General features: G+C 35.4%; 1 protein-coding gene and 2 pseudogenes across 2 annotated transcripts; 2 read left to right on the top strand and 1 right to left on the bottom strand.

The window, feature by feature from the left end:
• Nucleotides 1–5,479: 5,479 nt before the first annotated feature.
• LOC105463329 (importin subunit alpha-1 pseudogene) lies at nt 5,480–7,449 on the bottom strand (annotated as a pseudogene).
• A 5,642-nt stretch (nt 7,450–13,091) lies between these two features.
• LOC105463307 (ANTXR cell adhesion molecule 2) lies at nt 13,092–167,464 on the top strand. 2 transcript variants are annotated; one of them, XM_011710333.3, is made up of 17 exons: nt 13,092–13,183; nt 14,959–15,030; nt 17,120–17,191; nt 30,688–30,769; nt 31,237–31,344; nt 31,492–31,560; nt 32,362–32,442; nt 50,697–50,757; nt 53,167–53,265; nt 55,043–55,112; nt 67,336–67,414; nt 77,829–77,924; nt 99,654–99,698; nt 100,547–100,639; nt 106,372–106,539; nt 106,845–106,925; nt 164,218–167,464. In XM_011710333.3, exons 3-17 carry the CDS (start codon nt 17,127–17,129, stop codon nt 164,254–164,256), a joined length of 1,236 nt encoding a protein of 411 aa, XP_011708635.1. In that variant the 5' UTR covers nt 13,092–13,183; nt 14,959–15,030; nt 17,120–17,126; the 3' UTR covers nt 164,257–167,464. The 2 variants fall into 2 exon arrangements, with proteins under 2 accessions (XP_011708635.1, XP_011708634.2); XM_011710332.2 differs by lacking the exon at nt 13,092–13,183 and adding an exon at nt 13,348–14,184.
• LOC112423410 (U2 spliceosomal RNA) lies at nt 29,524–29,621 on the top strand (annotated as a pseudogene).
• Nucleotides 167,465–213,861: the final 46,397 nt, after the last annotated feature.

The following is a 213,861-nucleotide window of genomic DNA, read 5'->3' as shown; positions in this document are numbered from 1 at the left end:
GTGAATAGTATTCTGGCTACATGAAATGGAACTTGAAGCCTGAAAAGCATTAAATTTTTTAAAATAAATGTTTAATTTGGGATAATTTTAGATTTAAAGGTTTGTAAATATACTACAGAGTTCCTGCATGGGTTGTAAAAGGGTTGTAAATACACTAGAGAGTTCTTTTTGCCATTAACATTTGACATAACCATAGTACATTTGTTATAACTAAGAAATTAACGCTGGGCTTGGTGCGGTGGCTCACGCCTGTAATCCCAGCACTTTGGGAGGCCGAGGCAGGCGGATGATGAGGTCAGGAGATCGAGGCCATGGTCAAACCCCGTTTCTACCAAAAATACATAAAATCAGCCGGGAGCAGTGGAGGGTGCCTGTAGTCCCAGCTACGTGGGAGGCTGCGGCAGAAGAATGGCTTGAACCCCAGAGGCGGAACTTGCAGTGAGCCGAGATGTCGCCACTGCACTCCAGCCTGGGCAACAGAACGAGACTCTGTCCATCAGTAACAGACTGGATTAAGAAAATGTGGCACATATACACCATGGAACACTACGCAGCCATAAAAAAGGTTGAATTCGCGTCCTTTGTAGGGACACGGATGCAGCTGGAAACCATCATTCTCAGCAAACTATGCAAGAACAGAAAACCAAATACCACATGTTCTCACTCATAGGTGGGAATTGAAAAATGAGATCACTTGGACACAGGAAGGGGAACATCACACACCGGGGCCTATTGTGGGGAGGAGATAGCGGGGAGGGATAGCATTAGGAGATATACCTAATGTAAATGATGAGTTAATGGGTGCAGCACACCAACATGGCACATGTATACATATGTAACAAACCTGCACGTTGTGCACATGTACCCTAGAACTTAAAGTATAATTAAAAAATAAAATAAAATAAAATAAAATAAAATAATAAAATAAATATAAAAAAATAAAAAAAAAGAAATTAACACAGGTACAATGCTACTCTAATAGTATTGGCACTAGTTAATACTATTACCAAAATCACTTTATTATAATTTCACCAAACTTCCCCTAAAATAGTTTCTGTTCCACAATCAAATTCAGGAAACCACACATTTTGTTGTCATGACTCCTTATCTCCTCTTCCTATATAAATTTTGAAACGATCCTAAATTTACAGAAAAATTGCAAGAACAAAGAAATGTGTTTCCTGAATCATTTTTGAGACTGAGTTGTTGACATAATGGCCCATCATGTCCAAGTACTTCAGTGTTATTTCATCAAAAAAGGAATTCTTTCATGTAACCACCATATTTTTCCAGTTGTCGCAATAAAGTCCTTTAGAGCAAAATTATCCAGTCCAAAATCACATATTACATGTAATTGCCATATTGCCTTGGTCTTTAATATGAAACAGTTTTTCAGTTTTTCCTTGATACATTGAAGAATACAGGTCAGTTATTTTGTAGAATGGCTTTCGGTTTGGGTATACATGATGCTTTTTCATCCAACTATAGTGGGAATATTACCAAAGTGATCTTGTATTCTTCTCATTACAACCAATCAAACAGAACATAACTTAGTTTTGTACCAATATTGGTGATGTCAATTTTGATAACATGATTAAGATAATATCTGAGAGGCTTATCCTATGTGAAGTTACTTTTTTTCTCTTTGTCATGCAAAAGTATTTTGGGGAGATAAATTATGTAGTGTTCTGTTCTATATAAAACTTTGAATTTATTCATGTATTTATTTACATCAGTATGAAATCATGGTTTTCTATTTTACCCAATATATTATAATCTGTTTCTATTACCATTAATTTTTAAAAACTTTTAATTCAGAATTAATTAGAGATTCAAAGGCAATTACGAAAAAAAAAACCCACAGGAAGGCCCTGTGTGTCCTTCATCCAGTTCCCCCCTGTGGTAGATCAAAACTGGGAAAGTGACATTAGTACAATTCACAAAACTTATTCAGATTTCACCAGTTTTACATGTGTGTATAGTTATCTGCAATGCTATTACTTGTGTAACTTCATATAACCATGAAAGCAATCAAGGCACAGAACTGTTCCATTAAACTGGGTTCCCTAGAATTACCCCTTTATAACCACCCCTACATCCTCTCCCCTGAAATCCAAAACCCCTGACAACCATTAATCTAACTTCAATTTCTATAATATTATTTCCAGAACACTATATGAATGGAATAATAATGTATATAACTTTGTGAGATTAGCTTTTTATGCAGCATACTTCCCTTGAGATGGATCCCAAGTTGTTGCATATGTCAATAATTTGTTCATTTTCATTGTTGAGGAATAGTTTATGGCATGGATGTAGCACACTTTAATCACTTACCCACTGCTAGGGTTTGAATGCACGTGTCTCTCCAAAATTCGTATGTTGCAAATTAAACTTTAAGGTGATGGTATTAAGCGGTAGGGTCTTTGGGAGGTGATTAGGTCATGAGGGCTCTTTCCTCAGGGAAGGGATCAGTTTCCTTATAACAAGGTTTGAGGGGGCAGATTCAGGCCTTTTTGCCCTGCTTTCTGTCATGTGAGGATGCAGCAACAGGGGTTGTCTTTGAAGCAGAGAGCCCTCGCCAGATGCCAAATCTGTTGGTACCTTGATCTTGGACTTCCCAGTCTTCGGAGCTGTGAGGAATATATATATTTAATCAATTATCCAGTCAGTATTTTGTTATAGCAGCACAAATTAAGACACTCGCTGAAGGACATTGGGTTATTTTTGGTTTGAGCATATTATAAATAAAGCTGTTATGACCATTTATATACAGGTTTTTGTGTGAACCTAAGTTTTGATTTCTCTATAATGTCCACTAATGCAATTGCTGGGCCATATGGTGAGTCCATTTTTAGTTTTTAAAGGAACTGCCAAACTATTTTCCAGAACAACTGTACTATTTTGCATCCCCACTGGCAATGTATGAGATATTCAGTTTCTCTACATTCTCATCAGCATTTACTGTTATCACTGTTTTTTATTTTGGCCATTCTCACAGGCATGTAGCAGTATCTCACTGTGGTTTTAATTTGCATTTTCTTAATGGCTAAAAATGTTGAATGACTTTTATGTATTTATTTGTCATCTGTATATCCTCTTTGGTGAAATATATGTTTAAATATATTGTTCATTTTCTAATTGAATTGTTTCATTTTGGTGCTCATATTATCCTAGATTTTTTGGATTGGAGCTTCTTCAACCTGACTTCTGCATCTTTTGGTCATGCCCCATCATTCTTCGAATACCTCTTACTTTCTGGGACAAGATATTCTAAGTTCATCGATTCCTGACTCACTTTGAATTTAAACATATCTTTAAGAATTCCTAGTTCACTTCAGTGGAGAGTGACATTTAAAACCAAGAAATAAGCATCAGGTATGCCCATTGCTGCTGTGGTTCTCAGGCTATCTAAGTAGACAGAGCTATATATTTGCATATACATGTACACACACACACACACATATATATATACACACACACACACATATATAGATATAAATATATATACTGTGTATACTGTTTTACATATATATACATAACAGTCTCTTTGGTTTTGCTTTTTGAGGTTTCAGTTACCCACAGTCAACTTCAGTCTGAAAATATTAAATAGAAAATTCCAGAAATAACAATTCATATGTTTTAAATTGCACACTGTTTTGAGTAACCTGATGAAGTTGCACACTGCCCTGCACTATCCCTCTCAGGAGGTGACTCATCCCTTTGTCTAGCATATCCACCCTGTATATACTACCCACCTGATGGTCACTCAGTAGCTGTCTCGATTACCAGATCAACTGTCCTGGTATAGGGATCACAGTGCTTGTGTTCAGGGAACCCTTGTTTTATTTTTATTACAGTAAATTGCTGTAATTATTCTATTTCATCATTAGCTGTTAATCTCTTACTATGCTTGATTTATGAATTAAACTTTATCATAGGTATGTATGTACAGGCAAAACAAGTATATACAGGGTTTGGTACTATCCATGGTTTCAGACAACCACTGGGGGACTTGAAACATATTTCCTGCAGATAAGGGGGAAGGACTACTGCACTTGCACATACACTCACATCTATATCTGTAATTATATATATGAATTCACACTTATATCTCCAATTGCAAGCTAGCACCACAGGATTTATTCTAGATTTTTCTATTTCATTATTTACAGCTTTCTTCTCTGATGGTAACTCCCATTATCTATACTATTTTGACTTAATCCCTTGCTATTGTCTGAAAGTTTACATCTCCCCCAAATTCACATGTTGAAACCTAATTTCCAATGTCATAGTATCTGGGCTGGAGCCTTTGGGAGGATATGCAGGTGAAGCCCTCATGAATGGGATTAGTGTCCTTTTAAAAGAGGTCCCAGAGAGTTACCTTGTCCTTTCTGCCATCTGAGGACAAGATGGCTGCCCATGAACCAGGAAGAAGATCCTCATCAGATGTCAAATCTGCTCGCATCTTGATCTTGGACTTCCCAGCTTCCAGAACTGTGATAAATAAATTTCTGTTGTTTGCGAGACATATAGTTTATGGTATTTTGTTAGAGCAACCTGAATGGACGAAGGCACTTCCTGAGTGAACCAATTTCTCATCACCACTGTTGCCCTCTCCAACACAAATTCCCTCATTTTGTTTCAGTTCTGACATGAGCACCACCTTGCACTTTCACTCAGGCTCTGGCCCCAGTCATGAGCTGCCTCTTCTTACCCTGGGTGGACATTCTCCTCATCTTGCTTGAATCTCTACCTGTAACTTCAGGCTTTACGTACCTTTTCCCTCCATGTTGAAGCCTTTCCTCTTCTCTCTCAAGCTCTGACATGCTGCACTTGGTTGCCACCTAGGCAACCCACCTGGGCTATGACACACGACGCTGGGTGTCAGTCAGTCAGTCAGTCATTCCTTTGACAAGCTTCTCCCTGTTCTGAAGCTCTCCTTACTCTGCTTGTGTTTACATACTTCAGCTAGGCTCTCTCCCTGACCAGAATTCCTCTTCAAGTGCTTTGGTTCTTATACCCTGTGCTCTGCTGCAACAGCCTTACTCACTCCTCTCATGCTCTGGCATCCTAAGACAGCTTCTGCCTTCCAGTGTTGACTCTCTCTCTCTCTGTTTATTCTCTGACACCCTGCGTGGGAATGACCGCCTGCATGGAGGTCCATGTTTGGGCTCCAAATACTCCACAGTGAACTTTCCCCCATGCAGAAGTCCTCCTAATTTTTTTTTTTTTTTGAAGTACGGACTTTAATGTTTATTTACAGGACACTGCAAGATATGAAATTCCACATAGAAATAAGAAACCCATTCAGAGGACAAGCTTCATACAGTATGTACAGTTGGAACTGCTCAAATATAGTTTCAGTGTAAAAAGTGCTACAATAAGAAACCACATTTAAAAAGAGTTCTTAGCAGAGAGACAGTAAGACAAAATACCAAATATAGTGCACAGCAAATACATACCTCAGCTACATGATCTAAAAGTTAAAGGTTACAGGAGTCCCACACTGAACTTGGAAGGTATAGCCTTCAGAGGTAGTCTCTGTCACAACATTTTGATCTTCCTCTTCCTTTACTGAGAAATTCTCCTCAATTAAGCTTAACAAAGCCTTATACACAGACTCATTTTCATGGTTTTGTAGAGCTTCAATGTGTCTAAGCCTCCACATTCTTCAATCATACTAAGTTTCTGTTTCACATAGTTTCTCAGCAGCCTGAAAGATGTTTGAAATGGCATTCAGGATAACCAGAATAATCTTGGTATCTTTGGAAGTTAAGAGGTTCATCAGTGGTGCTATTATGCCACAATGAATGAGGTATATAACCTGTCCAACTGTTCCACCACTGGTATAGCTGGTCACGGCACATACAGCCTCCTTCTGTGTCTTAAAATCTGCCCTGGAGAGAATGTTGTGAGGAATGGGACTAATCCATGATTCACAAATTGCTGTATCTGGTCCTGATGGACAGCTGTGATGTTTGACATTGTCCATGTAACTTCCTTCAGAATGTTAGTTTTGGGGTTGATGAGCAGGCTGGGGAAGACGGCAAGTGCTCCTGCATTGATCACAACCCGAGTCTCTTCATCTGTACCAGTGACAATATTCCTTATGGGTCTTAGTACAGGAGTCACAGTTGGCAATTCAGAAGCTCCTAGAAGCTTCACAAGTTGGGGCACAACTCCTGTTTTCAAGAACATGTCAATTCATTTATTTGGACCATCAGTAAGGTAGGAAGTAGTCCAACATGTATCTGCTAATGCTTCTGGATCATCATGATGCAGGAGCCGAACTAAGGTAGGAAAAATTTGCTCAACAGCATCTAACAGGAACAGGTATCTGTTAATACTTCTGGATCATCATGATGCAGGAGTCGAGCTAAGGTAGGAAAAATTTGATCAAACAGCATCTAACAGGGGTGCAGGATTATTGTAGCAGCAGACGATTGAAAGTGTCCAGGTAAGATGACATAAGTAACCACACACTAAAGATGACATATCGGGAACTGCAAGAAGAACCAAGAGTGGGTCAACTGCACCATACTTAATAACCAAGTCTCGGAAAACTAAACCATCACCTGCAGTGTTTCCTAGAGTCCATACTGCTTGTTCACTGATGTGAGCCTGGGGAGATGCCAACATAGAAATGAATGCTGAGATGGCACCTCCATCTACCACAGCCTTAGTTTATTCTGATGTCCTAGAAGCAATGTTTGTGAGTGCCCAAGCAGATTCAAACCGAATGGGACTACAATCAGTTCTGCCCAAGAAGGACACAGATTTTGGAATCAAACCAGCCCAGATTATGTTGTCTGTGGGGGACTGTTTTTCTCTAGAAAGCAGTTTCACGGCAGCTTGAGTAGCTTGGAGCTGACTTTCCACATTATTGCTTTTTGTGCTGTTGACAACGTCATCAACAGACCAATTTACTGTGCCCTGGTTTTTGAGGTTTTCCTCCAGTAGAGAAGCAGCAGCATCAGGAAATGAGCTTGCATTTCTCCTCTTCAGCATTTGGTCATCCTTCTTAGCTTTCCTCAGCTTCACATTGATTTCTATTCTGTGACACCTCATTTCTGTGCTGTCTTTTCACTTGTTCTTGAATCTGTTAAGTCAGGCAGCTGGTATATTAGCATTCTCATTGGTAGATATGGTTATGAGACAAAGGAAGGAAAGCTGCAAAGCAGGCCCAGAGTTCCACAGGAAACGATGCAGGGATCGGCGGCTGTGGGGCAGCTGCGCTCAAAGCGTCCACTTCGACTCAGCTCAAAGACAGTGTTGTTTTCCTGATCTTAATTATGGTCAGAAACCTCACCTCCTTCCCACCTCCAGGTAATCGGCTCGCTGGCTTATTTCTCTACTCCTCATGCTGGGCCACCTTCCCAGGTAGACACTTTCTTCACCCTTCTCAGCCTCCAATGCTTCACGCCAGGCTGTCCTTCCCTGCACCATGGGGACACTCTCCTTTCCCTGCTTGGCTTTGGGCACATTGCTTGGACTACTTTACTGTAGCTCTGCTCCACCCTAGCATCCAGTGCTTGGCCCACCTAATGGCTTTTGACCTGAATTGTTCAGTAAGAGAATGGAAGGCAAGAGAAAGAGATAGCATTTGATACCTAGAACACAGTATCAGGGAAATGGGAGTACAATATGAGGTAAATCCAAAAGGTATACTTGTGCATAGAAGGGGAGCAGTGACTCTCATGGTTTCTCTGGAGCATCACGTATATGAAGGGACTAGACTTGATCGAGGTAAGGATACAAAGCTAAGTTGTAATGCTATCGTGGAGGGCCTTCCATTGTTAGGAAACCATATTCCATTGCAGTAACTAGGTAGGTGATTAATACGATTGGTTTTATACTTCAGGTGATTAATTACATTGAAGTATGGAGAAGGTATAGGAAGAATAGAATACTATTAGAGTAATTCCTTTGAGAATTGAGAAATTGACCTGCACCAAGGCTAAGGTAGAGGGCATGAGAGAAGCAAGCAGTTACATGACTTTAGCATTCGAGGATGCCAATCCAAGCCTGAGCTGCATTGTGAAGGTCTGACATTGCACATGAGATAGGAATTTCATCAAACTAGCTGCCAGGTGTCTTGGCTTTTTGTTTTTTTGGATATTCTGGATGCTGTAGTTGTAAGTGCTGTAGTTGCCTCACCTAGATTCCTCCTTCAGGGCTGAAACACTAATTTCCCCACAGCCAGGATTTTTCTGTTGACTGCTCACAACTCTCCTCATAACTGCCCCAAGCTAAAAGAAGCTGCCATTGTTTAAGGTTATGCCTTCCCCTTGTGGAGGGGAAGCCCACATTTAGTGAGTGATCCATGAGGGGAAACAAAACCCTGGCTCGCTTGTCTCACTCAATTCAGGGCAACTATGAAAGGCTATCACAGCTCCAGAGTTACCTTTGGTGGTTGGCTGAAGCCTCCTTTGGAATTCCATCATAGTTCAAGTTTCCTTCTGACAATTCCTGCTTCCCTCATCCCTTCGTTGAGGCTTTGCTACATGCCTCAATATACCTCCTGCATGCAAATCTCCGAATCTCAAGTCTGTTTCTGAGAAACTCAATTTGAGACACATTTGGTCCCAAATGCCGATGTTAGTAATCATTCTCTAACGTTAGCACCCCTATTGTCATACATGCAGATATTAATTTAGACGCAATCGCACCTTCCAAAAGCATTTTATTCACTCTCAGGAGCTAGTTCAGACATTGAGGAAATCTAGTTCTTTAATGACTATACCTGATAAAAGTTGAAATAAGCTTTATCACTTACAGGTAGTGAAAATTTATTTTCTTCCTCTGAATCACTGTAGACATTATATAATGAATCACTTCCCATGTGACATGAATATGAATCATTTTCAGTGTGGTACTCAACTTCCAGGAGAGTCACGTCTACAGTCGTGCATGCCATAAAAGATGTCTACTTGTAAATAATATAGATTATATAATTTTTTACACATAAAGAATACTTTTATTGTTGTTGCTTATTTGCCTTTTTGTTTGTTTATTTGTTGGGGTATGGGGTGACAGAAATAAATTAGCAATAGGAGATTGAAAATACAAACTGCTTGAGAAAGAGTTTGTGTTTAAAACATTACCAGATACACAGTAGGTATCAGTAAACATTTGTTAAATGTAATAAAAGACTAGTAAATAAGTAATTAAATGTAATTTAACATGTAGTCCATCGGAGCTCTGCAGGTAGGAAAAAAAAGGACAATGATGGGGGTCTAGTGAAGACTTTAAATCATCAGGTGTCAATCTCAAGCTATTCTAACTGCATTAAACTGTATTTAAAATGTTTTGAGGTTCATTAGCATTTTTATTAATAAGGTGATACATTCTAACACTGAGTTAGCAGTTTGATTTAATACAAATAATAATTTTCAAAGAGTGGGGGCATTCATGGATTGTAAAGCCAAATAATTCAGTGGACATACAAATAATTCGACAAAAGAGAAACATTTTCGATTTATTTACCTACATAATGCAATATAGAGTCTCTCTTTCTTTCTCTCTCTTAAAAAATTTGCATTATCCCTCCCATTCTTGACGTCAAATTGAAAGTTAAACAGGGTCCCAGCATGCTGTCATGGTACAAAAGTCAGTTTGAAACCTTATCTGGCTATTCTCCAGCTGATATAATTCCTGGAGTACTCTCACTGATGGAGGAGAAGGGAAAGTACTGCTGTTGCTACCAGTTCTTTTTCACGGCTTGGAGAGATTTTCATGTCTGCTTTTGCTTTCACCTTCCCTCATTATTGCTTAGGAAAAGAATGACCAACAGTTTTGCTTGCCAGGAACTATGCCAGGGACTGCCCTAGTTGTAGTGTGGAAAATCCTATGTCCATGGGACGGAAGACACCCCTCAGTCTGTGACAAATTAGGACAGTTGGTCGCCCCAGTAATTAATGATCTTCTGATTAATTTTTATTAAATGAAAGTGATTTGATTAGTTATTGGTCTGGGCCAGATGAGGCCATTTTTTGCTTTGCTGTAGATCTTATGCGAGCAAGCCAGTGAGATGAAAAATGCTTCAGGACTGGGATGAATTCTTTACCCAAGCAAACAGATAAACAAAAGAGTGGTACTATTTTTTGGTATGTCAATAATCTCTGCTAGCCTTGTACTCAAGAAAGAAGAACTGAGTGGGGGTACTCAGAAGGCCTGAGAATCTTGAGGAAGAATGAGTTTTAAATTCGAGGTGTTTTGCTTTAGTTTGAGCCTAGGACAAGGTGGATTCTTAGAACAGCTTGGGAAGTCCCAGAAGATGAGCAGGAAATTAGTCAAGAAGCTAGGGATAAAGGAAACCAACAAATGTGAGTTTCAAAATACTTCCTCAGGAGGTTAGAGTAAATAGGATCGTGTCTCATATTTCTTTGCCTTCTGTCTCCTTCTAACATGAAACTAATTGTCACATTTTTTTAGCATACTTTTTTTTCCCCAGATTTTATTCAATAACATGCTGATGTGGCATATAATGTCTTTGATTCTGTCTTAAGATTAAAGTTGAAAATGGAAACCAATTTCAACCAGCAGTGAGTAAAAATCTTCCAAACTTGAATAAGCTGTTGATAGAAATTTCCTGAAAATGTCAGCCTGTTTCAGTTCTGTTATGGGAGGTCAAGGAGATTTATGCATTCGGGTTGGACCCAAATGTGAAATGAGAGGTGGCAACACATACTTGGAGACTGGAGGGCTACAGAAGTAATCAGAATGTCAGAACCTCAAGAAAAGATGAAACCAAGGAGGACAGAATTAGGGTGCTTTAAGGACTTTCTTAGGACTTTCTTAATTAGTCTTAGGACTAATTAAGGACTTCCTTCTAGGGCTTAATTGTTTGAAAATTATATTTCAAACATATGAACGGAAGTTTCCTTCTTACAAAAGTGAAAAGAAGGAATGTATGTTTCCTTCTTACAAAAGTGAAAGTTATCTTCCATCTAGTTAACCCCTTGCCCCTCAGTATCTTCCTCACTCCATCAGGTAAAAAGTGGCAGATTGATGCAGTTGATAGTGGTGGAATTTCCATCCCCAAGTGACCATTCGGCAAAGAGTGAGAAGGGATGTTAGCCACCCTCCATTCAATCTTTGACATTTGTAGTGAGCATATTTTCAAAATGGAGGTCTGCCTGTATATATTGAAGTTTTCATCAATTCGTAACTCTCAGGTTAGCTGTTATAGTGATGATGGTCCAAGGTACCATTTCATTTTGCCTTTGTTAAAATAGAGATGATAAGACTGACAGAATGTACTCTGTGTCCATAAGACATCAAATTATAAAGAAGACCTAAGACCATGCCAGGCAAACTACCACTACACTTAAAAAAATAAACTCTATTCTAACTGCCACAAGGGTTTTCTTTTTCTCTAGCATCTAAACAAACACTGGCCTCAAGATAACCAATACTGAAACAATTGCATCTTACTGGCTGCAAGACACTAATTAAATAATCCTCCACACCTACCCCTGTTCTATGAGCCATAATTACAGCTTTGACTGGACAAGAGACTGATTTTAATAACTTTCTCCTGATAAGAGACCACTGACCACAGACTGGTTCTGGCCGGTTTACAGAGGCTGTGGCACTGAGCGCCTTCATGTCTTCTGTTTCACCTTTTGACATACAGGGCCTAAATATAATACATTTAATTGTTAAGTCTCCACCTCAAAGTGAACATGAGACATAGGCAACATGCATGTTTATATGTTTAAAAGCATGTTTGCTTACTAAACATGCATGTTGTATATGTCCCATGTTCACTTTGATGTGAAAACTTAACCCACCTGCTTCAGAAATATGCATAGCTCATGTACCCCTTGCTTCAGGAATATTCGTAGTTCCTCCTATAACCTGTTGAATATGTATATTTGGCCAACTCATTCAGCATAAATTCCTGTTCCACCCTTACCTCCCTCAGAGTGCCTGCTTTTTATCTCTGCCAGAGGCTACACTTCCCAGCCTGTCAAGAAGTCCAGCCTGCAGCTGTAACCCTTTATAAGAAATGAAGTTCTCCTTTCCAAATTTATGAACCTCAGGATTGTTTGTCTCCTATCACACTCAATATAAAATATCTGAATTCCTTATCCAGTAAACAAAGCATCACATAATCTGGCCCTTGCCTATTTCTCTTACATCATCTTACCTGTAAAGCTCCAGCCACACAGTTTTTTCTTTCTTTTTTGAATATGCTAAGCTAATGTCTATGGACCTTTGCAGTAACTTCAAGTGTTTCCTCTTAGAGCTCTTGGAATGACTGGGTCTTTTTTGTTAGTCACCGAGTCAGTCATTCTTTATCATCACAATATTTTAAGTTTCTGCAAGCCACCTTTCTAATATGGACATGTTTTCCTTGCTTATGTATTTATTTCTTATTGTCTGCTTTCACTCTTCAGCCAGACTGTCAGCTTCATGAAGGCAAGGGCTTGTTATCTTGTTCTGTGCACTAACCTCCATTTCTGGAATAGTGCCTAGCAAATAATAGGCACTCAGTGAATCTTTGTTAAAGTTATTGATTTTTATCTTCAAAGAGCTGACATATCTGGTTGTATATCAAATATAATAAATGAAAAGTTAAATACATACGGCAACAAACAGAAGAGATGTATATGTAAGTACTACATAAAGCATTGATTTTGTTAAAAATGAAAAGGTAGTAGGTTCTAAAAGCCAGTTTTGACTAAGGGAGGGCGGAAGTCACGGAGGTGAGGGGAAGACAGAGGAGGGAGGGAGAGCAGAACTAGTAGACAGAGGATTTGTGCACCAACTTGAGTGCTTGCACAAGTTTTGCAAAGGAGACCTAGCTTGCCCAAAGCTGAAATTCTCCAAAACTGGAGCTTGCAGGGAATGATAGTGGGCTGAAATATTTTGAGGTACAACTTTCCATTCCCAAAGAGGCTTGCTATACCCTCCCACTCCCCACTCTGGCCTTTCCTTGGCTTGGCTTTTTTTTTAGAAAAAAAAAAAAAAAAACCCAAAAACTAAGCAGGTTTCTTTAGAAAAAAAAAAGAGGAAGTTCATAAAGAGTGTTTGTGGTAGTAGGGGGTGGGGTGGAGTGAGGAGTGAGGAGGCCGTCACCTCCCATGGAATCCTTAGTCTTGGATTTGTAAACCACGCAAAGGGGCTGTTTTAGCACAGCTGCTAAAATAGGCCAGGCCTGCAGGATATACGGGTATGTCTAGTTTCTACAGAACTTTTGTTTTTCTAAACTCTTTCTTCCTTTTCCCAAATCTGGCAAGCGTTAGTCATCTTCAACTCGGCAGAAACCCACAAGTGTGCGTGTGTAGCTCGGAGGCTTCAGCTGGGGCCCCGCCCTCGTCCCCGGGCGCACACTGACACACGCAGCCTAGACCTGGCCCGAGCGCGCTCCTGGCCTCGGCGTGGCTTCTCTCCAGCCGGGAGTCCCAGGGCCAGCTAGCCTCCTCCCCTAAAGGGGACGGCCCGTCAGCGCAGTGCCAGAGTCCAGCACCCGGAGGAAAGTTTCGGAGTGCGGAGGGAGTTGGGGTTGCCGGAGGAAGGGAGCGGGAGGAGAAGGATCTCCACTCCTAGTTTGTTCTGCCGTTGCCGCGTCCCAGGGACCCCTTGTCCCGAAGCGCACGGCAGCGGGGGAACTTCAGCCCTCCGGGCGGGGTGGGCTCCAGGTCCGGGTCCGAGGCGGGCGCTGGAGGCTCGGCCCGAGGCCGGAGAGGAACTCATCTCGCGAGCTGTCGCCGTGGGCCCGCATTGTCTGCAGGAACTCTCCGGAATCGGGAGGGGGAGGACTGGATCGCGCTTCCACTGGGATTCGTCAAGAGTTCCGGCGGCAGCTGCGGCGGTGGCGGAGACTGCCTTTGTCCTCTCAGGACCTCCCTCTCTCCCTCCCTCTGTCAGCTGGTGGGTCCCGTTGCCGCAGGCGCCGGCGCCTCAGCTGCTCGCCGCCCCCCACCCCAGAGTGCGTCCCGGGTGACTCCCGGCACCTTTGCGACCCTCCCGAGCTGAAGAGACTGCGAGCGGGAGGGATTCTCAGGCCCCCGGCCGCAGGATGGTGGCGGAGCGGTCCCGGGCCCGCAGCCTCGGGAGCTGGCTGTTCCCCGGGCTGTGGCTGTTGGCGCTCAGCGGTCCCGGGGGGCTGCTGCGCGCCCAGGAGCAGCCCTCCTGCAGAAGAGCCTTTGATCTCTACTTCGTCCTGGACAAGTGAGTGTGCGAGGGACGTCCAGGGTCTCCTGGTGACGGCTGCACTGGATCAGCTGGGGCTGAGGCTGAGATGCGTGTGCGCGCCCCGGGGAGTGGTGTTGGAAACCCGCGGAGGGGTGCCCTGTTGCTGTCTTCTTCCAAAGGGCAAGCGGTTCGGATCTGTGTAGGCGGAGATCAGTGGGGTGGGAGGTAGTGATTGGAGCCGTGGGCTACTTGGCTCTTTGGGGAGTTAGGGTATTCACTGTTTGCCAGTCTTTGGGCCTCTTGGGAAATGGGAATGTGGCCTGTTGCGGGCCAGCTCCATCGGCCACTTAGTCCTTACCCACCTCCTCGACCCCCGCTCGTATGCAGGCTAAAGTTTGTCTGGTTTTATCCTAATCATAGCGCTTTCATTGGAGCCAGGAAAAGCCTAGGGTTAACATGCCCAATGTGGTTTGCATTTCCTGCGAAGTAAGGTTTCTGTGTTTACTCTGAAGAGCTGGGTTCCACTATAAACAATTAGCAGGCAGGTATTGCCCCCAGAAAATGAGCGGACTACTACTTCTTCTTCTTCTTCTTCTTCTTTTTTTTTTTTTTTTTAGATGGAGTCTCGCTCTGGGGCTGACTTCTTTAACTCTTGGTAGCACCAAAGTTTCAGCTACAGATACCCTTACTTAGCTTGACAAAGAGGCCAGGTGCCCCCATGTTCGTGACATTGAAGAAGGAACCATTTCAACATGTTTACTTTTCAGTTCCGTGTTTTGTTTCTCTGATCAGTTCAATTTCATCTTTCAGGTCTGGGAGTGTGGCAAATAACTGGATTGAAATTTACAATTTCGTCCAGCAACTTGCGGAGAGATTTGTGAGGTATCTTTCTTATTTTACTTTTCTAGGCAGTGGAGAAGTAGAGCAAAGTGTAGAATTTCCCTTTTCTGAAACCTTTTATGGGAAAAACTTTTCCTGAAATGTTACTTTTAAGTGCCTCAAGGTCGTTATTGCACACATGGTGTTATTAGGACAGCCCTTCAATCCTTGAGGGATTATTTCATCTGGATCTCAGAAACTTGGCTCAGACTCCGAGGAAGCATCTTCAAATACTCTTCCAAATGTCTTTTTCTTTCCGAATTTTCATCTGTTTTGAATTTCAGTTATGCTTTCTCATAATTTATCACATTAAAAAATAAATTTTATGCGAATAGTATCCATAATATATTTTCCTTTCCACACATTTCTTAGCATTATAGAAGTCCTCATTAAAACAAACAAAAAGTGTTGGAAAACTTCAAATGAACATGTGTTAATAACCCACTACCAGAAAAGGCACTTGTGTGTGTGTTTAAAGCAACGACTTGTGTTTACACAATGTGTGGGTGTGTGGTTGGTTTAAAATTTAACTGTTCTATATATGCAATAAGCATCACCAGGAAAGACTGGTTTCCTCTCCTATAAAAAGCATTACTGGTATGAAATCCAGCTTACTCTCTTATTTAGAGGTAACTAGGAATTAGTGGCATCTCCGATTTAAAAATAACCTCAGGACCTCAGGACACTAGGCTTTTGAGGCGTTGTTTTCCTTCTTTTTTTTTTTTCTTTTAAAGAAAAAATGCAATGAGCAAACACAAGTTTATCAAGATAATGGAAAGGACATGAATAGGAACTGTATCATTAAATATTGCTTCTTTCAGTCTTGTTAGCCCAAATGTTTTCTGTAAAACAGGCTTGGATGATCAAAACATTTTGAAAGTCATGTTGCAAGTAACTTCAAACAATCTGTAGAGGCCTAGGCAATCCTTGCTTTCAGTTATTGGCAGCAGTAAAGTTATCCCTATAAAAATGTATGCCTGTCCATGTTCAATCATCAGTCCCTTGCTTAAGAAGCCAAGTTTAACACTCATTTCTGGACAGGGTCTGAGGTAAAGCTGTCTAGGAAAGAAAAACAAACAAGATCCTATATCCTTAAATGTCAAAGGCAGAACAAACAGTTGTTTATAAATTTTCTAATTTAATCCTTCAATGTGCAAAGGGTGTCATGTAGATTCTGATCAAAAGCAATGAATCACATCACTACAACATTTTAAAGAAGCAAGCTCTTATCTTACTCATTGATCTGGTTTTTAAGTTGGAATTCTATAATACACAGTTGTCTGGCTCAAGCCTAGTTGCTCAGTTACTAACAATATATTGTAGGAAGTGAATAAGGGGTGACTAATGAAGAGACTGACTTTTATAACATGTAGAAGCCTTTGAGAGCATTCTGGTTTTCAGTTTATAGATTCTAGTTTCATATCTTCAGTTTTGGACCTTAGTAATAGTTGCAGAGAGTGTCTGAGAAGCAAGAGCCATTCTGTGAGAGAAATGCCTAAAACTTGAAAGAAATAGCTGACTGGGGCACTTGTTGCCAATGGAAAATAGGATGCTTGAGACTTAGAAAATAAAAAATGCCTAAGCAGAAAGTGATTTATCAGTTTCTTTCACATTCTCCATGACTCTTTAAGTAGTCTTACTTCAGGATGACTTTTGTATAGACTCATATCGCAGTTATGGTCATTAAGTCAAACTGGGTACTCTCCAGCCCTAAGTATTGATAACCATAATCATTTTGAAGGGCCTGGCCTCCTTTAAAGGAAATGTTGTAGAACACCAAGGGAAGAGGAATTTTCTATGAAAGAATTTTACATCAGCATAGAATTTATCTTTCCAGTTAGTCTCGTTCTAAATGCAAGTCCTTATGGGTCATGGAGGAGTATGTGAGTGCTGGGAAGCATTGACTAAATCCAACATGACTTATGCAACAATGTTAAGCAGAGTTCATCTATTTACTTAGGAAATGCCATTTAAAAGAAGACTGGACCATTCAGGGAGACCAATTTTAAATGAAACTCCGTAACTATACATCTGTATTGTATCAGTATTTCTTTTTAAAAATGTTTTAACTGCCTCTTTTCTTATTTTGCAGCCCTGAAATGAGATTATCTTTCATTGTGTTTTCTTCTCAAGCAACTATTATTTTGCCATTAACTGGAGACAGGTTAGTGCATTATCGTTTCACTGCAGGCTTTTAGTAGAGATGAATTTTAAAGGCGTGATTGATATTTCCAAGTGGTGATTCAGGCCTCTCAGTGGAATCGAGCAGATGCACAGACAATTCAGTTCTCTAATAGAAGGGAAAGGAGGTATGAGTACTATAAAAGAGCAGTTAATCTGAAAGTCAATATCATTTATAGTGGCTGTGGAATGTGCAGTGAAATCTAGATCCCTTAGTTGTATATTCACTACTTCCTACCTTCCCCGGCCTCTCTGTTACTGTAAGTAGTTCTGCATTTTTCTTGTTTAGACATAATATATTAATCAACCAGGAATTTGAAGAACATTGAGGGGGAGAAAGATATGGATCCTTTTGGATAATTTCCTAGATTCAGCAGACATCCTGGATTTCTGGTCTTTTTCTGAGGTCCACTGATGCTGAATGTATTCACCTTTATAAAGGAACTCAGTATATATCAATATGTATATCAATATAACTCTATTATCTATCTATCTATCTGATCACCTTAGTGCTTTTTACAAGGTGTCTTTTTCCAAACCAATGTCACAGTGTTTCATAAGACCATTTCTATGTCATTCAAACAGTGTCAATGACAAGTTAGAAATAGTCATTGACATATTTTATGTTCTTTTTATTGTTTGAGACAGAGTCTCATTCTGTTGCCCAGGCTGGAGTGCAGTGATGCTATCTTGGCTCACTGCAGCCCCCACCTCCCAGGTTCAAGCAATTCTCATCCTTCAGCCTCCCGAGTAGCCGGGATTATAGACACATGCCACCACACCTGGCCAATTTTTATATTTTTTTAGTTGAGATAGGGGTTTTACCATATTGGCCAAGCTGATCTTGAACTCCCGACCTCAAGAGATCTGCCTGCCTTGATCTCCCAAAGTGCTGGGATTATAGGTGTGAGCCACCACACCCCACCTCACTGACATATTTTAAAGAATGGGATCCATAGTGGGAGGGAGCTTTCATTCTTCATTTTTATGTCTACTTTATTTAACACAGAGTATGTAAGCTAGTTTTTGGCCAATAAATTCTTGTTGAATGAATGAATGAGTGGTTTCCTGTTATTTTGAAATAAAATTTCTCCGAACTGTAGTTTTAGCAAGCGAAGCTGGTATACTTTGTTTTGCATGATATGTGAATTTCTGAAAAGCTAACTGTAAAAACAGTTTTTTTGTAAATTAAATTTTCCCTTGAAAAGGTCAAGAAAGATATTATGATATCTAAAGAAACTGGGGGAGAGAGCTTGTTTATAATTCACTTAATTGATTTAGAAAATTATCCATATAAGATTTTAATCTTTGCGCTTTTAGTTTTCCTTTTCCTAGAGAGGAAATCTCTCTGTAGATGCTGAGTGTAGCCTAGGATCTTGTCTTCCCATTGATACTTCTCCTTTCTTTCTCTTTTTTTTAATTTAATTTTATTTTAATTTTAAGTTCTGGGAAAAATGTGCAGGGCATGCAGGTTTGTTACATAGGTAAATGTGTGCCATGCTGGTTTGCTGCATCTATCAACCCATCCCATGCATTAGCTATTTATCCTGATGCTCTTTCTCCCCTGCAGCCCCCACAGGCCCCAGTGTGCATTGCTCCCCTCCCTGTGTTCATGTGTTCTCATTGTTCAGCTCCCACTTACAAGAACATGCTGTGTTTGGTTTTCTGTTCATGTGTTGGTTTGCTGAGGATAATGGCCCTCCTTACTTTCTTGCGTGGATGTGAATCTCATCAGGAGCCTGAGCCATGGTAGTCCACAACCCATGTGTGGCAGCTTTCTACACCCAGTGATTTAACAGTTCTTGCCTTTAGGAAAATAAATTTTCTCCATTGCCTAGCTTAATTTCCAAAGAAACAGCTTTGGATCCAGCCTATCCAAAGAAAAAAAAAAAAAAAAAAGAACCATTTTAACATTTATGGCATTCCTATATATAGAAAAACACTTAGCACCATGCCAGACTTGTAGAAACTCTCAGTCATTGATAGCTGCAAACATTGTGCCAGGTTCTTTGCTAGACACTTTGCATACAGTTCCTCAGCACTTTGAAAATGAAGTGTAGGTCACTGGGTGACCAGATTGGTGTTGCTTAGACATGCATGGAAGGGGTTTAAATCTTTAACCTGCGTTAGTGATTCTTCTTTCATCAATGGTTGAATCTAATAGGGGAGACACTGAAATAGGTTACAGAAGAGGCCTTTCTTTCAAGAGGCAGCATAATGTTGCAGCTAAGAGTCACTAGACCGAATCTACCTGTGTGTAAATCCTGGCTTTCCAATTTACTAGCCAAATGGTTAAGGACAAGTTGCTTAACCTCTGTATGCCTCTTGTTTTTCCATCTATGTAATGACGGCAATGATGAAGATGATGCTAGTAATACCTACCCCATAAAATTGTTACATGTATGAAGGTTGATGAATGTGAAGTATTTAGAACAGAGTCTCGTATATAAGTTTTCAAGAGATAAGGGCTTTATCACTATTATTATCATCTGGAGCTAGGCAGTATACAGTATTTTAATGATCCGACAAGAATCATGCTTACATAAAGAAAATATTGCCCTGCTTAAAAGGATTTATAATATTCCAAGAGGAATTTTAATAACACTATTTGCAAATTGTTTTATACATAGTTGGTTCCTCCGTCTCTTCCTAAATATAAAAACTTGAAGTTTTAATAAATTTCGCTATTTGTGGCAATTTTTTTTTTTTTTTTTTTTTTTTTTTTTTTTGAGACGGAGTCTGGCTCTGTCGCCCAGGCTGGAGTGCAGTGGCTGGATCTCAGCTCACTGCAAGCTCCGCCTCCCGGGTTTGCGCCATTCTCCTGGCTCAGCCTCCTGAGTAGCTGGGACTACAGGCGCCCGCCACCTCGCCCGGCTATTTTTTTGTATTTTTTAGTAGAGACGGGGTTTCACCGTGTTAGCCAGGATGGTCTCGATCTCCTGACCTCGTGATCCGCCCGTCTCGGCCTCCCAAAGTGCTGGGATTACAGGCTTGAGCCAGGCATTTTTAACTAGTTTAGGGTGGCAGAAAATAACACTGAGAATGCCTAGGCTGGTGTTCCAGTTTGCCACTGACTGATTTGTAAACTTGGGGCAAATTGTATATCAGTGTATCAGTTTTTATGTCCATGAAGTGCAGGACATAAAATCTGCCATGTTTTCTTAGAGTTATTGTGAAGATCAAAATAAGATAATGCATATAAAGTTACTTTCTATAGCATGGAACAACCTCCAATAAAGGACATTATTTTCTTCTTCTATATTGCTGTTTTACTAATTTTATTTAATTAAATCAGTAACTTCTCAAGATTCTATGGTCCTCTATATTTGGATATAGGGTCACTTTTCTTCCATTACACACTTCTAAGTGTGAAGAAACAATTTGCATGTTATATGCAGATCAGTAAACAGATGTTTCCACAACTATTGTGAATCTTTGTTTCAAAGCCTAGAAATTGGAATTCTACATACAAACTATTAATATCTTGATGTCATGTATTACCCTCACGAATAGATCAGGGTGTGTGAGGAAAGCAAAGGTTAAGCAAAGAAAACCAAAGGTTAAGCACTGCAGGTTTCACAATTTTGTTTCTAGCACTCATAATTCTTCACAATCTTGGTAAATAGGTAGCTCTTTCATGTTTCTCAGAGTGTTGCTAAAGATTCTCAGTAGAGATGAAGCAAGATTAGAAGGTAGTAAATACATACCACAGGGCTGTGTCTTCTGTTACGCTTTCAGCATGGTATCCGGTACTATGTAAATGTATGAATAAAGTAATAAACATGCCAAGATGATGTTATGCATTTTATATACTCATAACTTAAAAACCTTATTCTTTTCAATACTTTAATTTGAAACACTCCCTTCTTTTCTCTTGCTCTCATGATTTTTACCCTCCATATATCTGTTAGGCCATTCATCCACCTACCCACCCACCTACCTAAAGACTTGCTTATCTTATATTCAATGCATTGAGTACTGTGGAACCTGGGGTACCACAAGGATAAGTAATCTAGTGTGAGTGTGAGTAGAGGGATACACATACACATAAATAGCCCAGGGATGTATTATAGGGTTAGGTAAGAGAAAAATGCCAAGTGTTGATTCAGTATGAAAATACCCAGCCTTTCAATAGTAGAGAATTTGGAATCAAGACTAATAAAAAAGTATTTTTAGTTATTATTTTGCATAATTGGGGATAGTGAATTAAACTCAGTTCTATATTATGCTAATACTGTAACAGAGATTTAGTTGAAAACATTTATTGAACAATTATTATGCATCAGGCAGTGTGCTAAATACTTTCCATGCATTGCTTCACTTAATCCTTATATGAACTTCATGTAATAGATACTGTTATTACTTCAACTTCACAAATGAAGAAATCAAAACTGACAATGAAAAAGCTGCTTGTCCAAGCACACACAGTTAACAAGTTGCAAGCAGTATATTGGCTACAATAATCTTTTAAAGTTAAAGCAGATATTCCACTCTCATGCTTAAAACAATCTAATCACTTAGACTGGAAAGCCAGTGTTTCCCAAAGGCCTAAACGCCCCATCCTAGTGCCCCAGCCAGTCCTCTCCTGCAACATCGTGTGGCACAGTCTAGCTCAAGTGGTCTTCTTTCCATTCCCTGAACAGACTGAGCTAGTTTCCACATTAGGACCTTTCTCTGCTGTAGATCTGCCCCTAGCTGGCTCATTCTCGTCATTTAGGTTTCATCTCACATGTCACCTTTTCTGAGAAGCCTTGCCTGGCCACCAGGTCTAAAGGAACCCCACCTCTCCTCCCCAGTAATCTCTTACAATACTGTATTTGGTTATCACATTTTCAAGTTGTCCTGTTAGTTAATTTATTTTTATCTTAATGACTCTAATGTAAACATGAAAGCAGGAGTCGTCATTTGTCTTGTTCCCTCATGTATCCCAATACCTAGAACAGAGCCTGATGCTCAGGAGATGCTCAATAAATATTTGTTGAATGAGTGATTGAGCTGATATGACTTCAGAACCTTAGTTATTGGCTGCCATCATAGATTGTCTTTTTTGTGAGTATACCACATAATAAATAATTTTATATTTGCTATTTTTCTTATTCCTACTCTTACAAATCAGTTATAAATATTTACAACTCCCTTTCATTACACTTGCCCCCAAATTGAAAATGTCCTGTACTTGTTTGACCTGAGCACAATAATGAATTACTGGGGGAAAAAAATGTTCCATAGGCAAACTTGTAGGAAATTATAGAAAAGTCACTTAATTAATTTTGAACAATATACACATTTCTATTATTTGAATTTTTTTTCTAATTTTCTCTAATTTCTTAATTAGAAATTTTTTTTTCTAATTTCTTAAAAGCTGAATTAAAATTTTACTTGTGGAAAAATTGTTCTTTATATATAGTAAGTAACTTATTAATTGCTACATTCTTTTTAGAGGAACCTTGGTAGTTTCTATAAAAGTCTAGAAGGTTCCTATCAGTAAGTCTACTTTTTGGGACTAGGTCCTACTGAAATACTAGCATTAGCATGGAAAGGTAGGGCTATATACAAAATTGGATACTGCAGCATTGTACATAATAGTGAAAAACTGTATTCAATCTAAATGCTTATCAATTGATGATACTATAGTTAAATTAGAACATATACATAGGATGGAATACTATGCAGTTATTAAGAAATCAATACATATTTTCAAGAAAATCTATAGGAGATATATTAAGTGTAAAAGCAAGTTGCAGATACTCAGTATGATTTTATTATTATAAAATAAAAAGAAAACAAAATCCTTAACTGTTCATATGTTGGGGGGTGTATGTGATTGAAGATGCATGAAAAGAAGTCTAGAGAACATACAGCAAATTGTTAACAATGACACTGTCTTAGGCATGATATTGAAGGTGGGAAAATCCTTCACAATTTTAATTTATATATATATGTGGTTTGATTTTATTTCAACAAGAATGTATTATTTATAAAAAAAGAATGCTGAAATTAATGTTACTATCTTGGAATCAAAATGGAATTCACAGGTTGGAAACAAGAAGAAGCATTCAGGAATAGAGCATATTCAACCATTACTATGGAGAGTCCTGAGGTTTTCTGTTAATGAAAAGACGGGGATTGGACCTTGGGCGGAACAGGCATAGGAGCTACATACTAGCTGTGTGACTTCTGACAAATTACTTAACCTCTTGCTGCCCAGTTCCTGGGCCAGTTAATAAGAGTGAATTATTGCTACCATACAGCAATCTTGAGATAAGGAAATGTGTATAATGCATGAGAAGGACTAACTGTGGTTCTGACACGTAAGAAGAACACAATGGGTATTTATAACTTTATCAATTCACTTTTATTTCTTTGCTTCTATCACCTATCTGCAACTACCTTTTAATTTTTTCTCATTTATAGTTTTTCATTTTCCTTTTCTTCTTGTTGTTTTGATGATTGGATAGGAAGGAGGCCAAGGCTAACATGGGGTTTGGTAGTTATCAGTGGACACCATCCTTATTTTCATCATGATGTGTCAGGATTCGAACAGATGTTTAAAGAAATCAAAGGACTATGCTCAAAGTGACACTGCTAAGCAGCTAGAGCCGAGGTTCACACCCAGGCCTGTTCTGAGCGTGAGCACTTCACCACCACACTGTACTCACACTCTCTAGGTTCCCCTTCTCCAGGTTTCACATTTGTCAGAATTTGTCACAACTCAAAAACATCGTCATTCCCTAAATTTATTCTATTCTTAAAAATTAGCGAGGGGGTGAAAAGATGAGACAATAGTTGGGTTAGCTTAAAAAAAAAAAAAAATTCCATTAGGGAAGTATTTACTCCTGTTTTTAAAAGTCTGTTTTGGCCACGCCTTGTGCTAACCCTGACGGGTCCAGGCAGGGGAGCAACTCAGATTCCAGTGATGGACATGTTAGCGGTCACTTTCACTGAAGTCCCACATTGTTTTATGAGTATGTTCTAGAAAATTAAGTACACTGTTACTCATGCCTGGGAGACAGACCTGGCATATGGAAGTGGTAAAATGCAGGGGTCGATTTTTTCATGATTTAGTAAGGCAGTAAGTGGGAAATTGGAGTAAAAATATGCAAAATGCAGCAGGCCTGAACTTCAGGTGTGAACTGAGTACCACACTTTGGTAGGTGCAGGCCAAATTGGAGAACACTTTTGACAAAATTCGGATTCTACAGGGTATTTTGTGAGCAGATATTTCTGGATCTATGACTGCTACCTTGGATTCGCTGGTCTGGACTCTGGACCACAGAAACCTTGGCATATGTTGGCATTAGAATGACGTGTTAAATAAACAAAAGCATATTTTTACATAAACTATGATAAGATATGGCTAAAACCCATTATTTCCCAGGATTATAGAGTGTATTAGTAATGTGTATCTTTAGAAAAAATCTCACTCTTTGAAACCTTTAAACAATTTTTAAGTTGAGGAACTCGGTGAGAACAAATTACTTGTTAGAGGTTCATCCGTTAAGCAGTATGTAGTGCAGTAGTATATAGTAACACAGTTAAATAGAGCAGATATATGTGAATGAACATATTTCTCTTAATACAGTTTTTCTCTGTTTTTCTCACTCGGGTTAATTTTGTGGTTTATTAATGGAAGGAGACAATAGAAGTATCAAAGTTTATTGAGCAGGTACTATATATTAGATATTTTACTAAATTCTTCATATGCAGTATCTCAGGTAAAGTACAATTGTAAGTGAATTCTAAGTGAATTATAAATGATTAGTAATTTTGTATAGTCATAAATAACATCTTGAGAACATTTTTGTTTCATATTCTATTCAATCTATTAAATTTTACCCTAAAAGAAACATTTCAATTGGATGCTATTAACTGACTAATTATCATAAAATGCTTATGTATTACTACATTTTGTTTTGGAATTACTGTTTATTTCAAGCACATTAAGTCTCTGGCTAATAATCTATTGAGAGTAATGAAAAGAATTTACTTAGGATATAAATACCTATAGCATTCCTGCAATTATATAAATTGGCATTTGACAACATGAGTGTGTGAGTCTTTTTGTTTTAGTGGTAGATTATGTCTTTGGTGGCTTCCAATAAAGCATAGAATACACACGCATGCGTGCGCACACACACACTTTTTACTTTTTAAAATCTGGGGCTAGGCCTGTGATTTATTTACTTCAATCAGTAGAATGCAGCAGACATGAACATGAAACTGCCAGTTTCAGTTCCAGGCTTAAGATTTATTAAGGCATGGTAGTTTCCTCTATCATTTTCTTGGAAACCATCTGCCATATGAAAACTTTGACTACTCTGAAACCACCATGCTGGGGAGAAGCCCAACCTAGCCATGTGGAGAAACCATGTGGAGGAGAATCAAGACTGGTCAACAGTCCTAGCTGAGCTCCTAGGCAATAGCCAGTATCAGCACTGGCACCAACTTGCTAACCATGCGAAGGCATTCTGCTTCTAGCCATTCCAGTGGCTCAACTGGTGGCATGTGAAGCCTGAGAACTGCTCATTCAATGCACAGTGCCATAAGAAACAACCAATTTTGCTGATACCACTAATTTTGGGGTACACTAGACTCCCCTTATCTGAAGGAGGTCTGTTCCAAGAACCCCAGTTGATGCCTGAAACAACAGGTAGTGCCAAACCCTATATATGTGGTGTATTTTTCTATACATATTTATGATAAAACTTAAGTTATAAATTAGGCACAGTAAGAGATTAACAACCATAACTAATAACCAAATAGGACATTTATAACAATATACTGTAATGAATCCTTACAGTGGCCCCATGGGGGAGAGATTTATATTCCTATTTTATAAATGAAGAAACAAGGTTGAGCTTGGAACTAATCTCTATTCTATCTATAAGCTCATGTAAATCTTCATCCATACCATCCCAGAAACTATTCATGGTTTAAGAGATTATCCTATTTACCCAAAACTCTTACACGGAAGCAATGACTGGCAAAATAGGTAATGCAGAACGCATTCCCATAACACAATAATGTTTTAAAATTAGGTTAGATCCGAGGTTCTTAATCCTGGCAGCACATTAGAATACTCTGGGGAGTTTTCCAAGGCCAGTGATAACCCTGACCCATCACAAACCTGTGAAGTAGAATCTCTTCAAATAGAGTCCAGAAGAGTTTTCAAAAATCCCCTCAAATGATTCCAGTGTACAGCCAGGGTGGAGAACCACAGTGCATCTATAGAGCTTTATGTGAGTGACTCCTGGACTGAGTGCGAGGAATTCTCACATCACTGTGTAGGGTCACAGTGTTCACATATAACAGATGCTCAAAAGATAAGTATAGACTCATTGACCGAAACCCTGAAAGAGCTTTGAAATCTGGAAAGTTAAGATGATGTGCATTGGAAAGTTCAAGTACTGTACAGACACATCATAGAAAGAAAAACTAGGAGATACTGAAAATAAAATTATGGCTTCATTGTTAGTTGGTCAATTCAGGATTCTCTGCAAACTATTTTATGACACCATAATTTCAGCCTATCTTTATTTTAGTTATAATGCCATGCATACCTTCCACATACAAGTGTTTCAGAGAAAAGTCACTGATATAGTACAGTGCATGGCAGTTGTGGTGGCTATTTTCCCTTCCCTTCCTCACTCCTCTCCTCCCCTCTCCTTCTCTTCCCTGCTCTTCTCAGCAAAGAAATTAGGGAGATACAAACAGAGCTGAAAGTGAAAATTTCATACATTAAAAAATTAGCCAAGGCTGGACGTCGTGGCTGAAGTGTGTAATTCCAGCACTTTGGAAGGTCAAGATGAGAGGATTGCCTGAGACCAGGAGTTCAAGACCAGCCTGAACAATATAGTGAGACCGCATCTCTACAGAAAATTTAAAAGTAGCCTGGTGTAATGGTATATGCCTGTAGTCTCCACTACTTGGGAGACTGAGGTGGGAGGGTTGCTTGAGTCCAGGGGTTTGAAGTTGCAGTGAGCTATGACTGTGTCAGTGCACTCCAGCCTGGGTGACAGAGTGAAACCCTGTCTCCAATATATATAAAGCCTCTAAATGAAAACAAGGAAAACACCATATATTTATATGGCGTTTGTGTGTCTCCTCTTTCTCTTCCTCTTTTCCCCTTCAGTTGATAATGGAATTTGGTGCCCCGATTCTCAATTAAAAAAACCCCAGGGCTTTAATATAACATTTTGTTTGTTCAATTCCTGTCTCTTTCAAAAAAATATTTGAGGCTGCATAGAAATTAATAGTGTTGCAGAAAATTAATAAAATATAAAAAGAAGAGTGCTAAGATTTTGGAAAAGGGGGTGAAACACTATGATAACCACAGGAACTTAACAGAATTGTGTGAATGAGTAGGAAATTTACTGTGGGCTTCCCCAGTAGTCAGTGCAAGAAATAAGTTTGCATGGTTGTCAAGTGCTGAAAAGAGGAAGTACATAGCATCTACTTAGGGGTGACAAAGAAATTTCTGCTTTGAGACGTTATAGGGAATGATGCGTGTCATGACAGCAACATCCTTGACAACTGCTTCACAACAAATACAAAGTAGTTTCAATACTGCTTTTCTGTGTAGTTGAAGACGTAACTTTAAAGCCGAACTCAGTGAAGCTGATCTTCTAAGATGTTGAATCCCAGGAGTTGAACTTATCTTTATAACATAACCTTTCTTTCTTCTTCTTCTTCAAATTTTAGTCATTTTCTCCCTTGCTTTCATTTAGAGGCTTTTTTTTTTTTTTTTAACATTACAGTGTGGATGACTGATTTCTGTTTTTAACCTACCACATTATTTTGCTTTTTGCCCGTTAACTGTTTACCAGTTGAAAAACTTAGTATTTATTTTCAGTTGCTTGGGATTCTTTGAGGGTCTGAGATCTGTCTTGCCTGTCTTGTTTTGACCTTTGTTTCCCCTAGAGTGACACCTTGTTGATTGATAAGAGGCTGACAGACTTCAGGTAGTTACCCTGAAGGGAGTACAAGGCCAGGACTCACATGTGTTTTTCTTGGCTATGGAAAAGGGTCACTTTCCTCTTAGGGTCATGCAGCTGGCTGCAAAAGTAATGATGGGATTAAGTGGAGCTTGGAATCTTATGGTGCAGGTATAGGTATGGATAGAAAAACCACAAAGTGCTCTCTCTCTTCCAGTGTAATAAGCCAGCACATATCTGCCTGTACCAAAAAAAACCTTGAATCCATGTTTGGCAAGTTCCTTTAGCTTAAAGTCTTGTGCTGGTGTTGTCTGGGCCTCAGCAGCAATTGTGAGCTGATTTGAACTGAATGGAGAAGTCTGTCTTATGCAAAATCTGTTTGTGTAAACTTGCATTTCACTTGTTGGCAGCAAACATTAATGCTTGAGGACACACTGCCACTCATTTCTGAGAAGCACCAAATATTTGACTTTTATCTGCATTCAGACAGAATCAATTTCAAGTTGTTTCTGTAGCTACCAAACATAAATATTTTAGATAAAACAAGCTTATGAATTACATAACTTATGCTATCATATTATAATTTTTTAATGGTATATTGAAAAATTTATTGAACACTCACTTTGCAAATGACATTAAAAAAAGTACAGAGCAGGGGAATGCATCATAAATAAAAGACACGGTAATAGCCTAAGGTAAACTTTCAGCATAGTTGAAAAGGGAATATTTAAATTAAATTAAATTAGTTAAATTATTAGAAAGTTGAATGTTTTTAGGAGAGAACTTTTTTATCGTGGTAAAATATGAATATGAGTATGGCTAGAAAGCTTGGGGTGACTCAGAAAAAAAGAGTGTCATGAACTTAAAGAAAGGTTCAGAATAGGACTTTAAACCAAGTATTTAAAAAGACAATTAACAAGAGTTAATAGAGATGAGTGAACCAGGAAAGAGAAGGATTAGGGTCGTACCTTGAACATTGTCTTCTGTTTCCTGGAAACTTTATGATATGGAAAACTTGCCTGGTGATATTTTTTATTGCGATATAAAAATACAATCAAGAAGTTACTTTTAAAACATGTATAAGGCTCTGATAATGGATTATTTATTTCAATTATTTGAAACACAATATTGCCACATGACAAAATGTTTTGAAATTTTTTTCGACGTTTTATAACAGCATGTAATATAAATGTATACACACATATACCTATACATATAAAATGTTGTATATGGCCCTAGTAAGTTCCTTGATGTTAAGATGATACTTCTTATACTTAATCTCCTTCATCTGTCATCCTCAGTAAGAGTGAGTACTCTTCATGTGTTATTTAAAATTTTATAATTCAGTTTATCATTTCAAGAATTTTAAAATGCACTTCTTATCACTTCTCAGCCTTTTGGCTAAGATCAAGTGTAGTATCCATTCTCACCAGTTAAAAAGGCATTTTTTTTTTTTTTGCTTATATTGAAAAAGTCTTAAAATAATATCTTAAGATCTTTTCTGATCTTTTAAATTTATTATAAAACAAGTTTTGAATTTAGTTTGGATAATTTTGCCACATTATTTTACTTATCTCTTAAGATAAGTGGTTTTATTTATTTTCGAGGAGGTTTCAAATCTGTATTTTAAAAACTCTAAAAATTGGGTCTTCCCTTAACTCATACACATAAAATAGCTCTTAATAATATTGTAGTCATACAATATTTGGACAAACTCAGTTGGGATAGTGAATTAGTCATGATGAAAGAAATTATTCTATAGTTTTTAGTTGTTTTCATTCATAGTGTCTATTCCAATAATTTCGTTCATGAAAGAAATTATTCTATAGTTTTGAATTTTTTTCATTCATAGTGTCTCTTCCAAGAATTCATTACCTTCTATTTCATCCATCTATCCATGCATTCATCCATCTATCTGTCCATCAACTTATTTTTTCATTCATTCATGAAATATGTATTAAGTACCTACTGTGTTCAAGGTAATGTGCAGGTGTCTGGATGGGTGAGAAGGTATCACAAAAGCAGAAAAATCATGAGACCTGTGACTCTGGGAGACAGTAAGAAAAAATGTTAATTTCTGTAAGTAAGGGCTAAATAATGTGCTTTAGCAATTCGCAGATAACAAGGAAAATTTCCCACTTTTAGGGAGATGGAGTGAGTGTTTCAGAAATGCTTTGTCATTGAAGCTGAGCTACTCGATTCTTGTATTTTTGTGGATGAGGGAAGGTATGTTTTACTCCTTTTAGGAAAACAAGAGTGATTGAAGATATCTGATCTCAGCTCAGAAGGCCTAGAATATGCTAAGCTTTTTCAAGACATTGTTAGCACATCAATGCCTATTTTTGGTAGATAATATACAAAAGTTATTAAATACTTACCAAAATGACAAAAAGTATAGGAAGTTATCTGCTTTCAAAGCCCATGTTCTTTCCTCTGCTTCCTACTGAAGAAAGCTTAGTTAACAATACTGCCATGTTTTCCAAGAAGTGTTTATTGTTATCTTTGCTCTTTGCTCATTTTTTCTTTTGTTTAATATTACTTTCAGAGGCAAAATCAGTAAAGGCTTGGAGGATTTAAAACGTGTTAGTCCAGTAGGAGAGACATATATCCATGAAGGACTAAAGCTAGTAAGTTCTTTTACATTTTTAAGTATGGGAGAGAATGCTTTCTGTGGTGAAATATAACCCTCTAGCAAAGCTCAATAACCTCATTACATATTTATCTTAAAGTTTTTTAAGTGCTTTTAGTTGTTCTAGAGATGAGACAAGTAGAAAAAATTATTTACTCTGGTGATGAGAAAAATTAAGATGGCATTTTGCCTTTTAAGGAAGTTTCCATTTCCCTTGGGCCCTTGTGGTTATATTAAGATTAAGCAGTCACAGTTAAAAATCTATATAATTTAAAACCAATAGTAACTACTCTGTAATGTGAATATATGCATATTTCAAATAAAATAGTTAACACAAATTACCCTGTTTTAAAAGCTAGCCAGTAATATTTTGATTTTGTCAGACTTACAAATTCAGCTTGATGGAACATGCTGGTTAAAAGTTAAAATTAAATTGTGAGTTGGATAATTATTCTTCATTTTCAGGCGAATGAACAAATTCAGAAAGCAGGAGGCTTGAAAACCTCCAGTATCATAATTGCTCTGACAGATGGCAAGTTGGACGGTCTGGTGCCATCATATGCAGAGAAAGAGGTGAGTATTGAACTGAGACTGTTCTCTACACCCCGCTGTACATTGCTGTGTGTCTCAGAATGTATAGCTTGATATTTGAATAATTCACTTTCTCCCTCTCCCCTCTCTCTCTTTTTTTCTCTCTCTTTCCTTCCTCGTTCTCCATAGGCAAAGATATCCAGGTCACTTGGGGCTAGTGTTTATTGTGTTGGTGTCCTTGATTTTGAGCAAGCTCAGGTGAGTTACAAGAGATCTGCAAACTTTAATCTGAACCACATAATTGTCTTAAGGATAGTTTAACAAATTCTTTTCACTGATGACATTGTGACACTGGTCGATTGTTAAAGTTTTTTTTAGAAGTGGCTGTAGGTTTTGAGTTCTACCTTAATAATGTAAGAATTTTAATAGGTTTTGCTACTGAAAATGAAACTTTAAATCTCTCAATTGTTTGGTTTGGTAAACTAATATAAGATAAACATTTGGCTTGAAATGATACACATATTTCTTTTTAACTAAACTAATGAAATGTTATTATATATATAATATATAGTCATTCTAATGTTAGAATTTCTATTTTATTTAAAATTTGACTCTCAGGTATGCAGGAATTTCAGAAGTCCATCTAATGGAAGTCTGATCATTTTTCTTACAAAACCATTTTTTTCATGAGACTTGAGGGTTTATATATTTGAAAATATTTCACTCACGAAGTTATTTTACACTTAAATTTTTGCATGAGCATGGTTTAGACTCCTGAGTCTTATGCTGTTGACAGCTATTAGAGTTCTGCACTGTTGTGAAATTGCACTTGGGGTCACCTTAAAGGTACTCTGACTGATCTCAATTTATTTTATGGTAATACATTTAGAGTAACACTAGTATCATCACCTTCAATTCCTGGCCTTGAACACAGATCACACTGGTAAATTAATCCTGTGGGGTAATTTTTCAGATGAACATAACTGAAATGTAATGAAGCTTATAAACTGTTGTATGTATCAGCCATTCCTTAATCAAGTCTTCCTCTTCTTTCTAAAGCTTGAGAGAATTGCTGATTCCAAGGAGCAAGTTTTCCCTGTCAAAGGTGGATTTCAGGCTCTTAAAGGAATAATTAATTCTGTGAGTATTTCTCTGGGAGCAGGAAGGGCTCAAAATTTTGTATATTTTTTTAAACTATAAGAAGTAATTTTAATATCCAGTGCAGGTGGTCATTATCTAGAGGAAAGAGGTTAAGAAAGAGATTTGTTTAGTATTGCAAACAGTGTAATTCTAAAGATCTGAATTTTGTTTGTAACTGACATTTGGTATTAATTCTTGCATCTTGGGCTCTGTGAGACTGGGTTTGTGGTTTCAAGTTTAAGATTTTAAGTTTCAGACACTTTCACACTTTGATTATGGAGTTAACTGCCTTAATATCCTGAAAGTTTTATAGGTTTTACAGGAGAAATTTAAAATAAAAATTTGGAATGAAATGTGTGATAACTCCCTTCTCCAAATATAGTATCTGTTAACTATATCAGTCAGGCAACTTGAACTAGTGGCTATTTGACTGCATTTGTTGTTCTTTCCATTTAAATGATTAATAGTTTCACTAGAGCCCGTAATATTTCTGTTTGGAATTCAGTTGTGCTGTCTCTGGTGATCATTAGAATCTGGGCTATCCTAAACAGGGTTTGGGGAAGGAGAGTGATGAAATGCAAAGCAAAACTCCTGGGCTTTCAGAGCGGAGGTTTATGTTTCATTTTACTGCCTTTTGCTACAAGCACTAGGAACAGTTGCTATTAAGTATTTATGATATTTTGGTAAACACCATCCTAAAATGGAAGTGAATAATATATATTCTCCAAGCCAAAGCATTAAAAAAAATCTTTAGGGGAAAAATATCAGTTTCTTCTAACATTTGGTTCTGGGAATTTAAATTTCTCTTTAGAGATCATGTTTTTGAGAAACACAAAGTAAGATTTATTGAATTTGTTTTTAGTAGCATGTAGGCTTTTAAAAAAATTAATGGAGCTTTTCAGAGAAAACATAATTTGGTTCCATCACATATCCGTACGTCTAGTGGACAAACCAAACGTAAGTGCAGAATGGAACAGAGATTCAATTGTTTTTGTGGTTTACATATATTGTTGTGTTTAGGTTTTAGGGAAAAATTGCAGTGTAAAAAATAGTAAATAATTTTATAGCTGAATTCAGGATAAGTAAAACTGATACAACTGTGATTTAAGTTTTAAAATACAGGATACAGTACTGACAAAGTAAAAAGGAGGATAATTTCACCCTCTAAATAAACAAATCAGTGGATTGTATTTTAAATAGAATTTTATTTTGCTCTGGGATTTGTAATGATTTTTATAATTATACTGGGAAGGAGAAAGGACCTCTCTGGGCTATTCCTTTGGAATTTTTTTTTTATATGTAAAAGGTTTAGCTCAGAATTACCCAGATGATGGATTAGGTTTCCAAAACTCTGTCTTTATGGATAATAGCTATAGATTTCCCCTTTAAGGAATTAGTAGCTGAGTTCCAGAAGACATCATTATCATTGTTTCATTATGTTTGTTTGATACACTTAATTCTTCTGTATTTATTAGGAAACCTTTAGAATGTCAGTTCTAAGTATGGCCATTTTGCCTAAAGTTCTTGATGGACTTTAGCTTCAGTTATGTTGAAAGATTTTGCACGAAATTAGGAAAATTTGCATTATTTTAGCCACAATTTGCCAAGAAAATCTCTTGAGTGTTGTTTGGAGGGAAAACATGGGTATAGTTTTCATGTCGATACAGTTAAATTTCAGCTATGTGCTCACAGAGGGAAGAGTAAATTATTCTTAGAAAAGTCACCTTTTGGGGAAACCCTGTAGTATCTGGCAGAGTTGGCAGGTAGAAAGAAGGAGCCATTACAGCCAAACCTGGTTTCATTAATGGTTGAGATTTTTATCAATGTGATGATAGTTTGAGATTTTTGCCCACTTTGTAGAAATTAAAGGCAATGTAAGCTTTCATGTATCTTCAAGGGCAAAGATTGCTCCATCCCTCATAGTATACAAAAACTATAATTTTGCCTTAAATTTGAATTGTGCTTTATAAATGCACAGTACCATCTGATTTTTAAAATATACATATTTGATCTTTAAAACCAATACAGTGTTTCTATCACAGGGTTAGGAGAGATAGAAGAGACTATACTCTGTTCTTTATGATTTATCAAGCTAATGGGTGAAATTATACTGTGGAACGTATTTATTTAAAGCTAAGTCAATAGAAGAAATAAAAAATAATTTTTTTCCAGCTAGTGGTTTTTAAAATACATCCAGTCTCATTGTCAGTGCATTAATTTGTTTGAAGTTAATCCCTGAAAAAAATCTACAACATGGTTTTTATTGTTTTGTTTGTTCTCTCTCCCCTCTAAAATCCAATGACCAAGATGGTCTGGTCCCCTTAATGTGTAAGATATCATATATTGTTAAGACATCATTTGTCTAGAATTAATTTCTTAATAGCAAAGTTTTATTTTGGAGCCTTTCTTCATTGTGGTTAAAAATAAAGAAGAAACACTGTAGTAGTTCTGTCTTTTACAACTCAAAAATCAAGGGGCTGAAAAAGGCCTTTATTACGAATATCCTGCGTGTTAAAATTGTAATGCCTCCTTTAACATGTATTTGATTCAGAAAATCATTTTAAACATTCTATTTTAATTTTGGGGAAAATGCATTGTTTTAGTATTGTTAGATTTCTATTCAGGCAAACATGGTATGTAACATTTTGGGGGAATATTGATGTAATTTCCAATCTTAGCTAGTTGCATATGAAGGTTTATAATTCAATATCTCAAGTATATGCTGGAAGAAAATATTTCTTCTTTTTCTCCTTTTTTTCTTCAATGAGCTCATTCTTTCATTAGTTTATTTACTGAGCCCTTACTATTCTTAAGGCATTGTGCTAAGGTTAGAAGAAGGGATGTAAACTTAAATAAGACATATTCTCTCTAAAGGGGCTTGAAATTAATGATTATTTGAGGTTTGGAGTGTGGCAGTCCCCTGAAAGATTTACAAAGTGTTGTGGACATTTAGAGGAGGAAAATTTCAGTGAGTCACCCTAGGGGATAAAAAATAATCTTATAACGCAATTGGTGTTGAATGCCAATGTGACTGTAGTGTAAGGTGACGTAAAGACAGGATAGGTTTAGTTATATGAAGTTATGGGAGGCCTTTCATTGTGAAATTTGAACTTGACTCTGACAATTGGGATAGACTTAATCAGAAACAAAGAGCACAGAACTTCAAGAACTATCTGGGCTGAGTAGCTGAGGTGTAGGCTGGAGTGTGGTTTGACTAGGATCATAGAGGGTATGGGGGACAAACATTGACAGGTCTCCTGAATCCAGATTATGGAGACTTTCACATACTTGTTTTGAGAATTGGCTCTTATTTCATAAATAAGTAGGAAATTATGGAAGATTAATTTAGAGCATGGGATTTATATAATGGCCATGCAGGTTTAGGAAGAGTACTCTTATAATAATGTTCAAGATGATTTGGAAGATGATGATGTGTTGTAAGTCTTTTGCTGTTATCCTTGTGAGACACAGTGAAAGGAAGCCCAACATAGTGGAGACAAAATGAAGTTGGGAATAGGAAAACCTGGGTGTGAATTCCAACTCTGTCTCGCCAAGTAACCTGGGGTATGTCCTGTAATGTAATTTCTCTGAGTTTTAAAACCCTCAGTCAAATGGGAATAGTGATTTCCATTTCATTGTTTTGTTTTTTAAATTAAATGAGGTAACAATTGAGAATGACCTAAGTCAGAAGGGCTTGGCTTTAAAACATTTGGTAGAAAGCTAGGCATGGCAGGAAACTAACCCGGGGCTAGTGATGGGGCTCCTGATCCTTCTTTAGGGCAGTCCACTGAGAGAGCTGACCCCCAGTCTACTTGAACAAAGTCTTAGGTACAAAAGAACATGGCACTGACATGTAAGAGGATCAAATTTAGCATGTGAGTCATGACAGCAAGGATTTTTAGATAGTGTAGCACACAAAGTCAAGCATGTGGATGTGCTCTGGTACTAAATCCTCAAGCCGTAGGATCAGGACCTAGGCAACAACTTGGAAACAAAATTCAGTATTCCCACAACAAAAGCTATGTAGAATTTCTGGACCCCACATTCAGAGGAGAGACACAATTCCTATGGTGGGACTTATAGTACTAATTAGAAATTCAGAGAAGAAACTCAGTAGTCTTGAGAGAAACAATGGATCATCATAGTTCCTTAGGGATTATTCTTGGCACTGGGATCCTGTCTTTCGCAATGAAACTAGGTCAAGGATCATGAGGGAAGCACCTAATAACCTCTTTATTCTGGCAAGAATCATGTCAGGAACAGGGTGGGGCTAAACCTCCAGGTATAAAATCTTTGACTGTTGTTGAGCTGGGCTCCGAGGGACATGACAAATATTAGCTGTCAAATGTTAGTTGTTACTATTAGTACGGGCAGTGAAACTGGAAGTAAAACGTTAAATCTGGGAAGCATTAAAATATTAGTAGGACTTGAGAGCTCCCTTGCTATAGGGTTCGAGAGCGAGAGAGGAGTCAAAAGTAACTTGGGCATTCTGTCCCTGACTAAGGTGAATGACTAAGAATAGTTAGAGGGAAAACTGTTTTTACAGAGGGGCAATCAGGTTATTGTACAAAATGGAAGAAGGCATAGGGCAGAGGGAGAAGTTGATTTGAGCTTGAAAACAAAAGCCCAGTGGGGGATATCCTTTAGGGAGTTAGAGGCCAGGTGGAATAGAAAGGTTAGAAAACCTTAGGACTGAGTCATTTTGCTTCCTCTTTTTCCTTCTCCCCTCCCATTGTCCACAGACACAAGCACATATATATTCTATTTTCCATTTTTCACTGCAGATTATCTTTAAAAACTTAGAATATTAAATTATTTTTGTGTTCTTGGAAAGGTGATTGTATGGCTTATATTTGAAAATGAAATTTTATTTGAGCTAGTAAAGGTCAGACTGAGACGTGAGTACCCTGTGGGTTCTAGTTCAATGTTTCATAATGCAGAATGTGGAAGAAAACATTAAAAGTAAAAGAAAACCACAGATTGGTGAATAATATGGAAAGAATAAATATCAAAATTTTCTGTGCCTTTCCTCCCCTTTTGTAAAATCAGGACCGTGGGATGTTTGACTATTTGGAATTATTCCCACATTTTTTTTTTTTTTCTGTAAGAATACCTCAGAAAGTATTAAGCAGAAAGAGATAAACCAGTTGTGAAGCATGTTTTATAAATAACCCTGGTCCAGAAGAATTGAGAACACTACATCTTGGGTGATGGTAGTTAATGCCAGAGTTTCTAAGTTTTTAATGGGAAAGTATACAAGCATAAATAGGAAGGGAACGATCATCCACACATTTAGGACATTTAAATAAAACTCAATTAGATAGTTTCTAAAGGGAAAAGTGAAATTTCAAAAAGTAGCTTCATTCATAGTGCTGGAGATATAAGCTTCATTTCACTTTTAGAGTGAAATTTTTTTCTCAGTAATTTCTGTTGTTGTTTGTTCTTAGAAAAATATCTAAAAAGAAAAGTGTCTAACATTATATTTTAATGGAATGAGAAGACATTGCAAACACATTTTCTCTTAAGGCAAATCATTTTCATAGAAGAGAGTACCTAATAAACATGCTGATAATACCTTAGCTTAAGTGATTTTAGCACACCCTGCTATGAATGTTGACCACTTAGTTGTGAAAACTTCTATTTGTAAAATCATGGTTTGATGAAAAACTCAAAGTCTGAGCAACTATAAAGATACATTCATAGGAAAAACAAAACTGGTAGGCCTTACTCAAAACTGGAAAATAATTTTCAGGACTCCTGTTAAAAAGGACTGTCCATAATGTAAGAATAACTGTATATCAGATTATTCTAGACTTCTTCTTGTCTAAGGATCATTAGTGCTGAATGTAGATGAGGTGTTTCATTATAATAACTTTCACATTAATTGTATGAAGGTTGAAACTATATTGCCCCAACTCCTGTTTTTTCTTTTTTTTGTTTTTTGTTTTTTTTTCACCTAATGCTTAATATAGTGTTGGGTAAGTAGTCATTGCTTAATTCTTAGCTTAATTCATATTTCTGAATTATAAGTAAATACAATCTATGCAAGTTTTAAAAAATATTCTTATATTTTTATAATATAGTTATGGTATATTGGAGCATTAAAAATTAACCTCTGATTCCATATGCATTAGATAAGTAAATAAAATGAATGAATAAAAATCTATGCAAGTTCTTAAAAATGTTTTTATATTTTTCTAATATAGCTATGGTACATTTGAACATTAGATAACTAACCTCTGATTTCATATAAATTTGATTTCATCCTCATATTTGTGTTTCACTGTATTGAGACCCTTTTGATTTCCCATGACAAGAACTCAGTTAATACTAGTTTAAGGAAAAGAAAAAAAGAATGTTACAGGCCTTTAACTAGGTGGTCCAGAGAGGGAAATTACCTCAGGTACAGCTGGATCCAGGGAATCAATCATGTTGTTAGGGTCTTCTCTCTTAGTAAGTTTTGCCTATGTTTCTGTTTGCCTCATTCCTTGTTTAGATGAATGTTGGTGAACTGTAATTGCAAAAGGAGGCTTACCTGGTCCTCAGCAAGTACATTGGAAAGTGAGGGGTGTTGTCTCTGCATCAGCATATAGGGTCCCAGATAAGAACTCTAATAGATTCAGTTGAGTCATGAGCTCATTCCTGTACCAGTTCTGTTGGAGGCAAAGGAGAGAGGAAGAAGAAGGTACTATGATTCACAGCCTCACTAGGACCACATGGAGTGGAAAACAGTTTCCCAAATAGAAAGGGGAACTATTCATAGAAGTGTAGGGGTGCAAAAGTGTCCAGGGTGGGAACAAAAAAATCAGTAGCGATGACAGCTCACTATATTCAAATACATTTAAAATATTTTGACATGTATTCTAAGAAGACACCTCATTCCTTCTAAATCCCACTTGAAAATAAACATAGAAAGTTTCTTTTAAATTATTAATTTTATTAACTGATCTTATTTTGGCCTCTACTGTCCAAAGCTGTATTTGTATTTGCATGAAAATGTTCCCTAATCATATTATTCTTTCCTTTTTTTAAAAAATGTGGTTGGGATTGTAGTTTAAGAAAATCAAATCCACTTTGAATAAATAAGTACAGCTTTGTGATAGTTTGTGAGAAAACTAAACTAAACTGATGACATTTGGCTACACAGATAAAATTAAATTCCAAATGTTAATTTCTTAACATTAACCTGTTGGACTATAAAAGGAGATGTCCTATAGAGGCTTACCTGCTCTTAGAAGCAGATTCAGTTGAGTGGAAGGAAATTGAAAAAGTGGAGAAAATGGTTAATATTTGTGACCAATGTACCATTTGGTGTACATTATAATGAGGGAAAATGTATAATCTCAATTATACTTCATTTTCCCCAAATGTAATAATTCTCAGTTTATTCAGAAGCGTTTGTTGGGTATTGGGCTGTGTTCAAGACACTTTTCTGTGTTTTGTGTTACCAAAATGGATATGGCCCCCAGACTCTTCAGAGCTTACAATTTTTAGGATGCGTGTTTGGAAAATTAATAGAAGAATTAATAAAACATTTTTTTTCTATTATTGTTGCATAGGGGAACGTTTCATTTGCCATCCTGGATTTCTGAAAAATCAAATGGAATAAGTATAGACTTAGACTGCTTGGCAGATATACTTCTTGTCTTAGTAAAACAAGAAAGTGGACAAATAGGGCTAATATAAAATAATGTTTGCATCAGAGTGAAAATTATGCCACGAACCAATTTCTTTAAATTCTGAAATACTCCATTTATTGTTATTTTATCTCATAAACTCAAGACATTTTTTATAGGAAACTTATTTATGTTCCTAAGCTATAGCATTAATGGATTATTTTGAGTTTGTGGTGACCAAAGACAACAGCAACAACAACAAAACCAAAAAGTAGAGGCAGATAAACTTGTTTCCAATCACAACCTATCCATTTTTGGCACTCTTTTCTATATTGTAATGAAAGAACAAGACTGCTAATATGAGTTATTTTAATATTAGAATTGTGAGATGTGGAAGAAAGTAAATTTTTAAAAAAGATTTATCATGTGGGAGTATGTTCATTGACAGTGTAATCAGAACTATCCATCTGTTTTGTTTGGAGCTCAGAAGAGTAAAAGACGATGATTATGATTTACCTTCTTCCACAGATCTCTTAGGGTAAAAGTTTGCTTAGAAATTTGTCACGTGTGCTTTTATTACTTGCTTACTTGCAAGGCAGAAGAGAATCCATATTTAGAAACTGGTCAGAGTGGTGTGTGCTGTATTGAACAACTGATATTTTGAAGCTCTAAGCATTTTTAAGGAATGAACTCAACCAAAACATGTGATTATAAAATAGCAATTGTTCTTAGTTGAAGCATTACGTCTTAGAGAAAAATATATTTGCCTGGGATGTTTGAAAGCCATAGAAAAAAATAAAAATCACACATCTGAATATTAAAAGATAAAAAGGAAACAAGACAAAAGGATGAGAAACACCTTTCCAGTTGTTTTTGCTACTTATTTTATGCAGTTGGATGTCTAATAACAAAAGTTTCATTTTGTTGGTACTTTAAAACTAATACTTTTCATATATTTTTCCCTGATTTAAACTTGAAATCTTTTTTTTTTTTTTTAATCTTTTGTATTGGGGATGAATCCTGTAGTGTTTAAAGCTGCTCAATGAGTCAGAAAAATAAAATCTTGCTTTTTTAGACTTTATTACCCTTAGCAATATTTTCTGACATGCTGTGGGTCATGGAAATTGGCAGTTTCTATCTGTTAAGGCCACACCTAGAACACTTGTAAATTATCTGTGAAGATCGGTTGCCAATGATGTTACAGATCCAAAATCAGTGTCAAAAAAATCATTGCTGAGATGAATATTTAGAAGTTTTAATAGATTTGTAAAAATTTTGGAGAAGTTTAGGTAGCATATGTGAATGTATATGTAAAGAAATAATCTATTTTGGGGAGGAAAAAGCCTTACTATTTAGAGTTGATCTTAAAAAAAGTTATTACAGAGGAAATTAGTTAATGGGATTTAATACCCTTTTTCTCATTTTATATATTCTACCTAAAATAAGACTTAAAAAAAAAGATAACACATATCTTAAGTTTGTTTCTTATCATGTTGTTTGTGTTTTCATTATTTTTGCATCTGGTCTGATATGCCTTATAGGTACTATTAATTGCCAAAATTTGAATTTATCCAAATAATATTTTTTCATTTTGCATAACTGAAAATGTGATTTGATTAATTCAAATAGCTTCTCAGTAAGCTCTGTATCTTTTTACATGCATAATTCTTAGTGTTATATGCTCTGTTTTTTATCTTATAGTATAATGGCCATGCTTCTTATTAAAAAGTTTTGCATTTGCTTTTTAATTAAATAGAATAAACATTCATTGAGCAGCTGCTATTCATAAGATATTGTGCTATGTACTTTTTATATTAGATTGAATTTTCAATATGTAGTATTACTCATTTTAAAAGTTTTTATTTCATTCTTCTGGAATGGGCTGCATTCTATTTTCCAGATATAGGATCCTTCCTGTTGGAATTAGAAAAAAAATATGGATTTTAAAATATGTCTAGGCTTATGTTAATTGTTGGAAGTGTTTTTGTTTTGGTCAAGCTGGATGGTTGATCTTCAAGTCCTAAGGTCTAGCTCCTAGATTTTTCTCTCAAATTCAACATAAACTTCAAAGACAACATAGGTCCTAAATAATATTTTGATTTTATCTCCCCATCTTAATTTATTGCATGATAAATTATTATCTTGGATCGACACCAATAACAACTCTCCACAAATCCCGTATTATTTTAAATACCAGAAGAAAAGGCCATAGCTATATCCATTGTATATGTTTTTCAGGCCATGGTATTGCTTTTATTATTTCTTATATGTCCTACGTTTGTTATTATAGCATGTGTCTATTATGTAAACATATTCAGGAACTTACAAGATCTCAATCAAAGTATGATTCCACATGAATCCTCTAAGAAAGAAGTAACTAAGTCAAGGTTCTCACAAAACTCATGCCTTCTGATGATTTCTGGTTAATTTTGCTATGGATGTTTCCTTGATAATACCAGCAGTTTGTCTTTACCATCAGTTATTATTCAGTAGTTATAAAAACTTGATGGTAACCATATAGACAAGCAAGATAAGAAACTTCTTTGTAACCAGTTGGATTCTTGGCGTATTTGTCCCTCTGACTCAGCATTGGTTCTCATCCCCCAGCAAACCTTGCCAATTCTAATTCTAGAGTGAATTTCTGCTTCTTGTCACGTAGAAAGGAGATTTGGCCTACGGTGAAACCATGCAACCTGACCGTATTACACTAGATATAGACTTGATGCAAATTAATTTGGGACATTCCTAGAGTGTCTAGGCTTAAACACTGTTCTGATGCTTCATTCAAGTTGGACTTCAGAGAAGAGACAACAGTGGAATCTACTTTCATCTGCTGCCAAACATCTATAATCTCAAGGAGGCCAGCAGGCAGGGCAGTCATAGCTGACTCTTAAGGCTGGATCTGGACTTGCTGCTAACTGAAAACAAACCCAGAGGGATACATAAGCAACTTTATCTTATCCTACACCTCTCCCTTGCCAAATAGAAAAATGCCATGAAATTAATTAGCAGTGTTCACTGAACTATTGAGAGTATTTTGCTTATCTGAATTGTAAAAATAATGCATCAAAATTTTATATGATCAGTTTGAAGCAACAGAACATGTCATTATAATTTATAAGGGGTTAATGTTATTCTTCCATCAGCAGTTTTATCCCAAAAACTCTGCAAAGGGAAAATACTTGGGTTTTGAGTTTCTCATGCTAATACATGACAGACTTTTTACCATACATTTTAAAGGAGGCATTCAAGACACATACATCTTAAATAGGAGAGAAGGTTTCAATGAGAAAGGATAGTGACTATTATTGCAGAGATCAAATATTTAAAACTATCTTTAGGCATTTAATTCATGGGCACAATAGGTTGGAATGCAGACTTTTTATACCAAATATCAGAATTTAGAACTCAATATGTTTTTTAAAATTTTGTATTTGTATAAATTTTTGGGGTACAAGTACAATTTTGTTACATGGATATTTTGCTTCAGGATGAAGTCAGAGCTTTTAGTATGGAATAAGATACATTGTATCCACTAAGTAATTTTTCACCCTTCACTCCCCTCTCTCCCCCATGCTTGTTAACTCTTTTCTATTGTATATTTTCAGCAGACTAAAAGCACAAGTCTTACAAATAGTATTGTGTATACCAATAGCTATTTTGCCTAGACGGATTCCTCCTGGAAGTTCATACCTTTATCTTCTGCCTAACCTGTGCCCTATGAGAACAACCATAGGTTAAAAAGGTTTCAGATACCCCCTGATTCACAAATATAAGAGGGAAAGAAACTAAGAAAGGAACAACAGAGAAATTGGTCTTATAGGTCGACCTGTTTTTCCAATATTGGGATCCCGTTTTAGAAGATTTTCCTTCATGCTGCTCATATTTCTCGCTTTAAAATTGTTAGACTGCCTGAATTTCCATGCACAGTTATTTTTCATAGCTTAAAAAACATCATTTTGAGTTTACAATATTAATTCACATATTCACATTCAATATAAAGTATGAATGAGTTCATGAGATAAGAATAGGTACATTGAAATGGAGTATTTTGGGAGATAAAGGAAACCTATATAGAGAGCATATTTAGAAAAGAAGTTACTGTGTGTGTCTAACAACCTAGGTGAGACAGTGAGGGGGGAAGGACCAAAGGCTAACATTCCATATGAAAAATTTACCCAATGTCTGCTCCATGTCCAGAAAAAGTATAGAGAAAGAAAGAAAAACACCCCCAAACTTTGGCCTCACATTTCTGAATGTCTTTTCTGTTCCCAATTCAGGTGAATTCTAAAATTTTAGAACTATGAAACCTAGATGTCATTCACATAGTTAGTGAAGGAAATGTGTTCTAATATCAAATAACAAATTTAATTTTTATAAGCAGAGTTTTGCAGTTTTCTAAGTGCTTGTTGTCTTCCCAAACCAGAGTTAGGGCTTGTGGTAGCTTGTTATTCTAGTATGACTTCTATTGTCTTTTAGGTTCTGAATGAAGCTAAGAAGTAAAAACTACGTGTTTTTATCTGTGCAAAACAAATTTGAGGTAGAAAGCATTAATAGAGTAAGACAAGAAAGAAACATAATAATAAGAGAGAGAGCCTTAAGTATTTGGCTATCCTATAAGTTACAAATTCATAGAATGATTAAACATTTTAATTTATCCAAAGTCAATGGCATTAGGAATTTAAAAACAAACATACTTTCTATTACAAATATACATGCATGCTTATGTTTATTGCGGCACTATTCACAATAGCAAAGGCATGGAATCAACCCAATTGCCCATCAATGATAGACTGGATTAAGAGAATGTGGTACATATATACTGTGGAATACGCTGCAGCCATAAAAAGGAAAGAGATAATGTCCTTTGCAAGGACATGGATGGAGCTGGAAGCCATTATCCTCAGCAAACTAATACAGGTACATAAAACCAAACACTGCACCTTCTCACTTATAAGTGGGAGCAGAACAATGAGAACACATGGACACAGGATGGGGAACAAGACACACTGGGGCCTGTTGGGAGTGGGGTGGGGAGAGAGAGAGTATTAGGAAAAGTAGCTAATGCATGCTGGGCTTAATACCTAGGTGACAGATTGATGGGTGCAGCAAACCACCATGGCACATGTTGACCTATGTAACGTGTTGACCTGCACATGTACCCCAGAACTTAAAAACAAATTTAAAAAAATTTGAGAAAAAAGGAAAAAAAATCCCAACAAATAAAAGTGGAAGCTTAGTGATATACTTTTGAGGATAAGCAATAAGCCAGATTTTAGATTATTTTTGGTAGCATTACAGGAGTCCAGACAAACAGGCAGATACATTTCACTAGTTTGTTAAGAGTTAGATTTTGTAATGGTTGGATTATCCATCACAAACCTGGAGGGTGGTGGAAAGCGCTGGCTAGAAGAATGGGGTTTGGACTCAATCAAACCTGGGAACAACATAGTTAAGAGCTAATTGTTCTAGGGCAGTTAAAAAAATCTTTCTAAGCCCCAGTTTCCTCATCTATAAAACATAGATAAAATATTTATTTATTAGACTTATGAGGATTAACTGAAAAAATTCATAAAAAGCACTTAGCATCGTTGCTGGAACATAAGTGTCCAACGAATGGTTACCTATTATCATGTTCAAAATTCTTTTGAATTTTAGACTACTGATATTTGTATTTAATTAAGAAAATTTGACTTTTTGTCATCTATGTTAGTGTTTGAGGACTTAAAACTAGGGATTATGTAATAAGGTATTTTTTTTATTTGTAAATACTCCTTAATACTAATATTACTTTTTGGGTGAACAGATGCTTTGATAGTATACTTTTTCATGGTGATATCAAGTTCTTTGCCAATATGTGTGTGTATGTGTCTATGCATGGGCATATATCCCACAAAATATCAAATGATGAAATTTAGCATTTAGTGTGTGCATGACATAAACTACCCTAGTTTTATTAAGCACTTGGTTTATCTTTAAATTTGACCTATTGGTCTATCGTGCTGTTAGCTCTCTCTAACGTCAACTAAGGCTATATTTAGTAGAAACTATTTTCTTTTACCATTGAAACATAATAAAGACAGATGACAGCATATATTAGAGGAAAAGTCCTTACAATTTTCTCTGTTGTACAAGTGATGGAGTTGCAAAGTATTAAAGATAATTTGTCATTTATTGTGGATGGGACACCTGATCCAATGTTCAGTCAGTCAGTAATATTATTTAATTTGGCAAAAATTAACTAGAGTGTTTAGAACATTTCCCCTCTTTGTCAGTTGTATAGAGATGGCAGTTTTAATATAATAGACTTATTTTTGTTTATGCTATTTTTTGTTTCCTTTTAATTTTTATTTTAGATTCAGGAGGTACATGTGCAGGTTGTGCAGGTTTGTTACCTAGGTGTATTGCATGATACTGAGGTTTTGGGTACAGTTGATCCCATCACCCAGGTACTGAATATAGTACCCAATAGCTAGTTTTTCAACCCTCATCTCCCTTCCTTCCTCCTCCATCTAGTTTTCCCCAGTGTCTACTGTTCCCATCTTTATGTCCATGAGTACCCAATGTTTAGCTCCTACTTATAAGTGAGAACATGCAGTCTTTGGTTTTATTTTATTGCATTAATTCACTTAGGATAATGGTCTCCAACTGCGTTCATGTTGCCTCAAAGGACATGATTTCATCCTTTTTTATGGCTGTGTTTTATTCCATGGTATCTCTGTGCCACATTTTCTTCATCCAGTCCACTGTTGAAGGGCACCTAGGTTGATTCCATGGCTTTGGTACCGTGAACAGTGCTGTGATGAACATGCGAGTGCTTTTTGGTGGAAGAATTTCTTTTCTTTTGGATATGTATCCTGTAATGGGATTGCTGGGTCAAATGACAGTTCTAAGTTCCTTGAGAACTCTCCAAACTGCTTTCCACAGTGGCTAAACTAATATCCCCACTAGTAGTGTGTAAACATTCCCTTTTTTCCACAACCTCACCAGCATTTGTTGTTTTTTTGACTTTTTAATAGTAGCCAGTCTGATTGGTGTGAGATGGTATCTCATTGTGGTTTTAATTTGCACTTCTCTAATGATTAGCAACGTTGTGCATTTTTTTGTATGTTTGTTGGCCACTTGTATGTCTTCTTTTGAGAAGTGTCTGTTCACCCATTTTCGTATCTTGAACACTTCAACTTGTATAATTACTTGGTGGGAATAGACTATTAACTTTTGTTTTTGTGAAACTGTTCAAAAAATTCATGGTGTAAACTGTTTGCATTCAGACATCAAATTATTTTGATTTCTAGTTATTGCTGTCTTAATATTGGAACATGGTAAACTCTAGATGGAAAAAGACAAATTTAGAACAAATTTTACTTTCTAAAAAGTCATAAATTCTCTTCTTACTCTTCTCCCTCCTCTCTATTTTTCATTTGGAAATGGTTTTGGTGAAGTTTGTTTCAAATTATAGATTTCTGGATTTCAGGCGTTCATAATTTATGCAAGAACTAGATGCTTTATCACATAAATTAACTTTATCCTGGCTCATCTGTGTCCTAATATGATTGTTGGTTTTTTAATAAGACATTTTTAATATCCTCATTAATTTTTGTATTCAATGTTTATTCCGTAAGCACTTATTGGTTGTACTGAAGGCACAAAACATCGTGTAAGGCCCTGAATGTGCTGTATAGTATATTGCAATCTCATTACTTTCCTCAAAAAGTTTGTTTTCTAGTAGAAGAGGTGAGTTATGCGCTCAAATAATATAATTTAAGGTCCAAAGAGATTTTTAAAAAATAAAACAAACTTTAGAGAGGAGCACATACCATGGAAATTCAATTAGTTAACATTACACTGTGACACCAATGTTATACTTGTGATCAGACTACTTGCTTTTCAATGAATGTGTTACCTGGGTCACTTTTCCATTCAATTATATTATTTTTAGAAAAACATATTTGATTAAAAGAATTAATTATGAATATTAAATTAATGTAAATGTATTGTTATTAACAAATATATGCTATACAGTTTACTGCAGGATATATCTAACATTAGCTATCCTTAATCTCTGCTTAATTTAACTTGATTTCTTTAAACTCATACTTTAATGGAACATAAATTGCTGAATCATCCTGAACCTCTTCTTTAAAATTAAAATACCTTATAGGGGATATACAGGGCCTAGCTCCAAAGATTCAGATCATCAATAGTCCTTGAAGGTGTTTGTTCTTCAGTCTTAAGGAGATCTCCTTAGGTGAATTGCTCATTTGACCTTGCTTTCGGAACTCTCATTTATTTAGAAATGTTTTGATGGATTGGATCAAATTAAAAGACCAAGTCAACATATGCACAATTATCTTAAATATTGTGAAATCTGATTGACTTATGGTCAGTACTGGTAGAAGAGAGAAAACAAATATAATGTTACAAATTCACTGAGGTCATTCTGGATGCGTATTTTTTGACATGATCTTTAGGAAATCCTTTTGTAATTTTTTAATTTACTTTATTCTAAGGAATTGTAGAAAAATGGTTTCTGTTGCCAATAGATGTAATCTTTAAATGTCTCATAATTTTCCTGGGTACTTGAAATATTTTTTCAGTAATGCTGATAAAGCTATGGCTAAATAACTAATAAAGAGATTGTAAACTGAAAGATGCAATTAGTCTCCTTAATAGATCTGTTTTAAGACAAATTCCTTCAGGACTGATAACAGACAAAATAGATTTGGGGGTTTTGTGTTTTCCTTTGACCTTTCATTTTGATGGTTCACTGTTGTCACTGTTATTTCAGATTGGCCAAAGCTATAACGATAATGCCCATTTTTGTTATTTGGAACATTTTCAGCTTCATATTCCTTTGCAGATCTTTTCTATTCTATTTTGTTCAGAGTCTTACTATCTGAATTATGTCCAAATTTTTAAAGATGTTAGTGATTTGAGATACTACCCTTCCAAGAGGGCACATTAACCTTTAACAAGGATTCTTAATTCTTGAATCCATAAAAGTGAATGTTGGTTATTGTAGATAAAGTAGCAGACCAAGAGGAGGTATTTGGGTGCAGAAAGGTCTTTGAGTGCCTATGGAATCTCTTTGGTCATTTCTGGATTTAAAATAGGCCTCATCTGCAGTTTCTCAGATATAAAATTTTACAAGGTTTATTTTCTAATCACAAAATCCTTAATCACTATGTGAAAAGTTGAGTTTATTGGAAAGTCATCTTAAAAAGTACAAATGATTCCCTGTTTTCAGAGATGTATATTCAGCAACAATGTTCCATGATTTGACACAGCTGATTTTAGGGGCTGAGAACTTATAGTTTTGCTGTTATTAAAGAAAGCATGGAAAGCATGTCTATTTCCTGCTACAGTCCTTACTTCCTATTCTAGTTATGAACAGGAGATGCTAGAAACTGCTGTACATCATCTGTCTTCAACCTCTGCCAAGAAAGGAATGTCAAGAAAGGCATTCTGGAGATCATCTGGAATTTGTCTGACTGACAATATCGTGCAAAGCAGGTCTAAAAATAAAGACAGGATTGTTGTCCATGAGGAGCAGCTTATTTCATCATTGTTTTTCAGCTGTAGCCTTGTCCCTTGTGTGGTGGTTTCTGTTTCTCAGAACAAGCTAAGAAGAGCAGTTCTGTTCCTGTGTTCTGGGAGTGCTTGAGTACAGAGTCTGTGTTTTTGAAAAGAATATTGGCTCATACAAGGAGTCTGTGCTCTGCAATTGTAATTTTTTATGCATGTAAGAGGGAATAGCACCCATAAGAATTAAGCCTGAGAAATGGAATAGAAATGCCACTGTCCAATGAAGAGAAGTGCTTTTTACATTTTATCTTTATTTTTATTTATTTATTTATTTGTTTGAAACGGAGGCTTGCTCTGTTGCCCACACTGGAGTGAAGTGGCATGACCTTGGCTCACTGCAACCTCCGCTTCCTGTGTAAAAGCAATTCTCCTGCCTCACCCCCCCACCAGAATAGCTGGGATTATAGGCGTGAGACAACATGCCTGGCTCATTTTTTGTGTTTTTAGTAGAGATGGGTTTCACTATGTTGGCCAGGCTGGTCTCGAACCCCTGACCTCAAGTGATCCCTCTGCCTCGACCTCGCAAAGGGCTGAGATTATAGGCATGAGCCACTATGCCCAGTCAGAAGTGCTTTTTTATTGATATTATATTGAGCCACCACACCCAGTCAGCAGTGCTTTTTTATTGATACCGTATTGGTCTTCTTAACAGAAAACGTAACAGCATTACTAAACAGGGGGTCTGATTTGTTACCTTGTTTTTGCTTGATTGGGAAGGTCAACATAGGTTTTGTGGCAGCAGGAAATTTTAGTTATCTATTCATACTCAAAGGTCATCAGACTTTGAGACAATGCTTACTTTTCCTGTGCTTATCTGAATTTACTTTAATCAAATAAGGATCCTACAGTACATAATCTTAAGATATACCCTGAAATACACTGCAGAATTTTCCTAAGAACTTGGTAGCTATATATGCTATAGTTAATAGATTTTCTCTGCGATCTGTTGAAGTATGGAGAAGACCTCAAGGTTATTACTAATCTTATAATTTACTTAACATTGTAATTTAGATCTATAGCTTGGTAATCTTTTTTTTTTTTTTTCTTTTTTAGATACTAGCTCAGTCATGTACTGAAATCCTAGAATTGCAGCCCTCAAGTGTCTGTGTGGGGGGTAAGTGTTTAGAATTTAAAAATACCATGTAAGAAATTGTATTTTTTTTCCTAGCTAAAATATATGATATGAAACTCATGTTGGAAAAAGAATAGCAAAATTAACTTTTTTGGCATCTTTTTTGTGTAAGAATTTTTAAATAATTCCTTGAAATATTTCTATTTTAAATTCAAATTTTTAAGATTGGAATGTTATTTTAAATAATGAGCATATTGTGTGACAGGCTTTTAGAATCTTCTGTATATTTAGTTCACGTTTGAGACCTTTCTTATTGCAAATAAAATAAAATATGAAATCGTTTCTTTTGTCTGATTATACGAACAGTCAGATATATGTAGACTTTGAGCTCCATGCTTTGATGACCTGGCCAAAGTACAGAATCTGCCAGCTCAGGGCACATAAGGAAGTGACTTATGGACGGATGGCAGGAAGGAAGCAGGTGGCTTCATCAGCTGGTGCTAAGCACATACTCAGGTTTTCACACCTCCCAGCCATCCTTGCCCAGACAGAGTGTGATTCTTTCTGGCCTATTTTATTTCTTTTTCAAGCCTGACCTACAGTTCATTTTAACCTGACTTTACTTTAAAAAGGAAAAATATTGGGTCTGGTGGGGGAGAAAATATGTTGTGTAATTTACCACAGAGCCTCCCAGCCTGTTGTGCATGATCTCACACTGTGCATCTTCTGGATTCCCTAATGAATGAATATGGAGATGTTTAAGGGAAGTAGTGCATCTGAACATCCCAGGGAAGGATTATCTTTCCTAAAAGTGAAGGTTAATACATTTCTAGACATAACAAAGAAAAATAAATGGAAAAATGACATTAAAGTAGTAACTATTATGTATTAAACTCCTATTTTGTGCTGAGTGTATACTGGGTTGTTTGCATTTATAATTTTACCTAATCCTTATAACAACACCATTTGAAAGTTTTATACATCCCTGGTTTACAGATGGGGAAGCTGAGGCAGACAGGTTCAGTACTTGCTCCTGGTAATTACCCTGTTTGACCCTTGCCTGTCTGACGTTAATGCCCATACTCTTACCGAATCACATTTTAAGTTTTATCTGAACTTTATTTTAACTTGCAAGTAAAATTCCTTTCATAACACAGTAAATGAAAAGTGGGTTGGCAGTAGTTTCTTGCATAGTTAATGACTATATTATACTTGTATTATGTTAGATATGAGAAGTTTTAGAGGATTGGTAATGTTAAATTAAAATGGAGAACAGGCCTGAAGAAGCCCCAAGCTGGCAAAAACACTTAGGCCTCATAAGTAGCCTTAACCTTACTTGATTTGCAAATATAATTGGAACTTAATTTGAACTATTTATTGCAAATGCCTATATTAAGAAAAATAGAATTTAAGTGCAACCAATCAAAAACAACTAACAAACTTATATAACTAGGGACTTTCCACTGGGATAGACCAAATAAGGCAACTGTGTAACTGTAACCCATCAAATATTTTCTTTGGTTTACTTCCACGCTGGTTCTATAAAAGCCTCCCCCTTGTATTCCCTTGGTAGAGCGGTCAAACCACTTCTGATTTGGATCTGTCTAATTCAAGAATTGTCTGCTCAAATAAACTATTTAACATTTTATTTGTGCTTCAACTAACCTTCTAAACAAGTGTTAATTGCTATTAAAATAGTTGATATACTATCTTGCAGCTTAGCAGTAAGCATTCATTGTCAAGATATTTGATCAGTTAACTTTCATTCCAGCCTATTCTCTCACTCTCCACTCTCTAACATTTTTTGGTGCTTGCTTCTATTATAAATAATGGTACAGTAAGTTACATCAACTTTTGCGACTGGCCATCAATTATTAGCAATCCAAAATACATGATCTTTTGATTATTTATAAGTTTGAAATAGAAAATGAATCAGGATTAGTAAGGTGAAGAAGTGGTTAAAGAAGAATTCTGTATGGAACAGGCATAGAAGATTAAAGAAAGTATTACATATGACTTTTCTAAGAACAAAGAACATACATAATTAATTAATTTTATTTACATTCCCAAATCTTAATACCTGAGAGTAGGGACAAATAACGTTTTTTTTTTTTTTTTCCCTGGTATTTTCCTAAGGATGGAAATTGAAGAGGTTTGTATAGTATCTGTCTGGGAATGACTGTTAATGCTTTCATTCACAGTCACTACTGGGAATCACTTTGTTTAGAAAATAAAATAATGCATCCCCATGTGGCAGTGAATGGTATCTTCACTACATTTACCTAGCGGGTCTAAGAAAGCCAGCATAGTTGGAAATATAGAACTATGTCTTCTTTGCTATTAACATTCGTGAAAAAAATTATTCTATGTGCCTTAATGCTTTCATTTCAGCTTGTCTTTTTTTTTTGATAAAGCAGTGATTAAAATGTTTATTTTTCCTTTTACTTCTAGAGGAATTTCAGATTGTCTTAAGTGGAAGAGGATTCATGCTGGGCAGTCGGAATGGCAGTGTTCTCTGCACCTACACTGTAAATGAAACATATACAAAAAGTAGGTCCCCAGTAATCTCAGTGTTGTCTTAATCTCTGCAAAGCACATCAGCATGAAATATTTTCTTTTTTCTCCAACTAAAGCTGTGACATATTTTTTAATCAAAGAAGAAAGAAATGAAGTCTGAATGATAATGCAAATAGTAGTGATAATTACTTAATAGTTATTTAATAAAGGCAACGTTTGTTTATAACTTAATAAATGCTGGACCCTGTCCTAACTACCCTCATTGAAGAGATGATGGTTTGTGGCTAAAAGAATGAAATTACTTGTATGTGGTGACACAGCTAATAATGGACAGAGCTGATATTTGAACCCACTTTTCCTGACCGTACTCGGTACCTACTGCGTCAACCACATGATTTAATTGCTTCTTTCCTCAGGCTTCTTTCTTGTCACACTTGCCTTAAAATCTAATTATCTTTGGCTTCTCTCCTACTTCTTCCTTTTTTTCTTTTTTTTTTTGGTCACTTGTATTCTTTATCTGATTTCCCAATAATTTGTTAGTTTATTGAAGATAGTCTTTTTGCCTTATAGATTTTTGCATCTCAGATTCTCACCCAGCATAGTGTTGGTTGATAATTTTCATATTTATTGAATTGAGTTTTAATTTTCCCTGTCCTTGACTTTTAAAAAAGTCAAGATTAAGTTTTTATTTTCATTCTGAAAAAACCCTCCCTCTTAAATAGATCTTAATTTTATGAGCATCTTGGGTATCTATATAAATGTTTTTTCTTATTAATTATTATATTGCCCTTCAAAATTTATATTGTAAGGCAGACTTTATAACTCTGTAAATTCTGGTAGAGTTATTTTTTTACATTCATCTGCCATTTTGCTGTTTATCTGAGTGTAAACACTCCAATTAACACAGCTTTGGCCATACACACAGTACCTATTCAATATGTGTTTATTGAATTAAAATGGTGAGGATCTCAGCATAGTAAATATTATAATTAATTCCTTTCTTTTCTATTAAGATCACAATTTTAGTAAGGAAAAAATTTACAAACTCTCTTCATAGTAGGTTCCACAATTGAGTAGGACAAATAATTTTATTTTTATTCAGTAGTCATTTGTATCTAAGCATTAGCTTAGCCTAGCTCCTTTTGATTACATATTTGAGATCATTATAAAATAAACATATTTCGTGTTTAGCTACATAAGATTAAGTTTGTTAAAGTAAATCCTCAAATAAATGAAATTGGTATTTCCTCTTTTAGATTCTAGAAGGATCAATTTGACTAAGTAACTTTTCTGCATATTTCTAGTCTAAATCATTTTTCTTGTATTTTATTAAAGTTACAAGGGCAATTTAAGTATACGACTTCATAAAATGTATTTATTTACTGTAGACACAAATGTTTTATTAAACTTGTGAAATAAGTTCATTTTCCTTTGGACATCTAACTTTCATCTTCCTTCATCTTTTCCAAAGTGTGCCTTTAAAATAATACAGAGCATTTATTTTAAAAAATCTGAGATATTTAAAAAATTTAAGATAAAATATATTTTATAGTATCTAGAATGGTATGTGAACTTAGTCTAAGTCAAAATAATCCTAACTTATGATTTACCAGAACTATATGTCAACAGAGCATATAATCTTTCTTTCCATTTTTCATTCCCTTTTACTTCTCTTTCTTTAGTTGTTTTATGTTAATATATCTAGTATTCCACATTTGAACTCTGATTGAAGCATGCTGTTCATATTATTAATGAAACTGTGTGAGATGCATAAAACCCTTTTTTAATTCAGTGGCATTTTATTTTCTAGGTGTAAAACCAGTAAGTGTACAGTTGAATTCTATGCTTTGTCCTGCACCTATCCTGAATAAAGCTGGAGAGTAAGTACTTAATTTAAAACCATTTTATAACATTTTTAGTAAAAAATTATTTTAAAATGGTGACATATACACTGGTCACTTTATTCTATCTTTTTTTCGATATACAGAGCATTAAAAAGTAAGCCTTGGGCAAGCCACTTAGTACTAGGCAAGCAAGTTAGTACTTCAGCTATACTCTTAGTAGGTTGAAAATGCTAAAATGTGTTTTATCTAGTTTCTTCAATACTGATTAAAAAGGCTCTATGAATATTTATCTGGATGGGTTTGAGAACTCTTATTAGAACCTATAAATAATCAGAGCCATAAACGCTATTTTAAACACACACACATGCACACACACACAGTTCAAAAGTGAGATTTTCAATAATTACTATAGTATTTAATAAATATTGCTATTAAAGAGCATCAAGAACATGGCTAAAAAAAGGCACACCTTGCACTAGGAAATGCTTGTACATTTGTATTAACTTGTGCTTTGTGTTCCATTTCTGTTAAGGTCTATTTTCTCATCTTCTTTTGTGTGGCCAAAAAACCACGATATCTGCTAAAAAGAAAAATATATTTAGTTTGGATGAAGGAGTCTTATTTGAACTGTTTATACACAAATAATTCTACTGGTAATTTAGTGTCCCCATTTGTGATTTTTTTCAGTTCTATGATGAAGCAAACAATTACAAATAGTTCAAATATTCTCTAGCCCAACAGTAGAGCATGTTTAAGATAGTTAATAGCATACAGTCTTCTAGGATCTCTTTATATAGATCTGATACTGAAAGCAGGGAAAAATTACATATACAAGGCCACAATCCAAAATCTGGATTAGTATTTAGAGACTGAAGATTATATTTTCCTCTATGGAAACTAAGAAAATCATTCTAGCATTTTTAAGCTGACTTGAACATTTATCTTTTGTGGATACTTAAGTATTCAAGATATCTATCGTACATCACTTTTGGTCATGCAAGTAAATTGGAACAGAGTCAGCTTTCTATTTTAAATAGATTCAAAGAAGCTGCATAAGATAGCTTACAAAACTAAGAGTATTATTCATTTTCTGTATCATGTACTAATTTAACCATAGGTAAATTAAATTGACATTGGAATTTGAGGCAAGTCAGTTTCTTGTGGAGTCATCTTAACCCCAAGCACACCACAGGACTCGATGGCTTTCTGAGTAATCGTGTCTATATTAGCCATGATGCATCTATTGACTCTAAGTTTAGTCTTGTTTTATTGAATCTGTAATTCCAGGTTTGGTCCTCCTGATTACTCCCCCAATCTATCTCCCAAACTGTATTTTCCATTTTAGCCATTGACAGCTTCATCATTTTTGTTGTTCAGGTAAAAATCTTTGGAGTCACTATTGATTTCTTTCTCTATCTTAGACCCAGTCTATCAACAAATCTTCTCAACTCTAATTTCAAAATTTATCCAAAATCCAATCTCTGCTTTCTACCTCTACTGCTACCATTCTAAATAAAATTACTGTCATCTCTTGCTTGGAGTGTTAGTCTCTCAGTTGGTCTTTCTGTTTCCATCCTTCACAAGAGTGATCTTGTTAAAACAGATCAGTTTATGTCATCTCTTCACTTAAGATTCTCAGTGATGAGTTCTTTACCCCACTCGGAGTAAAAGTCTAATTAGTGTAATACTATACCAGGTTCTACAGGGTCTCGTCTCTCACTCCCTCTCAGACTTCATCTTCTATTTGCTGTTTCTACTCAGTTATGGTCACACTGGCCTCTTTGCTGTTCTTGACCACATCTGCGCACTCCTGCTCCTGCACTTTTATACTTCTTGTTGCCTCTGCTTGGATTGCTCTTTCCCTGATCTAGAACTGTATATGTGAACCTAGTCTAAGTAAAACAAAAAAATCCTAACTTATGATTTACCAACACTGTATGTCAATGGAGCACATAAACTCTTTCTTTAAGTCTAGTTTAAATGTCACCTTCTCAGTAAACCCTTTTCTGATCACTCTATTTAATCATGCAATCTTTCTCTTTTGAGTCTATAACCTGTATACCTTTTTCATGTTTTATTTTTTCTCCAAAGCCAGTTGTTTGTCTGTTATTATGTTTCTACTTCCTGCTAGAACATGTTTTATCTTGTTTCTTGTTGTATTGCTAGCACTTAACACAATGTCTGATTCATAGTAGATTTACTAAATGTTTGGTGGATAAAAGGATGAATGAATTTTTCTCAAATATTCTTGTTTACCAGTTAACATAAAAATCTGAGAGATCATTTGATTGCTGGGATCAGGTACCTGTACCAGGATGGAGGAAAATGGTCAGAATTTTATTTTGGGGGCCATACTATTTAAAGCAGCAAAAAAACCAAAACCAAAACAAAACAAAAAAACCAAAAAACCAAAAACAAAAAAAAAACACTATTTTAAATAATAGTGACTAGTTAAGGAAAGTAACTTACTTTCTTCTCTGAAGTAGTTATAAAATGCATTATGCCTTTTTTATCCCAGGCACTGATTTTGTTTTCTCTAGAATTTGCCTTTGGGCACAGTCTTCTTTTGAAGAGAATACCATCGAGGCTAGTGATATACTTTAATTATTTGTAGATAGGTTAAATACCCAGGAGATACATTTTAAAATCACACATAGCATAATAAATATCAGACATGAAAAATCATCATTCATTTAGATTTTGACATTAATATTTCACCTACAAGCAAACTGAGAATGTTCTGGGACAGAGATGTGTCTAAAAGAATTACTTTTGCCTTTCTTTCCTGGACCAGGTACATGATACTACTGAAGCAAAACTTTAGATTTTATTTGTTAATGTACTGGGTATTTGGGGACATCATTATTTATTTTACTTAGTATGTTGCAAGTAATTTGGGCCTTTCCTGTGCCTTGAATTTTCTTCAGACACTTTTGTAGGTGATGAGTTCTCTTATGAGATTGGATCGAAATCAACGCAATTGAAACAGTTTAGCCTTGTAAGGTGACTGATGCTTAATATGTTTGCCTAATTAGCTTTTGGCTAAGGATTCAGACCCATTAAGTAGCTAGTTAGTCTATGTTTCAAATAAACACATCTGGCCCAACAATGAATGAAGGTTTTTCCTATGTGAGGGTGACAGATGTGGTGATACTTCCCCTCATTCTCTCACTTAAATAATTAACAACATGCTGGTGAAGTAACCCTAGACAGAGAGCCTCAAAGCCAGATGCACAGTCTCAGAGCTGCATCCATGGGCATGTGCCTCATCTCATTAGCCTGCTCTATCTGTTCTTTTCCTATCTTTATGTTATTTCATGAATTGCACTTTGCTTGAGGATTATTCTTGTAAAAACTTAAGGCTTGTGGATTTTGGTTTAAAAGAGCGTGTGGGAGATCGAGGACTAAGACTGTAGCCGAGTAGCTAGGACACAGGTCGTCATTTGGAATTTAATGTTATGGAGTAAAGGAAAGTTAAAGTTATCTGAGCAAATCCTATCCAGGTATATCATTTTGAGCATTGTTCAGATGGATCTTTCAATAACTTTTTTTTGATAGACCTGTCTGATAAATACAGAGATCTGTATTTATTAAATTTCTTTATTTGATATAGATATTTAGGCTAAGATGAACAAACTCTTAGTATTTAAACAGAAAGAATGGTCATAGTAGTGAAGTTATTGTTTTCTATTTCTTTTGTTGAACATAGTTTACTTTTAAAATGGTTTATGATTAAACATACTGTTTTACCAAGAAAAATCTGCAGATTATTTAGGAATTTATTTCTAAAAGTGGTTCCTTTGTGCCAAATTGTCTTCCTTAAATTTGAATAGGATGCATTCTCTGACATTCTTTGGATGTTCCCTAATCCAGGGCACTAGCCTCACAGTTTAATGTGCAAGTATTACAAGTATTTGCAACATGGGTTTATTCTCTGACCCTTGTTCTGTGAGACATCAACAATAGCACAGCTGTTCTGCAATACTTGAGATCTCAAACCTGTAATTTGGCAAGAAGAACAGAACAAATTGGGTAAATATACATAAACACATTGTGAAGAAAGAAAAACAGAACAGAATGAACCGGAGTCTTATCCTACAGTTTGTTTGATGGAGATGATTTAAGGAGGCATATGGTATAGTTAAATGTGCTTTCAAAAACATTGGCCAGAATCTTCTGGCAAATATGAAATAAATATCTAAATCAAATGAAACTGATAGTATTAGTTCTCTTAAAAGGCAGTGTGGGAAGACACTTGACAGAGTGTTTTGAGTAAGAAGTGGTGGGACATCACTGTATGTGGAAAATTTTAAGGAAAACTGATGGATCATTGAGATGAACAGTGTAGCAGAGTTGAGGTTAGAGCCTGGCTTCGTAATAGAATCTTTTTATTTTCTTCAACTTTCTTTTTCTGTGTTAAGCCCAATCTATTTTTCCTGGAATAAAATTGATTAATTCTATTTCTCTTTCTTGGTTAGATAAATTCTACCTTTACTGTAGTTTCTGTTCTTTCCAAAAGCATACTTACATCTGTAAGTGTGTGTGTGTCTATACAATCCCTAATTCTCTTATGTTAGTAGCAGGTGATACAACCACACATTATTCCTTTTGCTTCTTGTAAGGAATGAGATTTTATTTTTTTGAAAAATCATGGATAGTAAGACATTAGTTATGTCTTTATTTGAATATAAACACTAGAATCATGATGATATGGGTTAAAGCAAAAGGCTTTCTCTGTTTCTCTACCCCACACTTCCTTGGTGGAACATTTCTCTTTTCCTTCACATGGTGCAGTTTTCAGATTATATCTATCAATGTGATAAGTTCACCTAATTGCATTGCCTCTTCATCCTAAGTATTATATACAGTTCTGGAAATGTCTTTTAACACATGAACACATGGAGGGGTGGCTAATAAGATGTCACCACATATGGAAATGTTAAATGGATACAATTTAAAATATTGAAAAAAATACTATTCAGATGTGATGCATTAACTCTCAAGACATTGGAAGATCTGTCACATAACAGACAGATTTGACTTACTCTTTATCGGTACAGGAGGAAAAAGGGTGGGAGTTAAGGGGAAGCAAATTTCAGATCAAAATAAGGAAGAACTTTCTAAAGTTTAGAATTATTTGGTAGATGTTTGGATCATGAAAAGTATTTAAAGATGGACACCTATATGAGGATGTAGAGGATATTCCTGAAATAGGTACTTAACTCTTCTTACATATCTGCTTCTAAATTTTATATTATCAAAGCTTTTCATTATTACTAAATGTATTAGTCCATTCTTCCACTGCTATAAAGAACTGCTGAGACTCAGTAATGTATAAAGGAAAGAAGTTTAATTGACTCACAGTTTTACATGACTAGGGAAGCCTCAGGAAACTTAGTTATGGCAGAAGGCTAAGGGGAAGCAAGGACCTTTTTCAAATGGTGGCAGGAGAGAGAAGTGCAAGCACAGGAAAAACTGCCACTTTAAAACCATCAGATGTGGTGAGACTTGCTCACCATCATGAGAACGGGATAGGGGGAACCACCCTCATAACCCAATCACCTCCTATCAGGTTCCTCCACATGGGAATTACAATTCAAGGATGAGATTTGGGTCAGGACACACAGCCAAACCATATCACTAAGGCACTTGAAATTTTTGGATAAAATGCGCTAAATTTGATTGATTTAGGCACTAAATTGACTGGATGGTTTTTTAAGTGTCTTTTAAGAATATTATTAAAAAAACACACAACAAATAGTAAGTGCTTATATTTAGTGCAATACTCCACACAATTATAATACAGCTTTCCTGTGATGTCCAGTAAATCTCTGAATATAGCTCTTTTTCCTTCTGAAATCTAGAAATCTTGCTAACTGCAATTTTTGTTTTACCTATATACACATATTGAGATATACTAAAATAAGTCGTTTAATTCAAAAATCTTTTAGCCACTTTAAAAAAAGTATCCTTAGTCAAAACATTAATTTACATATAAACTCATTACTAGAAGGGGTGCCTTTAAACTATTGATGAATATGGAATCTTATCTTCCAACTTAAAATCTTTATCATACATAAAACTATCGTTTAAAAAGCACTGCAGAGCATTAAATAGTAGCACTTGATTTCAAAATATCTTAAGTCACCATAATTGTAATAACTTTTTGAGTAGTTGCCAGTTTAATTTTCAGTATGTGCAAATTGGAGGTAAATCATTTATTACTTCCAGCAAATGTCTTTCACAATTTTATTTAATTTTTTCATCCTTTTTAATGGATCATAAAATGACAATCTTTTATTGGATATGCATAAAGTCAGAAGCAAATGAATACTTTGCAAATAGGTTACTGTGGATTGAAATGTCAATCATAATTCATGGAGTATAACATTTCTCAGATCAGAGTAGCTTTGACATATGGCACTGAGCCATTCTCCTGTTTTGGAACAGTCATGCGTCTTTAGACATTAAATACAAGTATGTGACTATTAGGACTCAATGAGTTTTATTTACTTAATTATATATCATAGTACTATTTAATAATTTCTCATGTGAAATGGCTTTAGTACATTTGAATTTAATTTTATTACAATTAATTGTCAGTTGACATGAAAGTGTACTTCAGTCAATCTTTTTGTTACATTAAGTTGTTAAGCTTTCTTCTATCCTACTTTGAAAAAACATATTTTACTGATGGAGCAAAGCATGGATTAAGATATTTGTAAGAAATATTAAACAATGTAGAAACAATTTATAGAAAATTAAGTTGAAAGAGTTGCCATTTCCCAGCATTATCTTCCCTTACCTCCCTGTATTATCTGCACCAGGTACCACTCTTGTCTCAGAAGGTTTTCCCTTTTCTTTTGTGACTTCATATTCTCACCCTAGCTGTTTCTCCTCTTTCTCCTCAGATATCTCTTTAGACTACTTTTCTTTTTACAGTCTCTTAACTGTCAGTGTTTTTTTTTTTTGTTTTGTTTTTTTTCTTTTTTGAGATGGAGCCTCACTGTCACCCAGGCTGGAGTGCAGTGGCATGATCTGACTCACTGCACTTTGGGCCTCTCTGGCTCAGGTGATCCTCCTACCTCAGCCTCCCGAGTAGATGGGGCCACAGGCATGTACCACCATGCCCTGCTAATTTTCTGTACTTTTTGTATGGACAGGGTTTCACCATGTTTCCCAGGCTGGTCTCAAACTCCTGGGCTCAAGTCAGCCACCCACCTTGGCCTCCCAAAGTGTTGGGATTACAGGTGTGAGTCACAGTGCCCCGTGTCCCCTCAGTTTTTATTGTGGTTGAGGATACTTGACTTATAAACTCACCCTTTCTATGTCTCCCTTTTTCTTCCTGATGAGCTCCAAATTTCCTGGCAAGGTCTTTTTATTAGCTTTAAGTCTGCTGTCCAAATGTCTACTATCCAAATGTCTACAAAGTCACTTGGATTTTCTGTAGGCACCTTAAACTTGGAGGTCCCAAATTAAACTCACATCCTTCTGTTCAAACTTGCTCCTTCTGTGTTCCCTATGCAAGACTGCCCACCTACTTGTGTAAGACAGAAACTTTGAGGTCATCCTTTTTTCTTCTTCCTCACCTCCTACATCCAATAAATGTCCATGTCCTTTTTATTCTGACTCCTAATATGTCTCAGTTTTTGTTTTCACACTAGCCTCATTGCCACTATTTTAGTTCAATTCTACTTTGGTACTTATTTCAAGTACACTGAGACTTTCTTAACTGGTCTTTCTACTTTTGAAATTTATTCTTCAGACACCTGCCTTACACTGTAACAAGAATGACATTTGTAAAACACAATTCTAACTATATTTCTACCAAACTTAAAACTCTTAAGACGAATTCCAGATGTCTAAAGATGGCATCCAGGGACTCAATGATCTTTCCTCTGCTCCCCTTTTCAACCTGGAGCTATTTCATTCTTACTCTCACCCTCTTTTTTACTGGAGTACTGAATCACTTTTACTTCTTTGACTGTTCTGTCCCTGTCCCTTTCTTGCCTTCCACCCTGTCGGAGTGCTCCATCTGCATGGACTCCTTTCTAATCTCTTTTCCTAACTTCTGATCATTCTTTAAGCTTCATCCTGTCATTGACTTCCTGCAGGAAAACTTTGCTAATGCTCTCATGCCAAGGCCAAGTCTGTTGTATCTCCCACATGACCCTCTAGAACCCCTGTACTTAGACCTATTTTATTAATATCACATTCTTTTGTAATTGTTTATGGGGCTTCCTTTTATTTACATTGTAATTTGTATTATTTGTTACAGCAGCCCTTTTACCAATACAGCCCAATTATCATCGCTACTACAATCAATTAATAAGTACTTGTTCAATTAGCTAGTAATAAAATAAGTGACTGATTGAGTGATTTTACTGGCAAATATTCCTAAACCAATTTGGAGTGTGATTTTAGGCCTGAGGTTTAAGCACAGAGCTCAACATAGCTATAATGTTGGATTTAATCAAGGTCATGTTTTATAACAGGAAGAATATAGCGTTGAAAAAAAATTTTACATGAAATTTCCCGACATTATATGGTAGACATTTTAAAAATAATTTAGCTTACAATATTTTTATATGGCAGTAAGCAGAATAGAAATTTATTAAATTAAAAAAAGGTATCACATAATGATTTTATTCCTTCTGTATACATTGCTTCTTAGCTCGAATCTAAAAGGTTTATTAAAAAGTACCTTGATATTCTAAATAATCCATTAGACAAATATCCAGGTGTTAACAGTAATTTATGGAGTGCTTGTTGTGTCCCAGGTGTTGTGTTGTATATTTTATGTATATTATTTTACCAAGCTCTTTTCCTCAAAACAACTTTGAAATAGGTACAGTTCTCCCCATTTTACACATTGAGAAATGGAAGATTAAAAATGGAGTGATGAGGGTTCAAACTCAGGACTCCAGATTTGCCGAAATCCCTTTTTTCAATATTATTAGATCCTTGGGGCACATAAAAATGAACTGCTCTCTTGCCTCCCATATATGTTTGCAACTAAGTAAACACAATGTTGTTTTAATACTTGGCCCATAAGAAAGCCTCTGTAACTGACAGTATGGTTTCCACTGTCAGAAACATACTAACCAGAAGTAGAAGTTATGTAATAGTAGGAATAACAATCCATAGATGGTAACATAAATGACATAAAATATGACAGAAAACATTAAATATGTATCATTGAGTCTTGAGGCAAAGAAAGCTCACAGAATTTGGTTTGGATTACAGGGGGTGGTTTTCTCAACCTGTGCCAGAAAAGGAGTAGCATAGCTTTGGGCAAAGGCACTAGCTTAATGATGGTGCCAATACCATCCCAATAATTTCAAAAATGTTTTTCTAAAAGAAGCAGCAAAGTTTAAAAGCTGATGTAACTGTGTTTTTCATATTTGCAACGCTTCTGAAAAATTTTCACAGAAAACATACATATATCTATACACACATATTCATAAATATATATAGTCACAAATAAATATATTGCTTTAGCATATAGTAAATGCCATTCTAGTTAACCATGAGAAATATGTGAATGTAGTAAAAGGCTGGAAGATTCAACTGAAATTCATTTTAATGAGAGAAATGTAAATATAAGACCCTAAAATACATGTGGAGGATTAAAGTAGTATGTTGTAGAAGTGAAAGCATTTTGAGTACAGAGTCAGTGAAGTCCAATATTTGGGCAAGTTACCTTTTTAAGCTTGTTTCTTCATTTACAAAATGGAGATGATGCTAGTGCTGACCTCAGTAGGTTGCTGTGAGAATTAAATGAGAAGATGAATTAAAGTGCCTGGTTCTTAGTAAGAAATCAACAATTGCCTGTAATTGTGAGTGGTGTTTATGGTTACATTTTGATCACGCTGCTACTACTACTCTCAAAAAGAGGAAGATATTCTTGTTTCAGTTCCATACATCATATATCATCAAGTGGATTTCTATATCTGTGGAGACTTAACTCAGTTTCATTTATTTATTTATTTATTTTTTACACCAGCCACATTATACTAGACTGAGATTTTCAGAGAATGCAGTTATTTTGGTCAGTTACAAGATCATATCAGCATGCATTTCTACTATAGGAAAGAGTAAACTTTGTTTTAAGATTATATCTTCTGTTCTCATTTCATTTGTTAAGCATTAAAAGTTTGAATGTTTCCTTCATTAGAGAACTTGTTTGTTTCTGGTGAATTTTAACTGTCCCATTATAAACAACTTCAGTCAATGTCTACTGATTCCTTAAAGTTGAGTCAGTAAGATTACCTGCAAGAATCACATATTATTATGAATCAACATTATCTTTCCAAAAAAATAAAACCATGCCAACATGTCAGATGATTCCGGCCACATGCTTTAAAGTAGAGGAATTAAGAACTAGGGAAGACAATATTTTATTTGATTATGCTTAGTCATTAAAAAAACAAAACAAGGCAGTCATTTCTTCAGAATGAGCAATTAGGTTTAAGTTTTCTTTCTTAATACGCCACTTGGCCTTCTGTGTTGGAATAGTTCAAAAGTACAGTTAATTAGATGTAAACATCCAGAATTCTCATTATTTTCTGGATTTAGCTAAACCATTTTTTTTTTTTTTGAGATAGGGTCATCCCACCACTTTGAGAGGCCGAGGCGGGTGGATCACGAGGTCAGGAGATCGAGACCATCCTGGCTAACACGGTGAAAACCCGTCTCTACTAAAAATACAAAAATCAGCCAGGAGTGGTGGCACGTGCCTGTAATCCCAGCTACTCGGGAGGCTGAGGCAGGAGAATCACTTGAACCCGGGAGGCAGAGGTTGCGGTGAGCCGAAATCACGCCACTGCACTCCAGCCTGGGCGACAGAGCGAGACTCTATCTCAAAAAAAGAAAAAAAAATGGTTTAGCTAAATCCAGAAAAGAATGAGAATTCTGGATGTTTACATCTAATTAACTGTACTTTTGAACTATTCCAACACAGAAGGCCAAGTGGTGTATTAAGAAAGAAAACTTAAACCTAATTGCTCATTCTGAAGAAATGACTGCCCTGTTTTGTTTTTTCACAACAAACTCCTGGGTTCATGCAATCCTCCCACCTCAGCCTTCCAAAGTGCTGGGACTATGGGCGTGAGCCACCATGCTTGGCCTATGGATGGATGGCTTTGATTTGTTTGCAAACCAATCATATGATAATATCGTTTGTAAACTATTTTGGAAAAGAGCTCTTTCCGTACAAAGCCTCTTGTCATGTTTTTCTCCTTTGATATCTTGTTTTAGTTATTGTTTTAATAAAAAGTTACTAACTCTAGGCTAACTAATCCCAAATAATCAATCTAAATTAATGAAATTTTAATGATTATTACTTGTTTTAGAATTTGAAATCATATTTTCAAAATAAGAACTATATTTTAACTATAATATTTATTAGCTAGGAACAAAAATTATCTCTTCTTTGTACCTTCATTGGGATAGTTTAATATCTTGGGACCATCTACAACAAATACCTGCAAATAAATCCTTCTCTCTTCTTTCTTTTCTTTGTCGCTGTCTTTCATATTCACTTTCTTTATATTTTATTTTTGACTGGTTTATTGCTTCCAGTTTCATATTCTTAGTAGTAATACCTAGAGACAGGAAAATAGGCTAAATGGGATCTAAAGCTTTTCTTTCTTTGTAGGTTTTTGTGAATCTGAAACAACCTCGGCATTTTTCTGGATTGAGAAATTTCTTAATGTCTGTATTTCTGTTACTACTTTGTAAAGAAACAATTAAACCACTTAATAAGTTTGCCTTACTAATAAGTACAGACTAGAACTAAGGAAGAAAAAAGCTGGCATAATTTACCAAAAGCTGTGACTCTTACTCTTTTTTTTTTTTTTCTGGAAACCGAGTCTCACTGTTGTTGGCCCAGGCTGGAATGCAATGGCATTATCTCGGTTTACTGCAACCTCTGCCTCCCAAGTTCCAGCAATTCTTCTGCCTCAGGCTCCTGAGTAGCTGAGATTACAGGCGCCTGCCACCACACCCGGCTAATTTTTGTATTTTCACTAGAGACAGGGTTTCACCATGTTGGCCATGCCAGGCGTGGTGGCTCATGCCTGTAATCCCAGGACTTTGGAAGGACGAGGTGGGTGGATCACCTGAGGTCAGGAGTTCAAGACCCTTATTCTTTAAGTATGTTTTCTGGCTGGTTTTGAATTATGTAAGGAAATAAAAATCTCCTACTCCTCTGGTTTTAATTGTATATAAAATTATTGTTTCTTCATTTCTTTTTCAGAACTCTTGATGTTTCAGTGAGCTTTAATGGAGGAAAATCTGTCATCTCAGGCTCATTAATTGTCACAGCCACAGAATGTGTAAGTAAAAGTTTGCATAAAGATTATCTTTTAAAATTAATTCCATCCAGAAATAATCTATGGATCTTTGGTGCTGTTGCAGACTACAGTAAAGGAGATGCAAACAATAACATTGGAGACCACTATAAGGAAAAATTTTGTATAGAATTTGTTTTGGGTGACATTGCTTTTTTTTATGTTGAGCTCCCTTTCATAGGAACTTTAAGGTAGTATGCATGTGATTTTGATATTTATAGAATTCAAAAGCCATATTTAAAATCAAGATAAGGTAAGAGAATAATCTGAGAATGAAGCACTTTCTTTCTTAAAACATTAAATATAGAAATTATGTTTTCTGTAGATTCCAGGTTAGATTCCAGTATCTAAGACATTTATCATGGTTTGAAATCAAATTATTGTATCTTAATATGTGACTTTATTATTTTGTTCATTTAAAATATTGGTGCTTTCTGAATAAGAAGGTTGATTTTGACAGCTTGATACTATCTTAGTTTGTAACCACATGAAATGTATATTTTGAGATTACTGATTTGCATTGCCTAAATGCAGTATTTTGAAATATAAACTCCATTCAGTACACATTTTCTTCCTTTTATTTAATTTTGTGGATTTATAGAAAGTTTTAATATTATATTATTGAACATAGAAACAGGAAGCCTTAAACAGGACTAACCATGTGGTTATTATTTCTGAGTATATTTTGTAAAATGTATATAAATCAAAGCAAAAAAAGAAAAATTCCTGCCCTCCAAAAGACCAAAATCCTAAATCTAAACATTTTCTCACATCTCATGGTTTCATGGTTTTGTATTTTGATCTACTAATTCAGGAGACACCCTTCCAACAGAAAACAAAACAAAACAAAACAAAAACAATTCAATGTTATCTATATAGAGGTAGTTGTATTTCTCATTGTAAGACAATGCTTCAGGTAAAAGGAATATCTTATGGACCCTTGGGTCACTTTTTAACTCCTTGGATAAGTCTTTGCCAACACCTACTTCTATTTTGAAAATAGCTAGGTTTTTTGTTTTTGTGTTTGTGCTTTTTGAGGAGGGTTTTTTTTTCTCCCATTTCTAGCGCCTGTTGCATTTTGTAGGTTTTGTGGATGTTGCAGTTTGCTGGTTTTCTGGTCCCTCAGGATGTGGTTGAAATTACAAATATTTGTGGTTTGTAGTTTCTCAGTGTTTAGCTCACTGAAATGGCATTCCTTCCTCATCCGTCTTCCTATTCTACACCTCCAAACCGTCTTTTTCTTCCTTTCTTCCATGCAAGCAGGAAAACAGGTCTTTGTTCCTATCCTATAACAATGCATGATTTTCACATGCAAGGATGCTGAAGCTAAATGACTCGTCTGGGATGTATAGGTTGTGTGCTTTAAGGAACACTTTCTAGGTCTTGTTCCTGAGTGAGGGTAATATGACTCGAGATGGTTTAAGAGTGGGGAGATTTCAGAAAAAGGATCATTGGTGTGTCAGTGTTGAAGTGAGGGGAAAGGAGCAAGCTGTAAAAGTCAAGAAGGGGTCAAAGTGATTCTCACTAAGAAGGAAGGCTTTGAGCAAAGACTTGAAGGTAAAGGAGTGAGCTCTGCAGACCATCTAAGGGAAGAGTCCTGCACACAGAGGGAGCAGCTAGAGCAAAGCCTGAGGTGACAAGTCTCTGGCAAGTTTCAAGAAGAGCAATGAGCCAGTGTGCTGGAGTGAAAGTAGTCAGGGAGAGTGGGAGCCTTCTGATAAGGAGGAGAGAGTGTCAGGAGCAGGGCAGATCTTGTAGGGTATGTAGTCATTGTCAGGACCTGAACTTTTCTTCTGAGTGAAACAGGAAGACCTTGGAAGGTGACATGATTTGATTCACTGTTTTGAAAGGATCACTCTGGCTGCTTTATGAAAACAGACTTTGCGAATGGCAGCAAACGTGGAAACATCAAGCCCAATTCTGTGGCTATTTCAGCAATGCCAGAATCCTTCCCCACCCAGGGGAGGATGGCCCTACTGGGGTGATCAAAGTGGAGATGGTGAGAAAGGGTTGAATTAGAATATATTTTACAGGGGAAGTCCATGGGATCCCTAGACAGATTAGATGTAGGATGTGAGAGAAAGAAAGAAATTAAGAATAGTTCCAAGTGTTTTTGCCTGAGCAGCTATTAGGTTTATGCAAAAGCAACCGTGGTTTTGCCAAACAGAAGGATGAATTGTCATCAGGCACAGCAGTTTCTGAACAACGAGGAGTTCAGTTGTGGTGGGGCTGAACGAGAGATGTCTATTGGACATCGCAGTGGAAATGTCAGGCCCCTGGATATGCAAGTCTGGAGTTCTGAGAGAGGTCTGGATTGTATGTACAAACTTTGGAGCTGTTAGTTGTTGATAAATGGATGGAATAAATTAGGCAACAAAATTCCACATAATATTTACTGGGAAATAATGGCTTCCAGGAGCTTAGAGCAAGAAGGGAAAGAGTACCAGAGAAAGGTTTTATGGTTGTGGGGGAACTAATTCAGACAGGGCCTTGAAGGGAGACTAGGATGTCAGCAAAGAAAGAGGACAGGGAGCATATTATAGAGAAAGAGCAAATGGGGTGGGAATGTGTTGATGAAATTGACAGGAGATGCATTTGACTGGAGTAGAAATAAGCGGAAGAAATGATTGGAAATAGAAAATTTAGACCAGATTATCAACAACCTAAAAAACTGAATTGAATTTAGAGTTTCATCCGACAGGCTGTGATTCCCAAATTCTACGGTGCTGAAACGAAAAAAGGAAAGAAAATGGATTATATTTTTCATATTATTAGATTTATTTAACTTGAAATAATTCTTTTATTTTGAAATTGTTCTTTGTCCCATTTTAATTTTAAAATATCCTTTGATTGAGGAAATATACTTAATTTGTCAGGACCGACCTCTCCCTCCTTTCCTTCCTTCCTTTATCCTTTCCTTCCTTCCCTCCCCCCATCCCTCCCTCCCTCCCTTCTTCCCTCCCTCCCTTCTTCCCTCCCTCATTCCATACTTCCTTCTTTCTTTTCTCCCACCTTCCTTCTCCCTATTCCTTCAGTCCTTTCTTCTTCCTTCCTCACATTCCTCTCCCTCCTCCTGCTTCTTCTCTTCTTTTCTCTTTTTCCTTGTATGCTGTTATTTGGCAGAATTATTAGCTGGCAAGCCTATGTGAGAAGCTTTTTTATCAGGTTTTATTGGCTTGAGAAATCACAAGGTCTGACTCCAATAAATAATAATATGGTTTTAAAGGGCTTTGGACACACATGTGATGGTGAAACATACTATTTTAGGAAGATTAAATCAGTAGTGACATGTAAGAGAAAGGACAGGAAAATAAAAACAAGGCACAGAAAAAGCTTTTAGGAAGCAAATGCTAGAATATAGGCATAAAACTTTAGTTTCTAAATTGACTGATGGTGGTAGAAATAGTCCTAGAAATAGCCATGTAAATTGTATTAATGAAGAAAGACATATTATAAAGTGACTTACTAGTGGTTATGGGGGAATGTTTGATTCCAAAATATTGAATCTCATGGGCTGGAAGAATGATGCTGCCATTGGAAACATCCAAAGCGAGAGGTGAATCTGGAGATGGGAAGAATTTTCACTGTAGACATGTTCTGTAAGTGAGGCTAGCAGTGTCAAGCGGGTACTTGTAGCTATAGTTTCACATCTCAGTGAGTGATCAGTGCTGGAAGTAAAAATTTAAGTTTTACTTTTGCTGAGGTTGTAGGAAGGGAAGGGAAAATGGGAGAATTTAGAGTTAATGTCATTTTGAAGTGGGGAGGCATACATAGAGTCAAAGAAAAAAAATGCACTGGACAAAATTAAACAGGCAAGGAAGACCTTATTCAAGACTGTTGCAAGAGGGAAGAGTGATTGAATTTAACTGTGATCAAACAAAAATCTGGAGAATTTTCAAAGCTAGGATGGTGGGAATTATAGGCCACCAGTATCTGCTAATTGACCTTACCTAAAGGAAAAGTAAACTTTCTTCTACCTTCCTAATAGGAGGTAGTGGCAAAACTTGGAGCAAGGTGCCACTGATATTAGGTTTCTCCCCTTCTACAGAGACCGTGTGATAGGGGCAGTATCTCCCTTGATCTCAAAGGAATGGCTCCCAGGGCCTTGAGAAAGATAGTCTTCCAGGGTCTGTAAAACTGCTCAGAGTTAAAGGAGATTTAAATACCTTTCACTTTGGGAGGCCGAGACGGACGGATCACGAGGTCAGGAGATCAAGACCATCCTGGCTAATACGGTGAAACCCTGTCTGTACTAAAAAATACAAAAAACTAGCCGGGCGAGGTGGCGGGCGCCTGTAGTCCCAGCTACTCGGGAGGCTGAGGCAGGAGAATGGCGTAAACTCGGGAGGCGGAGTTTGCAGCGAGCTGAGATCCGGCCACTGCACTCCAGCCTGGGCGACAGAGCGAGACTCCGTCTCAAAAAAAAAAAAAAAAAAAAAAAAAAAAAAATAAATGCCTTTCAAAAGGTAGAGAAATATTTTGTGATTAGAAGTTTTTATTTATTTATTTATTTATTTATTTATTTATTTATTTATTTAAACTGAGTCTTGCTCTGTTGCTAGGCTGGAGTGCAGTGGCGTGAGCTCGGCTCCCTGCAATCTCCACCTCCTGAGTTCAAGCAATTCTCCTGCCTCAGCCTCCCGAATAGCTGGAATTACAGGTGTGTGCCACCACGCCCAGTTAATTTTTGTATTTTTAGTAGAGACGGGGTTTAACCATGTTGGCCAGGATGGTCTCAGTCTCCTGAGCTCGTGATTTGCCTGCCTCGGCCTCCCAAAGTGCTGGGATCACAGGCGTGAGCCACTGCACCCGGTCACAAATTTTTAAAAGTAGATTCTTAAAGAAAAGGGAGATCCAAGACCCACAGTCAGAAGAAACCTGATTTGATTGAAGTTTAAAGTTTAATCAAACTGAATAAATAGGTAAGGCTGTCTTGGTGAATAGAGTAAGTGAAGAAATAAGAGAAAGAACTGCTCAAGACTTGGGAAGACCAGGCACCGAATGAAGAAGACAAAGGAAGTTAGAATTCCAAGGTGAAGAGAGGGCACCAGTAGGTGCCTGGGAGAGGCCAAGGTGAGCCAGGGCTGAGAAAAAGTCCGAGGGGTCACCGGTGATCTCCCTGTGTCCGCCAAGGCTGATGACTTGAAGCCTTCTCTTCCCTGTGACTTTTATTATTCCTCTAGTTATTACATGATAATAAATACTGTAGTTCACTTTTTCATGTTGACAGTAATTATAGGATAATTATTTTTTCTCCTTAGATTTAACCATTGCTTTGTATTTAACCTCAAATACCTGTTGCCTGTGGGAGTAATATTACCATTTCATAGATATGAAAAATGAGACTTGCGCTGATGAGATGCACCTGCTGATTTGTGCATGGAATATCTATTGAAAATAGAAGAGTATAGTGGGTAATATTATGATAAATACCTGGAGCTTGGACTTAAATGATATTTAGTCTTTCGGTCGTATTTGCATATCACGAACAGGTGAAATGCCGTTAGTGATATTGCTCATTGTGAGGATAATGCTTTTTACTTGCTCAGGCATTTGAAAGCCAAACAAAGTAAAACACTATTATTCTAGTCATTGATTAGTCCTTGTTAAAATCCCACAAATAAAGAAGCTCTTCTGTCTGCTTCAGGAACATCCAGGGCTCAGTCCTGTTAAGGCCCTTAGGAACTGAGCTATGAGTTCCTGTTTGCTTCTGGGCCTTTCTTACCAGCCTTGAGATGTTGATGGCAGGGCTTGTGCTGTGCTCATTGCCCGTCTCCCACCACTGGTCCTTAGACAGAGCAAGTGCTCCAAAATTATTCTGTAAATGAATGATTGAAAGTAACCATATATGTAGTTTAAAATCGGGAAACTAAGTTTTAGATATAAGAGATTTAAGATTAGAGTCTGAGGGGGGTTTGTATTTAGACAATCCTTTATCTTCATCTCTCCTCAAAAGATCTTTAAAATGGATCTCTGCTTTTAAAAACACAATGGAGGCCGGGCGCGGTGGCTCAAGCCTGTAATCCCAGCACTTTGGGAGGCCGAGACGGGAGGATCACGAGGCCAGGAGATCAAGACCGTCCTGGCTAACGTGGTGAAACCCCGTCTCTACTAAAAAAAAAAACCAAAAAAGAAAAAACTAGCCGGGTGGGGTGGCGGGCGCCTGTAGTCGCGGCTACTCCGGAAGCTGAGGCAGGAGAATGGCGTGAACCCGGGAGGCGGAGCTTGCAGTCAGCCTAGATCGCTCCACTGCACTCCAGCCTGAGCGACAGAGCGAGACTCCGTCTCAAAAAAAAAAAAAAAAAAAAAAAAAAGATGATAATAATAATGGAAAGATGTCCTTTTTTTTCTCTTGAAATCACTGATCTTCTGACTCTTTTGCAATAACGATACCAAGAACCTGTTTGCTGAGCAGGTATTAAGTGCCAGATGCTGTGCTCAGCACTGCTGTATATGTGCTAAATCCTTTATGGCTTCATTTAACACTCATAATCCAAGAGGAGGCTGTTCAGATTATGTTAATTTTACAGATGAGAAAACAGGAAGATACCTCCAATATTCAGTGCACATTTATCCAAATACATTAGAAGGTACTTCTTCTTATGTGGACCCAACCCTCAAAGAGGTACATGGCTTGATGAGTGTAACATCAGGTGATTTCAGTCCTTACTGTCCTTGCAAAAGGGATACTTGAAGCGTGGAGGCTCTGAAAGGTTGTTACTTGCCCAGTTTTGCAGTCTGATAAATGCTAGAATTGAGAATTGAACCCACATCTGTCTCCCCTACCCCCTGACTGAACACTTCCACAGTCTGCCTTTTTAAACCAGATTCTACATTGATTTATATAGGACAAAGGTTGGCAAATTTTTCCTGTAGAAGGCCAGATAGTAAACACATACTTAAGGCTTTGGGGGCCATATGGTCTCTGTCACAACTACTTAACTCTACCATTGTAGTGCAAAAGCAGCTATAGACATTATGTAAACGGCTGTGTTCAATGAAACTATGTACACTGATATTGGAATTTCTTGTAACATATTCTTCTTTTGATTTTTTTCAGCTTTATGTAATATTGTAAAAAAAAAAAAAAGTTATTAGCTTGCTGGGGTCTTACCAAATAGATTGGCTGGATTTGACCCTTGTGCCATAGTTTCCTAATTCCTGATACCAAATATTCCAAAAAGAATCCAGTAAATGAAGTAATCATCTGTTTCATGACTCTATTTTCTTTCCCTAACTCTAAATTCATGAAACAAAATTGTGAAGGCCCATTTTCCCTGTTCTGTGTCTGTTTCATTGTAATGTGGCTGCTGGGAATTCACTGTTTTCTAGATAGATTGCAGCAATAACAACTAATGCTCTTTTGAAACTTTCCAGTGATTTCTCTTTCCCATAGTTATGTTGCAAGGGCAGGAGTCACTCTGATTTGTTTTTAATACCTCTATGATTCTCTTCGCTAGAATTTTAGTTATATTTGGCAGAATAAAGTTTTTTATTCTATAACTGGCTTTTAGTGAAGAAAAGGAAATTAGATGCAGATGACACGGGCCCTAAATACACCCGTCCCAGACATCAGCTCAGTTAACTGGGTACAAATTCCGGCTTTCCCATTGTGTTTGTTTTGATAGCCAGAGCCACTATCAGAGCAAGAAAGATGTTAGTCATGAAAGAAAAACAGTTTCATTTTGCACAAAACTTTATAAACATTGGGGAAAGGTGGAACACACAGAATTCAGTCTTGTAATCAGATACCGTGTTGCAAACTATGGACTTAAGAGTCAGATGAAGAAAAGTATGAAACTAGATTTGACTACACATAGATCTGTATCATGAGCGAACCTGGAAGCTTCTCAGTTTTACATAGGCATGCCTCTCTTTAGAACTCAAAAAGTTCTAATAAATATTTACTACTCAAATGTCACTTTTCTTGAACAAGGTAGAAACGTTCTTAGCTTGCTAGCTGGAACTACAGGCACCTACCAGCATGCCTGGCTAATTTTTTGTATTTTTAGTAGATACGGGGTTTCATCGTGTTAGCCAAGATGGTCTCGATCTCCTGACCTTGTGATCCGCCCACCTCAGCCTTCCAAAGCTCTGGGATTACAGGAGTGAGCCACCGCGCCCGGCCATTTTAAATTTTTTAAAGACAAATCTTTGGAATCAGTTGATATGATAATATTGTAATAATAAATGTATATTTGTATCTGGAGGTGCATAATATTTTGTCAATGCTACTAATGAAGGCATTTTTTTAAGGGAAAAATCAAAAATTTTAAGGATCTATCAGGGCTAGCCCATCTACTTTATGTTCTGTCAGTGCTATTTTCTGATTTTTTTGTTCTTGGCACATGCATAGAAGAAACAAACTAACCACTAAATTTTTAGCAGTTTCATGGCCTCTAGTTGCATGTCCTTATTTCTGAACACGGGTGTGAATTCTAAGAAAAGGGGAAACCAAATGTTCATAGAGCCCTTTTGAAAGTTGCATAGCACAGCCAAATGGTGTGCCATTTCTATGAGTGCTGTGACTGGATCCTCATGTGGGAAAGGCCTGGTGAGAAATGTATTCCTTCTGTACATGGACAGTCAAGTTAGAGGCTGTCTTACATAAGACCATATTTTTGAAGGTGAGATCAAGATTTATACATTTGACAATATTTCTCCCATAGGGTACCACAGTTTTCCATGCGTTTCTGTGACATCCTTTTTCCGTTATATTCTTGTTTGCCTAGATTTTAGAGCTTAATGTGTTTATGCCTGTGGATGGTAGCATGACTTATTCATGAATATTTAGAATTTTGTAAAGAAAGATGCACTTTGGAATGTTCTTTCTAAGAGCAGGCTACTTAGGTATTTGCCTGAAAATGTCTATAAAGTATTAGTATTAATCTTTCTCTTTTGCTCCTTTTCTTTTCTTCCCTGAATTTTTTCTCTTAAAACACACACACACACACACACAAAACATTATTATTGAGGATCCTAGAGATTAGGCATTTGGGAGATATCTCTTATTCCCTTGGAAACTATCTCCATAGTAAAAGTTCAGTAAACATTCTTCTTCGTATCCATGTCTTTTGCTGTCTTTTTTCTTTAGAGTTCATTCTCTCAGTGAGTTGTTTTGTTTTGTTTTGTTTTGTTTTGTTTTGTTTTCTTTTCTTTTCTTTTCTTTCTTTCACTCTGTCTCTCAGGCTGGAGTGCAGTGGTGCAGTCTCGGCTCATGGCAACCTCCACCTCTCAGGTTCAAGCGATTCTCCTGCCTCAGTCTCCTTAGTAGCTGGGATTACAGGTGCCCGCCACCACGCCCAGCTAATTTTTATATTTTTAGTAGAGATGGGGTTTCACCATGTTGGCCAGGCTGTTCTTGAAGTCCTGACCTCATGATTTGCCTTCCTTAGCCTCCCAAAGTGCTGGGATTACAGGCGTGAGCCATCCTGCCTGGCCTCAGTAAGTAGTTTTTAAATGCCAGACATGGAGTATACAGTGCTAAGTGGGCTAGATGTAGCCCCTGACTTCCTAGAGCTTACAATAAATCATGGTAGAAAATATAAATTAAACAAATAATCACAAAATTCATAATTAATTCATTGCATTGCATTGTAATAAGCACTAAAGATTAAAGCATAGAGAAATGTGAGTTATTTAATCAAAGGGGCATTTATAGTCAAAGGGTCCAAGGAAGACTTCCATGAAGTGACTTAATATGAATCCTGTAAAATGAGTACATTGGTTTTATATGAAAGGGTTTAAGAACAGATCCCAGAGTAGGTGCCTTAAGGCTGGAGGAGCTCAGTAGTTAGGAAGGGAAAGAACACCACTGTGGTTTCTGTGTAGGTCATATTTCAGCTGCAGTGAGAGAACATCTGATATATGAATGCAGGAGATTACATTCTTGCATTGATGTGTATATACCATTTCCTAACAAGAACCATTGTTGGTTTGTCATCTACTTGATAATTTTTTAAATATTCATCTTATTATTTAACTACATGCAATTGATTGTGTTTCACCATCAAAAAGTCTGGAGGATTCTGCCTAAATTCTGCCTATGGATAATTATGCTTTGAACCAAAATAATTCTTACATGAAAGATAGGGACCAGTCTAATCCTGATTAGTGATTTTTTCCTACGTTCCGTTCAGATATATTTGTAAAGAGTCTGCAGCATTTTGAGAAAGTTTGTGTTTATTATTGCCTGTCACAACAACATAACATAAAACATAATATATATTAAATAGAAGATAAATTTGTAGAATTTCAAGAAATTAAAATAACAGTTAAAATCTAGTTTGACATTATACTTTCTGCATTATTTTCTGGTGTTTCCTTAAAATATATATACATTTGGAATTTGACCATAAGCTGTGCTGACTGCTTTGTTTTTGCTTTTTGCCTACTTTAGTCTAATGGGATCGCAGCCATCATTGTTATTTTGGTGTTACTGCTACTCCTGGGGATCGGTTTGATGTGGTGGTTTTGGCCCCTTTGCTGCAAAGTGGTGAGTAAGAAGGATTTGCAACTCCACTTAAAAAAAATTAGAAAAATGTAAAGTAAGGTCTGAAATGTGAATAAATGCCATGTTACTCAATAACAGCAAAGTTTCAGTTTGCAAAATGAATTTTGTCTTCACTACTATAATAAATTATAGAAAACATGCAGGGTCAGTAAATATTTATTTAAAAAATTCATCTAAAAAGCACTTTAAAATCAGGTTTGTGGGAAGAGGGGGAGAAAAAAATAGGGGAGGTAGTTGGGATAAAGGGTATTTTCCTTCAAGTGCAAGAGAAATTCAAGTAAATTGATGTTTTATTTTGGGTTCATTGAGAGGAGCTGATAATTTGTCAGTTTTTTTAAGTGCTCATTAAATTATTCATTTCCTCTTTGAACGGTCTGCCATTTCAGGACCTTCTCTGTTTGCTACTGAAAAATACTTGTTCAGAAATTAGTCATGCACAATTGTCAGCTAAACTGCTACTTTTGGAGTAATGACGAGGAGTTTCAGTTTGTGTCATTCTTGTGTGTTTGTATAAAGCCTGTGAAAGAATATGGGTGTGTATCAGTTATCTATTGCTGCTGTAACAAATTGCCACACATATGTTGATTAAAAGCAACACAAATTTATTATCTAACAGCTGTCTAATCACAGCTTTCACATGAGTCTCACTGGGTTTACCTGGACTAAAAGGTGTTGGCAGGGATGTGTTTCTTTCTGAATGCTCTAGGGAAGAAGCCATTCCTTTGCCTTTTCCAGCTTCTATAGGCTACTCACATTCTTTGCCTCATACCCCCCTTTCCCCATGTGCAAAGCCAGAGGTGTTGCATCTTTTCGAACATTTTTCTGTGGTCACATCTCCCTGTAACTCCGAACCCAGCTGGGGAAGGTCCTCCAGTTTTAAGGAACCATGGGATTAGTTTGGACACACCTAGATAATCCAGGATCATCTCTCATCTCAAGATCCTGAACCTTAATCACTTCTGCAAAATCCCTTTTGCCATCAAGATAACATATTCACAGTACCAGGTAATTAAGTTATGGACATGTTAGTGGGGGGGCATCATTCTACACATTTCAAGCAATCCAATTTAGATTGTTCAGGTTTCATAGAAAAAAAATTATCTTAAGGAAGCCCTCTTCCAAATCATGCCTACTACTTATTTTGAGAATTTTCCTTTTATTACAAGCACATTATGTAGAACTTAATATTCTGTAGCTCATGGTAATGTTTTACATAATACTGCAAGACTGCCTTTTCCTCCCTGCTCTCGTGTTTGCTGACTGATTTCATCATCCTTGCAATTTCAGATGGGCTTTGTTTTAGCCCTGCATTTATTATTAGTTGTACTTCAGTTTGCTTTCATGAGGCAACTTTACAATTCTTTATCTCAGAGCAGTTGGCCCATGGAGGAGGCATACAGTTAACTCAGATAACAGTAGAGACAAGAAGCATCCTGTCTCTTTGCTGAACTAATCAGTTTCCTGCCATAGCAATTTATGCTCAGTTTCCTGTTGTGATCTTGATTATCTAGTTATGGCTATTTTAGGGTGACTAGCATTCTTGAGTATCACATTAAAAAGCAAAAAGATGCCCTAATGTAATTTGTCTTCCTTGGTTTTTTAATTTAAAGTTTGCAGTGGTGCATTCCCCCACCTTTTTTTTTTTATCACTTTGCAATTTCATTTAGCATTGACCAGAGGGCTCAGAAGTGTCAAAGTGTATGATTATTTTTTAATTTTTAAATTTTTTAAATTATACTTTATGTTCTAGGGTACATGTGCACAACGTGCAGGTTTGTTACATATGTATACATGTGCCATGTTGGTGTGCTGCACCCATTAACTTGTCATTTACATTAGGTATAACTCCTAATGCTATCCCTCCCCCCTACCTCCTCCCCACAATAGGCCCCAGTGTGTGATGTTTCCCTTCCTGTGTCCAAGTGATGTCATTTTTCAGTTCCCAGCTATGAGTGAGAACATGCGGTATTTGGTTTTCAGTTCTTGCAATGGTTTGCTGAGAATGATGGTTACCAGCTGCATCCATGTCCCTACAAAGGACACGAACTCATCCATTTTTATGGCTGCATAGTATTTCATGGTGTATATGTGCCACATTTTCTTAATCCACTCTGTCATTGATAGACATTTGGGTTGATTCCAAGTCTTTGCTATTGTGAATAGTGCTGCAATAAAGATATGTGTGCATGTGTCTTTATAGCAGCATGATTTATAATCCTTTGGGTATATACCCAGTAATGGGATGGCTGGGTCAAATGGTATTTCTAGTTCTAGATCCTTGAGGAATCGCCACACTGTTTTCCACAATGGTTTAACTAGTTTACAGTCCCACCAACAGTGTAAAAGTGTTTCTATTTCTCCACATCCTCGCCAGCACCTGTTGTTTCCTGCCTTTTTAATGATTGCCATTCTAACGGGTGTGAGATATCTCATTGTGGTTTTGATTTGCATTCCTCTGATGGTGAGTGATGATGAGCATTTTTTCATGTGTCTGTTGGCTGCATAAATATCTTCTTTTGAGAAGTGTCTGTTCATATCCTTTGCCCACTTTTTGATGGGGTTGTTTGTATTTTTCTTGTAAATTTGTTTGAGTTCTTTGTAGGTTCTGGAAATTAGCCCTTTGTCAGATGAGTAGATTGCAAAAATTTTCTCCCATTCTGTAGGTTGCCTGTTCACTCTGATGGTAGTTTCTTTTGCTGTGCAGAAGCTCTTTAATTTAATTAGATCCCGTTTGTCAATTTTTAAAAAAAGACATATGCAAAATGAAATGTGCTCAAATATGGGTTTTGACCATCATTTTGGATATTAAGGAGAGGAACCAATCATCAGGTGACTAGATCAGAGACTAGGCACATGGGACTCTAAAGCCTTGGACTCTGCAGGTCTCAAATCATGGAGTTACTTTCTACAAGGCATAAAGGGGGCCCTTTAATGGTGGAGTATCAGGATGTCAGAAAGGCTTCCTATCCTCAGAAACATCCTGGATGTTTATTAATTTCCTCACCTTATTTAATAGAGGAGACCACCTTTATTTTACCCTTAGAAATATAGATTAAAAAGCAATAGCCCTTATAAGTTCATATACGTATGAACTTACATTTATACCTAGGTATAAGTGAATGGTAGCAAATGTTTCCTAAAGTAGATTTTAAAGCAGGAAGAAAGGAGAGGTGAACTTGTGAATTCAGCCCTTGGTTAATGTTGATTATGTAGTAGATGTCAGTACTGTGCTAGGAACTGGGGATACAAAAATGCTTATACTATGATATGGAAATTCACATTTTAATATGGAAACATAAAAATGTGTGCAAATAAGTGTAAATGGAAGGTAATTGAAGTCCCAATAGCGATGTGTGTAAAGAACCGTAGAAACATAAAGGAGGAAGGGTTTGCCAAGACTACAGGGAGCATTTCAGAGAAACCTGGTTGACCTGATGACCCCCAATTCAGTTCTGAGTCATGAATAAGATGTTGGCAGTTCTTGAAGGACATTTCAGATGAAGTGCATGTGGAATCATGAGTTATTCTGATTGCTTTTAGAAGTGCTAGGCTGAGACCTACTGTGCTAGGTGAATGATGGTTTGGGTTTTGGCATGAACCCATTGGGGAGGACCTCCTATGTCTTGTAATAGAAAGTCTGATCTCTTCCCAGGGATGATGAGAAGCCACTGGAGAGATTCGACCAATCTAATTACCTGAAAGAAACTTTGCTGGCTTCAGAGTAGTGCTAAAGTCTAGTCCTGACAAAAACTATTTAAGACTGTATCCAACTGAGTTCCATTAACAATGGAAATGGAAAGGCAGTGACAGATATTGCACCTTAAGTATGGCCAGAACAAAGGACTTCTAACAAAGTATAGATAGCTGGAATCTTAAGCTGAAATTAAGTGAACTAGAGAAAAATGAAGACATGATGTAAAAAGGAGATAGTGTGATGATAACCTTGTGGAAAAAGATCTTGAGTTTTCAGAGGGTATTATAGTACAATTGCAGGGTGTTTATCTTATTTTGTTCCTTTTAGATTATATATTTGTGCAATGCTGAAATTAGGATGTGACCATTTAAGTAATTCTTAGTAGTGTTAAATTATTGGGGATCAATTTGACTTTGACTATCATTCCTAGCAATGAACTTTTTAGTAGAAAATGAAATTCATCTGTTTCAACATGGTGTTGGGCAAATGTCTTTTTGCTTGAATGGATTTTAAGAACTAGTGGCAAATATTTAAATCTAATCTTTCAACTGAAACATGACTAAAGAACTTAAAATGTCTTTTCTTAGGCACATTTATGGTGTGTCAGCTGTCCACCTCTGTGAGCGTCATATGCTCAGGAGCTCTTATCGATACAGAGAACATGTAAAGAAAACTCCCTGAACAGAAGTCTCAATATCTGTCACATATTCTTCATCTAGTCATTTCATATTTTATAAAATGACAAAATATGAAATACTCAGTCATATTTTATAACATGACTGAATCATTCAACATCCACAGTTTAAAATCTCATAGACCTCTAATCAATGAGTCAGTGATGACAATGTTACTTGTATTTTAGACAGTGATTCTCAGGTCTTTTTTTCTTTTTTTCTGCCTCAAATAACAGCAAGTCTTTCCGAACAGTGGCTGCCAGGTTTCCAATGGTGGCAATTCTCCCAGAGAGGAAGGGGGTTTGGTTAGACTGAGGCAGCTCCAGAGGTCATGCAGTTTGGAAGAGCCTCCTTCAACAAAGTGGATAAAGATCCCTAAAGACATCCAGGCTTAATTCCTGGAACCTTGTAATGTTACCTGATACAGCAAGAGGGACTTTGAAGATGGGATTAAATTAAAAATTTTGACATTATTCAGGGTGATCTAGATGGGTCATAAATGAAATCCAAGACTTATAAAAGGGAGACAGAGGGAGATTAGACTATTGATGGAAAGAAGGCAATGTAACCATAGAGGCAGAGATTGGAGCAATGCAGCCACGAGCCAAGGAATGCTGGCAGTCACTTGAAGCTGGAAGAGGCAAGAAACAAATCCATCCCTAGAGACTGCAGGAGGAACCAGCTTTGCCAACACCTGATTTTTAACCCTGTAAGACTCACTTCAGACTCCAGACTTTCAGAAGTATTAAAAAAAGTTTCTGTGGTTTTAAGACACTAAGTGTATGATAATTTGTTATAGCAGCAAGAAGAAACCTATATATTTCTTGACCGTTTCTGATATTCCCCAGAGTTGGGGAATTTTTGTTTTCAGACAAACTCATTACAAAAAAGAAAAGAAAACAAAAACCCTGAACTTTTTATAGGGTACAAGCAATTGCAAAATGAGAGGCAATGAAATATTCTTCAAAATATTTGCAATGGTACCAAGGCTATTAAAACCAATATGCATCCTTTAAAATTAGAATAACCCCTCTGTTTTGTAACTTTGAAGATAGTATGCATAATGCTTCCTATACTGAATAGAATTTACGTACTATCTTAGAGCAACAAGGGATTTTTGGAAGCAACAGGTTTACAATTTTCAGAAGTGTCTCACGCATATATGTTATTAGAATCATTTGACGACAGAGATCCATGGACAGCTTTCTCAGGGGTGAAATGATTTGCTAGAGGAGCCAGTACAATTTTATTCATATTCAGATATTGAACTATTGAACCCCTTAAAAGCTAGAAATTGACCATCACTCTATGAAGGAAAGCCAAAAATTTGAACATTTGACTAATTACTGTGTCTGTGAAACTATAATATATACCTGGTTAGCTGTACAAGTTTTATATCAGGAAAAAGAAACATATCAAAGTCAGAAACATCCCTTCTGTGATGTTTTATATTAAATTTTTAGCCAAAATTTTTATAACATCACCCTGTCAGGTGAGCAAATGTTACCTTTTTGGTGATACTTAAGTAAAAATTATAATTAGATAATGATTTATGTATTATTTGTTTAAAATCTCTCTCCCGTTATAGACTAATAATTTCATGAAGGCAGGTACTGTGTGTATTCTGCCCATCATTGTAAACCAGGCATGTTGCATGGTGAATACTTATTATTGAATGCATCTTCTTGACCTATCCCAATTCTTAAAATTGAGAAAATTGATACTGCTTTACTTGGAAATCAAATTCAAAATAGAGTACCTTTTTGCTGGTTATAGTAAACAATTCTGTCAATTATGGAGAAGTATTGTGCTTGAGAAAATTTATGATACAATCACTCTTGACATATTTTTCATTGACTTCATTTAAACTTTGTTCTGTATAATATATGTACAATGGGAAATGTGGCCTTTGTAATCATTTTTAGTAGGAACTAAGATACAACTACATAAGAATTTCTTAATTGTAATGAAACTCTGAAGTAGAAGCGGTTTAACTTTTGTCTAGTTGCTGCTACATATACTCCACAGGGATGTCTCACCTGAGAATTGTGAACTTATATGGAAAAAAAATACATCTTTCTTTTTCCTTCTAACTGAAATTCATCATTTTTTCATTGACTAATTTTTTACCCTGCCCACAAAAATATTAACAGTTATGAAAACTGTCACCAGCAGCAATCACATGTATCCCATATCACATTTATAGTTGCTCAGATGTTTTTTTTAAGAGTCAGGTTCTCTGTCACTCAGGCTGGAGTGCAGTGGCATGATCATAGCTCACTGCAGCCTAGAACTCCTGGGCTTAAGAGATCCTCCTATCTCAGCCTCAGCCTCCCAAGCATCAGGGAATATAGGCATGCACCATAACTTGTGGCTACTGTTCAGATATCTTTGAAATGTGTTTTACAGGCATTGCTACTTTAAAATTATGATAGTTTCTAGACCTATTACAAGAGCTTATTATTTAATGAGTTAATAAAGAAACATACATATTTCCATATCTCATATTTTAAAAAATAAATTTGAAAATTACATTTCAATATGATTGGGGTCCTTTAACTTAGGACCCTTTTAAATTCTAAGTTAAAATGCCTTTTAACTTAGAATAATTATTATGGGAACTGGTCCATAGATTCACCAGACTGCTAAGGACAATGGAGTAGTCCATTTTTACACTCCTATAAAGAACTGCCTGAAACTGGGTAATTTATAAAGAAAGCTTTAATTGACTTACAGTTCTGCGTAGCTGGAGAGGCCTCAGGAAACCTACAATCATGGCAGAAGGTGAAGAGGAATCAAAGACCTTCTTCAGGAAGAAGGAAAGAGAGGCCTAGTAAGAGCAGGGAAAACTGCCTCATTAAACAATCAGATCTCGCGAGAGCTCGCTCACTATCATGAGAACAGCATGGGGGAAACCACCCCCATGATTCAATCAGCTCTCACCCTGGTCCCTCCCTCAACATGTGGGGATTATAGGGATTACAATTCGAGATGAGATGTGGGTAGGGACACAGAGCCAAACCTTATCAAGGGGCATATAATAAAAAAGATTAAGGAAAAACTCCTGCCATAGAAGATCTGGTCAGACAAGATGCTTTTAAAATGAAAATATGAGAATATTTTTAAATTTTAAATCTTTCGGTTCATACTAAAGACTGTTTTCAAGAATGACAGAGATGTGTTGTCATTTAAATGTTGCAGATAGTGTCCTCTGTGTGTCTGGGCTTTCCATACAAAAGTATAAATCTAAACCAATGATATTTGGAGACCTTTATCTAGTAAGCCTTATAAAAAAGGAGCCTTATGTACATTTGAATATTTAGGCACTACCATTAATGAATGATAGATTGTGTTCAGTTTTCAAACTGTTCCATGAAGGGAAAAGTTCTCATTTTTTTAAAAATTATGTCTTAACATCTGTTTAAGAGTCTGTATCCTGTTCATTGACTATCCTTCCTTATATCCATCCTCTATAACTGCCTTTCTTTAACAAAGCCGTCATCAGCATCCTATCTTTTTCCCTAGGTTAAAAAGGCAGGAGGCATTAAAACAAAACTTATCCTGTTTTGAATTGTTAGTTACATCAGAAATTATGGGTGTTTTCATCATTGTTTAGATTAGAGGATATTTTGAGGTAAGAGCAAATTTGTTTTACTAATCAGGACAGGAGAAATGACAGTCCTATAGTTGCATAGTTTGGGGTAACCAGACAGTTCAGATGAATTACAGATGAGGTGGCAAACAAAGGCTTTCTGGAGTGTTGTCAATTAGATTGTGTTATACAGCTGCAAATAAATACCTGAGTATGCTGAAAGTGACAAATATTCACTTGCTTTAGTGTCCTTGGCCAGTGTTCTGAGCCTCAAGGGAAAATTGCAAATTCATTTTTCTTTAGTGCATTTAAGACATTGCATAAAGATCTCATAAATTTTAATTTAAAAGACCATTTACAAATGGTCTTTTTTATATTTTTAAAGCCCAATTTGCCTATAAGTAAGTTGATCTCACGCTACGAGGATATGTCTAGCTGGAACTCTATAGAATCATTTTCTTAGCCAGCAACAGCTGTGCTGTTCTTTTCTAAATAGTAATAATGCTGTACATTGCACTTGTTTTTTATTGTTGAGGAGGGCTCCTGGTACCTTTGTTGAGGTACTTTGAGATTTCTTTTTTGGAATGCACAATAAAATAGAAGTAATTTAAATTTTAATATGCCTTCCTTATACCATTAATTAAAATGATTTATGTTTGATTGCCTTCTTGAAATAGAGTGTGATGTTAGGTCTTACTGCTTTCATGGTGATGTTTTCCAACAGAGCATCTTTTACGAAATAGTATCAAACTCATCCTGGTCTCAGTTTATTTGCTTTGACAGAAGCACCTTTACTTAACTCCTGGCAGAATACACACTGTTCTTCTCAGTCCTCATTTAGCATTCTAAATTACATTTATTGTCCAGATTTCAGGCTACTTATTTACTTGTTCAAAGTAGAACTATTTGATCATTGATGAGTTTGTCAAGGAGGAAGAAAAAGCAGAGGAAGAGATAACTTGAATCATATTTTGGTCAGGATGTTGAAGGCTAGATGTTGAAGTTAGATACATTGTGGGATTCAGAAAAGCAGGACCTCGCAAGCAATAACATAAGAACTATGTGTTTACGTGTGTCAAAAGAAAGGCATTTTACTTCCTCTCTCATCTTATCAAAAAGAAAAGGGAGAATGAAAGGAAGACCCCCATATATTTTAAACAAATTCTTGTAAATACTAAGAATGTTTCTCTATTGTCTAGGTCCCTAGGCACCTAGATGACATTGCTGATAAATTGGGCATTTTTTTTTGTCACTGGCAAAAATCAGTTCCGAAATACTACTTGGTCTACAGTCATTGTACAATATCTTTTTTTTAATCCAAGGCAATTCAATGTTGACAGTTCTTTTCACTCTTTTCTGAATATTGGAACATATGATTGCATCAAGCTGGCTGCAGGCTCCAGTGCTGACATTTTTTAGCGCAAAGAATGCCCATATCACTCGAACATTTGAAAAGTGTTAATGAGCAGATCAAAAGGACTGTTGCCTGAAGCAGCTAACTTTTTTTTTTTTTTAAGAAATCGGCTGTCTTCCAAACTGAAATCTTCATTCTAGCAGCTAAGTAGATGAGATGTAATCCTCCCTGATGATGATAATAACAAATGAAAAAAAAATTGGAGAAGAATCAAACTCTGCATATGGTTCATAAAGTGGTGAAAGTGTTTTCCAGAATCTTCAATACAGAGCTGAAGGATGCTAAGTGGAAAAAATTCTGGCAACTAGGCAATATTATGCCTTTTAAAATCTGCAAATTCTCATAAAATATGGTGCATATGAATACATTCTTTTCTGAAATGAATGTGTATTCTTGCACTATTTGATATAAGAATGGGATGCTCATGACTCTAGTTTTTAATGTATTTTTACTAACAGTAAATCTTTCTTTTCTCCTGAACTAGTTTTACTGAAATGTAGGAATGTCAGTTGAACACAGATTTTTGCCATTTTTGGCTTTTGAGCCAAATGGCTTCAGATTATTTTCACCCTTCTTTGTTACTCATGAGGTTGTGTGGCAGAGTGGAGAGAGGGAGCGTTTTGAAACATCACAAGAAAACCATTTTGTTTTTTGTCCCCAAATTTTTATGTGGGTGACATTGGGCATATTAGCTAAATGTTGTATCTATATAAAATGGTGATAAACTCTATCTTACATAGTTATTAAAAGTTTTAAATGTAACTACCTGTGTAATTATCTATCGTCTATCTATCCATTCATTCATCCATCCATCCACCCATCCATTCATCCATCCGTATATCCATCCATCCATCCACCCATCCATCCATGCAAGTAAGTAAGAACTACTCAACAGATCATAGGCTTTTTCTTCTGCACCCTTTCCCTTTGCAAACTAAACCTTATTTTAAAAAGATGTCATATGGCAGAAGTTGAATTCAGAGTTTGGAGATAGGTGGACTTGGTCCTCGGTTTGAATCCTATTTCTGTGTTTTCTCTTTGTATGTATTTGGGCGAGTTATTGAAGTTAGACCTTTCCTCTCCTTATATTTAAAATGAGGATAAATATAGTGATTACACAGAGTTATTATGAAAATAAGAGAACTATAGAGACAGCGTATGTGGCATCTGGCAGCACCAATAAAGGGTGGTTCTTGTTAATAGTGTTAACAACACACAGATGAGCCTTAGCTCTGGTTCAGTTTCTGAAGGTGCTGTTATTTGTTGGGATGGTGGTTGTGTCTCTTAATTTACCAGATCAAAATTTGATTTAGGTAGAGCTTTGAGGGCTTTGTTTTCATTATTAACAATGTAGAAAATATACTTGTCAGGAGTTTATTTCACTTTAAATTTATAATAAATCATGAATTATTCACACAAAAGAATAATGGCATGCTACTGAAAAGAACTCTAATGTTCTTTTCTGGAATAAGGTGAATACAATTGCATATAGACATATGGCCATATTTAGCCATGGAAAGGCATAGAGACAAAAACCTGGTGGAAACATTGTAATATGTAATTTTTATCATTTTATAAGATTGTCATTTTGACAAGGACTTACAGTTAATCCAATTTATTTCCCAGATGAAGAAACTTAGTATATTTCTATCTCCCCTTCTACAGTTGAGTTATCTGACTTTATTGATTGAGGAAAAAATGTAGTGCTTCATTTTCTTAGGGACTAGTAATACTTCGTTTCATGTAAATCTATCTGTTTATTATTTTTGTATATATTTCCTCAATATTTTACTTACACATTTGGAAACCAGCTATAATTTTTTGTGAACATTCTCAGTTCCATCAATTTCATTTTCAGTATATTTTTAGTACCTTCAGTATCTGCTGTGTGCAGAGCACTTTATTAGGCATGATGGCATGTGGTAAATGTGGAGAAATGATTATTGTCATTAAGAAATTTGTAATTTTAAGTGATAATTTAAAAATGGCAAAATCAACATATAAACCCAAATTAATGAGGCATAAATGGTTCAACTGTGCAGCAACATATACTTTAAAAAGTTTTGTCTTCTAGATGCAACAACAGGAAGTTAGTGGGCTACTCTGTGAAGGCTGGTTGGGATGTAACAGGAAAATGATCATTGTATTTGGGGGAAGCACCAGGATCATCAGGCTGGCTAGAGAGGAGGTGCATGCAGGGGGATGTTTGTAGGTACATGTTAGGCCTTAACTGTGGAGGGACTGACACCATGCTGAGGCATTTTAACAATGAGAACAGAAAAACTGGCTCATGTGTATGTGCTGCAAAAGGGGCTTTGATACGTTATCTTGCAGTTTGTATTAGATAAAGGATCTCCAGTGAAGAGAAGGAATGTAAAGATGTCTCCCATGATACTATGTGAGTTTGACAACAGTGGTCATATGGGGATTTTAAATTGAAATTCAGTTTTCCCATATCGTTGTTAAACTGGATGCTGTATGGGATAATGAATATGACATTTTAAAAAAGGAAGAGTTATGGAGAGGGATGTTGAGTAATTCTCAGGAGAATGTAATACAGAACAGGGTTGGGGATACTATTTATGTCCTCAGAAATTTATATAACAATGCAAGATGTACATGGAATAAGAAGAGTAAATTTGAAGTCCTCATGATGAAATGAAAATGAGTTCAGATATATTATTCTCAGACTTAGTGGAATGGAAGGATGTACCTTGATCTTTTTCTAGTGAGAGAACTCCAGAGGGTCGTTTATGGAAATTCACAAAACTAAGAGTGGAAGCATTACTTGTAAGGCCTTTCCACGAAAATTTAGTAATTTATTGATTCAAATTGTGAACACTGGGACAATTTATTCATTTTTTTTTTACCAGGAAATGGTGGATTAAGCTTCTGTTAGAAGAATATTGACCTGGCTACATAGGTTAAAATGGGGAATCAGTTGGAGATAGAGAAATAAGTTAGATGTCTAATTTAACTACAAGTAGAGCATTTAGTCATTGATGCAAAATGGCTATGGTAATTACAACCATCAATAAATTTTGTGAATATAATTAAAATTCTTAGAATGGGGTGGTGAGAAAAGATGGGGATGCATCTCCTTTGTCTGAGCACCATTCATTTATTTCTAATGGCTCAGCCATACTTAAAATGTTATCAGTTCTAGAAACCACACTTTGAAATATTGATCAAATCAATATGTGCTAAAAAAAAAAAAACAAACAACAACAAAAAAAAAACTGACCAAGATAACCAGATAACTCAGAACTATCTCATGAGAAATGTTTGATATATTTAGGTTCCAGATTGGTAGACTCAATAGATACATGGTAACTATCCCAGCATTCAAAAATAGGAACTGGTCTCCTCTGAAAGAAAGAGTGCGTGCGTGTGTGTGTGTGTGTGTGTGTGTGTGTGTGTGTGTGGTGTATTGCCAGACTCTAGGATCAAGATTAAAGACTGGAAACTACAGAGTGGGAAGTGCTTTGGCTTCATTTGGAGGAAAAACTTTCAAATGATGTGGGTTCCTTGCCAATGGACTGAATTGCTTTGTAAGGTAGTGGATTTCTCTTTATTGCAGTAATTCAAACATAGTTAGACTACAACTTGGTGGAAGTTTTCAAAGTATTGAAGTTTTGATTGTGTATGCATTGGAGGAGTTGAAACAATGTTGTACTAGATACATTTAAGGTACAAAGAATCTTGAGAATATGCTTTTAGGAGTGACCGGGGAAGATGAAAAGAATCCCTTCTGCCGGGCGCGGTGGCTCAAGCCTGTAATCCCAGCACTCTGGGAGGCCGAGACGGGCGGATCACGAGGTCAGGAGATCGAGACCTTCCTGGCTAACACAGTGAAACCCCGTCTCTACTAAAAATAATACAAAAAACTAGCCGGGCGAGGTGGCGGGCGCCTGTAGTCCCAGCTACTCGGGAGGCTGAGGCAGGAGAATGGCGCAAATCCGGGAGGCGGAGCTTGCAGTGAGCTGAGATCCGGCCACTGCACTCCAGCCTGGGCGACAGAGCGAGACCGTCTCACAAAAAAAAAAAAAAAAAAAAAAAAAAAAAAAAAAAAAGAATCCCTTCTTCCCTTGTCCTTCCCTCTGCAGTCCATCTCCTTCCTTCCCTTTCTCCTTTTTCACTCTCTCAATTTGTTTCTTCCTCTCTTCTCTCCCTTTCTTCCTGCCCTTTTCCCTCTCTTCCTAATTTCCCTTTCTTCATTCTTCCCTCTCTTTCTTTGTCCCTTCCTCCCTCCTCTTCTCTCCCCTTCTCACTTCTTTCCTTTTCCTCTCTTCTTAACTTTCCTTACTTCCTTGAAGGTCTAATTTGTGCTAGACATTCTATTAAATACTAGAAAGGTAGTGAGGAGCAAAGCAGATGTAACACCTGTTCCCGTGAAACTGACTATTTCTTTGTAGATAAAATTAATAAACTTACCCCTTTTTTGGTAGATAAAATAATAAACTTGGATAAATTCTAGGAGAGAACAATGCATCTGTGCATATCAAGAGAATCATATATGCTTTGGGAAAATAGGGAGAATTCATCAGGGAGAAAGGAAGGTGGGGGATATTTCAAAGAATGTATTGGGCATGGAAATGGTTTGGTAAAGTCATTAGAAGGGAGAAAAGAGATTATGGATTATGCCAACTTTTTGAAGCTGCAACTGAAAAAAGTTATTCACTTGAACGGAACAGGGAAGATTGGAAGGAGTGTTAGCTTTTAAATGAAGATGGTTAAGTTAGCTTTGATTTTGTTATAAAATGCTAGCAGATTTGGTTTTCATTAATTGTTTTGGACATGCAAGTTCATAGTCATATGACATGCTTTCTTTTTTTATAGAAGAAATATATCTGCAGTTGGATGAACTTATTTTGTTTTATTATTGTATTATTTTAAATCTTAATTCTCTACTGGCATTTATTTCTGGGCTAATTATAAAAAGTCATAAAGTTTTATCTTTCACGATTACCAAAATCTACTGGAATTTTGTGATTATTGAAAAAATAAAATTGAATTAAATAAAAGAATTAAATAGAAATAATGGCTTTTTTGTAACATTCAAAGGGAGATTCAGTCAAATTTAATTACTGTCTAGTTGTATCTGTATTTTCGTCATTATTGTCTGTGTATTTTTTCCCTGAGGTTTGAATCTAAACTAAAATTTAGATGAGAAGAATATTATGCACACAGAAAATTATGGGTCAGTTCTCTAAACATTATCAATAACATCAGTAAAAACCCTTTCACTATGGAAAATGTCAAATATTTATGAAGACGGAGACTAATATACATACCCACAAAAATTAAAAATTAAACAAAATTTAAAAAACTAAGATAATGAACTTCCCACTGAGTCCTCATCACTCAGCTTCAATGATTCTCAACTTATTGTCAGTTTTTGTTTCAATTTTTATTTTAGATTCAAGGGTACATGTACAGGTTTGTTACAGGGGTGAATTATGTGTTGCTGGTGTTTTGTGTACAAATGATTTCATCACCCTGGTAGTGAGCATAGTACCTGATGGGTAGTTTTTCGACCCTCACCTTTTTACTAAGTCTTCACTTCAAGTAGGCCATGATGTCTATTGCTCCCATCTTTCTGTCCATTTGTACTCAATGTGCAGCTTCCACTTATAAGAAATACATGTGGTATTTGGTTTTCTGTTTCTGTGCTAATTCTCTGAGGATAATGGCCTCCAGCTGCATCCATGTTGCTGCCAATGATATGATTTCATTTTTTAAAAAAATAGCTGTTTAGTATTCACTGGTGTATCTGTATCACTTTTTTTTTTTTTTTTAGCCAGTCTATCGTTGATGGGCATCTAGGTTGATTCCATGTCTTTGCTATTGTGAATAGTGTTGTGATGAACATACAAGTGCCTGTGTCTTTGGTAGAATGATTTATATTCCTTTGGGAATATACCCAATAATGGGATTGCTGGATTAAATGTAGTTCTGCTTTAAGTTCTCTGAGAAATCTTCAAACTGCTTTCCACAATGGCTGAATTAATTTATATTCTCACTAGCAGTGTATAAACATTCCCCATTCTCTACAGCCTTGCTAACTCCTGTTTTTTTTTTTTTTTCCTTTTTAGTAACAGCTATTCTGACTGGTGTGAAGTGGTATCTTGTTGTGGTTTTGATTTGCATTTCTCTAATGATTAGCAATATTGAGCATTTTTAAAATAAGCTTGTTGGCCATGTATATGTCTTCTTTTCAGAAGTGCCTGTTCGTGTCCCTTGCCCATTTTTTTTAATGAGGTTGTTTGTTTTTTGCTTTTTGATTTAACTTCCTTACAGATTCTGGATATTAGACCTTTATTGGATGCATAGTTTCAAATATTTTCTCCCATTCGGTAGATTATCTGTTTACTCTGTTGACACTTTCTTTTGCTCTGCAGAAGCTTTTCAGTTTAATTAGGCCCTACTTGTTTATTTTGCTTTTGCTGCCATTGCTTTTGGAAACTTCATCATGAAATCTTTGCCAAAGCCTGTGTCCAGAATGGTATTTCCTAGGCTTTCTTTTAGAGTTTTAGGTTTTATATTTAAGTCTTTAATTCATTTTGAGCTGGTTTTTATGTATAGTGAAAAGAAGGGGTTTAGTTTCGATCTTCCACATATAGCTAGCCAGTTATGCCAGAATCAGTTACTGAAGAGGGAGTTCTTTCCCCATTGCTTGTTATTGTCAACTTTGTTGAAGATCAGATGGTTGTAGGTGTGTGGTTTTATTTCTGGGTTATCTAACCTTTTCTATTGGTCTACAGGTCTGTTTTTGTACCAGTACCATGCTGCTTTGGTGTACTCTAGCCTTGTAGCATAGTTTGAAGACAGGTAGTGTGATGCCTCCTGCTTTTTTCTTTTGGCTTAGAATAGCTTTGGCTATTCAGGTTCTTTTCTGGTTCCATATGAATTTTATAATAGTTTTCTCTAATTCTCTGAAAAATGATGTTGATATTTTGATAGAAATAGCATTGAATCTGTAAATTGCTTTGGGCAATATGGCTATTTTAACAATATTTATTCTTCCTATTCATGAGCATAGAATGCTTTTTCATTTGTTTTTGTTATCTCTGATTACTTTCAGCAGAGTTTTGTAATTCTCATTGATAGATCTTTTGCCTCCCTGGTTAGCTGTATTCCAAGGTTTTTTAAATTTCTTTTTCTTTTTTTGACTGTTGTAATTGAATTCTTGATTTGGCTCTCAGCATGGACATTATTGATGTACAGCTATACTACTGATTTTTGTACATTTGATTTGTATTCTGAAAGGTTAGTGAAGTTGTTTATCAGGTTCAGGAACTTTTTGAAATAATATTTAGGTTTTTCTAAATATTGAATCATATTATCAGTGAAGAGGGATAATTCTGACTTCTTATTTTCCTATTTGGATGCCTTTTATTTCTTTCTGTTACCTGATTTCTCTGGCTAGGACTTCCAGGACTACACTGAATATAAGTGGTGAGAGTGGGCATCCTTGTCTTATTCTATTTCTTAAGAGAAATGCTTCCATCTTTTGTCTGTTTAATAATAATGTTGACTTTGGGTTTATCATAGATGGTTCTTACTATTTTGAGGTATGTTATTTGATGCCTAGTTTGTTGAGAATTTTAACATGAAGGGATGTGGAATTTTATTGAAAGTCTTTTCTGAGTCTATTGAGATGATCATGTGGCTTTTGTTTTTAGTTCTGTTCGTGTGATGAATCATATTTATTGATTTACATGTGTTGAGCCAACTTTGCATGCCAGGGATAAAGCCTGTTGGATCATGGTGGATTAACCTTTTGATGCACTGCTGGATTTGGTTTGCTAGTATTTTGTTGAGGACTTTTGTGTCTATGTTCATCAGGCATATAGGTCTGAAGTTTTCTTTTTTCATTATCTCTCTGACAGTTTTTGGTATCAGAATGTTGTTAGCCTTATAGAGTGAGTTATGGAGGTGTCCCTTCTCCTCAATTTTTTGGAATAGTTTCGGTAGGATTGGTACCAGGCCTTCTCTATGTGTCTGGTAGAATTCAGCCACGAATCTGTCCTGTTAGGGCATTTTCTGGATTTTTTTAAATTACTGATCAAGTTTCAGAACTTGTAATTGGTCTGTTCAGGATAAATATTTCTTTGTTATTCAATAATCAGAAGTGTATGGTTTTAGGAATTTACCCATTTTTTTCTAGATTTTTTAGTTTGTGTGCATAAAGGTATTCATAATAGTGTTTGAGAGTTCTTGTATTTCTGTGGGATCTGTAATGTCCCCTTTGTCATTTCTGATTATGCTTATTTGGATCTTCTCTTTTTTCTTTATTGATATAGTTAGTGGTTTATCAATCTTATTTTTTGAAAGAATCAAATTTTGATTTTGCTGATCTTTTTTACAGATTTCATATCTCAGTTTCCTTCAGTTCAGCTCTGATTTTGGTTTTCTTTTCTTCTGCTAGGTTTGGGGTTGGTTTACTCATGGTTTCCTAGTTGCTCTAGGTGTGATGTTAGCTTGTTAATTTGAGATCTTTCTAACTTCTTCATGTAGGAGGCATTTAACACCATAAACTTTTCTCTGAAAACTGCTTTAGCTGTGTCCCAGAGATTCTGGGATGTTGAATCTTTGTTTTTATTGATTTCAAAGAATTTTAAAATTTCTCCCTTAATTTCACTCTTTGCCTGAAAGTCATTTAGGAGCAAGTTTGTTTAATTTCCCTGTAATTGTATGGTTTTGAGAACTCTTCTTGGTATTGATTTCTATTTCTATTGTACTGTGTTCTGAGAGTGTGATTGGTATGATTTTGTTGTTTTTAAGTTTGTTGAGAATTGCTTCACAGCCAAGCATGTGGTCGATCTTAGAATATGTGGAATACGCAGATGAGAAGAATGTATATTTTGTTGTTGGGTATTCTGTTGATGTCTGTTAAGTCCATTTGGTTAAATGTTGAGGTTAGGTCTCGAATATCTTTGTTAGTTTTCTGCTTCAGTGATCTGTCCAATACTGTCAGTGGAGTGTTGAAGTCTCCCATTATTATTGTGTGGTTATCTAAGCTTCTTCATAGGTCTCTAAGAACTTGTTTTATGAATCTGGGATCTCCAATTTGAGAGTGTATGTTAGGAGAGTTAAGTCTTCTTGATGACTGGAAACTTTTATCATTAAACAATGCCGTTCTTTGTCCTTTTTGATCATTGCTGATTTAAAGTCTGTATTGTCTGAAATATGAATTGCAACCCCTCTTACTTTTTTGTTGTTGTTGTTTTCTGTTTGCTTGAAAGATCTTTCTCTATTCCTTTCCTTTCAGCATATATATATGTAATTTATGTGAGATGAGTTTCTTGAATATAGCATATAGTTGGGTTTTGCTTCTTTATCCAACTTGCCACTCTGTACCTTTTACGTTGGACACTTAACCCATTTATCTTCAAGGTCAATATTGATATGTGAGGATTTGATCTTGTCATGTTGTTAGCTAGTTTTTGTATAGACTTGATTATATAATTGTTTATAGTGCCAATGTGATATGTACTTAAGTGTGTTTTTGTGGTGGCAGGTCTTACATTTCCATGTTTAGTGTTCCCTTTAAGACCTCTTATAAACATATTTGATAGTAATGGATTCCCTTAGAATTTTCTTGTTTGAAAAGGATTTTATTTCCCCTTCACTTAGGAAGCTTAGTTTGGTTGGATTTGAAATTCTTGGGTTTTTTTCCCAAATTTCTTTTCTTTCAAGTTGCTGAATATAGGCCCCCAATCTCTTTTGATTTGTAAACTTTCTGCTGAGAGGTTCACTGTTGGCCTGATGGGATTCCCTTTGTACTTAACCTGGCCCTTCTCTGTAACTGCCTTTAACATTTCTTTCCTTTGTGTTGAACTTGGAGAATTTGATGACTAGATATCTTATCTTTCCCAGTATATTTTAAAGAGTCTCTGAAATTCCTGAATATGCATGCCTACCTGTGTAGTGAGGTTGGGGAAATTCGTGTGGACAATACCTCAAACATGTTTTCCAAGTTGCTTGTTCTCTATCTTTTTCAGAAATGCCAGTGAGTCATAGGTTTGATCTCATCACATAATCCCATATTTCCTGGAGGTTTGTTTTTTCATTTTAAAAAATTCTTAATTTTTTTTCTGGCTGCATTGATTCAAAGGAGCAGTCTTTGAGTTTTCAGATTCTTTCCCAGCTTGGTCTATTTTGTTATTAATGCTTCCAATTGCGTTATAAAAGTCTTATAGCAAATTTTTAATTTTCAGAAGTTCAATTTTTTTTTATTTTTTCATAAAATGACTATGTCATTTTCCAGCTCTTGGATCATTTTATTAGTTTCCTTGGATTGGGTTTCAGTCTTCTTCTGTATCTCACTGGGCTTCCTTGCCATCCAGATTCTGATTCTGTATCTGTCATTTCAGACATTTCAATCTGGTTAAGAACCATTTCTGGGAAGTTATTGAGGTAGTATGTGGAGGTAAGAGGACACTCTGGCTTTTAGAGTTGCCAGATTTCTTGTGCTGGTTCTTTCTCATCTGTGTTCGCTGATTTTGCTTTACTTTTTGAAATTGCTGTCCTTTGGATGAAGCTATTTGCTTTTATATTCTTTGATGTTTTGAGGGTTTGAAGGCAGTATAAGTTGTATTTAGTTGATTGACTTCATTTCTGGATGCTTTCAGGAGGCCAAGGCTCAGCTTAGCACTCCTGAGCTTCATGCCAGTGCCTGGGGGACTGGGACTGGGCATGTGGCTTTGTTCTTTGACCTCTTGAGGTCAAGCATTTTCTGCACTGGAAGGGCTGAGATGTTCCCAGACTGCTGGCAAAACACTCTGATGGGGGCTGTTGGCAAAAGTGCTCCAGTGGTGGGGGCAGGGTACCACAGGAGAATGCCTTGAAGGAGGAGGTCACCAGAGAGTGCACACTAGTGGGGTGATGGTGTGAGATGCACACAAGTGAGAACCAACAGGACAGCGGGGAACCACTGGTGTGTGTGCAGTGGTGGAACATTATTGTCAATCTTACTTCATCTGTATCTGTATCCAATTCCCAACGCCCAAATTATTTTGATGAAAATATCAAAATCATATCATTTCACCTGGAAATATTTGTGCATACCTTTAAAAGACAAGCAGTCTTTAAATATATATCCATGATCATAGTAACATACTACACATTAAAAATAATTCTTTGATGAGGAAAAAATGGAACCACATTTTCAAAGTTACTATTGTTTTAAACCTTTGAAAATTTAACAGCATAGTTGAAACATTTGACATCAGATGACATCAAGCTGGAACATTTTCAGTTTTGCCTCTTAATTTAGAGACTTTGATGTGTACCTGAAGTGGCTGAAGCCATTGACACTTGGTCAAAGATTTTTCCATCATGATGGTGTGAATATCCAGATAGCCCAATACCAGTAAAGGTCATTTCAACTTAAGCCTTAGGCTCCATTCTATTCATGAGAAGAATTAACTGTATTGGGGCAGGTGGATCACCTGAGGTCAGGAATTCGAGACCAGCCTGGCCAACATGGTGAAACCCCCTCTTTACCAAAAATACAAAAAAAATTAGCCAGACTTGATGGTGGGTGCCTGTAATCCCAGCTACTCCAGATGCTGAGACAGGAGAATCGCTTGAACCCGGGAGGTGGAGGTTGCAGTAAGGTGAGGTCACACCATTGCACTCCAGCCTGGGCAACAAGAGTGAAACTCCGTCTCAAAAAAAAAAAAAAAAAAAAAAAAAAAAGAATTAACTGTAAAAGATTTCATGAGTAACGCATCACAGGAAAGGAATCTTGGCTAAGAAGCTGATTTGTTACAAGTAGCTTCAAGCAACAGTTTGTATCCTTACAGGCTGTTAGGAGACTCTCAGTTGGCGTCTCATTGTGGTCAGGTGCCAGTTTGGCTGGAGTCATCTGGAAGCTCGGTGTGCCTGGGTGTCCAAGATGGACTTTTCTCTTATATGTCCCATATCTCCTCTCGAATGGCTGAAATAGCTGGGGATCAGCTGATGTCTCCCTGTCACCACCCAGCCTAGATTGGTTTGGGTTTTCTCACAGCTTGATGGTCTTGGGGTAGATTTCTGACCTGACAGCAGTGTTCCTCAACAGTGAGTGTTCCATAGATGTCAGGGAAACTTAAGTTGTTTTGACCTGGCCTCAGAAGTCACATAATACCTTTTCTACCTTTTTCTGTTGGCCGAAAGCTAGTTGTAGGCAATCCAAGATTCAAAGAGAGGGGCATAAATATTGGGTGGCAAGGTTCATTGGGGGACTTCTTTGCACCTACCACAGTATTTTATGAATCTGATTATTTTACACATCCTTACTATTTCCCCCCATGCCATAGAAATTTTTATATTTGATATTTTTTGACAGGTTATCAAGGATCCTCCACCACCACCGCCCCCTGCACCAAAAGAGGTGAGTGCCTAAAAAACTGTTATGGCTGGTTTTTTTTTCCCATATGCAGATACCTTATCCAAATTCGATTAATTTTGTCTGTTAGATAACTGTGATACCTATGCACTGACTTTTTAATTTATAAAAATCAGTGGTTATTTTTCATCCTCTTATGATTTATTTCATATGCTAGAGGAATGGGACCTTCATATATTGCTAGATATAAACTGACCATTGGAATCAATAGTATATAAAGATTTAATATACTTTTTATACTGCTATATCAATAATTCTGATGTCACTTAGGTTATTTACAAAAAAGATCCAAGCTGACAGTTGAAAGATCCTATTACTTTCTTCAAAATTCTTGGTGCTTTTATATAATTCTGTTAGCCAGAATCATGTTAGGAACATGAAATAAGGAATGTGCAGGTATTGAATATTTTCAAAGCTTCTCAACTGCCTATCTTTTCAGTTCAAATTTCATAGAGTCCAAACCTACACATACATTGATGCTTTAATGACTGTTAAAATGCTGTCCTAATTTTAATATTTTATCTTTCTAAATATGAAGTGATGAAAGATTTGAAATACCAAATGATTCCCATAGTTAAAGAGCAACTTCTAGTTACCTAGGGATGATGTAAGAGAGATTCCTAACATTTGAGGAGGGAAAGGAGTTCTCATATCCTGTGGAACTCCACTTGAAATTTATGCGTGTAAGTGTAAATACATCCACATGTTCTACTTATAGTTTTTTTCCCATAGTAATGGAGTAATTCAGAAAAATATTTAAATATGAGCCAGTTCTGACTAAACAGTATTTTAAGAAATTAATTAAAAACTATTTATAAAACATATTTCCACAGGAGGAAGAAGAACCTTTGCCTACTAAGAAGTGGCCAACTGTGGATGCCTCCTATTATGGTGGTCGAGGGGTTGGAGGAATTAAAAGAATGGAGGTTGGTATCTTAAAAAAAATAGAAGCTGCTAATCTGGAGTATGTATTCCTAGGACTATTAAGCCGTGGTAACTCTCCTTTTCACAATTCAATATTATAATATCATCCGTGTGTGCTTAACACTGGGTCTTTTCTGGATACATTTTTTTTCTATGGAATCATCCTAGCCACTGCAAAGCTGGCCTAGAAGAACTGGTTTCCTTAGTCAAAGGATTGCATTGATAAGACCTCTGAATTCTAAGGGACAAAACAAAACTAGGGTTTTTCTTATTTTGGAAAAAATTACTGCATAGAACGTCAACTTTGAAGAAGCCAGCCACTTCAAGTTGCAACAATGTTCTTCTTTGTAAAGATCCGATAGTAATCTACTATTTGAGAAGAAAATGTTAAAATAGTCAATAGCATGGATCTGACCTTATCACAAATATAGAGAAAGCACATTTAATACTTTGTTAGTTGCCACTTATGAACTATTGTAATTGATATTATATATCATTTATAGAACGCATTGAACTTTCGGACTAGCCCAAAGTGTTGATTAACATTGAACTTTTAATATTATATCTTAAAAATCAAATAAGGTTTTCTTATCACCATGAACTATTTTTTCAAAGTGATAGATTATTTAGTAATAAGCAATTATTACCAGCACTGAGCTCTTAACAACAGTGTAAACAGGCCTACATCCCATCCCAAGGAGCAATTCAAGGAATTTTTTTCATGAACACATTGACTTTATTATTAAATCCTGGCATTCCTTCCTTATTAGTTATAATTTTCCTTTCCAATTAGAATGTGTTTTATGCATTTTACCATTGTTGCACATGTTTCCTATTGTCATATCTGCTTTGTGCCAGCAAAAATTGATAACCTAATGAACAACCCCACAATTATTGCAGTTTTCTTCTTTTATACGTTAAAATAAAATTCAGATTCCCGAGGAGAGTTTCCCTTTTCAGAATAAATTTTGCCCAGACATACTGAACATGGTTGTCATTCCCAAAGTGTTTATAAAGGTCATCTGACAGTGATTCTTACTTTTCTGGACCACATTAGATCTTGAAACAATGGACATTTTCCCTGAGAGCTTGCCCTTTATTGTTGAAATATCCTCTGAGACGGATACCTCATTGCCAATTATTCGTGGTTAAAGGCAATTGCTAGATGCAGTTAAGTTGGTCTTTGGAGAAGTTATTGCATGTGTTTTTGTGTGCTAGAAACTGAGAATCGCAAACAATATAAGAGAACATGGCTAGGCAAGTTCTTGTTGCTTGACACGGAAGGTTATTTTCCTTTCTTACCTTTGTTGTGTCATTCTAGACATGGAAGGGTGGGAAGAAAGTATATAGGATGTTCCCATATGTATAAAACATACACTTTTAAATAAAGCTGTTACAATCAAATATCCAAATATGATCTGTAACAACTTATTTTTAGTTGATTTCACCTCATTCCAAAATGTGTGTGTAAAAAGATCTGTATAACAGGGGAAAAAAAGACTTGATAGGATATACCAAAAATGTGAGTAGGTTTCTCTGGATGGAAAATTTTCAATCTATGCTATATATTTACTTATTTTTTAAATGTATTTGAGCATGTAGTAGTTCATATTCAGAATAATAAGCTTAATACCATTTTGAAATTCACTCATGTAAAATACTGCATGATAATAAAGTAAGGATATTAGTATGTGAGCCGTAATTGAATAAATAATAATTTATAATAATAAATAATAATAAATAATATTCTTGCTTTAAAAAACTAGGAATATGTCAAATTTTTGTTAGTTCAATATTCCAGTGTTCCAAAGATTGAGGTCTCTTTCTAAAGGAAAGGAAATGTGTGAGTGAGATCCTGAATGGGTCCTGAGTTAAAAGGAACATTATTGGTTTATATTTATGAGAGCCAAGAGCACACACACATCCCTAACTAAGCGATAGTTCAAGTTTCAAGAGTTATTAACTCTTAATATGTGAAATTATGTTGCCCACCCATCCTTTTCAGTTGAACAAAATTTGAGACCAAAAACCTCAGCCTACTTGTAATAAATCTGGGTCCATTTTAGTTTTGGATAATTTTGACTACCTTGCATGAAGTATTCCATCAATAAGATGGAAATAAGAATGAGAATGAAGAAAAAAATGGAAAAGCAAGTGTGGATGTTACAAAGGGGAAACACAATACAGGTTGAGTATCCCTTACCTGAAATGATTGGAGCTAAAAGTGTTTTAGATTTTGGATGTTTTTCAGAGTTCAGGATATTTGCACATACTTAATGTGATATTTTGGGGAGGGGACCCAAGTTTAAACATGCAAGTTATTTTTGTTTGATATATACCTTATACACATAAGAGGAATATGTTTGACATACTCATTATATACACATAAGAAGAATATGTGTATAAGGTGTATGTCAAACATAAATGAATTTAAAATATGCAATAAATACACAAGCATAATGCACAAGCAAAAATGCATGTTATGCTTATATATTTTGTAAACAAAATATACAAACATAAATGAATTTTAAAATAGAACAATGTTTTAAAACAATTTTGTGCGTGAAACAAAGTGTTGACTGTGCCCCCACAGATGAGGTCAGGTGTGGAGTTTTCCTCTTATGCTGCTAAGTGGCACTCCGAGGGTTTCAGGTTTTAGAGCATTTTGAATTTTAGATTTTTGAACTATACGCAACCTGTATATAAAAATACACAATAACAATTGAACTGAGAATTAAGCATCATCAAACATTTTCAAACATGAATTTATTTAAATGTGGAGAGGGAAAATAGAAAATCACAATGTTTCATTTATCTGCTTATCTGTTAAGAAATGTGGAGTGGATGATGGGGAGTTCGCATTATGTTGCCCTGGCTGGTCTTGAACCCCTGAGCTCAAGTGATTCTCTCGATTCTCTCATGTAGCTGGGGCTACAGGCAGGTGCCGCCATGCAAACAAAATTTGTTTTAAAAGCATGCTTATTCAAACCTGGAAGGTATTTCTCTTTTTTTTTTTTTTTTTTTTAAAAAAAAGCTCTTAAACTAGGAAAAGTAAAGGAATTATAGAAATTATGAGCACATGTGAATTACAGAACACATTTTTATAGCTAAGGTTATTTTAAGCTAGTATAGGGATTTTTACCTAGAATATTTTTTCTTCCTTGTTCTTTAAATTAAATATTTAAACACTATGGTAATGGGAATTTTAGAAAGCTGGAACTGAGATGATGTTAATAACAGCTGTTAGCACAACTGATCCACAATACCTAATGACTTCAAATGTGTGTTTCTGCCAATTCAGTATGAAACTGTTTTTGTTTCTTTTCTCGATTCTGAAATTGCTTCTCAATGATATAACCTCCTAGTCATCCAAATATGCTCTGGAAATTATGGAATTTTATTGCTTATAATGAAAGCCAAGTGGAGTTGGAAGAATTTAGCTATCAAGCTTACACTTATTTTTTTTTTTCCATAATAAAGCCCGATATATTAATTCTGCCAAGGCTTCCTTTAGCAGTCTATTCTTGTTATTCTTTTGTCCTTTTTCACTGTCTCAATGTGGTCAAACTAAAATATTAAAATTTATGCATGCATACACATACACATATATATGTTTAATTGCTTTTAAGAGTTTGAAAACTCAAATAATTTCTAGTTTCAGACTTCGAGTGAGAGTTGTTTGTGGTGGTGTTTGTGGTGATGATGATGTTAATGATGATTAAATAGCTCCCTCATGAACTAAAACTAATGAATTTATTTAATGAATCTTCTTTAGACCTCAGCAACTACATTTCTCAAGTACAGTCATTTTATAGTCTAGTACCTAGAAATGCCACGTTGGGTCAGAACTCTAGTTTAACTAGCTTCATATTTTTTTTTTTAATCTGAGAATAGTGCTAGTGAAACTTGAAAGAAGAATATGATTATCATGACCTTTGCAATATCAACTGTGAAACATAGGCGAGGGAGCTGTCTATGGTAAAGCCTATCATTTCTGAATGGATCTAAATTGTATCTACTTCTGTTTCTACCCTGAATGACTTCTCTAAGTTAGGACATTTGTGTCTTTACTTAATTGTGTATCTTTTTTTTCCTTAAAATGGAGCCTGTACAACTACAAGGGTATGTGTCCTGATTTTAGAGTTTTTAGTATAATTTAGCTGTATCTGAATATTTTATAAGTGTTAGTTTATCTAGGTGATGACACTGTGATTGGAAAGAGAAGGTCATTTCTCTGGAAAGAAAGCCAACTATCTAGCTCTAAAGGTTTAATGGTGTTTAAAACAATTTTAACAACCTCATAAAAAACATTCTAGTATCATTGATCACACTGAAAGATATAGATACATTTTAATGACTCAACAGGGCCCACTTGAAATTGAAAGCCCATTCTAAAATTGTAGTAAAAAAAGGTAAAAACACCTAAGTAAGCCTTATCAAAAAGACTGAATAGTTCTTTCCATGGATAGTAATCTTCTCTATCCCTACCCACTAATTCAGATCATTAAAATGCTTTAGGAAGTCTTAGGATTTTTTTTTTTCTTTTTAGAAATCACTTAACTCTGGTGTGTCATAGTGTGCCCTGGGTACGTCTTAGTACAGGTTTTTAGAGCTTCACTTCTCTGACCTTGCCCATCTTTGGTGATGTCCTTGGTTTTTGTAGGACTTTCCACTACTCCTGGTTGGACAAGCTCTTCTCCAGGGGCTGCATCCTATTTACATGCCCCGTTTGATTCAAATTTAGCTCTTAATTTCTGCCTATTGAAAAATAAAGCAATCATTTGATCATATGGTTTTTCAATGTCAAGATTTTTCAGAGGAGGAAATTTGCTGTAATTTGTGGAATTCTCTACTGTTCCTGAACTTTTCGTTTCAAAGCAGTCTTTTCAGATTTGTCCTCCTCAATGAAAAAATCATACGCCACACAAGCATACTCGGATGAACTTGGGAACTAAAGGCTGAACACTACATTACAAAGCAGAACTAAAAAGTAAAAAAAACTCATATATAATTATTTTACTTTCAAAAACTAAATGTTCAGATCATACTTTTTGCCTTAAACAAATGTGATGAAAAGTTTGGCAGAAGCAACTCTTTTGTATAAAATACATTTGTAAAATTCAAACCCATTTGAAACTCATTAACCCATGTCTATCCATGTTCAAATCCATGCCCCGTCACTTACTAGCTGTTTGGCTCTGGGCACATCACTTAACCTCCTTGTGCCTCATCTGGAAAGAATAAAATGTAGTCTCTATCTCACTGTATTTTTGTATGGATTAAATGCAGACTGACACATAGTAATCACTCAGTAAATGCTAACTATCATCATTTTCATATATTTCTTCCAGTGTCATCACTACATATGGGTATGTGTTTAGCTAGCAGGGGAGCAAACCAAATTAGAGAACAGGATTACACACTGTCATGCATTTCATATGTAAACCGCAAATGGACTCTTTATTTAAAACTATGGAAAAATGGTTGCTTCAAATTTAGTTGGCTTCAGATTTTTGCAAAGGGTCTTTTTGTTTTTTTGGATCTTAGTATTAAATACAGTAAGGAGTGGTGAGAAACCTATTCAGCCTCAGAAGAGGAGAAATTAGGAATTAGGATACCTGCTCATCTTCTTTTTTTACTCTGAGATGTGAACTAAAGGACCATAGACTCAATAAGAGCCTGTTCCTCTAGGACACTTTATGTCTTATAACAGTACTCTCTCTTTGTTTTACAGGTTCGTTGGGGTGATAAAGGATCTACTGAGGAAGGTGCAAGGCTAGAGAAAGCCAAAAATGCTGTGGTGAAGATTCCTGAAGAAACAGAGGAACCCATCAGGCCTAGACCACCGCGACCCAAACCCACACACCAGCCTCCACAGACAAAATGGTACACGCCAATTAAGGTACGTGTCCAAATTTTGTGTAATTTAACTCAGAACTTCTGGAGACATTGTAACATTTTTAGTACCACGTCTCGCCAACTACTTTAAAGAGGGTAGATCAAATTGCAGACGTTCATTGTACACTCTTAGCAGCTGAATACTTTCTTGGCAATAAGAACCTCCAGGTTTTTATTACTTACTAGTTTACCTTATGAAAGAAATGAAGGTAAAGAAGATTTTATTTTCTTCGTTTTACGTCTTCATTTATTCAGTACATAGAGATTGAGTACATTCTCTGGGAATTCACAAGTCTCATTTTCCCTTAGGGTCGTCTTGATGCTCTCTGGGCTTTGTTGAGGCGGCAGTATGACCGGGTTTCTTTGATGCGACCTCAGGAAGGAGATGAGGTTTGTATATGGGAATGTATTGAGAAAGAGCTAACTGCTTGGGTCAGTATAATGAAGGCAGGGAAATAGTAATAAAAAATGATTTTAGAGCCCTATTGAACTTGAGGAAGGAAATACTGTCAAGTGTAGATTTCTATTACATAGAGTTTTCTATAAAGTACCTGTTGTTAGAATGCATCTTCAAACTACATTTTTACACCATTCCTTTTTCAAGTAATTCTTTAAAATTCTGGTCATTTGTACACATACTTTAATAAGCACAATCATTGCATCAGCCCTTGACTTTGAAGACACAATGTTCCAACAGACTGGAATTTAGTAGCTGAAGTCCTTCTCTAGCATTTAGTAGCATTTAGTAGCAATAAGGCCTAGGGCAAAGGCCTCAGAATCTGTTTTATAGGTATAAGTATGTTCCCTGCCTTCAACAGTTGATGTTATCGAATTTCTTGACTATTATGTAAAAGTGTCTTTAAAGTTATAAAGCATTATAAAAATCTGTGATGGTGATAAACATACACACACATACACACATATGTATATGTATATATTTTTCCCCATCAGGGAAGTCTGTCTGAAGCTATATTTTTGTTTGGAAATGTGGCTACAATTCCTGTAATATACCAGTACTATTTTCCACTGTATTGATGTAAGAAAAATTGATTAAAACCTTTCATATGTAACAATGGTTAGATTTGGTTCAGAGACAGTACAGTTCATAACAGTAGTGATGCCGGGCAGGTGAGCCCCAAAATTGAAGCTCAGCCTGGGAGAGTTCTTAACTTCACCTAAGAAGGAATCTGATGCAGGGCAGGAGGGTTCCCAAATTGGAGCTTAGCCCCAGAAGTTTCCTGGCTTCATCCAGAAAAGAATTCAAGGGTGAGCCAGAGGTGTTAGCAACTTTTGTTGAAGCGACAGTGCATAGCAGCAGCGGAGGTACTACTCCTTGCGGAGCAGGGCTACCCTATAGGCAGTGTGCCCAGAGGAGCAGCTCAGAAGCAGTTCTGTAGTCACATTGATATCCACTTTTAATTATATGATAATTAAGGGGTGGATCATGCAGACATTTCTAGAAAAGGTGTGACAACTTCTGGGTCGTTGGGTCGTTGTCATGGAAAGTGGTGGTAACTTCTGGGTGTTGCCATGGCAATGGCAAACTGACATGGCACCCTCGTCAGTGTGTCATATGGGAAAGTGTTTTTGCCCTGTCCCTGTTTTAGTTAATCAGCAATTAGGTCTGGTGTCCAAGCCTCACCTCCAGAATCCAGTACCGCCTCCTACCTCAGTAGAATTGGTTCATTGTGTGTCAACATGAACATTCCTCTGTTTTAACAAGGGAATAAGCTTCATGAACTTCAGCTTCAGGGGATTTTAAAAAAATCCAATTTGAGAAAATTTATTCTTGGAATTTTCCCAACGGATCATCATTTACTGTTTGCTAACACCATAAGTAGAGAGAACTAGTTGGTGTATAAAGCAGCCTCTTTCATTATCCAATCACTGTGGTTCTTCATAAAAAGTTTTCACATAATGACATTTGTATCTTTTAAAATTCATCTGTGATCCAGAGTTCTGTTCTGGAACAACATGTACTAACTCTTCTTCCTCTTCTACATGCTACATGTTAACTTCATGTGTTTTAAAATTGTTTTCATGCATCATCTTAGTTTTTATTCCCCAGGTTAGACACTAGTTTATTTGTTCAATAATTTTCACTTTATTAAGTGCTGGGCATTGAGCTAACATTGAATATATACTAGCCAATAAAAACAGACAGTGGTCTCAGCTCTCTTGCTAATACTTTATATTTTCTTTTAACTGTCATGATTGCAATTTAGTTTATAGTCTTTCGTTATTCCTATTAATTTTGATTCAATTCAATAATTTTTGGATTATAAATATGTACAAGCAATGGCATCAGGTGATATCGAAGGGTAGAAACAAGCAGCAGTCTCTGCCCTTAAGAAACCTAAACTTTGTTTGGGAAACAAGACATGTGCAAAAATAAGATTTATTCTGGAATGTGTTCTGGGTACTCTTGAGTGAATAGAAAAATAAAAACTAGCTCTCCCTAAGGAGAGATTAGGGAAAGCTTCTTCAAAAATATAGGTGCTCTGCCTTTGAATATAGGTAGGAAATAGCTAGAATGAGCATTTCCATAGATGTGGCATCATGAGCAAAGTCACTGAGGCAGTGATTCATGGTTTGCTAGATAATCTGGGGTTCGGAAGTGAAAACCAGAAAGATTCACTGGGAATAGAAAAGAAGAAATGTGAGTTTCGATAAACTGGTATGTTTAGTTTTTAAAATGATGCATTATAGTCATTCATTCAACAAATATTTACGTAGTACCTAACATATATCAGGTACTCTGTTAGATACCAAATGGATTTAACATTCTTCTTAATTTATAGTGCTGTAATATTTCAAATGTTGCCCCAGCAGGTGAAATTATTTATTTTTTCATGTTTGAAGAATAATACTTCCCTTTCCATTATTTTGACCAAGATTTTCTTCCTTTTTCTTTTCTTTTCTTTTTTTAATCGATATGGTCACACTTTTGTCTAAGATAAGTCCAAAGCCTTTTTTGTAACTCTTGAGGTCATATTATTTCAAAATTCAGGATTTTTCTGATTTTAGGAATATGATATAGTCTATGTATCAAATATTATGTAAAGCATCATTTCCTAACCATATTATTCAGACATTTTTCTATTATATTTTAATATATATGAATTATAAAATTCATTGCTTCCAAATGAATTTTGGTGACAAATGTGGGATAAAACTTTCAGCTTTGAAAGATTCTGAACCTCAGAGGTATCAATAAAATATAGTTGACGTTTATTATGTGAGGTTAATTAAAACCCCACTTTTTCTACTCTACATCTATGCTATTTATGCCTTTTGAAAAATTTGTTTTTACTTAAGTACAGGACTTCAGGCTTAGTAAACATCAGTTGTTGATTCAATTAATTGATTTGTTTTTTTATCAGATACATATTATGATTCTATGTGTGCCTGATGCAGTCTGAGTTAATCTTTTATCGTCATACCTATTCATTTTAGCTTTAGTGCTTCTGATGTTTTCTTACCTGCAAATTTTTATTTCAAGCCAATGTTGAAACCTCAGTGTGGCATCCCATGAGAGCCCTTCCTCACAGATGGATGCTGCACAGTTAAGTGACATTACTATGTTAAAGCTAGGAACCTACCCAACAGTACAAATTCAGTTTACTACATGATTCACAAGGATATTTAATAAATTTTGTTAAATTCCTTGCTGAATTTAAGGTATAAGTGTATCTATCTATTCACCCATCCAACCAAACCCAACCACACATTCTTCACTCAAGAAAATCAGGTAAGCTTGGCATGATTTGCTGTTTTGCCTTTATGTTTCTTGCTAGTTTTTCTTTATAATATTTATTATTTTGTTTTAGACTGAGGTTTTATGTCAAGTCTGTAGTTATCAGCATATGACCTTTACCTTTTAGACAACTTGAGAAATCTTTGCCCCCACCCCCACAACATTTTTATTCCCCAGCTTTCCATTTTCAACGTTTCACAAAAAATTATTAAGAATATCCGAATGTGTCCAGGTGTGGTGGCTCACACCTGTAATCCCAGTACTTTGGGAGGCCAAGGCAGGTGGATCACTTGAGGCCAGGAGTTGGAGACTAGCCTGGCCAACATGGTGAAACCCTGTCTCTACCAAAAAATATAAAAATTAGCCAGGCGTGGTGGGGCACACCTGTAGTCCCAGCTACTCAGGAGGCTGAGGTAGAAGAATTACTTGAACCCAGGAGGTGAAGGTTGCAGTAGTGAGCTGAGATTGCACCACTGCGCTCCAGCCTGGGCAACAGAGGGACACCCTGTCTCAAAAAAAAAAAAAAAAAAAAAAAAAAAAAAAAAAAAAAAAAATCTGATTTTATGTCAACTCTACATCATCAACCAGGTCTTCTTTATTTCATAAAATTAACTCCCATTTAAATTCCCTATCCCACACACATATAAACCTTAACCTACATCTTTCCAGAGATTAGATCATAAAAATACACAGCAAGAATTATTCCACTACTTTAGTGAAATAGCTTTCTGTACATTATTAGGAAAATTGAAGGGCCCAACGTTTTTTAAGTTTACAGGATGTATTAAGAAATCGTACTCTTTTGATTTCACTGTCTCTAAAATGCTATCATACCTCCCTTCCTTCCCACCTCCCTTTTTCCCTCCCTCCTTTCCTTCCTTCCTTCCTTCCTTCCTTCCTTCCTTCCTTCCTTCCTTCCTTCCTTCCTTCCTTCCTTCCTTCCTTCCTTCCTTCCTTCCTTCTTTTTTCTCTGTTTCTTCTTAAATACATTTATTTCCACTATGCTTTCACTTTATTTTGACAGTTTCTTATACTAGTTTACACATTTTCATATTAATTTTCAGCTGGCTTCTTGTGAACAAATGAAGCCTTTAGTTGTCCTATTCTTATAGTCACCAGCACAGTAAATATCTTTATTGACAAAGGCAACTGTTTGACTCTGTGATACTTATGCCAAAAATAATCTGCAGCAATCATAGGGCACTTAATCATGATAAATATTTCAGTGAATTTTAAGTCTCTAAAATAATGCAAACATAAAAATATTATCCAAAAGGTAATATTTAATTATTTGTTTCAGTAAAATTATTTTTGCATGGGGCAGTGATGTAATCTGTATTGAGATTCTAATATCCTACAAATTTTATTTCTATTTTGTAGAAAGAGCACATAATATTTCTTAAATTTCCGTTCTTTTTTGCTTTAGAGTTATCTTTCATTTGGGAACTTACAGTAATTTACCTATTCAGAAAATAATGACCCAGAGGCAGGAAGAGTATCAGGAATTCAGAGTATATTTGGCACAGCTAATTTTGATGCATGATATTAAAATAGGATGATCTGCTTTGGTAATGCTTTATGCATGAGAAGACATCCATAGCTCACCATTACCTTCTACTTACTGTGGTTAGTTGGTAAAAAATTAAAGTTACTAAACCTTATGGTTTTTACCAATTTAGTTTATATAGATGTGGTTTATCTCGTGGAATTACATGAACTAAAGAAAATTAAAAATTAGGGAACTACAATGCCCAAGTGGTAGTATCCTCTACTTCTCTGGCTGTTCTTTGAATAACTGCCTATCCATCTACATTTATATTTGCTTGAAGAAAGGAGAAAATGAATTGACCTCAGAGTAGTGTATGTGTGTGTGTGTGTGTGTGTGTGTGTGTGTGTGTGTGTGTGTCTGTCTGTCTGTCTAAGTCCTAGTATAGTCATTCATTGAATGAGAAAAATTAGTCCTAGAGTTCTTTTGTTAGCTTTAAATAATCACACACACCTACGATTGGGCTCTAAACAAGGGTGAAATCCTATTATTTGCAAACTTACATCCCTAATGTCAATCACAATCTGATTAAATGAAAAACATTGAGCTTAGACCAATTCATGAAAGATTTATATTTTTAAGAGATGTCCATTGTTGCCCTTTGAAAGTGTGTATCACTTTTATATCAACAAATCTATCTTCTCAACAAATTATCTGATATTGGGAATATTAGGAAATTTGTAAATAACATTGTATCCGCTTAGATTAGATACACTGATTCCCTCTAAAAGAATTGTCTCCGCATTTGCAAAAAGTTCACTGGAACAAATGTTATTGTCTGTTAAAGTCAATTCTTTTAAAAATAAACTTTCTTATCAACATATAAATTGGTGAATATATTTTGCAAATAATTTTATCTTCCTGTGTTTTCTGCGCTCATAATGGTTTGTGTGTGTATAAATGCATAATATTTACTTTTGATTATGCTTCTTATGAAGTATTTGTACAGGTATACAAGTTCCATGTATGTGATTATAAAGGAATTTGTACACTTTAGAAATCAGGAAGACTAAACAATTTTTTAAGATAGAAATGGATGTAGCTTGATGTGTATTGTCAAGAAGTAAATGAGAATCCTTTCTCATATCTGATTTTTAAAGGAAGTGATAGTGACTAAAAAAAGGCAAAACAAACTTCATGCCACTTGAGAGACAATAAAACAGTTGTTTTCAGGTTGTGGCTAATGGTTCTAAATAACACTACCTCTGTCTAGTCAACAGCATGTTTTCTACCTAGGAAAACAATCATGTCATTTATTTATAATTGTTTACTGCAGATTCTGCCTCTGGAGACTCAGGTTTAGTTGTATAAACAAATCAGCGTTCCTAGAATTCAACCCAGAATCACGCACATTTACTATGTAAGTCCCGTCACGGTGAATTTCTAGCCAAATGCGCCCCTTTTATGGCTCGGAGGTCGCACCGAGCTCGTTTGCGGAAGAATTCACTGCTGAATTGAAGTCCTTGATCAAGTAATTGAAGTTCAGGCATAAAGTATCAAAGCAGGCGAGCAGTCTCCCGCTCGGGCCCTCTCTCGCGCTCTCTTCCGCGCGGCAGCTCCCGCTGAGGTGGCGGGGTCCGTGGGCCGCACGCCGGGCCCGGGCTTTGATTGCGGCGGGAAGTCCTCCGAGTCATGAATGTTTCAGCGCGGCGCGCGAGGTGAGGGCCGCGCGTCCAGGTGTAAGCTAGCAGGTTGTCGCTGACATCTGTTTGCAGCGGCGGCAGCGGCCTCCCCAGCCCGCAGCGAGCGGCCGGATTGTCAGCGGAGGTAGTTGAGAGCGGCAGAACCGTTTTGGTCTCACTCTCGCTGCCTGGAGGCCTGAAACACCAAAGGTAGGAGTAGGGGTGGACACAGCTGCGCTCCCAAACTTGCCTTAGGCACAAATAAGAGATCTAATGTAGTTTGACTTCGTTGCGGTGGGGAGACGAGGACAGAAAACCACTTCAGAGACAACTTAACGCTGCAACATCTGCCGCCAAGTTTCCAGGGAGTGACAGGGGACAGCAGGTACAGATCGAAGTCTCCACATAAACAACCTCCATTAAGCCGTGGACTCTTTTGAAGGGCCTCCATCAAACATGCCGGAGTCCGCAGCAGGAGTTTGTTTGGTTTTCAAAGCAGTGTTTTGTTTTTCGCAGTAACAAGGTAATTTATAAATGATGCATTACCATGCGTTCTCCTTTTTGATTTGAAAAGAGAGAGTTAGAGAAGCAGAAAGGCAAAGAAAGAAGAAAGCGCAGCACTAGTTTTGGAGTAGTTCCACAAACCAATTAAATCTCCAAGGAGCTTCTTGGCTGTAATTGAGGTTATGTTAACCTTCAGAAGGCAGTCCCTCCTTCACCAGCAAGCAGACATAAAAGTGTGTATACAGCAGTTGAAGAATCCTAGTAACACTCGTCAAGTACATCCACCATTTGTTTTTAAACTTATAAGGTTTCTTATTACACGGAGATGAATTAGATTTTTTGCAGATGGATGTAATTTTTTAGTAAAACAAAATTTACAAAATTATATTGACTTTAATTGATTCCTATTCATAAAGACTTCATTCCTATAGTTGCATATAAAAAAATAAAATGTTAAGTCAGAAGTAAGCAAACATTTTCTTTTTGGGCGATTCTCCTCCTCTACTACCTACATTCAGCCAGATACAAAATATTCAAGAATTTGTTGACTTTTCAATGGAAATACTACAAAAACTCCTTAATTTTGCACACGTAAATATGGCATAATAGAATTAGTTAAAAATATTAGCCTGATACGAAAGAGATGCTGGGAATGGTAAGACAATAAAGATTCTATAGTAACGTAAGCTATTATCATTTGTATAATTCAGGCTCCCTTTCTTGAGAAAAAGGATTGCTGCTGACTCAAAAGTATCCTTTGGAGAGGGAAGTAGCCAGGGAGCAATGGCCTAAGGGCAGATGGTAGTATGTGGCAAAGTTTTTATGTCTTGTTGAAATAAGCAACATAAATATTTTTCAGTATATTGAGAGGACTTTTGTCAGTTATGCAGATAATTTCATTTTTTTGAAATGATTGATGGCGGTTGCTTTCTCAAGAATTTTCAGTCTGACAGAACACTGTCTCAATCCTCCAATTTTTTTAAGTGTACAGCAAAACCCACAAAAATATCAGAGAAGGTAGGTTGCACAGGTCACTTAAAAGGAACCAGAGAAGCCTGATAACCTCAAAGGCAAAGGCTTTGGGTTCTACCTCTTGTTTACATCTCTAGTTAGACTTATGTTCGTGCCTTTCAGTCCTGCTTCTGAATTTTCAGGCTCACACTGGCCTTGCCCTTTTTAATGGTAGCTTCTTAAGTGATTCCAGCCTTCTCAAGGATGGCTCTGTACTCCATTATGTTTACAAATCACCCAGTGCTTAACACTCTTAAACCACGTCATCTTCAAGTAGAATAAACATCTGGATAGTAGGGATTCTGCATCATACTGCCATTATGTTCCCAACACAGTTGCGAAGTGTAACCACTAGTGGGTCTTTCAGAGCAGATTGAAACCTTCACTCAATTGATTTGATGCTTCAAATGTCTTCAGTGCCTAGAATTATGCTGCTAATGACTGCATTCTTTAAAAAAATCATTAAAATATATTTACATTGATAGCCTGGGCTGGTCAATATTATTATCCCATAAATCATTGTTTTTAAAAAGGACTACGTTCTTAGATTTAGTTTTTAGTTTCCATCCAAATATTTTGTGCCATATAGCTGAACTTTGTAACAGATTTTAGGGGCTTTAGAAAAAAAGAAAAACCCTTTATTGTAGCCTAATTGAGTCAGTCCTATCATACATAAAATGCCCATGTATTTTTATTCATTTCCTTCTACATGTTAAAGTGAGAGTAGAAAACGTAAAATGTTTAAAAAACTCTAAACCTTTTATTTGTGTAAGATCTGAAATTTGTTATAGTTTTTTTAAGGGCAATTCTGATGCAACAAAGCTGGAAAATAATACCACTAGACTTTTCCGTTCTTTATATTATCTTTAATTATTATTATCTTTGGCCTTTACCTTTCGGGGCATCTTTAAAATACCATCATATTCCGTTTAAATTAATGGAAGTAATTAACTTAAGTTTTTGCATATTTGAAAGATAAATTTTTACAAGAAAAATCCATCTCATGAACATGCCATTATTACTACTGTCCCACTGACTGTTTTAGGAGTGTGTGCATATAGCATGTTTATAACTATGTCTATATTCTTATAGAACATATTTGCTCACTGTGTATATCATCAACTGTATCAGTGGAAAACAAATTCATGAAATAGAATGCTTTTTGATAACATTTCTTAGTTTCAATAAAATAATCTCTTAATTAGGCATATAAGTTGGCAAAGGTGTTGACTCAGTCTGGTTTCCTGAACTGAAATGCAGAATATGCAAAATTTAATCATTTAAATTACCAAAAAATTTATTTTTTTTCAAAGAACCTATAAATAGAACTTGGGTACTTGGTTGTCTTCCCTCCCCATATAGGCATTATTAGCTATTTAGTGGAATCATATACATTTTATATATTAATTTCCAAGTTTAGATAAATATTTATCTTGATTAAAAAATCAGCAAATTTTTGATAAACAAGAAACAAAAAATGATTAGTGTAAATACCACTTCTCAATGCACTGATTTTAGAAATGTAACTTCTTTCCATCATCATCAGTGAGCTTTGGCACTCTGAAGGAATACTGTTCGCTGCGTGTGGGGCTTACACCTGCAATCCCAACACTTTGGGAGGCAGAGATGAGAGAATCCCTTGAGTCCAGGAGTTTGAGACCAGCCTGGGCAACATAGGGAGACCAAAAATTACAAAGAAAAATTACAAAATATTAGCCTGACAGAGTGGAACATGCCTATAGTACCAGCTACTTGGGAGGCTGAGGTGGGAGGATTGCTTGAGCCAGAGATGTCAAGGCTACAGTAAGCCATGATCACACTATTGCACTCCAGCCTGGGTGACAAAGCAAGATCCTATCTGAAAAAAAAAAAAAAAAAAAAAAAACTTTTGAAATGTCTTGGTGGTCCAGGACTAAACACATTATTTTCTGAGGCTCAACATATGCCTGTGATGTAGAATACCTTGAAGACATGAATTAAATCATCCAATGGGGAGCAGAAATGTCAACACAGATACAATTTTAACCTTTTTTCCCTCTGTTTTTTGGTTACTTTGTGTATAGTTTTTACTTTTTATTACAAAGGCTTAAATATGTATTTAAATAAATTACTATAATTTCTAATAATTTACAAAAATCTACATGATTCTACATGCGTTAAATACTCATTTTTAAATTTAGAGCTCAGAAGACCCAGTCCGAGGGGGAATAAAGTGCATTTTTTTGTAGACAGTTTGTTGCATTATGATGGTGCCTTTATGTCTACCAGAACCTCATTTATAAGTTTAGTTTAAGGAAAGCTTTATAACTCAGTTAAGGAAATTGGCTTGAGTAGGAAGCTTTTATTGTCCCTTTATTCCTAAAAATGTACTTATAAATGCCTTTTTAACTTTGCTAAATATCTTTCATTTTTATTTATAAATAAAACACTAGGATTTGTATAACATAGAAACTAATATATAGTAGTATTCAATAGTAATAATTATATTCTCTAAGTAATTTCTTGACAAATTTTTCCATATCATTTTTATTTATATTTTCCACTAATTGTACTCTGAATCAAATTCCAACCTCACACATTTAAGAATTTTGAAACTGATATAATTTTGAGGTATAAAATAAATAATTTATTTTTCAAACTTTGCAAATAACAAAAAAAAGAGAAGGAAACAGAAAATAAGGAGAAATGAAAGAATACCCGTGGACATTTGTTTACCATTTTATTTTTTCTGACTTTGAGTTAACACTTTCTTAATTTCAAATAATTACAAGATTTTTTTCTCCTTATGCTTTTAAAAAACTTATAAAGTTGGGATAGTTTCTACAAACTCATTGCCATTTCACAATAATTTCATTCTCTAATATACATCATCTCTTTCTCCTTGAAGAGCTCTTTTTACTTGGAAAATGTGGCAGAAAGATACTTTAGGTTCCCATAATGCTTCTTAGCAAGCAGGTTAGTATACTGAAAATAATACACAATATATATTAAATTTCATAATCATATCCAGTACTAATCATACTTTTGTTTTGAATCATATTAGAGTTTTGTAATTTTTTTTAAATCAAGCACTTTTGTTTCCTAGAGCCATTTCCTGACATGAATGATTTCTTAATAGTTAATTATGAATTCACTGTATTTTATTTAAATAGCTTTAAGGCCGAACCTAGTGCAGATTGGTGAGACACACACACACAGATACACGCACATACGACCATCTCAAATATTAGTTGCCTGAAAGAGTTAGTAAGTCTGTAAAACATTTCAATAAAACATTCAAATAGCATGTTTACATACATAGCATACAGATAAATTTCTGGAGTAGAGGAATTACTCTCCCATTATCATTCTCTAATTCTTTCATTTCTCTCCCTTGTCTGACTTCCTAACGTTGATTGAGACTTCCACTGCCTTGTCCTCATCATTAGAGACATCGTTAGACATCATTCTTAGACAATGCGACCTTCCCTCCTGAATTCCACTTGCGTGTCTCTGAGAGCTTATATGAATTTTCCGCTTCGACGCCCTGTTGTCACTACATTGTCTGTGTTTAATGGGACTTAGCCATTTTCCTCATGTATGTTTTTCAGATTGCAGTTATATAACTTTTCTCTCAATCATTTGCTCTATCCTTCACCAGATGTATCTAAACTGAGGCCCACGAGACTTAAGCACACCACTGTGGTTCCCACAGCTCCATGAGCAGGGTCAAGATTTTAACTTTCTAATTCTGGTTACAGTGTCCTATGCCATCAGATAACATAATTACCCTGTAATATGCATGAGATATTGATTCGAGGAACAGAATTTTGTATATTAGAGTTCCTCTTAGTTTTATTATAATTAAGAGTATAAATTATACATTAATGAATATGTGCATTAGATCCTAGTGATTCATAAGAGGGATATCATTTGAATTTGTAGAATTTAAACATTTCTGTTACCTATACTTATTATTTTACTATTTATAAAATTAAGCTACTGAGAAAAGACAGAACAATTCTGAAATTTAACAAGTTTGAATTATTTACAAAAATATGGCTGAGAATGCTGATACATAAAAATGTTATTTATATGGGGCTGAAGTTAGTCATTTTGGATGATTAATTTTTAAATTATAATTAAATCTATTGAACATTTTCTGAATTATAAAAACACAACACAACTATTTTCCTTTAGGCTAAATTTTGAACAAATGAAGGCGTTTGATTTTTATTGTCTTTTTCGGAATTTTTTTTTTGCTTGCGGTTGCGTTTTTTTCGTTTTTTTAAAACAGATTTGATCTTTATTTCATATTCTATTTAAGAAAAATTTTCAGTGATCGGAATTCTTGTGAGATCTGTATTTGTCCTAGCCAAATCATATATTTTAATCTTAATTAATCTTTTGCATAATCATTTATGGTGCTGGCCTATATATGGCTTATGTTAACTCTGAGTGCCTCATTAGTCCAGTTTACAGAAATGCTGGCTCTTCTCAACAAACAGTGAGAAGAGAATTTAATTCAGTTACTACTCTCCAGAAGAGGTGGGACGGTTTTAACTGTCCTCTGAATCCAGATTTATGAACTAGTCTTATGCTCTTAACTAGATTAGTTCCTTTTCCATTAACTGCTTAAAGTAGGACAGCTGTCTGAACTGTTCATTGTAAATTTGCCGATGTCTACTTCCTTAATCTCAGATACAAAAAGCAGCAGATAACAGGATCAAAGTTTCAGGACCTTTGATTTTCACAGCCTGAAATGAGCATGGAGGGGCTCATGAACGGGAGATTGGAAAAATGTGAGGAAGTGTTACATTGGAGAAAAGGGGATGACTGTTGTCATTAATCTTAATTAATTACTAAGAGTTTTAAATCTGAGTTATTAATACTGATGTTAAGCTCTTAATACACTTTTCATGCTCTGGCATCAGATGCTCTTTTATGAGATAAGAAGTTTAGGTAGGAGAGAAGTGTGTGTGTGTGTGTGTGTGTGTGTGATAAAATATTTTCATTTACATATTTCAAATATTTCCTTGGGTTAATATTCAGAACTTCACCTTTTGACAGTTACTGTAGGGTAGTTAGGAATGACAGACAAGTATCAATAAATTCAAATAAAATCCCTAGGTACAGCACCAGCAGTAAATCTGAATAATATTACTTTCATGTTTACCAGCATACAAAATACTTCACTGAAGAGGAAACATCAGACTATGAGTTGATATAGAAGGAGAGAGAATCAAGAGCTAGAAAAGGAGAAAGAAAAGAAAAAGAAAAAAAGATGAATAGGGAAGAGATATTATTTTAATTAATTTGCAGGCAGTAGGAAAATGAAGTGTTATTTAAATAATAAACTATAAATTATGTTTTTAAGGTTGTATATTTCACTATTGCTGCCCTGAGCACTTGGAAGTAAACAGATTGAAACTTGAAATGACTAAACAGTCTTTTCTTAAAATTTTGTTTTCCTTCCCTTCCTCTCCCTGTTGCTGTTCCACTAATGTTTGTCTAGTTAATACCTTTTTATCATTGTCTATATTATTACTCTATGATATTTTTCAATGTAAAATTGCAACTAACCATATTGTTTATGAAAATTTTGACTACAAAAAAAATGTCTTGTAACCCCTCAAGGGGAAATCTTTAAAAAACAGATAAGGCTCAAAAGTTCAAAAATATGATTTCCAGATTATATCTCATATTCTTCATTTATTTGAACAAAATAAAAAGAAAAGCTCTGCAATGAAAATACAGAGCACACTGAATTATTTTAGTTTTCACACATATATCTTACCTCTAATGACAGTGAAGTAAATTTCAGTAGTAAAATGTAATCAGTAGCTTAGATATTCTAAAGTTTTCTACAAATTTAAAATCACAAATTTGGCTTTGAGATATACTTTTTGCAGCAGTGTTTTCTTCCTTTAATGATTATCTTTAAATGTAAGTAGGAAAACATACAAATGAAATAGTGTTCATTTGTTTCATTTATCAACCAATTTATTTTGTACCTATTAATTAATTATCAAAGATACAAAAATCTGCGGGTGTTAAGGATTTAGATTTCAATTTGTAGTCTGTGAATAATAACAGCTTTGAATTGGATAATAATGTGATGCAAAAGAAGTTAGAATTAGACTCTTGGAGAGTTCTCAAATTTGTAAAAGGAATGGAAATAATATGTGTTTTCCTGAGTAACTTAGCCCTATGTCAATGTTTCTGCCTGTGTAGATAGCCTTTCATTGTAGGTCCAAAAGGAATCACATAAAAATTATGATATAGCAGGTCATATTATATGTGATATAACAGGTCAAATTGGTGGATTTGGTGGATTGTCAAGTGATCAAGTGGATTCTTAGGTGAAAGAACACTTTTTTCCTAATATAAATCCACTCTGTTTTTTAGAACACAAATTTAGGTTCATTAACTGAAAAACAGGGGTTATTGGCTTCAGCTGTTTTTCTTGATTTGCAGGGGTCTCCTTCCTTGCTTCTAGGGAATAGAAGCTTGGGTTTCCAGTACTTCCAATGTTTCTATGAGTGTGTGTGTGCGCGCGCACGCGCGGGTGTACATACATATACTTGTGTGCGTGGTGATGTTTATGTGTCTAATGGGAGGTGGTAAGGTATTGTAGTCGTTGAGGAACTCATAATTTCAGGAGAGGGGAGTACACTTTATTTTTATAGGGAAGGTTCAGAACTCCAAGTCAGCTAACACTGAGCACCTACTATGTCTTATGTATGTTTAATTATGTTATCACATTTTTGTCCTATGTGTGCTGAGTTCGGTGTCATATTGTCCTCATTTAACAGATGAAGAGTTTGAGATCTAGAGATGTTTGGTGAATTTCCCAAGGGTACATTGCCAAACGTAACAGAATCTAGATTGAGAGTCAGGTTTTAAAATCCAGTGAGTGCTCGTTATTCCATGCTGTCATTTTACAGTGCAGCACTTGATTCCTCTGCCTATTCAGGCAATAACTGAATGACTTAGGGCAATTATACATGTAGGAGGCACTTTTAAAATGTCAGTTTTGAACCCGATGCTTCTGGTGCCTAAGTTATCAACTTTGTGTCTATGTTTTTACTGATAAGTTACTTTGGCGTATATTCAGAATGCATGCATATTACTCTACAATACACATATATAATATACATTTAATTATATAGGCATCTATAAATAATATTTAATATTTAGAAGTGGCAATAAATTCTACAGCAAGTTTATACAGAATAAGGAATTTTTACATCACAAGGAAGCTTAGAAGTTGTGTAATTCAACGCCTTCGTATACTGCAACTGGCATCCCCACTTCAGTTCTCTCCAAGAGGGACAAGTGTGTTCAAAAGCACAAGGGGGATGAACTAGCTTATATATTCCAGGAATTGCACATTGCTTTTCAAACTGTAGCAGGAGACTGGGAGCTGAGAAAGTGAGTTATGCAAGAGATTAGGAGCTGGGAAAGTGAGTTATATGAAGAAGGAAAAATTAGAGCCATTCCTAGAGCCCTTGGTGGCATATTGGAAAGAACACTGCATTGGGGGTCAGGGACCTTGGTATCTCAATACTATTACTTATCAGCTTCAGTCTGGCACAAACTTTCTAATCCTTCTGGTCCTCTGTTTTCTCATTTGTGTATAGAAAAATAAATGATCAGAAAGATCCCTTTGAATTCTAGCAGTCTTGTTTTTTAATTTCAACCAACCCACCTCTATGAAAATATTTTTCCTATGCTTAAAAGGGTATCCCTAAAATCCTGTACATTGCCCTCAGAGAGTAGGCTTTAACAATATTTGAACAGAATAATTCATGCAGGTGGAAATTCTAGCTTATTGTTTAGGATATGTTTAAATTAATTCACACTTTTTAAAGTAAATAGACATTTCATGAGCCCAGCAATAATGAATAAATACATAAACATTTTACAAGTTACTTTAAGACTAAAAAATGACATATATTCTGCATAGTATTTGAAGACATGTTCAAGTGACTATAAACATATTACGATTCTAGATCCATAATGGATGTCTTGCTACTGGTTACGCTTTAAAATAATTTGAAAATAACTGCATATGAAAGAGAGTAAGGGAAATAAAGATTTTAAGAGATCTGTATATGTATTTAAATTTTATGCCAGTTTCCTGTCTTTATAAAATTTGCCTATTTCTCACTGATTTTCTTCTTTCAAAATAAGAAGAGATCAATGTGTGATATTAGATGATCTCCATTGTCATTTTGATATGCTGTATTTTACTGCCTGTGTCACAACTGTAAAATAATTTAAACACAAGCTATCATTTTATTTAATACTGTTATAAGCAAATGAGTACTAATGTGTTCTTGTCATTAAATATATATGGATACACGGAGCTGTTCTCCCATTGGGTCACATTGAAATTGATTTTCCAACTTGACCTAACAATAATGGACAAATGTTAAATGAAAATCGATTACTTTTACTTAAATGAGCTAAAAACACTCATTTTATTAAGTGGTCTTTTTACCTACAGCTAACTAGATGACAGATAACACTTGTCTAGCCTCTGACCTCCAGCCTTTGACCTCCGGTCTGGCTTCTGAATGCATTTAAAAAACCTCTCAGTACAGATCGTGATTTTTTTCTTATATGACGTATTCTTTATTAATTAGATGAAAGTATATTTCAGATATTTTTTATAAATAGAGCAAAATCCTGAATTAATATTATTTCAATCACAAATTCATTCTTTTTTAAATCTGGGGTCTTGCTCTCATCCAGGCTGGAGTCCAGTGGCACAATCTTGGCTCACTGCAGCCTTGAACTCCTGGGCTCAAGTGATCCTCCTACCTTAGCCTCCTGAGTAGCTGAAACTACAGATGCCTGTCACTGGGCCCAGTTTTAATTACAAACTTTTAGGCGCTTAATATTTCAAATATTTCAAATACGTATCATGTTACGCTAATTCTCAAAACAGCTCACAGTAAAATATTTATATTGCCATTTTAAAGATAAGGAAACTGAGACTTTAAAATGTCAAGTAAGTCCAGACATGGTGGCTCATACCTGTAATCTCAGCACTTTAGGAGGCCAAGGTGGGAGGACTACTTGAGCCCATGAGATTGAGGCTGCAGTGACCCTGCACTTCAGCCTGGGCAATGGATCAAGACCTTGTCTCAAAAACAAACAACAACAACTATATAGAGATCTCAAGGTGCCAGATTCATTCAGGTCGGTAGGTAATAAGTGGTATTAACTCTAAAGTTAAATATGTTAATGAAAACTTTAGTTCATGTAGATTTTGCTTTATGTTTCAAAGTTTATTGGTCAGTTTTACAGAAAATGCACAGCAGTTTAGAGTTTAGTGTTTTAGTTATGTCAATAAGTTATAAGCCCCAGGCGTTGAACTGAGAAAAATTTAACAATAAAATTAAATTGAAAAGGCCAACATATAAATGGGAAGTACTAGTGAAGTATTTTCATAACACAGGAATCACTAGTGAGTATTTAAATATAATATATACAATACATAAATATTAAGTATCTTAGTCATATTATTGTAAATTTGGGACCAGAAAATTATTTGTGGATTTTTAAGCACCTACAGATATTGTCCAGAGGCCAATACTTAAGAATAATTGTAAAGTAGTATACTTTACTTACAAAAATGAAATATAATTAATGGTAGAAAGTAAATCAACATGTTAGTCTTAATATTAAAATATTAAAATTGATTGTCATTTCTAACCTGTAAAATCAAAGCAAAAGGAGTTCTATCTGGAGGCTAAGATTATGACACAATCTCAAATTATATATTTCAAATATCAAAGCTCTCAGATTTACTATGGAAAAGGCATCACTTTTAGTTTAGGATACTGTTGGCACAGTCATAATTTATTATTTATAATTCCCTCTTAAAATCTAGTTTTCAGAATCTTTCATCATTTTAGAATTCCATTAAATTTACTTTGAATTTACTGTTTATTTCCCAGATCATTCTGAGAGCTTGAGCTCTTATTTTGATCTATGGGACAACTGATTTCACTTATCAAATTTATTCTTTGATCTGTCTGAAAATAGTGTGCCCAAAGTCATCTTACAAAAATTCAACCCTGAAATGGTTTTTAAAGTATTCGTATCTTTTCAGGTACGTTAGTGAAAACTGAGGCAAACGGGCTGCCAGCCATTTTTTTAATGAGAAATCCTTAGTGTGTGAGTACTGGGAACTGAGGGTTGAGCATCAGAAGGTCGGCCTCCTCTTCAGTGTGCCTGCCTTCAACACTAGGTCCTGTGGTAGACACCTCAGTCCTTTCGTTCCTTATTTCACATAGAGGGGCCAAGGGTTCCCCATGATACAGCTGTCATAGAACTTGTTATTTTGATGAGTCATCTTGAAAGACTTTCATGTTGTGGCATGCTAATATTATATAATATATTGCTGAGAAAAAAATGTTTTATCAAATTATAAGAAATAGTAGGTCTCCTTTATTCCCAGGGCATCATTCTTTGTATTCCCTGTTGTATAAAATAATAATATTACCGTTATTAATAGTAATGACAAGACGGTTTTTATAACTGAAGGCATAAGAAAAATATCCATATAAACTACATTTTAAGACTTTTTATACTCTTTATAGCAAACAGTTTTTCTAATCATTTATAAACATTTACTGCTTTGTTTCTGAAATCTTAGAAATAATGAACAAGTGAAATTTTGGATTAATTAATAGTGTTAATGAAAATACAATATATTCTCTATGAGATTACAGATGAATATTAAAACTGAAATTATAAGTGCTATAATTTTTTGTTTTTGGCACGTTGGAACATTTACCATATGAGCATTTAAACATTTGTGACTTTTCTAAATTTTTGGTGAAAATATTTTCTAGTAAGATTAGACAAAGGAAAATAAGCTACAAGTTATCAACAGGTTCTCAGGAGAAAAAATTTTTTTCTTTAAAAAATCTAGCGAGTACTAGATAATCCTTACCTGCTAGGAATTTGTCATGGTCTAGATGGAGTGGGGGATAAAGTAAAACCTCAAAAATTATAACCCAAAGCAGAGCAAGCAAAATGCAATTAACAAATAAAAGCAGAAGATAAAGCCAGTTGTATAGTCGAGATGGATTCTAATTTCTAAATAGAATCTAATTAGAATCTAATCTAATTAGAATTATATATTATATATAATATGATATAAAATATTTATATCATATATATAAAATGTTTTTATATTATATATAAAATATATTATATATTATATATTATATATGATATATAAAATATATATCATATATAAAATATGATGTATGTTATATATAAATATATAAGATATATATTTATATATAAACAGCAAATAGTTTATATATACCTATTATATATATATTTGAAAACTCCACAATTATAATTCCACATGAGCCAGCCACCACGCCCAGCAGAGTCCTGTTCAGTTCTGGAGAATCTAGTACATTAGACTAGCACTTAGCTATGAATGTCCAACAAATATTTATTGCTGTTTCTCAACTTTAAAATTTTAAATAAATCTGTGTCCCATCAGACCAAAATATTTTATTGAATTTTGTTTTCTTATTTTTTACTAAGACTTCATGAAAACAAGCTGGGTTTTTTGTTTGTTTTGTTTTGTTTTCCTATAAGTATTATCTTGGTGACAGACAGTATACTCTTGGAAGGACTGAAGGTAAGAGCAGAAGGCAACTGGGCTAATGCAGGAACCACCCTGTTAGGGCCCCCATGAGACAGTAGCACTCCATCAGAAAGGGACAATCTGAGTTGAAAGGGGGCTGCTAACAGGACTTGATTACTATGTGGTGCTAGGTGTGTAGCAGAGAAGAGAGGGAGAGGATAGAGAACCTGAGGCTGGTGCCACAGAGTTGAGCTTGAAAGAAAATATTGGAAATGCTCAGTAGAAAGTTAGGAATACTGGATTTGGCAGGAACGTCAGGCTTGGACATGCAAACTGAAGAGGCTCTTTTGATCATTGAAACTTAGAGTGTTTAAGGAACTGAGGATCAGTCTGGTCTACTTGAATAGTGGATATTTTCTCTCTCATGGGTCAAAAGTGGCATCTGTTTTGTTTGTTTGTTTGTTTTAAGTTTGAAATAGCATCTTGACCTCTTCTTGGCATAATGTTATTTTCCAATTTTTTGCCATTTTTGATAACATGGGATGTGCAAAAACTGAAGTATCAGAATAATCCACAATGGGACTGGAGAGGGGAGAGAATAAATAGTAGCTTTGGTTTGGAATGTTTTGAAGCTATTAACTTGCAGCAGCTATTTTCATAGCTTCTTTCTTTCAAGAGATATACTTTTGTAGCCACTGGAGATGTGGCCTTTTTTCTTCCAAAAATGGTGGAGGGTTTTATAAATCGACAAGGGTAATAACTAAGAGATGAGGGTCTACAGGGTCTTATAGGCCATGGTATCTGAAAAATGGGTGTTAAATAAAATAATGACATTTGTGAGGAATAGCACAAATAGTAACTATTAAATTCTTAAGAAGACGGCAGAAAGAATATGAATAGAGATGATAAAGTACTTTTCAGCTGTATTTCTTCAACTTTTTAGGATTGATGATTCAGTGGTTTTAAGATGACTAGTTTAAAAGAAGTGAACAGATGTTGAACAAAATAATAAATATTGAGTCAGAAATTTTTAGAAATGGAAGTTTTCTAATAGTTTTATAGATTTTATTATTCAAAGACAATAACACTAATATGATAGCAGTTCTTGTCCCTTAATCATAAAATTTCAAATATAATAATCAGTTATATACTTTATTTTTAATGATAATATAGTATTTGTAAACTGATGTATCTGCAGCAAACGTTTGCAAGAATGAAATTTATTTACTAACAGAAAGTAATTTCAGGCAAGATTTGATCAACTTGTTCAGGGCAGAACTTGGCTTAGGAGAAAACTAAAATTTATCTATACCTTCTATATGCCACCTATTTTACATTCCTTTTCTCATTTACTCCTCATATGAAGTAGGCTTTCCACTATGTACATTGGAGGTTAAAAAAGGTTAAACAGCTGGTAAGTTGTGACATTTAAACTCAGAGCTTCCTGACATCAAAGCTTCACTTACATTGGAATTAGAAACTTAAAAAGATAATCTACCAAGAAATAAATTCCTGGGGCATTGAAGACACTGAGATTTTGTGAATACATTTCTGTAAGCAATACTTATCATTTACACTTTTTTAACCTGCCATATTGATGTGTATTTTTCCAGGAAGACCTCCATAGCGATAAGGATTATGACAGTATGGTCACCCACCTGGGACAGTGACAGCTGCTGCAGCTGAATCCAGTCCTTGTCATCATTAATGACCTGCATTTGACACTTTATCCTAGCCATCCTAGGATGTTTAGTGTACAGTGTCTTGCATTGGAATAATTACTACCCGTCACCCTCTATTTAACAGATAACTCTTAGTCATCCCAGACATGTAAGCGTCATGTCATAATGTGCCAAACCCGTTATCTGTGTGTTCTCATCCTGTTTGTGGGTACTTGTGTCCTCTGTCTTTCCTTTTTTATAGTGTTCAAATACATTTTATACCTAAATTGATGAATTTTCATTCTGCCACTCATATTAAAAGGATTTTTCTTCTTAGTTTTGTAATAATAGCCAGACATTTATTAAGAGGTAATATTTTCTGAACATAAAGTATGGCCACTGGATTTAGAATCTCTTTATCCCATTAAAAATATTGGAGAACTAAAGGAGAAATCAGAGAAAGGAATAATAGTGCTGACTCAAAGAAATGATGATGATGAAATTCAAAGTGTATAAATCATGTGCAGAGTGTATTATAATGCCTACATTGAAAACTTTGCTTTAGTTCAAAGATCTAGGTTACTTACAGAGACGTTTCTCTGTTTCTCTGTTTCTGTTTCTCCTCCTCCTTTCCCTCCTCCTCTCCTTGGTTCTCCTTCTTTGCATTTAGTTTGAAAGAGAGACAGGAGAGACAGGCAGGGAATTCACTAAGTTACTAAAGCGGAAATGGAAGAAACCTCCATCATGGTTTGAATCACGAATTTAAGTCATCATAGTGGTGTATATTTATTGAATGGGTTTAGAAATTCTTTGTCTCAGAGATTGAAGGTTGAAACTTATTTTTAGATTTGTATAATCTTTGTTTTCCTTAAAACCCTATTCATAGGCATCTGTTATGGTTTATTTTACTTAGAAGAGTTAATCTAAAATGTGCTTCTGAATTTCTGTGTATCTTAATTTGACACTTTAAGAAAACAAAATAAGTCATGCCTGAAATTTGGAGTAACACATGTGTTGTATTTATTATGCGACTTCAGCTTTATTTTCAAAAGTTCAGATTCAAATGTCAGCTTTTTAATTTACCTGCTTGTTGGTTTTGATTGAGTTCTATAACCTGAGTCACTTTTTAACAGCATTTTTCAACCAAGTCCTCTTATCTGAACCACAGAACAGAGAAGGTAATTTGAGGGGTATTTTCCCAATTCTCCAAAGGGTGCCACATAACTAGCATAAGGTTTTGATGAGAAGTTAGTTTTTAATATATAACAGACGGCTTTGAGCACTCAGTCCTAATGTACTCATGGAATCCTGGTTAAGAAAGGCTAATAGTTTAAAAAATAATTCCATCTTACATATTTTTTTGCCACTGTTTCTATCATTAATTGAGAAAAAGTTTTGGTTTTGCAAGCTAGAAGTGAGTACAGTCAACTAGCAATTTATTGTATTACTCAATGAAAAGGAGATTTCTATGAAGTTAAAATTAATTTCTCAAATGCATACCTTCTGGATATAGTATAATTTTATAATAGTAATGAAAAGGTAGGGTCAAAATCTGTTTTTACATGGGCTTATTCAAATCTGTATTTGCGAAATTAAGTTTATGAATACATTATGTTTGGGAAGAAGTCTTTTCCAGAGTTTTATAATATTTACTGACCAAGTACTTACAAGTGGATACTAATTATTGTGCATGTCTATACATTTTTGCAATAAGTTGTGCTATCACTCAAAAGTGACCTTGCTGGGTGAGGGGGAAGGCAAGAGAGACGTATAGTGCCTCTTGAGAGCAAGTGGAGTGATGCGTATCAGGAGAAGACACTAAAGATTTATTGTCTGTGGCAAAGGAAACACAGGTCTCTGCTTATGCAGTAAGTGTTTTTGACATCACCCACAGTAAAGGGTGATTGGAAGCTATAGGTCAGAAAATGTTCTGCTGGGACAAAATAAAAAACTTTTTTTTTTTTTAAACATTATGAGTTTGTCTTGCTGTTTCATCTTTGTGGCACTTAAAATGTGAATGATGGTCATGCCAAACCAATGCTTGTTGTGAATAGGACCTTGCTACCCAAGTAATCAGATTTATTTCACTGAACTAACATGCAAGAACAGATTCAATTATAAGAGGAGGTAGCAATACAAAGCAGGATAATTACTTTTTTCTTTCAATTTCATATTTTGCTTATGAAAACTTTCTTTCCTGTTGACATGAGCTAGCTTAAAAACTGATAAATGGTTCATTTAGCCTGAAATTCGAAGGACAAACTATTTTAATGGGAAGAACTGAAGAACTGGGAGTAGCTTCTCTTAATGCTCTTAAAACAGCTTCATCTGACTGAGAAGTGAGGCCTTTGATTCATTTAATACAGCTGAGTTCCTATTTGCTTCTGGCCAAAAGAAGCAGGTAGCTTAAACACAGAAGAGATTAAGAGCAATTTGTATTATTACCTACGTGGGCATTTAAATCTTTAGTAAGAAAAGCTAAAGCATGGTTTCCCTTTTGTTTTGTATGGTATCTAGAGCCTAAGGTTTTAGGATTAGTACCCTTAGCTCATAGGATATAAACTATATAGTATATATTTTTGTCTAACTTTAGGCAACAGCAACCATTCTAAACAAATAAATATCTCCAATTAAAAACAAAAACAGGGAGAATTTGTTGATTCATCACCTATTCCTTTTTTTCTTATAAATGTATTTTATTGAAAGTGTTTCGCTTTTCTCGATTTGATGCAATATAACTGTAGTGGGTACTATGATGTGCTACCAGATAACCCTGCAGGATGGAGACACTCATTCCCTCAGCTGCCAGAAGCGTTGGCTACTGACAATTTGCAGTTAAGCTCCTCTTCAGGAAATTCCCCTGCACCCAAGATTACAGCCCCTGCCTGGGGCTGCCCATATTCAATGATTGATTGATGTGAGATTGCAATGGTTGGCCTCCTGCCCTAATTAAGAATAGCATGAAAGGCCATTCCAGCTTCAGAGCTTACCTGGGATTGACTGAGACCTCTGTTACAAATGTGACACCATGCAAATTCTCCTTTTGCCCAATCCTGCTGCATTTCACAGAAACGGGTTGTTTCTGAAAACTTACCCCATGAAACCTCTCACACACAAATCTTCCTCTTAGAGTTTGTTTGCAGAGGTCCATGACATAACTTAGTAACCCATGTTACTATCTTGCCGTATCTAGATTCCAATTCCTGATTGTAATTTTTACTAACCTTGTGCCTTGAAGCAAATTTTCAGTCTTTCTAAACTTCCTTTTCTTCTTTTAAATATTTTAAATGGGGATTGTTATATATAACAACACTTACCTCACATGGTTGTTTGAAGATTAAATGAGATAATAAAGCATAAAGTTTAGTGACTAAAACTTGGAAGGTTTTTAATAAATATTTGTTATTATTAGTTTTACCTTGCTTACAGTTATAATTCCAAAATTTGTATCTCTATTTCTCACTTTTACTTTCATCTTGCATTTTGCCATTTTACATCTTCTACTTTGAAAAAAATTTCTCTGCTTTCAACTTAAAAAAAAATTAGGATCATTATGCAGTGAGCATATCTAGGGCATATATTTATTTGTAGGAACAAATATATTAAAGTAGGACCTATTGTGATGGCTAAAATACATTTGATTTAGATTCTAGTTGGTTTAATTTAGACTTTTCTGACTCTATGGGGCTCCTTTATCCATTCTCATCATATCAGAGGTGGGATGACTAAATCTTCTAGAGAAAGATGTCAAATGAATACTATAAAATAATTCTGAATGGCTGTGATACCAAGGTATTTAACAAAAACTACATATTTTGGTTTCAAGGTATTGGAGCTCTCAAGTCAGAAAATACAAAATTTCTTTCTCAGGTTTATTTTATGTTGTATAAACTCCCTGCTTTATTTTTTGTGAAGTTTAGATATGTTAATACCTGTGAAACACTTAAAAGATTGCCTGGCATAGAGTAAATGCGTAAGAATTATTTTAGCCATTAATAACAATACATAAACAGTCAGTGAATTTCTTCTAATAAATTGATGTAAGATGAATGATGGTTGAAATGAAAATCTGAAAGCTGAAATTGGAATGGGAATTTTAAAGGATAAGATTATTCCAGGGTTAGGTTAACTATTGCTAAATATCAAATTTTGGGGCATGTTCCTAAAAAAGAGATTTCCATACTAGACTTTTGTACATATTGCTTAACCTACTTAGTGTTCTTCTATTGGGCAATAAATTGCTGCATATTTGCTTTCTCACCATTGCCTTCAGTGAACAATTTTTTATATAAGAAATGTGGCAGAAAGGAAAAGGCACATCATACTCATTAGTTAAATAACTCTGGTATAGAAGAGTCTGTCTCCAATAAAGCTGTTTGAAATCAACCCCAGATCTTGAGTTAAATAATTTGGGTAGTATTTTTAAAAACATAAATTTTTCTGTTTCAAATGCATTTATGCTTGATTTTAGAAAACTTAGAGTAGAAAATTGTGGTGTCATTAAGCAATTACAAAACAACTCTGTAATTTTAATTAAATTTCTTTATCTTCCTGTTCGCAGGAGTCACTTTGTATGCTGAAAGGTCAAACTCTAGGGAGAAAACATTGGGCTAGAAAGGAGATTCAGAAGGGTAGAAGAGTCTGCCAGCAGTGGTGGACATGCTTAATGTATTTAAAAGATTAATGGGCTATTGAAATTAAAATTGCCAACACAAAGCATGTTGTACCAAACTCAGAAATGTATGTGCACCAACCATATGGGTTACAGCTTAGGCCAATGGCTTTTATATTGTGACAGGCATAGTATAGGCAACTTTTTTTTAATTGTGAAGGCTGAAAAAAATACCGTTTATTTGTCACACAAATTAGAAATATACACTTACGTATAACAACTCATGTTCACATTTTTCCCCCAAGCAGTGCAGTACATCATGTTTTTGGTGTGGTGCCAGAATATGAGACTGTAAAAATCTGAACATTTTTCTCCTACTACAGCAGTTTAAAATGGTCTCATGATTTAATGATTTTTAATGAGTATAACAGTAGTAATTATTCCTATATATAATACAATATATTAGTCACAATGGATAACAAAGTAGCAATACTTAAGGTAATGTGTTACTTTTTCAGCATTATTTAAATTTTTCTGTAGGGGCTGAATTAGTTATAGAGAGCTTGGCATGAAAATGCAGAAGCATTTAGAGTACATTTAATGGGCTTGAATTCTAGAACTCTCTCCTCTTTTCTGCCTTTCTGTCACTGTTCTGTGCTTCACAAAGATATCCTCTAGAGGAAAATATTTCGTAATTTGTATGAGCAGCACTACCAATGACATTAGGCTTTGCAAAGCCTCTGGCAGGTTTTAATTAGCTTGATTCAAACTCAGAAATGAATGACACTCTGCCTTCAGACTTAGCAAGAGAACTTGCCATTTTGTTCAGTGTCCTCCTTACGTTTTGACCATCTTCATCTAAATGGTCAATAATTATGTTTATAATCAAACTCATGATAACTTTTGCAAAGTTGAAATATCCAATTCCTAGAAATGAGGATTGGATAGGGCAGTCATTTATAATTAAAAACTAGATAAAGCAGTAACCAGACATCAAATATCATTTCTTGTTTTTGCTTAAAAGCAATCAATTATTTAGTATTCTTAAGGGGTTTTAAAAACACTAGCACAGTGCTGGGTACATAACTGATGCTCAATATATAGTTAAACTTTCCAGTTGTTACCTTGTTAGTGACACATAACATCTTATGATTTATTTATTTCTAGTTTAGATAATGGAACACATCTGTTTGAGTATGGCACTATACCCTGATAGGCAGTACCTCTCTCAGGGTAGATACAAGTTGCAAATTAGAGTTGGGAAAAAGTGGCCCAAACACGTGGCACAAAAAGTCACTTGCAGATAAAAAGTTTTCTGTATGTTACAGTGAAACTTTCAATGAAGATAATGTCCAAATGCAGTTAATCAGAAATCAGCCAAACTAGCCTAAACATTTATGGATATTGCAAAGATTCTTCCAAAAATTTTTTTCTTCTGCCCAATTTTGTGCTGTTTTAGATGATTATATGTAATTAAGTTTCAAGGAACTTAGTTGAGCCGAATGTGAATCTTTTGAGGTTATCCTATTACTGGCAATTGCCTCATTAAGAATATGAAATAGCCACCTGGTTTTTTTTAATGCTACTGTTGAGAATACAGTGATTGATTCCTATTTATAACTGAATTAAAAGCTTCATTAAGTTTGTGAGTGTTTTAAAACTGTATAAAGTTAAAGCTAATGTATTTATTAAAAGTAAAAAATTATCAATACGTTTTCTTCTTTGCAACAAAGATTAAAATGAAAAAATGCTTTAAAATGATTGAATTAATACATAATTATCGATTGCTTGCTGACTTTCTGCCTAGCATTATGCAAGTGATAGAAAATATAAGTGTAGTGTTTACCATTGTATAGTACAATGGTAAAGTGTAGTACCTTTAGTGTGGTACTACAAGTGTAGTACCATTGTACTAGGTGGGAATGATTATAAGTACAAAAAGGTGATTATAACCCATAGTGCAATGAATAATCAGAACTCAAAGTGAATTAGTTTAAATATTGTGCAATAATTTTTAAATTAATTGCTTTCTAGTTATTTCATGTGTTAGTCTTTCCTTCTTCCCTTTTAGGTTTAATAAAGGATTTTTGTTCCTTTTGCATTATTTCCCAGTCCCTGAGACCAACTCGAATACTGTCAAAATATTTCACTAATTTCTCCCATCAGCAATTATACCTAAGCTTTTATGAGAACTTAAATTATTTTAAAAGAAAAGGAAACTTTTGTAGAATTAGAAAAACGTGAGAATAATTTGATTGTTCATTTAGGTTTTAGCTGTGAGATGAAGGAGAAAACTTGTGTAGGAAGTATCTAAGCAAAGTTCTAAAGCAGTGCAACCAGTTTTAGTGGTAGGTTGTGAAGGAGAATAGTAATGGTTTTGAAAGAGAGTAGCTAAGCTCTGATGACAGAAGGTCTGAAAATAAGACAGTTAAACAGCAGTATGTCATTTAAAAATTTATCTGAAGAGAGATCGATAAAATATTCTGCAAATAAGAATGCCCCTGTAACTAATTATATCATTTGTAGTACTTGTGTAATAGTGATGATTAAAACATCTGAACCTTTTAAAAAAGTGGTATTGTAGTGATAGTAAAAATAATGTGTAGTTACTTTCTGCATTGAGAACCATGAATAATATCTCGAGATTAGAGTATATGACCCCTGGCTAGAGGTTGCACACTTGCTAAATCCTAATTAATTCCATGTCCTTACAACTTTGGAATGGAATCATAGTTTAAGGTGCTCTTTTTTTTGGAACAGGCATTTATTGTTTCAGAAGAGAGATTCCACTGGGAGCAGAGTCATCTCCTGAGAGTACATCAGCCCAAGTATCACTCTTTAATATTGCTATGCAACAGTTGGACAGCTGAACAATAGAAATGTACTGTATTTTACTGCAATGAATGTGAAATATCAATGTTCCTTCCAAACACAAGTAGCCAGTGTACACACAAATGGGCACAGCTAACTGTTGCTAATTCATCTTAGATTTCCAAGTCCTTTGATTTAAGTATAGAAGTGTTTTAAAATTTCTTCACATTACAATATCTGTATCCAAAATAAATAAGACTTTCTTCTCACTATCCCACATGCCTTAGCCATGCAATTATATTAATAAATGTCAGTGTACTATCTTGCACTTTGCTTCCTCTTATTAATGTTTTGACTCAGGCTTCACCCTGCTCCTTCTGACATTTTCTCCAGTTTTATGGCCCCTTTTTTTTCCCGTTCAGCTGGACTTTGAGCTCCTCTTTTGATTTTCAGTATTTTTCTCTAGACAATCTGGCCCCAAGTCTTTTGTCACTAATTTATTTTCATATTTGTGATCCATGATGTAACCCACAAACTTTATATAATTTCAAGAATGCTGTTTATAGTTGAGCAAATTATGACCTGCATAAAGATGGAAACTGAGGGAGTAATGGAGAGGGTGGGGGTGGGGGGACTGCTGAAATCCAGCCTGGAGGAAAAGGTGCTTTTTCTAATTGGCCAATGGTAGTGCCTTAAAAAAAAAAAAAAAAAAAAAATGGGGGGCAGTGACGTAATTTTTAAACTCTCCACCTTTGTAGAGGGCATGTACTTTAATTTTAAGGGCATGTTACAAACCTATCTAAAATTTCTTAGCTAAGGCCAGCGCTGTTCAGTTATTTTCTTAACAGAAGGCCCAAAGTCAGTTCCTGAAAGCAGACAAGATCTCTTTCCAGTGACTGGTGTGTATCCTTCATGAAAGAACTGCTGAGTAGACAGATTTTTTTTTTTTTGAAACTTGACTACTTGGAAGAGTTTGTTGTCCCAACATATATTTTAAAGTTTTATTTAAAACAAGTCTATGTATTAAACTATTTTCCAGTTCAGATCTCTTAGAAATAGTAGCAATGCATGGCATTTCTTTAATGTTTATCACGTATCAGGCATTAAGCTTCATGCATATTCTCATAATTCTCCTAGCAACCCTCTGGTAAACTGCTATTACTTTCCACATTTTATAAATGAGGAAAATAAGGCAAAAACATCAAGAGAGTCTTAAATGATAGGTTTTATTTTGTTTTGTTTTGTTTTTTCGACAGCATCTTGCTCAGTCACCCAGGCTGGAGTACAGTGGCATGATCTTGGCTCATAGCAACCTCTGCCTCCCAGGTTCAATGATTCCCATGCCTCAGCCTCCCAAGTAGCCTCTCAAGTAGCAGGGATTACAGGCATATGCCACCATGGCAGGCATGTATTTTAGTATGTGGGGTTTCGCCATATTGGCCAGGCTGGTCTTGAATTCCTGGCCTCAAGTGATTTGCCTGCATTGCCCCCACAAAGTGCTGGGATTATAGTCATAAGCCACCGCACAGGGCCAGATTTGGTTTTAAAAGAAAACCTGCATTCTTGACAATTCCTGTCATCCTATTCAAAAGCACTGATGGTCATTTACTGATACTCTTGTCACAGAAACTATTTAATTGCATTTTACATACACAGTTTTATATGCTACAGCTTATATCTCAGAAGAAAACTCAGAATTATGAATGGCTATTCATAGTTTCTAACAATAGAAGCAATTGGCTGGGCGCGGTGGCTCATGCCTGTAATCCCAGCACTTTGGGAGGCCAAGGCGGACGGATCATGAGATCAGGAGATCAAGACCATCCTGGCTAACACGGTGAAACACCGTCTCTACTAAAAACGCAAAAGCAAAATTACCTGGGCATAGTTTCGGGCGCCTGTAGTCCCAGCTATTCGGGAGGCTGAGGCGGAAGAATGGTGTGAACCCGGGAGGCAGAGCTTGCAGTGAGCCGAGATCACCCCCTGAACTACAGCCTGGGTGACAGAGTGAGACTCCCTCTCAAAAGAAAAACAAAACAAAACAAAACAAAAACCAAACCAATATCTTTCTTCCAACAGTATGATTCATTGGTGAGATTACAATGGATAAAAGGTAACTTCAGATTTTTTTCTGTGGAATGAGATGGGGTAAAACATACAGATAACTAAGGTGGTATCTTTTCCTTTTTAAAATGCAAAACAAATACTATATAAAAGACAAATTGCAAAAGTTTCTGAAGGACAGAGGAGAAATAATTGGCACCTGATCTTTCCTGTGAATCTGTTTTTTGAACAGAATCTGTTTTTTAAAACATAGTTGAACCCATACAATATAAATACTGATTTCTGTCCTACTTTTAAATTATTTCATTATTGGTTTTTATATTATGTGGTTTTCATGATAGCAGTCACCTAACATCTTACCAGATTTACTATAGTCCACTTAGCAGTCCTCTGTGTTCGGATGTTTAATAGTTTTTCACGGTAGGAGGGCACCATTATAACGAATGCAGCAATGATTACTTTTATTTTAAGTGAGGGTATTGTTAAGGAGAAAATAAATAGGTTTGTGATGGAAAATTTGGAAGGAATATCTTTTTCCAAGAAAAATGTATCACTCCTTTTTATGCCACTAAGGAGTGATGAGCCACTTAAATAATTATGCAAGAGAATCCTTTCTGCAGTGTGGTTGCTACCCTCCTGCAATGCCTCCTTCACTAATCTTCTAGTTCTCTGTAGATTGAATCACATGCTTTTTTTTTTTTTCTTTTCTTTCTTTCTTTTTTTTTTGAGACAGAGTTTGGCTCTTGTTGCCCAGGCTGGAGTGCAATGGCATGATCTCGGCTCACTGCAACCTCTGCTTCCCAGGTTCAAGCGATTCTCCTGCCTCAGCCTCCCAAGTAGCTGGGATTACAGGCGCCCGCCACCATTCCCAGCGAATTTTTGTATTTTTAGTAGAGACGGAGTTTCACCATGTTGACTAGGCTGGTCTGGAACTCCTGACCTCAGGCGATCCACCAGCCTCAGCTCCCAAAGTGTTGGGATTATAGGCGTGAGCCACTGCTCCCGGCCATCACATTCTAAATTTTTAACTCTTTTCTCTTCTTGCTGCCACTCTTCAAGAAACAAACTTTACCATGGGATAGATACAGGCGAGATTATGAACCAGAATTAATGTTATTAATATTTTTCTTGTATTTAAAATTTAACAAAACATGCACGTTTAAGGCCTTGGTTTGTGGTGGGCATTTCAATTAGAGTATGGTAATATGACTTGGTCAAAAAAAAGAAAGAGAAAATATTATCCTCAGGATAACATATCAACAGTATACAATAAATTCAAATGTATATTAGTGTTATTTAACATGTAAGCATATATTATTTATGAGTGCCTTTATTCATCCCTTTATTTTCTTTAATATTCATTTAATTGACAATTTATTACCAGGCACTGTGAGAGATTAGTGAACAAGATATATCAAGTCTCTCTTTTTGTCGGGTTTACCTCTAGCTCAAGAGGCAGATAAAAAAATTCAGAATACCCATGGAATTCGAAGTAATTTGAAGAGTGATATGAGTGAGAGTATCTGTAGGAGGCGTGTTTCGGTACATTAATGAGCAAATAATGATATCAGGTAGCAAGTACTATAGAGAAAAAAATAAGGAAATAAAGAATGGTTGGGCAGAGTCAGTAGCTATTCAGATATACATGAATACTTGAGTGTGTTCTGACAGTTGCACAAATCAAATTATCCATATTTGTAAGGATATATCATTTATCTGAATACCATCTAAATTTATGCATTTGTGGCAAATAAATTAAATATGCTCATTTGCTTGAGAATTTCTATTGTTGATCTGGGAACAGACAGTGAGCTCTCACAGTTGCAGCTTTAACCTTGCCAATCACAGACTTCCTGTAAGTGCACTGCGTTATTTGGAATCTTTTCGGGGTTGGCATTGGCATTCTTTTACTAGATTACATTTATGCATTAGTGCCATCTGTGCCTGCTGCACCTTCTGTGAGTTAGCCCTGGCCAAATGACTGGCATTTATCTGGAAGTTGGAGTTGGGGGGTGGTGGTTGGGGAGAAAGAGAGAGAGAGATAGAGAAGAAGCAGCGAGGAAATCCTAGAACATTTTACTCACTGTTGGCACAAGTGGAATTTAGGAAAGAAGACACATTGGTAAGCAAAAAATATTTGCAGCTGGTGTCCCTGACTTAAACCCTTATAAAGCTAACTCTATTCATTTGCTCTTTCTTAAAAAATAAAATATAATACCTATTTATTTTTAGGCAGTGATATGCAAAAGAAGCTAAAACCAAACATTTAAATAAGGAAGTACAACAAAGTACATTTGCAAGATTTTCAAGTTGAGCAAAATTATGTACACAATTTGAATATGTGTGCATTTATATGACAAATATACTTAATATGAGGTTTGGTTTAGGTGATTAGATTTGGTAGACCACTTGAACTTTGATAAATGTGCTGAAATGTAGACTTAATAATATTACAATTCTATTTAGGAAAATTATGGCTATATTCAACATATAATCAGGATACTGAATTCTGTAGAATCTTTCTGGGATTATATTATTTTAAATTGTATTGTAAAATAGATCAACAACTCTCATATCTATAATACACTCTAGAGCTGTAAGTGGAAATACATAAATAATTCTCCGATCAGTAAAAATAGATGTTGAAAAGTTTCAGCTCGTTTACACTATATCTATTTTTATCTTATACCTACTTTTAGTATGCTTGATTATCTGGTTTCCATACTGCTTCCAAATTAGAGGCAGGGAAATAGAATTGGGGCAGAGGGGCTGCTAAAGATGGGTACTACACGTTAGTGGGACGTAATAGTTGCAAGGAAAAGGAGAGAATGAAAGGACAGACACGCGACTCAGACAAGCACTGCAATATGGGGTCATTTAGTGCAAGAAGAGACAGCTGCTTATTCCCCAGTATGCCCTGACGGCACTGATGGACCACATCCTGATAATCAGTGTTCATAATTATAAAACTTTATCTTCAGTATGAAAGCATGTGCAGACAACACATTTTAGGAAGATGGAAATGTGAGTACGTTCTTGAAAAGAATTCTATCCAAAATGAAAAATATATACTTTTAGAGCTTAATGTAGCTAATCCGCAGCTTTCCTTGTGTACTAGCTTGTGTTGTACTGTAGGTTTTAGAGATCAGAGTTCACTTTCTGTGGTCTAAAATAGGTAAGGTCTCTCTTATATAAGATTTCCTAATATATCTCATATTCATCTTCATAATACCTTTCAGATTTAAATTATAATGTATTTAATTTCTGTATTCCCCCTGGATGTATGTTTAATAAAGGTAGGCTTTTCTTCCTGTTTTCATTTGATAATATTTTATTATCTCTAATGTAGTTTTAAAAGATCTATACAAATATCCAAGACAGAATTTCATTAGTGCTGTGGTGATTATGATTATAGGTGTTGGAGTTGATTCTTCTGTGTGCAAATCCTGGACCTGCCATTTACTTGCTAGGAAGATTTGAGTAAATGACTTGCCCACTCTGAGCATCAGTTTCCTCATCTATAAATTCAGTATAATAGTACTTGTCACAGGACCGTTGTAATGATTAAACGGTTCCAGAGCTTATAAAGCATTTAGAGAAGAACTTGGGGTATAAAAAGGACTACATTGTATGATGGTTAGTCGTTAGTATTATTGCTGCTGTTGTCAGAAAACTATTTTATATACCTGTGGAATTTAGAAGGTTATAGTTCAAATTATACTTTCAAAGATGTTTGTAACTGGTTTCCCTGCTTTACTTTTTTTTTTTTTTTGTATATTTACATATATATCAGTTTGGAAAGGTCTTCAGAATCACAACGGTATTTGTTCTGTTAGCTGTAGGGGGAAAGATGCCATAATGTAAAATGCCTAGGGTCCTGTCTCATCTGAGAATCTTGTCCTTAGCAGCAACATTAAGAACAGCTAGCCACAACTTTATTCTTTCTCTTCTTTCGCTGACAACACTCAGAATCTTTCCTTCTTTTTCTTTAGACTGAGTCTTGCTCTGTTGCCCAGGCTGGAGTGCAGTGGCACAATTTCAGCTCACTGAAATCTCCGCCTCCTGGGTTCAAGCAATTCTCTGCCTCAGCTTCCAGAGTAGCTGGGATTACAGGTATCCACCACCACGCCTGGCTAATTTTTGTATTTTTAGTAGAGATGGGGTTTTGCCACTTGGCCAGGCTGGTCTTGAACTCCTGACCTAGTGATTCACCTGCCTTGTCCTCCCAAAGTGCTGGGATTACAGGGGTGAGCCACTGTGCCCGCCCCTCGCCCACCTCCCCCACCTCCCCCACCTCCCCCGCGCCTTTTTTTTTTTTGATGGTCAAGTCTGTGAGCCCAGTAGTGGTTATCTATTTCCACCAGAAATTGTAGGCAATAGACAGGGAGACTTGTATTAGAGCCAACTTAAAGGACTGAGAGGAGGGCCGGTGAGAAAACAGCACTTCTTTTGTCCCGCACTCTAAATTGTTAGGATAATCATACCCTGAATTACTTCTTCTCTAATTATTACATAGAGCTAAGATTTTGTTGGACTCTGTTAAGCATTCTCTTGGGATTAGGATAATAATGTTTCTAAAATATAATTTTGAGTTACACTTGAGTTTCGAAATGTCAGGTATTTTCTTGGCTTTTTGCCTTGCAAATACATACATACAAAGCACTAATTTCTTTGTACATGCCCTAATTAGTTTTGTTACATTAAAATGAATTGACTGCATGATAAATAACTATAATAACTATATTTGTAGATAACCATGCATTAGTAATTTATGAAAAAAGATTATCATAACTTTTAAAAGAATGTAGTAAATGTTTTTTATTTAAACACAAATCTTTCATACTATTCTTAACTTATTACTGCCATATAGATTTTTTTAAATTTGTATATATCTGGAATGTACCATATTACTCCATTTTATGAATTATGATAATTTTTCAGCTGATTTTAAAATACTATAAATAATGACAATATTTTTACTGTGGTAAAATATGTATAACGTAAGACTTACCATTTGAATAATTTTTAAATATATGATTCAGTAGCATTAAGTACATTCACATTGTTGTGCATCTGTCACCACTATCCATCTCTCTTTTTCATTATCCCAGACTGAAACTCCCTACCCATTAAACAATAATTCCCAATTCTTTTCTTCCCCTAATTCTTAGTAACCACTATTTTATTCTGTCTCTATGAATTTGAGTGTTTTAGGCAACACATATAAGTGGGATCATACAATATTTGTCCTTTTGTGTCTGGCTTATTTCACCTGCCATACTGCCTTATGGTTCATTCATGTTGTAATATGTATCTAAATTTTATTCCTTTTTCAAACTGAATAATACTTCATTGTATGTATATGACACATCTTATCTATTAGTCCATGGAGAGACACTTGAATTGTTTCTACTTTTTGGCAGTTATGAGTAATGCTTCTATGAATATGGGTGTACAAATGTCTGTTTGAGTCCCTGCTTTCAGCTGTTTTAGGTGTATACCCAGAAGTGGGATTACTGGATCATGTAGTAATTCTATGTTTAATTTTTTGAGGAACTACCATTCTGTTTTCCACAATGGCTACACCGTTTTACATTTCCACCAGCAATGCATGAGGATTTCAATCTTTCCACATTCCTGCCAACAGTTATTATTTTCTTTTTTTCTTGTTCTTTTGAATAGCAACCATCCTAACAGGTGCGAAGTATGATAATGGCAGTTCTTTTCAGCTTCTACTTTTTTCTATCTGTAAACAGGTAACATGCATTTTTAAAATTGTATTTTATTGCATATATTTAAGGTATACAACGTAATGTTTTAATATACACATACAGTCTTTCTTATCTGTGGGTTCCACATTCTCAGATTCAGTCAACCATGGATTGAAAATATTTGGGAAAACTAAATAATACTATAATAATAAAAATAATACAATTTTCTAAAATATAGTATAAAGTATTTGCATAGCATTTACATTGTATTAGACACTATAAGTGATCTAGAGATTAACGTGTACAGGAGTACATAAGTAGGTTATATGCAAATACTATGCGATTTTTATATGAGGGACTTGAGCATCTGCGGATTTTGATATCTGCCATGTGGGTCTTGGAACCAATCCCTTGTGGATACTGAGGAACAACTGTATATAATGAAATGATTAATACAGCAAAACACATCAACATATCCATCACCTTCCATAGTTACTGTGCACATGTGAGTGCATGTGTGTGTGTGGTAGGAGCTCCTAAAATCTACTCTCTTTGCTAATTTCCAGTATATAATACAGTATTTTAACTCTTTTTTGTTGTTTAGATATGTGAAATAAATAGTACAGTATTTTTTTCTATATCTGTTTTTGTTCGCTTACCACAGTATCCTTCAGATTCATCTGTTGTCGTAAATGGCAGTACCTCCTTTTTTTTTTTAAGGCTGAATAATATATATATATACACACACACACATAGGAATAATAATATATAGAAATATATATTCCTATATATTTATATGCCACAATTTCTTTATCCATTTATCTGCTGATGGATACTTATGTTTTTTCCATATGTTGGCTACTGTGAATAAGACTGTAATCAACATCAGAATGCTGATACCTGTACAGTTACTGTGCATACCCAGCTCAGGCATTTTTGCTTGGCATAGGAATACAAAGATAAAAGACTTAGATAATAAGTTATAGTAACTTCACAGCAGATTTCCTACATAAGAAATGTAGTTGGACTTCTTATTGTATTTAAAAATACCTACAGATGTGATATGTTCAACTGTTTCCACATTTGATGAAATAGTTTTTTTAAAATAATAGTTACTTTAATATGCAAGTCTTTACAAATCTTTATAAATTTTCATTTTTCTTTCTAAGCTTAAAATCAGATTTCTTTACTTGCTTTGATATGGCAATCATCTTCCTCCTCATTCCACCCATGTAAGCTAACACAACTTGCTAGATGGAAACTTTGACCTGTGGTTTGGGAAATGGTAGGATTAGAGCTAGAGCCTTCTGACATCAACTTAGGCACATTCTTGTCTCATTGATAGCATGGTATAACAAACTTTTTTATAGAAATGGTTGGGATTGCTACGTTTTGGTAAATTGAATATCATGGTTAACTAAATTCCTTCAAAAACATACACAAGAACATATGAACCAAAATAGGGTTTTAATTCTTAAAGATATTGGATACATATTCTTATTTAAAAGTATTTATGATTTATTGAACATAAACTAATCACTTAATTAATTCAGCAGAAATTTAATAATCAGAAAGTTTGCCATAGCCATTATTTTGAATATCAATTTTGATGTACAATTATCCCAAGGTTAAGAGCATAGGACATTGAAGTCATTGTTAAAGGATACTCTGATTGATGGTAGGTATTTTCTCAGTCCACTTTCTTAGATATAGTTTGTCTTTTTCTCATAAATGTGAAAAGCAACCAAAGAAAAATGCGTTAAAAATTCTTCATGTCTGAAGAACAGCTGAATGACATTAAAATTTTATTTGTCAGACTTCAGTTGGTTAAAACTTACCTTGTTCATAGACACCACCTCTGTGGTAATGCAATTAAGTAGATAGATGAACGTTGTTACACTGATAGTACTCAGTGGTTACTGCTAATTAATTTATTCACTGACTGATTTGCAAAGGTGTTATTTTTAATGTCACTCAATAAGATGTGACCCCAGTCATACAAAGAGAATGACTCTCTTGATATAACCTTTTAAAAACTGGAAATAAATTTTGTAGAACCTGAACAATGACAAACCAACTGTGGAAAATGTAGGTCCTGAAAATTAGTATTATTACAGCAAAGAGATTGTTTTTGTTAATTTTGAGTCTCAATAACCTGCCCGATTGAAGGTTACTATAAAATAATACATTTACATGGTGTTAGCATTTGAACCAGGGTTTGTGCCTGGAATTCAAATTTGCTTTTTCTTATTTCCATATGCTCTGTTTTAAACATATGTTAAATTGTATATTTAAAAATAGAAGTACCCAAGAAACCCACATAAATTTTTTTTTATTATTAAAGGCTTTAATGCCATCATCATTCAAAAAAAAAAAAAAAAAAACGAAAGAGTGACTCTAATTTAAGTCTGTAAAACAGACTTCTAATAGTACCAAATAGAATGAGCAGCTGGCTTGCTTTTTGCAAGGTGCATTGATGTTGTCGGAAGAAACTCAAATAGAATGAACAGCTGGCTTGCTTTTTGCAAGGTGCATTGATGTTGTCGGAAGAAACTACATAAAAATGCTGATACAGTTGTCCAGGTTTGGGGTTTGCCAGCACAAGAATATTTTATTCATTCAGCCTTCTCTAAGTTCAAAAGATTGGTGTTGACTTTGATGAAAAAATGCAATGATATGTATTTAGAATGACCGATCTTTCACGTTTACATCTAAAAAATGTGCTGCTGTGGTTGGATTTTTCTCAGGGATGCCATTCAAACAAAATGTTACATTGTCATCTCATATAGCTTTTCTATCTGTAATGATAGGATGTTAGGTGAGAGTATGACAGTTCAGCACAATTTTTATTATGGTATTGTACTGATACATGAATACTAGGAGCTTTTTTGTTTGTTTCAGTCACCAAAGATGTATTTTCAAGTGAAAAGATTTTGAAATAGAATTTGAGTTGTTTCACTTAAAAACTATAGCAGAGGCTAAATTTAAAGGAAGTAAGCTTTGTGAACACTAGATTTTTTGTAGTTGCAGTTTTCTACACTTTCATGTTCCTAATGCTAAAGAATCTCTGTGTTCTAGTCCTGCCATGGAGTTAATAATTTTTCTAATAATCTCTTGCCAAAAGAAGAACAACTCTGATAATGCATTAGAGATTAAGAACTTTTTCATGAACTTTAAAAGTGCTATAGTAATTGAAATTGATTTATCAAGTTATGTTTCATTTCTATTTATTTATTTATTTTAGACGCAGGGTTTTGCTCTATCACCCAGGCTGTAGTACAGTGGTGTGATCATAGCTCACTGCAGCCTCAGACTTCTGGTTTCAAGCAGTCCTCCTGCCTAGGCCTCCCAAAATTCTGGAATTACAGGCTTGAGTCACTTTGCACCTGGCCTTTTTCATTATTTTAAAGAATGTTCTTAACCCTTTAAAAATTCCAAATCTTTACTTGTTGATGAAGTACCCAGTACTTAAACTTTTACACTCGTCAGCAAATGCTATCAATTTTGAGAGCATTTAAAAAATATGTATTTGGGCATGGACATAGAAATGGAAGTAACAGACACTGAGGACTCCAAAAGAAGAGAGGGAGAGAGGAGGAAAAAGGTTGGAAAACTACCTGTTGAGTACTATGTTCACTATTTTGGTGATGGGTTCACTAGAAGCCCAAACACCAGCATTATGCAAAACACCCATATAACAAACCTGCACGTGTACTCCCCAAATCTACAATTAAAACAATATATGCGTGTGTTTTTGGAAATCTTCATGAATTGTGTTTTCTTTTCCAAATTTAATAATGTTAATAATCCATAAATGCAGGAGGATTCCTCCCTGATGCATGACTTGGTGTCTGGAGTTGTATCAACACAGATAGAGACAGCGCATGTGCTCTGCCACTTGTGTGAAGAAAAACCATGCTGCTTTTTCAAATATTTATTTATTTGACAGGGAATAACAGAGGCATAAAGGAAAATAAATACCTATGAAATCAGTTAACTGTGCACTGCTTTAAAGACTTTCACTACTTCATGATACGTGTACATGTGGTAATGACCACTTTTGCTTGTCAAAGTGTGTGTTGTATTTCGATCTAAGACTCACAATGGCCTTAGAATATATATTTCATCCCCATCTTTTCTGTCTCTTGGTAGCTTCAGCATGAAACAGACCCCACTTCCTACCATCTGCTTTCTCCTTGGAACTGATGCCAAGGTCAGCCCCTCTCTGATGCTTACTTGTTTCCTGGTTTAGAACACTTGCATCCTGCAGTTCAGCCACTTCCCTATTAATTACTGGGCCACACATACAGGAAGCAGGACATCTAGGCCTACTTGAATGCTCACGTGACTACATAAGCCAGGAAGACTTTTGCCTGTGGAATGTTTACCACTATCGTTTCGTTACACATCAGTTAGCAAAAACTGAAATATCATTTTATAGTTTCATGTTTGTATTTCTAGACAAGTCGACCATTGTATTTTGTTTTATGGCTTGCTAGTCATTGTATTATTGCACTGAAACTTTCAATATTCATACAGATGCAATATCAAGTATATGCTTTAGATAGCTATTGACTACCTACATTAAATTTAATATTTCAAGCCCAGTAGTGATCATTCAGCTAATATTTTTAAGCACTCATCCTATAGGATGAGCACTGTTTTAAGCACTTGTAAAATGATAGTGAAAAAGAAACAGGGAGCTTACAATCTGGGAAAAGAAGATGGATGTTAAACAAATTAGATTTGTTTGTTAAAAAAAATGAGAAGTGTTATTAACACTGAATCAACTTTGCTGTTATCCAAAGTCTAATTATATTATTTGATTTATCTAAGATAATAGGTTAATTATATTCTTTTTGTTTTAGAAAGCCATTTTGGCTTATAATATAATTTTTTGCAGCTAACCTTATATTTGTATCTCTGTCTCTATATGTCTATGTTATCTATGTATCTGCACAAGCTCTAGACCCAATATTTGACTTGTAGGTAGACCTAAATTTCAGTTTCATGTTCTTGGATTTATGTTGAGTTATTACCCGTATATGTCTTCAGCATTCTTTAGTTCACTGGATCAAGAAGCAAACTGTTCTTTGCACATAAAGGTAACTTAATACATACTAGTTTTTAGTCAATTAGTATTTTGAAACACTATCATAATTATGTCTCTACTTATTTGAATGTATCTGTATGCTTGTATGTGCTAAATGTTTAAACTTTGGAAGCTTACATTTTTCATTTCAATGGGATTAATTATATCTCTAGAGATGGTTTAATATTTCCATAATTATTTTAAGACTTACTCATGTTAGTTGATATAAGTTGTTTAGACTAGGAATGCCTGTATTCATTAAGGACAAAATTGATGTGTGTTTAGTTTCTTTACAAACTGTGAGCAAGGAATCACCATTAAATGCCATTGTATATTCATTGATCAGTGAAATGACATCTGGGTCACAGTGGCATCTATGTTTACAATATAAATCCCTATGGCTATGAATGAAAGGCTTGTTTAGACTTGCATCTGCACATAAAAGCAGGGATTTCATTCTGTTATCAGCCTAATTTTAGTGTATACAATTTCACGTTTCCTAGAAGTTTTGCTCTGCATGGTATAAGTTTAGCAAGAAATGTCATTTGTCTGCTGCTCTAGCAGTTTAGAATGTGGAAGTATAGTGTGCAGAGTTTTAATCCATATTACTTTTATGTTATTAAAACATATATATCATTTTATGTCATACATCTGTAATAAATTACATCTTATTATTAGATGTAATAAATGACCTAGGTGGTTGTTTAAAATTGTTTTTCTGAAATATAATAAAAATACCTAAGGCATAAATCAATGGTCCAAAAATTGAATATATATACACACCTCTTCAATTAGAAATAAATATGTGGAATGTGTTCACTAAACACTTGCTGTGGTGAAAAAAAAACAAAACAAAACACAGCATCACAGTAAATAGGTTTTCAGTTAAAGATTTAGGCAGATTTTTAATAAAAATTTTTATTTGTAAGCTTTCAGAAAGTAATCCATAATTGCCCTTCAAAATAAAGCTTTAAAAACTATACATTTCTACAAAGTCTTATCCATAAAGTATCAGTTCAGAAACTTAAAGTGAAGTTTTTAAATATTTGTGCTAAATCAGTTAGTCTCAAATTGTATAGGAATTTAGCTGTTTGGCAAAATGACCCAAAGAGCTATGGATATTTTTAAGTAGAGACAGCTAATGAAAATCTATATGGATCCAGTAGAGGCTTTTAGTTATCAAAATTTTTACTAGGACAATATACATTGTTTTAGAGCCCTAGAAGTGAGGATTTAATTCTTAGAAACCTAAGTAAGGTAGGAATAAATCATTGCATCACTAGAGCCATATACATTAGGAAAATCTCAATAAATGTTTTTCAGTGTTGATATATAAACATTCAGAATTTCTCTTTAAATGTGCCAAGAGCAACTTGGTAATGCAAGTGGATTATCTTAATGCCTAATTTTCTAAGAAGAAATACATGAGTTGCACGTAAACTTTTTGCTGTGTGGTGTTAACAAGTGAGGTTTAAAATTTTGAGTCTAGAAATACTCTAGCAAAAAATTACTATTTTCATACTAACATTCTTCCACTCTAAGCAAACTAATTTATTCTATTTCCCACCTGATAGTGATGTAATATGCCTTTCATTTGGATTTTTTTCTAAATGCGTTATTCAAATACAGATTTTGTTTGCAATTAGCCATTATTTGACATAAAGATTGTAGTTTGGATTCTTTAGTCTGATATTGTCTCATGGGTGTTTTTTGCTTGTTTTGTGCTTTGTACATGTGAATCTTAAGAATTTGAAACATAAGTCACTTATCTTACCTCCATCTGCAGTAAAAGAGATGAGAATGGATCTAGATGTTAATTTTGTATAATTAGTAATGTGCTTTAGATAAAGAAGATTTATAAGTGACTGCTACCTGACTTTGTATAGTAAGATTTCTGCCTTCTGTTTGACCTCATCTTCTACTTTCTCCGTTGCTCTCTGTGTTCCTGCCACGTTATCTGTTTGCCTTTTTCACAGATATGACAAAGACATTTTTCCCCACAGCCTTTGCACTTGATGGTTTCTCTACCACCTATATACTTTTTGTAAAATTGCAACTTCTCCAGCACTTATCCCCAACACATGTATACACTGATATTCTGTACCCTTTGATTCAGATTTGCCTTTTAATTTTGGCATAGATTATTCATAGGTGTGCTATGTACTTTATATTGCATCACATAAGATGTTACATGTTTAATGATACCAAGATTCATCAGAAGAGGCAGGTAGTAAAAAGCCTGATCCATCATATTGATTGCTATATATTTTTGACATGAAGCCATTAGTCTTTGATTAATTTCTTTCATTTTGGCATAATATGTCCCAGATGCATCTTTTACATTTTCTGTTCCAAAACTGGAATCAATGATTCAACTCCAAAGAGTCCTAGATTTGTTTTTAGTAGATAATGGTGTTTAGAGAAAGCATTTTGAGTACTAGGGGTGCTCATTTTTACTGTCATTGTTTTTAGGCCTTTTCAGCAGGCAGAACTAGGAAATACAGTAGTTTTGGGGAAAAAATGGTGAGTTAATAGTGTATTTACAATTGCAGCTTAGCATTAAAGGATTTTACTGAATGTTTTTGAATTTATACTTGCATCTGTTTTCTCCAACATGAAAAATCTTAGTCTTAACAATATTATTGTAATTACTTATTTGCCCTATCATTTATATATATTATATGTATTAGGATTCTCTAGAGGGACAGAACTAATAGGATAGATGTATATATAAAAGGGAGTTTATTAAGTAGTATTGACTCACATGAGCACAGTAGGCCATCTGCAAACTGAGGAGCAAAGAAGCCAGCCCAAGTCCCAAAACCTCAAAAGTCGAGAAGCTGACAATGCAGCCTTTAGTTTGTGGTCAAAAGTTCAAGAGTCCAAAAGCTGAAGAACTTGGAGTCTGATGTTCAAGGGCAGGAAGCATCCAGCATGGGAGAAAGATGTAGGCCAGAAGACTAAGCCAGTCTAGTCTTTCCATGTCCTTCTGCCTGCTTTTACTCTGACCATGCTGGCAGCTGATTAGATGGTGCCAACCCAGATTGAAGGTAGGTCTGCCTTTCCAAGTCCACTGACTCAAATGTTAATCTCCTTTGGCAACACCTTTGAAGACACACCCAGGAACAATACTTTCCATCCTTCAATCCAATTAAGTTGACACTCAATATTAACCATCACACCATATAACTATGAATTCATAATAAATATCAGTAAAATTGAGACTGGTGAATTAAGTGAAATATTTATTTGCTTCTCTATTTATCCTTAGTTCATATTCTAATGTTGCTATACAGGTAAAATACTGCATTAAGTCACTTGAAATATTTATTTTCTGTATGTGGTCTTGTGTCCAGTTTATTTGTTCCAGTTCTTAAGTTTATTGTATTTGATTTCTATTTGCCATATCCATTCTTTTTTCTTCTGTTCCTCCTTTTCATCTTTTAGATTAACATTAATTTTTTTTCTTCTATGTTCTATCTCCTGTTATCTTTATAGCCATTTCTCTGTCTTGTTTTTCATTGATTGCTCTGGAAATAACAATATGCTTTAATTTTCAATATAACATCAAATAATATTAAAGTAGTTAAAGAACAATATGCAAACATTGCAGTGGTATAATTTCCATTTTTTTCTTTCTGTTCCTTATGCTCTTGTCATGTACTCTACTGATACATATGTTATGAATTCATTATGTTATTATTTATTCCTTTAAGTAATAGTGTCATAAAGATTTATTTTCTTTATTTATGTTACTTGTGTATTTAGTCACATATTTACTGTTCTGTTTCTCTATTTCTTCCTGCAAACCTGAGCTTCCATCCCCATAGTGTCTTTTTTCTTCAGTCTCAAGAACTTTTTGCACTTGTTAAAAGCTATTGTGGATAAATGGTCTCAGAATTTGTTTGTCTGAGAATGTCTTTATTTTGCCCACATTTTTAAAGAGTATTTTCTCTGAATGTAGACATCTTAATTGACATTTTTCCCTATTTACTATTTTAGAGAGTTCCATAGCCTCTTGTCCTCCATTGTTTCTAATAAAAAGTCAACTGTCATGCTTATCACCATTCTCTATATCTTATTGTGGGGAAGGGGAAGGGGAAAAAGTTATGCTTTCATGATATTCTTGGTTTTCAGAAGTTTAACTCTATATTGCCTGCGTTTCTATGTATTTATCCTTCTCAGGGTTAACTGAGTTTCTTTCATCTGTAAGTTTGTGTCTTCCATCAATTCTAGGAAGTTCTGAGCATTTATTTTTTAAGTTGATTTTTAGCCCCATTTTTTGTCCTCTCCTTATGGGACACATTACTTATATGACAAACCATTGGATATTGTCCCATAGGGCTCAGATTCTCCTTAGTTATTTTTTTCTTTATTTTTAAATTTGAACATTATCTATTCTCCTACGTTCAAATTCAGTGAGTGTTTCCTCTGCTGTGTCCATTCTACTTTAACACCAAATACATTCTGTATTTCTGATATAGTATATTTTCTCTTCAGTTTTGCTATCCTATTATTACAGTTTCTTATTTATAGTTTCCATTTCTTCTGATGTTCCCAATATCTTTATGCATGTTATTTACCTTTTTGGTCAGATGTTTTAATATTTTTATCATAGCTATTTCAAGTCCATGTCTATTAACTGCAACATCTAAGCCATCTGTAGATTTCCCTATATTATTTGTGTTTTCATTGATTATGGGTCATACTTTTATGCTTCTTTGTGTGTACCGCAATTTGTAATTTTTTGCTAGATATTGGGAATTAAAAAAGAGACCCATCTAGGTAACATTTACCCTTAGAAAAGTACATACCACCTCCTTTGTCATGTTGCTAATCTGTAGTTAAGTTTTACTCTTACTTATTTTTAGTTCACTAGTAGCTTTCATGAATTTGAGGATAGGATTAAGGATTTCCCTTCAGTAGAGAGTGATCTCTCTCTCTCTCTCTCTCTCTCTCTCTCTCTCTTTCCATTATAGTTCATCTGCAAGCTTCTAAAGTTGCAGCGGAGGTCTCTTTTCTCTCTAACTGCCACAATTCCCTTACCTGGCCAAACTTTCTGTAGCTTGGAAGACCCATTTTCAAACTGATTTTTCTGCCTGCAGACTTGGACTGCCCAACGACTTGCAATCTGAGAGGGCCCCATCAGTTTCAGTGGGATATTTCTCAGTTTTGCTTCCAGGTTTCAGCAGGCTGCTACCTTGTGGTTGGGGAAGGCTCTGGGTCCCTCAGGGCTATATATTTTTTCTTTCCTCTTGCCATGTTCCAAACCTTCAGTGAGCTGCTTCTGTTCCCTTAGGGAAGGCTCCATGTGCCTTTGGAGAAGGAAATATTTCTCTACCTTCTTGTCTTTCTCCCAGCCTTCAGTTGACTACTTTTTTGCTCTCAAGGAAAGTCTCAGATACTGTGATAGGACCTCTCCACACCAGCTTTCCTGCCATATTCTGTGCTTTTGGCAGGCCTCTGCCTTGCACTTAGTGAAGGTTATTTTAATTTGTTGGAATTTCTTTTTATTGTTTAACTGTTTTTCAAAAGTCAAACATTTACATGTTTGTATTTAATAGCATATAACAAGATATATTGAAATTTATCTCATTTACATTCTTATTCAGTCTACTCTGTACCTCTCACCTGTTGCTAACCAATTTTATTTTCAAATGATTTTTTCTTTCTCTTTAAAAATTAAGCATATATTAATGCCAGTGTATTTTTCTTTTTTTGTCATATAAAAGATGCTATAGTGTGTATACTATATGCTCCTTCATTTTAATCCGCTTCAGAAATCCTGTCCATCACTCCATGATGGTATATAGAAATTTTCCTCATTCTTTCTAACAGATATATATTATTTATAGCATTCCGTTTTCTATCTATATCTTAGTTTATTCAACTTGTCTCTTACTGATGGACATTTGGATCATTTTCAATCTTTTGTTAACACCAGTAATGCTACAATATGCATATATTGCTTTCTGTTTTTTATTGCTTTAAGATTATATTATGAAAATTTTTTTTTACTATTGATTTAAGATCTATGAAATGATCTGTATTCTAATTGAGATTAGAAAGCAGAAAATAATTTCTACATATCTATTATGTGCCTCACAAAATAAATGTTAAGCAACTAAAAAGGTATACAGAATTCTGTCCTGATTTTGTCTATATCTCTTTATTAATACTTTTGGGGCATCTGCCTCCCATTTTGACTTATTAGGAAGCACAGAAGAAGGTATTTCTGGCCAGGCGTGGTGGCTCACATGTAATCCCAGCACTTTGGGAGGCCAAGGCAGGTGGATCACAAGGTCAGGAGATCGAGACCATGGTGAAACCCTGTCTCTACTAAAAATACAAAAAATTAGCCGGGTGTGGTGGCGGGCGCCTATAGTCCCAGCTACTGGGGAGGCTGAGGCAAAAGAATGGCATGAACCCTGGAGGGAGAGCTTGCAGTGAGCTGAGATCGCTCCACTGCACTCCAGCCTGGGCGACAGAAGAGACTCCATCACAAAAAAAAAAAAAAAAAAAAAAAAAAAGAAAAGAAGGTATTTCCAACAAAGATTTTTATAGATATCTATATCTACATCTAGATATGTATCTTACTTGCAATTAATAATTTGGAAGCATCTATTTCATCTTATGAGGTGTGGTTTAGGTGTATCATTAACTGCCAACTGTATGCCTGAATTTCAACACATATTTAAAAACATAGATATTTGCAAAATAAATATTGACCATATGTATAGAGTCACTAAAATTTTTCAGGTGCCATGACAGATTAAAGAGACTGAACAAAAAACATTTAAAGGTAAATTTTTCAGCCAAACTCAGAACTTCTCTTCATGACATCTACTGAATATCCATATGGTGCGTGGTCTTTACTGTAAAATTGGACATTTATAGGTTGAGCTTCCATTAGAAAAGAGTATGTGGAATTTATATTTCAGCTCAAAATTTTGCAGTTTTATTTAGAGCAAAGGATAGCACAGATTCTTTATATATATATATATATATATATATATATAGAGAGAGAGAGAGAGAGAGAGAGAGAGACAGAGACAGAGACAGAGAAAAGGATGTGATACTATATGCCTTTTCTTCAGTCCTGTATCTCCATTTGCTACAGAAAATCTCTGCTCAAAATGCCTATTGTGTTCTCAAGTCTCTCCTTATATCAGTGATTTCCTGGACCTCTTGATTTGTCTCTGTGTCTATGTGTATGGGTGCTTTGTATACAATTTTAAATTTGAAACACTCTTTACTGTCGTACGGAACATGAAGGTTTAGTAATCTTTTTTTAGAAGTGATGTATAAATAAATCAACTATCTGTGTTTGAAAAGTCTAAACTAAAGTGCAGTTGTTTGCTTCAGCTTGTCAATGGATATTTATGAGGTGAGCATAATACTATAACAGCTATAGCAGTGAAATACATCCTGTGCAGATAGCTAGTAAAGGAGCTCACAAGTGTTAATGCCAGTGGAATTTTAATGCTCAAGAGATGGGAGACATGGCACTTGCTCTGGTTAATGCTGCTATTACCGGCTACGGTGAAAATGAGACAGTGAAGTCAGTTTTAAATATTGCAGTGGAGTTGGGGTCTCTATACCTAGGCAACAGCAAATATGTCAGTTCCTACTTTTGTCATATTTTCACCTCTTGGTTTATTTAACTGCAGAGTAGTAATGCAATATCAGACATTTTTCTTCAGGGCATCTCCTTTCCTTTCTTTCTTACTATGAGGCTCATGAGAAGGTTTTGCCAGCAATGATTTCTGGGAAAATGTCAATAAGCTTCTCACTCTAAGATATACTAATCATTGCCTGAAAATTATTTGAGTGAAGTTAAAGGTTCTGATTGTGAGTTTAGCCTTTATTATGATCAGACTTTTGTTTGTGTCATATCCTTGGTACATTCTGTTTCTTCTTATACAGAAGAAACATTTGTAATAGAATAAAGCTTCCACACAGAACGGTAGTCTTTGCGATGAATTGAAACTGTTAATACATTCCAATTTGTAAAGAATTATATTGTGCTGACTTTGGCCTAGTAGGCAAAGAAAATGAAGTTTTCAGTCTTCAGACAGATGTATTATCATAGAAGAACCTTGGGATTATGTGAAGAATAGTACAGTTTCACCATGCTTGCTTGTATAAACTTCAAGTTCATATTAATTTTTCGACTTAGTTCAGGTTAAGTTCAAATTAGTGATAATTTGGCATCATCTATCCACAGAGTACCTCATTAAACCCTAAGAGAATAAGAAAAAGCAACATAGAAAGCATATGGTCTTTTTGCATAAGGTACAGGTTTAGGCAGTTCTTTATTGGAGGATTGTAGGGGTTAAGAGGGGTTCAGATATTCTCCAGGACTGAGAAGGTTAAGAATCAAGAAAGAAACCTTTATTAGTTGGCATTTGCTTGTACCTAGTCTACTTCTAAAGAAGTATTGAGAAAAAAAATACAGTCAAACCTCAGAAGAATAAAAATAGGGAAATAATAATAAGCCAAAGTCAAGATATAGTTATAACAGAAAATGTACACTAAGGCTAGCAATTGCTTTTAGGACATCTTATAAATCTGAGCTTCCTAAAAGCCAAGACATAAAGAGAAAGAGGTTAAGTTGTATAGTTGCCATTATATATTAAAAGGGAAACATATGAGCTTACCAGAATTGACAAACTTTTTCCTGGCTCTAAACACCAAGGAGAATTATTCCCTTAATATCAGTATCCTTAATAGCAATTTTCCAAAATAATAATTCTCTTCATATGACCAGAATTCATAGGGCTCTTCATATAACCAAAGAGAGGGAGAATGCTGTATTGTTTATGTAGATCTATGAGAAGATCTAAAGAAAAGAAATCAAGTCTATATATACAGATAGTTTACTAGTGATCTGACTTGACACAGGTGTGAAAATATCTGGACTATTAGTTATCAAACTACATTTTTAGCACAGACAAAATCTTATACTGAATTGCAATTTTAAAAGATAGATGAGAGTGGAGCATTAGATTTGAGAGGCTTGCAGTTGTGCCTGCTTGTTCCCTTCTCATGCACTGCCCCAGCCACAGTGACCTCTGAGGCACCTTGCAGAAAAGCCACAGGACTTCATGGATTACACAATGAAAAAACCATTGACCTAGAGAAATAAATGGCTGGGATTCCACTTAGAGTCAACTGAGAGTAGTTTTGCCAACTGATAGGGAGAGAAAGGATTCTAACATTATTACAGATAAATATCTGAGGTATAAATATTCTATAATATTAATTGCATAGAGAAATTATATGCCCTAGATATTGGGTGTGTGGTTAAAAGTTTGATGTGGTGTGAAAATTAAAGAGCCTCTCTTATATTTATTTCAATGTAATGAACTCCAGCATGCGCAGGGCATAAGGTAGGTTGTACCTGTGTGCTGACATGCACTTATACACATACACACAAAAACATTTTTAACAATTAGATAGCCAGTTGTGACCTTGCCAAATGCTTTAACAGGCATTTTATTGAAACTCTTATAATTTTGTATCATAAGAAGAAAATGCTGATGGTAGATTATAAGATTTATTAATAAATCTTCTACCATATAAATGTGCTCTGAAGTCGAACTGCATTACAGTGGGTACACCAGGATAGTAATTGTAAAATACAACTCAAAGATGAGTAAAAGAATTAACTTATGGGCACATACAGTGCTGAAAAGCTTTGGCATAGCTGGAAGTTGGTGGTGATTCCAGAGAGTGAGTAGTTAGTAAGTTCTTGGGCTGACTTTTAAAGACATAAATATAGATGTTGAAAAATGATTGCATGTTTGCTGAATGAATTCACTCTTTGAAAACTAATGTTACGTTTTAAGTTAGCAAATATTTGAATATGCAGAAAAGATAAAACATAGAATGCAAGAAGCCATATGCTGTTCCATTACCTGTAGCATGCTGGTGTATTGTCTATTAAAGTCTCTGCATAAGTACAATCATATCATATTTTTAGTTACCATTTTTTTCATCTTTAGAAAGTTTCCTTATTTTAATGGCTACATAATAGAGTAAAATAGATGAATCTGAATTCATTCAACTAGTCCCTGATTGTTGGGCAGAAATAAATACAAATTGAGTATATTTTTGGCTATATAAAAATCCTATAGTGAATATTTGAAATCTCAGTCTACCTATTTTATTAGGTTAGATTCCTAAAGTGAAATTACTGAGTCAAAGAATGTAAGTTTTTAAAGACCATTTTTTCTATACTATGCTTATCATATAGTTTTTGACAATTTTAATTTCCACTAGCAATGCACAAGAGTTCTTTTCTTGCCACAGAAACTCACTAATTATGTAATGTTTTCAATATAAGTTTGCATAAAACAGTATTCTTTAGAAGGGAAGCAGTTTTGTTTCTTTAAAGTCATAATTTATATTAGGCAAATAAAATGTTGCCATAAAAAGATCATAATTTAATGATTCAATTATTAATATATAAATGCACTTCTTATAGGCTATACAAATTTTAAGTTGGTAAACATACCCAGAGTAATCTTATTTAGATTAATTTGCCTAATTCTGTAATATATAAAGGTCAACTACAACATATCTGAATAACTATGATTCCTAAATTAATGTATTTTAAATGTATTTCACTATAGCATAAAGTCAGTGATAAAATTATCTTTATTCTGCCGAACCTTAATTTTTATAAATATTTAATAAATTCTACTTCTAAATTTTTATGTCATGCAAAATTAATAAATTTAACAATGATTTTATTGAATCCAGAGTATTATATTCCCAAACCAAAATAAGGTAATATATTTATAGTTCATTTTAAACTAATGCAAATACTAATTTAATTCAGTTTTATTTTGACTAAATGTTGTTATTGTTAAAGTTTATGATTCAGTGATTTATAAGGCATGATATCAAATTCAAGTTGGTTGTATTGATTCCCTAATTGAGTAAGTAGTGTGGGTGCTACCTAAAGCATTACAATAATAGTATATTTAGATTTTACTCATGATTTACATGCATGATTAGGGCATGATTTTAAATCAAGAAAATTGTTTAGAAAGAATATTTAATTAAATCTTCAGAAAATAGAGAAAATTAATATTTTCTTCATAATAATAACATATATTGCATGTTATATTATTCTCTAAACACTTATGCCACCTGAGTTCCAGTTTATCAAATTACTTTGTGAAATACAGGGATAGGCGGGGCGCGTGGCTCAAGCCTGTAATCCCAGCACTTTGGGAGGCCGAGACGGGCGGATCACGAGGTCAGGAGATCGAGACCATCTTGGCTAACACGGTGAAACCCCGTCTCTACTAAAAAATCCAAAAATGTAGCCGGGCGAGGTGGCGGGCGCCTGTAGTCCCAGCTACTCGGGAGGCTGAGGCAGGAGAATGGCTAAACCCGGGGGGCAGAGCTTGCAGTGAGCTGAGATCCGGCCACTGCACTCCAGCCTGGGCGACAGAGCGAGACTCCGTCTCAAAAAAATAAAAAAAGAAATACAGGCATAATATTATACATTCATTCACTTTAACTCTTGCTCATGGAAATCTTATGTTCCTCTATTTTGGCATATTAAAACGTTAGGATGGTTTATTTTAGAGGGTATGTAATCCTGTCACCTGATACTAGTATTAGCCTCTATATAGAGAATAAAGTATTAAAATTATAATAAATATAGGTCTATATGTATTCTTCTATATATTTAGCTTAAATTTAAGTTTCTTATTACACCATTTAGTTAACTTGTTATTTTTAGCACTTGTATTAGTTGTTATAAAAGTGAAATAGTCTCAGAAAAAAGAAACATTATGGACTTTCCATTCTGTACAGTTCTTTGATGAGTTGCATGTTCAAGCTGTTTTATATGGCTTTGTTTGCTACCTTGATAACATACCTTTATTGTGTAGACATTATAAGCATGAGGATATGACAGACTTGTAAGCCTTGTCATATTCCATTTCCTGCAAATAAAAATTGCTCTGCAGTGTTCTGGCATTGACTTCTTGCTGTAATATAAATGGCAGCCCAACATCCATGACCTTAAACATAATTAGCGTTATCACTAATGTGTGCTTTGTAAGCTAGTATTGGGGATAGTTGAAGGACAATGCTATCTAATCATGGTCACTTACAACCGGGATGCGTTGCCTTGTTTTTAGAATTTTCCGGTAAGCAGATGGCAGCAGCCAATATGAAATAATTGCCTGGAAGTAAGATTCCTGATGGAATAATGAATAAAATATTTCCCTCTAGCCAAAAGTTTCCATTTTTCTTGATTCTTCTTTCTTACCTTTTCCTCTTTTGTGCTACTCTCATGTATTTTCTCCATATTTTCTTCTCTCCTTTTCCACTATTTTTCTCCTTGGTAATCCTCTTTCTCTCCCTCAGATTCATACTTACTCTATCTTCTCATTTTTGAGATCTGGCTCCACCACCAGTGGAGGTCTATGTGATCGTGAACTCATTCATTCTTCATCCATCCATTCACTTGTTTCTAAGTACGAAATTATTGAGTCTGCTCTATATTAGACCTATGCAATGACATCATAGAGGGAATATGGATAATAACAATATGTTTTTTGTTTGTTTTTCTTTTTTTCTTTTTTCTTTTTTTTTTTTTTTTTTTTTTTTTGAGACAGAGTCTCACTCCATCACTAGGCTGGAGTGCAGTGGTGCGATCTCGGTTCACTGCAACCTCCGCCTCCCGAGTTCAAGCGATTCTCCTGCCTCAGCCTCTGGAGTAGCTGGGACTACAGGCGGGCACTACCACGCCCAGCGAATTTTTGTTTTTTAGTAGAGATGGGGTTTCACCATGTTGGCCAGGATGGTCTCAATCTCTTGACCTTGTGATCCGCCCACCTTGGCCTCCCAAAGTGTTGGGATTACAGGCGTGACCCACCACACCCAGCCGACAATGTGGGTTTTTACTGAGAGTTTGCTGTATGTCAGGCACTATTTTCAGTGCTTCATAAAGCTTAACAAATTTAGTCTTTACAACAGCCTTAAGAATAGGCCCATTTTTTAATCTTCATTTTACTGATAAAGGAACTGAGGTACACGGTAGTTAAATAAGTCACCCATGGTCACACAGTTAAGAAGTGGCAGAGGCTGGAAGATATACTCCATCTTTAGATTGCTGAGATTTAACCACTGTTATCTTTCCTTTTAGATATTTGAGCACACTATTATGGCATGATGTAGTACAGCTACAGTGGAGATGCAGTGGGATCTTTGGGATAAGGAGCCCCATAACTGGGAAAACTGGGAAATGCTTAACAGTGACTCTTGAACAGATTTCCCGAAGTCATCTCCTTTTAAATTTTTGAAAAATAAAATCACACCCAGACATTATCAACTGTTGATAAAAGTAAAAAGCACTGAGTCCATGATCAGAAGGGGGGAAGAGCATTTGCTTGTTTTTGTTAACGGGTGTGTGTTAAAACATATAGGTGTATATTGAATTTAATAGGTTTTTCTTTATGTTTTTGGTGTTTAATCTAGAGACATTTGGCAGCTGATAATTGATACTTAATACCAAGCTTTGAAAGAGTTGTAATAAGGACCTCAGAGTCAAAATCAACAGAGTTTTCTTCCTTCAAGTTTCCATATCTTTAATTAAACCACATCAAATGAAATAAATAATTTAGTTCTGGAACAATTTAGGTATTAAAGTGAATTTGAGAATTTGAGTAGATTGTGAATCTCACTTGTTAAACTATCCAATTGCTTCAAGTAAATTAATAATCTACTAACCATTACTAGTCATTACACACTAAAGTTAATATGGCATATAGAAAAGAAGAGGTCACAGAAGAATCCTTGTATCTATATCAATTTAATAAGTGATAAAACACAAGTGAAAATAGAGATTGATAATCAATTATTTTCAAAATTATACAGAAGAGAGAAAACTATTACTTTTTGATCTACAAATACACAAGAAAAATATGTCATTAATTTTTATCTTTGCTGTCATAATATCATTCCTCATATATTTGTTCAATTCTGGAAAATTGCCAGAAGATAATATTTTAAATGTTCATCACTGTTGAATTGCATAGTTCAAATCTATTTCTCATTGAATATATATACTACCGTGTTTTAGAAGCACTGCTTTTTTTTTTTTTGGCTCAATTATTTGTGTATGATGTCATTTTCCTACCTGTTCCTCTTGAAAAAGTATTTCTAACCATGAAACGTGATGTGTGTGAAAATAACACTTTTATTGTTTTATTGTGTTTTGGCAACATACATAGCTCCCTTAGCTAATCTAGAGAACAGCACCTCTTCACTTAATATGCACTCTAAAAATGTTGTTTGAAAGTTCTAGGTAACACAAAAATACAGTCTGAGTACATGACCTATGACCTGTATCAGTAAGGAATTTTTACCTCATTTTAATCTGATCCTCTATCTGCTTTTTTCCTACTTCCTTTTGCACTGATGTGATTTGTAGACATTAACGCAGAGTAAGTAATAAAAATTGGCAATTGTAGTAATAATGTTGCCTCCAAAAGTATTTAAAAGACAGATAATGTGATGAATGTTTGTCTTTTAGAAAAAACGAATGGAAATTCCTAGTTCTGTTTTGTTTTTGTGCTTTTCTGTTTCTTCATTAATTTCTGAAATTTTCAAATTTATTAAGCAGTCATTTTTGAGAGTAAAATGGACAAAAATTCTGCTTTTACATTCAAACCATTCTTTTTCAACAATGTTTTGTTGCTTTTGAATTTTAGCATGTTTTGGATATTAAAAACAAACTTACATTTAGAGGGAAATAAAGAGACACTCTAAAATCTAAAACGCTTTGAGAGCAGCTATTGTAAGAAATACAAATAATCTCAATAGGGTGATAATCCTGACCCTAATGTAGAAAGCACTATGCTAGCTTTTGACTGGTTGAGGAATCTGGGAATGATTTAGTTGGTACAGTGGATCAGTAGTATCATACCAAAGAGATAAAAGGAAAGTATCTTTTATCACTCATTGGGAACTTTGTTTTCAAATATTTCCTGGATTATTTGCAATACACATGGAACAGTGTGTCCACACAACTTTCATAGAAGTGTTAAGAAATTAGAATGGCAAATCTTCTTTGGAAATGTGTAAGTGCAAATAGTCACCATTTGAAATGAACACATGATGGTGGTGTGCAGTGGTGAGAAATGGTCAGTAACAATAGACATGATTTTGCAAAAACCCTTCATGAAATGGAATTACAAAGAGATGACAATCCCTTTTTTGGGATTCCTCATCCTCAGTCTCTTACTGCTTACTAAATGTGATCTTCATGTATGCATTTTAGGAGCACCAGCTTGCATAAGAGAATATTTTCATTTTAATTCATTACATAAAGAAGTATATCGGGTTGTGTCTTTGATATTTTTATGGCCTTGATAGTAATGCTGTATTTTAGATAATAGTAACAAAATCGTATTTCCATAATTGTTTTTCCATATTAATTATACCATACCATCTCATAGGTGAACTTACTGTGGAAAAGATCTGAATGAACCATCATGCTTTAAACCAAGAAAAAAAAAAATTATGACTTCATGTCTCATGTTAACATGACTTTCCTTGGGTAATCGTTTATTATATCATGGTAGGAAAACTAGATGTTCTCATGCTTTTTTAATAATGGCTTCAATATTTCAATATGGACTTATTTCTTTCCTCAGGGCCGGTGCATAAACTTCTCCCGAGTTCCATCTCAGTAAAATGGAAGCAGGAAGACCAAGACGGTACGAAGATGGCACATTTTCACATAGCTGATTTTCAACCAAATGGAAAAAATCAAGTGCATTTCAGAAGCTTTTGGAAGAGCAGCTTAATTCCTCTCAGTCAGGAAATGTTTTCTCTGCCTTCTGCTTTGCTTGCACCAAACATTTCCAAACATTTGTTCTGCCATCTACATGGGAGGTGATGAAACTCAGTGGTAACTCATGATTTATGACATTGAAAATAAAGAGGAACACTGACCTGCAGACTATGGTTTGTACAAGAAAGTTTGTTTGAATGTGTAGAAGAGGAAAAAGCAACAACAGCAACAACATGAAGATGATACCAAAACAACTGGCCATGATGGAAGATAGGAGTTTTTTTACATGGAAACATGGCACTTGTGTTTTTATGTGGCAAGATCTTTATCCATAGGCAGAGTATACAATTTCCCACCAGGCTAAGTAAATAAAGAAGTCCATTGCCTTATAGCTATGTCAGATCACAGAATCCTTCCAAGTCCCCTATCACAGTGTGCCTTACGGGAAGTTTCTGACTGGAAAATCTTGTCATTCTAACACTGAAAAGTGCACACGCATGACAAAATGTAGACAAGATGCCTCAAGGTATTGGTAGCAAGCAAGATTTTGCCCTTTAGTTTTCGAAGACACCTTTCTTTCATTATGCACTCGGGACAAGAAAATTAATAGAGCGTTATTCCACAGAAAGACAGCCTCTAGCCAGAGATCTTGAGTGAAGTGCAAGGGCCTTGTGCTTTGCAAACTTGTCCCTGTAACTGGTAGATTCCTCTTTTCCTATGCTTAGGATTTAGTAGTGCATAAAGCATGAATAGCTATAAACATACCTAGAAGTTCGTTTTGCTTTTAATTTAAAGGAAGCAGTCACCACAAAGCTTCCGCTCAGGGTTTTTTCTTTCGTCAAGTCTCCAAGGGCTCTTCAGCGTCACAAGCCAGCAACTCTCTTTGCATGAAAATTTCAAAGTTTAATTAATATAATTAAAAGCAACAGCAAGCAGCAGCCTGTGAAGATTTTGCTCATCTTTTTTATGCCTTTTGACATTGAATGACCTATTACTGTATGCGCATTACTTGGATTTTGAGGGGCACTCTACCTTGGTTATGATTCAGTAGAGGAAAAAGACCTCCTTTCTTCAATTTACAAATTAAATCTTCAGGAGGATCGCCATCACAAAACATTGACGATGTATGTATTATAATTTTTTAGAAAAACCACCATTGTGTCACGTCGACGATGCCAAATTATGTTAGCGTGAGCAGAAACACTGTGGGGGAGGAAAGCAGCAGCTGAAGAAAAAAGCTCAAATGATCTAGTCACTTTCGATACTGTACTTCAGATGCGAAATGGATATTCGACTGGAAACCTGACAAAGTGCGCCTGCTTTGATGTGAACTGGTATAGACAATGACCAGTGGCTGGGTCAGTGGGATGTCTCTCTGCGAGCACAAAGGCTTATCAAATGACACTAAAAATAAGTTCAACAACCATCACATTGGAAGGGAGAAGGCGAACATTTCATGTTTGGCGGGCATGCGAGTGCACAAGATGGAAAGAGCGATTGGAGCATCCTGGTATAATTACCCCCATTGTGCTCTTAATGGAAATTTCAAAGGATGGGAGTATTCTGTTGGTTGGTGTCCAGGTTTGTGGCACTGTTCCAAGAGGCCTTACACACACACACACAAATATATAATTTTCTATACATATATATCCTCTAGCTTGAAACTTTTGCTCAAGTTTATTTATGTCACTGGCTGGCTGGATCCAAAGTCATGTGTCCACACATTCATAAATAAAAATTTTACCTATGCCTGTGCTACCATTTCTTTAAGCCTACATAAAGCTAATGCCTTCTTGGGTTGAATATGCAGTTGTTCTGCTTAGTTTCAGGGTTGGAATTCTATTCAGTTCCAAAATGTCCCTCATGTTCACAGATGATACTATTGGCAGTAGCTGCATATGCAAGTATAACTTGGAAGCCTGATATAGTATACCCAACCCTTTCTGCAATGAGTTATTATATCCCTTTGTTCTGCATTTGCATCTGGAACAAGATCTAATGCAGCTTCCTTAAATGGGCGCTTCATTTCTGATGAGTGCTCACCAATTGCTATTTTAATATCATTGAGAATACTACAGAAGCTAAAGCTATCTTTCTTTGGTAACTACTTTAAATTTCTCTAGAATTATGTAGCATACTTACATGTTGCTGCATGAACAATGTAAATTAACCTCTGCCTTTAAATGGAAAAATAACTTTCTGTAGATTATTATATAGCTACTATCAAGAGCTCTTAAAGAGGAAGTGGCAATGGTCTATATGTAGACTGAAAAAATACCATTAATAAAGTTCAAAGACTGATGGAATTTCATTGCCCTTAAAGATATGAACCAGATCTATTTTATACTTTTCTCCAATTATACTAACTAGCAATTGAAAACAATTTGTTTTAAAGAGTGTTATTTTCTTACCAAAAGACCAGATCAAAAATCCCTATACTTTTCAACCGAAAAAGATTAAAATAAAGCAGTTTCTATAAATTTAATGACATTTTATATTTTATATAGAGAAATAGCTTCTGTTTGATTTTCTGGACATCATGTCAGTCAAGATCTACTTTCTGTGTAAAAATGAGTAAGTCTTGCACATAAACCATTCATGTTGCATAAGGTTGCAAAAACAATTAAGTGGGAAATGACTCCTAACTTATGTGTCTACTCTGCCTAGAAAGAAAGTTTTGAAGGCATCTATATATATTTCATAACAATGTCTGTTCTTTATGGATTTGATCCATAAATATTTATCTATCTGAAAACTTTGATACTTGGAATGTTTTCCTTAGAGCATTTGGTGCTCCAAGAAAAAACATTTGGTGCTAAGAGTTGCAGCACTGATGCCTTTCCCCAAGTTAATTCTATTTTAAAAATTTATATTTCCTTCCCAATGAGATGCAGAGTAAAATTTGAGACCCTCCATTGACTAGGGAGCAGCATCTGTCATCTATGGTTAATTACTATTTTGACAAATATATAGAAGGTTTAAACCCCCATGTATTTCAGATTGTTAGAGAAAGAAGAAGGTTGCTTATATTTCCCTTGAACTTTATTCTAACCATTTAAATAATAAATTATTCAATATTTGTTATAATAAATCCTTACTAGATGTAAGATTTGGGTGTTTCTGTGAACTTAACTTTATTATCTAAGTATCACTAACCATTGTTTACTGCTTAGAGGCAGATACATTTATTTATTTTTAAATTGAAACAAATTCTGTATTGTGGATAATTAGGTGTTTAAAACATTTTGATAGACCAGCTTATGTATGTTATTTTTGAAATTTAAGAAGGCAGAATGTAATCAGGTCACATTTACAAGTATAAGGAATTATAACTTCCTACTCCATGCATATATTGTATGTTGGTTAGCTTTTACTAGCATTTTCTATAGCATCACATTACTTTAGAAAGTTTTTGAGAGTTTCATTATTACTAGAAAAGTTTGGTGGGTATATGTACACAGGAAAGAAATATATGCATCATTTCAATATGAAAGGAAATACATAATCTAGAAACAGAATAACTCTTGATACATCTGTTACATAGTTAAGGAAAGAAACAGGCAGGTGAGGCTGGAGAACCGTTGTCTATTTGTAGGAAATAAAGTCAGTGTGGGCACACATTCTAGTTTCAGAGTTAAATTAATATTGTGCTTAGTGAATTTCTATGACATATTTATGAGAACACTTTAGTGTATTTCCACTCCTACTAGAATCTAATTCAGTTGATTGGATAAAAGAAAGACTTATTTTATTTTATTTTTTTGAAAATCCATAATGTAGGAGGTCCTGTGCTGGTTTTTTAGTGTATTTTATTTTTGTGCTCTCCTGCCAAAAGAAAAGGCTGATAAGTACACAGTACAACATGTAAATTTATATAAAAATATGCTTGTTTAGATTGCTCTACAATAACTATATTAAGGTAAATTTGTGTGTGTGTGTGTGTGTGTGTGTGACACAGAGAGAGGAACAGAAGGAGAGTTGAAACTCAACGTGTTTTCAAAAAGAGCCTTATCTTAGGGATCAGGTGACAGAGAGGTCCTAGACCATAGACCCAGCCATCAACTAGCTTGCTGATGTCGAACAGATAAACTCTCAACCATAGACTGAAGATGGAATGAAGATATCAAAAGTTCCTTTCAGCACTGACTAGATTTTTTATTTTATTTTATTTTATTTTATTTTATTTTGAAACAATCTCGCTCTGTCGCCCAGGCAGGCTGGAGTTCAGTGGTGTGGTCTGAGCTGACTGTAACCTCCTCTTCCTGGGTTCAAGTGATTCTCATCCCTCAGCCTCCTGAGTAGCTGGAATTATAGGCACACAACACCACACCCAGCTAACTTTGCATTTTTAGTAGAAATGCGGTTTCACTATGTTGCTCAGGCTAGTCTCAAACCCCTGGCTTCAAGTGGTCCTCCTGCCTCAGCCTCCCAAGTGCTGTGATTACAGGCATGAGCTACTGCACCAGGGCTCTGACTACATTTCTATTAATAAGGTTAGGTTGGAGGTTTTAGTATTTATGTATCTCATATTTATATCAATATGACTGACTTCTTTATACATAGTGTGTGGTAATATTAGCTCTGTAAACTGTCAGTTGGAAAAAAAAAACCTTGAACTATAGTATATGTTGATAATTGGTCATAATAATATCTTAGTTAATTTCTTACAACTAAAATTTGTCAAAGAAGCAACTTAAAGCTTATATCTGATGAAGTCTTTAAAAAGATGGGTAAAACATTGGGAAATGTATCCATGTACTTCACTCTGGTTTCATAAGTTTAGCAAGAGAAGCACAGAAATTGTTATGAGATATTTATGCTACCAGTTTTAATAATTGGGTTACTTTCTATGCTGCAGAAAGAAAAATTACTAAACTCCTCTCTTTTTAGTCAAAATTGGAAAAAAAAAAAGTCTTAATTGACAGTTACTATGCCTGTGCTGCCCATAGCAAGTATTCAGTGGAAAATACTGAGTAATTTGAACACAGCTTAGAATCCATTGTATGTTACAATTGCTCGCCTTTCACAAAGTTTGCGTTGTCTTAATGTAGAAAGATACTGTGATCTAAAAATTCAAAAATTTAAAGAGTGGACCCTAAATAGGGTTTCCCAACTGCCATGAAGTTATTTGTATCTTAGATGAATTATATTTACAACATTGTAAATGTCAGTGGGTGGTCCAAAATAAATTGTTAAAGTTATTAAAATGTACATTTAAGTAGGTTTCAGTTTGACTAGAAATAATTGGCAAGAAGGCAAGAACTAATCTTCTAGAGCAGTGGTTCCATCCCCCAGGTCATGGACTGGTACTGGTCCATGGCCTGTTAGGAACCAGGCCACACAGCAGGAGATGAGTGGGAAGCAAGTGAAACTTCATGTGTATTTACAGCCACTCCCCATGGCTCACATTATCACCTGAGCTGTGTTCCCTGTGAGATCAGCAGCAACATTAGATTCTCAAGGAGCGCAAACCCTATTGGAACTGTGTGTGTGAGGGATCTAGGTTGCCCATTTCTTATGAGAATCTAATGCCTGATGATCTGTTGTTGTCTCCCACCACCCCCAGATGGGACCATCTAGTTGGAGGAAAACAAGCTCAGGCTCCCACTGATTCTACATTATAGTGAGTTGTATAATTATTTCATTATCTATTACGATGTAATAATAATACAAATAAAGTGCACAATAAATATAATCCACTTGAATTATCCTGAAACCATACCCACCCCCCCCCCCCACCCCTGTCCATGAAAAAATTATCTTCCATTAAACTGGCCTCTGGTACCAAAAATATTGGGTACAGTTGTTCTAGGGTGTAGACTATGAAAAAGATATGCATTGTCTCCATGAACTAAAAGACAAGGTGATTTTAAACAATTTAGATGCCAAACAAAGAAACTGAAAGCTTCCAAAGTCATAAATGATAGAGAAAGGAAATTGTTACATCATGTGCCAAATTAGAAGCAAATCTAAACTTCTTAGCATGCTTATGTACTCCACCATCTGATTTGTATAAGTAATTGGGGAAAGAAAAACTCACAATATAAAACAAGATTGACTAGTTCTAGCAGATGACACCTGTAAATAGAATTTTTACTAGTTGAAATTCTGATGTGAAATGAAGCCATTATTATTATCACAATAAAGTGTTCTTTTTAGTTCTTTTTTTAATATCCTCTAGTTCTGAAAGTCTCCCTTAATTAAACAGCAATGACAGACCTGCAGCTTCTGTAAATACTTTGTTTGTGTGAGGCTGTCACATGGAAAGAAAGATTATATTTTAAACAATATGTTCAAGTGTAAAAATTCTTCAACAAATTCTTAATGTTTTAAAAAATGGGGAAAAATTGTAGTAGTTTTAACATCTTGGAATTCTTCATAATAAGCTAGGTATCTCAGAAAGTTTGAAAGGATTTTAAATAATTGTTTCAAAGAATATCAAAGACTAAATTATGACCTGGAATATTCAGTGTACTTTTTGCCATTTTGAGAGGCAGTGACATGATTACAATAACACAATACTAAATAAAAAAGAAAATTACAATGACATTATTGGTTGCTCAGCATCTCTGTATTACTGTCAACATTGAAAAAGCTCTGAGGTGGTGAATTTATAGGTAAATCAATGATTTTTTAAAATTCTAATTCAAAATGATAGAGAAAAGTCAATCTACAATTTATTTTAAAACTATAACATTTATTGAGCTGGCAGAGTAAAAATAGCATACTCCTCAAATTATTCCTTTAAAATCGTAAATAAAACAGAAGGTATCACTTTGCCTTAAAATATTTTCCTTAACTTCAAAAATCAGTCTGATAAATCTCAACCCAGGGTCATTACTGCATATGTTTATGATTTCTAACTTTTCAAGAACACTTTGAACATCAATTAAATTGAGATGAGAGGGCTTGTATTAGTTTCCTCTTGCTGCTGTAACAAATTACCACAAACAGTTGCTTAACACAACACAAATGTATTCTCTTACAGTTCTGGAGATCAGAAGTCCAAAATCTGTTTCAATTAGCTAAAGTTAAGGTTTCAGGAGGACTAGCTCTTTCTAGAGGTTTAGAGAGAAGAACTTGTTTCTTTGCCTGAAGTAGCTTCTAGCGGCTGCCAGTATTCCTTAGCCTGTGGCCACTTCCTTCATCCTCGAAGCCTAGCACTCCAAGCTCTGCTTCAGACATTACATCCCCTGTTGTGGCTGCTCTTCTGCCTTCTTCTTATAAGGACTACTGTGACCACATTAGACCAAATTGGATTATCCTAGATAATCTTTCTGTGTCAAAACCTGTAACATAATCATGCCTGCAGAGTCCTTTTTGCTGTAGAAGGTAACAGTCAACAGGTTCTGGGGATTAGGATGTGGACATCTTGAGGGTCCATTGTTCAGCCCACAACAAAGCTTATAATCATTTTCATTTTATTGAATGTTTCCTTCTATCTGATACCATAAGAAGATATACAAGATGAATTCAGCTTTCTACTTTAGAACCTTACCTATCCAAATTTCTTGTTACACTGATTTTTTTTTTTTTTTTTTTTTTTTTTTTTTTTTAGTAACTCCATTTGTCTCCTTTCTACTGCTTTATATTTTACTTGTGATTTTTCTCAGAAAAGGAAAAATGCCAGGGAATAAATACTTGGAAGATTTTTGCCAGATGAAAAACTTCGTCCAAAACTGAGAAACACATGTCGGGTTATTGTTGCCTCTGGAGCATTTACTTGGCCTATCTGCACATGCCCAGAAGTTAACCTAGAGTCAGTCCCTGTAGGATTTTCTTCTGTCATACTGAAAATCTACTTAGAAGGTATTGAAACATCACCAGCGACAAAGAACAAAAATAAGTTGATATTCTAATGTTAACATCAGTAAGAGACATATGAGTCTTAAAAAGCTTTCCCCACCTGCTAATGGTTTTTTCCAGGATAAAAAAAAAAAAAAAAAAGTGAAAGAAAGGAGAATGATTTTAAAGTCAATAAAACTAGGCCGAGTGTGGTGCCTCATGCCTGTAATCCCAGCCCTTTGGGATGCTAAAGCTGGTGGATTGCCTGAGGTCAGGAGTTCGAAACCAGCCTGCCCAACATGGTGAAACCCCATCTCTACTAAAAATACAAAAATTACCCAGGCGTGGTGGTGGACATCTCTTATCCCAGCTACCTGGGAGACGGAGGCAGGAGAATCACTTGAACCCGGGAGGGGGAGGCTGCAGTGAGATGAGATACGCCACTGCATTCCAGCCTGGGTGACAAGAGTGAGACTCTGTCTCATAAAACAAATACAATAAAAAATAAATAAATTCAATAAAATAGCACCCATTTTAAATATTTTTCAAGTAGTAATCTCAAAGAAGACATCAATAAAATTGAGAAACTCTAAAATGAAAGAAGTAAAAGGGATCAGATTCTCCCGGTAGATTTTCCCTAAAACATAACATTATGTGCCATGCACCTTGAGTTCTTAGAAAGAAATTATTGTATACAGGCAACAGGAATAGTTTCCACATCTCTCATATTTTGGTACGTTACATAGCTACACACGCACACACAGACACTCCTTTCTAAGTACAATTACCTTTGAAAATGCTATGAATGACCCATAATATGAACTTTCATGCACTTTGTGATCCTAAGGCTATTCCTGATTATTCATGTGAAGAAATTTGACACCTGTAAATAATGAGTTCCTAACATGTTTAGAGAAAACCAGGCAAATCGCTTGATAACATTAATAACATATTATTTTATAATTTTCCAAAGTGTTTTTACATATTTTTTGTTGTTTTTATTTAACAAATATATACCAGATGCACATGATGTATACAGTGCTAATTTGGCCAAACTCTAGGCAAATTTTGTGATAAATTGCATTATAAGGGCATGGGTGGGGGGGGTGAAAGGACCTTCTCTTGATACTCAGTAAAAAAGTCTTGTAGCATGAATCCTGAGTTGCCCATTTAAAAACAAACCCTGATCACATAAAATGAGATTTAATGCTAAATGAGGCCTGTTTTACACAGGCGCCCCTAGATAAACTCTGTGCGGCTGAGAGTTTCTCATTTTGCTGCCACACAATTTTCAGTGTACATTAACAGCCCTCCCGTGAAATCAAAGTGCTTTTAAATCATTCTATTTGTTGCAAAACATTACTTTGGTCTATGTACAGAGAAGTTAAGCCACATAAAAATTTAATATCCCCTAAGGGTAAACAAAACAAAACAAAATACCATAAAAATGATGAGGTTAAGAAGGTTTACATGATTCCTAGCCAAAAGGGGGGGTTCCCAGGAAATTATTTTCAGGGCTAGCTGAAGGAACTTTTAATAGAGATCATTGCTTTATCACAACTGTAGAAGCAGTTAACATTGGACAAGAAAGGGAAGAAAACCCAAGACAGTGAAAGGATAATTAAGAGTCTTAGTTTTAATTTCCAAGGATTATATGGTGAAGTGATTATTTCACAATGGAAAATTGAACAGATAGATTTATATTTTGCTGTTTTACCTTGTGATAATCAACTGTCCCAGGTATTTATTCCATTTTAACATCAACATGTGCTCCTCATTTTGCCAATTGATCCACACAAAGCAGGTAAAGAAAAATGTTGCTTTGGATGATACCAGGCACTTCAACTTTACAGCCCTCCACAGCTCTCTAATTTTCTGGTAGCCCCTGGACAATAGCATGAATGATGTGTCTGGGGTGGAGTCCTGGAAGTTAGCTGTGCTCAATAACCAGAAGTGAAAAACCCTTCCAAATAAGCAAAAGATGATAGGTCAGGGAGTCTGGTTTTATTGCTGATAGAAAGGAGCCAAAACCTGACCAAGAAGGTCAGCAGTCATGCAGCAATTATACCAGGCATAAAGACCAACAGTAAGAACAAAGCAGAGAGAAAGGAAACTGCCTTGAATTTTAGAATTTATCAGCTTAATTAATGAATATTGGCAGATGCCTATCTTGTGCCAGTCTCTGCAGTAGACAATGGGAAACTAAGAAAGATAACTATTCTCAACAATCTTGTCTGCAAGTGAAGACAGACACTGATAAGATGCAAGTGTCATTAGTTCTGTAAAGTGGAAATTTAGAAGTGTGATGAGAACATGTAATAGAAAGGGGCTAGCCTGGCTAGAGTCTTTAGAGAAGGCAATGAAATGTTTGCTGAAAGTTTTCAGCAAAAGGGAAAATGAATACATGTTTTCTTTCTTTCCTTCCTTCCTTCCTTTTCCTTCCTTCCTTTTCCTTCCTTCTTTCCTTCCTTCCTTTTCCTTCCTTCCTTTTCTTCCTTCCTTTCTTCCTTTTCCTCCCTCCCTCCCTCCCTTCCTTCCTTCCTTCCTTCCTTCCTTCCTTCCTTCCTTCCTTCCTTCCTTCCTTCCTTCCTTCCTTCTTTCCTTCCTTTCCTACTTACTTAGCAACACACCTGGCAGAATGCCTGGCAAATAATAGGCTCTTAATAAATATATTGATGAACTGGAAAATTATTTTTCAGACTTACGGTTTCTGCAAGAGAAAGTAGTCCCATTCTTACTAGGTCCTCCCTCTTACAATGATAAAATGTTGTTGTTGGACATAACCCAACAACAACAACAAAAGAAGCCTCTGAAATGTTTCAAGACTGCTTAAGGTCCTCAGACATGAGGAACAATATGAAGGTGAATCCTGAGTTTGTTTATTGTTCCACATATTTCAGACAGGGTACTGCAGAGACCTCCAACAGGGAATGTCAACAGGCACAGATACTAGCATTTCCCTCGAGACAGAACCTATCTTGATGGGTACAAAGCTTAAGTAGGTGTATCTTGTCACCTGCTGTCCACCTTGAAACATGAATTAAACAACAGAGTTTGGCAGAGTGGATTAAAAAAAGATTCCCTAACAATATGCTATCCACAAGAAACTCACTACAAATAGAATAACATAGATTTCAAATAAAAGATGAAAAAAGATATACTATGCAAATATAAATTTTTAAAAAACCAAAAGTGATGATACTAATAATCAGATAAAATCATCTTCAGGACAAAGAATATTACTAGAGATAAAAAGAGATATTATATAATGATAAAAGAGTCAATCTTCCAAAAAGACATAACATCCTAAACATACACATGCCAAAAACAAAAAAAAAAGTAGAGCCTCAAAATACATGAAGCAAAAATTGACAGAGCTGGATAGAGGAGAAATAAATAAATCCACAATTACAGCTCAACACTCAAATATACAAATTCCACCAATTGATAGAACTGCTAGATAGAAAAATCATAAGAATATAAAATTGAACAACACAATCAACCAACAGTATTTAATTGACATATATATAGCATTAACTACCAAATAGCAACACAATATACATTTTTTTCACATGCCCATAGAACATTCATTGAAGCAGATCATTTCCTAAGAGGCTGCATTATCCCACATAGTTTGATATGCAGGGAGGGAAATATGTAGCACTAAATTCTTACATTAGATAAAAGGAATAGTCTCAAATCAATAAATTCCTACCTCTGGAAACTAGGACAAAAAGAGTAAAATAAACTAAAAACAAGTAGAAGAGAGAAAGTGGTAAAAATAATAACAGAAAGCAATGGAATTGAAAACAGAAAAACAATAGAGAAAAATAAATGAAGCAAACAGCTGACTCTTCAAAAGAATCAACAAAATTGATAAACCTCTTGCAAGACTGACAAAGATTTTTTAAAAAGACAACAATCATCAATGTTGGAAACAAGATAGATGATGTCACTGGAGATTCTTCAGCCATTGAAAGGATAATCAGAGAACATAATGAACTGCTTTACTTGTAAATTTCTTAATGACAAGCAATGGACCAATTCTTCAAAAACCAGAAACTACCAAAACTCAACTAAGATGAAACAGAGAATCTGAATAATCAATAACCATTAAATAAATTGAATTTTAATTACACCAACCCCCAAAATTCAGTTCTACACCCTTTCACTGGTGAATACTATCAAATATTTAATAAGGAATTGACACCAATTTTCACAATCTGTTCCATTAGAAAAGAAAGGAAGTACTTTCCAACTCATTTTATGAGGCTACAGAACCAGACCAAAAATGTACTTAAAAAAGACACACAAAAAGTAAACTATGCCATTATCGCTCATAAACTTAGGTAATAAATTGTCAACAAAATAATACATGTTGGACCCATCTATGTATAAAAAAACTATATTCCATACAAAGTAGTAGTTGTTTCAGATGTGCAAGGGCCTATCAACATTAAAAAATTAATGTAATCCACCATATCAACGGGCAAAAGAAGAAAAACTATATGATCATGTCAATTGATGCAAATAAAGCATTTAGCCAAATCCAATATTTATTACTGATGAAAACTCTCAGCAAATTAGGATCAAAGGGTAACTTTCTGAACTTCACAAAAGAGAATCACAAAAAAACTATAGCTGATATCATACTTAATGGTGAAAGACTGAATGACTACTTAAAATCAGAGACAAGATAAGAATGTCTACTGTCAGACATTCTTCTTATTCAGCATAGTCTCAGCAAGAAAAATAAACAAAAGACATACACATTGGGAAGGCAGAAATAAAACTGTCCATACTTAAGAATACACAATTGTCAATGTAGAAAATCTTAAAGATTCTATAAAAATACTCCTAAAGCTGATGAGTAAATTCACAGAATAATTAGCTTCACAGCATACAAGATGATTATACAAAAATCAATTGTATTTGTATATATTAACAATAAAAATACGGAAACAGGAATTTGAAACACTATGTGATTTACAATTACTTCAATAAAATGATATACTTAGGTATAAAATTAACAAAATATGCACAGGCTTCGTGTATTAAAATTTACATAATACTAATGAAAGAAATTAAAGTCCTAAAAAATGGAAAGACATGTTATTGAATTGGAAGACTCAATATAGTAAAGATGTCACTCAATATAGTAAAGATGTCAATTGTCCCCACACTAATCTATGGGCTTAATACTATTGCTATCAAAATTCTAGAAAGGCTTTTTTGTGTGCATACAAAACCTTACCTAAAATTATATGCAAAAACACAGGCCCTAGAATAACTAAAACAATTCTGAAAAAGAAGGATAAAGTGAGAGGAGTTATTCTATCCAATATTAAGCCCTGTTAGCTTCAGTAATCAAGATAATGTGGTATTGGAAGAAAGATAGATACACAAATGAATGAAACAGAATACAGAACTCAGAAATAGGCCTACAAGTATGCCTGGCTCATTTTTGACAAAGGTACAAAAGCAATGAAATACAGGAAGGAGATTATTTTCAATAAGTGGTAATAGAACAACTGACCTTTTTGCTTTGTGAAAGACCCTTTTAAGAAGATGAAAAAACAAGCTACACACTGGCAGAAAATATTTACAAAATTCACATCTGACAAAGAACTATTATCTAGAATATATAAGTAACTCTTAAAAGTTACCAGTAAAACAACAACAAAATCCCCACAACAAAGAAACTATCCAACTATAAAATGGACAAAAAACACAGACATTTTGGTAAAGAGGATACAGAGAGGGCAAATAAGCATGTGAAAAGACATTCAACCTCATTATTCATTATGGAAATGCAAATTAGAGCTACAATGAGATGTTATTACACACCTATCAGAATGGTTAAACTAAAAAGTAGTAATAACATCAAATGCTGATGAGGATGTAGAAAAACTAGATTACTCATACATTGTGTGGTTTAATGTAAAATGGTAAGGCTCCTCTGGGAAACATTTTGGCAGTATTATAAAACAAAGCAGGTAATTACTATAAGGCCTGAAAATTGCACAATTGAGCATTTATCCCAGATAAATCAAAATAAATGTTCATAGCAGCTTGACTTGTAGTTGCCAAAATCTGAAAACAACTTAGATATCCTTCAGCTGGTGAATTTTTAAACAATCTGTAGTATAGTCATTTGGAATACATCTCAATAACAATAAAGGAATGAACTATTGGTACACACAGTAACTTGGATGAATCTCCAGTGAATTATATTGAGTGAAAAATGTCAATCCCAAAATGTTACATACTGCACAACAAAATGATAGAAATGAAAAAGTCGTTGCCAAGGTTAAGGGACCAAGTAAAGAGAGGAAGACAGGTGAGGCTATAAAATGTCAAAAGGAGAGATCCTTGAAACAATAATATTTTCTCTCTATTGTGACTGTCCTAGTGCTGACATCCTAGTTGTAATATTGTACTATTCAAAAACTGTGGCTTTAGAAGATGTTACCATTAGATGCCTGATATAGGATATACAGACTCCCTCTATTATTTATGTATGAAAATATAATTATCTCAAAATGAAAAGGTAAAAGAAACTCAAAAAATGATATTTCTAATGTTAAATAAACATTCTACTAATAAGTTTTAATGATATATTGCATAGAAGACTAAATTTCATAGAATTATTTTTATTTTCAATTTTATACTATTTTTCACTTTAAAATATTGTTTTAAAATGTATTATAGAGTAATTTTGACATTTTTGGTGAGCATGTATGTGTGAAGTTCTTTGAATCATAATATATTTATAGATTTGTATAAACACTACTACAGTCAGAATACTGAATAGTACCACCCCCACAAAAGACCCCTTTTAGTCACGAACCCCTTTCCAAACCTGACAGGCTCTCCATTATTATAGCTTTGCCATTGTGAGAATGAAAAATAAATGGAATTATGTATTAATAGTATGGAAACTTTTGAGACTGATTTCTTTCACTCATCCAAGTTGCAGCATATATAAATAGTCGCTGTTATTTATTACTGAATAGTATTCCACTGTAGGGATATGCCACAATTTATCTATTCACCTGTTAATGTACATATGTGTTGTTTACAGTTTTTAGCAGTTATGAATAGAGCTGCTATGAACATTTGTATACAAGCCTTTGTATGTTTAAGTTGTGTGAACATATGCATCTTGCTTGAGTAAATAGGAATGGGACAATGATAGATGCATTTTAACTTTTTAACAACTGCCACACTGTCCCCCAAAGGGATTGTAGCATTTTATATTTCAAACATTTTTGTTTGTTTCTGACTTGTAGCCCTTCAGTGACTCCAGTTTGTCCATAGGTTAAGAAATTCAAAGACTTTACCGTGACAGGTGTGTCAGTCAAGTTCTTTGTGGCATTCGGTACAAATGAATTATATAAATAGCCCACAAGCCAGCACTTCCTGAGCCTGCTTTTTTGACCTGGGTGACTGAGCCTAGCGAAATCATATGAAAGGATATGAAGGGCACAGATACAGAGGAAAGATCAGAGGGTGGGGAATAAAATACCAGGTTGAGGAAGCAAACATATGTAGGAAATATTTGAAGTCTGATCTCTAACCAAAAAATTTTTAAGTAGACCAGTCTGATACAGACACTGCTGTTGCCACAAGCAAACACATAGGCTGTGACTTCCACCTAGATTTATAAGGAGATGCAATTCCTGAATTATATGATTGGAACGCAAATGTTATACAACCAAAACTGTGATGAAATATTTGCCGGAACATATAATGTTTTTTGTAGTCTAGAGTCTAGCTCTCTGTCAACCTTGTCACTTATGATCTACATCCAAATCACACAATTAAGTATGTTTGAAATTGCTGCAACATTCAAGTGGCTTGATTACTTTTATTATTTTCACAACTTGACTGATGTCGCTGTTTCTCTTTTTTTCCATGAATTATAGCACAAGGGGTTAAGCTTTCCTTTGCAAAAGAGTTAATTAACACCTGTGTGTGTGTGCATGTGTGAGTGTGAGTATGTGTATGTGTGAACATTATTTTGAACTACCTGAACTTGTTAGTTTGATTCAACATTAAAAGGCCTCAAGGCCACACAGCTATAATGAGATTCACATTTTGGAGTTTACATTGGTATAGTAATACATTTCATGCCGTTGTTCTGTAATTTGCCTAATCAAATAAAATGAGATCAAGCATTACACTGGAATGGTCCAACCTCCCCATTCATACAAAGTTACATTTAGCTAATCACATAAGAAATTACTCCTTTCCCAGGGATTTGTTTGCGTTTGTAAGCTAGTTAGAAGGCTGAATTTAATCAGTGTATTCTATTCCTCTATTAATATCTACTGAGCCCTTGAGATATAGCCAGAGGGGCTGATAAACTAAATTTTCAATTTTATTTAATTTTAATTAATTTTAATTTAAATAGCCATATCCTGTGACTAGTGTCTACTGTATTGGACAGCACAGATATAAAGGTCCATAAAGTCACTTCACTCATACATATGCTTAGTCACTAAAACTATAATTTGTATTTGTGACAAACCCATAGCCAATATCATACTGAATGGGCAAACATTGGAAATATTACCTTTGAAAACCAGCACAAGACAAGGATGCCCTCTCTCACCACTCCTATTCAACATTTTATTGGAAGTTCTGGCCAGGGCAATCAGGAAAGAGAAAGAAATAAAGGGTATTCAGTTAGGAAAAGAGGAAGTCAAATTGTCTCTGTTTGCAGATGATATGATTGGATATTTAGAAAACCTCATCATCTCAGCCCAAAATCTCCTTAGGCTGATAAGCAACTTCAGCAAAGTCTCAGGGTGCAAAATCAATGTGCAAAGATCACAAGCATTCCTATACACCAATAACAGAGAGCCAAATCATGAGTGAACTCCCATTCACAATTGCTTCAAACAGAATAAAATACCTAGGAATACAACTCACAAGGGATGTGAAGGACCCCTTCAAGGAGAACTACAAACCACCACTCAAGGAAATAAGAGAGGACACAAACAAATGGAAAAACATTCCATGCTCATGGATAGGAAGAATCAATATTGTGAAAATGGCCATAGTGCCCAAGGTAATTTATAGATTCAATGCTATCCCCATCAAGCTACCATTGACTTTCTTCAGAGTATTGGAAAAAAAACTACTTTAAATTTCATATGGAACCAAAAAAGAGCCCACATAGCCAAGACAATCCTAAGTAAAAAGAACAAAACTGAGGCATCACACTATCTGATTTCAAACCACACTACAAGGCTACAGTAACCAAAACAACATGGTATTCATACCAAAACACATATATAGACCAATGGAACAGAGGCCTCAGAAATAACACCACATATATACAACCATCTGATCTTTGAAAAGCCTGATAAAAACAAGAAATGGGGAAAGGATTCCCTATTTAATAAATGGTATTGGAAAGACTGGCTAGTCATATGTAGGAAGCTGAAACTGGATCCCTTCCATACACCTTATACAAAAATTAACTGAAGATGGATTAAAGACTTAAGTGTAATACCTGAAACCATAAAAACCCTCGATGAAAACGTAGGAAATACCATTCAGGACATAGACGTGGGCAAAGACTTCATGACTAAAACACCAAAAGCAATGGCAACAAAAGTCAAAATTGACAAATGAGATCTAATTAAACTAAAGAGCTTCTTCACAGCAAAAGGAACTACCATCAGAGTGAACAGGCAACCTACAGAATGGGAGAAAATTTTTGCAATCTATCCATCTGACCAAGGGCTAATATCCAGAATCTACAAAGAACTTAAACAAATTTACAAGAAAAAACAAACAAACAACCCCGTCAAAAAGTGAGCGAAGGACATGAACAGACACTTCTCAAAAGAGGACATTTATACAGTCAACAAACATAGCAAAAAAAACCCTCAACATCATTGGTCATTAGAGAAATGCAAATCAAAACCACAATGAGATACCATCTCACACCAGTTAGAATGGTGATCATTAAAAAGTCAGGAAGCAACAGATGTGGAGAGGATGTGGAGAAATAGGAACGCTTTTACTCTGTTGGTAGGAGTGTAAGTTAGTTCAACCATTATGGAAGACAGTTTGGCAATTCCTCAAGGATCTAGAATTAGAAATACCATTTGACCCAGCAATCCCATTACTGGGTATATACCCAAAGGATTATAAATCATTCTGCTATAAAGACACATGCACATGTATGTTTATTGCAGCACTGTTCGTAATAGCAAAGACTTGAAACCAACCCAATTGCCCATCAGTGATAGATTGGATAAAGAAAATGTGGCACATATACACCGTGGAATACTATGCAGCCATGAAAAAGGCTGAGTTCATGTCCTTTGCAGGGACATGGATGAAGCTGGAAACCATCATTCTCAGCAAACTATCACAAGAACAGAAAACCAAGCACCACATGTTCTCACTCATAAGTGGGAGTTGAACAATGAGAACACATGGACACAGGGAAGGGAACATCACCCACCAGGGCCTGTTGAGGGGTTGAGGGCTAGGGGAGAGATAGCATTAGGAGAAATACCTAATGTAGATAACGGGTTGATGGGTGCAGCAAACCACCATGGCACATGTATATCCATGTAACAAACCTGCACGTTCTGCACATGTACCCCAGAACTTAAAGTATAATAAAAATAAACTCTAACTTAGGGGAAACCTGTAGTGTTCCCAGGCATAGATTCTGGAGATTCAAACTTCCAAAGAGTCTGATGGTAAAGAAAAGAAAGTGAGAGGTGTGCACAGGATGTTACAGGAGAATGAACAAATACCAAGTAGGTGCTGAGAAAAGACTTCTTGAGAAAGATAGTACTTGAAATGAGGCTTCATGAGTAAAGAATAAAGAAAGAAAAGAGTAGATGAAGAGGCGTATGTAAGGTTAATGAGGCAAAAGAGAGCATTGTTCATTTAGGAGGAAATCATGGAGGTACAGAGTAGCTGAAATCTTATACAAAAATTAACTGAAATTTGAAGTAAGGAAAATGTCATGAGATGAACTTAGAAAGTCAGTCAAAGATCTTAATGTCATGGTTAACATTTTTCCCCCAATCTAAGGTATACAGAACATATTTATTAGATCATTGGCTAATAAGATTGTATTGTTTTGTATTTGTTTATTTTTTACATGAAAGTGATATAACTGGATATTAAGGTAAGAAAGATTATAACATGCAGTGTGGAGAATACGTTGAAGGATGCAAAATTTGTAGGAAAGTCAATTATTGCAATCATCTTATCCTAAAATGGCAGCAGAGGTCGAAAGTAAAATGGATTGTAAAAATGTATATTGTAAAGTTAGAATCAACAATATTTGGTGATGGATTACCTGTATAAGATGAAGAGAATCAGAAAATCAAGACATTTCATAGATTTCTGACTTTGGCAAATTTAGCTTGCAAAAGACTGGGAATGCCATTCATTAATGTGGAAAATGAAAGTATGTCTGAGAAAACTAACTTCTAGAAAATTCATGTTCCCACTTCCATAGTATGAAGTTGTGGGTAGGAAACAGAAAGTGTTACACTTCAACTTCTATTGTGTTAAGTGACTAAAAATTGCAGGCTTATCTATTAGAGCAGCTAATTTTGTTCTAACTTACTTGTTAATGTTCTATTTTTATAGTAACAATTACCCCATATAATACCAAATTACCTGAAAAGTTATTGGCTTAATACAATAAACACTTATTATCTCATAGCATCTATGGAGTCAGACATTTGGAAGTGGCTTGGCTTGGTGGTACTGGCTTAGGATATCTCATAAGGTTGCCGTCATGTGAAGGCTTTACGGGGGCTATGAAATCACCTTTGAGATGATTCGCTCACATGGCTATTGGCAGAAGGCCTCAGTTTCTCGACACGTGAATCTTTTGATAGAGTTCTCTTAGTGTCTTCATGACATAAGAGGTTTCCTTCCCCAAAGCAAGTGAGAGAGAGAGAGAGAGAGAGAGAGAGAAAGGAGAGAGAACACTTTTTATAACCTTCAGCTTGGAAGTTATGCGTCATCACTTTCACCACACCATATTTGTTAGAGGGGAGTCACTAACTCTAGCTTACACTCAAGGAGACGGAATTAGCCTCCACCTTTTGAAGGAGAGTGTGTCAAAGAATTTGTGGACATATTTTGGAACTACTACCTTAATATAGGAGAAATGTGAGCCTGTCTACTACAGCAGTAAACTTTGCTCTAACACAGAAAAAAAAAATGTGCTTAGTTCTGGTCCCACTAGTTTGCCTGTGAAATATATAAGTGGCAATTTTCAGTAGGCTGTTATAGGCATAGTTTTATACCTCAGGAGAGATGTTGCTTGAAGCCATAAGAATGAATGAAATCACTCAAAGAAAATTTGGAGGGTGGACAAAGAGCACCAAGAACAGAACCTGGAGAGCTATCTATGTTAACAGGATATTAGCGAAATATTTTAAAAATTATATGTCAAAAATGTGTGAGGAGAACCAAGAGAGAATGATGCACACAAGCCAAAGGATCAGAATATTTTGAAAAAGGCATCAGTAATATTGATGTCAGGTTATAAGCTACTTCTAGAGAGGAAAATAATGGGGAAATAATGGGGATTTTTTAAGGTATTTCTTATTTTTTAAATAAGCTAAAGTTCAAGCAAACATAGCAAAATGTCAATATTTGTTTTACCTGAATAGTAGGTAAAGAGTGTCTTTTAAAGCACTTGTATATTTGTATTTATTTGAAATACTTATTAATACAATTCAGAGGAACTTACCAACTTTGCGAAATTCTGCAGAAGGTCAAGTAGGGTAAATGCTGAAAAATGTCCATGTGATTTAGTAATAAAGTGGTCTCTAGGGACCTAACAGAAATAGTTTCAGTGAACTGAAGCTAGATTGATAGAAGCTGGATTGCAGTAGGCTAAGAAGTTAAATGGAAGGCTGGCTAAAAAGGTCAGCAATGGGACTTTGTTGGATAAAAATAACTTCTTATGCTTTTGTTATTACTTCCTTTCAAAACAAGGTGACTTAAATTATTAATATTTATAGATGCAGGGGGAGAAAAGCTAGTAGAGAGGGAAGGCATGCAGTGCTAGAATAAGACCCCCAGAGGGGCAGGACAAGATGCAGAGAGCAGATAGATGTCCTGATGCCCTGCCATGGGGCATGGACCTTTCGATTTCTTTTTGTATGGTGGGGGAAAATGAGGCCTGATACATGGCTTTAATTTCAGCTTTCTAAGACCAAATCCTATGAATTGACGACCAAGTGAAATAGTCAAGTAAGTCACATATTATTTGGCTGACCACACGCACACACGTATGCACACACAAAAGCATCCTCTCTGTGTAACATAAACACCAATAACCACCTTTAAAGGCTAAGGCTGAGTGCATCTGTCTTTTCTCTTTATCTGGTGAATTCTTCAAGGGCAAGGACAGTGTCCCTTTATGCTCTGCCAGCCGTCCCTGGCACATTGTGAGCACTCAATAAATAATAATTAATCCAGTCCCTTAATAAATAGTCATCCATTTACTCAATGAATAATAATTAATGATAATAAAATTTCTGAAAAGAGTGGCAAAACTTGAAAAAAGTTACAAATGTGATATATCTGTTTGTACCTAATTAAATGCAATTTTGTGGAAGATATACTTAGAACTTGAGCTCTATGAACTTGATATGGTATTTAATGCTTTACATTTTAGGACACTTATTCTTTTAGCTCATATTTTCACCAGTGTCTCAGTCATATTCACATATATTTATATAAAATTTCATTACACACATATGGGTACATACATGTATATATAGCTATATACCTGTATATGGATGTATATATGTGTGTATATTTGTATATATGTGTGTGTATACATATATATGTCTATATATACACGTATTTGTATATGCATAAACATATTTTTCCATCCACCTCTATATATCACTGACCCTAGGCAAGTCAGTGAGACACTATGTTCACTATTCACGTTTGTGTGTGTGGCAAGGGAGGAAACCCCTCTACTTTGTACCACCATCCACACTGTGGTGCTTTGTTTGTGCCATAGTGATTAAGACACAGACTCTGGATTTATGTTCCCTGGATTTAAATCCCAGTTCTACTATTTCCTAATTGTACCACTTTGGACAAATTGTTTAATACTATCTTTCAGTTTCCTCATCTGTAAACTGGGGATAATAATAATGATTACCCTCTGGGTGTCTACCTCAGAGGTGTATTGGGAAGATCATTTAAATTTACATACATACAGCTCTTAGGCACATGACTGACATAAAGTATATACTCTATGTGTTAGCTAATATCATTACTATCAGATTACTATTTAGCTAATCTCATATGCTGATTTGTAATGAGATGTTAATAGCTCAATGAATTACTTTCTTACTTTAATCAGGATCTTTGATACTTTCTCCGAAAACGTTCTTCACAATTTGAAATACCTGTGTTGGAAATACAGTTAAACAGGGATCCTTTTGGTGCTACTCAAATTATAATATATTTACATACTCTTGCTACTCATTTCAGATGGCAAGTGAAAAATAAATTCATCCAGTCATTTGTTTCCAAATATCTAGCTTTTTCCTTTAATGGATAAGACAACGCATATATTTATTTTGCACTGTTTACTTTTAGGTTGTACAAACACAGTTATTAGAAAATTAAACCAACTTTCAGGCTGGGCATGGTGGCTCATGCCTGTAATCCCAGCACTTTGGGAGGCCCAGGTGGGTGGATCACTTGAGGTCAGGAGTTCTAGACTAGCCTGGCCAACATGGTGAAATCCTGTATCCACTAAAAATACAAAAATTAGCCAGGTGTGGTGGCAGGCACCCATAATCACAGCTACTCAGGAGGCTGTGGCAGGAGAATGGCTTAAACCTGGGAGGTGGGTTATAGTGAGCCAAGATTGTGCCACTGCACTCCAGCCTGGACAACAGAGAAAGATTCTGTCTCAAAAAACAAATGAAAAACCCAACACCAAACAAACAAAAACGAAAGAAAATTAAACTAACTTTCAGAAGTTAATATGGTAAACCGAGGACATTAAAAATCACATGAAATGTTGTAAATCAATCCAAGTTGATATGACCACAATGATCTGCTAAATTTCCAGTTTGTTTTTCATTTGAAAGTCTTATCTGAGACTCTGAACTTACTTCTTCTTTCTCCTCCATACTTGCAGCTGAAACTAAATATTATTTATTTTATTCAGGATTTAGTATGTGCCTCTCAAAACACCTACTGAATGCCTGAAATTCTGGAGTTGATTTCATAGAGCGACTGAAAACAGTGAACACCACATTAAAAGAACATCCATGTAATTCAGACAATGCTTTTATTGATGAGAACAATTTTGCTAAAGCATAAAAGCTTTTTAAAAATAGGATAATGTAAGAAATAGATGTAATAAAAGGAATGAGCCCTTTAGATGACAACGGGGTGATAATAAGCACTTGATGCCATGCTTATGAGTTATTTTGTTATTTTAGCCTAATGGCCTGGAAGGTCCTTTAAATCACCTGGGTGGATATAAATTATAGGAGAATAATAGAGTAGATGGTTGTTTCCATTTGACTTTAAAATAAACTTCAAAGTCAAAGAACTTTTTCTATTATGTTGAATTGTTGAATTATGTACTTTTGAAAGACATTGTTTTCATATGCACAATGTTTTTCTAACATGTTACAACTTTTTCTTACTCAAAATGTAAAAACATGAAAATAAATACCTTAACTCATCCAGGAGAACTGGCTGAGGAGTCCTCTTAGGGAATAACTAGTCAACTCTGCCCCTGTAAAACTCACCTTTGTTTCCAGTGCCTGAGCCATCACTGAAGATTAAAGACAGCATTCAAGGAGGGCTATTTCTCATACTTTACCTGCTCATTAAATGCCAAGATAGTTTTTTACTCAATTATACATCTGCCAATGAAAATAGTGAGCAAAGACAACATCAAGGCCATGTTTTCATTTCGATCATTGTTCCCTAGTGAATTACAGGGTTGTGAGTCTCCTACAACAATTTATATTGACCTAGGCTTCATAAATCTGGTACAGTAGACTGAGTTGCTGAGCTGTATGTTGTGATGATGTCTTTCTACTAACAACATTAATCACTTGCTCAAGAGGAAGTAGCAGTTCAAGAGTGTTCTATCTCATGCTCCTGTCAGAAAGGACATCTTAAATGGAGTGCTTAAGTGTTTCCCTTTTCCATTAGAGGTTTCTATACTGAGCCTTCTCAATAGGTTTTCAAACTCTAAACTATCGTTTACACCTTATTAGACAATGTTAAAATGGATAATGAAAATGCAAATAATTGGATGTTTCATGAGAAATATACTGTATAAGCCACAAGTTCTAAAGATGGAGATAAAATTAAAAGGACATTAGATGCATTTGCACATGAAAAATTTATTTTTCCATATATAGATTCACTTAAAGTTACAGATGTGATTGAGATAAAATGACTTTTTTTGTTTTTCATTGTGATAGACTATTTATAACTCATTTTTAAATGAATAATTTTCTCCATAAGGAAGTACTAAAGTTAAATGGAAACCAGCCAACACATCTGTCTCTGAAGTGTTCCAAGGCAAAGATATTAATGAGTTGGGTAGGTTATGCATCTGACCACCAACATTTGATGTAGAAAACTGGAGGACTATGACTAATGCAGGAAATACTACAGGAAATTATGTTATTTAACACTATATTACATTATAGATTAAAACAAAACAAAAAATGGCTAGTAAGAATGAAATGAAATAAATGAGATTGTTTTAGGTATCACATACTACAGTTATACCATTTCTTCCCACGGTTTTGAAGGATAAACAGAAGCATAAATAATTTTTACTAAAAAATTACTTAAATGATTTTATGCCCTTTTCAAATCTGATTTTTCATTTGCCCTCCTATAACAGTTACTAGGTAACTCTTAGGGGATGTTTAATTTGGTTTATGTACAAAAAAATTTGTAAACAAGTTCTTGACTATTTTTAAAAATAGGATAGATTTTGTTGATCACTGTTCTCTCAAACACTGTTGGCTAGCCCACAGAACATTTCTTTCTATTCTTTCGATCATTTTCTTAAACTGCCATGAAGTACAAAGGAGGGGCTCCGAGATTGCTCGGATTACATTTGTGAGCTACCATGCCCAGCCAGTTTTAATTCTTCATTAAGGGCAAACATGATGGCATTTGATTGGGAAGGAACAAAGAGAAGAGTTCTCAGAATTTATATTTAGTCTTACCAGTGAAGAGCATGTCTTACACTTTCAGTAAATGTTCCCATCCTTTTTTCTATCATTTTTCATAATTTTAGAAAATCATTTAAACAAGAGTTTAATTGTATACAATTTATCAGACTGATTTTTTTCATATAGCTGGCAGTTTTGATTATTGTTGATAATATTGACTTGCCAGCTATACTGCGTCTGAAAATAGGATGGTCAATTAAATTGACTTATTAAAATATATTAAATGATTTTCCAGCCCTTTGTACAAAGGACTAAAGCTTTAGTCTTATTTCTGCCACTAACTGGAAGCTTGTAAAGCCATGAATTCTCTTAGCTTTATCTGTATGATAAAGGCCATTTTTAATGCTACAGTTTCATGATGGATATAGAACCAGATTGCTGAAAGATTTGTTCACTGCTTATTAAGTCATCTTTAAAGCATCTGTACCTGAACTACATTTTGCTTACAATAAAATTAAAATGAATTATTGAGTAATAAAGACATTTAAAGAAATGTTGGATAATACAATTCAAAGCACTAAAAACAATACCAGTGCTAATATTATTTTGTACAAATGTAATGCAATATGATAGTAAAACCACTGTATCAATAATATGTCTTTATTTATATTGTAAAAGAATACTCACAAGTCATAAAAGTACAGAAAATGTGAAGAAGAAAAAAGTCCCTCATAATCTTAAAGACCTTACTTAATGTTATTATTTTGGAATGCTTACTCCCATCTTTTCTTGTTCAGACACTACTTTGTAATGAATATAAGTTTTCAACATGGCTGTTTGTGGAATCCTAATCTATGTTGAAGCATTATGAACTAACTCCTCTTGCACACATAAAAATAATTTAAATCACGCAAAATATTTGAGAAGGTTATTTCAGAGAGCAGGTCTTTGACAATTTTTCTCCTCCTCGATTGTAAGCCTGGTTATTTCACAAGGCTAAGATCAAGGTCCTTCAATATGGAAATATCAGCTGGTCTCTGGAACATTCAGAGAGAAATTAAACAGTTAAGTGGAAGGATTGAAGTTGCAATAGGCATTTTGAAATTTTCATGCAGAAGATTTTAGACTCTTTTCTATAGGTGGAACTTGGAAAACAAAAAATTAAAGCAACTACCTCAAGTAATGACATGGCAATTACCATAATATCAAACACTTGAGTTAATCCATCTTCAAAAAGGTAATCCAATTAGAAAGTGAAGAAAAAGTTTATTTAAGTACTTGAGCCACACTCTTCCTGAATCTTCTTACAATATCACCCAGGTGCTAAAGAGTTTTAAATCTTTACCTCCAGTGTGGTCTCTCTTCTCACTCCAGGATAGTGCATCCATTTGCCCCTGAACCAATCATTTGGGTGGCTCACAGTTACCCTCTGTTCAGCATATCCAAAACTGAACCTAGAAAACTTTGCTCAAGCCAGAAAACAAGGGAAATTTCTCTTCAAACTCTAAATTCAATCAATAACTAAATTGTGTCACTGTACTATTTAAACATCTCTTCACTGATTTTGCTTCTCTCATTTCCATAGTGCCTCCCTGCTTTCAAACCACTGTCATCTCTCACCCAAATATGCTATAGTAGTCTCCTGGCTGACCCCCTGGTTTTCTTCTTCCTCTCCAATCCACTTTGCAGTAAGGCAGAGGCAGGGAGTGAAACTAAATGAAATGGATTTAGACTCATCCTTGATAAACATCTTTAAGCATTTTCTGAGTCTAAATAACTGAAAGTGGATTGCAGTCGCTCTCATGAACTAGTTCCTGCTTTCCTCCTCAGCACCATCTCTCAAAACTTTTAGCCTTAAACTGAAAGCCCCAAACTAACTGCAATACTATGCTTCAATGCAACACACTTCTCTCTTTTTTCATCTCTGCACATGTGTTTGCCCTTGCTTGAATATTATGTTCCACTTTTTGCCTGGCTAATTTCTACTCATCTTTTAATATCATCCCTCAAATTTCCTCCTGAATATAGCCTTCAGTGGACCCCAAGTCTTGGCCAGATACTCCTTTCTATGTGCTTCCAAAACAACTGTTTCATCAGAGAACTTGCATTGGGATTTCTGGCTGCTTGTTTGGCGTAAGGGTCAGAATTGTGTCTTTCTAGCCACTGTGCCTCACACCTATATTTTCCAGATTTCTCCCAGTTCTACCATCTATGCACTCTGTCTCCATCCAGCTGGACTGTCCACGGTTTCATGAAACTTGCCCTACTGTCTTTCCTCTCTCTATTACTTTCCCTTGAAATCACTCACATTTACCTAAATCTCACTTGCTCTTCAAAGTCCAGTTCATTTGTCCCACATTCATGAACACTTCCCTGATTTCAAAGTGCAGAGCTCCTCAGAGCCTCTGTTACAATTGTGTGGCACACACTGGCCTTGTATGTTAAATGCCTTTTTGCCTGTCTGCTTCTCTTCCTTATGGTACACAGATAGAAACCATATAGTATATTTCTGTTACCTTACATTCCACTAGTTAGCACCAGTACCTGAAAATAAGTATCCATTAGTCTCCAGACTTAGAAATTCACATGCCAGATGTACTAACCCTTGCCTTGGTATCTCTCTTCCTAACATAAGTCTTCTCTCTCTTTGCTCTGAAATCCATCTATTGTTTTCCAGATTTTCCTCCTGAAAGAGACATTTCAAACCTCAAATCTTCCAGGGAGTCTTCTTAAACTCATCTGTCAGATTGATTCTTCTCCCATCCTTCTTTTCCTGTATGTTTCCTTAGTATTTTATTTTATTTCTTTTTGAAAATTACTTTGTGATTGACAGTGTGTAATTTTGATTGTTTTTGGGTAATTTCAAGGAGATTTACTTCATCTCTTAAAGTGTCTCGTAAACTCTAGAGTTGCTGTTTAATAGAACTCTGGGCTACGATAGAAATAATCTATATCTGTGCTATCCAGCAGAATACTGACTAGACACATGTAGTTATTGAGCACTGGAAAAGTGGCTAGCGGAACTGAGAAATAAAAAACGCAATTTTAAGAATTTGTATCAAGTTAAATATAAATAGCTACATGTGGCCAGTCATTACTGTATTGAACAATGCATTTCTCAATCCTGGAGACAGCATGTTTTAAATTACTTCTCTTCCTTAATGTGTCCAGTACCTAACAGAAAACAATGCCTTATAATCATAAGGTATTTTATAAGTAATATATGAAATATTATTGAATACACAGCCCCACTCAAGTTTTGAAATCGCTTTGATATAGGCTGGGCAAATATTTTTATACCTATTTTTGAAATGGTAACCAGAATGGTAGTAACTTATTTAAGATCATATGGAAACCACTGGCAGATTTTTATCTGCCCCTGTTTCCATCTTCTGTTATCCTAATTCTTACATTATTATCCTTTCCTTTTTAATGTCATTTTGACACTCAATACAGTCTATCAATAAACTGAATTCTTAAAGTAAGAAACTTATTTATATCACATAATTTTCATTCATTAATAATTTATTTACTCAGCAAATAGTTATTGAGCCCTAATAATGAGCCAAGCATGCTAGATGCTAGCAATAAAATGGTAAGTGTATGAATCTCTGATCTGAAGGGGCTAATTATGTGAATGTGATTGGGGGGTGGTAACAAATGTTAAATAAATAAATACTCATTGCATTAGTCCATTCTCACACTGCTATGAAGAAATACCTGAGACTGAGTAACTTATAGAGAAAAGAGGTTTAATTGACTCACAGTTCCCCATGGTTGGGGAGGCCTCAGGAAACTTATAATCATGGCAGAAGGCTCCTTTTCACAAGGCAGCAGGAGAGAGAATGAGTCAGCACAGGAAAAACTACCATTTATAAAACCATTAGATCGTATGAGAATTCATTCACTATCACGAGAACAGCATGGGGGAACACACCCCGATAATCTAATCGCTTCCCACCAGTTCTCTCCCTAAATTGTAATCTCCCTGGGGATTACAATTTAACATGAGATTTGGATAGGGACACTAAGCCTAACCATATCACACATATAGAAAAGTAAATGGTTACAAATGTGGAAAAATGGTGTGAAGATAATAAACTGGGGGTAAGGTAGAGAGTAACTGGGAAGACTCTTTGAGATAGGTTTTCAGAGGACAGTTCTCAGAGAAGGTCACGTGTGAATTTAGATCTAAAGGACAAGACTTACAGGATGGAAAGACCTGGAAGAGAATTCTGGGCAGAGGGAATAGCAAGTTCTAAGGCTAGGAGGGATTTGATGAACTTAAGGAACAAAAGGGAGGCTCATGTGGCTGCAGCACGGTGAATAGGATAGGGAGCTGTATTAGCTTGGGCTGCCATAATGAAATACCATAGACCAGGTTGCTTAGAAATAAGAATTGTATTTTTTCACTCTTCTGGAGGCTGGGTGTCTGAGATCAGGGTACCAGCATGGTTAGGTTCTGTTGAGGTCTCTCTTCTGGGTTGTAGACTTCCAGCTTCTCACTGTGTCCTCACGTGGCCTTTTGTTGGTATGTGTCTGTGGAGAGAGAAAAGGAGAGATCTCCTTCTCTTCTGCTTTATATAAAGCCACCAATTTTATGGGATTAGGGTCCCACCCTTATGAACCTCATTTAGCCTTAATTACCTCCTAAAAGCCCTCTCTCCAAATATAGCCACTTCGAGGATGAAGATTTCAATATATGAATTTATAGCAGAGGTATATGAAAAGATAAGGTTAGAAAAAAGAGTGGGCTGTATCATGCAGCACCTGGTAAGGAATTTGGATTTTATTTAGAGAGAAAAGAAAAAAACATACAAAAATAGGAAAATCTCAAGTGTTAACCTAGCTTTCTTTCAGCTCGTAGAAAATGTATTCATTCAGGGTCCATTTATGAAGCTCCCATGTAAGACAGACACTATGCTCTACTCTAAGATTATAAGGATAAATCAATCATAGATTTTACCATAGAGGAGCTCACAACTGAGGAAGCATGGAATTGAAAAATAAACTCACGAGGGAAGACAATGTTTTTGATGGAGGGTGTTGAAGCAACTTTGACTCCTGCCTCACAGCATATACAAAAAGTGAATCAGAGATAATCATAGACCTAACTATAAAATCTAAAACTACAAAGCTTATAGAAGTAACCACAGGGGAATATCATCATGGCCTGGGGGTGGGCACAGAGTTTTTAGACAGGACAAACATGTATAATATAATGTATTACTTGTTATTTAAATATACAATACAATTCAATACATTAGATTAGTACAAAATTAATTGTGGGTTTTGCCATTGAAAGTAATGACAAAAACAGCAATTAATTTTGCATCAACCTAATACAATATAGTACAATGTGCATTACAATTATGATACAAAACAATACAATATGGTCCACAAAAGCAAGTAAATGAATTCTTCACAAAAAAGATATATGAATGGTCAATAAGCACATGAGAAGATGCTCAACATCATTAGTCATCAGGGAAATATGATTTAAAACCAGAAAGAGGTACCACCATATACCCACTAGAACTGTTAAAATAAAAATGACTGGCCTATATGAGGTATCTAAAATAGCTTTGAAAAGCATTTTAGTAGATCCTAATAAAGTTAAACATATACTTATTCTATAGTCCATCAATTTCACTCCTAGGTATTTACCCAACATTGAAAAGAAGAGTCCACTAAAAATTTGTGCACACATTCCCACAGTAGCTTTTTTCACAATGGCCAATAATGGGAAGCAATCAAATGTCCATCAACAGAAGCATAGACACCAAGTTGTATTATATTCACTTGATGGAAAAATACTCAGTAATAAAACTCCTGATATATTCAACATCATAGATGAATAACAAAAATATGCTGAACCGATGAAAATAGGCATAAAAGTACAGATGGTATCATTGTATTTATAAGATATTCAAGTATAATAAAAACTAATCTATAGGGATAAAAACTTAAAAAAAGTTTTAGGGAGTGATAAGGGTTAGGAAGTATTGATTGGAAAAAGATCTTTCAACTGGTAAAGAAAATCTCTATCTTGATTTAGTGTTGGTTACACAGATGTTCTATTGTTAGAATTCTTACAACTCTTATATGTAAGCTCTGTACATTTTACTATTCATAAGATATATAAATAAAAAATATATTTACTAGTAAAATGTGATGAGGAGCATAAAGGGGGAAATGCAAAAATAAGGAGTAATTATGCCTTATAGTCTGACTGAAATGTTAAAGGGATCAGAATTGAAGTCTGTAATTTAATCTGACTCACTTGGGAGCCCATGTTGGGCCCAGACACAGAGGACTGGACTCGAATGACAACAGTATTTCACTCTACCAAGAGCATGGACCTAGCTCAATGACTGGATACTTCTTACTTTTTCAGTCCAAAAAATTGCCCAATAACTGTCAGAAAATTCTGACCTTAAGACTGAAATCTGTGATGAGGCATGATTCCCCCCATTGGTAGAACACATTGCCTTCATTAGGCCTAAAGTTTGAAATCTGCTAGAAGGGTGGGGAATCTTCAATTCTGGAGCTCATTTCTGTTGTTTTTCTGTTGCAGCCTGGGAATGCTAAACTTTAGACAACAGGGCAAGCCTCATCTGTTTAGCCTCATTATTAAGGGAAGGGCAGTTCGGCTTTATAGTCTCTCTGGGAAGGGTGGAGATGCAATTCTTTTATGCTTTACTTGTTGATTGTAAATACAGGCCAGTGGTTCAATACTAGTTATAAATTCAAAATCAAATGTAACAAATTACAATGAATAAGTCCAAGACAACAGATTGAGTAGTTAACAGTTTTTTGAGAGAGGTGCAGGAAAATAAAGAAAGATGAGGCCTACACAGACGTGGATAAATATTAGAATAAGCACTATCTTCTTGATACACATTTACATTTCTTTTTAAGGCCGCTTTATATCTCCCTGTGCTTTGGGCATGCTTCTTCTTTGTCTCCTGAAATACTCATACCTGCTGCATTTCTGCTGTTAAGAGCTCAATTTACTGAGCCCAAATATTAGCACATTACCGCTATAATATTACTAAACTTATATAATAAGTTACGGTATATGTACCATTATTATTTCTTATTTACAGATGAAGAAGCAAAGGCACAGAGAAGGTAGGTTGCTTGTTCAAAATTACACAACAGACAAGATTTGAATTTGATAATCTAATCATGGGAGGCTTGACCATCAAACTAAGCTAATTGTCATCTCCCTGCTCATGATGGGAGGCTTAACCATCAAGCTAAGCTAATTGTCATCTCCCCACTCATGCCCCTTTCTTTTCCTTAAGCACCAACTTTGTAACCCTTTGCATATGGTGTCTAGTGTAAGCCTTGCAATTACTTTGAGAGGTAGGACTTCAAATCTCTATTTTATGGATTTAGAAACTTCCAAAGCACTAAGGTTGAAAGTGTTTGTTAACTTGCCCTAGATTTTGCGGCTAGAAAGTGGTAATGACGTCTACATTAGAACCCTTATCTACCACCACGGCTGTGAGTCTTTCAACCTAAAAGACAATCAGCATAGAATGTATTCCAGGGCTATTTGTGTTGAAATAAAATTTCAGGCATCTGAGGAAATTATTTGGGAAGATGGTTTACGCTGAAGACCCCTCAGGTGACACTACAAAGTGGCCACTATTCCTCTTCTTGTGAGGCTGCTGCTGTGCACACGGAGTCTATGCAATGAAGAATTGGACCTACCACTCCTTCTACTTTCTCCTATGCACATTGCCCGGTAATCACTGCCTGCTTGACATATGGTGATGGTTATCTAAACTTAGCATTTTACATCTGATTGCCTGGCTAATTTATAACATCACATCACCACTAAATTCATTTGGAGATCCTCAAAATATGGTTCTTCTTTAATCTGACCTAGACAGTTCAAACAAGGTGGCTCATTGACTACAGTACTATCAGTCTTCAGAAACTGCTGTATGAAAGGAGTTTTTAAATGTATCTTTGGAATCCATTCTGGTATATGATTTACCTAATTTGGTTTGACTGAAGCTAATTTTAAAATAGTTTGCATTTTTTGAGAAAATAAATGTACATGAGGAGAACCCAGAAGTGAGTTGGAAGTCAAGAAAGAGCCAGGTAGTGCAGATATCATTGAAATAGTGTGGAATTAACACATACTGTGTATATGTTTTTCAGAATCTTGAGATTTCATTACTCCTTTTCTAGTCAATATAACATTTTAACTTTCTGGAGGCCTCATTTTTCTTATTTTTAAAAATCAAGACAATGAGCCTGTTGATGTCTTAGTTCTTTTCCTGCAAAACATTTTATCCTTTCTATACTATAATATACTGTGCCTACATATTTTGAGGTTTTGAAATATATAGAACTGTGGTTTCATCATTTCATTCATTCATCTGATATTCATTTCACAAATCTTTATTGAGAACCTACTAAATGACAGGCACTGTGCTGGTTTGGGGAATGAAGAGGACAAAGTCCCTGCCCTCAGAGAGATCTATATATAGAATTGAATAACACTGTAAAGATGGCTAATAAAAATCTCACAGGTGACAAACTTCCTGGAGATGACAGATCACAATTGCTCTTGCTTTTATTACAAAATATACAAAAGGTCTCTTTACTTCGCAAGCCAACAAACACAAGTCTCCTCTAGCAGTGCTCTTACCTTTTGTGTGACTCCCTTGGAACTGGAAAGGTTTTTGTTTTTCTTTTTTTCTTCTTCTGCCTTTTTTTTCTTTTCTTTCTTTTTTTTTTTTTTTTTTTGGTACATAAAAGAATAATATAGAAGACAACCCATAGCCAGTTTGTATTCCCTGCTGTCCTTCCAAAGCTTCATAGCCCAAAATAAAGGTGCTGCGGAGGTGGAGAACCCAATTTCCATTCTAAGTTTCACACAGTGGGTTTCAGTCAATTAAAATTTCTGTTCCTAAGATACAGTTGCTTATGGAGGCAAGTTGCACCCACATTTTTTGGAAACAATGATCTTGGTCTAGAGGAACCTTCCTGTCCCTAATACCTGTTGAGACCTCAGAGATTCTGTTCCGTTGCTGAGGGAATGTCATAAAGCCAGTTTTATCTCCTTTCCCAGGCATCAACTTCCCCTATTACCTGGATTTTGACTGTAAACAACACAACAAACATCTTGGGTGGGGTGGGGGCAGGGGGGTAGACGACATGTTTCTTGTTCTTTTTATCCTTACTAATACATTGGAACTAAGCCATCTGGCTGCCTTTTGGGTAAATCCATTTTATAACAAGATTCTTTTTTTTTGGCGATTCAGTAATTAAACCCCTTTGGATAGAGTTCAAGATGGACCTGCCTTATGCTGAATTTCGCTTTGGAGCAAATTGTTAGTCATAGGTGCCAGTGAATGTATAAAGGAGAATGAGGAATCTCTAACTAGTTTTTGAAAACTGGTCATCTCTCAGAGTTTTCTTTGACCTTGGGTACACTTTTCTTCAGAGGTGAATAAGGTGAAAATGTGCTCAGAATTGCCCTCTGGTTTAGCATTATTAAGATTGTTTTCTGCTATCTTTACCTAAAATCCAACCTCCTGAGGTTGAAATGTTAGCAGTAAGAGTCCTAACGTTGTTACTCATGACTAAAGTATAGGCAAACACCTCCATAGATTTATTTATTTATTCATTCATTCATTCAGTAAACATGTGCTACATGCTAAGTTAAGGGTTTAGAAATCACCAGAGAAGCTTGTGAGCTCAGCATCATCGTAAGAGACTTAATATTCATTCTAATGAATCTTAAGATTCATTAGAGACTTAATATTTCTTATTGTCATTGTTATGTTGGGGCTTCAAACATTAAATGTGGATTGTTTTATTATTATCTTTGGGATATTTTTCTAAGAATAATTCACTTATTTTGAGCAACTTACCTTTCTATCTCTTTACTCAAAAAAGTATAAATCAATACAAAAATGTGATTAAAAATCAAGTAATCAGTCATGTTTTTCTTGCAATATTATGGGAAAAATTTTAGCTTCCAACCTAGTGGTGCTTCCAATTTATTTTGCCATGAATCATGGAAAGTTAATAGTCAGTTTGGGAATTTTCGTCTGGTCACGAATTCATATGAAAATCTCTCTTTAAAAACATCATCGATTTGGACTCTCACTCTTAGAAAATATTTTTAAAAGAATTTATATTTTTAGAGCATTTTAAGTTCACAGCAAAATGAAGAGGAAAGTACAAAGATTTCTCATATATTCCCTGTCCCAGTGCAAGCATGGCCTTCCCCTTTGTCAACAACCCCACTAAAGTCGTACGTATGTTACAACTGATGAACCTACATTAACACATCATTGCCACACAAGGTCTATAAATTACACTAGGGTTCACTTTTGCTGTTGTACATTCTGTGGGTTTTGACAAATGTATTATGATAAGTATCCATCATTATAGTATCATGGAGTTTTTTGCCCTGCTCTGAAAATCTGCTATGCTCTGCCTATTTACTCCCACAACACCCTGGTAACAACTGATATTGCTAGTGTTTCCACAGTTTTGCCTTTTTCAGAATGTCATATAGTTGGGATTATAGAATATGTAGCCTTCAGATTGACTTTTTTTCATTAGTAATATGCATTTAAGTTTTCTTCATGGCTTTTCATGACTTGATAACTCATTTTATCTTATCACTTAACAATATCCTATTGTCTGAATATACCGAAGTTTATTTTTCCATTCACCTTCTGAAGGGTATCTTGGTTGCTTCTAAGTTTTGGCCATTATGAATAAAGCTGGTGTAGACATTCTTCTGCAGGTTTCTGTGTGGACATAAGTTTTCAACTTTCTGGGGGTAAGTACAAAGGAGCACAGTAGCTGGATTATTTGGTGAGAATATGTTTAGTTTTGTAAGAAACAGATAAACTATCTTCCAAAGTGGCTGAACTATTTTGCATTCCCACCAACAATGAATGAGAGTTCTTGTTGCTCCACATCCTCACCAGCATTTGGTGTTGTCATTCTGGATTTTGTCCATTCTGATAGGTATGTAGTGCTATCTCATTGTTAAGATTGCTATCTCTTATTTTTACCTAAAATCCAACCTCCTACAGATGAAATGTTGACAGTTCTCTTTTGCATTTCTCTGGTAACATATAATGTGGATCATCTTTACATATGGTCATTTGTCATCTTCTTTGATGAGGTGTCTGTTAAGATCTTAGGCCCATTTTGAATCAATTTGTCTTATTATTGTTGAGTTTTAAAAGTTCTTTGTATATTTTGGACAACAGTTTTTTGTTAGATATGTCTTTTACAAATATGTTCTTCCAGTCTGTGGCTTATATTCTCATTCTTTTACATTGTCTTTTACAAAGTAGTTTTTTAAAAAAGATTTTTAAGGAAGTTCAACTTATCAATTATTTCTTTCATAGGTCTTGCCATGGTGTGTTATCTAAAAAGTCATTGTCATGCTCAAGGTGATCTGTATTTTCTCCTATGTTGTCTTCTAGGAGTTTCATAATTTTGCATTTTACATTTAGGTCTATGTCCATTTTGAGTTAATTTTTGTGAAGGATACAAGGTCTGTGTTTATATTCACTTTTTGTGGATGTCCAGTTGTTCCAGCACCGTTTGTTCAAAACACTATCTTTGCTTTATTATATTAACTTTGTTCCTTTGTCAAAGATCAGTTAATTGTATTTATGTAAGTCTATTTCTAGACTCTGTATTCCATTTCTTTGATCTATTTGTCTATTTTTTCACCAATATCACACTATTACAGTAATTCTTAAAGTCTGGTAGTGTCAGTCCTCCAACTTTGTTTTTCTCCTTCAATGTTGCATTAGCTATTCTGAATCTTTTGCCTCTCCATATAAAATTTGGAATCAATTTGTTGATATCCGTAAAAACTTGCTAGAATTTTGATTGGGATTGCATTGAAGCTATAGATCAAGTTGGGAGATTTTCTAGTTATTTTCCTGTCTTCATCCTTTCTCCCTTGTAACCACTTTTTAATTGGTCAGACGAACAATCTCTCAACATGCCTAAGTGTTTTCTTAGCCATGATCTAGTTACAATGTCATTTATATCAGCAGCGCTGAGGGCTTGTTTGACAAGGAAAGCAACCCCCTGTGTCAGTTAATTGGGTAATAATTCACTTTTATATCAAGTTAAATTGTTTGAATCTTTTAAATTGATAATGAGCTTGGAACTTCTCCTTAGGCACAAGAATAGCTTGCTTTGGGAGGAGTAGGCTATTTGCATTCTGGCGTTGTCCTTGCTTAGGCATAGATATGCTTTCTTTTTTGAGCTTGTATGAATGGTTACTGCAGGCTAGCCTCTTTTAGTGGAGACAAAATGCTCTCAAATTCCTGGGAATTCACCAGATGGTACCAGACGTCAGAATATAAGTGGTGACTTTCACCTCTTAAGTGGATCCTGTGTTGACTGACATAAACCACATCTCCATGATGAAATAGCTGATGTTTGTAATTAGAGAGGAAAATGCTGTATGGCTTATGTGCTGTATGGCTAAGATATTGACTCTGCAAAGACTAATGGGATAACTTAATGGATTTGGGGCATAAGACTCATTGTTTGAGTTACATTTGGGGTCACACTTGGGAAGATGTTTTTTCCTGTTTTCAATGAGATTTTTAAAAGCTGCTCATATGATTATAATTTATTTAAAAATGTTCTTTAAGCAATCTTTGTTGTGAGATTTTTAAGGCATCTTTGGATATACCTTTAAAATATTTTATCTCATTTCACACTGTCTTAAATTTGACTTTATAGTATATAAGGTTTTCTCCCAAATTATACCATTATGTAAGGCTTTGAGGTATGGATTATCAGCAGAATTCTTGGTGAATGCAGTTTTGGAGATTCTTAGTCTCTTGGCAGCAAGAAAAAGCTTTCTGCAATTTATTAACAGAAACTGAGTAAAAAGATAAATAATTCTTTCATTTTCCTCCCATCCTAAACTTTTCATAGGGGTAAATTGAGTTAGTTTTGTATAAATGTATTAGTCAGCTTCGGTTGGCATAACAAAATATTCTAGACTTGGTGGCTTAAACAACAAAAATTTATTTCTCATAGTTTGAGGCTGGACATCTGAGATTAGGTGACTTGCATGCTTGGGTTCTGGTGAGACCTCTCTTCCTGGCTTTTAGATGGCCACCTTCTCGTTGCATCCTCACATGGTGAGAGAGAGCGAGCTCTGGTCTAGCTTTCTCTTCTTATAAGGACACTGATTCCATCATGAGTCCCTACCCTTATAGCCTCATCTAAATCTAATTACCTCCCAAAGGGTCCCCCTCCAAATACTGTCACATTTGGGTTTAGGACTTTGACACATGAATTTTAGGGGACATATATGTTCAGTCCATAATAATAAATGAGAGTTTCTCTCATTTTAAATATGAATGTGTCATATTTCAGTGTTTTTTCTTGTTATTGGAAGAGAATAATCACGAGACATACATTTGTTCAATGTTATATCAGATCTTCTCTTTGATGCTTATTTAGACTTTTTCTTAGCAACAGGCCATTTTATCCTTTCCAATCGGGATGACATGGCTAAAGCAGGAAGTTTTATTTTCTTCGCCTCAATCATAGATTCCTATCGAATTTCTTTTTTACTGTTTTTCTTTTAAACAAAACTTAAAATACTGTATTTTACAAATGGACTAAGAAAGAGAGAAACTATTGCCTATCCTTTCAGTATGAAAGAACGGAAATAACATAATACCGAGAGTCTGCATAATAGTATCTAGTTTTAAAGTATTTCAGAAACACGAAAGTTAGGAGAGAAAAAAGGTCCCAATAAGCAGGCAGGTGGCTGTACAAGAAAAGCAGCTTTCTAATGGCTTTTCTGAACACTTGAATTACTGCGTAAACACACCCTGAATATGGCCGTATCAAACAGCAGGGAATGACTTAATGATCAAATATTAAATAACAAAGAAAAAAAATGAAGCTACAGGTGTTACATGGTGAAGCCCTGAACCGTGGAGCAGAGTTCAGCCAAGTAATTTTAGCAGTTCTGCAGGATTTTTAAATCTCTCAGTTGAATTCAAATCTTTCTATGAAAAAGAAATGTTATTTTTAAAAACTGCATTCTTCAGATGTATTTTACCTGTAATATTAGAAATTATTTCTAGTTGGCTGATAATCATCCATTAAATTATTATTTATTTATTTATTTATTTATTTATTGAGATGGAGTCTTGCTGTCTCCCAGGCTGGAGTGCAGTGGCACGATTTCTGTTCACTGCAAGCTCCGCCTCCCAGGTTCACGCCATTCTCCTGCCTCAGCCTCCCAAGTAGCTGGGAATACAGGCGCCCGCCACCGTACTCGACTAATTTTTTGTATTTTTAGTAGAGACGGGGTTTCACCATGTTAGCCAGGAAGGTCTCGATCTCCCGACCTCGTGATCCGCCCACCTCGGCCTCCCAAAGTGCTGGGATTACAGGCGTGAGCCCCCGCACCTGGCCCATTAAATTATTTTGAACAAACCTTCACCGAGTGCCTACTCTGTGTAAAGCCCCATGCTAGGCACCATGTATGCAAAGATGTCTCACAGTTCATAGTCTAGTAGTAGAGATGGACGGTAACTTTGCAATTACAGTACAGGATGAGAAGCTCTGTGTTGGCAGAAAGAAGAGATGCTTTGTAAGAAGGGCCACCTAAACCCACCTGGAAGACTTTCAGAGGGAGCTAATATTGAGGCCACATGAGACTAATTTGGAAAATGGAGTGGGTAGAAGAGTCCTTCTAGGGAAAGGAAGAAGCACATGCAAAAGTGCTTGGCTCAACCAGTACTTTTTAGTTGAGTATAACTGGTACATAGCAAGTGCAAGAACTAGGCAGATAGATAATATTATGGGCCGGGCATGGTGGCTCACACCTGTAATCCTAGCACTTTGGGAGGCTGAGGTGGGTGGATCACGAGGTCAGGAGATCGAGACCATCCTGTCTCACACAGTGAAACCCCGTCTCTACTGAAAAAAATACAAAAAAAAATTAGCCACGCGTGATGGTGGGCACCTGTAGTTCCAGCTACTTGGGAGCCTGAGGCAGGAGAATGGTGTGAACCTGGGAGGTGGAGCTTGCAGTGAGCCGAGATCGTGCCACTGCACTCCAGTCTGGGTGACAGAGAGAGACTCCGTCTCAAAAAAAAAAAAAAAAAGATAATTATTATGAAGAGCCTTACCTGAAGTCACTGTGAGTGAAGCCATTGTAGGGTTTAGAAAATCAAAGTGGTAGCAGTGTGGCAGGTAGGTTAAAGGTGATTACAAGTACATATAGGAAGACCAGTTAAAAAGTTTTTATAGTAAACAAAGTAAGAACTAATAAGTTTCCAAAGGTAGTCAGAGTTGACATAGATAAGTGTCACAAATGTGAGAAACATTTTAGCAATAGAATTAATTGAGATTGATGACAAATTTGATAAGAGATGAGAGAGTAAAGGAAGGTGAGACGTCAAAGATGACATTTAGGTCTATGTTTTCAATGATGCCTATGGGTGCTGCCATTCACCTAAATAGAGTAGTCTGGGAAGAGACAAAGATTGGTAGGAAAACTGATGGGTTCAGTTTGAGTTGCATTCCATTTACAGTGTCTTTTTAGGCATTCAAGTGGAAATTCTCACAGGTAGCTTTATATAAAGGTAGTTATGTATAAAACTCTAGAGATGGGGAGGGAGACCTTGGCAAATATGTATATTTGGGAATTATTGCATACTTGGTAGTAATTGACACCATTAGCATGAATAGATTATCCAGAAGGATTGGCCAAAGGATAAACTTGTAGCATGATTATCTCTCAAGAAGCAGGTAGAAAAAGAGTGGATAATAAATGACACTGAAGAAATAGCTGGTGAAGTGTGGGTCTGGTTTCCTGAAGTCAAGGGAATTTAAAGAAAGAACCTAAGTTATAGAGGCAATCGCTACAGCACAGCAAAGCAAGTTAAACATTGGAAAGTGGAAAGGGTGATAATATAAATTATCATTTAAAATAGAAAAGATTTGAGAATGCAAATGATTGTTATTAATAATTGTGATAGGACAACAAGTAAAAACGAGGAGTCCTCCAGGCAAACCAGAATAGATGGTCATTCTATATTTAGAAGAATTATTTCAGTGAAGCGATAGAGGCAGTGGCTGTAGATAGCAATAGTTAAGGAGGAAAGTCAATGTTAAGAAATTAAAGTCCTTGGGTATAGACAATTTTTTGAATTAGGTAATTTTTGAAGGGAAGAAACTGAGTGGTAGTTAAAGATGGATAGAGGGGAGAGGGTTAAGAGAGAATGTTTTTCCTGACAGAGGCTTGAACAGTCTTGTAGGTGAGAGATGTCAATGGAGAGGGCGAAGTCCAGAAATTTACAATAAGAAAGAATAAACGAACAACTTCTGGATGGGAGGGTGAGGGGATAGCAGGACTAGTTCCAGAAAGGGGAATAAAATCAATTTTTTTAAAGAGACAGGAGAAAAAATAAGCAGAAAGCAAATATAGCAAATATGTGGGTGGGTGGGTGTGAAATTGGGCAAGTTTTCAACTTATTGTCTCTGTTTTCTCTGTAAAATATGAGAGTAAAACTTCTGCTGAGAGTAAAGAATGAGATTAATGGATAGGAAATTTGAGAAAAGTGGGTAAAATAGGAATGGTTAGTCTGGATAGTAAGAGACAAGCTGAGTAGGAACACACAACAAGATTTTTTAGCTGGTATTAAGGGTTAGTTTGACATCATTAACTTGCAGTGACACAGATCTGCTCAGCTTTACATTTTATTCCCACCTCTGTCATTTTAGATGGTAGTAATTGTAGTATTGGCCAGATTGAGGTTATGGTAGGCAGATGCAGCAGGAGGAGACAAAAGAATTGAGGACTAGTTAAAGGGGCGATTCAATGCTGGGTTATTGTCCACATGAGAAATGGGAACAAGAGGAAACTGATGAATGGATAAGAATAGAAAGGTGAGTAAATTCTAAGTCTCACTGAAGTTAGGAAAGAAGGATGTTAACAGTAGAAATTAATGAGGCCGGGCGCGGTGGCTCAAGCCTGTAATCCCAGCACTCGGGAGGCCCAGACGGGCGGATCACGAGGTCAGGAGATCGAGACCATCCTGGCTAACATGGTGAAACCCCGTCTCTACTAAAAAATCCAAAAATCTAGCCGGGCGAGGTGGCGGGCGCCTGTAGTCCCAGCTACTCGGGAGGCTGAGGCAGGAGAATGGCGTGAACCTGGGAGGCGGAGCTTGCAGTGAGCTGAGATCCAGCCACTGTACTCCAGCCTGGGCGACAGAGCGAGACTCCGTCTCAAAAAAATATAATAATAAAAAATAAATAAATAAATAAATAAACAGTAGAAATGAGATAGCTAGAAGTACAGGAATCTGTATTCAAAACAGTGGATAAGACTTTAAGATTTCAGAACTTTGATAGCTCTGGGTGTGATCTCTATCAGCAAACCCCTTTATCTTACCTCCATCTGATATTTTATTCCTTCCATGGGCTTGCTGCAGGATCCTGTGTCTTATTGTCCTCTTGGCTTTCTTGACTTTATGGTTTGACTCTAATTCTTTCTCTATTAGCCCTGGAAACATCTTTGTTGGAGACAAGTAGCTCACTTCTCCAAGACTTGCTCTAATACCTTTAGAATGTGCATGACTCATGGGGAAGCTAGGAAAATCACTTCCAAACCTTTTACCACTAATTCTGGCCCAGCCTGCAATTTCCTCCTGCTGTGATCTTTTTGCTTTCTCACTTTAAAAATCCAGACCACAAACCGTTCTTGCTCACCTAAATAACTTTCCATGCAAGTCATTAAAATTCACTTTCATTTTGCCAAATGGAGGAAGAAACTTGGATCCTTTCACTGTGGGAAACTGCCTTGATGCCACTAGTTCTCTCATTTCCCCCCCATCCATCAGTGAACTTTTTAGCCTTCTCAAAGCTTTGCTCCAATGCATAGGATTTATGATTGTGGGGATTTCCAAATAATATAAATATTCAACATGAATATTTTAAATTAAGGCATGAGACATTTTCCCTAACTGAGCATAGCCATGAACCTCTCATGTCTGTTCCTCTGTGTCACTTTGTAGCACTGCATACAGTAGCCCTCCTAAAAGTCCAGGCAGTGCACAGGTCTTGATATGATGAGGTGACAATGTTGCTATGGTGAATTTGCAGCTGGCCAAATAGTCACTGGTTGATTTTACCCAGTAGGAGTTTTTGCAAAAATTTCTTTGGTGAGAGTGAAATCAAACTCCTATTTTTTTCTCCTCTGCAAGCTGTAATTTAGATGGATTAATAGGTACTTTTAGGTTAATTAACTCCGAAGAGAAAATGGGAGAAAAGTGAGGAAGGTTATTGGCAGAAGTCATTGCTGGAATCCTTCTGAAGGGAGTACTTACATCACTTGCAAAGACAAAAGACTAGAAGACAACGAAGTTAAACTTGGCCTGTCTCATATGATAGATGCTGAGAGTACCGGCTCAGGGAAATTTAATTCTCTCATATGCATATTGAATTACATGGTCATGGCTTTGTTTGGTACTAACCAGCTTTAATCAAATAAGAAAGTGCTTGATAGAGTAAGACTATAATGCCCTGAAAACTTGAAAAATTGTTGGTGCTATGTTGTTGTTCTAAAGACCACTGTGATATTAAGCAAAATGAGAGGTAAAATTTTACCTATTTTCTTTCTGCCACTTGAATTGTTTATTCAGGGTCCTCATAGTTATAAATATTAAATAATCTGTGAAAAAATCAGAATCCATGCCAGGCCTGTGTGATCATACTTGTTACTGCTCTACTTACTTAGGCATAAATGCAGTCTAGCATTAAAGATCCTTTAAAAAAATGTTTTCCCAATGGTTAAAAGATAAGCTCAAATAAATGAACACTTATACATATGCCAAAATTGATGAGTAGATACATATTTCAGTAGGTAGTTACTAGCTTTCTGTGTATGAGTAAACATATGGGAGAAATTTAAAACACTAAAGTAGTCTCAGTGAAAGCATGGTATCCTATATATTAGCTTTTCAAAAATGTCTAATGAAGGAAGGAAATGATGAATGAATGTCCTTATTCCTCTTAGAGTGCTGGGACATGGTTTTGTCTGAGAACTTCCTGTGAATTTTATATTTTACTACTCATTACATCCATCTTAGAGTTATATGTATAAGACATAAGGCATATCTTATGTCTTACATGTATAATAATCTAAGTGGTACAAAAAATAACGAAATATTTTCTTCCCCAAATTTTTGAGACAGATGGATTTTCCGGAAAGATGTGTTTAGTTTTTATCCTGTGGTTTTGTGTACCACCTGGCACACTAGAGTGTTGCTCTAATTCAGTGAATTGTAACTCTGGGTGAACAGTGGAAATACTAGGGTACCTTTTAAAAATGCTAATGCCCAGGCCTCACTGAAGACAAATTAATCTGAATCTCTGTGGGTGGCATTGATACTTTTTATAATTTTCCCAGATGATTCTAGAGTGCATCCAGGAATGAAAACCATTGCTATAGCTGCATACTTACTTTAGTTTGAGAAACATAGATGAGGTTATATTAGGCATCAGCTATTATTGTACTTGTCTTCACATCTTATCTCTTTTTGAAATGTCCAAATTATTTCACTGGGACCGTAGAATAGTTGTTGGTACAATGGTAATCTGACTGCAGAGAAATGTAAACTTGGTCCACCCTGAAACACAAGCATGGTGTGTAGCTACATCAGATCCTGAATCAGCAGCATACCAGCTATTGATTCTAAAGTTGAGAAACAGAACTCGTATTTCTTAATATCTTGGATATTATTTTTCCCCATAGTAACTTCTTACAAATAAAGAAAGTTTTAATTTGACAAAATCCAAATTGTTGCTTTGGGGAAGTATTTAATAATTACAATTTTATCAGTTTAAATTAAAAAACCCTACCAAATTCTTCCACAATATTTTCAGGATTTGCTGAAAGATGACATCCCCCTTGCCTTAATCATGTGCCAGATTACTTGTAAACCTGGACCATATGCCACTGCAATTTGCTGATGGGCCCAAGCTGTTTTGGTAGATAAAAAATCCAAAGGGATTAGAATGGCTCAGTCCTCACTGTGAACAGAGCAACGGCACAGGACAGCTGTATGCTCTCTTCTCTCTCCTTTGTCCACACAGCACCTCTATTTTCTCAATTTAGGTCATTGATAACCCAGACCTGAAGTTCATATCAATGCCCACAAAAATGTATTTTGCTCTAAATAAGGCCTTTCTTTAGACACTTAGACAGAAACCAAATGTCAGAGACACACACGTCATGCAAGGGATGGAATATATATTTTTGTTTGTAAAAGTAGTAAATGTTTCCCCAGTTTTGGCTTCAGGATGGTTCTGGGGTGAAAAACACTTTTAAATTGATGAGTGACATAAAGAATCTTTTTCCCTTACTTGACTCCTGTTTTCTGCTCAGCACAGTTAGTGGTGTTATTCTCTGTCACCAGTGTTTACATGATTACAAAGTTTTTTTGTTGTTTATAATAAAATGAATCTCTGTGACACTTGACTTGAAATCAGAATCAGATAGTTGATTAAATTATTAAAATTTAAAATAACCCTTGGGAAAATGTAATTTTCTGGAAGACATTTTCCCATACTCCTACTTTTCCTTTATAGTACAAGGAGACTTTCCACAAATAAGGAAGTCATTGTGATTTATTTCTTGTGTCTCAAGATCTATTTTCCTGATAGCAGCTATTCATTTTAAATGTCTGATATGGTTTCTTTAAATATAAAGCAATAAAACACATTGCTTTGAAGTATTCTAGTTATTCGTACTGCTAAGATTGCTTTATACAAATATCAAACAGTGGGAAAATGCTAATTATTCAGAATTCTATGTTACTATTGAATAATTTGCACATTGCACAGTTATGTGTAGGTCTTGGAGGCTAGAATAATTGAAGTTTATAGTTGGAACCATTTTAGAAGTTCATCAAACCACATTTGAATTATCTCTGTATTATCCTCCTGCTCAATTCAAGAATACTCTCTAAATTTTCCTAAAAATCTTATTGGAAACTTCTAGTGATGAGGAATGCAAGAGAAGCATTCTTATTGTTGAGTTTGAGCCTTCCTTCCTATAACTTTCATTCAATAGTTCTGCCTTTGAGAGCTCAGCAGAATAATTTTAATTTTGTTTTTATTCATAATAACCCCTCAAATACTTGTTTGAGAGGCACACCTCCAGACTCACAAATTTAACAGCCATGATGGCCAATTTTATAAATTAACTTGCCACTCTATACAGGGAACAATTTGTCACTTAGAGGCCTAACCACATTATCACAAAAGGGGCCAATGTCCATATATGTGTCCCAAATTGTTGTTCAGTCATTAATGACTAAAAGTATCTTCCCAGCAGTTAAAACGGGATTGTGTTCTCCTGTGAATCCTGCTTATTCTCTTTTTATTGAACATACAGTATGGCTTACTTAAAAGACATGGCATCGCATCGTAGAAAGGGACTCATATACCTTTCACATTCCCCATGGTGGAGAGTTCTTTCTTAATCATACATTAAATGCTTATATTGTCTCTTAGTCAAGTTTCTTTTTGTTGAAGTTGACATAAACATAAGAAATAAAGGGATTATTACTATTATTTTGTATTAACAGGACTCCAGTACAAGACTGACAGAATTCAAGCAGTGTAACCAAGATTTTTCTGGGTCTCTTATCTCTGTTGGTCTCATTTACTTTCACTCCAGATAAGCTTTCTTCATGTTGCAAATGATATGGTCATAAGCAGCCTCCTTGAGTTCGTGTCATCCCATTTCAGTGACCTTATGGGAATGGAAGAGTTCCTGTAAGCCCTTGCATAAAAAATTACACATATATATACTATGGCCATAGGATGTGATGCCATGATTGATGAAGTCAGAATCACATGCCCAGATTGCACCCTGTCCCAGTAACTGGCTTCTTCTCTGGTCTCTCCATCCCTTTTGTCCTCTTCTGCCCCCATCTAAATGCCATAAATGCTGCCTTGGCTTCCTGCTCATTTCAGCAGTTTACTTTTCTGTATCTTTTTTCTTGTAGTACGATTCTTACCAAAATGAGTAATTGTGTCTTAACTTTTCTGAAACTTAGTTCAACAACTATAAAGTGAGATAACAATAACTGTAAGTACTGTTTCATAGTAAATTGTTGAACGAATATAAGTTCTCACTTTTCCTTATATTAGGAAAAAGTTTTAAGGAAGGTAAATATATTGACATGGAAAGTGAAATTGTATGATTAAATGTGCACATAATTAATGTGAATGCTGTGAGCTTAAAATTTGAACTTTCCCAGTGATTTTTGGAATTTTTAAGTTGGAAAAATATATTTTTGAACTTATGATGCTTCTACTTTTGATTTCTGTCCCTAAAATGATCTAAAAGTTGAATATATTTATGAATACATATATATTTAAATTCAGAGATCAATTATATTATTACACCCACAAAAATATTTTGTTATATGGAAAGATTCATGGCAGACTCATTTATGATGATTAGAAAAGAAAACACAGAATTTATGACGCATGATCTGAGTTACACAAAATTTTTTCAGCTACAAATTTAAAAGATTCCAAAGGATCTTTTTGTTAGATAAGCTTAGCATTGCCAAGCTGTACAGATATATCTATTTAGTTTTGATAGTTAAAGTACTATTATTATTTTTTAAATGTTAAAACATCTTAAGCAATTCTTATAAACGATGGGGGAAGTGTGAAATCACAAATGTTTTTACTCATTAGAGATGACCTTTTATAGTTCCATTACTTATGAGTTATCAGGCAGCTGCAACTTGTAAAAATGATTTTCATATCATATTCCTAAATGTTATGTATTTTCTCTTTATTTTTGAAAACATGTAAATATACAATGCACATATTGAGACAGATTTTTTAAAAATATTTAGTTGGTTATACCAAATTGTTAAAATAGAGTTTTAACATTCATTTGTTATGACATCCCAACCACGGCATAACTGAACATGCTACCAAAATTATTTATGTTCTTGCTTCTTCACAAGAAGGGTCACCTTTGCAGAGGCATAACAAACTGGCAGGTTGGGGTATAGAGAAACATCAATAATGTCAAATACTTTTTTCACTTGTATACTGAAAGTATAGCAAACTGAACTTATATATATATTTTTTAACCAACGGGCTAGGTCAAAGGGAAATCTGTTTCAAAACTGTTTCCACACAATCACTTTAAGAAGTGCATAGAGGTAGTGTTTTCAATAGTTTGTAAGACCTAGGCTGGCTTTTGGTATGAAAAATTCTGTTGTGTCCATTGTAATCTGTTGTAGGGTGTGGCCTACCTCACATATTCTTAAGTCACATTTTTACTCCAGTCATGGTGGCAGGAACCAGTGGTGTGCAGTTGTAACCTGATAGGACTACACAGTAATATCTGTGCCTGCACGGAGTAGGGTGAGACAGAAAAGTTAGCTAATGCCAAGTGCTATGGAGGAAAGTAAGACAAGGAAGAAGAAGAAGAGCACTAGTGTGGAGAGGGGGTGGGTGCAATTTTCAAAAATGTGATTAGTAAAGACCTAATTGGGAATGTAATATTGCAACAAAGACCTGAAGGGAGAGAGAGAGTAAGCCTCTCTGAGGGAAAGAGCTTCTAGGCATGGAAACAGTACAAAAGCTCTGATGAAGAAGTATGTCTGGGATGTTCATGAACCCAAAGGAAGCCAGTGCTCCTTCTGTAAGAGAGTTAGCCAGAGAGACAGAAGAGTGGGAAATGAGGTGAGAGAGAAAATGGTGCCAGGATATAGAAAGTCTTGTAGGCCTTTCTAAGGATGATGGCTTAGACTCTGATGAGACAGGAAGTCAATGGAAAATTTTGCAAGAAGGACTGACATGATCTGGTTGATGTGTTGGGACTAGACTGGAAGGTATGTGGACTTGTGAAAGTACAGACAAAAGTATAGACAAAGTTCTTCCTAATTATTCTTGCAATAATTCAGTCAAGAGATAATAGTGGCTTGGTAAAGGGTGGAAGCAATTGATGGAAGAAGATGGGGTGAGAATCTAGATATATTTAGCAGGTAGAACCAATAGGATTTGCTAGCAGGCAAGATGTGAGGCAACTGACAGAGAGAGGAGTGAAGGATAACTTCAAAGTTTTAATTGAGGATTGAGAAGGAACAAGTTGCTATTAACTGAGACTGAGAAGGCTTTGACAATTGGTAGGTTTGGGGATAAAATAAGTTTGAGATACCTGTTATACATCAAAATGAAAATATAAATTAGGCAATAGTCTAAGTATATGTGTCTGGAGTTCAGAAGAGTTCCTGGAATGAATTGTAAGCTTGGGGAATCATCATCATGGAGATGGTACTTAAAGTCAAAAAACTGGATGAATCCTGGAGGTAGTATGTGTATGGAGAAAAGAGAAGACCTCTGTCTGAGGACTGAGCTTTGGGTCACTTCATTGTGTAAAGGTTGAGGAGGTAAGGAGAAACTTGCAAAGGAGCCAAAGG

Source organism: Macaca nemestrina, chromosome 3 (assembly GCF_043159975.1).
Source record: "Macaca nemestrina isolate mMacNem1 chromosome 3, mMacNem.hap1, whole genome shotgun sequence".
Taxonomy (NCBI): domain Eukaryota; kingdom Metazoa; phylum Chordata; class Mammalia; order Primates; family Cercopithecidae; genus Macaca; species Macaca nemestrina.
This window is presented reverse-complemented; position numbering and strand designations above follow the sequence as displayed.

Coding starts and splice junctions, on each gene's coding strand:
- LOC105463307 (XM_011710332.2), top strand. CDS start 14,033: ATGGTGGCGGAGCGGTCCCGGGCCCGCAGCCTCGGGAGCTGGCTGTTC. Junction 31,345..31,491: donor CATCATATGCAGAGAAAGAG/GTGAGTATTGAA, acceptor CGTTCTCCATAG/GCAAAGATATCCAGGTCACT. Junction 31,561..32,361: donor TTGATTTTGAGCAAGCTCAG/GTGAGTTACAAG, acceptor TTCTTTCTAAAG/CTTGAGAGAATTGCTGATTC.